Source organism: Clinocottus analis, unplaced genomic scaffold, assembly GCF_023055335.1.
Source record: "Clinocottus analis isolate CAN_PGR_092001 unplaced genomic scaffold, fCliAna1.0.p SCAF_10, whole genome shotgun sequence".
Lineage (NCBI taxonomy): Eukaryota > Metazoa > Chordata > Actinopteri > Perciformes > Cottidae > Clinocottus > Clinocottus analis.
Window position 1 is genome coordinate 8384204 of NW_027175821.1, and position 244417 is coordinate 8628620.

At 42.2% G+C, this 244417-nt stretch overlaps 14 protein-coding genes across 20 annotated transcripts; 2 read left to right on the forward strand and 12 right to left on the reverse strand.

Moving 5' to 3' along the window:
• Window positions 1–13622: 13622 nt before the first annotated feature.
• reep2 (receptor accessory protein 2) lies at window positions 13623–22596 on the reverse strand. The gene is made up of 8 exons (XM_068588476.1): window positions 22347–22596; window positions 20246–20318; window positions 18225–18301; window positions 17791–17911; window positions 17554–17667; window positions 16432–16612; window positions 14750–14913; window positions 13623–13833 (listed from the first exon to the last, which is right to left on the reverse strand). The coding sequence occupies exons 1-8, from the start codon at window positions 22376–22378 to the stop codon at window positions 13762–13764; spliced, it is 834 nt and encodes a 277-aa protein (XP_068444577.1). The 5' UTR covers window positions 22379–22596; the 3' UTR covers window positions 13623–13761.
• A 1744-nt stretch (window positions 22597–24340) lies between these two features.
• On the reverse strand, window positions 24341–42452 carry kdm3b (lysine (K)-specific demethylase 3B). 3 transcript variants are annotated; one of them, XM_068585944.1, is made up of 25 exons: window positions 41967–42452; window positions 37037–37204; window positions 36238–36351; window positions 35839–35944; window positions 35324–35448; window positions 35025–35078; window positions 34163–34864; window positions 32852–34052; window positions 32560–32776; window positions 32182–32396; window positions 31911–32063; window positions 31611–31718; window positions 31367–31494; window positions 30967–31267; window positions 30602–30855; window positions 30008–30280; window positions 29699–29870; window positions 29053–29143; window positions 28478–28608; window positions 28204–28323; window positions 27866–27889; window positions 25993–26132; window positions 25484–25660; window positions 25225–25359; window positions 24341–24918 (listed from the first exon to the last, which is right to left on the reverse strand). In XM_068585944.1, exons 1-25 carry the CDS (start codon window positions 42174–42176, stop codon window positions 24838–24840), a joined length of 5400 nt encoding a protein of 1799 aa, XP_068442045.1. In that variant the 5' UTR covers window positions 42177–42452; the 3' UTR covers window positions 24341–24837. The 3 variants fall into 3 exon arrangements, with proteins under 3 accessions (XP_068442045.1, XP_068442046.1, XP_068442047.1); XM_068585945.1 differs by having other exon boundaries at window positions 30967–31264; window positions 41967–42451; XM_068585946.1 differs by lacking the exon at window positions 27866–27889.
• A 2371-nt stretch (window positions 42453–44823) lies between these two features.
• Window positions 44824–56651, reverse strand: spon2a (spondin 2a, extracellular matrix protein). Its single transcript, XM_068585947.1, has 6 exons — window positions 56532–56651; window positions 52672–52900; window positions 50570–50790; window positions 46583–46774; window positions 46064–46235; window positions 44824–45769 (listed from the first exon to the last, which is right to left on the reverse strand). Exons 1-6 carry the CDS (start codon window positions 56538–56540, stop codon window positions 45582–45584), a joined length of 1011 nt encoding a protein of 336 aa, XP_068442048.1. The 5' UTR covers window positions 56541–56651; the 3' UTR covers window positions 44824–45581.
• A 4113-nt stretch (window positions 56652–60764) lies between these two features.
• On the reverse strand, window positions 60765–74643 carry ctbp1 (C-terminal binding protein 1). Of its 3 annotated transcripts, none has more exons than XM_068586016.1 (11): window positions 74475–74643; window positions 73565–73613; window positions 73104–73241; window positions 67675–67829; window positions 67300–67444; window positions 67003–67209; window positions 66546–66760; window positions 65982–66112; window positions 65765–65892; window positions 64571–64688; window positions 60765–64451 (listed from the first exon to the last, which is right to left on the reverse strand). In XM_068586016.1, the coding sequence occupies exons 3-11, from the start codon at window positions 73156–73158 to the stop codon at window positions 64277–64279; spliced, it is 1329 nt and encodes a 442-aa protein (XP_068442117.1). In that variant the 5' UTR covers window positions 73159–73241; window positions 73565–73613; window positions 74475–74643; the 3' UTR covers window positions 60765–64276. The 3 variants fall into 3 exon arrangements, with proteins under 3 accessions (XP_068442117.1, XP_068442107.1, XP_068442127.1); XM_068586006.1 differs by having other exon boundaries at window positions 73098–73241; window positions 74475–74641; XM_068586026.1 differs by lacking the exons at window positions 73104–73241; window positions 73565–73613; window positions 74475–74643 and adding an exon at window positions 71663–71784.
• Window positions 74644–75326: 683 nt separating this feature from the next.
• Window positions 75327–81052, reverse strand: LOC137788243 (protein FAM53C-like). Its single transcript, XM_068581135.1, has 5 exons — window positions 81013–81052; window positions 78722–78968; window positions 78560–78620; window positions 77656–78470; window positions 75327–76664 (listed from the first exon to the last, which is right to left on the reverse strand). The coding sequence occupies exons 2-5, from the start codon at window positions 78797–78799 to the stop codon at window positions 76425–76427; spliced, it is 1194 nt and encodes a 397-aa protein (XP_068437236.1). The 5' UTR covers window positions 78800–78968; window positions 81013–81052; the 3' UTR covers window positions 75327–76424.
• Window positions 81053–81361: 309 nt separating this feature from the next.
• Window positions 81362–85736, forward strand: phykpl (5-phosphohydroxy-L-lysine phospho-lyase). Its single transcript, XM_068586041.1, has 14 exons — window positions 81362–81510; window positions 81604–81778; window positions 81891–82009; window positions 82108–82267; window positions 82353–82427; window positions 82513–82600; window positions 82687–82803; window positions 82926–83008; window positions 83088–83313; window positions 83732–83886; window positions 84717–84806; window positions 84913–85046; window positions 85194–85239; window positions 85554–85736. Exons 2-13 carry the CDS (start codon window positions 81720–81722, stop codon window positions 85214–85216), a joined length of 1329 nt encoding a protein of 442 aa, XP_068442142.1. The 5' UTR covers window positions 81362–81510; window positions 81604–81719; the 3' UTR covers window positions 85217–85239; window positions 85554–85736.
• A 334-nt stretch (window positions 85737–86070) lies between these two features.
• hnrnpaba (heterogeneous nuclear ribonucleoprotein A/Ba) lies at window positions 86071–89848 on the reverse strand. Of its 2 annotated transcripts, none has more exons than XM_068586054.1 (9): window positions 89778–89848; window positions 88973–89277; window positions 88406–88574; window positions 88160–88318; window positions 87948–88079; window positions 87741–87831; window positions 87434–87589; window positions 87239–87324; window positions 86071–86800 (listed from the first exon to the last, which is right to left on the reverse strand). In XM_068586054.1, the coding sequence occupies exons 2-8, from the start codon at window positions 89260–89262 to the stop codon at window positions 87254–87256; spliced, it is 1068 nt and encodes a 355-aa protein (XP_068442155.1). In that variant the 5' UTR covers window positions 89263–89277; window positions 89778–89848; the 3' UTR covers window positions 86071–86800; window positions 87239–87253. The 2 variants fall into 2 exon arrangements, with proteins under 2 accessions (XP_068442155.1, XP_068442165.1); XM_068586064.1 differs by having other exon boundaries at window positions 89726–89810.
• A 1564-nt stretch (window positions 89849–91412) lies between these two features.
• Window positions 91413–93790, reverse strand: nme5 (NME/NM23 family member 5). Of its 2 annotated transcripts, none has more exons than XM_068588564.1 (5): window positions 93412–93790; window positions 92738–92940; window positions 91880–91980; window positions 91677–91795; window positions 91413–91522 (listed from the first exon to the last, which is right to left on the reverse strand). In XM_068588564.1, the coding sequence occupies exons 1-5, from the start codon at window positions 93547–93549 to the stop codon at window positions 91418–91420; spliced, it is 666 nt and encodes a 221-aa protein (XP_068444665.1). In that variant the 5' UTR covers window positions 93550–93790; the 3' UTR covers window positions 91413–91417. The 2 variants fall into 2 exon arrangements, with proteins under 2 accessions (XP_068444665.1, XP_068444654.1); XM_068588553.1 differs by having other exon boundaries at window positions 92738–92943.
• Window positions 93791–94750: 960 nt separating this feature from the next.
• On the reverse strand, window positions 94751–99546 carry rack1 (receptor for activated C kinase 1). Its single transcript, XM_068593074.1, has 8 exons — window positions 99320–99546; window positions 97741–97912; window positions 97061–97208; window positions 96149–96244; window positions 95853–95963; window positions 95411–95551; window positions 95085–95195; window positions 94751–94862 (listed from the first exon to the last, which is right to left on the reverse strand). Exons 1-8 carry the CDS (start codon window positions 99426–99428, stop codon window positions 94797–94799), a joined length of 954 nt encoding a protein of 317 aa, XP_068449175.1. The 5' UTR covers window positions 99429–99546; the 3' UTR covers window positions 94751–94796.
• Window positions 99547–102090: 2544 nt separating this feature from the next.
• LOC137794239 (collagen alpha-1(XXIII) chain-like) lies at window positions 102091–132088 on the reverse strand. Its single transcript, XM_068590965.1, has 30 exons — window positions 132052–132088; window positions 130934–130941; window positions 129811–129837; window positions 123103–123129; window positions 122988–123014; window positions 120685–120711; window positions 119674–119700; window positions 115553–115627; window positions 114310–114426; window positions 111922–111948; window positions 111774–111800; window positions 111580–111633; window positions 111433–111492; window positions 111254–111298; window positions 111089–111166; window positions 110871–110894; window positions 108319–108363; window positions 107876–107920; window positions 107703–107783; window positions 107564–107617; window positions 107380–107445; window positions 107250–107276; window positions 107112–107171; window positions 106959–107030; window positions 106829–106855; window positions 106668–106721; window positions 106480–106566; window positions 106137–106235; window positions 105358–105396; window positions 102091–104540 (listed from the first exon to the last, which is right to left on the reverse strand). The coding sequence occupies exons 1-30, from the start codon at window positions 132086–132088 to the stop codon at window positions 104490–104492; spliced, it is 1494 nt and encodes a 497-aa protein (XP_068447066.1). The 3' UTR covers window positions 102091–104489.
• A 1158-nt stretch (window positions 132089–133246) lies between these two features.
• Window positions 133247–208474, reverse strand: LOC137794246 (collagen alpha-1(XXIII) chain). The gene is made up of 4 exons (XM_068590976.1): window positions 207901–208474; window positions 207292–207361; window positions 133710–133754; window positions 133247–133332 (listed from the first exon to the last, which is right to left on the reverse strand). Exons 1-4 carry the CDS (start codon window positions 208192–208194, stop codon window positions 133247–133249), a joined length of 495 nt encoding a protein of 164 aa, XP_068447077.1. The 5' UTR covers window positions 208195–208474.
• An 817-nt stretch (window positions 208475–209291) lies between these two features.
• On the reverse strand, window positions 209292–216704 carry LOC137791284 (dual specificity protein kinase CLK1-like). The gene is made up of 13 exons (XM_068586076.1): window positions 216556–216704; window positions 214814–214974; window positions 213096–213363; window positions 212367–212469; window positions 212017–212083; window positions 211797–211913; window positions 211518–211684; window positions 211329–211423; window positions 211106–211235; window positions 210933–211015; window positions 210765–210844; window positions 210576–210666; window positions 209292–210050 (listed from the first exon to the last, which is right to left on the reverse strand). Exons 2-13 carry the CDS (start codon window positions 214972–214974, stop codon window positions 209865–209867), a joined length of 1548 nt encoding a protein of 515 aa, XP_068442177.1. The 5' UTR covers window positions 216556–216704; the 3' UTR covers window positions 209292–209864.
• A 502-nt stretch (window positions 216705–217206) lies between these two features.
• Window positions 217207–218544, forward strand: tmem126a (transmembrane protein 126A). Its single transcript, XM_068592098.1, has one exon. It carries the CDS (start codon window positions 217422–217424, stop codon window positions 218037–218039), a length of 618 nt encoding a protein of 205 aa, XP_068448199.1. The 5' UTR covers window positions 217207–217421; the 3' UTR covers window positions 218040–218544.
• Window positions 218545–219053: 509 nt separating this feature from the next.
• Window positions 219054–238126, reverse strand: LOC137797775 (ras-GEF domain-containing family member 1C-like). The gene is made up of 14 exons (XM_068595391.1): window positions 237766–238126; window positions 226741–226956; window positions 226445–226567; window positions 226065–226202; window positions 224678–224899; window positions 223495–223569; window positions 222767–222865; window positions 222132–222234; window positions 221959–222038; window positions 221780–221875; window positions 221595–221690; window positions 221389–221512; window positions 220769–220841; window positions 219054–220687 (listed from the first exon to the last, which is right to left on the reverse strand). The coding sequence occupies exons 2-14, from the start codon at window positions 226948–226950 to the stop codon at window positions 220663–220665; spliced, it is 1464 nt and encodes a 487-aa protein (XP_068451492.1). The 5' UTR covers window positions 226951–226956; window positions 237766–238126; the 3' UTR covers window positions 219054–220662.
• Window positions 238127–244417: the final 6291 nt, after the last annotated feature.

Genomic DNA, 244417 nt, shown 5'->3' on the forward strand with positions numbered 1-244417 from the left:
TTGAAAGGAATGTTCTAAGAACATACTGCAGGTCCACCTGCAGTACTTTCCCACACTTTGGGAATCGCTGGTCTAGACGTCACAAATGAGTGATCTCCATTGTATGCATTGCTTCATGTCTAAGCAATGTGGCTGATTTTTTAAATGTTACATAGGTCAAAAAAGGCGGTCCTTGAGATTTGTTTTACGTAAGAGTTAAAGGTCATGAACAACGATAACTCAGAGATTCTTAACAGTGGTGCTATCAATTCAGTTTATTGTGTATTGCCCACAATCACAAATACAAGATATGCCTTGTAGGGCTTTACAATATGGACACATGACATGATCCCTGTCCCAGCACCTCAGAAGGTCCATAGACACTTGGGGCGAGGAAGCACGACCGTCTCTGACTCTTGGTCGGGGGATAGCGTACGCCTCTGGCCACTTGGTGATGGCTGTGAGAACGTAGCGATTCCCTCCGTCCGAGCGAGGCAGCGGCCCCACCACATCCACGGCTTCTCGTTCCATTGGTGCCCCCACGAGCGACGGCTGCGGGGCCCCATGTGAGCGCCGAAGTGTAAAAGGGAAGTAGATTGGTGGTTTATAATCACATGAGAGTGATGTGTTGCAACTGGAGGGGACAGTTGTTCCCCATGCTTACTTGTAATTCTTGTCTAAAGAGATCAACTACAGCTTTGTTGAATGTTTCAGTAATGCTTTCTCTGATAGGTACCATGGAACTGTCCATGACCGTTTCTTCCCACGTCGTCTGGAATATTTCACAAACTTTGTCGTGTATTGCTGGTGGAAAGCTGAAAGAATTTATCATCTGCTTTCCACGGTCCAAATGATCGACACGCAGACCAGTTGACTTTGCTGCCAGGCTCACAAGTTGTTCTTTAGCAGAACAAATATCCCCGAGGATTGTGTGTTTATCCTTGTCTTCAAAAGGTGATTTTAACGAGTTGAAGATATTTATTTTATGAATATTACGTCTTAAACTCTTAGGACTCAATCTGAATTTGATGTCCTTGCATTTCTCAATATATGAATACAAAACACTTCCGGTGTCTGAGATATCAGAATAGTTGAGATTTGTAAAATAATCTGGACCACCTAACCCCCAAAAATTTGAAAATACCACGCACAAAGAAACGTTGTAAAGTGCATACCATTCACAGGCTTTTTCTAAAAGCTGAAACATACAGGAGACCACGTGTCCCCTTTTCAGACATGGGCTGCTACGGGAATACATATAAATCTGTTCCGCTTCTTCTCCCCTTTCGTGAAGAAAATCATTCAATAGTGGAATTAAAACTTCTTCACTGTGTAATGAAGTTTCAGTGGTTAATCCACTTTTGTCCGGTTTGTTGTTCGGCTCACTAGATCCAATACAGTCATCCGATTGTTTAATTAACTTGTTTTGTCTGGTCCGTTTGTCAGACTTGTGAAGTGGATAAACTGGAACACATTTTTGCTTGCCTTCTCCGTATTTAACTTCCTCGTGTGTGCCGTCTTTCATGCGGACCAGAGCAGTTGCAAACTGTTTGTTTCCTTCAGGTTTTGTGTAATTGACATGATCTAAAAATGTCCGGTCTGTATCAGAATACTCAGCATTAGCATCATCAACCTGTGCTTTGGGTTGAAGCCGTCCCATTACGCGCTTATACATTTCTGTTTCGTCACGACAGTCCACAAGTTCTTGCCAAAGATCAGATAATGACCGTCTTCTAGTAGTATTATAGTTGTGTGCCATAGAGGTGTTTTTGTGTAATGCTGTCTCTGTCACACTACTACTTCGCCTTTAAAACAGATTTTTAAAACAAGAACAACCTCTGTACTCAGTTCGGTAAAGTTGAAAGATATACTCAAAGATTTCCCGGATCAATCACTCGTTAGTAAAACGTTGTTAAAACCAAAACGAGTCCGGTAAAGTTGGTGAAATGTTGTTAAAAACTCAAACGACGCCTCTCAGTTTAATTCAATGTGCCGGATATAAATTGGGCCGTCCTTTCCTTCCTTGTTTGTTTCTATGCCAAGTTTCATTACGTCAATGCCAAGTTTCATTACGTCACAGAGGCTGGAATGTGGGTTGTCAAGTTTAAATGGTGGATCACACATGTGTCAGACAGGTCAAACTGATAGCCGGTAAAACATTTATTTTAGTTATTTCAAGAAAATATGAGAGTTTCCTAGATAAGCAGCCTGTCTAACAGCAAAAATATATTTCCCAGTGACCAATATTTCAATATAAATGCACATTACTAAATATGCTTTGGATGGAAGCCGTCCCATTACAAAATTTGAAATTTCTGTTTTGGTCCCACAACCCATCTGTTGTTGCCACCAATCTTTTAATGACTGAATTCTCTCCCTACTGTTTTGTTCTATTTCACAGTTCGGTAAAGTTGGAAAGATGCTCACAGATTTTAATAACTTGATCAATAACTCATTCAAATCTGTTCATTATGTCCATTGAGGCTGGAATGCAGGTTGTCAAGTTTAAAGGGTGGATCACAAATGCGTCAGAGTTGTCATACTGCATGAACAGTTAAGCTGCATAACCATGTTAAATCAACCAGGTAGTCAATCAATAATCAAGACTGCTTTTGTTTGTGTTCTTGCGGAAAAGGGTCACGTGATAGATTGGGACTTGATGAATCAGTGAAGGACACGTCAAGGCTGCTAAGAGCCCATCAAGTCGCCCATGCGGGTGTCTACATCATTGTTTTAAATTCAGACATGTATGCCCGTTCAGATAATTTATATGTTATATAATAACAACTTTAATATACCAACTTATGAGGTTAACTTCAGAGGGGTTTTTTTAATCCAAAGAAATGTCACGTAACCCCTGAATTGTCTTCACGTAACCCTATTTGAGAACCACTGGTGTAGAAAGTTATGGTTGTCCTTGATTTCAAGTGTACAAAAAGCAGTGTATTAGTTTTTTAAATATACATGACCTTGTTAGATGCAATTGTCCCAGCACATATACTGTATTGCTTTTTGACAAGGAGCGTGTCATTGCATGCTGTCTTTTTTTATTTGGAGCAAATTATCATTTAAGATGGAAAAAAAAAGTGTTTTCAACTTTTTGCCCACTCTGAGTAGAGAACATAGCAATATTTGAATATACAAACATCAGTTTAGTCTCAGTCTAAAGGTTCCTTAATTTGTGATGGGGAAGAGTTAAAGCACATACATGACCAATAAAGTCAATGGATTCAAACCCAGAGAATGAAAAAGACAAGAAGTGTTTCTTCTTGTCTCTAGTAGTTAGAATCTTATCGTTGAAGAAGTTCATGAAGTCACTACTACTAAGTGGTTTATCCATGATGGATGGAGCAACTCCATTAAAGTTCTTCAACATAAACATCAGGTTTACCTGGCTTGTGCCAGCATTAAAATTAAGAGTAAAGCTGGTTGGTTCTTTGACCTTTTAGAGGAGGCTCCTTACGTGGTCTGTCTGCACAAGTCAGTTTGAAAATATGTTGTAAGTGACACTTATTGGATTTGTTTGCGGTTAAGCAGTGACTTTTAATTACTGACTCTGTTTTAGCAGTGCTAAAGATATTAATCTAATCCCATTTATTTCAGATGGCGTATTGTTCTGCATGGTGGTATTGACGGCTTCAGTCGTTTTGGCTAATTATCTGAAGTGGACCTTGATCTGTATGGCAACCTGAAAATAGAAGATGATAATACAAACAACCGATCTTATACAAAGGTGACTCAATTCAAGTAAAATATGTATGTCAATCATGATGCCTGATTTACTACTGAAATAAAGAATACAGTGTAACAGAACTTGTCTTTAAAAGTTTTATTCTCTGCACAGAGAAGGTTCAATCATCATACAGAGTACAATTCAATCTGCAAGAGGACGAACAAATTGTGCAGGGCGCGTACATCTTATAAAGGGGTCGTGGACAGAGGTGGGGAATGGGATGAGACCTGATGGTGAGTCTGTACAACATCACTTAACCTAAACATGCTTTGGCAAATCTCTTATTTGTGTTTGGAGAGAAATACATCCTGGTTCCATTCAGCAAGGCGATTGAAAATGTGCCATCACCCCCTGCATCAAGAAGTCTATCTCGGTTGGGGACTAAGGCAGCATTTTTATCCTCAATGCAATAGAAGGAGAGAGTGTACAAATAAAGTTGTGCAGGTGCAGCAACAGTTTGCCTCCTTGTTGTTCTTCTCCCTCCAATGTAGGGCCCAAACAGAGTCGAAACCTCAGCTGGAATCAAGTGAAGAGAATAATTTATGAACAGTACAAGACAATAATGATGTTGCAGAAGAAAAATGCTGACCAATGACATCATCACACATTTTACAGGAATCTGATCTGATGCACAGCATGAATAAATACATCAATCATCACCGGCGATAGTAATTTAGTCTACATATGGGATTTAGCATGAAAAAAGAAGACACTTACCCTCCACTTGGTGCCTGGCTGCCGCGGAGGTAAACTTGGAGCGTTTGCGATCCTCTGTGCTGCACAAAAGAATTACCCATTACAATCCCAGTTGTGTTCAGCTTGTTGGTCAGATAGTGAATTGTTCTTGCTGGTGTTTCATGTACTCCAGTGAGCTCATAGATGAACATCTGCAGCTATTTAAAAAAATAACATTTGAATAAATTTCAAAATTGCTTTGGAAAAATATAGAAATAGCATGTTTTATTTACTATATGCAGCATTGAAGACGATGCGTAGCGAAGAATGAAAAGAATCACAAAATATCTCTTCCTACCTTCCAACTCTAACTACAACCAAGAGTAGGAACAAGAAACTGACTGACTTTGAAATAATTAAATAACACAATTCCAGCAATGCAAACCTAATGATCATATTTTCTTGAATTAAATGTGGCATGTGTGTGTTGCATGTAATATATTTGGTGTACAATTGACAATTGTTAACAGTTTAAAAAGTGAAGCGATTGAAAGGTTCAATTTGAATCTCATAGCCGTTTCAGTTAATGCTCACCAGAGCAGGCAATGGTGTCTGATCCACACTTTCCTCCCCCGCCAGGCGAGGTGATGATGGGACAGGGTTGGACCTCTTTGGGGGGCTGTTATCATCAGAAATGACTATAAAGTGGGTTAGAAAAATAACAATACTCAGCTGTCAACAGACACTTGATTTGCAGACTCCCTGTTAACTGCATCATTAACCGCATCAAGTCAAATCATGGAGTTCACATCTTTTTGTAACAACAACTGATCTCACATGATGTTTAAAAAAGAAAAATACGTTACTTAATGATGTTTTAAAAGCTGATGCCTGTGAACCATTGTCAGTATTTAAGGAAATAGCCAGCGAACTTAAGTTTAAAAGTTTTGGATCTTACTTCTCTCCTGTGGCAAGAAATGGTGTGTAAATCGTCCAACAGATTCGGCCCACTTGTGATCAGTTAACTGCAATAGAACACATATTTAGAATATATTACATTAGTGTGTCTTGGTGTTACTAGATACTGGATACACTCAAAACTTCCCAAAAAATCGCCACATTTTTCGGTTTTCTTCAGTGTCAAAGTCATCCGGTCTGTTCATACATGACACTCCAAACAGGTACTGCGAATAGCTCACGTTGATTCTGAGATTCAGTCTCAGTCAGGTCGTAAAATAATAATAATTAAGAAACTGTGGAGTCACATTTCTCTACGTGTTTTTTGGATGGTTCTCTGCCGGAAACCGGTGGATTGCTCCCTTCAGGTGGGGACAACATGCCTGCCCCAAGCGAAGGAGTTCAAGTACCTCGGGGTCTTGTTCACGAGTGAGGGTAAGGTGGAGCGAGAGATCGACAGGCGGATCGGTGCGGCTGCAGCAGTAAAACAGGCGCTGTACCGGTCCGTCTTGGTGAAGAGGGAGCTAAGTCGGAAGGCGAAGCTCTCTATTTACTGGTCGGTCTACGTTCCAACCCTCACCTATGGTCACGAACTCTGGGTCGTGACCGAAAGAACGAGGTCGCGGATACAAGCGGCCGAAATGAGCTTCCTCCGTAGGGTGGCCGGGCTCAGCCTTAGAGATAGGGTAAGGAGCTCGGACATCAGGGGGGAGCTTGGAGTCGAGCCGCTGCTCCTTCGTATCGAAAGGAGTCAGCTGAGGTGGTTCGGGCATCTAATTCGGATGCCTCCTGGACGCCTCCCATTAGAGGTTTTCCAGGCACGTCCAACTGGGAAGAGGCCCCGGGGAAGACCCAGGACACGCTGGAGGGATTATATCTCCCGGCTGGCCTGGGAACGTCTCGGGGTCCCCCAGAACGAGCTGGAAAATGTTGCGGGTGAGAGGGAAGCCTGGGTCGGTCTGCTGGGTGTGCTGCCACCGCGACCCGACCCCGGATAAGCGGCGGAAAATGGATGGATGGATGGATGGATGATTCAGCAAATTTAAATGGCATCCATTTGCCAAAATGTGATTTGCTCAATCTAGAAATTTACCAGTAACGTTAACTTACCTGCGTCAACATTAGATAATGTTCATTAACCATAGCTGACATTATATTGGGGTCTGGTTCTCTCTACTGCGGATTGAAATAAAATCATTCACCAGCTTATGTAATAATCAACCCACCTCCCAGACAAAAATAAATCCTGTCCAAATGTGGTTCTGTTAACTTTGAACTCATCTAATGTAAGCTAGCTTTGCTTACCAATAAGTACAATTTAGAATTAACAGCATACAAAGTAGAAAATAACTATTTTAACTAACGTTACATATGACCGGACAGAGGTATTTACTAGGCACCTGTACAAATGAAGATTATGTTAGCAACACATCTTAGCATTCTCTACTTACCCTGCTCATGTCCACCGGGCGGGGCATATCCTGTGGGCGGGGCAGCCCGTTTTGATGAAATGAAGGTTGTAGCTCGTTGTCTACCTCAGCGGTCCCCAACCTTTTTTTTGCGCTGGGGACCGGTTTTGTGTCAGACAATATTTCCACGGACCGACCAACATGGTCTGAACAATAAATATGACATAATATATATATATAACATAATAAATATAACATAATAAATATGACGTAATAAAATGATAAGAACGGCATAAAGCATTTATAAAGTGCATGGATGTACAACTCACCATTACGCCGAATTAGTGGGAGCCTTGAGCTGGGTTCTCTGCTACGAGCCGGGTCAGGGTGATGGGAGACACTCGACGTGTGTACTTTATATCCGGTCTACTTCGTAACTTAGACCAGTCTACCGCTTAACTTAAACTCTTATGTCCGGTCTACCGCTTGACTTAAACTCTTATGTCCGGTCTACCGCTTAACTTAAACTCTTATGTCCGGTCTACCGCTTAACTTAAATCCTGCTTCACAGAGACAGGATGTTGAGATGGAGGCAGGTTTTCAGAGCTTTATTGGCGATCTCAGGATATTCTGCCTCATTTTTTTTTTCAACCGACCCGGGGGTTGGGGACCGCTGGTCTACCTTACTACGGTCACAGAGAGGGAATTCTGAATCAACAACGTACCAATAAAACTTGCAATCTTTCAAATTTTCCAAACTGTAAAAACGAAGATTGGTTGTTGCTTATACTTACAGTAGTCTTTTATAATGAAACATTATTAAAGACTACAACTTAATATTTTCCTCTAACCTCAGTATTCCTCAAACTGTGCCACCAGTATTAACAGATAAAACTTGATGGCTCACACATATCTGCACTAATTTTATTTTGTTTTGCACAGGTTGCACGTTATTGTTTTTTTGAAGGGTTGTGCAGTGTAAAACTTAATAAAACTGTATTGAGTACCTTTTAAAGCACTATACAAATAAAATGTAATAATTATATTAATAATAATAATAATAATAATAATAATGATAATAGTAATATTATTAATAATAATATTAAGAATAATAAACTTGTATGATCTAAAACTAAATGGATGTACTTGCATTTCTCAATATATGAAGGACAGGGAAAAACAACAATACAATAGTTACATATCATTAACAAATAAATTGTTCCTAAAATACCAAAACTAATATTACTTTTGGTTTAGTGTATTGTGTATTTATTAATTCAAAAAATTCTCATATAATCACATTGATTTGTTGCAAGTGGAGGGGACAGTTGTTCCCCATGCTTACTTGTAATTGCTGTCTAAAGAGATCAACTACAGCTTTGTTGAATGTTTCAGTAATGCTTTCTCTGATAGGTACCATGGAACTGTCCATGACCGTTTCTTCCCACGTCGTCTGGAATATTTCACAAACTTTGTCGTGTATTGCTGGTGGAAAGCTGAAAGAATTTATCATCTGCTTTCCACGGTCCAAATGATCGACACGCAGACCAGTTGACTTTGCTGCCAGGCTCACAAGTTGTTCTTTAGCAGAACGAATATCCCGGAGGATTTTGGGTTTATCCTCGTCTTCAAAAGGTGATTTTAACGAGTTGAAGATATTTATTTTATGAATATTACGTTTTAAACTCTTAGGACTCAATCTGAATTTGATGTCCTTGCATTGCTCAATATATGAATACAAAACACTTCCGACATCTGAGATATTAGAATAGTTGAGCTTTGTAAAATAATCTGGACCACCTAACCCCCAATAATTCGAAAACACCGCGCAAAAGGAAACGTTGTAACGTTCATACCATCTATAGGCTTTTTCTAAAAGCTGAAACATACAGAAGAGCACGTCTCTTCCTTTCAGACATGGGCTGCTACGGGAATACATATAAATAATGGAAGTTTCAGTGGTTAATCCACTTTTGTCCGATTTGTTGTTCGGCTCACCAGATCCAATACAGTCATCCGATTGTTGTTCTTTAGCAGAACAAATATCCCCGCCGATTGTGTGTTTATCCTTGTCTTCAAAAGGTGATTTTAACAAGTTGAAGATATCTATTTTATGAATATTACGTCTTAAACTCTTAGGACTCAATCTGAATTTGATGTCCTTGCATTTCTCAATATATGAATACAAAACACTTCCGGTGTCTGAGATATCAGAATAGTTGAGATTTTTAAAATAATCTGGGCCTCTAAACCCCCAATGCTTTGTGAATGCCACGCATAAAGAAACGTTGTAAAGCGCATGCCATTCATAGGCTTTTTCTAAAAGCTGAAACATACAGCTTTTTTTTTCTCCATTTTTCAGACATGGGCTGTTACGGGAATATATAAAAATCTGTTCCGTTCTTTCTCCATTTTGAAGGAGAAAGTCATTCAATTGTCTAATCAAAATTTCTTCACTGTGTAATTTTTTGCCCGGTGTGTGGATGGGGTAAACTGCTGTAAAACACCTTTGCTGACCGTCTTTCATGCGGACCGTGGCAGTTGCATATTGCTGGTCTTTTTCTAAAAGCTGAAACATACAGCTTTTTTTTTTTCCATTTTTCAGACATGGGCTGTTACGGGAATATATAAAAATCTGTTCCGTTCTTTCTCCATTTTGAAGGAGAAAGTCATTCAATTGTCTAATCAAAATTTCTTCACTGTGTAATTTTTTGTCCGGTGTGTGGATGGGGTAAACTGCTGTAAAACACCTTTGCTGACCGTCTTTCATGCGGACCGTGGCAGTTGCATATTGCTGGTCTTTTTCTAAAAGCTGAAACATACAGCTTTTTTTTTTTCCATTTTTCAGACATGGGCTGTTACGGGAATATATAAAAATCTGTTCCGTTCTTTCTCCATTTTGAAGGAGAAAGTCATTCAATTGTCTAATCAAAATTTCTTCACTGTGTAATTTTTTGCCCGGTGTGTGGATGGGGTAAACTGCTGTAAAACACCTTTGCTGACCGTCTTTCATGCGGACCGTGGCAGTTGCATATTGCTGGTCTTTTTCTGGTTTTGTCTTATTTATGTAGACTAAAAATAATGTCCATCCTATAACAGAATACTTAGCATTAGCATAGGTGTTTTCTAAACGCTGAAACATACAGGAGACCTTGTGTCTTCTTTTCAGCCATGGGCTGTTACGGAAAAACATATGACTAATGTCCGCTCGTTCTGCATTTTCGCAAAGAAATTTATCCATAAAGTCATCCGGTTGTTTAATTAAAATGTGAAGTAGATAAACTGGAACACACTTTTGCTTGCCTTTGCTGTTATTAACTTCCTCGTCTGTGCCGTCTATCATGAGGACCATGGCAGTTGCAAATTGTTTGCTCAATATCAGGTAATAACCGACTAGTAGTAATATAGTTGTGTGCGATAGAGGTGTTTTTGTATGTTCAGTAAAGTTGAAAGATAGCCTACTCACAGATTTTCACTTCCCGAATCAATCACTCGTAAAACGTTGTTAAAACCAAAACGATGCCTCTCAGTGACCGCAGTAAGGTAGACAAGCTACAACCTTCATTTAGGGCTGTTTATATAGGACGGCCAAACAAGGAAGTGCCTTGCTTGCCAAACAAGAAAGTGCCTTGTTTGTGTATATGCCAAGTTTCATTTCGTCCATATGCTATATGGAAGAAATGAAACTTACCTTTGAAATTATAGTTTCGTTTTGTCCATAGTTTCTATAAGTTTCATTATGTCCATAAAGGCTGGCATGCTGGTTGTCACTAAAGGGTGTATCACAATTGTGTCATACAGGTTATTACAAGGTAAAAACCTTGATTGTGAAATTGCAGTTATCTAAAAAAAAAAAAAAAAAAAATAGGAGGGTCAATATGCATGTCTGACACAGCAAAAACTAGTGACCCAAAAAAACTGACTTTTTCTACGACTTTTTTTTTTTTTGCCCAGTGGACAATCTTCCAAAGGGAACACCTCATATTTGAGTTTGAGGTGATACTGTGACAATGAAAATAGAATAGATGTTTTAATGTTGTCGTGAACTAAAAGTGCGTCACATCCCATCACGTCACTGCCAGGCATCTTCCTCACTCAAGAGCCCCACTCTCGGTAAACTGTCAACTGATAATAATTTTAAAAAAAAGAAAAGAAAAAAAGTCACGGAGAAAAATAAAGAGTTTAATTCTACGTGGACGCAATCATTTGCTTTCAACAATGCTGGCTGACCTCTCTGCTTGATATGTGGTGAGAAATTACCAAATAACAAAATATTTGATGTTGAAAGATACTTCCAGAACAAGCACGCAGCATTTTCTGAACTGTATCAAGCTCCAGATGAGCGAAGGAGAGAGATTTCTCAACTGAGCAAAGTAAATACACTTTCACGAAGTGGATCACGTCTCCGTCCTCGGGAGCGTTTCCAAACTCGTTTGCGGTGCTCTAGTCTAAAACTCCGGAGTATGGTGGACGCTCAGTGTATGAGATATACGTCTTTAAATGGAAATGCATAAAGTGGACATTACCTATTTCAGAGTTTAATTTAACTCTGAAATAACGTAGCAATACAATGTCAAGAATTGTCTTTAATGTTCTTTTCATAAATACAACACACTATAGTGTGTGTGTGTGTGTGTGTAAATATAGCTGTGCTTTTGCAACTCCAGAACATTTTTATTTGGTGAAAAATAGGTCAAAGTGGCTCTTTGGAGAGGAATGGTTGCTGACACCTGCTCTCCAGGTCACAAAGGGCTGTACTTGATTTCAAGTGTACAAAAAGCAGAAACACTGATTGAATGTCCTTTATTAGTAGTTTTTAAAAGATACATGACCTTGTTAACTGTCCCAGCACACATGTAATGCTTTTTGACAAGGAGCTTTGAGAATTGGCACAAACAATATACAATACGGATTTAAAGCAGATAAAATAACAATAATTATTTTTAAAAAATTGTCATGAACACAATATTAAAATGCAGAGCTGTATCTTGATGAAAGAAAAAAAATATCTATATTTGTCATCGCATGCTGTCTTTTTTTTATTATTTAGAGCAATTATTAATTGAAGATGAAAAAAAAAAAATGTTTTAAACTTTTGGCCAAAAAAAGACTTGATAGCCACTCAAAGTAGAGCACATAAGTTTAAAGATTCCTTACTTTGTGATGGAGGAGAGTTAAAATGAAATGAAAAATAAAAACTAAAACAAGTTTTTAAAAAAAAGAAAAAAAGAAATCACTGAGCTTCTTCCAGTTTAAGAACATACAATGTCACGGCAAGTTTTTGTTTTTAAAGCACACAAATGATTAATAAAGTCAATGGATTCAAGCCCAGAGAATGAATAAGGCAAGCTCATACTGTATATACAGTCAAGGTTACTATTTACAGTGTTTACATTTTGTTTAGTAACTCTGCCAAGAGTTGGTGAGGTTTGTCTCCCTCTACTGGTTCAAACTAGTGTCACACTACAGACAGCAGTAATGAGAGCAGAAGTAGTGTTATCCTTTTAAATTGCTCATTAAGGACTCAGCAGGAACCAATCCAAAAACAAGGCCAGTGTCTTTAGAGAGACCCTGAGCCAGGTCGGACTCTGGAACAGCACAGCGATGAGAAAAGTATTCCTCAGTCCTGATGTTGGATTTGTTTTAATTAGTTCCATATTGCTTTGCTATATCCTGACTTAAAACGGCGTGAGAAAGTGCAGAGCGTCTCGTGACCTTCTGATGTATGACACAATATACAGACGTCACTACTGTAGTGAAAGCAGATACGTTACCTCAAAAACACCAGCGAATCTTCTATGACTACTGTATTTATCGGGAGGCCTGGCTATGCACAACTGATCATACTTATTCCTAAATCACATGACCAAAGGACCTGAATAAAACAAGTGTAATAAATGAGTGACGTCCAGATGGAGGATAACTCAGCCGACACTAAACGCACCATTCCCTTCAGCAGTAAACGATGTGAAAGTCACATTAAAGCAGTCAGGAAGAAAATTGCTGTAAATGAGACCTGAACTTAACAGAGCCAGGCTCAGAGGAATACAGACTTAATGAGGGGGTGCTAAAATGTTCCAAGCGCTATAAGGCTGAAGATGCAGTCAAAGCGTTTAAATTAAGGTAAAATAAAGAGCCAAAACAGGTATGCTCACAAGTCATCCTGTTAAACAGATAGAGAGGATAGAGCATGAGCTAAGACATGGTGGTGATGTTCTGAGCGGTCGTCAAACGTGGAAACTATTATGCCTGAAAGAGTAATGAGGATGTCTACAATTATTGGCCAATGCTTGAAACCACCTTCTTACTCCTCAGTAAAAAATAAATTAATTTTAGGCACAATAAACTGAAAGCCAACTGTCTTGGCGATGTTGTCCGTGCTCTGCAGACAACACCTGAGGCTTGCCATCATCGGGGTCAGGTCCAGGTGAAAACCCAGACTTGTAGAGAATGACATTTACATTTGTCTTTTCGTTGGAACCATGCAGGAGTAGCCCGGGAACACATAAGGGCCATGGATCTAGTGAAGAATGTAATATTTTACTACGGGTACTTCAACCAAAAAACAGCCTAGGATGTGAATCAATGAGACAAAAACTGCAACATGGTCAGCTTACGTTCTCACCGCTTAGAGACCTACACGTATATGTCTAGGGGTTAAAGGACAATGGGCATTCATGGATGCATCACTAACCAGACTAAAAAAATATCTAAGAAACATCCCCGACTGTTGAATCTAGGATGATGCAAGTGAAGAGGCTAAGTATGCATCAACCCAGTAACTGTAAAAGGACCAACACAACATCAGGGTGCCCAAATACTGCTGAAAACCAAAGCCTGCATTTTGCTCTAAAAAACAGCAAGAGTGACACAATTTCAGTGCTTTATATATAGATAAATATATAAATATATATACACACAGTGTGTCTGTGTGGAACCCGAACAGAGGAAGGAGGGCCTGCAGGCTGTGTGGAGAGAGTGGAGGCTGGGGGACGTGGATCGCAGCCCTCAAGGTGGCGTCTCTGCATTAATAGTCGTGGCTTTTTTTTTGGTCGGCTTCTTCACAGTCTTGGTTTGTGTCTTGAAGAGGGAGGAGAGAGACAGGAAGGAGGAGACGGTAAATACAGAGCGACATGGTTTATTAAACAGTAGATAATTATTTAATATCGAGAGGAGGTCCAAAAGGTTTGAAAGTTGGGCGATATATCAAGTTTAGTAGAACACAACTGATGTCTTACTCTTCATGGAGAGTTGTATCATACTGTTGTATAATATCTTCTAAGGCTCTAGAGAAGTTCTGCCTGATCTTAAAATAAAATGTCCCCACAAGGACATGATATCACATTTCTGATGTGCAGTGCCAATAACTATATTGATCAGAGTGAACACAAACTATAAACCTTTTAAAGTCTATAAAGTGTCCTTAAATTTGTAGTCTTGCAGTGGGATGATGTCCTAAAAAAAAAATTAAAAGGCTAGACTAATCATTTCTATGGGGTACATCACAAGTCTCCTAATACCATCCCCATTTCCCTCACTTGCGTCTTTTCCTCAACTTGGTCCCTCCCACCAAGGATGCAACGGGAGACGCAAGGAAACCATGCGAGGACAGAGGAAACAAGGACATATGTTTTAAGAGAAATGAGATGTTTCCTCAGCAGGGTCACGTTAAGCGACGTCGGTTTCTGATGACTACGGCCACTGATCACATCTTATCAAAAACCTTCCTGGAAGCCTGCTCGCGTGCATCCTCGCTCCTTAGAGCAGAAATAAGAGCTTTGGTACGGACGGCTGTCAATATGGCTGCACAGAAAAACCTCCGCTTCAAGCGAGGAAATGACTTGGGAGGTACCCCATGAAAACATGCAAAAACAATGCTGGAGTGTTTCTATTGGCCGACCAAACAAATCTATTGCTTGGGCTTGAATTAAAAGGAATGAGAGACTATATTCTAGGACGCACTGTGTGTGTGTGCATGTGTGTGTCCGTGTCCTACCTCTGTTTTAGCAGCAGGAGGTTTCTTGGTTGCCTTGACGCTGGCCCGTTTGGGTACTTTGTCTCCTGCATCTTCATCAGAGTGTTCCGTCCTTGTGTCTGATTGGTCAGAGCTGTGTTGGGATGAAGCGTCGTCAACAAGGGACGGCGCTGCTGAAGAGCGGGCTGCAGGATTGGACAAAAATGTATGATTCACCCGACGGCTGAGAAAACAGAGAGATTGAGCCAAGAGCAGCCAAACTTAAGGCATCAGCTACTATTTGCCATTAAGATTCCTAAATGTGCTTTCCTCTAAACAAAAAGGATTTAATCCTATTAACATTCAAACGCCCCACAGATGAACAGATGAGACTCCTGAAGGAACTGTGATTCGTATCACTGCAGTCACAGCCTCTCACGCCACACAGTGGACACATTTTAAAGTACAGCTTTTGTTTCAACACTTTTTTTTTTTAAAGTAAATTGTTGATAAAAAAGGAGTTTCTTATGCCCAGCCACCACAACAGAATCTGATATGTACTGGGTTTACAAAAGTTCAGATAGGATCATCATTGGCGTGTCCATATCAGTGCACCGACACCAGAAGCTACAGGAGCAGCAGAGAGCGCGTCGGTGACTCGACTCCAGACTGCTTAAGCGATAGATAAACAGACTCTGGAGCTGAAGCATGTGTAAAAACAAAACAATCAGGCCTCTTTCACGAGGATTGAAGGTCCCCAGTATAAACTTTAACACTGTACAGAAGTGGTTCGCAGCCTCTGTTGGAAGTGTGTTGGAAGGAGTCACAAGATTAGAGTCATAGGATGATTAATGGCATCAGACATTTTTTTTTAAATCTTTTTTTAATTTTTTTTATGTGAAATACTGAGAGTTTATCCCTTAAGGCTACTTGAAAATAATTAAACTCAACAATCTGTCAAGGGAAGAAAACATGGGTCCATGTTCAATATTTTGTTGTTCAGAACCGTTAAAAGCGTCGACATGCCAAGTTAGTCAGGAATTCTGATTAAAAACTAATGTATTCATTGCGTTTTGTAAATATAGACAGAACATTTCAACATGTTTACATCCTGTAAAAGAGTATTAGCATGAATAGTTCTGCATAATAACTTTGTGAACAAACTTTGTTTTTGTAACAAGTGGAAAAGTATTTTAGATTTTAACACTGGAACACACTAAAGTGAATGCATCAGACTGGATTTTGAATTTGCCCAAGGTTTCTTTTGAAGTTTAATTTAAAAGTATGCCACTTTGTCCATTGTTTCCCGGCCTCTATGTCTCTCTCTGTATTCAGTTCACAGCTCGTCAGGCCTACACAGCCAGCAAACCGGCAGTTTAGTGAGACACAAAGAGTCTTCCTTCCAAGCTTCTCCTCCCACTGGAGTCACATGCTTTAACCCCCCCGCCCGCACACACTCACTCCACACTTCTTTGCATCTCCTCCTCCTCTTTGCCATCCTACAGTGCTTTAAAAATCACATGACCCCACTTAGCGTGACTCGCTCCAATCGCTCTGATCAAAGTTAAACAAAATAAGTCCTCCGAGTGCGACCCCTGCCCAATCAGCAAACTGGACACACAGTATATGTATTTATTGATGTATTCTGATGCGTACGGCTCCACGCCTCTCCATGTGAAGCTGCTTTTAAAGCCGTGTGGGTGGTGCGTGTCGAGAGGCCTTACTCTGCCGGGCAGTGGAGCTCTTGGCGCGGGGCAGCGTGCTGGACCCGGAGCTCAACTCATCCATGGTGTCCCGCCTCATGCGGGCGTCTGAGGTGTGCAGAGCCAGCTCGTCCTCAGCGTTGATAAGAGTCAGGTCCTGCATGCTGAAACTCCGCAGCTTGTCCGAGAGCACGCCCTGCCCCTGGGCATCACAGCAAAGCCAAACACAGACACGTAAAGTATGAGAAAGCATGATAATATGTACCTTGACCAGTGCATCACACATTTCTCAGAGGAAGGCGATTAGAACATTTAAAAATAACGATGAAGTGTGTTACCAAATATTGAAAGTAGCAAATTAAATTGACCTACGTATTACTGACTAGATGGGACAGGATTATATGGCAAATATACTGGGAAAAAAAATAAATTAAGTTCATTTTTTATTTCTTGTGCAGTCATAGCATCACCTGTTAATAAGAAGCAACCATATTACAAATAAATAAAAATATGTTTTTACACTACTTAATGGAGAAGACTTGCATGATAATAGTGAGCAGAGCATCAACTAGCATTGTGTAAAAGTGTAAACACTTTTGAAAAATGTTGCAGTAATTGCCGTTAGCAGCACCAACAAGTTCCTGTTTGCCCAAGCACATGACAAAGTTCAACAACAACTTGTTGCACCTTCAGGCCACTGCCTTCCTTGTTGACACGCACACATATTTCTTTTATTTGGAGACCAGCAAGCTTGACGGAATATTTAATTTGGTCTAGTCATAATGTAATGTTTGAAGCTAGCAAGGGACATTAGAAACCAAGCTTAATAGTCCTTGGAGAATCCAATTTATGTCAAGTAGACATATGTAAATACAGCTGTGCATTCATCACAAACATATGGAGTATGCATGGGATGTGATCACTCGTCTGCACTATAGAAGTGATACAAGGCAGCTTCGAACAAACTGTAGTATTTCCTTAGAAATGTTGGAGTGTGTGTAGCACAGCAAAGCGCCCAGAAAATAGAGGTCATGTTGCTATACCAAACAACTCAGAGCTTTAAACTTCCCAACATGAAAAATGAAAAGAAAAATGCATGAATGAATGTTTCCAAGTTTACAGATCACGAAACACACAGCTCACCTTGGTGGCTGCGGTGACGGCAGCAGTAGCAGCCAGGTTGAGACCCCTCTTTCCAAACCTCATCATGGTGTCATAACTTCTGTCTTTGGCCTGCGCTATGTACTCATCTATCTCCTGTAGCACACCATGACAGTAAAGAGAGGAAAAGGAAAATCTGAATATTTCAATGTGAATGTGCAAAACAGTTTATATTTGGGAGACAAATGTAAAAGTTGTTTGTTAAAGTCTTGTTCCTACCTTCTCTTTGCTGGACAGCGTGGGGTGGACAAACTTGCGGTAGAGGACACTGGAGCCCTTGGTGTATGGGGACAGGAGCCAGATCACAAAGGCAATCTTTAGCTCAAAGTAAAATGGAAACCTGTGGAATGAAACAGGAGGCGAGAGGAAAATAAAATAAAAAGCTTTGGACATGGGTCAGACAACTGAATTATAAAGAGAAAGATAATGAGAAGACCCTGATCTAACATATAAAAAAGGCCGAATTGATGTGTGAGCTGCATTTTATGAAGGGAAAACATGATACTTCAATATCGGTCATTGTACTAAAAATATTAAGAGCACTTACTTTGCATGGGATACACACAATAACGTGTCTATTGATATTACATAAGCTTACTTATTATGAGCTAGTTGGGCATGAGGGTCCCTATAATGAGCAGCTCCTGACTCACCATGATAGGAGCAGGTCTGTGGCCGTCTCTGCTGTCGTGAACAACGCAAACACTATCCAGTACATCATCCATTTCACCTGGACACACACAGATAAACAACATCACAAAAATAGCACATGAAAACCCACAGCATTCAGTGCACCCGTGCTGCGAAGCGTGGAACAAAACAGACATATCAGTGCAACATATGTTTCATGGTAAACGTCCTGGAGACAAAGGAAATGTAGGGCATCGTTGTCCACTCAATGAAACGCTATAAACAAGGCACTTACGGTCAATCTAGCTTAGAAAACAATATCAAATTAGCAGAAATACATTGTCACATTTGATATACCAATATGTTAGATTATTTATCAAATTAAAAGGAGACACCCCGCATGGTAACGGTATGTTTAAAGGCATTAACAGGTACGCGGCCAAATGAACACAGTGATGAATCTCGCTCACAAGAAACACGAGAGGGGAATGAAAACATCACTTCTAAAAACGGCATCGTCCACTCTCACTCCTCCATCGATCATTTGCTCCTTCTGTAGCTTGAGTAGCATATGGGGGTGGGGATGGGGAGGGGGGTATTGCCGTGGTAACCTACGAGGAGGAGACCAGTGCTAATCTAGGCGGAGTGCCAGGATGCTGCTGTATCCTCCTCTGCGTCCTGGACACTCCCTCTGTCTCTCATCTCTTGCAGTGATGAGGTAAGCAGGGAAAAGCCCATTTGATAAATAAATCATCCTGGTTTCTACTGGTTATTCCATCTGAACATTATTTCTACTTTATTTGTTGTTCTGCTTTAAAAAGGGATAGTTTCGATTTTTTGAAGTGGCTTATCCACAGTCAGCGGTAGAGCAGCAACTACCGTGATCCGCAAGGTGAAATTAGAGCTTTTGTCAATTGAGCTTGACAAAAAGCTTTAAGGACATAAGTGATGGATATTGATGCTTCAATTCCTGTTCAAACAGGGCTGTCTGACGGTGTACATGGCAAGGTAAAATCTTGAAGAAATTCCACATATAGGGCACACTTAAACAGACATTGATGTTTTTTAAAGGGCAAGGCTTTCGATTAGGGGGCTAAAACAAGTTTTGCTGCTGACCCCGTCAACAATACATGACTTTGTACCCGTGCTGGTACTCATTTGTTTCTCCAAACTAGGGGTGTTCTTTTATGCGGTCTATGGTAGTAAGTGTGAATAAGGAATGTTTTATAAATCCTTCTCATTCTGCCTTTAAAAGATAGTTTTTGGTGTTTTTTTAAACAATGCCACCAAATCCAACAGCTCAGTAGGACTACTCGTAGGACTCCGACGAGTTTTAAAATAACAGTGAATTGTGAGTAAATTTGCAGACACTGCAGGACGTCATGACGAATACGGGAGTGTAAATTTAAACATGAATCAATTTAGTATCAAGGGATTGGACAGTTTCGTGCAGCGTGCTACGGGTGTAAAACGTCTACCAGATCAGTTGTTCCTAACCTTATTCACTTGACTTAGAAAAGTCAGTATTAAAGAATTATGAATCCCTTTCTTTCTTTCTCTCCCATCGAGTAATAGTGCAACCCATCACATGCATTTTGCAACCCATCGGTTGGGAACAACTACACGAGATGAAGTCATGTAGTCACAGGTATTTACAATCTGCAGTATGGCAGGCTGCTATGTAATCAATAGGATTTGAGTGCACATTCATTTATTCTCTGCAGGTGTTGGATAAAAATCATTAGCTCAAACAGATGAAAGACAACCTGCACACAACGTGTTCCCAATTCTTCTTTTATTCTAAATCGACATAAGAATTAGCAGAGTGATATGGAGGTATTACTTTTTCATTATAGCGCCTCAGTTTCATAAAAGGCCAGCGTGCCCCAGTTAGCTACCACGCCATGCTCATTTCTGATCATGATGAACCCGTTTTGATATTTTGGTCTGTTAATGCCAAGCCTAAATTATATTTGTGGGCTTTGTAATACATTGGTCCTCATGTTCTGTGCATTTAAAACATTAGCAAGGGGAGGATACTCACATATTCCTTCACGTTCTTCGTTTTGACAGCCTTGTACGAGGCGTAGGCTGGGTAGAGCGTCCCAAAGGCGAGGCTATAGAACGCAAAGGAGCAGAGAAGCGTGGGTCAGAGGGGGATTCAGCCTGTGAACATGGCCTCTGGATGTTAACTCTGACACATAACTCATGTATCTAGCCTTAAAAAGCAGGTTAGCCATGTTGGCTCTGTGCTTATGTAAACACAAGTAGCTTTCTGTGTTATTGGGCTACTTCAGCAAAGTCAGTCTCTTGGTGTTTTTAACATAATTGGTGTTGCCACAGTTCGTAGAGTTGATGGGCAGTGGCTTGTTAAAACAGAATGTGTTAAAGTCAGAAAAGCTGCAGCTGGACAAAACGGAAAAAACAATACAAAAGTGTGCCAGGGGTGGGTCACCATGTGTTAGTCCATGTGCAGACTGGGACACTACACACTACACACACACACACACACACACACACACACACACACACACGTTCTTTATGTGCATTTGGTTGCGTTGCTGTGCCACTGGGGTGATTTGTGCTGATGTGACAGGATGAGAAATGCTGAGTGAGGGGCTAGCAGGGAGAATAGAGTTCAGAAAGTCACTAGCTCGTCTGTGGGCTGCTTTTTCGCCAATTGTGAGATACGTTTTATCTAGACTAAGGATTAAATGGTTTTCACACAGACTCCTTCAATGAGGCCTGTGCTGCCGGCTGCATATCTACTGTTTCTCTCAGCATCCAAGTAGCCCCCCTGTCCCAGTTGGTGTCTGAGCTGCTCGGTCATGCGTGCAGCGCCTCTCAGCTTTGTACAGTAAGCCGAGGCGACTCGTAGCAGGCATCTAGGCCAGTCGTCTCCCTCAGCAGACGCCCTGTGCCTCTTTGTGTCCCCATCTCAGGTTCAATTCACAGAGTTTGTGGGCATCCCATCGTCTCGCTGAGACACAAAGACCAGAGATATTCAGCACATAAAAATGTACCCTGCTTATTCACCCCAAAAAGACAAATAGGCATGTTTAATGCACAGTGAAGAAGTAATCTCTTCTCCGTGCATTAAACATGCACCTGCAAGTGATTGATCTTGTGTTAGATATGCCGCAGCCATTATGATGCATGTCCAGTCACATAGTTTGTCTCCAATCAATGCATGACTAGCGGAAGGAGCTCAGAAGCAGAACCAGCTAGAAGCAACTAAAAGGTAACCCTTTGCCAATACTATCCTCTACTAATTTAATCCAGACAAGCAAACTATTTATAGGAGATGAAACACCAACAGATCTACACCTGGGCCTTTAAAAGCCAGCATCATAGTTACATTTGGGGACCAATCTTAAGTATAGCCTGGTTAAATCCACAAGAATTTGACCTATTTGACGACACAATATCCTGATTATGATAATGCAGCATTGTAAAAAAAAATGTCTGCAAATGGAATGATGATGATGATGATGATGATGATAGCTGCTGGCTTTAGTTGAGTCATCCACACTGTCGGGATGTGATGTGGAAGTCCAGACCTGAACTACTCTACTGATCACAGAAAGAGATGTGTGAAGTCCTGTTGTATTATTGAAAATATGCACATGCAGCTGGCCAGATCCCTGAATCTAAATCTAGGCTTCACCTCGTCGTCCCATTTGACTAACTCGCGTTACCATATGGGCGCTGTGACGCTCAGCCATATTCAGGCTGTGGTGTTTTAAAACGCCGTGGAAGGCAGTCGCTTTCCTTGTCTGTAGCGAGGCCGACATATTAAGCAGGTTTCACTTGAACAACGTGGGCTGCTAACAGCTCCTTCCCTTGCCAGCACGTCGTCTGTCAGGTGGTGACTAGCCAGCGCACGTTGGAGGGTCGTATCCAAGAAACTGAGAGCAACGGCCGAGGGCAACGGCTCTCACGACTCGTTGGGACCTTTGCTTCGCTTGGTAGCTAATTAACAGCTTCGCCCGCGTTATCTGGTTTCTACATTTCTGAAACGTCACTGTGCACAGACAGAAAATGGATGCTAGCCCGTTGGCGTGGCGTTGAGCGTCAGCCAGCTGATGAATGGGGGCCGTGAAAACACACAACAACAGATGCAGCCCCCGGCCCAGTAGACTCACACGACTATCCTCGAGATCATCCAGGACACCATCGTTCTTTCTGGACCGCCGTCCGGGAGCTTTCGCCGCTTCCAGAGAAATCGAGGTGGTCAGCTAGCGGGCTAGGTGCCCCCCATTCCTCCTCCAGGACGCGGTGTGTTGCGGTGTGACCCGGTGCTGCCAGTCCGCTGCGCGGTGCTGTCAGGTGGGCGAGCAGCAGCCGAGGATGTGCTGCAGTCTGGCTGCAAGCGGGAGAGAGACAGGCTCTCTTAAAGGGCCAGTAACACGCCGGTGGAAAATGTGTCCTTTCAAAGTTAAGAAAATGGTGCACATCAAGTGAACTGACAGTGACACACGCAATCTCTAATAAGCTCAATTTATAGGTGGCAATGATAATAGAAGACACCAGGCGCTGAATAACAAGATCCTGAATGTTAAATAACATGATAGGTCATTGTCATGCTTTTATTGTCCTTATTGATGATGTACAGTACACTCTCTCCCTGCCCCATTTATTGTGATCTTCTTACTAATTCGGGCATGAGCGATGATAATTAGGCCACACAGGACAAATTTCAGAGCACATAGTGAAAAAAATATAAAAAAATCTCATATATATGTATGCTGTTAAAGGTGCAGTGTGTAGGATTAGGCGGCATCTAGCCATGAAGTTGCAGATTGCAATCAATGGAAACTTCTCCCATAGGTCAAGTATGTGCATATACAGAGAGCTTGGTACAGCATTGGAGGAAGTGACCAATTCGTTCACATGAAACATCTTTTTAGGTCACATGGACAGACCTGGAAGTTTTTTGGTCACACGATGGTCCTGAAAGTTGTAATTCCACTGTTTTGCCACAATGTAAAAATGTTCTTCAAAGCCTGGTTCTCTTCCTGAGGGCTTCTTGTGGCTGACGCAAATACACCATGAAGCAAATGGCCCTGGTTGGAGCCAGTGTTTGGTTCGTCTGTTCTAAGCTACTGAACACAGTGGCCCGCTTCGTTAAGAGAACCTGCTTCATATGTATATATAAACAGCTCATTCCTTGGTAAAAACACAATAATTATTATTGCACTAAAGAAAATCAATTTATATTATATTCCATTTCTGTCAAAAGATCCCTCAATGCTACATAGTTTCTTTAACGTTGGTAATAATAATTTCCTTCATTAAGCAAATGAAAGTGGAAAATAAGAAAATTCAGCACTTAAATTGCAAATGAAAGCATCTTCGTTAAAGTAAACATGTTCATTTGGCTGATTAAACACCACACAGGCCTTTACATTTAGACATCACAAATATTTAGTGCTGAAACAATTGCTTTATTAATCGTTAAGTCAATTAACACAAAATTAACTATTTGATTGTTGAATGCCATTTAAAATGTTTGCTGCTTTTCTCAGTTTTATTATTATTTGTTCTTTATCAAAAAGATTTATTGATGAAAATAATTGTTAGCTTCAGCCCTGATTCAGACATTTTCATATACAGTTTCAAGTTTTATAGAGACCCTTGTTGAACAGGCATAAAGGTTTTGCATGTAATAAACGAACTGTGGACAAACAGTAGTTTTTTTAAACTTTAATGTGAAAAATCAAACAGATTGCTAAGATCAATATATATATATATATATATATATATATATATATATATATATATATATATATATATATATATATATATATATATATTGATACAATGTTAATGGCCAGTAGTTCTATTCAGCTGCAATTGTGATTCTTGAACAAAGTTGTTGGAAGCCTGCAGCTCATTCAGCCCATAGGTGACCAAAAAAAAAAAGAAATCTTGCCCTCTGAAGTACTCCTGATCATTGCCTTGTGGTGTATAAAAAGAAAAGACTTCTTACTCTGAAAGTGAAATAAAAAAACAAAAAATACAAAACTTTGGTCTGCTTCCCCTCACTGGCTGCTTCTCAAATTCATTGAAGCCACATAGGGCAGAAGCAATCAGCCGTTTAAAACCGCCAAGAACAAAAAGATTCTACAAACACAGGTTAACCTTGCAACTATTTAAGAAAAATAATATCAACGTCATGAAAATAGGAAAGTTAGCCGAGAACTTGCATTGTGTCAGTCACTTCACTTATATGGAAGCTGAACTTCTGCTCCAAAGGCAAGTCAGCTTTAACCTTCCCAACTCTCATTTTACATTTACAATGAAAACAGAACAAACAGAACAAACACACTGACCTTAAATACAGAGTTAATCCCCCAAAAATTATAATTGGAAAACAACTAGACAAGTCTGAGCGTACTGTGTAACAGCGATAAAGGGCTTCCTTCATCAAAGCGCTGATTAGCCCCTCCCAGTCTAATCCCTCCCCAAATCAAACCTCCACTGCCCCAAAATAACCTACAGTCTATCTTTGTACTCTGCACTCTGCAGCCTGTACTTGTGTATGTAGGTATTTAATGTATACTGTGTGTGTATGTGTACGTTGTGGAGTGGTTGTCAGAGGCTGGTTATTTTGGGATTACACAAAGTGAGGAGCTAAGGGCGTGCTAGTTTAGGTTCATGGGCCTTCAGTGTCCCAACAGCGTCCTTCACTGCATGATAGATGATGTTCTTCACCTGAGACAAGAATAACAAGAAGTCTGTTAAAACAATGGCATGGAGACAGCAACGCCTCACACAGACAAGGGCTTATTTCATTTTGCCACAAACGTGTCAGTAGTGTATGAATTCTATCAGTTTTATATTGATTTTCGTCAATTGATACTTTTAAATTGAATTACTCTAAGCATTTAATCCCTTCTCTTGGCAATCACACTAGCAGATTATAGAGGTTACGTAAACAGAGGTATATGTTTTTAAACATCATTCTGTGGCTAGTTGAATGCATTAGAATGTGACAATACATGAGAAAAGCACACCCACCTGGAGCTTGTCTTCGTGGTTTGTATGAGTAGTGGATAGGTGTCTGAACTCTTGTGTCAGTCTGAAACAGTGTTTTACATGCTCAGGAGACACAAAGTCCTCTGCCACCTTGATACAGCTGTACAAGTTGTGAACCTAGGGGAGGAAGACCATAACATGTACACATAAGTTAATGAAAAAAATAATCAAGTGGCTTCAATGCTCTAAATCAAAGGATATCAAAAGCAAGCTTTCAAGATAGAAGACAAAAATGTCTAACCTGGTGTGGAGCTCCAGCGGGGATAAATACAGCATCTCCTAAGAACTGTACAATGGCCCATCCTTGGACACCATATTCTTCATAGAGCCTACGGCGGAGAACTTGGTCCAGGTACCAGCTCTGGTCGTGAATGGGGTCGTGGTCTGGAGGGTTTTCTTGACCCTGCTCCTCTCCCACCTGACGGACAATCCAATAAGAATCACACTATTGGCTTTGGGTGTTGTTGCTAACCAGCTGATGATAACTTTGGTATAACAAACAAGGATGTAGGGGACAGGATTTAGATAAACATAAATGTATAGACTAGGTTTTTACATTTTTCCTGTATGTAGTCTTAAATTAATGTTGGTTGGGCGGTAAAGAGTTTTTCATGAAAGGAAATGCTTTTTAGAACACATATGCATCTGCTACAGGTCATCGGCAGTGCAGTTTTCATAAAACACATTGTCTTTGTAAAGCTCGAAAGATCCGATGCTATTTTAGACCGAAATCTTCTGCTGGTTGCTGACCTTGCGGAGAAGTTCTCTGATCTTCTCAGCATCCTTGGCAGCGTAGATATGCCAGAGAGCTCCAGGTTTCTCCTTTATCTCGTATACCCTTCTCTTTGTCATTTCATCCACATCACCCTCCTCAATAGTGGTCATGACCTCTGGAAAACCAAGGAGAAACAACACACACACACACACACACACACACACACACACACACACGCACACGCGCACACACACACACACACACACACACACACACACACACACACACACACACACACGCACACACACACACACGGCACCAGAGGATTATCAGCCATGTTTCTACGATGACAATTTTTTCCTGAATTAGGTTTGGATCTGTGGTTAATAAGTTAATATGTTAATTAATAAGACTACTCTCTTGGATTCATTACAGTTTGATGGCTTAACGTGTCATGCCTCAGTGACTGGTACTGTCAAACAAATCTGCATTTCTCATAGAATATTTTTTAAACTGAATTTACGTACATCAATCATACCGTTTGAACAAAAAGGCAAAGATCTGTAGTTCTCAACTGGTGGCTCATTGCTCGTGAGGTTGCAGGTCTATTACAAGTGAACTGTACGTTTGTGGGCCATTAAGTTTTATTCTAAAGTGCACTGATTTTTTCACAACTGCTCTTAAAATACTGTTTGTAGCTGAATCACGTGGGTCACGTGACTCAAACATCACAAGTCATTAATACAGCATTTGGTAAAAGATGAATGTCATAAAAAGGACTAATGTTTCTAGTGCATGGAATAATTCAAATTGTATACATTTTCTTCATTGTGAGTTAAGACAAATGTGAATGTTGTGGCTGGACCAGTTGAGAACCACTGGGGCAAAGAAACAGACAATCACATTTACCCACATATGATTCACAGCGTGAGGTTGACCATAAGGATCAGCTAACTAACAGAAAATATACTGACCTCTCATTAACGGTGCGTAATAATAGGTTATTCAGAAAGATGGTAAGGGATAACTCTTTGCGTCAATGGACTTTTGTCTTTCACTTACTCAAAGCTGTTTTTTTCCTCCAGAATTTCTCATTGCTAACTAACGATGTGTATGCATTTACCTAGGTGGCTAGTGAAGTAACATATTAGAATGTGTCTGTCTGTCTGTGTCTATATAGATCTATATCTATATCGATATATAGATATATATCTATATATATCGATATATAGATATATATCTATATAGATATATAGATATATATCTATATAGATATATAGATCTATATGTATATCTATATAGATATATCTATATCTATATAGATATATCTATATATATATCTATATATCTATATATATCTATATATCTATATATATATATATATATATATATATATATATATATATATATATAGCATTAATTATTGTCTGGTCAGTCACAATTACTCTTTCACAGACAGGGTGATACTTTTGGGTGTGTGCTAGTGTCACTGAGTGAAAGGAAGCCTGCAAGGGAATATGGATGCCAATTCTAAATGCCCTTAATTGGAACATTTCTCCCACCATGTAAGGACCAGAGCACACAGCTCATCAAAAGCAAAGATAATTCCATAAACTAAAGGAAATTACACAATGTTTCACCCGACCCTGAAATCTACAAAGAAGAAATTCAGGATCTCCAAAGAGAAACAGGAATGTCATTGCCATTCATTGAAGTTGTTAATAAAGCCGTTACATAGAAATTACCAAAACATGCCACAGTAGAAACCAACAGATGGGTCCCAGTGCTCTGGCCCCTACAACACAGATAATACCAAAAGGATAGGGTGGAGGAGTGAGGAAGGGGAGTCAAAGGTTAGTCAAAAAGAAGGGCATGCTACTGAAGTGATACAATTGAAAGTCTACAGACCTTTGCGTCCATTGATATCGGCCTCTGAGAAAGAGAAATGTTGCCATCATGTAAAGTATAAAGTGAGACTCACTGAAAGGTGTTTTAAGTACTGTATCCAAGCCAATTAAGCCTGGAGCAACTAAAACAGTAAAAGCACGAAGTTCAGGAAACAGCTGTAACAATAATGTTTAAGAGTGTTCAGGAGTAATCAATGTGATTCATGTTCAGTGTTTGAAAAGAATTCCTTCTTTTATCCTAAAAATGCTATACAATATCTTGGATTTTGTATGAAGTGAAACTAGAGAACAGCACAAGACAAAGAGAGCGGGGGAAAGTGAGTGTTTAACTCCGCTGACCTTGCCCTGGGTCTCCCTCTATTTGGGGGATACCGACATAGACCATGACGTTGACAGCATCAGAGACATCCAGATGGAGATTAGTGGTTCCCACTTTCCTGTCTTCAGAAGAGGTTAAGCCTGAGGAAAAGAAAGACAATGAGGGAGTGAGAGAGAAATGGAAGATGATAGAGAGTGTGAGTGAGTGCGTGTGCATATATATATAATATAAGAAGTGGGAGAAAGAAACAAGAAATATAGCTGAGTTGACAGGGAATAAGCCAATCCTTCTAACCATAGGCGTTGTACATCTTAGGTCCAAGGTCAGGACGGACAAAAAAGTTGGGCAGACGGGCCGCAAGGTTTAAACGACCATCTCTTTTTGTGTACTCGGGCAAAGGGAGGTTATCCATCAGATCGTCGAACCTGGCAAAAGTATGAAAGAATATTGCAACACAACAATAAGATGCACAATTGTGTTTTGTAAAAATAATTATTTTACAAAAATAAAGTAAAAGCAATCTTTCTTAACAGATTAAGACAATTAAAATATACCTCTAAGAAACATGGACAAATTATGGTGGTTATCTCTCATTTAACAAGCTCATGCAAGTACTTGCATGAAGGTACCAATTAAGGTACGAATCATAGATGGCAAAGAAATGCTAATATTAATAGTCTAATAAAGAATACATTTACCCATTGTTGTTTGAGAAATGCCCAAAACTCTATTAATAATAAAAACTGACTCCATATGTTCCTGGTGACTTGTAAATTGTATGATGAAACTTCTGGGAATGAAGTGGGGAGTTTGGTTGGTGAGCAAATGCATGAAAAACATAAAAAGCAACATAATTCTGCATCCCTCACCGTGTGGACATCATGTCTTTGAAGTCTTCACCTGGCGGCCAATCCTTTAATTTCAACACCATAGGCTGGCCCTCATTATCTTGCAGTCGCTCTGCATTCACAGAAAAACACATTAATAATAGGGCTAGGCAAAGTTGAAAAAATGAAACTGATTAATTAATTATGTACGTGCGAACGCACGTACATAAATCACGTTCAAAGTAAAAGCAGTGTCTTTGTCTTTGTCTTTGTCTTTTGCATTTATGGTGTGCGTCTTATTAATTTATTTTCATTTTTGATTGACCTCACGCAGGCCGGACTGGGTGAGCCGTAAGATGCCAATGTCTGAACTACGCTGTCTGGAAGAGATTTTAAGTGCAGAACCTGTGTGCGGCAGTCATAAGCTCCTCCCAATGCAAAAACAATCATGCAGTTAACACATGATCAAATAATTACCACAGTTAAAGGATTGAGAAGTTAACGCATAATGCGTTGACTTGTCAGCCCTATTTAATATTAATATAATTTAAACATTTTATTAGCGCTTTTCAAGGTACTCAAAGACATTAGATGAAAGAAACTCGAGCTAAAATAACAGTGCTTTTTGCACCAATTAATAAATCCAACAACGAAGAATAATCTAAGAAAAGATTGTTTGTATACTCACTAGAGATGATCTCGAAGCCGTCCCAGAAGTCTCGCACCTTCACATCAGAGATGATAGCACAGTTCCTACAGTTGACCAGGTCTACGTCCTGGTCTCCAAACTCCCTACTGAAGGCATCGGGCCGCCACAAATCATTTTTCAGGCGTTTATGTATCCCTGACACCAACACGGGCTGCACACAAAAGGGAAGAGATTAAAAAGACGACTGTTAAGTTTCAACCCTGTGTCTCAAACCGAGATCTTTCTTGTGCAGCGCCATCATGTTGCTGCCACAGATGCCTCAGGGGTTTTACTAATTGTGTTTCTTACTTGTCCCTGCTTCCAGCATTCTCTGAAGATTTTCCAGTTGTTGCTATTGCTGGGATCTTGTAGGCAGAGGAGTCGTCCATCACAGAGCCAGGAATGTGAGGTATGTGGTTCCAAAACACTAAGGCCCATTACTCCGTCTTTGCGGCCGCCCAAAACACCAAGCTCGCTGCCCTCAGGCGCCCCTGTCCGACGGCCTTCTGCCTTCTTGGTCTCCACAACGGAGGCGATGATGTGATCCAGGAAGTTTGGGAGGCTGCTCTTCAGCTTGTCACTCTGACAGAGAAAATAACTTTAATTTCAGGTAAATAATTAAAGTAAAGCCTCGTCTCTTTTTGAAAATGTGTCGTTATTAGTGATGTCATCCTTTGGCATTTTCAAAGTGACTGCTTTATTGCTTCACCAATAACTGACACAAACACAATTCACAATCAATTAATCCAACTGCAATTATGCTTTTCATATAAAATTAGGCATACACGGTGTAAAGTGTGACAATGTAATTGTAGTTTTCTTACAACTGACACATTTTTCAATCAAAAAGTGATCTTGCTGATTGCATTTTTGGTATGAATGTATAAAACTAAATGAACGTACCCCTGTTGAGGTAAATACAGAAGGGAATGGCACCCCACTGTCTCCAGGCCCCTGGGGGAGCTTGCCCGGTCCGGAGTTGAGCAGATCCCGGAGACTGGACCCCTCAGGTTTGGACTGGGTCATACTGGAGCCCAGTAACAGACTGTTAAATAGCTTAGGACTGGAAGCAGACGGCTTTGACAGGGCACTGAGTGAGTCCAGGCCAAAGGGAGGCCGGCTGTCTCGATTCATCATGGAGCGAAGTGAACCAGATTCTGGAAGAAGATGGTAAAAGGATAGTGAGGTGACTTCAACTTTAATATGGATTTAGACGTTTTCCATGCACTCAGACTACACTGACTCAGCATTTCCTCTTTCCTACTTACCCTTGGTGTCATCCTTGGCTTTCTGTGTGGCCAAATCTGCCAGCCAGTGCAGAGCAGAGCTGTTGCCCTCGCCTGATGAGCGGGACTCCTTGGCAGAGGACTGGGTGAGGTTACAGGGGGAGGATGTACCACTGGTTGAGTTACTGACACTGCCTACACTTTCTCCTCCCCCACTGTCTGATGGCGCTGCGGTTTGCGTAGTCTCTGTTTTGATGGCTGATGTTTCTCCCTCTGATTTCAGGGTGAAGCCAACACCAGAAGCTGCACTTGCGAGGATTCCACTACTACCTGTTGTAGACTGCTGAGACAAGCACAACCAGACATTAGAGCCTTCAAGTTGAACACTTTGCACAATACAGATATGGAGAACAAAAGAAAATATGACGAGGCACAACAGTACCTGTGAAATCCCATTGGGGGCACTAGGGCGTACTAGAGGCTTAGTGTGTCGACTGGTGCAGGGACAATTGGCCTTAATACCCCACTTGCCTCTTGCTGAGTGCACCATGTCACCTATGTTGTAAAGAGCTAAAGGAAGAAAGGCAAAAACAACAATAATTACAACTCTTATTGTTCCAATACAAAATTATATATTGAATTACTTCATGCTTGTGATGGAGATTGATTTAGTTAAGACACATTACCTGTCCCAGGTATAATCTGCGTAGGCATAAGGTTCTGTGGCTCGTGAGGTTGGCCTTTGGCACACTTCAACCAGGAGAAAACCTCATCCTCCGGACCTTCATCTACATCTGAAGGGAAGAACATAATAACCATCTCACTCAACTTCAAAAGATCTAACAAAGTAATATCCCTGTCATCGCTTGTTTGTATTTTGATAAAAGATATGCAATGAAATAAACAAGTTAGGTTAGCACAGTAACACAGCAGTGAACTGGTAACAACTCTAAAAGCTCCCTAAATGTCATTCCGTTTTGACTCACCCTCCCTTGGCCTGTTCCTGCGGAGCCGATAGCAGTCCAGACACACTCCAAAGCCACACTTGCGACACACCCAATGAATGTTGAACAGGGTGGTCTCACACACGTCACACATTTCTCTGACACCTCGCACAGCACGTTTCCACGCTACTTTCTCTGCAGGACAGACCAAAGAAAAAATAGGATTATAATACAATAGACTCTTTTGACAGGGTGAGTCTTGTAGGACAAGCTAAAACATTAAAAGTGAATAAAATCCTGTTCTTATACTCACGGTGAGGTTCCACCATCATCATGGCCTCCTTTTCAGACATGACCAATTGACAGAACTGGTCTCCCACATTGGCCAGGATGTACTTGGATGTATCAAGGTCAAGGCCCTCTAGGACAGCTGGTGCAGGTAGCCACAGACCCATGGCCATGGAATCGCTCTGCTGAGGACTCAGGAAGCCCTCCACACGCAGTATGCCTTTACGAGTGAAAGCCAACCTGGTCATGGGAAGAGAAATCGGAAAAAAGGAGTTAATTCCGTAACACATCATTGCTTGATTGATGATTGCTTCCTCTATTCGGATAACTCTCTAAGACTTCCTCCCAGAAGCTCAAACACACAAAGCAAGACATTGAGCAGCACAAGCATATAAACGTGTACCTTCTGAAGTGGAAGAACCGACAGGACACATTTGGGTCGTGATCATCATCACTATCTTCGCCTGTAGTACGATATTTACGGTAGCGCTCCAGGCGGCACTCGCGGCACTTGTGTAAGTGAGGGGCCACATTGATGCAGGAGCCATCCTGGAGAAAGGACTCACCAGACTGCTTCAGACGACGCACTTTGCTCTGGTCTTTTAGTACAGACTGGCCCACTGGAGGAAAAAAAATAGTATTAATTACATTTTTTAGTTTGTCACCACAAACGAGAAAGAGTGGACAAGGCTTACCTTTGAAAGGCTTGTTACGTGGTCGGCCTTTAGGAGCTCCTTGGATTTTAGTTTTCTGCAACATTGCCCCATCCTTGGAAGGGTGGAGTGGTCCTCCTGGGATTTGTCCTTTCTCAGGGCCCTCTTCATTCTCACTTAGGTCTGACAGGTCACTGTTGCTGCTGGAGTCAGAGTCCCGTTTTGACGATTGGCCTCTATCCTCCAGGGTAAACTTCTGAGACTGGCTCTGATCAAAGGACACAGGGACCTCTTCCATTCCATCAGGGCCAGTGCTTCCAAACATGGGACAGCCTGAGGTGGATGTAGGCATCTCCCCAGCCTCTAACTCCTCCTTTATCACAGTCTCTTCACTCTGTGACCTCTGTGATGGGATCGGTGCTGGAGAGGAGGAAGAGCTGGGTGAAGCAGCTTCTGAGAGCACTGGGAAAGAGGAAGACAGAATCCCCTTAGGTGGCTCTGCCATAGTGAAAAGGTTTGGCTTGCTGTCTGAGGCATGGCCAAGGGTCTGTGGCTCAGCCCCAGTGAGGCCAGCAAAGGAGGTGTGGGAGGTTTTGTCTCCATATGCCAGAAATGGATTAGCAGGCTCTTTGGAGGCCTGCAGAAACAGGTTCTGGTGGCTATCTGAAGTAGTAAAACCAGATTGCAGCCCTAAGCCTCCCACAGAAGTCCCATTATTACTGCTCTTCTTAGAAGTACTTATAGGAGCTCCAGCAGCCCCAGTCAGACAACCAACATTTAGACCAGAACCTCTTCCCCCTGCTGAGCCACACATGCCCTGGAAGGCCAATGACGATTTGTTGAGCACACCATTTCCTGATAAATGGGTCTCAGGCACTTTGGGCTGCTCAGGCTTTTTGAGCCCTTCAGTGGAGGTTGCAGGCTTGAAAAGGCTTGGGGGCTCTTTACTCAAGCTTTCAGACACTGTGGTGAAGTAATTGGTGTCCTTGGACTGGGTCGGACCAGCAGCTAGACTTGGGCTGGATCCAGAATTCTGGGTCATGCACTGGAAAAACAAGTTTTGGTCTTGTTGGGATTGAGCCTCATTCTTTGCTCCGCCAAAGCCGAAGCCAAAAGGCCTGGGAGTGTCCTGGGAGGCCGTCGTAGTGGTATGAGCTCCATTTGTTTGAGAGGTAATGTCTCCAAATACAGAAGCAGTGGGCACAGTCGGGGGCAAACAAAAGCCCGATGCAGTTTTGGAGCCCTGGGAAAGAAAACAATGTGGTACAGTAACATTGTATTAATAATAGAAACAAAACTGTGATGACTTGCAAAGGCATCATACAACGGTATTGATCATATGGATTGTCTTACCTCAGTCTGGCTTCCCCAGGTGGGGGCTTTAGGACTAAAGCCCACAGGGGCAGAAAGTGCCACACTCGGGCCGCTGTCATGTGACCAAGAAATGGTGACAGGCCCCGGGGAAACAAGAGCAGCTGTTTTGGAATAAGCTGATTGGGAGGCCTCTTCTCGATCTGGCTGGGGGGATGGAGAGGCCTTCGGGGCTGGAGCTCCAGGGACTAGGCTCGGCATCTGGCCTAGCGATGGGAAAGATGTAGTGGAGAAGGGAGAGGGGGCTGGTTTGAGGGGGGGAGGGGTGGGGGTGTGAGTAACTGCAGTGGTGGAATCTGGTGCTCCTTGTGTGGAGATTGAGCGCCCATTTTCTTTAACATGTGCAGGATGACGAGGAGTAGCGTTCAATTGGTCCATCTGGAGTAAGGAGTTGGTGTTTGGGGATGACACTCTGCCCTGAGCAAAGGTTCCTTCTGAAGAGCTTCCATTTTTGGTTGTACTGCTGACTCTTTCTGCAGAGTCTCCCCCCCAGATACCCATCCCGTCGGCTAGAATTTTGTTGGAATCGCCACAGTTTTGCCCGTCGGCTACCGCATCTACTGCTCCTTTAAAACGTTTCAAGTTCAAGTCATCGTCACCACCTTCAGAAGCAGTCCTACGTCTGCGTCCACCGTCGCCTTTCATTGTTTCACTGTCCTTCCTTCGGCGCCCATTCTTACCAAGCTAAAAGGGTAGTACAAGAAGCAATTCTGTTAAAATGTAAAAATACAAATCCCAAAGATGAAAATATACAACTTAGTATTAAAAGGTAATTTATTTATAGGGAATAAATACAGGTAATATTCAGTGCAACCATTACAGAAAGATAATACGACAATCTTACCTCCTCTGCCAGCATGACATGTATCACACGAGGATCTACCGTCTGATTTTCGCCCTACAGCAAAGAAAGATGGTATTTAAGCGCAATTCTTTCACACCATAACCGGGGCTACAGCCAATCCACCTGTAGATCGACTTTATTCTGAATTTTTAGTTAAACTCGTGACATTTTCACATTCAAGAAAACATTTTTTTTTTTAAATTGTATCACAGTTCTCATTTGTTTCGGTATTTAGATCGTTAACTATCTGACACAATTTGCCTCCTAATTCAACATATAACATAAGCTTTTGTTTTTACCTTATCTGTGGTAATCTCCATAATGTGTGAGATAGGGTCGTGCTGTGAGACCAGTCCTAAAGCCCAGCATTCCTCAAACTCTGGCTGGTACACACGAACCCTGCGTCCTTGAATAGTGTATGAACCTACGGGTAGGAACAGGGAGAAAAGCTGGAGAGTTACATTCTGGCAAATTTTAATAAAACACCTGAAATAAGTCAACAATACCACAGACTTGAAGATTATAAAGGCTTGAAAGTTTCTCAATCTAGCAAGTTGCTGCTGCAACACCAGATGACCATTATACTCTGAGCAGATTATCTGTTATTAAGCTAATAAAATAATTAGTGATCTTTGCTACACTTTGTTTCATCAACATGTTTTGCATCAGAAACTCTGACTTACAGTCACTGTTGTTAGTCCATCTGTATCAAACTGTGAGTGCTCAACATCACTTTATGACAAATGTCAAGTTTAAGCATTTCAAATTAACATTATTTCCAAGTCCAGAAAACAAAATGAAAAAAGGGTCTTACCCTTCCTGAAGATTTCCTGAAGTTCAAAGTCAGTGCGCCAGCTGGAAATGGCAGTCTGCAGTGAGGGCTGCTCCAACATCAAAGGGTGTCTTATGTCTTTATCAACCTGAATAAGGATACAACAACACAACAATACTGTAAAACATCACACTAGAATATTACAGGAAAGAACACCAGCGCTGTAACTCAGTTGATGCTGTTTTTCCTTTTATTATTGCAAAGTGTGTTTACTATTATTATTTTAAAAATAAATCTCCTGCCTAAGAAAGTTTGAATTATATCCTAAATAATCCTGTTACTATAACAAGATTTTATCCGTCATCAAACTGTTTATAAACTAATAGTTTCAGCACTTAACACTACTTAAAATGTTTCACAGTGTAATACAAAAGTACATACCTCGAACCTCTGGACAGTTTTGTTATCAGGTAGGAACTCAAAACTCTTGTTTCCAAAATACTCCACAGGAACTAATGATCCTAAACCCACTCTGTCCACCAAGGAGCGGTAAACCTGATGAAAGAGTAAATAAATGATTTGAAAAATACTTGTTATTTGTATTAAATTCAACAGGTCAAAATAATGCAGATAACTGTATTTTTGAGGCTACGTTTACACCAAAGCTCCTCATGTCTTGAACTTTTTCTTCATCTTATAGTGAGTCATATCAGATTCCTGTGTTTCCAGCCATAATATCCACATGAACATACTAGCAGAGCCAAAAGTCTGTCTGCACTGGGCTCAAATAAGTCAAAAACAACCCTTCAAGCTGAAGGGTAAATTGGAGCGTGACTATGGGTTTTGCCAAAGTCTATGTGGGGAAGGTGGACCTGGGCAGTGAAAGGCATCTGTAGCTGACATCAGGGTTTAGTCAAAAGTGCAAATTTAATTTCCAAATGCATCTCACTTGAAGCTAGATGAAATTCATATCAGCCATATGCTATACAAGATTACACATACACACTATAAATCTAACCTGTGCATTCTAGTTTGATATCATAACCGACAAACCTTTCCTGCATCAACTTTTTGAAAAGTGTGAAAATGTTACTTAAAATTAGTAATAGGAAGGAATTCTCAATCCAAAAAATATTATTATTAAAATCTGCAAAACAGGACTTAGCATTTGGTTGGCCTTGTCTTGAAGCTTATTCCGCACTTCAACGGTCAACCCAGATTGTTTCAAGGCTCGACTCACCAAAGCAGGCCAGGCTGTGGATGACGCCGTTGCTCCTGCAGTACCGGTACTCCCATCACTCCGACTGGCCCAAACAATAGAGTCTTCCACCAGCACGGCTTTCACCCCCTTGTCAAACACCTGCACCCAAGAACAGCGCTGCAAAGTATTCTCAAACTCCACAAATACCTGCAGATAGAAAAACAGAAAAAAGCAGAACATAAACACAAGGACTGTAAAGTCATATAGGACTACTTCCTCTGTAACTGCAACTACGGCAAATCAAATCAATTTAATATAAAATGCAGTATACAATGAAAATAGTGGAAATACGTTAAAATAACATAACAGAATTACTGCAAATGGACTGGCAAGCTATAATCTACCTGCGGCAACAGTCAACAGTGCCGTTTTTTTAATTACAGTATGACATAATCTGGTTACATCTACAGCAAGTTTGTATGTGTCACTGGTAAAATGATAATATGATTGAATCCAACTTTGTCTTGAGCACATTTAATGCAAATCAAAGTGGTCCATTTTCTAATAAAGCAAGAGTAACACACTCCATTTTGCATTGAACTAGGATGTGACTCACACGAAGAGACCACTTGGAAGGACCACACGAGGAGTCCCTGTCAATCATTAGTTACCTAGCTACTTTGGTTTAAAATAAAAAGTTGATGATAAACTTGAAATATAAGACACAGCCTTTAAACATGGCCACATTTGATTGATGGTGTCAAAACAGCCCATTAGTCGACTTTCGTTGATTGAAAGTGTATCAAAGCATATCTATTCAATGTGTAATCTGCTGTAGTATTTTATATTATTACATGCTTCCATATCCAGAATTTTTAGATAATTATCACGGCTTGTATATGAGGCTGACCCAATTAGCACCTGTATTCCAGTTTGCGAGAAAATGATACGCACCAGAGAATCTCTCCTCGAGTGGATTGGAATTAGTCAGTTACTTACAGATGTCTGAGTTGATGGTATTATTGACTATTAATTTATCCAGAGTAATTTCAGTGAGTATGGCTGTCCTTTGAATCAATTTACTCTGACAGACACACCAGTGAGATGCAAAGAACTACCACAAACATATTGGCACCGAGGAGCCCCCATGGAGCAGTTGTGAGTTAAAGGGTGCGTTCCCACGACAGTGCCCCTGTGAGAAAAACGCAGCCCTCTTATTCATTTGAATGGAGCCGGTTCATTGGTGCAACTGGGATGCCAGCAGACCAAGCTCTGTCTAAACAACGTAAGTTTGTCCGGCAAAAAAAAAGTTAAATCTGGTTAACCTTCGGCTGCAATGCATAATCCCAGCAGACGCTGCATTGGCCATTCTGTCTGTGATTATTACAAACCTCTCAGCAGTGTTGTCTGATACATCTTAACCCAGTAATATATTCCTCAAACTTGACTTCGTGGATTTTGTTTTTTTATGCTTTCACTGTCACAAATAACTCGCCCCAACAAATGTAGACCCCTAGACTATTTTAACGCAGTACTCAAGTCTGAACCCCTCAATTAACACAATTGAACTGGTACAAAAAGTCACAAAGTAAACTTGACAACAGCTGGGCTACCTATTCTCATGAAGTGTGTGTGATTTGTATTGTTGACTTTCATCACACTAACTAAAGACACCATAACACCTCCTAGTTGTTACGGTTGTTAAGTCCACAGCAGAGGTTTAATGTTTTGTCGACTCTTTAATTGAAATAAAAACACCACAGACACATCCAAGCTTATGACAAACAGCTACAGAGCAAGCTGTGAGAGACCAAGTGGTCTTTTATCACTCTGCCTGACACCCCCTGTTGCTGCTTGGAGTCAAATCCGATTTAATAAAATTCTGGCTGGCAATGTTATGAGCGAGAAAGAAAAGTTGAATTCAAACTGAAACTTAAATTAAATTGGTACTTATGTTGTTGAAGTTAGCTCTGCAGGCATCTGCAGGCATCGAGTTAGTAGGTTTGCACAGATAACATCAAGCCAACTGCTTTATGTTCAGGTACTCGTGTGCTCCTTCCCTTCATTGTACAAGATAATTCTCTCAACACTTGTCGTGAGCATAAGTTTTAGGACACAACTAGTCCATTCAAAATGACCGGTCCCTGGTCAAAACAAATCAAACAGCCCATCGATGAATGCCTTTGGCTGATTACTGGAAGTAGTTGGTGATAGATTTTGAAGAAAAGGAGGGGTAATGCTGCGTTCACACCAAAATCTATTCAGGCCACATTATATGCATGATGTCATTCGTGCTGCCCAGCGTAAATTCAAGTTGTTCGGAACAAGTGGCATCTGTACATTGACTTTGCATTAGAAACATTCACGCCGCTTTTGGTGTGAACGCAGCAATAAAGTTAACCAATAAATGGAGATTTACATTTTTAGCTTTCAGCGTTAATATTCAACAATAAATACCTGTAGCTTTCCATTAGATATGACAGGAAATGTCTACATATGTCGAGACTAGTGAAGAGACCAACAATCAAACACCTCAAAGAGGTTATAAAGTGTGACAGTCAAGTGGTGCAGAAGTATTGTGCTTTTATATTTATGTCTACATTAATTGGGTGACAACCAGATAGGTATAGAAGGGGACATAGAGGTAGAGTTGGGTGATACAGAATCTGATTACGGGTGGTGCGATATTTTCTTGCACAGTATTCCACAGTACAAATTCTGATGATACGTATTGTGAACCTGAAAATCCTGCCACAACTAAATCATATTCAAGAGGAGGAATAATACAAAATTGAGAACTGCATATTTTATTTTTAAACATTTTTGACACAGTAGTCATATCTGTGCCTCAATTAGTGTCACTGTGTGCCGATCTGCATCTGTTCAACTTACTAAACATCTGGAGCAGGACTTAGAGCAAGGAGCAAAAATACACCTTGTTTACATACTCGGCTGTAAAGGACGTCTTCTTGTTTTCATTTAAGACATTTGGTTTGTATTTTATGGCATCGACGTTCAGGCTTTTTTACTTTTACGTGCATCTGGACCGGCTGGTTAAATTTGTATTATTCATTTTTTTCATAACTATCACTAAGTAACTGACTGAGGGATGAACCACCGGTCAAAGTAAGTGATAAAGGTTAAACCGTTGCCTGTTGCGTTTTTAAAATGGCTTTGCGCGACAGTGGTGCCCCGGCTTTTCCAACAGCCGGACGCAATCCTGCAAGTAGTGATGATGAGCGGCCAGGGAGAGGCATTTCTCTTAAATGGAGGGGAAAACATGTAGGTTTATTGTGTCATTAATCGTTGATGAGATAACATTGCCACAGAAAAAACATTATACCCGTTATCACCTGATGGCTGCTCTGCTGTCTTTTATTGTTTTTTACAGCATAATATTTTGTGTACCACTATTTAGAACCTTGTAAATGTATTTTATTGTATTCATTGTTTGATTTGGATTACATTGATAACCTGTATTGACATTGAGCCTAAACATATGTAAACATGATTTTGGTCCATATTGCCCAGCACTACACTAAGCTGTATTCAAAACATATGTAAATTATTTCTGCCAAGAATCTGCACTGCCATCTTCTTCACAGACCACTGAATTGAACCTCCCAACAAAGCCTCTTTTAAACTGTAATCAGCTACCAATTTATTTAATTTTTCCTAGACATGCAAGTTGTCATGGTTGTTATTTGTCATGCTCATGTAACATCAGAAAAGTAGCATTTGGCCTAAGTGGTTGAGATCAATACACATGTCTGTAGAGTTGTGGGAATTTGAAGTACATTGAAGCAGAACACCTGCCCCAATTAATGTTTACTTCATAAGTACATCTAATTTCTCCAGTTTTTGTTATTGGACAGTTCAGAAGAGAAAGACAATCTTGTTTCCCAAAAGATAAACCTTTTTAGACCTTTTTATTTCATAGAGTAGATCTCAGTTTAATAGTTTTTGTTTGAGACAAATAAAAATGGTACTTTTGCAACAACCGAAAGGACCATCACTGATTATTTACGATGGAAAAAAATGTTTATTTTTAATTTGTTTAATAATCAAAAGATAAATTACATTAATGTAATTGTCACTCGACATTATTTCAAACTATGTGATTTGTAATCCAATAAACCTAGGTTTTGATGTATCACAATGTTATTATATGCACACTTTATCCCTTAAAGTAATGTACAAATAAAGTGTTTGTATTAAATTAATCAAACATTTTTTATAAAATTACTTGGTAATTGCTTACTATTGTAATACTGTCATGTAAATCGTCAATTTTGAGCTTAACGTTAAGTCCACACCACCACCCAACATTTACACACCTCACACAAATGTCACTCAGGAGTTTATCAACCCTGCAAAATGTTAACTAAACAGCATGGGAGGATTAACATAATTAATTGAAGATGCTATTATATATCACACACACACACACACACACACACATGTGCGTTGAACTAAACATGTAATAATCTGAACCCCACAGTGAAGTCAGAGGGATTCCTTGTTCACCCTCGTATGAACTTGTGGGGCCTTTAACTAAACTAACGTTGGAAGGAAACTGACAAGCTGACGCCGTTATTCAACCAGCGATTGGTTTCAATATTGTATACAACTTGTTATCTCCGTCGCATCTGTGCTTTAAACCGTAATGCTACGAAGTTACAAGTATCTTTGGTAGAGCTTAATGTCATTCGTTAACAAGAGAAAAAAAGCGAACAAAGCAAAGGCCAGATAATCCCCGGTCTCGAGTTTAGCCACGACCGCAACTTGTAACGTTAGCTAACTAATCTATGCGCGAGCTCACGTTAACAGGCAACAAACGCACCACTGTTGACGGTTGAGCCGGCGTTAACTAGTGTTAAAGCCCGATTTAAGAGGTGGTCTACACGCCATACACATCACGCGTGTGTTTTTATCCAGGCAGAGTGCTCTCTCGTATGTAAACACTGACCGTCAGCCCCGCAGCAGCAGCGGGTGTTGTTGTCGCCTCTACCCCGCTAACCTCCGGGACCTGCAGGCCGATGACGCTCACTGCCCGCACCGTCCCCCGGAGCCAGTCCCGGGTCCACGCAGCCGGCTCCGGCTCCGGTCCATTCGCAGACCTGCCGTCGTCGAGGAGCAAAAGCAGACGCTTTCCTATCAGTTCAAGGGAAACCTCCATGGCTTGCTAGCTACCGTCAGTGAGCCACCATGAACGGATAACTTCTCCGCTCGGGAACTCAAGAAGCGATGGAAGACGAGCAGAAAACAGCTGCGGCGACTTTCTACTAAACGTGAGCGAGAGACAGAGAGCCCGTTACAAACGTTGCATGGGGGGAACGCTGCAGCGGACCAAGTCACGCCGGGAATTCACTCAATCGAGATGTTATTGTCCTCGGTGCTAACGCGACTATCCTGCTCTGTCCGCCATTGAGCCCTGCAACAATCAAACGCACTCCTCGTCGACAGGCAGCACTGCGGAGACAGAAAGCAGGCGCATTGAAACAGCGCCCTCTGGTGACCGGCTTGGGAATCACGTCAGGGTGACGTTGTGCCCTGTGTTGAGTTTCAAGATGTCCCGCAGTGGTAGAGTTGCTAATACAAAGGTAAATCACTCATTAAATCATCTGTTGTTTATATTAGAGCCGAACAAGTAGCATTCTGGATTTTTGAGGCGTTAACCAATATTTACTTTGACTTGTTACAAAAATAACAGACACATGACTAACTCCACTTTATTTGTTAAATATTTTTCTAAGCCTTATATGAAGGCCTAAATAGAATCACAAAGTTATAGTGCTTTTTTTTCACAAATACACCACATGTATTATAATTACTTTTGTTCCTCTGCTCCTTCAGGCCACTTGTATGGCTTCTTGGGACCACTTTAATAGAATTTTTTATCCAATCACATTTCACTTCTCTTTATCTTTGTAAGATTTTGGAAGGGCCTTCTTGAGACCCTCGACGAGTGGTTGGTCACAGGGCTCGCATGACCATTAACATGTGCTGTGATTGGTCATTGAAGCTAGCGTCTCACCTCGAACCTAGAATCTGAGGAGATGACCCCTTTCCCACAGAGGTATGTGCATCTGGTGAGTGAAATGCTGATTATGTTACTGTTTTTTTAGATTTACAGTCGTATTTAATCATAAACAAGCCACAGCATTGTTGTTGCTGCAGCACCTGGGGGTGCTGGTGCTTCTTTCCATGGCCTCTGAGGTAGTCGCCGGCGCAGCTGTGCTGCAATGTCATGTTCTCCCCTTGCTGTGCTGGACCGCGCCGGGCGCTGCGACATGGTCAGCTTGGAAAGGCTCGGGCCGAAGGTGGCTTGCCGGCTCCGGTCGTATGCTTTCGAGCGCCTATGCCTGGACCTCGCTGCTTCGCGGGGTGGTGGAGTATGTGTTTGTTGGAACTTCTCTCCCCGCCAGGGAGGGACGCAGCCCCCTGCTCCTTTCGACCGGTGTGCACTGTCCTTAGTGCGCATCAACCGCGTCGCTAGGGCGGGGATCGGCCCAAGTAAAGGGCGTCAGGGGTCTGCAGCGATGTCGGCAACCCACCCGACCCGTCATGAAACACGGACCAAGGTATCTAACGCACACGCAAGTCAGAGGGTCTCTGAAACCCTGTGCCTGTGGTGAAAGTGAGGGCCGAGACACGCGGCGCACACCTTGCACCTCACACCTTGTTCATGGCGTCTCTTGTTTGTTTGTTTTTTCTCGTCATGTGGAGGGCTCCGTGGGTCAGTCCCTATGCCCCGTATGCCCGTGGTGGAGCCGTGTAGCGGGCGTACTGTAGGAACGCGTCCTGAATTGAGTGTGTCGGTCTGCGACAGAAACTCCAGGAACACTTTTTCCTCCCAGTCCGCCCATGATGTGGACTATACGGTACTCATTGAAGGCCTATGTCTAAAACGCCATAGGTGTCTGTGTGTGTGTGTGTGTGTGTGTGTGTGTGTGTGTATATATATATATATATATATATATATATATATATACACACACATTATAGAATTATATAAAACACAAGCAATATACATCTTACCTAGCACTCTTCGCTCTTTGTATTTCCTGATGTGATGAGTTTTGAGTTCTGGAGCGAAGGTGTTTCACATTTTGACCTCCTCAAAAGAGCAGACGTTCCTCGTATAAATAGTAGCACAGTGGTGGTAGGAGTATTGTTGTTGTTGTTGTTGTTGTTGTTGTTGTTGTTGTTGTTGTTTGTGACCACTAGGAGGTGCTACACTGCCACAAACTCTTCAATGCAGTGCAGCGGTGAAACTTGTCAATATATCAAGGGACATTCTGCCAGAGTGAATTATTGTCATCCATATTAGTAGAAAAGTTGATTTACGTTCAGACATTCATTCATTAATTTTATAAATAGGTTACCACAAAGAAATCAGCACATTGGACCATGAAGCACTGAGTTATCAAAGTTTAGAATAGAGAGATATTGTGTAATAAATATGATTTTCATCTATAAATATGTAGAACTTTCAGTTCTATTTTAATGAATATAAGGCATCATAACTTTTTCACACTGTGTTATTTATTGCTATGTATTTTTACATTTAAGCTGGGAGTTCTTTGCACACAAATAAAGAAGTGTCACTACTGGTCAAATTATGTTTCGGTATTCAAAACTAAATTTACTTCATAATGTATTACTGGCACCGTGCAAATCACGAATCTTTTTTGTTCTTTCAAGAGTTTTAAATAAAGCTTTTACATAATGACATTTTCAAACTGAAAAGTTATATGGAGAACAAAGTAATGCAGAAGTTTTCTATTTGAAAAACACACCTCCTTATTTATTCATGAGTGATACAAGATAAGATACATCATACAGTATATACAAAATCTACACATTAAAATATTAAAAGAGATAATAACAATACAAATATTTACCTTTTCTTTTCATAAAAACCTTTCTAAAAAAACATCTTATTATAAAATAGGCCGGCTTCTTTAGGCTATTTCCAAGCCTCACGTCAGGTATTAGGTGTTTCTTGTGAAAGGTGATATTTATAAATCGGGGTGTGAGGTTATTTTGAAAGAGCTGTATGTGCCAAGCATGTATAGGTTCCCTGTGTAAACGAATCCCTGTGTGCCCGTAAAAGTATGCACAATGTGCAAGGACTCTGTTGTGATTATGGTGCGCTACTATCAGTGTACAGATTCAATGCATATGTTGATGACGAATAAACCATAAGAAATCTCAAAAAGGTCTTTGAGGTGACACATTTCTTATTCATCTTCCCCTCAATTTTTCTATTCTGCATCCATGACAATTGATGAAAACTCACACTTTATCAGAACATTTAAAGTGTTAACATGAATTAACTGCCCAACCTCCTGTTACACTCAGGCTTCACAATCCCTTTATTGTCATTACAATACATCCAGAGTAGGGTACACTCCAATACTAACTGGCTGCACAGGAAAGGCAGCAGGTCTTTAATTTCCACAATTTGACTGTGACAAACCCAAAATATCCATTGCATTATCAGCAACATGTATCAGTTCCCAGCAGTGAGTCCCAGTGCTGAATACTCTGGCAGTATCTGTGTTGTGCACCCGGTGAGTTACTGGAGTCTCATGCAGCTGTGTGATACGCATTCAGCCTGTTCCTCCAGCTCCGGGCACGGGACGCCAGCGTTGGCCGGCCGCAAAAGGATGTAACGTGTGCGGTGGCGGACACCACCTCTGGAGCAGGGACCAAGACACAAACCCCAGGATGACCAGAGAGACACTTCACAGTCCAACGGTGTCGCTGAATCGAGAAGAAAGAGGTGCGAGAAGAATACAGTACGAAAGAGAAAAAGGCAAAGAGTTAAGAAGTACTAATCTCTGCATAAATAAGGGCTGTTTGAATATTACTATGTGTTTTTTTATTATAAGCTGTGTAGAACTGTTTAGGGAAGATCATATTATAACTTTCATGTAATACAAATCTATGAAATAGCATTTGGGATGGCTTTTTGTCTGTGCTCCTGCAGTCATTTAAAACCATCATCATTAACTTCCAGGTGACATGTTTATGTATCACGGATGTACGGGAACTTACCAGAGAAGCGCTGGGGATTGATCGAGTTTGGCAGGATATGATTGGACATAAGGATTTGACGGTCAGATGATCTGCTCTGCTGAGTGATCCTTATGCTGGCAATCGGTGGAAGCTCCTTTAAACGTGGATAGCAGAAGGAGTTGGCTGGATGGTTCGGCAACTCAGATGTGATCTGAGCAAGTCAGCAAAGAACTGTCAGGCAAAATTCATCAGGAGAGCCGATTCTCAACACAATTTCAAATACACAATAATCCACTTTAAACCCATGCTGGGAAAGGATAGCTGGTCTACTATGTAAGAGAGGCCCTCTTTACTCAAATCACTTCAGGTCAGGCATGAGGGCCACCAAGTAATCATTTGTGCAGACAGCTAAGAATGGCGACCCATTCCCACACTGGTAACCTATTTTAAGTATAAGGTGAGGACCTTGCTTTGCCTCACCATGGAGGGAATGACTAAATGAAGTCAACGTATGAACCGATGATAGTTTTTGTACCTGTGAACGTTGTGAGACCTCACCTTTGTGATGTTTTCTTGGGGGCTTGTGGGGAAGTTAGGAGAAGAGAAAGTGAATCCACTGTCGGTCCCTGCATCATAAGGGTGGAGGTCAATGGTCACTTCCTGTTTCCACTGGCTGCCCTCACAGAGGTTTATGCTGTCCACACCAACAAACCAGTCAGGGCTGGGTATAATCTTCACCATCAAGGACAACTGTCGGTCAGAGAAAGAGAGAAGGCTGTTAGATGAAGCGTTAATGTCCAAGAGGAACATTTATTTTACAGTGAAGAGAGACAATAAACAGAGAATAAATGATTTAGATGAAAGAAATACACAGATAATGTACTTTAGTTCACCTAAATTACTTCATAAGTCAATGAAGAATGAATCAATCGATGGCAAGCATAATACAACTAATTGGGTAGCATGGCCGTTAAGTGCTTTAAAATGATCAGGCAGGTTGTCTTTGTGGCCAAGCGAGAGGCGTGGCTTTAGGAATGTAATGTCTGTTCGCTATCACTCCGGACTGAAATATCTTAACAATTAGTGGATGTATTGCTATGACATTCGTATGTCAACATATATGTTCTTCTCCAAATTTATTACGCTGATGATCCCTCAACTTTTCATCCAGGTTCATGGCCGAACATCGGCATGTGAACACTGCCAAAGTACAGCCTCACAAAGCTGCAAGTTACCAGGTATTTATACGGGTTACAAGTTGGTATTGTTTTCATCTTGTGAGTGTGTGGGTGTATCATCATGGCAAATGGAGGTCGTGGAGACATTGGCTGTAATAGGAACTACCACAGAAACAGAAGAGGGTTTGAGTTCTTTGCCAGGTGTTTGCGTTTCTGTCTCTCTGTGGACAGATTTTGTCACTGCGACAGCATCACAACAGTGTAAATGCGGTCAGAAAGTTATCTTGACAGGTGTGTAGTTGGGAGCAAAGTGAAGATGGGTGTGGTCCAAGTAATAGGAATAGGAAGTGTTGCCCTTCGCCCAATTTGACTTTGCGGCTGGTGTGATATCATCACAAGATGGTCTCTTGTTACTTTATTTTTCTTTCTTCATATGTTTTTTTTTCCCTTAAGATTGTTTCATCTGTGTTGCTGTGTAAATATTGTTTTTGAACTGATGAGCTAATTTAGTTTTCTTGTCTTTATTGACTTTGTCAAATTGTAACTGCAAAATTAAGCTATAAAGAAAATGCTGTGATATGCAATCAAAGCACAGCTGTGGTTATTATTCTGGCTCCAGTCAAAGGTCTAACTGCAGCACTCGGGATAAGTAGAAAAGTAGTGGAAAAATCATTAAAGTAAAAAACAACGTCAACTGGTCTTCAAGTAATGTACCTCACCGCAGTATTATGTGTTATGCTGCCCCTGTCTGTTGATATCTGTTGTTTGTAGAATGTATTAAGTTAACGGTAAGGAAATGAGCTTGTAAGATACATACACACACACACACTAATGATGTCAGGATTTATAAACTGTGTAACTTATAAATGCAGGCACAAGAGACTGTGTGCACTGCGCATACATGCACCCACTCAGTTTCCTGTGCAGGGTTAGACAGTGTCTCCTCTGTGATGGATGTTTCCTGAGAGCTAGTGACCTCATACAGGAAGTGGCCTGGGGGTCAGCACACGCTGAGGTGGCAGAAGACCAGAAAACAGCACATTTAAAAAAAAAAAAAAACGCCTCATTCACTTGAGGTAGGATGGGTGGGCTTGGAAAGCTTTGGACAGCTTGGAATGGGTGGCCTGGAGTCAAACAGAGAGCGTTGGATAGAAGAGTGCTGGAACAAACTTCAAACCAGTTCGCCAGGAGCAAAAGACCACTCGGGACAGGAGACAGGCAGGTAGTGTCAGTATGACACATGGGGTCTGTTTCTTGCCTTTGACGCACGGCAGAAGAAACCAAATCAGAAGCAGCTCTGTTGCTTTTTAGAATCATCCACTGATCCCCTCCTTCCTTCCTTCCTCCCGCCCCCTCTCCTAACATCCCTCCCTCCTCTTGTCCTTTCAGGCTCCTTTCAAACAGCGGTTTTTCCAAGAAGTCCCGTCCTGCTATATCCATTGGGCCACTCGGCGAGCATGTCGACTCAGGGGTATCCCACGTCAGTGGCTTGATCAGTCCATGTTGGTTTCAATACACAGGCCAGGAAGTATCTCTAGAGCAAGGACAGTTTTATCCTTTTCACTTTTTTTTCATCACAGCTAATCTTCTGCGTTGTCCTGGAGAGACCTTAAAAACAGGCACTCAGTCCAGTCGCACTAGCACTTTAATGCTCAGTTGTTGTTGTCATATTTTCCTATTGGTGCCACTGATACGGATACTTTAAGAGTAATGGCAGTTGGTTCCTGAGTGGTACTTACTTGCCAGGATCTGTCTGCTTTGAATTACACGTTTAACAGCAATCGCAGAAGGCTCATGAATATGGAGATAGGAATCATTTGTGTTTGGGATTTTTGGGGCATTGCGTATGAATGTTTTGGTTTGTGGGCAAGACAAAAAGCATGGGATTTATGTGAGAGAGGGAGAGAGGGAGAGGGGAAGGGGGGGGGGGGAGAGAGAGGGAGAGAGGGAGAGACTGATAGAAAAGCAGAATAGCAGATGAAGCCGTTAACACGTTCACATCAGTCAGTCTGTCATTGTCACGTTCAAAACACACACAATACTCATAACCTGCTTATTTTTGCACTCTGTCCACCGATCTAAAAACAGATGGACCAATTTAAAAGCAGGCACAGACATCATGCACCTAGATGAAAAGCTGTTAAGCTGCTGTCCATGACAAGTACTTACCAAAGATGCCCTCCGACAGGGTTGTTTATGATTTTTAAGGGCCCCCGGGTTCAGGCAGTGGAATAACCAATAAACAAATGTAGGTCACCAGACTTTCATGCAGGCCCACACCTATTTCTAAAAACTCCAGTGAATGTCTACCTTTCCTCTGCTCCGTTTTATCCCATGTTCATCAGGTACATATTCTTAATATATAAAGGAATAGTTCATCCATCCATCCATTATCTTAACCGCTTATCCTCATTAGGGTCGCGGGGCGCTGGAGCCGATCCCAGCTGTCAAAGGGCGAATAGTTCATTTCTAGTTTAAATCTGAATGGTATGAGACTTTTTTCCACAGTGCCATAACTCATGCCTACCTCAAATCCTTTGCCTTTGTTGAAGCCCAAGGACCAAATTTAGCGAGTCTGACCATGACCTTTTCCCCCGGACTTACTCACTATTCCGCAGCAGTGGTACCCTGTAGTCCAGTAACGATACACTTTGTACCGTAGTTGGACATAGAGAATGCAACCCAGAAGTCCACATTTCTCAGCAAATTTATCAACCTTAAATATGAGATAATAGGAGACCTTAGTCGTTCCCAGAAAGTGACTGTGCCAGGAAAACAGATAGTCCAGCACATAACGCGACATCATGGAATTTTACTTCAACAACCAAGATATAACATATTAATTAGTCATCATTAGAGGTGCTGGTTGGCAGATTCTGTTGCTGCTGTACAAAGCCATACTATCTGCTTTCCCGTTTCCACTCTTAATGCAAGGCTCAGCTAACCGGCTGCTCGCCATACTTCACACACACATAAGTGATCTCAAGCGTTTCATCTAACTCTCGGAAAAAAAAAAGTGGAAAAATGTGTTCCCCAAATTGTCAAGCTATTTATTTTGCTAAACTTAATCTCAGGCCCGTAACCCCGAGTTTGAGAGTTCAGTTGGACAGGCAGCAGACAGAGTGCAGACCGCGAAGGATGGTTGGGGTGTTTGTGGCTGCATGGCTTCAGCACTTGGGCTAAACATAGTCTGATTGGATCGTGGAAAGAAGTGTGTTTGGTCGGAGCGGACGGACGACGTCATGGGGAGGCCCAGGTCACCAGATGACTGAGTAGGTTTAGTCAGACATAGTGACTTACTGTGTCTGAGCATGTGTTTGATTTTGTGAATGAGTACTGGTTCTACTTAAGTTTTATTTCTGCTTACCAGGGAGCCCCGGGGCTGCATGAGCAACTCCGTGGAGCTGTGCCCAATGCCGTTAGGGATGCCGGCTGTTCGGTACATGGCGCCAACCGCGCGTCTCTTCCTAGCCTCCTTGGCCTCCTTCATCAGCTCCACCGTCACCCCGATCTCGGAAAAGCTCTTTACCCCTGCACTAGCTGGAGTACCAAGCTCCCACAGCCGAAAATGGCGATTATGGCTGACCGCTTAAGGGAGAACGAGGAGAAGACAGGAGTAAGATGCTTATTCACTGGAATGCATATCAATGTCAATGAAGTACCACAGAGCCTCAGCCAGACGGTGAGATCATTTCCACGGTGGAGCATGTATGTAGTATTTCTTCGGCTGCCGCCTACATCCTGCAATTGAACAGACAATTCTGAAGAAATGGCCCGCATGCATTGGCATTATTGCACTTTAACAGTTACATCTTTTCTCCTTTGAATCACTGATACACAGATGTAAGCTGACAATAGATAGGTTAGGAGTTTACCTTCATTACGTTTTCACCACCTTCTGGACCACAGACATTTGCTTAAAATTTTGATATTTAGTTTGGGTTATCTTTGAAACTGGTTGAGAATCCAGAGAATGATTTAGGTTGAACTGTTAGCACCGCAGGTTCTGGAGCGCCACATTGAAACCCACACAGCCACTTGCCTGGGCCAGTGGTTTTAAGGGCAGATTAAGGTTAGCCAGAAACACGCTGACAAATGCTCTGATGGTTCTGCCTTACCTCACTTTTCAGAGCTGTGTACAGGCACACATACACAACCATGCAGTTGTACTTAAACGCTCTTGACACATGTATTAACACACACATTGCACTGAGCCACACACACAACCTGCCCAGCACACTTCACACACTATCTTGTTTCTCTACAAACTGCCATTACTTACGCACTTAATTGCATTTCCATCCTAACAAATTTCCCACAAGCATCAGGACCTTGAAACTCGATAACACGTCACGTTTAGGCCCCACCAAGAAGTTAAAGCCCACCTAAATTGCTTGCGTTTATTTTTGTTTTGAGCCATGACGAACTCCATTCCCTCTTTCCTCTGGCAGTGTCCTTGGTTCCTCACCCCCAGGTCTCCACAGTTAAGTGACACACAACCATTGCCCTCGACAGGTTATGCTTTTCTTTGTGCTGTGATAACCTCCATTTCCAACATTTATTATGTCCCTTACCAGCAGACTGTCAGCCCATTGAGGCCGCTGTGTTTTTCTGGTCAATTTGTTCCCATGCCTTGAGGGGAGGGGACACGCGTTAAAAGCCATTGTGGGTGATCAGAATCTCCGGTGCCTGTCTCTATACGGAGTTAGTAGCACATCATCCTCTGGCAGAGCAGCAGGGCACCATTGGAAGAACGGGAAACCAGACAAAGCCACGGCCGCCGCAGACAGTGATGCACGAGAGCAGTCCAGCATACACACACACATACACACATACAAGCACACAAATGTACAAACATCTGCCAACCATCCCATGCTCCATGGCTTGGGGATACAAAAGCAGAATAAAGGGGCCTGAATTGCTTCTTCTTTTCCTCCTCCTGGCTCTGAGGTAAGCGGTCAGACACCACCACACCCCAACTATCATCACCCACCTTCACCCGCCCTGAAACCACTACTCCAGTGTTTACCGCCAACACTGTGGTAAACCAACAGAAATGTGGGAATAAATAGAGAAATATAAAGATATGGCCGGACAGAAGTTGAAGAAAACCCCATCTGGTAGCATTTAGACTGTCTTTCTTATTGCTCTATTAACATCACTCTACCCCGTGTATGTGTCTGTGTGCATACGTGGATACTGACAATGAGGAACTAGACCTCTGACACATGATGGGGAGCCAAACATCTGTCTTTAGTTGAAGATCAGTGTCTCTTCATCTCACTGTGGTCACCATCTCTGTCCAAGCTCTGTGACCTCTTTCTCACAGAAACAATGCATGGGTAAATTTTGACTTACGGTGGACAAGTCTGAAATAACCGTCAAAATTCAATGGATTACCAGGCGTAAAACTTTCCATAAGAAATAGCAGATTTTTGAATAACCAACTTCCTTGGCTGTCTTTCTCACCTATGAGCTTGGACCACTGTGCAGGGGGCCGGAACAGCGGATACTGCTTGGGGAACGCCTGTGGGCTCCAGTGACCTGTAAAGACCAGTATGTAGGAAGCCGGACCCTTGGCTGTGCAGTCTGTCCCATTGAGTGGCCGCAAAGGCCCAGCAAAAGTGAGACAAAGCTTCAAAAGTACAACGAGTAGCTGCTGCAGCCAACCACAGGTCAGGTGATCTGATGACATCATCTGAAAGAAATGGAGAAATGAAAAATGGTTGGGAAAGAGTTTCCTTTAATACCATTAAACATGTGGAATATTCTATAATCAAAAGCTGCTGAAAAGGTCTGTCAGAAGCACGGTTGGCTTGTAACCATTGTCTATCAGCAAGCAAATGAAAGGATCTTAACATGAACATTAAGGAAACCAAACCCAGACAATCATGGAAAATCACTAAGGGGGAAATTCCACACTCTCAGATCCACTTTACCAAAGAACAAAAATGATTAAAGCTATTATTGACACCGGCGGCTTTGAATGAAAAATAAGCTGAGATTCCCCTGTGTGTTGGTCCACAGACGATCTATGGCTACACGGCAAAATAGGTCATGTAATGTCTGCCATAGCATCGCTGTTGTTTTATTCTAGGCCAGGGACGACGTCTCTGATCCTGTCTGCTCTGCTGCTCTACTGACCTCACCGCCTGACCATCCACTGACCACCGGCGGCTGACTCATAATCTCACTCTATTAAGAGAGGCAGAAGGGGGGATGGCACCTGCATTATAAGAACACATTTCAGTTCAGTTTTTGCTTGAAGACGTTGCTGCAGGAGATGAAGGTAAATCATGGCCATGCTACTTATCCCCTCCAGAGAGGAGACGCGTGGCATGGTCATGATTATTATTAATTAGCATTACCTCTGAACACGCATCCTTTAATCTCAAACTCCTCTTCAACCTCTACCCCCGTATTATCATCCCTCCTGTGCTCTCCAGCAATTGAACCAGGCAGGCGATTCGTTTGTGTGGGAGAATCTTTGAAGGCGCCGCAACAAATGCTCCATTGTTAATTTATTCCAGACTTGTTTTTGAGGCTGTATTCAAAATGTGAGCTGTAAAATATCCATGGAAACAACCAGAAGTAATTTGGCATCGGGGTGACACAGTTTTATTGATTCTATAAAAAATAATTTCGCATGAATTAAATACGTGACGTGACGTATGGAAGTGATGTGTCTACCAAATTTGCAGGTCTCCCACTTACTTTTTAAAATACTTTTGGTCAAAAAGGCACTCCAAAAATGATGTTTGACCATCTTCGTATTACCTTGGCAAATGTATTAACTCTAAGGTGAACGTTTGTGATAAGGCCGACACATTTCTCTGTGTTTGTGTGTCACAGAGCGGGAGCATGATGTTTCGTGGCTGCAGCCTTGTGTGGCGTTTCTATGGGTTACTACACTATAACTAAACCCCCAAGCAGCTGCAGAATGCAGACAGTTAAATTTGGGCACACAATAACACACATGTGCGCGCAAACACACCCACACGTGCACACACACCCACACAGCGTACGCACATAACAATCATGTCCAGCTGCACATTGTCCCTGAAGTCTATTTTCAGAGGTCAGATAATATTAGTCTTCCAATGTAGCCGCAAAACTCCGACCATTTTCTGACTGCAGCCTTATATGTCACAGAGTGTTTTATCAATTCCCTGTCTCCATTAAATGTATATTAACCACTGTACAGTTTTAACTGCCAGCCATAAAAATACCTTGAGTATAGAGACACAGAGCCCAGCTTTGATCTCACTGCTCAGTCATCGGATCATCTCAATGGCTTCAACAGCGCTGCTCTGCAGGAGGCGGATAGATCCGGGTTGTAATGCTTATTCATGCAACTAGTTCTGTTTCTTCTGCTCTTTTTGTATTCGTGAGCTTGGGTTAATGGAAGTTCACCGCATGGAGCCGGAGGTTTTTCACATCAGTACGTGATCTTAACTGCTGCTGTGCCGTCTGCTCCGTTAACTAAGTTTTCGGATAGAAAATGAGGTCAGCCCTGTTGCAAAGTTGACTTTGTTTACACACACATTCCAGACAAGGAGGATGGGTGTGTTAAGCTGTCAATACACAGCACACACTGAACACATGATCTTCCTCAAAATGATTGCTTTCTGATATACTGTGCGGCCTGTTAATGGCCGCCATAACAATCATTCGTCAGATAACCCTAATCTACTTTGGTTCAGTGAACCCTTGGACCACCCCTCTGAACTTGTCACACTGACACTATAACACACGAAAGAGACATTTCTTGAATTCCCACACTGACACACTGAACTTTATCAGCACACACAGGGACCAGCTGATGTCTGCAGGCGCATCCAGTAATATTGAAATATTGTATGGCATTTATGGATGCATAGAGAGGCAGACACTTATTTTCCATGGATATGAAGTTTACACTCTCACACATACATGCAGTCCCGCCACACAGACCTGCTCTCATCAGTCAACATAGACCGACACACGCAGCAGTTTTTTAGGCACAAGCCACAATAAAACTAGGGGATGTGGCGCGGAGCCAAATATGGCGGCTGCCTCCCCATGGGCACCTTCACTGTGTAATTACAGCAGACTCATGCAGAGATAATACACACATTTGTCTTAGCTCATATACACAGGCATGCCGGTATGCACGCACAAGCACAGATTTGTGCACACAGCAGGAGGTATGTTCATTTTTAACAAGGGGATGGCGGGGAGGTAATTTGTTGTTTTCACTAAGATTTTTCCAAAAAAATCTTTAGTTGAGGAAGTGGTGAATTTTGGGGATGTCGGCTGAGAAAAGAAATGCATCCCTCTGTTTTGAATGAGCGTCTTCACCTTCATGCATACATAGGCAGACATGCATCACAACAGGGGGTTGGAAACTGGACTTTTCCCTGTACGAGGGGAAACTCGTGACCTTGTAGGCAGCAGTTCAAAAAGAGAAAAGTAAGGAGGGCATGCAGATTTTGGTTGACCTGAATTACTTAACTATAGCCATAGATTCAGCAGGAAGACCGGTGTGGATGGACAGAGCTGGTATATACATTACCTGTATATTGCATAGAAATAGCACCATTGAAGGTGAAGCGGCTGCCGATGCAAATGTACAAAAGTCCATGAAGATGAAATGTGAATTCAGGGGCAGTAGATTTGTGTTTAAAAAAAAAACATTGCAAAGGATGCAATGAGAACAAACAAGGCGTACAATCAAAAGGTGAAACATATATTCATCCTTTAAGGGACAATCTTGTGGTACTTTCCATTTACTTTTTTTTTTTTTTTTTACTGACAACTTTACTTACTTGTTACTTTACAAAAACATGTATTATATTTCTGAAACATGATGCTGCTGTGTGTTTTTTAACCACTCATATACAATAAGTTAAACTGTCTCCTCCTTGAACTGCTGCTAGACTTCAAATGTTGCTTACATGGGAAAGCATCAGTCATAATAACCCCATAACTTAGGTCAATATATTAACAGTATAATAATATAACGATCGAAAATCTTGCACTCTGCAGAAATTGCAACTTTTACTTTTGATACGTTTATGTATATTTTTCCAGCAATAGTTACATAACACACTTTACAAATTGTATACTTAACTTCTATTTCTGATGGAATACTTTTGCAATGTGGTATTACTTACATAAGGAATCTGAACATTTCTGCACTGCTTGCGTTTAATAAAAAAAGAAGTTATGTTAAACAGGTTAAGGCACAAGCGCAGAGGGTCTTCTCTATCTAAAAACACTCTCCCACTTGCATGTGGGCTCTCAGACTGCTGAGTGGAGAATGAACGGAGTCTTAGTGTGTGTCCTACCTGTGTCATTGACGGAGAGAGAAGCTGCAGCAGAATCACACTGTTGGGATCTCACAGAGGATACAGCTCTCCAAGCTGCCGTCTCGTGCAGCCTTATCAGCCTTTATCCCTCTATCTTCCGTCTTTATCTCCTTTCTCTCCTCCTCCCTTCGCTCTCTCGCTCTCATTGTATCTCCTCATATTACCTCTCTTTTTCTCGCTGCCTCTCGCTTTCTCCTCCCCCTCCTCTTTTCTCCCCCTACCTCTCCTTGTATGGAAAGGCAGTTAACAGCCTCACTCCTCTCTTCCACTGTCCCTCTCTTCTCTCCCTCTATCTTTCGCCTTTCTTTCTCTCTCCAGTCTTTGAGTGGCTGTGTAAACTCAGCAACCTCATTGCTGACAAGGTAATCAACACCACATTGGCCTCGCTTAACATTCACCACTCAGCATTGTGTATTTTCTTACCCCTGTTTTTCTGAGCGCGCTGTCAGACGTGTATGGTCTTGGTTGCTGAATAATGGCAGTAAAATAAAGAGAAATGAGAAATAGGGCTTACGCACAGACATGCAACCTGGATAACAGACGAGTGGCGTCTGGACAGAAGCACAGGCATTTATTTCTGCAGTTCGTTTACTGATTGGACATTGCAGAGGATCAAGGATTTATTTAATGGTTGCCGTCTTTTTCCGTTTCCAAATATTTCTGACCTGTGCCAGATCCAGCTGTGATCTCAGCCGAGGAACCCTGTTTCCCTTGGTCAGTGTGTGTGTGTGTGTGTGTGTGTGTGTGTGTGTGTGTCAGAGCTGTGTGGTCACCAGTTCCCACAGCTGGTACACACATGGACAACCAGGGAGGTTTCTGTTACTGGGTGCCGCTCACTTATCAATATGTCAAGGCTCAGATGGGAGTGTGTGCGTGTGCGTTCATGTGTGTGTGTGTGTGTGTGTGTGTGTGTGTGTGTGTGTGTGTGTGAGAGAGAGGGTGAAATCTATAGGAACTTTTCTCATTTATTATCCATTGCTATGACGCAAACAACAAAGCAGTCAAATATTGCACAGAACAATCTACTTCAGGTCATGGCTGTGATGTAACGCAGCGCAGCGAGCCCAAAGATCTGCACAATCCAGTCGACCTGGCTAACATCAGCCACAACCAAAAGACAACTCTGCCAACCTTTCAATCGGCTCAGCCACGTCACTGTATGGCTGTGAGCCTTCCAGAAATCAGGGGAGACGAAATGAGCGGGAAGAAGAGCAGTGGGGTTAGATGTGGATCAGGTAACAATTTGGACTTTGTCCTGCAGTCATAAACAATCAAAAAAACAATTAAACCCATTTGTTCCTCTCCATTTCTTTCCTCTGTCTTCATCTCCAAAACAGTTATTCAGTCCTTTCATCCGTCTGTCTTTCTGGAAAGTAGGTTATTGGAAAAACCCAGACTTCCCTGCTGCTGCCCACTGATTAATGACAGTGAGCTCAGTGTCCAGATTGACTCATTAATGTGAAACATCATTGACGCACTGTCAGATACAGGTGTGCGTTTGTGTGAGCGCAGGGTACATAAACCAAACCGCGAATAATCCGAACTGGCATACGTCAAAGGACATTGGGACCCACTCAAGTCCCTGCCAGCCTGTGCGGGAATTGATGAAAACACACAGTTTTTACAGTTCAACCAGTCTCTTCAGCATATGCACACGCACGCAGCCTTGCATGAGGAAACCAGATACAGCAGTGCAAATCTCCAAGATAGCTGAAGGTTTTCTTCCTGTCAACCACGTGCTCACGTCAATGTCACTCGAGCCAAGTGAGTGAAGCAATGAGAGGAAAACCTTGAGCTAATCACAGAGCGTTGAGGCCGGGGCCATGCGCACTCCAGCGTTGAGGCTTCACCACAGCGAACCCTCTCGTCCCCTCAGACAGACAGACACTGAAAGGCTTTTCAAAGGATGAGATGACAAGGAAATAAACAAGATAACTTGCCTTTTATTGTAATTCAATCGGAGTTCTGGTCAAATGAAGATGCACTGCAGTATCTTTTTAAAAGGAGCACAAACCTGCTGCAGTCCGCCGGTGACGCAACATGTGAATCATTCATTGGCTGGAATAATATTCTATTATTACAAACACAACCAAATATTTATCCACTCTGCTTTGGAGTTGGTGGAACGATCTTTCCAAGTAGGATAGGTCGTCTTGAGACTAATCCATCACACAGACATGTATGTACCAACTCTCTCTCTCTCATACACACACACACCATTTTACTTTGTTGATGTTCTCATCTTCTGACCTCAGTGAAGTGATCTTTCATGACCTTTGACCCACTTTGAGTCGTTTTCTTCTTTTTTTTAATGACCCACTCACTCAAACCAATGCAGGTTACCGAAGCAGGAGGACCCATCTTAAAGAGCAGTTTACTGACGTTATCGACCCAGCAGCAGCACAGGAACCGGTACTCCCATTTGGCCGGTCTCACCAGTGTGTTTCCAGACCTGATGGAAGCTGAGGCTTCCAAGTCTCCCTCCTCCGTATCCTTCTCTTGTGCTAAACAAACAAATTAAAAAGAAATCTGGCTGCACAGCAGGGGGCTGACAGGGTTAATGTACGACACTGGGAGAGGTGTCTGATGCTCCACTACACTTTTTTTTTTAACAATCTCATGTAGGACTCTGAAAGCAATGAGTGTGTTTGAAGTGTCAGTGATTCAGGTCTGTTAAAATATTCCTTGCACCCCGGGCCTCTTTCAACTACACATACTATACACATGTTGTTATGCAATATACATATACACACACATATGTATATACTGTGACAATAGTTTAGCAGCACTATCATAAGGGCAGAGTTGTGTCCACTAAATGTCCAACAACACTAATAACATTCCCTTCAGCTTCACTTTGTGTTGGAGCTATTTAGCATTTGATTACCAACAAGATAAACACTAGCATTTACAAGTAAGCATGGCTGTAGCCTTGAGTCTTGTTGGGAGGACAGTGGTCTGTATGAAAAGCTCATTCATAATCACCCACAACATAGATATAAACAAAGAAGTAATCAGAGTAAATTACCTCCATTAAAGGGGAACATCAACATATCACAGTCTGTTTACAGGTCACGGGCAATACCACTGCATATGTGGGGAAAAAAAAAAAAGTACAAAACTTTTTGTGGTTTCAGAGGGAGCTGTGCCTCATGTGATGTCACCAGAGTCCACATGTGTTGGGTTGAAGACTACAAGTTTGAGTGTGTGAAGTTCGAAAGAAGTAAGCTTTCCAAACCTCGGGAGCTCACGACTCATCTCGGCTCAAGGCCGCATAGAACGAGTATAACACGCCCACAGTCTCTGCAGGTAATTGAGTTGCATTATGGGTAATGTAGGTGCCTGGTTTTGACAAGAGAAGACCAATGGATAGATTTAAAAAGTATATCTCTGGTTCTGCTGCTTTGCTTGTGATTGGTTGTTTTAACTTTCCATCACGGGTCTGACCATGTTATTGCTAAACTCTTTCACTAACTAGTCTTTACTCTTAACATTTGTGACATTCGCATTGACAGTTTCTTTGACAAAATTTAAAGCGCCACCAATTATCATTGGTTGTATAATGAAAAAAACAGAAAACATACATCTTTATTTATATTGTGCTTTTCTAAGTACTCGAAGACACTTATCATGGAGTCAATAAACACAACCAAACCAAAACACGGCGTCCTTACGCCTTAGGATGCCAGCCTTTAGCCCGCGAGCTCCTGGAGGTGCCTCTAGCGAGTGGACTCCAGCTTTGAGTACCATCACTCCATTTTAAGAGTAGGCTCCTAGTTATGCACATGTGGTAGCAATTTTGGGGGCGATAATCCCCCGCCCTCCTCTGCCCTGTGGGTCTACATAGAAGCCCCTTTTCCCGTACACCCCATCTAGTCTTCCCCCTTGTGAAGCTGTGGCCTTTCAGGCACCGCTCAACCCCTCGTTGCCATATAAAAGAGCTGACCAGCTGGAGTAGTAAACAATTTTGTTTACGGCAAAATGTAGAGTGTAATCAGTGGGACTGCATACTGGCAGCTGGCATCAATTGTCACCATGTTATTGACCACTATAATTAAGCACAGATCCTTTTTTTTCGAATTAAATAAACAAAAAGGCAGAGTGAAAGGTTCAGTACACAACGGGATATTCGGTACCAGTGTAGAAATGATATCTCTTTGAAAGGTAACAAGAGCAAATGTTTAATTTTTAAGATTTTATTAAAATACGGTGTGGAGTTTACCATCGGAAGTTACCATCACAAACATGATTGTTTCTAATAAAAAAGTAAACAAAACAAAAATAAAGCTTAAGAGCCTAGTTACAGGAGAACTTTTTTTTTTTTTTTTTGCAGTCTGGTGAAAGAAAACAAAAATCAATTCACACTGAGAGTGAGTGGAAAAAAATGTTCACATGTTGTAAAAATACATTTCCCAATTTTAACATTACACGTTCACTTCCAAACATTCATTCATTCCTTGTTAGATGGTTAAATGTCAGTGCCAAAAAAAAGCAAAACAGAAAAAAAAGAAGTTCAGACCTGTGCACAAAAGGGGAGAGCGGTTTCTAAAAACACAGGAGGTTGTTCTACATGGGGGCAGAAAACTTGGTACATGGGACATGAGACATGACAGAGGGTGACTGCTGGAGGATATGTGTGCATTTGAACCCTGAGAGAGAAAAAGTGACCGATTCTCATCGTAATTTTCTGCTTTTTTTTTTTGACAGACCACACCAGTGTCCACTATGCCCTCCTCCCCCTCCCAGCCCCACTGGGGCTCTGGCAGCACTGTGAAAGATGCTTTAAGAGCCCCAGGGTGGTAGTGGTGGGTGGGGGCATTCTCACACCCAAGAGTGAAATATCAGCTGTGGCTTTGTGAGCATTACACACTGTGCTTATGTTAGCCTGCGCACAAAACATGGTGCCGGGCTGACTTGAACTAGTCAGTTCAAAAAGAAAAATATAACATCTTAAATTTAGGCGCATTGGAGTTTTTTTGCATTCGAGTCCAAAACGAGGCTAAATGTGAAAAATAAATGCAACGTGCTGCAGATTTAGGCCCGGCGGGGTGTGAGGAGCTTTTTGCGGAACAGTCTCGATTGTGGCCCGTTCTTTTCGGCTGGATGTGTCTCCTGACTTTACCTACTGTGGTCAACTGTATTAAGGCAGTGAGTGGTTCCATGGCGGCTTTCTATAACAGCTATTTTTACAGGGAGAGAATAAGTAAGGCCCAGAGGATATCAGCTGGAAAAGACAGTTGGGATAAGACAAATAAAAAAATTAAATAAAAAAAAAAAATCACCAGTAGAGGGATCTCTTGTTTTTTCTCCAAAATGTTTCAGTACAACATGTAGAACACAGACAGCATATCCATAAAAATGAAATCCTACAATAAAACAGAATGCTTTTCATAACAGTGCACTGCTGAACTGAAAAATATATATATAATCAACAGCAAAATTTAAGATTACTATTATGCTCATATTCTGAACTATGGGGGTTATTTTTAAAAATATATACTCATCACATGACAGAGGAGCCTAGCATCTCAGACACGCTCCATGTCTCTCATAGACTCTGAGGGGAAACTGTACATCACTGGAAACTGACCACGACAAAAATGGCAACTCGTGTTGAAAACACTCTGAGAGGGAAAAGGCCGAGGAGCAGAGGGAAACAGCAAGATGACACAAATTCATTAAGCCAATAGTATTTCCCTTAAAAAAAATACCTCACATGCACTATAGATAGAGCAGACTGACAATGAAGGGGGAAGTAAAACAAAACTGCACCTACTTCTAAAAAAAAAAAAAAAAAAAAAACACAAAAAAACGAGCATACCACGACGACCGCCATTTGTTTTCTCCTTTTTCAATAGCCAGTAAGATGGAGGTCGAAACACAGTAACTACAGTCTGAAGTTTAAGAATGGGAAAGCGTTGTGCTGAAATTTCCCCAATGAAGAAATAAAAGTAAGCGGCAAAGAGATACGCATTGGTTTCGAAGCCTGAGTATTCAGTGACCTATAGCGAACCTAAAAGGATTTTGTCAATTCAGTTCATGGGGGCAACGTTTTTTTTTTTTTTTTATTGTATCATTACTGCTACAATTTCACAACCCTTCTGGTAAAGAACAGTAAAGAAGTATCTAGAAAATCTGTACAAAAAATAAAAGGGTATGCACGGTACATTCAATATCTGTTACTGAGGTACTAGAAAGGTGTTCCCTTGACACCAGGGCAACAGCGTTAAAGAGTTACTCCTAGGGACTATTCCTTTGGAAAGACAATAGCTTGTTATCGTAACAGGGTGAGGAAACATACAAACACGCATACAGACCCACACACACACTCATGTCCCCACCCACACACCACTGTCATTAACAAAGCCAGCATGCAAGAACACTGTCCCCTTGCTCCTACAGGGAAACTAAACTCTACTGTCCCCTCACGCTTAAAGGAATTGATGGATGCATACTGGTTCATGAGCAGATGAGTAGGGTGGGCCATGACAGTGAGAGGAGTGGAGGGTGGGGGGATGCAGGGTGGTGGTGGGATGCAGTGAGATCTTAAAAAACAATAAGGCGGTAGACAATCCCTCGTCACCCATCCTGTGTTCTGAATGTTGGCAGTGTGTGATCGTGTTTTTCATCACTACAGCTAACCGTGACTGAAAGTAGCTGCGCTGCGTGCAACTCTCCGCACACAGCTGAGCGGTCAGACAGCACCCTCTGCTGGCGAGGCCTGCAAATTCAAGGCCAGCGGCTCTCTGATATAACACTATTATCTCATGACAAAACAATCCATAAGGGCCAAGCATGTCTAAATACAGCATGGACTGTCCTAAAACTAGACGACCACAGCAGTAAAAGGTGGCAAAGGATGTTGGGTATCACCATAGGAGTACGAGCTGAGCAGATACAAAAACTTTACAGTCTGATGGAGCTCCACGCTGACTGCATTACAGATCCCTCTGCTGAGCCAGCGGACGACAGTGCCAAGGGGAGCTAAGGGCCAAACAGAGCTGAGGGGTAGATAGACGCCGGGTGGGGAGGACAGGATGCATGGTTTGTGATTCTGTCTTGTTTACTTTAGTACACATTTGCCCCATCACAGGAAAAAGTGGAGGAGAGTGAAAAAAAGAGAAGAAGAAGAAGAAGAAGAAGAAAAGAGCAGTAACATGAGCCATTAATGTACAAAGGGGGGCTTCGACCTATCTGCCTCTGTGCCTCTACTGGTCGGTCAGAGGAGGACTGCAGGAGGCAGTGGACTGTAAAGCCTCATGTCAGAAATGCTATATCATATTTTTTTTTTCTTTTTTTACAAACAAACAACACCTAGAATCACAACAGGGCAACTTTCCATTAAAACAACAGCCAACTAAGGATATAAACCAATCCAATCATTGAATCCTTGAGAACACAGTTATTGCTGACATTGTGGGGGAGTGAAAGGGAGAGGGGGATGGCAGGCGGGTGGGTGAGATGGTGACAGGGATGGAGGTATGGAGGTGTGTGTGTGCATGTGTGTGTGTGTGTGTATTCTGAGGGTGTGGGTGGGATGGGGCTAGCTGTGGATAGGTCACTCCTGGGCTGGTTATGTGATCTGAGGAACAAGACTGTGTAGATCCACATCAGGTCAAACTGGCGCTGCCGGTGTACTGGAGGGGCGGGCTGTGTCTGATGCTGGGAGGTGGGGGGCGGGGGGTTTCCAGAGGCGACGGAATGTGCTGGTGGCAGCAGGGGGGCTATTGGTCAGAGGGGATGTCTCTGTCGGCTTCGGCCTTATTAGGGGAAGGGGCGTGAGGGGGGTGGGAGACCGGGGTGATGCCGTGTGGTAGGGTTCCTGAAACGAGGCTTTCAACCCCTCCACCAGCTCCTGGGAGACCCCCTGCTGCTGCAACATTGATCAGACCAGGAAATCTGAAACACAGATGAACAAAAAATACGATAGCGTCTTGATTTAAAAAAGAAAAATAATCTTTTGAAAATCCTGAAGTGTTACCCTGTCCAGTATCATCTTCTACATCCACTTCTCTCACCTGTAAGTGGTTCCATTAAGTTCTGAGTGAACAGCGGCTGCCTCCATGCTTGGCCACTGAGAGGCTGCCATCAGATACTCCTTATTAACGCAGTTCTTCAGACTGTCGGGGATTCGCCCTTGAGTGGGGAAAACAGGTTGTGTTACTCAGAGGTTTTCTGGGGAAAAACTGTCTTTTATTTTTTACTACCTGATCAATTTCAGGGCTGTACCTTAATCTGAATTCCCAAGACAACTCTGTTTTGTCGGTTTAGACCAAATAATCAACTTTTCATATGTTGTAGTGCTGTACTGAATAGTTCGATGCTACATTCATAATGTTGACTGTAAAATTCTAAAATCGGCATTTGAATACTGCGCAGTCTATTTGTTGTACTGTAAAAAACGCAGTGTTTCTGGGGTTGCAGATAAAGATAAGGCTACACGAATAACTATTTCTCCCATGCATTTATTCTGCATGATCATTATTATCCTCCGATTTCACGTTTCACAGTTGAGGACTTCCCACAGACACCAAACAGAGCGGAGATGTGAAGATAACTTACAGGTACCGCTTAAAAACTGGCTCAGTCGTGAATAGTATGAATATTAGATTGGAGTGGAGGCTTTGTAGGATTGTTTCCAACTTGTGTGATCCAAATATTGCCAATAACTCCAGAGCATTTTGAAGTAAAAAAAAACAACAACATTGAATCAAAAAAGATAAACATAATCATTCCCAAAAAATGTGTATCTATCAAAATACTCTGCATCAATCAAGATTTGTTGACGTCTAGGTTTCAAAAACTACATTTTCACTGCGGTCAAATGTTTGCTCTCTTATTTGATAAGAAAATCTACAAATAGTATAATATCCATAACATTAGAGTAGCCTTATTTGGATCTGCAACTGTGCAAAATTAAAATCTGTTCATCTTCAATTAAAAAGGAAGAAAGAGAACTGAAGCTGCGCAGCAAACCAATGTCAACGTGACTGAAGCTTTGAGGCTTTTAACCACTCAGTAGAGCCCTATGATGAAGTAAATCACCATCAATGTTGTACACACTCCAACAAATTAGTTTTTTCAGAGAATGAAAACATTACAACTTGCAGTGGAGTTGAATTTGTGTAGTTCCAATCTACTGCATCTATAATGTATCACTCAATTTATTTAAATGAAAGAGGCTTGATCCTGCTCAGTGAGAAGTGTCTTACCAGTGATGGCGCGACGAACCTCCCTGGCTGCCTCCTCGCGAGCCTCTACGGAGGCCTGCTCACTGTACCAGGATGTGTGCGGAGTACAGATTAAATTGGGGGCATCCTTCAGAGGGCCTGTTGAAAAACTGTTCAGAAAGGAAAAAGTTGTTAGAGAAGAGTGATGAGGTTGTGTATCAGCCACAGCTATTGGGTGTCACTTGAGTATCATGGTTACCTGAAAGGTTCCGTCTCATGGACGTCCAGGGCAGCCCCTCGTATCCGGCCCTCTTTCAAGGCCTGAGCCAATGCTTTCTCGTCGACCAGACCGCCTCTTGACGTGTTCACCAGGAAGGCTCCCTGACGCATCTGTATCACAGAATTAGTAACAGTATGCTTAAACCATGGAGAGCAGGCAATTTCTTCTCATCTGTAATACAGACTGTCCTAAAATATGGATGCAACTACTGGTTATAGCCAAACATCAATGTTCTAGACTTTCTATACAACTGAGCTTCAACATTGTCAGCCAAATGTTTGAGTCGGGATTTTAAGCGGCGTGTAAAAACAGAATGCCAATTCTTGCTCTCAATGTTTAAGCTTGCAGATTTTCTGGATGATAATATAGACGGTTCAAGGTTCTGCATATTAAACTTGACAGGATGCAGAACATTTCTTTATCTGTTTTTACGCGGTTAAACAAAAAAAGCATGATTACATTAAGAAATGGTCATGCTGCTAAAGGATTAAATTACCTAGCTGATGCATTTTTGTTTGGCATATTCAGAGTTCACGCACACACCTGTTTGATGGTGAAGTCATTAATGAGATGGTGGTTGTGCTCGTTGAGGCTGCAGTGGAGGGATACGCAGTCAGAGTGGATAAGCAGGTCCTGCAGAGTGGCCATGCGCTGCAGGCCCAGAGAACGCTCCACCCCATCAGGCAGGTAAGGGTCATAAAAAATGACGCCGAATCCAAAGGCTTTAGCCCGCAGAGCCACTGCTTGGCCAACACGTCCTGGAAAACAAAGAGAGATGGTAAGATTATCAACATGCTGCTGTAGCGCCTTTGTTGGAAATAAAATAAAAAATCTGCCTGTTCTGACCATCTGTCAAGCTTAAATTAATCAGAGCTCCTAAAGCAGTCGAGAACCAAAAAACCTTATTCAAAAATAACCTCTGATTTAAGGAAATGTTAGAATAACTGGCAAAAGTGCTCCCGAACACATTTAGACACCCAAGTCCACACTCTTCACTCACCTAGTCCGATGATGCCCAGCGTCTCCCCCCGGATACGGGCTGCACCACCAGCTACCTCCCTGATCTGCTCCACACTCGAGGCACGGGTTCCCTCCCTGAGGGCCTGGTGCATCCAGGTGACTCGCCTGTACAGGTTGAGGATCAGACATAGCGAAGTGTCGGCTGTCTCCTCCACAGACGATGCTGGCACGTTACAGACTGCTATGCCTGGATGACCGATTAAAAGTAGAACATACATATTAATATCTCTGTGTGTTACTCTGTGCAGATAATATGTTTAAAGTTCTGCCCACTCACCGAGCTCGGCAGCTGCTTTGATGTCAACGTTGTCGAAGCCCGAGCCAATTCTGACAATAACACGAAGGCCTTTAAACTTTTCCAAGTCATCTCTGGAGAGAGTGATGGTGTGGTAGAGAAGGGCAGCAACTGCCTCATTGAGCACCTACAGAAGACACATGCATCAAAAATCATTTTAAAAATCACATAAAACTTAACTTCAACAACTGTGAGGAACTGACGATGTGAGGGAGACAGTTCTGCTTGATATAATAAAACGAGGCAGCTTTTTGGGCAGATCTTAATTATTTTCAAACTACATACTAGTAAAATAAGGATATGAATCCTCATGGATTCGGATCACGGTATAGACGTGTGTGTGTGTGTCTTTTCTACCTTCTCATGAATCTCTTGTGTGGACTGGGCATCGCAGAAGGCCACTGTGGCCACATCTTTGAGGATGGGCATTTCCACAGTGCAGTCGCGCCCGTCCAGCAGGGCAACCAGGGGCCGCGGGTGCATTGGCCCGTTCAAGATGGGGGGTCGGATACCTGAGTCAAGCAGGATAACATCAGAGGCAAATGAACACATCTTTTAATCAAAAACATAGATTGTTTGTCAGCTAAAACTACATTTACAAGATTACATTTGAACACATTATAACATATCATTTTCTGCGCAAGACACTAAACTCTCAGTTGCTCCCCGGCGCCTCACGACAGCACACTGCTCCTTAATTATCAAGGATGGTTTTAATGCAGAAAATAATTTTCCCAAGTGGATTAACAGAGCATAATTTCTTTATTTTCTATGGTACATGTGTAAAAGACCATGTCAATACTACAATGTTTTCATGCATAGCTTTTGCTACGTTTACCAACGTTTTAAAGCCCCGAAACCTTTAAAAACGCTCCATAAGTAGGGTTGGGTACCAAAAGCCTATGCAACCATTGCCAACCAGACCACGTCGACCAGACGATTTAAATACTATTTTTCACACTACTGTGATGACTCCGTCCTGGCAACTGGTAACAATAGCTTATCGTTTGTATAGCTACATTAGCGAACTAGCCATCAACCTTTTAACAGAGAAAATGCCAAAAAGGTAAATGGTAAAAATGTGGCTGAATTTCGCAAAAAAAGATGCAAACAACTCAACGTGCAACAAATGCAACAAAACAATTGTGTGTAAAGAAGAAGAGCCGAACTCCAAGAGAGAAAAGCTCCGTTTTCTCCACCTAACTTTGTTGGAGATACATCTGTTGAAAATGCAGGAATCTGGACAAGAAAGCTGCAGAGTTTCTAGAGAGGGAAAAGACTCCAAACGATAACTATAAACTTCACTGAGATTATTAAGAGACGTTTGTTCTTTGGTTCATTTGGTGTTTATTGAATTTAAGAGCAGCTCCGTCTGGCTTAGAAAAGCTCTCCCAGTGCCGACGTGTAGTCCAGTAAAGCAGCAGAGTTTGGAGAATCCAACTGTTTCTGAGTCGAGTTCTGCTGCACACGGTCCCATCAGGTCCCCTGAAACTTGTGTTTGTTCTTTTTTTAAATATATTGTTTATAGTTTGAAGTTAAAAAGTTTGAAGTCAAGTGTCTTGTATTGATTTATATTTATAGTATACTTTAAAACATTAATATATTGTTCAATTTGAAGTCTTGGCAATAAAAAAAAAGCGTTTAATGTCTGCAATTGTCGTTTTGTGCTTTTTTTTAAAGAATCGGTTCAGGAACCGTTTAGGCAATGGTATTCTTTTAAAAGTATCGTTTTAGCACCGGTATCGGGAAAAAACAAAACAATATCCATCCCTATTATAAGTTAGATACATTTGGAAACTCCGGAGTAACCAACCGCATGAGGTTGACTCCAGCATTCGCAATTTGATTGGGCCTTAAATCACGACGTATTCTTCCACCATTTGTCACCCCCGTCACTTGACCCTTTTCTGGAAGAACACAAACAACAACAGCCTTGATTTTCGAATTGACTACCAGGTAAATTTAACATAGATATTGATTACAGGCATTGCTGACCATATTGTCTTTACAAGCAGCTGTTGTGCAGTTAAATTCTGTATTTCATAATAGTACTTCCTACATGTAGAGGAAGCAGCTGTTATTGGAGCAGTTAGCAAGCGTCATGTTCAGCCCCTATGGAGCAGGCGTTTTAAGTAACGGTTTGTGGAGGGCGATGTACAAACAATTGCAAACTTTCCTTTTCTTATTAATGCTTCGTTAGAACCACACAACTATTGTGAAGTCCACACAAACTGTAAACCAACAAAAGCAGTAATAGCTCTCCAGTGTGACAAAGACTTCAGCAAACAGCAGAGCGACAAGTGGGACAAAAAACAAGTGAGTGAGAGATGCGTGTTGACCAAACCTATTCACCAATAATCTAGTAAACTTTGATATGAAAGTGTTTATTTTGATGTAAATGTGATGTGTGTAAATCTATAGGAATTTGTCTTACTTATTATCCATTGCTACATGCAACAAAGCAGTCAACCCAACTATTGCACAAAACAATCTACTTCAGACAAATGCAGAGTGACCGAGCAAGACCTGCAGCCTTGAAACTAATGAAACTCAACTAAACATTTCGAATTTTAAGTGAAATATGTCTGAGTTTTTGATTAAGAGTTTAGAGAAAGTATCAATCTCTACCAATTATTATTCAAGACTACAATAATACTCTGTCGGATTTTCTTTACACCAGCACCCGCATGCCCAATGTATGTGAATAGTGATGCGATTTGTTTTCAGTCTTTCTTGTGCAAACGATGCTGAAATGTTGGTGCGGACAGAGAGTGTTCGTTTTAAAACCATTGTTTTAAACTAAAACGTAGTAGTGTGGAATCCTAAATCTGTGACAAGTGTCCAGCATCCTTGCCTATTTGGTATTGAACTCCAGCTCTGTTGAACCTGGAACCAGTAAACACCATCTAGCTTTCATTGATGCATCTCTGTTCAACTCGGATCCTTCGACCACCCATAAGGGGGAAAGTTACATTTTTGATAATGATGCTGAAGTGTAGAAAGATGACCCGCTACTGTATGAGAGAAGCACACACGCACGGTGGACGACAAGGGAAGAGGTGATGGAGTGTGGCGGCTGGGGGAGGGGTGGAGAAAACTGCGGGTCTAGGAGAGCAGGCGGTGGGGGTTCATGAGGGGGTCTGAGTCATGACCTAAATTCTCCTGTCTGCAAGAGTCCCTCTTCCTATTTTTCTGGTTCTCCCCTTTCTCATATTCACACACACCTTACCGACGAACATCTGCATACTTGGCCAATGTGCACCGTGGTCCCTTAGCATCATTCCAACAAAGGAAACGGGGCATGTCAAACACAACTAAATGCCACATTTCTGCCAATGCATTGGTATTAAATGAGGAGAAATTGATACCGTTATATCTGCAAATACTTTACAGCTCTCCCTCCCTGCAGTTCTTGGCTTCGACTGGCCCCACACATGAACTAGTAAACACTATCTTGCCCCTGCTGTGTGACAGGTGTGTGTGTGTGTGTGTGTGTGTGTGTGTGTCAGGGTGGGGGAGTGCGTCTCGCTGGAACATTTACTTGGACAGAGGGCAGGAGGTAATGGTGAGACTGCAGAGGAGGGAAGGGAGCTGGTAGCCGAGAGTGGAAAACAAATATTTGTGAACACTTCCTCTTACGTTGCATGAACAGCACACATAAATTAAGAAAAACATACAGCCTGGTACAGGTATAAATATGTATTACAATGTACTTCTCTATTGCACTCCATTTAGCGGTGTGATTCACAATTATTGCAGATGGCTCAAGAATGCTAACAGGCCTACTGCTACACGCTGAACGCACAAAGAGACGCTTACTATGTAGAAAAAAAACTAAAGAGATTCACCACAAAGACCCCTCTGAAAAAGTAGTTCTGGAAATATACAAGTAGGCCTACACAAAGAGTAATTTGAGTATAGGACACTGGCATACCCGAGGCCTACTAAGCGCAAGCATGGCCGCACACACAATACAATTCATTCAGTGATTCATTCATTCTCCCTCCCTCTCCCTTTCTTTCCCCTCACTCCCTCCTCCTCTTCTCTCTCCCTCTGGCCGCAGTTGGAGGAGTAAGAGGTGAGGGGGGGAGGGGCAGCAAACGATGATAATGCAGCAAGCAGCGGTACTCCACCCAGACGCAGCTACATACACACACACACACACACACACACGAGTATTCAGTTCCTTCTTGACGGCTGCGACAAAACCAATACGTGCTGAACATAAAAGGGAAACTGCACACAGATAGCTGCTCCACACCCAAACCGTAGATCTCTACCCCAACACGTCACAAATTTCAAAAACACATGCCAAAATAGAAAACACATGAGCACCAGGCCTAACCTTGCATTATGAAGTCTGTGAGCCTGTCTTCCTCTCTCTCTCCCCTTGCTCTCCCTCTATCGCTCTTTTTTTTCTCCCTCTCTCTCTGTCAGCCTGCTCTTGGCTGGCTGGATCCCAGCTGTCATCCCCGCCCAGACCCTCCCCCACGCACAGCCTCCAATCACCAATCAGCTCCATTGAGGGCCAGCCAACCAGCACTAACCTCATTAGCATAGTTGAGGCTGAGGCCGAAGGCAGTTTGGGCTGTTGTCGTTTTTTAAAGAGACAGCTGGACCGTTTCCCTGTAGTTGCGGCCACGACCCTTCACCTTGTCCTCTCCCTCAAACCCGTCTCCAGAGACTCACCCAGACTGTTCCCTCCATTTTAGCACACCATTATGTCTGATTTCCACCATCTACTGGCCACTCTACAACAGCTCAGAATACTGCCTCTTTTAGAAATGTGAACTGTACCATCCGTGACTGTGTACCACCATAACAATTACTTGGTTTCTGTTTTCTTCAATATGGAATACAGTGCATGGCTTCCATTCGTACGTTCCTTGCGTACCAATTTAATACATATAAATTGACAAACCTGCTTCACCATCAAATGTTGGGAGTTCTTAGAGGACTTTGGTAAAAAACATTGCAATATGTATGTGTTCTGGGGAAAAAAGTACTTCCAGTCAACCCAAGGAAGAAGAAGGGAGCGAAATGGTGAAATAGTGATTCATCTGCGAGGAGAAGAGAGCCGAATTTGCCCTAGGCTGGGAATTTTGTCTTATTTATCATTGAACAGACAGAGTGAGTACATTGAGCTTATTATTATAATTGTTAAACCTAAAAGAACCTACATATCCCACACACACACACACACACACACACACACACACACACACACACACACACACACACACACACACACACACACACACACACACACACACACACACCAGTTCCTTCCATTGCTTTATACAAACACATTAGTAAATTCACAATATTGCAGGCCAACCATTAGCCTTTCATCCAAGTAAAATAGAAGACAGAATTACAGCAACACCAGAATATTCCCAGCATGGCAGGAAAATATCTTAAAATGAACCATTATATAGCAGAAATATATAGCATATTATGAAACTGTCAGCAAATGGTTTTGCAAAATTAAATGAAAAAAAAAACATTTCATTGTTTTCTAGTTCAAATAGAAAAACAATCTGCCCTCGCTATGGTTTGCCTATATAGTTAACAGAGTTGCAGATCAAATATGGTGTTTTTACAACTTCACATATTTGAAATCATTATGTTTCATAAATACAGGGCCCAACTGTCCAAATTGATGGATTTGATCACCTACAAAGTATACTTTATATTTTAATGTTTTACATGAAAACAACTAAATATACCTGATAAAGGAAAATTCTTACTTTTACTTTGTTTACAAGTATAAATCTCACCCTCACAAATGCGGTCAAGTCTCTGCCGCTTGACTTGTTTGTGTTTGTCCATCAGAGCCATAGACCGTGCAGTCTGAACCTGGGACAGAGAAGAACAGATCCAAGTCCTATGGAGGGCCTTTAATGTTGTCCACTTAGTTTCACCTGCACAAACACACACAAAACAAGCAAAAAGAGATAGTACAGAACAGAATAATCATAGTTCATTTGTTTATATTTCCACATGATCTGAAGAAATAGTGATTAAAACTGTTAAAAAAAATAAAAATAAAGTGCCAGAACTATCTTGAATTTTGGTGGACTACAAAGGAACTACATTTCTTGTCTGTATGAAAAAAGTATAAGTGTGTGTTAATATTACAACATGGACATGATACCTATACAAGTGAAGAAACCACAATTTAAAGTGAAAACAAGAAGTTGATAATAGAGGATTATTTCTCCAGGGACAGACAGAAGTGACTTACCTGGAGAACCGAGTCTGTTGTGCCGGTCAAATTGACAATTTCGTTTCCACTGTAAACAATGAGAAAGCATATTGATTTTAGATCATGTCAATGGCACAGTATCACTACAGGTGTCTGGTTAACACATGGAGTTAAGACTACTATTCTTACAATATCGCCATGTTGGGTGACTCAAACAGAGATGTTAATAAAATGTAACTAGTATTATATGAAACCCCTCTTGACAACAGAGTTTAGTTAAAAAGGTAATGTGTGTCCCGAACTGATTCAGAAGTGGCTCTCGAGGAGTAAAAGTGACTTTATCTCCATAGTGTGTTTCTACATCTAACCTGTTAACGGCTGTCCATCATGAAATACAACTTTGTGTTCAACTTTATTTTCCCTTGCGATAAAACCACCACTCTCTCACACAATAACCAATCACATTAAACTACACCGCGGAGTCACCGGTCAAATAGTGACGCTGTTATATCAAGTTATGTACCAGTAACCTGACGTTAATAGTGTAACTACTATTAGCCTTTCGTTAGCACCCAAGTGACCGTTAACTAGCTAATGCTGCTAGCTAACCCGCTTCTGGTACTGAATGGTGATTCATATGTACATGTTTATTCAAATACTAAAGTCATCCGGTTCGTATTAAGCGGCTATTCGATCATAATTAACGCGTTTGTTCTAAGGTATTAACTTCTGAATAGCTGATGCTAACTACACACATAGCACGGGGGCTAGTTAGCCGATGTTGCTTAGCTAGCGTTAAACCCAAACACAAACAGTTGAGGACTTTTAAGTAGCTTAATTTAGTGAAAACTACAATTCCCTGCCAACTCCGAATACGCGCAGCATTTTGGTGTTATTTCGCTGCCACAAATGTGTTAAGCGTGTCAAGAGAAAAAAAAGCCATAGCTACATTTATCAGGCGCTTGCAGCCTTGCTAAAGTTAGCACGCCTGCGCCGTTAAGTAGCGTGCCGCTGAGCAAGAGCTGCAAACGGCGGGGGGAGCCCAGCTCGTCCGAGTTGTTATCAGCGAGTGGCGCTACAATGTGAAATATCTGACCCACGGGCTAAACAGTTGGTTAATTCTACAGGGAACGTGTGAGTCGTCCACATGGCTGAATTCAAGCAAAACTACTTTGGAAACCCAGTGACCGAATCTTGCAAGTAATGTCAGTTATTTACCCCGGATAAACTCTTTCGAGAGTGCTGAGGCAGTGTGCGTGCGTCGGTGGCGTTCCCTCTCTCCCGATCGCCATGAAATTAGACAAAAGAGGAAGTGGCCTGTTGGTGGGGGGGTCAGACAGTCTGTGAAAAAGCATCGGTGGACTGCAAGGAGCGCCCTCACCGTCCACGGCGGAACGGCAATCTCAATCTCACATGTGCAAAACTTTTCAGAGCGACATGCTTCGTTTATACAATTGTGAAACTTTAAACTTTAAATTAAAGGTGGATTTAGCTTCAACCGCAGATTAAAGTTTTCAGACATCCATTTAAGGTATTCGCCTCGGAAAGAGACGTTATTTGTATTACGTTGAAGCAAGCTATATTTCGCTTTTTGTTAAAACCTTTGTTTTTCCCTCAACAGAACATGTAGTTAGTAAAGTCAGATTGGACTTCATGCATTTCAATGCAACGTCTTATACTTAACTCAACCACTAGGTGTCACAATAATGTTCAAATCTATTGGCCCCTGATGTGCTGTCATTCGACTAGAGCAGGATACATTATTTGTGAATGGAAGACAATACACTTTTTGAAGACAAAAAAAATCTCTATTAAATTTTATTTGTACATAAATTGTGCAACAGTAGTATTTCCAGCTGAAAATACATAATTTCTGAAAGGCCACCAAATCATCTACATCAGCACCACCTTTGTCATACACTCAGAATTGGCTCAATGTGTGTACTCCCGCCAACCACTGTACAGTAAGTTACATTGTGCCCTATGGAGTCCAGCTGCAGCAGCGTGTTCGCTATTCAATGGACTGTTATAGTGCATGTCCCACCTGTTCAAAAATATTTGAGTCAGCGCAAATGGAGATCGCAATAATGTCTGGCTGTAAAAAGAAGACCAGAGCACCAACAACTCTGTTTTAAGCTTAAGGCATGGTCACTTTATAATACACGCAGTATTATTCTTGAAGAGGTCTGTTTATGTTCAAGCAATTGAGAACACTCCTAAAAACAAAACATATGAACAGCTGTCCTTTCCCTATACCAAACATTTTCCCTTTGATGTAGTTACTCGCAAAAGGACAAGACAAAAAAAATAAATAATTGACAATATATCTGATTGATTTAGGGAACAGCAATGCAATCCAGGAATATGTCGTATTTAACATACAGGAGAGCATTAACATATATTGGTTTCTTATGTTTGGGTTTTTTCTGCTTGTATTTGATGGCGCACTGAGGAATGTTTACCTCTATTCTATCGACTTTGAATGTGTATTCAAATGACTTGTGGGGAAACATTAAGCACATTGTGATTACTCCAGTATACATAGTTCTTTGACTATGACAAGTTGTTGTAAAGGAATGAAGATCCATACCAATAGTTAACGTAAATTAAGACTTGTGAATATAAGATCTGTGGGTGAGAAAACAAGCTTAGTTGCTCGTGCAAATTTCCCTATGGACTGTTGAATATGCAGGCACTGACATTTTGTGAAATGTTGAATATTAAACTAAGTCGTAATTTTATTAGCTTCTAATTGCTCGTTTCTTGATTATGAAAAATGACCATATGCCTTAGAAGGGTAGCAGGCTCCCAAAGACTCTGCCAAGAGTGGGCAAAGCCAACAAGTGTGCTTAACATAGTTATGAATGCAAGTATCACACTCTAGTGTCAAGGAGCATGGTCAGTTCTCTTCTATAAGGTTTAAGTCAAGTTCTGTGCAGTCTCTTTCAAAAGAAGTCTTTTGCCCTCCGTCAATTGCAGTCCTTGTCTCATCATCATCTTCTTCACTTTCACTTAGTGGCCCAATGCTGGCTCGTCCCAGGAACTCAGCAGGGGAGAAGGCCGAGCACGGCTCTGCCTGGGAAGACACTGGTACTATGCAGACACCTGTTCCACACAGTAGGCTCTCGTGATTACCAATCTACACAGGAGAAGAGAAAGAGTCAAGAATATCTTGTCATGTCACAATTCTAGCATTTAACGTGTCAAAGTTTAGGTGGTGCAGTGATTTGAATGAATGAAATGAAAAGTACTTTATTAATCTCCAAGGAGAAATTTTTTCAATTTAAATTTTTTTAGGAGGATTTCCTCACTAGTAATGCCAGGAAGTCTGCACGGATGTAGTGCTCGTTTGTTTGGTTAAGTATTAATTAACTGATTGAGTTAATGGTCTTGGCTGATGTGCACAACATGACCGACACAGGCAAAGCATCAACCTAAATAGCATTAACTCTAGAAACTACAGAGTCTAAAAGTATGGTGTTTGTATAAATAGCATTTAATCCCATTTTAAAAAAAAGAAACACATTCACCCATTTTACATTAATATAGTAGAATGCGTAGTACCAGGAGTAGGTTCGCAAGATTACATATTTCATTAATTTTGGTGATATATTTGCGGAAAATAAGATGGAAATTAACTTTGCAAATATGTATTTAATCAATCTATTTTTGGTTTGGAGGTTTTTCTTGCAAATTACAGAGGGAGATATCTGCCTTCTCTTAAAAGTAATGCTAGTGAAGCTAAAAGCTAAAAAAAAAATACAAAAAGAAACAAAGTCAACAGCAATCATGACCAGGTCAAGATAATCCATAGACCTTTTTGTGATTAGTTTCACCTCGGAACCATTTGCTTCCTAATTTATTACGGAGACAAGATTGTGGCAACCGATCTGGGGTCCTACTCCTTTACCAATCATCCATACATTAATACCAGTCTGAAATGAAAAGCTGGATGGTATGGGGCCAAGCTAGGCTGTGCCGAGTTGCTGGGGGTGGGGTATTACCATGGGCCTACTATTGCCCTCAAGGATCCAGAAGAGGGTTTACCTAGACCCTCTGATTACACACGGTTACCATCAATGAAAAGGTTGACAGAAACTACCTTCAGCACTTTGAGCTTTCTTGCTCACCTGTGTCATCTTGCTGAAGTCAAGGCCTGGCCTGTGGCAGGGCAGAACATCTGGGTCATGGCGCCTCTTCAAGCGTGGTTTGCGCATGTCACAGGGCTGCGAGTGGCAGCGCGGCAGCGATGGTTGCAGATTGCGCCTAGAGGAGGATGGCGTGCTGCAGGCTGAGGTGGGAGACGAAGACAGGGCTGGGTGTTCAATGCCAGAACAGCTATTTGTCAAAACAGAAGCAGTGGAAGGCTTGGGGTGCCGGAGCACCAAGGAGGAATCCTGAATGTGCACAGGAGAGAGGGAGAAGCGGCGATGCAGAACTGAGTGGGAAACCAGGGGGGCTGGTGAGGAGGAGCAGGAGGAAGGAGTCACAAAGGAGGCAGAACAGGCTCCTTTCAGTTTGTCACAAGGGTCCCATGAGAAGCTCCATGGTAGTGGCGAGTCAGAGGACAGTGCTAAGCTAAAGAAGGTAGGGCTAGAAGATGAATGTAGGGAAGACGAGGTGAAAGAGGAACTGGGACCACAAAGTGGCAAAGAGCTGGCTCCAGAGCTGGAACTAGATGCTCCTCCACTTTGGCAGCCACGTTTGACTGGGATCCAAACCTTGGATGCACTAGGATGCCAGGTGGAGCGACACCGGGACAGGTCCTCTGGAACAGAGAGGGACCGACAGTGGCGTTTTGGAGGTGGTGGTGGTGGTGAACTTTGGAAAACCTCTGGTCTCTGGAGAGGTTCTCCAGAGTGGGAACGACACCATGGGGAGTCTTGTCCACAGGAATCACCCAGAGGGTTGGCTTTGGATAACTGGTGTGTAGCTGGGCTGGTGTCTGAAAATGCCAAAAGACAGACATGAGATTGGCAAGCAGATTTCCCCACCGAAAGGTTGCAAACACTACACTAAATTAAATGAACTAACCATGTGATGATCTACAAGGACTCCATGAGACAGTGGGACTGGACCCAACTGCAGGCAATGACTGAAACAGAAATGTAATAAACTTAAAACTAGAATACATAAAACTAAGTGCTCCAAGAAAAAAAAAAAACTTTCAAAAACAAGATTGAGTATCCAACTTACCACATTAAATGAGAAATCCTTGTAATAAGACTCTTCTAAACTCTGCTTACGGAGCTGTTCAGTGATAAGCGTCACCATATTGGTAGCAACAATCTAGTGATAGACATGGAGATGATGAGGAGATTTACTGAGGGCAGTGGAAATTGTATTAGTCGGAATACTGGCGTGGTTTGTGGTGTCCCCTCTCCACCTCAACCAGCCAGACTGACCAGCTTTCCTCACTATGCCACCGTCATGTTTAAGCCACCTAGAGGACAGATGAAAAGGGAATCTTTGGTCAATGACATGGCAATAATTAACTGAACACATTGCAGAAAAAGCACTTCATTGAAATAAACAGTAGCATATATGTTTATCGACAGATCAGTCCTCTGATAAGTGTAAAATCTGCTAATGGGGACTTTCCTCTCACATGCATTAACTGTTTGTTGAGAAAAGCCTAAAGCAAATAAAAACAGAATTCCTGAAAAAATATGTTCCAAGTATTAAACATTACTTCATATGAACCAGGCTAGGATCTACATGCTGCCTCATTCACACATGAAAGGCAGAAGTTCATGATCACAAAGGCAGAGAACGAACACATGGGCATGAGGAGAGCTGGAACAAAGAAACACTTCACATTCCATCATGCACTGTGAACTGAAGTATTTCTTACTGGTACTACAAACATGCACTAGTAAAAAGTCAAAGTAAACACAGAGTATGTCCAAATGGAAAACCTTTGGGGGAATGCCATCACAATCATAACGTCAAAAGTTGGAGTTGTAAAGTGAATGGAAGGGGGAGGGAGAGACGAAAAGGGAAAAGATGGGGGAAGTGTGAAAAACTGAATGGGGATAGGGGCTGGAAGCTTGCTATAGTATCTTTGCAAGGGGGGACTAACGAACTGTGACCTGGTCTCAGGGGCTTATATTACTAAGGAAAGCCAAAATGGTGTTATGTAGAGCAGAGGGCCAGAAGACAACCTGCATATTTCTCTGATATTTACTTTACATGCAAATGGCAGAGTTGGCTTTTAAGATCCAACAGTTACTCAATGCACAAACATCTCTGAAGATTAACTCACACTGGCCCATCCCAGCAAACCTTTGCACAGCACAAAAACTTATCTTAAACTAAAACTACAACATAAAAGACAATGTGTACACTCTAGCCACAGCATTAAATGTAGTATGTTTTTTCTTTTGGAGGGGAGGGGGGGGGGGCTTTGGCACAGCAATTTAACAGTACAGAGCAGCCAAAATCTAGAGCACATTTAATGCTGACATCCAAGCCAGACACATGCTGAAACATGACGTTGATTAACTTCAAGTTGTGAGTCTCTAATCTAAAATTAGAAACTTGATGATACAAAGGAGTACACATAAAGACATTAAGGCTTTGTTTTAACACTGGCTTTTGGCAGTCAGATGTGACCTACAGGGCCTTCCTCCTTGTGGCAAACATGGTGCTACATTGCTAGCCGAGTTCCACATGCCAGAAGACATGCTACTTCGCCAGCAGGCTAAACCCCCATCATGTGGCATCAGCCAATGTTAAGAGTTCTGCACCCCACAGACTTAATTTGATCAAAAACAGCCTGGAGCAGTGCTGTCAACCACCATCTGATATAGAACTTTAACATAACTTTAGAATCTTGTCAAACGTTACGTCACACACTTTCAACGATCCTGGGAATTAATTATGCGATATTTCTTAAAACGACTAGCGAGACACAAACTACAAGTAGCGCTAGTACAGATAGTTAGCGTTAAGCAGTTCTGGCCTATGTACACCGTCTTTACCAACGTGCAAACCAACAAATAACTTTAAGGCAGTGTCGGGAAGCTTGTACTAATTCATCTACAAAAATATATATATATATGTTTGACAAATGAACGCTAAGTTCTCCAAAGCATTAGCAGCACGACAGGCGTTTGTTATTGACAATGTAGGACTTTTAATACATATTTACAGGCTACATCGTATCCTGATGTTTGTGTCAGTACAACATTATAGTGAGCTTGGTCAGCAGCACGATGCAGCCCCTGGAGCGCATCGCTATTAGCCGGTGCTGTTAGCTAGCGCTAGCCGATAACAAGCCTCCTGACACTAGGTCTGCTAACGTTATCGGTTAACGGCGTGTCATTGTACGCGGTTGCAGCAATGATTCGGTAGACTAAAATATGAAACAGGACGTTGAAACACGTACGACTGCGCCACTGGCGTATAACTAAATCAGTTGTAGCATTAGCTCGGTTACGCAGTCGTTTGAAAGCTAACGTGCTACAGCTGTCCTGATGTATTACCTGCATTCAGTGGTTCCTTAGCAACCGAGGCTGAACACTGCGCACCGGACTGAGAGCAGATTAGTAGAGTATTTATAGCCTTCGGACCGTACCAAGACAGAGGTGATTGGAAAGAACTGCCTTAAAAGGGCAATGTGAGGAACCCCACAATACTTATATAGCGCATACTTTTCAAAAATACCTTTATTTATAACGTAAAACCCAATTGAAATGGGAGCCATAGCAGTATATGCTGCATGTATTTTGTGAATCTCTGTCCCATTAACAACCCCATAGTTGAACCTTTCTAAATAAGGCCACGGCATATACCAAACAGCCAATATTATAAATAAATTAAAAAGCTATCATGCGTGGTGGGTTTAAGACTGCCATTCTTGATTACTGTCATCGTAAAATGTGTCAAGAAAAGGAGACAGTAGAGCACGTCCTGATTTCACGCAGGACGTCAGAGGAGGAAAGAAGGTGGTGGCAGGACGGCAGGTGCTAGGACGAGGAGAGGTGACTGACACAGTCGAATTATAAATTATTTGAAAGCAATCAGACATTTTAAAAGGCTATGGTAGAATAATGATAGTGGACGATTCATTCCAGTAGGAGGCAGTAGTGCAAATTAGAGGACGCCAAGTGCCGGACAAAGTCCAAAGAGAAGAACAGCAGTCACGCTGTTCTATTTGCCTCAGCAGTCCGTTAAGAAACCAACGAGAATAATGGCACTTGAAAAACTCAGTAAAGAAGAAACTCTCAAAATGAGGAAGAGATTTATTGGGTATGTAAATATGACTTTCTTGATACTTGCTGGTTGGCCTATTGTGCGCATTGTGCTGCGGCACACTGCGTGCACGAAAGTTACTAACGTTGAGTAATTTCTTTGATCGCAGGCAGTCATGTAGACTGTTTTATTCAGATGACCCTATCAAAATAGTGAAAGCAAGAGGCCAGTATCTATATGATGAAAACGGACAGCGCTATCTTGACTGCATTAGCAACGTTCATCATGGTAAAACATTAATCATTAGTGCCAGTACATAGTCAACGTATTAGCTGTATTAGCCTGTTTATGCGTCAATGTCAACCTGTATAATTTTCATTTTGTAGTGGGTCACTGTCACCCCAGCATTACTGCAGCTGCAGCAGCACAAATGGACCTTCTGAACACCAATTCAAGATTCCTACATGACAACATAGTCTTGTATGCAGACCGCCTCGCTGCCACCCTGCCTGAGAGACTGGGTGTGTTCTACTTTGTTAACTCAGGGTAATTTCCACGCTCGGACACGAACACAGTAGTGTATTCCTGAAGTAGTGCCTTTCTAGTTATCTTACATTCGTTCTTCTGACAGTTCAGAGGCCAATGATCTTGCCCTACGCCTGGCACAGCAGTATACCCAGCATGACGATGTCATTGTGCTTGACCAGTGAGTATTTTGTCCTCCTGTAACATATTCACCCTCAGACAATACACTTGGTTATCAATTACAATAAACTCTCCTTTTATACTAGTGCATACCATGGGCATCTAAGCTCTCTCATCGACATTAGTCCCTACAAGTTCCGGAAACTGGCAGGACAGAAAGAATGGGTTCATGTGGTGTGTAAATATATACTACCATCATCACACAAACCGCTGACCAAAAGTAGACTCCTGTCTATGAAATAATGTGTTTATCTGTCTAGGCACCGTTACCAGACACCTACAGAGGCATATACAGAGAGGATCACCCCAACCCTGGCCAAGCATACGCTGGTACAGTAAAAGACCTGATAGAGGAGGTGCACAGGAAAGGTCGTAAGGTACACTTTAACACAGTTTTATGAAGCATCTTAAGAGCAATGCTCTTAACACTTATAATGGTAGAATAAACATAACCAATGCATGCAATTTATATTACCTATTTACTACATTTTCTTTCCAGATCTCTGCTTTCTTTGCTGAATCATTGCCAAGTGTTGGAGGTCAAATCATTTTGCCCCAAGGATACTCAACTAAAGTTGCTGAGTGAGTGGTGACTCCTTTTCAGATTCGGCTTTTGCTCGACCACATGAACGTTATTGTCAACATGGTGCATCTCCCACAGATACGTGCGCTCAGCTGGTGGAGTGTTTGTGGCAGACGAGGTGCAGACAGGCTTTGGCCGTGTGGGAAGTCATTTCTGGGCGTTCCAACTGCAAGGGGAGGGTTTCTGTCCCGACATAGTGACCATGGGTAAACCAATGGGCAATGGGCATCCCCTGGCTTGTGTGGCAACCACAGTAGAAATAGCTGGAGCTTTCACAGCCAATGGAGTGGAGTATTTCAATACGGTGACTATACAGTAGCATAACACATTATGAAGGAATTCTTCAAGTTTCTTTCTACAACTGTTCGGAGCTGAAGAGACAGTCAGAGGGCCTTTTTGCTATAATGAATACAAAGTTCAGTTCATTCGCAGTATGTGACATCATAGTAAGACCTTGTTTTATTGCTCAACTGTTCTGAGTCACACAGAGATGGTGTCTTTTTAGGTAAAAAAGTAAAAAATTGTAGTTTCCTAAGTGTACAACTTTTTTATTTACAACTATGTTGCTGCATGAAACATACATTACTAATTAAAATGTCCAAAGTCAATTGCAAACAATGTAATGCTTCTAAGCAAAATCATTCAAATTGAAATCTCTTTCAACCTGTTAAGCAAGCATTTATAAAGATTCAATTAATTGTTCTTCCTCTAACTTTGTGCAGTTCGGAGGGAATCCAGTGTCCTGTGCAATTGGCCTGGCATTGCTTGATGTGATAGAGAATGAGGATCTAAGAGGGAACGCCAAAAGGGTGGGAGCACATCTTAAAGATTTGCTCACAAAGATACAAACACAACATCAAATGATTGGTGAGGTCAGGTAAGGATGCAGTGACTAATGCCTAAAGGCAAACTTATTAGGACCAGTGCTATTGTATTCTCTAGAGTCTATGAAATGTATTCAGAATTTGAATAACAAATGAAAAACAATAAAAACAGACCCCCTACACGCTCTTGTTACTTAGCTGACAAGACCACACAAGTCAGTCTGAATGTGTGCAGTGCTTTATCAACATCTCTCTGGTGAAACAACTATTAGAAGGGGCCAAACTCAATTTTCATGCTGGGTGTGTATATACGCAGGGCATCTGAGAGACTTATTTAATTAATTAACACTGGAGACACTATTCGGTTACAAAATAATGTCCATGTGTAAAATTGCACGCGACTTGTGTATAAAAATGTACTACTGTGACATGAACAAAGAAGTCTAGTTAAAAGGGCCTGTAAAAGGCAATTGCTTTTACTTAGCCAAGAGTGTTGATTCCTTTCATTAGGATACCAAGCTAAATTAAAACATGGGAAAATATAAACACAGCAGTAACTTACATTGAAGACATGCCCTTTGAAAGCTTTGAGTACCTTGTTAAACTGGAAAATCAAATCAATAGAGTATTTGTAATTATTTAAAATGTCACGCATCGAGCTATATACATTTAAATTAAGCAGAAACTTTTTTGGAGGGGGGGGGGGGGGGGTAATCAGTCTTCCCTCAATGTTTAATAACACAGGAAGATGCTCCAAAATGAATTTAAATAATTTGTTCCGTTATTCAAATGTTACCTGATTCAGTGTTGACGTGGGTCAAAGGGGTTCATGAATCCACCTCATTGCTCTATGATGCTTTTTGTATTATGTATTTGTTCACAGAGGTGTGGGACTGTTTGTGGGCCTCGAGCTGGTTACCGACAGGGAGCATAAGACTCCTGCCACAGAAACAGCAGCACGTGTGGTGAGGAGGTATCGAACAAAAGTACAATACTGACAACCTACAACTTGATTTTCTTGTATTCAGTCTCTGCACCGTGGCGTTTGTTGATTTGACTCCATGTCCCTTTTACAATAGGTTGAAAGAGGAGGATAAAATCTGTGTCAGCACAGATGGCCCCTGGGAAAACATTGTGAAGTTTAAACCTCCTATGTGTTTCAGTATGGAGGACGCAGAGCTGGTGGTACAATGTATTGACCGCATCCTTACAGGTTAGTTCCCCAGACACATTGCCTACAGTTAATACAACAGGATCGTTCCCAGGTGTTGACACTGAACACTGAAATATCCATAGAGACTTAATGTCACACATTTGTAATTTAAGTGTAGAATAATTTTCAATGTTCTTGTTCTCACAGACATGGAAGCCAGTGACAGTTAAATCGGAAAAGGAAGACATCTAAGGTTTGTTAAACCTGTAGAAAAACTTTTAATTGCATCGGACATCGTCAGATGGTCACATTCATAAAGTCCAGAGGTAGAGATGTGAATGTCTATACTTGAGGTTCCAGGAGATCAAACAAGTTCATTTTCACTTCATTTCACTGTAGCCGTCCTCAGTCAGCTCACCACGGTTTATATTGATTAATCAAAGTCTGACTCATATTTACTATCAGTACATTTTCATGTCAACGCTCAACTATGAAAGTGGGAGAAGGTAATTTTAAAAAGGATTCCAGCCATTTACAGCCATCACTGATTATCTTCCCTCTCTCCAGGGCCATTTTAAAAGGCATCACTTCAGTAGAATGAGATGCAGTCACTAAACTGATGAACCAGCCAATTGGAGGCGTTGCCAGCTAGAGGACATTGTTACCACCTGAAAGACAGTCCATTGCGCAAGATGCTAATGTAACACTCAAATGTTTTATCAAAAAACTAATAAACATATTTTCTTTAAATCTTGACTCCTTTCTTTTCCTCATAGCAGCAATATGTTAATTAGTACCAACTTACAACACTGATCGGCAACATGTTCTCAAGAGACAGTACAGTTGAGATGAGCACTTACCAGACCACTATCTTTACCTCTTTGTTACATTCATAAAAATGCTCATGTACTGCAGTTTCACATCTAGTGGGGTGGGCATTAACACTCAGCCAGTTATCCTGCAGGCAGTGCAGCCCTCTCCCACAGGCATCCGTAGAGGTGTTAACATTACTCAAGACAAAACAAGCAAGCCATTTAACAGTACAAAACATTTAACATTAACTTTACAAATAATAACAAAAGGATCCATGTGTAATATAAACCAAAAGTTTATTTCTATCAATTTGCCCAAGACACTAGAGGAATGAGTTTCCAGTGAGAGAGGGAGTACCCTCTTACATTAACAGGCTTGCGTTCAGTTGAATAACACTAGTAAAGCCACTTAAAATTGCAGACATGATGGGGGAAGAATCTCCTTAAAAGCCAAAAGAAAAAAAGAAAAGAAAAAAAAAAAGATGCTGGTTGTCTTCGTCTACTAGGCGATCTGCAAACATTCACTTAACACTCTTACAATGAACCCTTTGATTAGTTTAAATCCCTTATTTTGCCTCACCCCACATCTGAAGCCATGCAACTTGCATCCAACATTCAGCACGGGAGAAAATAACTAAAGATCTAGAAACACCAAAAAAGAAAAAAAAGAAAAGAAAATTGTTTTATTTGTGAGCTTTAAAAGCTCTTGCTCCTGCTCATCTGTAAATCCAGTAGACATGTAAAAATACAACCATACAATACATTAGATTCAAAAAGGTACCAAAAAGTACAGTAAAAATAACACTTCCATCACTGGAAATGTAAATGGACACAAAACAATATAAAATAAAAAGTGGAAAAGTGACATTTGCTTCCCCAGTTCCTCACTTGATCTGTACAAATGGAGCATGAGTCCAAATTTCTGCCAACTCCAAAGGAAAAGCCAGAGCCCATGTTGGTTGTGGTCAGACCATGGATCTCTTTTTCTTATTTACTTTAGACCTTAAGAGAAAAACACGGTGCTTAACGTTACTGAGAATAAACCAAATAAGGCATGCAGTTACACACAGACAGACAGGTGCATGAATGAGTTTGACAGGTCAGTGAATGGACAGACACACTTTTTTTGGGGGGAAGGGGGGGGCACGACCGCTAACTATTACACCTAGCACCCGGGTGAAAGGTGAAACGGTCCTTATTCCTGTTCTCAACCACCACCAACTCAACCCTTATTGATCAAGTAGTAGAGATGCATCTTAAGATGGCTGACAGGTGGAATGAATCCATCTTTAATGATCACAGACCCCACAACACAGCCTACCCTAACCCCACCACAATGCTTGAATGGATTTAGAGTAGATGGAGATCTTTGGGGTCAAAAAGGCACCAATGGTTACAGCTATGTTCTCATACTACCACGGATGATGCAAAAATGCATACCTGCACTACGTGTGATCAGTATGGCTTGTAGCTACTCTGGTGGCCTCCACGTCTTGGAGTTTTCCCATAGCTTGTATTGCCCTGGTCTGGAGGACAAGAGAAAAAGGGACTGAGTTCTTCTGTACAACAAGGAGGACCAAGAAAATAAAGTTTCTCTCATTCTTTTTTCTTTCCCGGGGGGCACTTATCGCTTACTGTAATCGTAGCCACCCCCATAGCCGTAATAACCAGCAGAGTAGTCATAGTTGCCGTAGCCGCCATATCCGTAGCCTTGCTGTCCGTAGCCATAGTTCTGGTTGTATCCCTGGTTCCAGTAGTTGTTGTAACCTTGATTCCAGTTCTGGCCCTGGCCTAGAAACAACAGGTGAGGCCTTTGTCACAACTCTCCAGCACATAGGACCCAGGTAGTTATTCGGCACAAATGTAAAGTCTACGTTCGGAGTACAGTTTAAAAGAAAGATTTTGCTATTATACACAAACACACAATACAAAAGGTGCTTACCTCCACGGCCCCTGCCGCGTCCTCCGTATCCACGGGCGCCATACTGCTGCTGCACGTAGACCTCTTTGGGTTGGGCTATTTTAATTTCACACTGGAACACACAAAAGCACATTATGTTGCAGTGCAGCATAACTTTTGCCAAATTTGGGAAACTAAATACATCGCACCACATTTCACCCGTATTCAGAATGTGCGGTATGCCATTACCTTGCTTCCACCAACGTTGTGGTATTTCTTCTCCATGACTTTCTTGACAGGAGTCTCTTCTTTATATGTGATAAATACAAATCCCCTCCTCTTTTCCGTCTTTGGATCTTGTGGCAGCTCAATAGTCTCGACCTGCAGAAGAGAACAAACTTTTTAGCATCTAATAAACATTCTGTTCCTTAATAAACTAACAAATGTGTTTAATACCGTACCTCTCCAAAGGTCCCAAAGTACTCCTGAATAACCTCCTTTGAAGTGTCAGGGTTAAGGCCTCCTACGAAGATTTTCTTGACTGGATCTTTCTTCATGGCCATGGCCTTCTTGGGGTCGATCACTCGCCCATCTAGCCTATGCTCCTTCTGTTCAAGAACCTTAAAAAAAAAAAAGGGAGGGGAGGTTAAACTTGCCCACTTTGTAAACAGCTACTTTGGCACCAACATCATGCCTGTCACGCTTACCTTTTCAACACCAATTGCCTCTTTGAAGAGAATGAACCCGAAGCCTCTTGATCGGCCTGTCTGCTGGTCCATCTTTATGGTGCAGTCTGTCACCTCACCAAATTTAGTGAAGTAATCTTTAAGATCCTTCTTGCTCGTTTCCCAGCTGAGACCACCAACAAACATTTTCCTGGGCACACAGAGATGGAGAACATGTTTAGCGTCACAAGCAGTCCCGCTACTCTAACTTTACAGGCCCGGGCGGGGTGTAAATGTACACACTGTTCTAGAACATCTGTTGACCCAATGACATAGGGGAGGCGGCTACAGCCGCGGTAGCTTAGCTAATTTAGAGCATTAATTTAAAAAAAATGGAAATCGTTTTGATACAACCACTCCAGACACCCTATATTGACGGTTTGTCATGAGCTAACACGCTAGATTTGATCCCTGCTGAAGCGCCCATCCCCCCCCTCCGCTGTGCATATGGCGCCAACAAAGGCCGGTTGAACAAAGAAACACTGCAAACCGCGGGCGCTTGCTACAAATGTCGATTTCGCAAAAGAAACGTCACACGTTTTTACTCACCCTGCATCCTCCTCGCCTTTGCTGGCGTCGATTTGGCCACCCTCCGTCCCACCGTTTTGCGAGTTGCCTTCACCGTCGGCTTCGGCGTCGGGCCCTGCGCCCTCCTCCTCCTCCTGCTGCTGCTGCTGCTGCTGCTGCTCCTGCTGCTCCTGCTGCTGCTGCTCGCATTCATTCACGGCGCTCTCGTCGTTCCCCTCCTCGGTGTGGTCGGCTCCGTTAAAATCATCGTCGACTTCGTGGCCGTTTTCTGATGTTTCCATATACTGCTGTTCTGTCTCTGTCTCAGACATGTTGCACTATTAAACCTAAACCCCCGAAAAAGAGAAAATTACATTCATAAAACGAAATATGGGCGGTTATATAACCCCTCCTTGTCGTACATGCTTCGCCATTTACTCGGTGCCAGCCCATGCATTTCCCACCATTTTGGCCGGCAGGATCGCGTTCCATACATTTAGCTACATTCACTCGTATTTGTTGCAGAGTGTCAGCAAATGGCAACTCTGTAGCGTTTAGTTAAACAAAGTAACCAATCGGTGTCTAGAGTATACTTGTTGTAGGGCTGGAGATTAGAAAAAGCCTAACCATCCGCATCACGCTAATAAACCAAGCCTGGACTGAACAACTCAAATTCGCAGTTACGTAACGCAAAGGCCGTGCAAGCCGCACTATACGCCTTGTGTTATCTAGTAATTAAATAAATTACATCTAGCAGGAGAACAAGCAAAAGACTACGACAATCTGAATACTTACGTGACAATATAGTGAAAATATCAAGGCTAAAGAAGTAGGAAAACCTGCTTACTGGTCACACAACCGGAGAGCTCTCTTCAAGATGGATTCTCCCACACGACGACAACTCGTGGTTGGTTTTCTAGAACCGGCAGAAAAAACGCCATTTCTGTAAAGAAACCGTCTGATTGGATGATGGCCGCTGTCACTCATGACTCCGACCAATTAAAAGCACGTGATTTTCTTTCTACAGAAGATGTTCACGCCCTCACCCCACAGGAAGGAACTCCGAGTACCCTTTCTGCGTCTAATGAAAAAGAGTTGCTCACTGCTTGGCAATTAAAAACATATGATGAATTGCGACTCTTGCGTTAATCGGCGTTTCAAAGCGTTTCTCATCTCCTTTTCATTCTGAACCTGACACAAATGCACTCAAATGCAACAGTAGTCCAGTCCAGGGTCGTGAAAATGAACAGCAGCCTGCTTATGTGGAAACTGTTCAAAATGTAGATCTTTGCATAACGGTGTGAACATTATTGAATGATAAACTCAGAGAGCTGCCATCAAGCTTTTTATGCGTACATGGACAGCTATGCTTTAAAGGTGACTTTTTCATGGACCGCCGTCCAAGTTATAAAGACATACCAAACATGGATTGGACAAAAATAAAAGATACCAAACAATAACGAAATCACATACATTTGATCAAGTACAATACCTTCGCAATAAACACCATTATGCCAAGTTTGTAAGCAGTTTTATTTTGGCGGTGGGTTGAGAGGTGTTGGTTCATCTCTATGACATATTGTGAGTTGATCCGTTGGAGACAGTTTGATATTAAATGGAACGTGTAGGTTATGTTTGTTAAACGAAAATTCACTTCTTATCCTGTGCAGAACCAGCAGCCACACAGAATGCTGCCATTTGATTTGCAAACCAAATAGCCCACAGTCCTATGGAATTTAAACTGACTTTGTTTTAGTCACTTCATACCGACTAAAACAAACCACATCATAATAACTTAAATAAATCTTTTCACCCTATTTTTCTTTGATTGCTGAACAACTATCACATAATACTAATGTTGCAAATCATTGAGATTATTATCAATAACAAATATGTGAGCGAACATACAACATATAAACAGCCTATAATAGTGTAATGCTCATTTGAAGGACTCGTCACTTTGTTCAGAGGAATAAAACTGTCTAATATGTTATGTGTTAGACAGCTTTATTCGCCTTTTTAGGATTTTTACAAGCTGTAGTTATTTTGTGCTTAAGCACCAGTTCCAGAGGAGCAGCGAGAGATGAAGCTGTGAGTTTTTTGTCCAACTTAGTGAATTTAATTATCAAAACGGAGGGCATAGAACTCATTCAATTAATTCAGTGCACTAAATAAAATAAAAAACAATTTACCCACTGGCTAATTTGCTATTCCAGATGATGGTCGGAGACTTGGTTGGAGCTTTGTTATTAATAACTTTTTAATCAATCTGAGATATTTGTTTTACTGAATGATTAGGACCATTTGGGGTCTCGTGTAAAACCTTGATTGAGGTTATGAATCAAGTCACATCCTTTAGTTAAAGCAGTGTTAAAGGGAGAACAAAGGGTTTAAAAATCGGCAAACTTTACCAGAAAGCAAACAACACAGATGATTACCATTGAAACTAAATTCTATTTAATCAATGTACTGAATAGTTACATTTGTTTATAAATCATTTATTTCTTGCCCTTCTGTTTCTTCCACAATGACTGCATCACATATTTGAGGTTTGTTTGGATCGTTGTTGATCAGCCAGTCAGCAATCCAAATCTATTAGAGAAAAAAAGTGGATAATAGAGAAAGATGTTTCAGGGAGCAAAGTTCAACACTATAAAAATGAACTATAAAGTGCATGGTTAATAGCAATAAATAACTGGCTAATAAATAACTGTATATCTTCACATGTTTAGCATGGAATACTTACGCAGGGGTTGTGCGGCTTGTGCTTGCAGAGTTCAGTGAGTCCAAGTAGCAGAGTTGGGTTTACAAACCTGCTCAGGTATTCTTCAGTAGCTTCTCTTGAGGGTAAGGGCTCAATTACGGCTGCAGAGAAAAAGTACGTAGGTTGCATTAGGCTAAAACATTTTTATATGAACAACAAAAAGTGTGGTTCGATGTGATGCTTACAGTTTGGGAACATGAATCTGATCTCCCTTTCAGCCATATGAAATGACTCGCTGCCATGGAGTGCGTTTTTGAGTTCAGATGTGCCATATTTGGCTCTGAGACTGCGGGAGGAAAGTACATCACATTCAGATAAATATCTCTGCACGTGTTGCTGTGACTTCTACCGCTGTATATTATTTAAAAACAAGGAATCATGATTGCAAGTTTTTGGATGACCCACTTTCAAAGTCATATGAATATGTAGCCACGGGCCCAGATCACAATCAATTATGTCTGTATGCAGAAATATGAAACTGCTTGTTTCCATCATAGCCTGAATACAGACTGTACCAATGCCAGTCAATATGTAACAGTGTGTTTGAATTAACATTATTATTTTGGTAATGTAATGTGTAACAGCAGCACTTCCTGTCTGAATTTGTCTGACCTAAGAATAAATAGCTTGTTATCGCAGAAATATTAAAATATTGTGACACCTGAATGAGGATGTGCTCACAAGTTATATTCTTTTTTTTGTCTGCATTTTTTTTGGGGATATATAGAGAACTTGCATTGGAAGTGGAATTGATAATTAGTCAAATTACTTTCACTATCCAATTTTACCAAATGTATGTTGATTTTTGTTTCTAAGCAGACATGTGATGCATTGGCAGGAACTTAAAGAACATGGTTTCATTAAAGATCACACCCCCTTTCCATTAATCCTTAAGGCAGTGCTTCTGAGCCAATATGCTCATCATTGTATTACATCTATTGTATTCTTATATACAAAAAACATGTACCAGAAGGAACAGACCACAAAACAAAAACACTGATTCAACGCTATAAAACGCAATTTAACGCTATCAACAGACTGACCACTCTGGATGAGTTTCTTTGGCCTCGGTGCTGTTGACAGGCCCGATGATGGACTTCCAGTGGGCGATGGCGTTGTCCCGGGCCAGAGTCAGAGCCATGATGGGGCCAGAGCTCATGAAAACAGTCAAGCTGGGAAAGAAGGGCCTTTCATACAGGTCTGTGTAGAAATCACTGCATTGCGCTGGACTTAGCTGCAGTTTCCGCTTCTTCCACAGGAATGAAGTATTAGACACTTTAGTGAAATGTGTACTGATACTGGAATTATTATTTAAAAATAATAAACGTGATTGATTGAGTAGCCTTACAATTTGGTCAAGAAAGTGTAACCATACTATGTGTAGGTGGAGCAGGACATTATGTACGTCCTCTGGTGGACAAACTATAACATGGTTTCTGTTTGCTCCTTAAAAATATCGTTTGCATTATTGTACTGCAATGTTCTGTCACTTATCAGCCAAAATACATGCAGAGTACAGTATCTTTTTGGATAAATTAGCTATGCCCATGTATTTGTTAGGCTCTACACGCAATACTTGTTTAGAGGGGTTCAAACAAGATAACAAACTATGACGTCAGAAATTAGATTACTTGTATCAACGCTCCTTCCCGAACACAAACAGCACCCCTTATAGTTTAGTTCATGTTTCGACGACGACCGCTATATTTTAACCAACCTGCAAGATGATAAAGCCCGATTTTAGGATAATGTCCTCAATCTCCTGCGCCTTGTGGATGGCATCTGGTTTGATAAGAGCCAGCGTTTCCTCCACAAAGATGCGAGGATGTACAGTTGTGTTCATCTCCTCCTGCATGCAGACGCTATCGGGTAGCTAATAAAGTTACGATACGTTGTGGTCAGTCCAATCAACTAATTCTTATTGCTTCTACAGTAGTAGTAGTAGTAGTAGTAGTAGTAGTAGTAGTAGCAGCAGCAGCAGCAGCAGCAGCAGCAGGGTAACAGTCAACAAACGTGAAGTTAGCTGGTAAATGTATTAATATCGGAGCGGTCACTTGCTGGTTTTATCAACACGCCTTTATGTCCGTTTAGGTTGCTAGGATACCATTACAAAACTACGGCAACCCAAGCCAGTCAATCTATACATTCATACTTTAAAAGGTACCCAAGGCACTTAAATATAAATAGAGGGAAAAAACGTCCTATAATAGAGTTGACACAATGATGATTGAGCCTTCGGTCACCGGTGAAAGTATATACTGTGTGTATGTATCCAATAAATATATGCCCTAAACTCCTCACGGATGACGCCACACTCATAGGACGAGTCCGCCTACAGGTGGTAGACTGTACACCGAGTGCAGCCAAAACCACCTGGAACTCAAAGCTCAAAAGACAGTGGAGATGGTTGTGGACTTGAGGAAGAACGCAGCCCCACCTTCAGGTGGGAGCTGAACATCAGCTCCATCACTAAGGCTCAGCAGAGGATGTTATTTCTGTGGCAGCTAAAGAAATACAACCTGCCAAAGACCATGATGGTGCACTTCTACACAACCATCATTGAGTCAATCCTCTGCTCCTCCATCACCAACTGGCAACATGCAGCCACTGCTAAGGATAGAATGCAGCACATCATCCACTCTCCTGAGGGTGATTTCCACTTATTGTTCGTGTCAAGGACAGTCTGAAGCAAGCCAGAACAATTCTAGCTGACCCCTCTCATCCTAAATATAAATTGTTTGAGTCCCTTCCCTTAATACCCAGTAGACCCAATTGTAAACATTGGTGCTCCCTATTTATTGCACTTGTGTTTATTGTTAAATGTTTAAATCTCATGCACCTTCCACAAGGATAAATTCCTTGTATGAATGAACATACTTGGCAATAAATGGTTTTCTGATTCAGATAGATATACATGGTTTGGATTGCACTATTGTTCCTACTGCCGTTATATAATCTTTATAGTCAAAAATATGAACAGTACAAGTGCACTAACTGGTGGTAATAAACAAGCATTATAATCATAATCACACAGTTGAAAGGAAGACATAGAAAGCTTTTCTCAAACAGTCTTTTATTCAAAGTAGCTTGCGACGAAAAGCCTTAGCGAGTTCCAATAGTGACTTGCCACACTCTGATCAGGTTGTCAGTGTAGCCAGCAAACAGGGTCTGTAAAGAGAAATAAGGAATAAAGGAACATTGATTAATCAAGTTCTGCGATTTAGCATATTCATATTCAAATAGGTGCGTTTTCATTTCCCCTCATATTTGCAGGGATGTCACCATTAGAAATCAGAGGTAATTGTGAATAGGTATAATCACTGGGGGTTAAACACCGATAGCCACTGAAAACTGTACTGGAAAATTCCTACAGATCAGAGTGTGATGTACCTGTCCATCAGCAGACCATGCCAGGGAAGTGCACTGTGGGGGTTCAGCTTTGCTGTTTGTGCTGATCACTTCCTGTCTCAGCTCATCCACAATGATCTTGCCCTCCAGATCCTACATAACAAATAGAAAACATCAGAGGGACTGCATTGACGAACGGCTCATAAGTAGTAGCAAGTTGATGCAACCTAAATTATTAATATATAAATTGGTCTAGGCTAGAGCTCAGAAACAACCTTTTTATCATCAAATAATACAGTTGGCATGTTGAGTCATCATTGCCCTTTGCACATTTTCCTGACCATGACATTCAGAATCAAGTCTTTTACCCAGATCTTGATACTGGGGCCGGTAGCGGCACACAGCCAGTATCGGTTGGGGCTGAAGCAGAGGGCATTGATGGTGTCGCCACTGTCGAGGGTGTAGAGGTGCTTGCCCTCATTCAGGTCCCACAGCATGGCCTGTCCGTCCTAGGCAAAAAGCAAATAGGCAGCAGTGGCCATATTAATAGATTATATAGATAGTAGATTGCTATAATATTTACTGCATGCTTAATCGCAAACCATTTGGAAATTCTTTGTCTAACATTTTTACAAACACATTTTAAGTGCAGGTATAACTCAGAAACAGCCTCGTTATCATCAATGTTAAACAGACACTTTTAAAGATTCCATCACAGCTAAAACCTGCAGCTGGACTTAAAACGTTTGCTTCAGTCAAGTTCAGAATGTTGGGGAAAGGAGTTTAAAAAAAAAAAAAGTTAGTTCATACCCTTCCACCAGATGCACACAGGGAGCCATCAGGAGAGACAGTCACGGTGTTCAAGAATCCAGTATGGCCAATGTGGTTAGTCTTCAGCTTGCAGTTGGCCAGGTTCCACACCTAGGAGGAAAGGACAAAAATCATGTAGCACTGAATGGGTTGTGGTCTCATCGACAGTGAAGTTCAGGTAATAAGAGTCAGTTTTCTAAAATCAAAGGGCAAACCAACTATTTAGAATAAAGTTATTTCAGTTGTAAGAAAACTCACAGGCAAAACCTTTGGAGACATTTAAAGGAATCAAGTACCTTGACCATCTTGTCCCAGCCGCAGGAGACAATGATGGGGTTGTTGCTGTTGGGGGAGAAGCGTACACAAGAAGCCCACTCAGAATGACCTTCATCCTGCAAATGTAAGAGGAACACATTTTGTCAAAGCAAGATTCTTTAGTTCCAACATTAGTGCCATTTTTAACGCCCAGATGAAATCAAGCAAGGTGGGAAAAACCTCAGAAGGTTCGCAGAATTGTTTCGTTTGGCTACATATGAGCAACATGAACCTAGATTATACATTTTCAACCGAGGTCAACGCATCATTTGGTTCATGATATTAAATCACGACCATGCTGGACATCACACACTTAACTGTAGTAGACAGTCTACAGCAGCATTTGTCCTTTTGACATCAATTTGAAACAAATTTAGTTCTACTGGCACTGAAATAGACCAAGTAGTAGCTAGTTGATGCAACCTAAATTAATTATATGTATAAATTGGTCTAGGCTAGAGCTCAGAAACAACCTTTTTTTCATCAAATAATACAGTTGGCATGTTGTGTCATCATTGCCCTTTGCACCGTTGCACCTTATACGAATCATGACATTTAGAATCAAATATTTTACCCTTATCTTAAGGAAACGTCATATTAAAGTATAGTTGCCTTGACCAGCATTTAAATTTAATTAAATCTAGTTTCACTGGCACTAAAATAGACCAACGTGTTACTCACAAGACAACCTTCTTCAGTGTGTTTTCTGGCACACTGAGGAGCGTCTTGCTAGAAACCTCTGTGTGGGAATATTACAAAGTCAAACTGGTGTGCTGACCTAGTCTTTCCCTTTTCATTATCCACATTCAAAGTCTAGTACCCTGTCTTCTCAGTCTAATCATGAGGTGTTGTGTCTTAATCATAAATTCCATCAACATTATCTGGCAGCTCACCTGGATGGTGTACTTGCAGACTCCAAGAGTGTTCCATAGCTTGATGGTCTTGTCCCGAGAGCCAGACACAATTTGGCGGTTATCAGCAGAAAAGGCCACGCTCAAAACATCCTTGGTGTGTCCAACAAAGTGACGGGTGGTGACGCCACTGTGGAACAAAAATATTTTTTTAAAGTCCAAAGTACTGCATATTGAAAGACACCAAATTAGAAGGAAGCATGGCTAATGCAGCTGCACACATGTTACAATATATTCTTTAAACAATTTTCAGTGAGTGTTTTACGATTTTCTTTCTCTCTTGGGCATATGAGCACATTTAATTCCAAGTAACAATATGACACTAAATGGCATTCACATCAAGTTGGGTAGCCTAATAGCCAGATGTTGCATAACATTTTTAAGTGCAGGTATAACTCAGAAACAGCCTCTTTATCATCAATGTTAAACAGATACTTGTAAAGCTTTCATCACCGTTAAAACCTGCAGCTGGACTATCAAGTTATATCTCAATGGTCAGAATGTAATTCACAAATCATAATTTCCTAGCAGCAGTGAAGAAAGTTTTTTGCTCAACTTTAACATGAACAAAAAACATCCACGTAACTTAGAAGAAACATAACCACCTTAAAACACTGAACATCTAAAGCAGTACTTTAGAGATGGCCATTGTCTGGACTTACGATGTGAGATCCCACAGACGAAGGCACCCATCCCAGGCACCGGACAGGGCAAACTGTCCATCTGAGGAGATGACCACATCACTTACAAAGTGAGAGTGGCCGGTCAAGGAGCGCTGGGGGATGCCATAGTTGGTCTCATCACGGGTCAGCTTCCACATGATGATAGACTTATCTGGGAAACAAGACATGCAGAATATGTTTAGCGTTGTGTCCATATTTCATTCTGTAGACAGCAGATACTAACATTACAATGCAATTTCATAATCGTGTGAGTTCATTTGTAAATGTTAATGTAAATTTTAGTAGGCAGAAGTGGGTAGCAACAAGTTGCATCTACTTAAATAACCTTTGAGTTAACGGTAGTTTGGATGCCGCACTATTTTCTCTCTCTCTTAGGCATATCAGCACATTTATTTCCAAGTAACCATGGGACACTAAATGGCATTCACAACAAGTTGGGTAGCCTCATAGCCAGATGTTGCATAGCATTTTTAAGTGCAGGTATAACTCAGAAACAGCCTCTTTATCATCAATGTTAAACAGATACTTGTAAAGCTTTCATCACCGTTAAAACCTGCAGCTAGACTTCAACTTGTGCTTTAGTTGAGTTAAGCATGGTATAATGACACTAAAGTAATGAATTCAGAAGAGATCACTAAAAATGGACTTTGAGTTAACTGGACTGGTCAAAGTAGCTCAGAAGGACTTTTTCTTTTTCTCTTAAGCAGATTTCTAAGAGGAAAAACATTATTTTGACTGGAGGAATTGAATACTTTATTATGTTATGTATTCATGATCTGTTAAGAGACAGGTAAGTCAGCTTGTCCTCTCTCCAGCACCCACACAGAGCTGTGGAGGTTTCACACAGCATTAACTGTTAGTTAGCCAGATACTTCTCCGGCGAATTGACTTCATTGGATTCTCGAGACCCCGATTTGATCTGTGGTCATTTGTGAATGGAACCTGGGTTTAGATCATCTAAACTGGAAAGTATAAAGTTTAAGGACACTTTAACATCCTGACAGTTTACGTTTACTTTTTAACTTGGCATAACAGTCTAGTAAGTAACCAAGTCGATGCATACTGTAAATATTGCGTGGAGTCTGTGGCAGGTCATTAATCGAGAAGAGCACTTCATCACAAAGAAATACAGGTGTGAGTTAAGTTGATATTTGGATGACTTCTAACGTCACTGTGCACTTTTTGCACAGTGGCACTACATTCACAAGGGAACATTTTAGGGCTACGATCACGTACGCACCACCGATAGAAAGCTCACTACTATGATTTAGGAGTCTACACATGCAATTACACGTGTCCGAGATGCGTTTCCGATGACGTTAGATAGCGGTAGCTACCTTAAGCTAACCGGCGTCGGTCTCATAAGTCCGAGGAGATTCTGTCCACGTAACAAATACCTACAACTTCACACCTGTACATGACAGTTAGCCGCGGGTGCACAATCCACTCACGCCAGCATTGTCGTTTTTCTCTATTACGTTACAGTTGCAAGTTCAGTTGATGACTAATGCTAACCTAACGTCGGCCATGTTGGCGGAGCCAGCGAGGGAATCCTCACCTCGGGACGCCGACAGAATCATGTCGGGATACTGGGGCGTCGTGGCGATCTGGGTGACCCATCCACTGTGCCCCTTCAGGGTCCCCCTCACGGTCATCTGCTCGGTCATCTTGGCGAGGTTTGGTGGTGCCTTTCACAAGGATGGATTCGGATTTGTCTCAGGTCTAGGGGAGCCTAGGTCCTCATCGCATCTCAGCACAGAGGAAAAGGAAGTTCAACCCCGGATGCTAAAACTATGAGGGGTTAGCGGCCCGCAAAGGATTCTGGGAATTGTGGACCATGCACAGGAGATGGCCGCTTCAGTCAAGCGACACTGCTATGAGGAAATCAATGAGTTATCTGTTCATCAACAGTTTAAATCGTGTGAATCTTTGAATTCTTTAAATGATGCTGTAAAAAAAAAAAAAACTGGTGGTGGTACGATCTGATTTATAGGTCCTGAAAATTATCATTTTGAATCCCTCTTTTGTTTTAAAATTAGGTTGAGAATGACCTTTTGTTTTGGATTGTTGGTGGGAAGGCTGACGACAAAGACTTAAATTTATTAAAGGTATAGTTTTTCATTATCTTTTTTGGAGCAATATCCGAATCAGCTGTATTTGCCATGTGTATGTACACATACATGGAATTTGACTCCGGTTACACTTTGCTCTCTTCCTACCTGTGTAGATATTATATACGAATAAACAAGATAAATATATTTTTAAAAAGGACATTAAGGACAACAACGTAGAACATAGAAACTAAGCATCAGCATTAACATAGAACTAATTTGTACAATATAAATATATATATATATATATATATATATATATATATATATATATATATATATATATATATATATATATATATATATATATATACATTGACAATTAATTTGGTATATTAGTGCAGAAAGGTGGTAATAGTGCAAGTAGTACAGATGGAGGTGTCAGTTTAATTGTTGATAAGAGTAACTGCCAGTGGAAAGGATGTTTCCTGTGTCTGGTAGTTTGGCATACAGTGCACTGTAGCGCCTACCAGAGGGGAGGAGTTGGAACCGGTTCACGATGGAGGGCATGCTGGAACCAATAGTTCTCTCTGCAGACCTAACTATCTGCTGTAGTCTGTCTCTGTGTTTGGTGGCCAAGCACAGAATGCTGTTATGTGGATAGTGTTGGGAGGCTCTTTCTAAAGTCCACTGTAATCGCCAGTTTTGACCTTGTTCAGCTGCAGGTTGTTCTGACCACACCAGAGGACCAGCTCCCGTCTTTATGCAGTTATTGTTGTGTTTGAAATATAACAATACGTATAAATATAACAACATTTGTTTACAAAGAAATTGTCCATCTTTAACCATTTATAAATAAAGCCATTATCCAAATGTCTCGTTGTTATTCCACAGACAGAATACTAAAAAAAGAATTTACAAAAAATGTAAATGCAATTACTAAAATAATGTTAACAATAGCATTTCATTTACACTATCTATTTTTGAGAGGAGAAACCCTCCAGTTGATTATTGGTGTATTAAAGATATAGAATAATGCCATGATAGTTAATTACTTTCATTTGTGACATCAATTTATAAGTCACACTGCACCACAAAGATAAGGTAATTTGTTAATTCAAAACAAGCTGTTGTTTAAAAAGAAAAACATGAACTTCAGGGTTGCTGTAAACAATAAAATGCCTTTTTCCCATCTTCTCTTCCTCATCAAATGTTACCAGTTGTGTAACATGTTGTTTAGACTTAGAAACAATGAGCTCATTCAATTGTAACAATAGAGGACATATGGGAATGATTTGAGAAAATATTTCATGTATTTGTTTGCTGAAATTTGAAAATATCCCTGACAGAAGAGCCAGAACATACTTTCAGCCGGTGTTCGATTGTGTTTTTTTTTTTAACTAACTGACTGACAAGGTCATGACATTACCATTTTAGCAATCTCAAGGTGGCAGGGAGCGATCAACACATTCAGCAGAATGCATTCATGGCAGCTTTCTTAATTATATTTTAAAAAAAACATTAAATATGATACAGAGAACCATTAACTATCATACAGACATACATGTTCCACTTAGGATGAAATATAATAATTTTGGTGATCCCTGATTTTTCCTATGGCATCTTTATCAGGTAAAAATAATATAATTTACACAATACTTTGGTTTTTGATAAGCCGGCCTGCAAAACTAAGAACTTTATTATCCATCAGCTTCAGCGTCTGCTTGTGTTTTTTGCGATTGGAAAATGTTAGCATGAACATTATCTGCTGAACATCAGCATAGTATTATTGTCCACGATGGCTGAAGGCCATCGTGGCCGAAGGTCTTCGGTTTAAGGTGTGTTAGAGTATAGTGTCACATATTTGAAGAGGTTGTTACATTTTGGAAATGTAGAAAAGATCCTATTTTTTCACTGTTAATCATTCAACTGCTTTCAGTCTTGCGAGAGTCTGATGCTGTGAGGAAAGCTGCTGTCTCTTTTAATGTATTGTATGAACTTGAGCTCACAGGGCACACTTTATGTAAATGTGCATTACAGTGCATGCATGTCTTCAAATGACACGTTCTTATGGTATGTCTCTACTGTGTTACTCTGTCTATTTTGCACAGCTTCTCTGTTTTCTCTCTCTGGGCCGAATCCCTTTTCCTTCTTTGGTTTAATTATTGCATTTTTCATACATGCAGTCTGAGGTAAGGGTGGCAGCACCTCTTATTACATTTTAATGTTAAATGAGTGAAACGGAACATTGTTACATGATTATGATTTAATGGACAAAAACAACATACAACCGTAGAGTTTACTTCAGTCTACATGTTTAGTTGACCAAATTTCACGTTGTACATTTTTAGACAATTACAAAAATAGCTTAATTTCTTTACAACCAAATACACAACCAAAAGTCATTCTCACAAAATCAATTTAGTACTGTGATACTGAGTATGACTAAAACACACAACTGTATTCAGACACTGTAACTCCATTACGCCTTAAAACTGAAATTGATAGAATCTGCAAAAGAAATAAACACATATGATAACGTTAAGTGGCAGATAACCATCAGCTTCCAGTAAATGAGGCTAAAAACTGTGTGGTTTAAAGTTAAACCATTTCTTAAAATTATTTTCAAATAAAGTTTGTATGCCAGCTATTCTATTTTATCTTAATGAAATGCAACTTATTTACAGATTTGGTTTTTAGAAAAGGTCTCTAGAAAACTTTTAACTGTATAAATAAGTGGTGCAGTCCGGGTGTAATATTTGACGTGGCCTTTTAATCTCTCTTACTTGATTGAATGTTCATCATATTTATCCCACTGATACGGGAATACATTACGTGATGTCAGAAATTCATCGTCGCACTGATGTGGTCTACATCATTGGGACGTCATGTGAGTCTGTTAGTGGATATATTTAATGACAAATTGATAGCATTAGTCTGCCAATGTCCTGTGTGTTTTCTGGATTCAGTAACTATAAACTAACATTGAAACCAACACTGCTATCCTTCTGCTGCACATACTGAATAGAAATAACAAATATCCATATACAGGTCCATTTGAGTTCTTCAAATACTTTGAAGCTATTGTCTACAATCCTACAGGGAAAAAACTATTTGTTGTTGTGAGCAATAATTGGAACTAGCAGTGTTTAGCAGCCTGGATGTCCATGTTGAATATAGACCATCAACCAATAAAACGTTCTGATGTTGTAAATGATTGATCGTCAGTCAAACCTAGCGATTGACCAGAATATATGTTGCTTAATGCTATTCATATTGTATCAAAAAGTTCAACTAAAATCTATGTAGAATATATAGATGTCCTCTAAGAAATGTAACCATTCAGGTGTATGTATTTCTGTCCATGTAAGCAGGACTGAATATTGATTCCATGTAATCTTTGACCTGTATACATATATCCAAATATTTGGTAATAGTACAATCAGTAAAGCCAAGTTACTTGATACGTGTGTTACGGTGGACATGTGTGTGTTTTTGCACATGGATATGCAGAGTATAGCTTTAAAATGGTTACATTAAAGTATATAAGCACCATGGAATTATTCCATCAGAGAAAATTGTATTTGAAAGACCAAAACACACTAGTAAAAGTCATTTGATAAAGACTTAAAATGTTTTTGTGATAATTGAAAAAAGCACACATTCAAAATGCAAAATAACTAAAAGTTATAAACCATTGTCCAAAGATGTACTGCTGAAAATAATTACCCCAAAAACAATGGTTGTACATTTGATTCAAATTTCATACTTTTAGTCTGTTAGTCCTTCAATTCAAATAATTATATTGATTTAAACATATCAAACAAACAACACACATTTAAGTCAGCAGCAAGAACGTACATTGTCCAGAACAAGTTGGCAACAGTAAATCAAACATGTCTTCATCAATAATTAAAGGATAATAATCAGAGAAAAATGATTTGACTGGCAATTATTTGTCAACGCAAGAAAAACAATGGTTTATTCCTAATACTGTAAATAGTTGCTTCCAATCTGGCCTTGAAGTTTCACTATCTATATATTCCACAAACATGGCAATGCACAGGAATGCAAAATGTAACTGGACAAAAACTGGTAAGAATAAAACAAAAGAAAACAAGTCACCACTGCCACAAGTGCAAGTCTTACAAAGGTAGACTTACTGACTTTTCTGAGTGGCTTGTTCAAATGGAAAGACTATTAAAACTGCTTATTGTAAATGCAAAGGAATCTACTTTAATTGGAGCTTTCAGTGAAGAAGTCATAAAGCCGTCAGGATGCTAAAAAACACTGTGCTTTCTTATGATCATGCATTTAACTAGTGAAAACCTTTACAAAAGAGCCATACAAGAGATCACCACAACTTGTTCAAAGTATCTGTGCACTACATCCTTCCTTATGTGCCAGTGACGTCAGTGACTCCCAAATAACTTCGACTGGTTGTGAAGCTATTGTGCAACATCATCAGCCATCAGGTGTGTCTTTACTTCTCCGGTGAGTGTGGAAATGCAGGGTTCTCTGTCGCCTTCCTCCCGGAGAGTTTGCATGATGGAGGATCTGAGGGTTCATTACGTCACTGAGGCATTACTTGGCTCACTCTGCTTCATAAAAGGCCAATCTGCCCCTTGTGCTCTCTGCCTGTTAATGTGTCCTTTCTCCACCAGGCCCCATGCCCATTCAGGGCTGAGAGAGACGCTTGCGTTTGAGCTTCTGTCTCGCCATTTCCTCCTTGTGGAAAACAGAGAGAGAGAGAAGAAGAGAGTACTGACCCACATTGCTCCATCTGCCACTCCCAAAGAGATCTGTCCATCCATCCAAGTATCCGTGAGACTGAGTGACTGCACACACTATTATATCCACACAGTGTTCATGATTACAATCAGGCAGCAAGTCAGGCTTTGTTAGTGCGACCGCTAGACTGTCAAGGCACTCCAACACTGTCATCTGGACTGTCCTTCAAAGTAAGAGTCCAACTGCCAGTTCAGTTTCTTTTCTCCAAAACCATAGCTACATTCTCAACAACACTGGCTCTCGAAAGTTAAAAAAAAGACTTTTTGTAATACTGTAGACTCAAAAATGTTCTTGTTAAAAAAAAAATCTCAATATATTATATAAAATGTTTTACGAAAACAAGGCAAAAAAGGGAGTGGGTTGTTGGTGTAGTATTCAACTGCAATATATACCATATCAATATGTACAGATTCCATGCTGTTGGTTAGTCATCACTGCAAGAGAAAAATAGTAGGGATACATTATTAGTAGCATACCAAATTAAAATCCAAACATAAATAACTGTTGATCTCAAAAAGTCATGCTTTATGATTACAAGCTCACACACTGTAATATACTTACAAAATGCCCCTGTATCAAATCAGAGTCAAGCAATTAATGTAATGCTAACACTATGATTATTAATATATGCGTTGGTTGCACATAGTGTTAACTTTTTACTCTTCCCTGATGGTGCCATCTGCTGTATCATAATGAAATGCTACTCCTTTAATTAGTTAACAATACGTTTTAAAAATAACCTCTACACACTCACCTTGTGCCAGCAGCCTGGTATTGGCAGCCCATCCTGTCCCTGCAGAGAAAGAATAGCAGTGGAATGTTTACAGGCCAGAAAATGTCATGTGACGCATGCTTAACCACACCTTAGAGTCATGAGACAACTCTGACAATGTACAGGGTGTGCACTCTCAATCAACAAACTGATGTTGTGCAATAAAACAAAGGTGGAGCTCTACAAGTACTAATTCAGGCAAATGAGGAAGCAAAAAGAACAGTGAAATAGTTGTATTTGGTCTCAAGCAGAGATTTAGATTAAGATTGAAACCACTGTCATATCTCTATATATCTACATTTTGAATGTAGGGCTACTACTGGTAGCTGTTAATTTAGCTTAGCATAAAGACTGGTACCAAGACGGAATAGCAGATTCCTACTTGCTCCTTTTTGTGGGTGTACTGTAGACTTCTTTTCAGTTTTTTTGTCAGTTAGAATAATGTTTCATGTTTCTAACCAGGTATCTTCCATCCCTTTATTTCACGCATTAAAAGCAAGATGTCATTTAGATAACAGGATTAGATACCGTCTCTTTCCATGGCAAGTTAGTGTTGAAACCTTTAGATATTACGGTTTATTATCTGAGAATATCTCTCATCATAATGGATTCTGAACTAGACACACATGAAGTATGAGTTGGTGAGTAACAGTACATGTACAACAGAGTTGCAAAGATTGAATAGAAAATAGAAAAAGTAGATGCATAATGAGTGACGCAAGAGGAGGAGGAGGAGGAGGAAGGAGAAAGAGATACTGTACCACAGGACAGGGGGCCTCAGGGCCGGAAGGAGGAAGAAGAGGATGTGGAGGAGAAGAAAGCTTTGCCTCCTTAGACACATCTTTACTTTCATTGCAACCCTGTCAGCGAGAGCAGTTACACATTCACAGTATTGAGGAAGAGACTCAGAGAAACACACAGAAAATTACAGAAACAGTGTTGAGAAAAGAAAACATGGAAATACTTTATAAGGTGAGAGGCAAGTAGTAGAAATAAATCAGCTCTAATGTGCAGTTTTAGTGTGTGTGTATGTGTGTGTGTGTGTGTGTGTGTGTGTGTGTGTGTGTGTGTGTGTGTGTGTGTGTGTGTGTGTGAGTGACATACCACAGGACAGGGCTGATCCAGGCCTGGAGGACCCTGTTCTCCCTTCTGGCCCTTTAGACCCCTCTTTCCCACTGATCCCCGGTCGCCCTAAACGCGAATAGGAAGGAGGGAAACATTGAGGAATCTTTTTTTCAATTGGTTGTATTTTAATGAAGATAATAATATATATGTTTGCCTTCTGAACTAACCTTGTCTCCTCTTTCCCCTCGTTCACCTTTCCCTCCCATTAAACCCGGGAAACCCTGGAGATAGAAGCACATACAGGTCAGAAATGTGTCACTGGACACAGATTCAATTTAAATCCAATCTCATTGAGAATGTCAAGACCGATTCCTAGCGAGACACTCACGTCTAGTCCAGGCTCTCCTGGTCTGCCCTGCAAACACACATTCACAGATATAAATCATATATAATCAATGTTTCATTGAAGACAATACACCATTTAGTTAGGACACGCAGTGAGATGATCAGGTGCTTACTTTCTCTCCCTTCGCACCTGGAAGACCCACTAACCCTGCAGAGCCGGTTGCGCCCTGGAGACCGTCTAGTCCCTGCAGTTAAAAAGTACATTATCATCCCCGTGTCATGTCTAGGTTTAGTGTGTTTTATTATGATAACAATGGGTCACTTACTCGGGGTCCAGGAGCACCAGGGTCCCCATTCTCTCCCTTCATCCCGTATCCAGGCTCACCCTGCATTAGAAGCACAGCAGCATTAAGTACCAAACAACAACCGTTACCACATACAGTCCTATGATCCTGCAGCCTTACCTTAGGACCAGGCATGCCATGCAGCCCCTGAAAAACATGGGTGAGTGAGTGTCAGCAACTCCAGATGCAAACAACCAATTTGGCTTAAATAGTTTCTCCCTGGATTTGGATAGAGATTATAAGTACTCACCATGGATCCAGGTGACCCGGGAACCCCTGGTGGGCCAGGTGGGCCCGGCTGCGAAATCATCTGAACCTGAACAGCATCGCAATTAGGAAAGTCAGAGATTTACAAAAGTGGTATAATCGAGTCCTTTTAACCATTGTCTGCACCGATCTGATACAAGGTTGTATTGCATGTGTGAGTCACTAACCAGGTTGTCTTCCATTCTGCAGTCGCCTTTCTCTCCTTTGTATCCGTCCATACCCTGACCCACAAAAAGCAAGATGAACTCCCAGCTGTTTATGTACTTCCCGCTGTTTGTGAATGAGATAAACATGTTTACTACTTACAGCAGGCCCAGAGAGCCCCATCTCTCCCCTCTCTCCTCTCTCACCGGGTGAACCTGTCTCACCCATGTCCCCTTTAGGTCCCTAGAGACAAATAATCAAGAGTCAGTTCAATAATAAACATAAACAATAGTGTCAGACATTTAGTCTGCCCGTGTGTAATTTTGCAACCATACCGTCTCCCCATCGATTCCTGCTGGTCCAGGTAAACCAAGCTCGCCCTGAAAGATGTCAAATAGAGAAACGATTAATTTGATGAATAGGACTCAGGTTTTAACACACAATCTAATTTGACTTCATAAAGCCCTTTTGTTATCTGGTGGCAGTGCGCTGGCTGGATTACAGAGATTCTACGGCTTGGGCGGTATCTATTCTCACCAGGGTATGCGGGATCCGACACATTTATCTCAAAGAAAACGTAAAAGCTGCGCTGCCGGTGATATAAGTTCTTGCTGGAGGACCTGATGACACCAATAGCGGAGGTAATGTATGGGCCGTGGCGGTAAAGTGGCAGTTGAATAAAGTCATATGGGTAATAAACTGCTTTTGTAGTTTGAACAAGTCATATCATGATTCATTTATATGCGGCAATAATTATTGCTATTGATTCTGCCCTTACCTTTTCTCCTGAAGGGCCTGGGGGTCCAGGTAGTCCAGGTGAACCCTGTAGAAAGAAAAGGAATTCAGCAAAAGATGTACATGCCCACATAATCTTTACGATGTGTCTATGCTTAGAATTCATTTAAGTTGATCCATCCTGCACTTGCAATAATGTTTTGGCCACTTGAGGGCGGTAGACACAACAACGCCACCTTTAAAGTTGATATAGTGAACTTGTTGACAAACAGTTCCTTATTTGCACATGCAGCAGATATGGAGCAACATTAGCGTTCCTTTGGAGTCATGTTTAAGTCCACCTTGTTAATCAATGTGAAAAAAATAAGTTTTATTGACACCACGTCAATATGTTAATCTCTTATGCATTTGTAATTTTATTCCAACTATATATGTAAGGTGCATGGCAACATAAAAATGTTTTTTCTTCCCATAATTAGTTATTAGTAATTATGGATGAAAACATCCACATCGAAGTTGAAATCAACAACAACACCAACCTTCCACCAATCTTGTTTGACCGCAACAAACTTAACAAAGCATTAGCCAATCAGAGTCTTTGGGGAATGTGGGCGAGGAAAGAATCAGTCAAACTGTCTTAAATAAAAGACATTTCCAAAAAACTCTCTTGCACTCTTCTTGCTCGTGTGCCATTGGAGCTGCTGCGTACCAATGGGGGCAATGTGCCAGCTTGATGAAAATGGTTTGCTGTTGTGGCCCCAAACATTGCTGATGAGAGCTGATAGAGTGAAAAGTAAAGTTGCGAGTTGGAGAGAGCCAACAAAGACCTGCAACTTAGCTCAGATGACTCTCTGTGGTTTTCTCACCATTGTTGAATTGTTTCACATACATGTAGGTAGTCATGTGATCCATTTTTTTTAATATAAAATACTGATTTTAGCTGCTATAACTACATGTGTCATTTCCATGTTGTATATCTGCAGTATGTCTGTTTACTCTTTTTTATCAGTGGTGGAAAAACTCCACCATAAGGCTGGAACATTGGCCAACGCAAGCCTGACAGTAAACAAATCCGATGATTTTTTTTCTGTCACTCTGTTCACTGATCACAACCAACTTGAAGCAATTTATTTTTTACAAAGATTGTGCTGAATGTGGTTTGTGGTACACAACTGTAGCCTGGCCTCATGTTCCATTCGGTTGATTGTGTTAAAGCCAGATGAGACCGTTGCACAAAAGGAGGAGAAGCAAAACAGTCACTTGACTTGACTTTATGTAACACAATGGATGAAGAATAGCATATGCTATCCATTCCATGTTGCTGGTTGATGAGTGAAAGCGCCCTAAAACACGCCTCTTAATCTCTACATCCTCGACGTTACACTTATTACTTCTCCCTCTGAAGTCCCCGGACATCTTGAAGTCATAACAAAGGAACCCATGTTGCCTTCCGGATGTGAACATGAGGAGTCTCTGTCTTTTTTCACATTTCTAACTTTATGTTTATTGTCCATTTCCCCATGGAAACCAACAGATGTTTACAAACAGCTATTTGATCTGAGATATTCAATCAATTGAAAGTGAAGGATTTTCATGCAAATAACTATACAAAAAGCTATAAAATTAACCACAGGAACAGGAAACCACTTTCAGCATGGTTTTTAACCAAATTCATCATCACATCAAATTTTGACCACAGATTAAAGCAATATATCTTTTCACACAAACAAGGGAATGGATCATAACAAGCGCTGGGTGGCCAATGAGCACTACGCTCTTCATGGGTATAACTCTGAGACCTTGCATGTGATTTGGTGCCAACTGACCCACGTTGGCACAAGGCTTCTGATAAGATCTCAGGTTCGTGTTTGCACAGACTCCTTTGTAACTGTCTCACGCTGTCGTCTACAGCTTTGCATGCAGGAGCCCATTTCAGATGAGGTCCGAGAGGACCTGGGGGGTAGAATGCTTTTTAATCAAATACACACTCCACTGCAGAGATAGTCATCTGTTGTTAGCGTGTAGCACGGTAACTGAGACTGTGGCGATGAGGGGTTCCCCTTCCTGCCTTTCTAATGCATTCCCCTCGTGCACTCGGTTATGTGGAACACAAATACATATGAAGAAAACACCATGCTGCCCTATATTGAGTTACAGCCGCAAATATTGTGAGGTACGATGGAAACATGTCATGAAAACACACTCAGAACAGTACAACAAAAGGCTAGTGATTCTTCTGCATGATTAAGGAAGCTTCTTTAGGCTTCAAGTTATCTGATAGAAGAGCACAGCTGAACTATATTTGCTGGGGCTGTGTGTTTCATCCCAAATGAATACATCACAGTGCCTGGTACACTATCGACCAGGGCCTCTCAGTAAGGCTCTTTAGATGTAGCCTCTGGAGGGAGATCCAATACATCTGAAGTAGTTCTGGGTGGCGGCCATTTACCAAAACATACAGATCTACTGGCTGAAACAGGTGTGATAAGAGGCAAATACACACACGGTGTGTTGTATTCGCAAGTCTGTGTGATCGTTACAGGTGTTAGTTACTGATCACTCCACCAAAACCATGCAGAACTAACGGCTTGTTACCGAAACACTGATGGTGTCGATGGCCTGTCAAGAAGAAAAGGGCGACATGTTCAGTTTTGCGGTTTTGAAAAGAAAAGAGTGTTTCTTCCCACGCGACCATTTCTGGAGTTGTTTAAGTTTCCCCTGACGCCCAACTTAAGATTCAGTGATAAATGTCTGATGGAATATATATAATTCAACCATATATCTGGTGTCACGGACGCTTTAATGTCACTTACCTGGAAAGCATCGAGAAGCTTCCCATTGAAGTCGATGATGTCTGAGGACCCTGTTGCGCCTTTTTCACCAGGATGACCCTGAGGCAGAGATAGAGAAACATAAACAAGCGATACACAAACAACTAAAGATAATCATAATGCAAGTGTTTCTGTTCGTACACATACCATGACCCCCTGTTGTCCTTGCTCTCCTATTTCCCCTTTGTCTCCCTGTTTGATCACACATACGGCAGATTATGGTCGAACTCTCTTTAAATGTTTTAAATAGTGTAAAAGTGATGTTGTTGCTCAGAAAAGTATTGATGTCCGTATTGTTTAAATGCAATTTCATATCGGATTTCTACCTTCAATCCCGGGAGTCCATCCATGCCTCTCTCTCCTTTTCCTCCCATACCGGACTCGCCCTGTTTTCACACAGAAGACCTTCAACGCAATCCATTTAAAGACAGACACATTTCAAAAATACTTTAATGAGTGACGCTTATCTGTACCTTTGCTCCTGGAGGACCCTGTGGTCCCGGATGGCCGGACTCACCATCTTCTCCCTGTCAATTCATAAAAGTCCATGAATGTCAAAAGGGCAAACCGTTGGTCACTTGATGCTTCAGCAGCAGACAGCAGAATGTTTCAAGATATTTGAGTAAAACGAGTTGAGTCAAAGTCAGACGTCGAGTAATGATCGTACCGGCTTCCCAGGCAATCCATGTGGCCCCTGAAGCAGAAATATAATTGGTTACCATACTTATCCAGATACAGAGAAATGATCATCACTGCCTTGGAATAGTTATTGATGAACTATCAGACAGCTCGAACCGGATTTGATCTGAACTCACCTCAACGCCATCACGACCTGGAAAACCCTGAGGAGGACAGAGAAGAGAGAGAAACTTACTTACGAGGCCGCAGATAAACCTTCATTCAGGACTCAAAACACTTTCTCGCCACTAGATGACAGTGTTTAACAAGGCATGGACTTGAGTCTAACGAGCACTTATTTGAAGCCAGAGCACTTAGCCTCAAGGCAAGTGATAAACAAAAACAAGATATGAATGATTTCATATGCGATGGCCGTCACAGTAACTTTTTCAATCCAATTGAACTCCTATGGGAGATTGGGAGTGTTGTTGACAGCAGCCTCCAGCAGCATCATCAACACACTAAATGAGAAAACAACCATGGCCATTATTAAAACACTTTTTGTACCATAGACATTATTAAAACACTTTCTGTTGCCTTTTCATACAAAATATTCATGATTTTTTTTTTAAGTTGCAGGATATGACTATGGAGCCATCTGCTGTGTGATGATGAGCAATAACCCAACACAAACACAGAGAGTATTCCATGTCCACTTTCTGGCGTCTGTCTGTCCGTGGTTTGGTGGCTTGTTTAGGTGAACGGTTTGCGACGTGGACGTCTGCTCGGAGCAACATCTGCTATGAAGTCAACCATGGCAGAGATCACTTATTGGGATCTTGTGCAAGAGCCCTGCATCTCTCTCCATCTCTCTCCATCTCTCTCCATCTCTCTCCATCTCTCCATCTCTTTTTCTCTCCATCTCTCTCTCTCTCTCTCTCTCTCTCTCTCTCTCTCTCTCTCTCTCTCTCTCTCTCTCTCTCTCTCTCCCTGCTATTAACTTCATGTGTATACTTGATCACTCACTGCACTGTAGTACATGCATGCTATAACTTGGAGGTTATTAGCCTTCCACTTTGTCCTTTTAAAAATAATGAACAGAAGCAACTTAGAAGCGTCCCAGCTGGTTTTCCTCGTCCTGCTCTCTGACAGCACGTACAAACTGTCATCCCGATCCTCTCTACTGTGGTCTTTATTTATATCCTCAATTGCTCCAGCAGCCTCGTAACCTCTTTTCTCACCCCTCTCACCTCCTCCTTGTCTTTAGAGCTTTCTGACACTGCAGCGGCAAACAAGTCACCGTTGCGAATCTTTACAAAAAATAAACTTTTTGTATCCTTTGCGCAAAGGATGGATGAAGACCAGTTCTGATGTCAGATGCGTTTCCACATTTGAACAATCCTAGATTTACTTGAAATGATTTCCTGAAGTTATGGTTTTTACGGACGCATCCACCACAGCAGTTTCATGCAGCCACACTTCAGGCAGAAACTTGAGCTGCAACCTGGCTGGAGCTGTCCATCTGTTACTTTCCACTTTCAAGAAACAAACGACGATGGTTCAACGACGCCCACGCTGGCATGCTCACTCACTTTCTCCGGCTCAGACATCTGTCCACAACATGGAGCTGCCCTTAGTGCCACTCAGTTTCATTTTTGCTGTTTTTAGTTTTGCAACTTGAAGAATATATTAGAAATCGACTGGGACCCATCTGCTTTTAGTCATTTCCTGAGCTATGCCGGCTTTCTTTTTTGTCGGTTTGGTGTAATCTCTCAGCTCACCCACAGTGACACCAACATTTTTCACTTGAATCCTATGGCTGCCCTGTGCCAGTTGAGGGTAACACAGACTTCATTCCAACACTTGGTTAAACAACAAGTACCTTCATAGCCTCTTTCTTTCTCCTCCATCCTACAACCACAGCTTCAAGCTGCCGCTGCATTGGAACTAAACTCTGGGAAGCAGAAAGTTCATTTTGAGAAACATAAACTGCCTCCGGCGAGGAGCACAGCTATTGTTTGGCGAGGCCGGCAAACTGCCCGTGAACTCGCCGCAGTGCTGTATCTGTTTCAGGGGCGCACAGCGACACAGTCGTGGTATAGGAGGGTGGGAGAACGGGGGGCGTTTTGGGGAACTTTGTGGCTGCTGTCTTACACAATCCAGATGAGGCCAGGAGTGGAGTTGCTATTCTGAAAGCTTTTAGGTAAGCCACAGCTCAATGGCAAACCCGAGAGAATGGTGATTTGGGTTCACAGCAATTCACAGCATGGACCCTTACCCCCTTGATAAATGTGTATAAATACACATTCACTCACAGCATACAAACACATATTTGCAATCAGTCACAACCTGGGGTTAAACCCGACCAGGTCAACACAATTGGGGTAACGGTAGCCCCGATGACTGAGGTGTTTTACATGATTGCATTCTTTGTGGTGTGACCTTAGTTAGAGGGTGAGCAAAAGGGAGAGAATGATGAAGGAGGACGAGAATAACAGCAACAAAGTGTGGGTGTGTATGGGTGCATTGTTGCATGTCGTGGGTATACGTTTGTCTCTTGTGATGCATGAGGAGAAAGCTCTCACCGGCTCGCCAGCAGGGCCACGTGGCCCGTCCTTGCCTGTGTTCCCAGGGGGGCCTCTGGGACCTGGGGGACCTGGAGGACCAGGAGGACCAGCAGGTCCGGCCTGGCCTTGGTCACCCTGATGGAAAAAAAAAAATGAAAACACAGAAGATATAGTAGAAGAAATACAAGAAAAAACAGTTTTGTCCATAAAAAAGCCTGCTGCTTCAATGCTCAATACTCCAGCAGATGGTTACTACCTGTGTTTATTGCTGTGAGTGACTCCATTTACAAATAGACGTCTGATTCATTGTCAACATAAACATGTTGATGATAGCCTTTAAAAGTCTTACATACAATCAGTATTATCCATAATGTAGGCCTTTCTACATAATTCAAAAATCCTAATTAAACTTTTCCAGCGTTCGGATGTATCATCTTAACATAATTCACTAGTCATCCCATGTCTTATAATAGATGGAGACTTAGAAAGGGACACACTGGAGTTGGCCAATAGCAGCAGTCCTCATCTGGTGAGTCCAACAAAGTGAAACACACACATGCTGAGAAGTGCACACAGGAAAGCGTTAATTGAGGACAACGTCAAATGTTAAATGCAGTGTTTCTTTTATGATTATGCGTCAGAAAACAAAAATCTGAGTATCATCTGACTTCTATCAAAGATTCTATCACTGGATCTATATCTAACTGGGGGCACGTCTTGTTTTGATGACTTCCACCTTCATGCTCAGGCCAAACAGAAACCATTAACGTCCTAAAAGTCCTGCTCACCACAGAAGGGGATATAGTGCTGTAGGCCTAGTCTTGTTTAAATAGTCACATGGTGACACTTCCTCTGCACTCTCTCATCTCTATGAACATGTGATGCATTAGCATTTGCTTTGTTGCGGCAAGCAACATGGTACAGCAAGCCCTTTCAAGAAAAGGATTTTACCAAGAATAAAACGTTATTTTCTTGTACTGATAATTATCATGTCTCTACTAAGCTAATACGGCTGCAATGTAACTGTCGCCAACAAAGCTTTTCTATTCTTCTTGTAATGAGAAGCACATTTCTCGAGGCTCTCTGAAATGTGTGTTACCCATCTTCCAAGATGTTTTGCTACATTTATGGATGCTTTAGAACTTTGAAAAAATGATTAAAAAAACACAGAATCGGAAGTATATCAAAGGAGAGAGATGCATTGCCAAGAAAGTTAGTTGAAGTGTTAAAAATGCACACATGCATACACGTTGGGGTGTACCTTCAGAAAGCGTCTCTGAAAACTACTGGACTGCTCTCCAGAGAGAAAGCCATGGTCATATCTGGGAAAGACCATCTGAGATGCAAGAGGTGTGGCAAGGTCAAGAAGTAGAAATACAGGAGAAAAAGGGCCATGGAGCATGTTGAAGGACAAAAGAGAGGGAAAAGAAAAAAAAGACAGGGAAAGGAAAAAGGGATAGATGAGTAAAGAAACCAGAAACCAATTGTTAATTAGGAGACTGCAGATGAGAATCCAACCAAGAGAGAAATAACTGCTGGGGGGAAACAGATGAGAGTTCAGCAGCTGCTGAAGCTGGAAGACAAAAGAAAAAGCACAAGGAGGGTGTTTTGCTCCTTTGTCTGTGGCGATAGCGACGGATGAGCAGCCTGACAGAGAGCAGAGGCTGCTGGGAGTACTGTGCGAGAGTTTGCTTGGAGGAACAAACCTTGACGGTGAGAATCTGATTACTGTGCAGACCTGCATATGAGCCGTAGTTAGGAGGACCCTGAAGAGAGGAAGTGACAACGGCAAAGGTGACTAACTTACAGTGGCATACCAATGGGGTTGAAACGTAAGATATACACTTGAGAATAAACAATAATACATCGTCACCAAATAGTGAGACATATATAGTCAGATTAAAACTGAGAAACACTGCTAAATCAAAACTCAGACCCAGTAACGGTCCCCTTTGTCCTTTCAGAAACTGGATCCTGGGTTTCTTGTTCAAACATGTATTTTATTTTGTGTGTGTGCGTTTCATTTAATGTCTCCCCTCCGTCCCTTCGGGACCAAACCAAACAGAGATGGCTCGGCTCTTTCCAGCCGACAGACAGTAACTGTCTGTAATGACGGTCTGTCAAGCTGAAAGAAGCAGAGTTTGTCTGCCAGCACACAGAGTCCGGAGCACTGCGTTGCTTCTCTGGTTGAGTTCCCTCCAAAAGCTCATTGAATGAAAGATGGAGGGAGGAAGAACAGCAGGGGGATAGTATAGGGAGAGAAAGAGCGGAGATGCTTGTCCACTCATGAGGTTCCCGTTAACAGGCTGCGGTGAGCGCTGGATAGCTGAGGTTTTTCTGACACCGTAGACCCCACCTCTTCCTCTCTGTGCCTATACACTCATCCCTCTCCACTGTCACAATCACTCATTCCCACCGTTCCCACCATGGAGACCACATACTGCACACATATGCTCCTTAAACCTCTAATAAGAGAATAGGCTGTTTCACAGTGGGTTTCTCCTTTACCTTGTTCTCATTAGACCATAGGCTGATACTAAGAAACAGCCATTCAACCTCAGAGCCCCGTCCAGGGGAGGAAAGAGGAAGATTTGGCTGGGAATGAAACTCCCATCATGACGTGTCTTTCAACTAAACCGACAGGCAAACTTAAACATGCATTCACAACATCCTGCGTCTCATGTTTCTGACAGTATGGGACCTGGGAAAAATAGCGAACGTTTTTTTTTTTTGCCTTTCGATAAAACTCGCTAGTGAGATGCACACAGCCTTTTTTAAAATGTTCTTTTGCAAGTTTTGGTGGTTCTATGACATCTGATTGTGTTTTAACACCCCTTTTGTCCAGTGTAATTTGTTTTGGGACCAGATTCAGCCTGAGTGCACTGAACATGATGGATTGACAGGAAGTCACAGGTTGACATTGATTCATGGCTACTTCCTGTTTTCACATGTTTTCTCTCATCCTCTCGTAGAGTTCAGAGGTGAATCAGCGTACAATGTTAAGATCATTGCTCAAAAGTGATGACTGAGCTTATGTAGTGATGATGATGGTGCTCTCCCTGCCCGACCTTTTATCTGCAGTGATTCATAACTGGTAAAAAAAATCATGTTTTAAAGATTCAAAGACCAAAAGCTTTTCATTTACTAACCTATCGCCATATCTATGAAAATGGACCCGCGGTGCCAAACCCCATTCATAAATACAGTAGTTTTAGGAGCTGCAAGGTTTGTTTTGAACCAAGGTTGTGTCTCTAAGCGAAACTCTGAGGTTTTTCGGGTGCAGACTTATCCAACGCCATCAAGCTCCAGAAGCCTTGTCCAAATGCAATATTTACTGTTTGGAAGAACTATGTAATGTAGAATGCCAAAAAGATTTAATTCTTGCACAAACTATCACCTCAAAATCTGAAGGGATAAGCTGGGAAACCAAATGGCATACGCCTCGATAGGATTCAGGAATTCCTGTTATAATATTTCTGAGCCGCATCATAAATATTGTTCCACTGGGCAGCCCTGTCAAATTTACACTCGATTTGTACTCTGCTATAAAACAATAGTCATTCAGTCTCATTCCAACACACTGTTATACCAATATTGCCAGGATCCAACTCTTAGAAGATTTATGTCCACATATCTATTTCATACTATTATTCTAAAGCTCATTTGAAGGATATTTTCTCAAGAATTTTAACAATAATAAAGACAAGCAGCAAGTGGCTGTTAAAGAGGTTTTTTTAAACATTTTATCTGTGAGTTTAAAACAAAATCAAGTGGCTCATTGTCAGTTATGGTTCTCAGATTACAGGTGAGTGCCAATATGGAAATGATTGTTTAATTTGCAGTTTCTGTCCCAAATAGATGGAATTTATATTAGTGATTTTTTTACTCAGTCTATGGGAGATAAAATTGTAAAATTGTATATATAAGCCTCTGTTATTCATCTGAATTGTCCACAAACATATGTATATGTATCTATTTTTCCATATTCAGAAACTGCAACCAAGGTTACTTTTGTCAGTTGTCAATCTAACCGTCAATATATCTATTATCCAAATTGTTACATTTAATTATCGATTAGGCAACTAATCCGTTCTGTTCTTATGTTTCTACAATTTAACATCAAATGTAAAATGTAAAACACTTTCAAGACAAAAGCAAATCTTTTGAATCGTCGGGTTTAAACGCCAAACAATGCATCAATTATCTCAGTAGTAATTGTTTTCCAGGTGAGGAAACGTGACCTTGACCTGATGTTACACTTTAACATAATCAAACTAGAAAAACATCATTCAGGATTCTTGACTTCTTCAAAGAGTCAAAGCCACTCACCATGAAAAGCACAGGGGGCTTATTTTCAAACCACAGTGAATCAAACGGGAGATAATTACATAGATCTCATAGTGGGGGGACGATATCACATGAAAAGACAACACGGACCAGATGCAGAGCTAGGTTACTCCATAATATAAAGAAAACACAGTTTGGGTGAGACGAGATGGCAGCTGTGGGGCACCGTCCCAACCGTTGGGTTTTGATGGTGACGTTTAAGTATTTCCATCGTTCTTTAATATCATAAATTCTCATCTCTGGTTTTGGAGATGTGGGCATCTCAAACCTCATCACACGAGCCGGACTGTGTTGTGGATGCAGTTGCTGGGGAAGCAGCGCCGGGTAAACACACTTACTTTTGAGTTATGAAAAGCCCAAGTGTTGAATGTTATGTGGGGAGAACATAATGTGACAAAACTTGTGTGCAGATGTTTTGTCACGTTTCTCTGTTTGCACGTGCACAAAGTCCCCCGGCGGGACAACGGGGAAAGGATGAATAGTTTTTCAGATGTTGTAAAAACTAGAATTTCCAATTTGTGATGGTCTGTTACTCCGTCTGGTCTGGGTTTGAATAAAGCTGTGTTGCTTTCTTGCTGCGGTCCTAAGACACGTTCACTTGCACGTACATGTGATAGATAGCTAGATGTTGCTTTTGGTAACAGCCAGGTAAAGTATCTGCATTGTTGAAGTGGTATCAATATTTTTATTTGAATCTAAATGTGTACTTCGCCCAAAAGCCAAACTTTGTAAAAGCTTGCTTTAATTAGACATGAACTTTGTGCCGAACTTTACTTTGCTTTACTCTTTCAAAATAAAAAAAATGTGAAAGGAAATTGCAAAGATTTTGAAAGTGTAAATTACAGCGTCTGAGAGAAAGACAAAACAGAAAGAATCCAAAAACTCTAAAGAAGATATAAATGGAAGGTCATTTTTAAATTGCAAAGATTTGCTGAGCAAGAAAACAATCAAGGGAAAGAGCTTTTCAGCCCGGTCAGCTAAAATACACATAAAACAGTCATAACATCTCAGGCAAAGACAGAAAACATGACTTACCCTTGCACCAACGTCTCCTTGGTCACCCTGGGAGAAAAACAGGAAAATAACAATTGTCAGCAGCTATTACCACTGTAAAAGCATACAGGACTAGGCATATAATAAAATACCGCTACTGTAGAGCAGCTGCGACAGAAAGGCCCAAAACTAACACTTGAATACAGGAAGGAAGCGCCTCAAAGGCCATCTGTACCCAAACCAGCTCAGGAAGTCAACATTTACTGCATAAATCATTTCAAACACCACAATTTGACGGGACGGGATGGAAGTAAGAGTAGGAGTGCCCGTGCTGGGGATTGTTGGTTCACCGATGAGGATTTGGAGTTCATGTTCTCATCACAGAGCTACTAGCATGATTACATGAAGGGAGCCAATTTTCCAAACCCCAGCATCATCCGTCATTTGCAATTCCTGCTTTTAAACTGAATCCTGCTCCGACAGATGCCGTTTACTGCAGTAGTTCTTGTGGCTGCGCTTTTCCAGACAATTTTCGCTTGAGTGCCAAAGCGTACACGCACACACACACACACACACGCACACACACACACACACACACACACACACACACACACACACACACACACACACACACACACACACACACACACACAAAGTCACCCATCAGTGCGTACCACATGCGCGAGCCTCGTCCTCCTGCCCGTTTAGCTCTTACGGTCACTTACGTGATCTCAGGCAGGGCAGAGGTTCACAGAGCGGGAAAACATCTGGCTATCATCGAGCCCCGCGGAAGGCCTGTAAACCGGTTTAGGGCCTTGACGTGAGAATGTGCGGAGACATACGAGCTCCTACACAACTACATGTAATGTATGGCTCGTTTGAAGGGCGTGCAGTGAAAACGGAAACGTGGGAGGGCTGCACAGAACACCTGTGAGCTTGTGTGTAAGAGTGTGTGCCTGCACTTCTGAAGCTGTCTGCCTGTGAGAAATACATCCATACAGGGCAATCATTGACTTATCTGGCAGGACAGTTGAAATTCATATTAAAGCATACCTTTTCTCCCTTGGGTCCGGCTGGTCCCTGCAGGAGGAGAGGAGATAATCGAAGACAGTTGGTCAAGAATAATACTACTTCATATGAGCGACATGCACAGTGCAGTACATCTTAAACTGGCTGCTTGCAGGGAGCATTCAATCAAATGGTGAGGCGAGGCAGTAATGCAGATGGGACATTGAGACTTCTCAATCACAAGTCACTTCTGTTTGCACATACTTCACAATAAGAGGACCATATGACATGAGCGTAGAGCGGGCACGCTTCTTAAGGCTTCTCTTTGTGAGATAAAAAACGTTTTGCTGAGAGATCAAACCAAATGGGGCAACATGTTTCTTCCCCCCCCCCCCCCGTCTTTCTTTTAGAGGGGAAGATGTTTTAGATGGAATGCTGGAAACGCTAACTAAAAACACAACAGGTCCATGCACTCACGTAGGGGCTTTATGTGAGACGCTGACACAAAGTGACACTGTGTGTTGGACCTTTGACATCGTTTCATGAACACCAGGCCCACAGATGAGCTGAACCCTGTCAGCGGCCCTTTGTCTGCCTGCCTGACACCGAGGCTCAAGGACCCCAAGCGTGGCAGCACCAGAAACCACCGATTGACAGGAAGAACGACGCTCTCTGATCTCAGCCACTGTTTCTCTAAAAGTGACCCCAGTAATCTTATCTCTGACAGCCCTCATAACTCTATTCTCTAAATTGTTTTATTCTGCTTATATTCAGTCTCCAAATTTGCCACGCAGTCCGATGCGAAGCCTCCCTCTGAGTTCATCCCCATTTCCTCTCGTCTTCACTGTCTGGCAGACTATTTGTCTGGCCTGGAGCTCTAACTGTGTTCACGAGTACAGAGCTGAGCAATGGGGGGTCTGTGCAGAGGATGAGCAGCAGTTTGTTAATGTGGCCGGCTACATGATAACAAGCAGCAGCTTATCGCCTGCTCTGCTCTAACCTTCTGATCGGGGAAATAAGAAATAAAGGAGGAGGACGAATGTGGCCTGCAGGCAGTCGGAGTATTAGGTGTGTCATTTCATTGAGGATTTTCAATTTCAGTGCAGCCGCTGTTTCCCCAAGTCGGTCGGACATTGTTCAAATGGAGCTTTAACTCCATTTAAAATTCTCCTAAAGTTGGAAGTTTTCCTTTATTACAAATGTTTAGTTTTTGAAGTCAGAGTTTCACCCTGGTTTTAATTACATGTGTAATGCTTTTGGCAGGAATGAGAGTTGTAAAATGTGAAATAACTTTGTGTCAATGCCTCCAAAAGTTATTGTGTTAAACATGAGTTTTACATAAATATGAAGCCGTTCTTCATGTCATTTTAGAAGTAAAAAAACCTGTTTTGTGAAGATAAAAGGTTAATTATTGACCTTGTTTTTCTCTGACACTGAATGAAGTCGATTCACTGATGACGTTTAGTTTAGTTTATGGCGGTCGAACTCCCTCTTCTCTCGTCAGTGTTCCTTTATACTTGATTTATTCCAGACTAACCCCCTGACTCCCTTAGCTGTCATCCAACAACAAACTAAACCGCTTTCATCCTTTATTCTCTTGTTTTCATCTCACCTCGCATCCCTTGTGTACTCAGGCGACTCTGGTCACGTGGTCTATGTCACACCTGCTGGGGTTTTACGGCATGCGCTCGGCGATGGGGAGAGTCCTCTTTAAAGGACAGACTCAGCTTGAGGTCTCCTTTTGTAGGAAACAACAGCTTAATGATGTTTGGAGAGGAGCTTTTCAAACAGCTCTCATTATGCTGTGAGGGGTTTACATTTCAGCAGAAGACTTGTCCTTCTCGTGGTCAAAGGGGGGAGGGGGTGGTGTTAGAGAGGGTACCATAATTACTTTTTAAAGAGCTTCTGTGAGGTTATAAACTCTTTTCTCTCCCTCACTTTTCTCACTGGTGTGTAACTCCATTCGCTCTGCTTCGCCTGTTTCCACGCTATACCTGGGTGTGTCTGGGGGGCGCGGCAAGGTTTTAGGGGAAAAGTGATGAATGGGACTCAGAGGTGAAGTGCAAAGGGGATTTCTGCACCCGGTTCAGTTGAGCCCTGAGTCCCCCGTGGCTGTGAGCCCTGGGATGACTGAAGAGGGGGAAGAAGAAACAAGACGGCTACCGTGTTTTTTTCACTCACTTGCAACGTTCCCTTGGGAGCAGTGAAGATGATTGATGACGCTTAGCAAAGCCTCACCTGTCTTACAGGCCACATACCCACCTGGATGCTTTGAGAATTAAATGCTTCAGTGTAATTGATATGTGTTATTAGAAAATGAAAACAGGACAACGACTGTGGTGGTGTACCTGGCTTCCCTTGGGACCTGGAAACCCCTGAGAGCAGAAACACAGAGTTATAATCAAACTATTGAAGCACGTCACTTGAAGCACGTTTTAAACATGTCATCATGGGAATACTCACTGGTTTCCCATCCAAGCCAAGAGGACCCTGTTGGAGGAGAGATGAATATAGTAAGAAAGATTATAAAGAGACAAAAGAGAGCGACAAAAAAACATTAAATGAATAATTTGCCATTTTGGGAAGTATAATTGTTCACTTTCTTAACATGAAAGAGATGATGAGATTGATACCAATCTTAATTTCATGAACGAGAGCCAAGGAACAGCTGCAAAAATTGTAATCTAATCCTACCAAAAATGCATATTAATCTGAGCAAAGAACATGATTAAGACACCATTTGTTTTAAATCCACTGACAACATGGTCTCCAGCTTCAAAGTATCATATACAGGCTTTTATTTATTAGTATTGTTAATGTCTGAGTCTTATCTCCATTTATAGGGAAACAATGTGAAGTAAAGTGATATTTGGTTACGAAAAACAGTTAAATGGATTTGGCAAGACAAAACATTTCAAGGGAGGACAGTAAAAAGTGTGTTTGTAAAAGACGGAGAGAAAACAGCTGCAAATATTGGATGAAAACGTAGGAAAATTAAATGTTCGATGTCCATTCTGCCCCATTTATCTGTGTGTGTGTGTGTGTGTGTGTGTGCACAAGCGAGACTCAAAAAATAAGATGTTTCCAGGTGGCTTGTAATTGTTGTGGTGTGTAACATAACAGACTCGAGGAAGATTTGGTCCAGCTGTAATACTCTTTCACACAACCCCACATCTACCGCATCTTTGTGTGTTTGTGAGATAATCCGGCAGGCAATTAAGTACGTTTAAAGTCCCCATCCAACCTCACCCAAGTGCTGAAACAGCAGTTGAAGTTGTCCACTTTGTTTACCTCTATAAAAACAGTCGAGCAGTCATTGAACCTCCTCTGCAAAGCAACACTCAGTTCAAAGGCACAAACCTTTAAAGCTTTACATAAAGGAACGGTTGGATCAAACTTTCCTAAAACACTTAAATGTGATGTATGTAGTAAAGGTGAATGTTGACTTCCTCCTCAATAGCCGCACTCAAAGTTAAGCTAACAGTTTTTACAGGATCCTTTGAGTTGTTGAGTTGCACAACCGCTCACAGCTCTGCAGACTGGAACACATCATCAACAATTGTCATCTCCGTCCTTGGATGGCTTTTATTAATTAGGCTTTTCTCTTCCTCTCCCTGTTACTGGTCCCATGGGTGCTATCCGTCTTGTAGTGAACTTACCACAGTGCCACCGCTGCCTGCTTTGATGGATGGACAGTGGGCGTAAGGATGGAGGGAAGAGGAGAAGCAGTAAAGAGGCAATGTTTTGGAGTTGCTCTTATTTATAGTTAATGTGATCGTTTGCTGCCCCACTTTAGTCTTGTAATCTAATGGCTATGGCTATAAACTCTCTTCAAAAACTTTACTGGCTTCACTGCATGAAAGAGGGTTATAAGAAGTTCAGCAAAATACCTTCGAGGCTCCTGATGTCTTTTTGATATAGGGCCCCTTGTGAAATCTGCAGTAGGTGGCTGCGTTGGAGGTGGAACAAATGACCGAGAACAATTGGATGGCAATAATTTCACTCTGTCTAAAGTTGAGAGGAGTCTGAAGAGTAAGGATGTAATCCTGGATGCTACACACATAACAGAACAGGTTGTAGTTACACCACTCTATTAAATGCAGCACACTATGTTCATCATGTCATGCAGGTGTTAGCCTTCAAATATCACCGTGAGCTTTCCCAGGTATTTGTGTCCATGTCTCTGGATTTATGCATGTGTGTGTGTGTGTGTGTGTTTGTATGCAGTGATATCTCTGCATCTGGCAGTGGTTATAAGGCCCGGCTCCTTCAAGACTCATCAGGATGAGTAGACGAGGTGTATACGATGAGGTCATCGGCTGCTGCAAAGTCTGAACCGGAGCAAAAACAGTCTGATTTATGGCCGCTAACAAGCCACACAGTGGCCTGTGAACAGACGGTACTTTAACTGTGTGTGTCCGTGTGCAAGAGAGGGTTTTTTTTCTCAACAGTAGAATCCTGTATTTAATACCTGGCTCCTGACGGTTTGCATCCTTTAGAAGTATTTAGGAGAAACTGGAACTTCTATGACCGTATTTACTTTACAGATATTCAATATATGGAAGAAAATAAGACCCAGAATTAGCTACCTTGAGCAATATTTCAACTAACAATACAGAAGTCCAGAAAGCTAATACTACTACTGATACTTTAAGATATATGAATAAATCAGCAACAGATGTTTGTAACACACTGTGTCAGTGTGGTACAAACCTAAAGTATACACAATAGTCTAAGAGGCGGAAAAAAGATATAGAATAGAACAAGCCGAAACCAAAACAGCCATTAGTAAAATCTCTCAGTCTAAAACAACAAATGGATCAGGTCAGGTCACTGGTAGAGGAACATCTAAAACAACTAAAGGAGCTTAATATTGAAAAGAATAATTAAAAATAGGCTTGAGATTGAAAATAAAGTCCCCTTTTTCTCATGTTCGTGGGGCTCTTCATGTGCATTTCTAGTCTCCATCGCCATCTTGTCCTGCAGCCTCCCTCAGTAGATACAAAAAACTTTTGACTCAGCATTCCCACCAATTAGATAGCTTTTAAAACACATTTCTGGAAAATAACTTGGCCTGTAGGGGGGCATATGTCTGGGTCTATGTTTGTGTGCATGCTCATACATGTGTGTCTCTTAATCCCAGTGAAACATGGCGCGGGGTGTCTCTGCTGTCTTTATTGTACTCCCTATGGTGCAGACTGGTAATTATCCAGCCCGGTGTAATTGCTGAGGATGCTGCTTGAAAACTTGGTGTCTGCACATTAGAGCAGACGTCTCAGCTAGAAACACACATGGTAATGTGTCACACACATTAGACTCAATGAGTTTAATTACACACCGTCAAAATGAAGGAAGATGGTGAGAGCGAGAGAACCCTTTCCACTCCCCTGGTTCTACTTTCCTCATTTAATACCATTATCTTTTTCTCTTGCAGTGGTCCACCAATCCTCTGGTGAATATCTTTCACTCCCTCCTCTCTGTTTACTTTCATGTTGCCACAAAGACAGAGCTCCACTCTAACAGAAGTGGTAATACATTTGCTAAAAAAAATAGTGGCAGCATCCAGAACCAACGAGCACAATAAAGCATACCAGAGTGCCGTGTGTTTGGGACAGAAAATTACTGACATGTTGTCGGGTGACTGTCTGGCTTTAATCTGCACTCGGCGGCCTGGAAGGCTGAACAATAGAGGCCTTGGCCTGTTTCTGCTGAGTGAGGGCCGCTGTCTGTCACAGACTGGCACTTTTGTATAAACACGCCAGTGGCTGAACATTCAAATGAGAATCAACTGGTGTGTGTTTACCCCTCCGCACTGTTCTGTCAGCCTGTCTGACTTTGATTGTTTGACAGTGGGAAGGCTCTTTTCTGAAATTCAAACCCCTCGCCTGTGATTTATGAGAGGAAGAAGTGAGAGGGATCACATGAGGAGAAAAAACATACATCAGCACGCACAAACACACACACACACACACACACACACACACACACACACACACACACACACTTATGGCGTTATGCTTGAGATACGTGCAGGCCGCATGCCATTAACACTGTTTATCACATAACTAATGCTTCAATGGAAGTGGACTGTTGCATGCATTAGTCTGATGAACCTAACAACTGTTAGACATGTGTATGCTGCCTGAATGAGGAGCAGAACATGCACACTCACACACTGGTAAACATGCACACCATTATGCACATAGCTTATATGACAACTGGTCTATGGTGGAAGAAGATTTCAGATCTTTTACTCAAGTAAAAGTAGTAAACCTACAGTATGGAAATACTCTTCTTCATGCAATTCACATTTTTACTTCAAAGTAAATGTACCAAAAGTAAACGATGAAAAGTATCAAATGGCTCATTTCCAAATAATATGATCCCAATGGATATAATAATAATAATATAATAGTTATCATATTTAATTTTAATTTTGATGATGCAGCCGGTAAAGGTGGGACACGTTGTAGCCAAATTACTTCATATACTTCTGGATAGCAGAGATTGAATAAGTCTTCATAATGACCCATCACAATGATGTAAAGATTATATTTTGTATCATAAATCTGAATTTGCAAAAAAACTCAAATTGTCAAATAAATGTAGTAGAGGACAAAAGCACAGTATTTGCCTCTCAAACACAGTATAAAGTTGCAGAAAATGGAAACACTCAAGTAATGAATAAAATAACCTATAAACTTGCACGTTACTTGAGTAAATGTACTTAGTTACTTTCCACCACTGCGGCTATGTTTGCACTGGTATGTCTTAATGCACACTGTATCTCAATGCAAGAGCGATAGCGAGGGAAAAGTGCTGCAAAGCAATCTCACTGTTTATTTTAACAATGGAAAAATGTATAAATACAGAAAAGTTACTGCACAATACAAGAACGCACAGCGCTGCCCGCCGGGAACTGACTTCACTTATTTGTGTTGATGTGTGCATGCCCTCTCCATATGAGCCGTCCATGGGAGAGAAGTTATTGGTGAGAAAACATATCACACACAGACCACTGACCACTTACACAGTTCTGGCATTTGTTACAGAGATCTACATAAACTATGGGCGGTTGGATGGCGTTCAATCACATCTGCACATGTGGACACAGATACACAAACACTGCGACCCAACTGTAACAATGTTCCTCTTTAAGCTTCAGTGTTTGAAACTTGATCATCTCTGCTGCTAAAATGAAATAATGGACTGTCCATGCTTATTGCCACTATGATTAATCCACTGTTTTTTTTTTACTGTAACTTCATACAGCTTCTTTCGTCGTTATACCCACATCTCAACATCATAACAGGAGGCTGCCTCTTATACTTATACTATAAGGACCATGCAGATTGATTTCATTATGGTGACTACACCTGGAAGGCTTACCCCAAAGTATACACTGCGCATGACATAATTGAAATAAGTAGATGTTTTAAAGTGAAAAACAGCATGTGCCGCAAGTTTGGGATTTCTAATAGAGACAGTGACAACAACATAAAGAGTCACAGGGAAACAAATACTAACGTGCACACCCTTCTTTGTGCGCTTGGCCCACCTGTGTGTAATTAGCAGCAGGCGTTTCCCGTCAGGAGGGCCGAGCAGTGCCAGGCAGACTGGGAATCGGACTGGGAGCGAGCCCCATGGGGAATGAACTTCCCCAAATTCCCAGTAAGACAACGACACAACGAACAAGATGGCGTGGAACACAACACCGGGGTCACATGATCGCGGGACACAGCGTCTCACCCGACATGTAACACGCTCACACTTGGAGCCTCCACATGCTAATGTTTCATGTGAACTGCACACCGTGCAGACGTCCAGTTCTGTGGCGTCCATCTGCTCATGCAACCAGAGCTCTTGAATCGGGGTATCTGTGTCAGATGCTGAAAATTTGACGACGGCTACACCACTAAGCAGCAACAGAGCCGTAAGCAGCATTTGGAGAAAGTCAGGAGTCAAACCGGCCACAAGAGGTCGCAGAATCTCTGAGTAACACGAGAACTGAATCTTAGTCTACAGGATGCATCACTGGTGGAAATCCAGTGGTGAAAGAAGTCGTCAGATCTTTAACTTTAGTAAAGTAGCAAAAACTGCAGTGTAAAAATACTCGGTTACAAGTGAAAGTCCTGCACTTAAGTATCAGGAGGCATTTCAGAGTAATATGCTGTATATATTACATCATTGGAGTTATTGCAGTTATTGATGCATTACACCACATTAATCTTGCAGCTGATCTAGTTGAGACTATGTTGAATAATTTTATATACCTGTCCTTTGAAAATATATGCTACTTAATTAGTTGACATCTTAAAGTAATTTCAGACTAAAGATATCAAAACAATATATTGGACTATACGTAGGAAAGTAATATAAGTGGAAATACTCAACTTACTTAAATATCTCAAAAGTATACTTAAGTAGAGCACTTCAGTGAAGTTACATTCCACCACTGTGGACAACAGAGATCTGCTTTGCATTCAGAAGCCATGGATGTTTTCATGTATTATCACATGTTATGTGGTTTATGGATTTTATGATTCCCTCCTGATTTCTATGTATTCATATTATTATTATTTTTTATCTCTCAGGGCATGTATTGTCCAAGCAAAAATCTTCCCTTCGGGACAACAAAGTGCATCTCCTCTGAAATAGTTCAAACATTAGTAAACCCATTAAAAGCTGAAGGCCATAATTTATGCCTTGTGGAGGAATGGTTTACATTTTCATTGGTATGGTTTACACTTTGTGGTTTAAGTTTACAGATGACATCTTCACCAGTTCTGTATTTATGTTTACTGATCTTCATGTTTACTCATTGTCACACGTGCGCTAAATATGTTTTCATTTGACCACTGGGCAGTCCATGTGTCTGTTTGTGCTTAAATATAACTTTATTGTGTTCAAATGGTATTTGAGTCACTTATCATGGGGCAGGATGCATCATCAGTGAGAAGAAAACATTGAAGGAAGCACGAAGAGGCAAGGAAACAGGCGACGATTCGATTAAATGTAATTTCTTCAAATAGTGCAGAGGAAAAAACAGAAAGGCCGAATCAAGCTGCAGGGAAATTTGTGATAAATCCAGAGAGAGAAAAAAAGGAAGCGAAATGGAGATGTGATTGGGTGAATTGAAAAGTGACAGGATGAATAACAAATCAAATTTACCGGGTATCCATCCCGTCCAGCCTTGCCCTGGTGAGGTTAGAGATTAAAGCATGAAGCATCGAGACAGGTTAGAACAGAAACCAACAGCTGTATATATAAATGCACTAATCAAGGTCACACACCCTGCTACACTTTACTCTAAAGATTTACATGGTTAACAGGATCATGGTTCAGTTCATACTGATTCGTACAAAGACTTTATGAAATAACTTAATGACTCTGCATTTGAAGCTGGAATAAGTAAGATTGAGTGCAAGCTTAATTTTACAGTACAGTATGTTTATAGTGCAACTTTTAAACTTTACATCTGGCGGCATCAAGTTGATAAACTTGAATCAAACTAATTGTTATGACAGATTGTTACTTGGTGGATTAATGGTGACTCCGCATTACCACACCTTCTCTTCGCCTTTATGTGCTAAAGGTTAGATTTTGGGTGTGTTCAAGAAAATAAATGATGAATTGTTTCATGCACACTTTGTGTAAACCAACTGTACAGACACATTTCTCTGAATATTTATGCTTATCAGTCCTGTGCTATATGTGACCAAAACAATTCAAATGAATAAATAAAAATCAGAAAAGGGTCACTTTTCCCAGACAAGTATTATCATTTAATTTTCAAATAAAGACATTTCAAACCTGAAGGAAGCGACACTCTCCAGTTAGTACGCACATTTGTGTATGTGTGTGTTTTATCAGATATGTGTGTGAGAGACTGTCAGCAGGAGTGATAGTCCCACAGAGGCACAGAGGAGAATACATCGCTAATAAGTCACCACGCCCAAACCATCACCATGAAACACACACACACACACACACACACACACGCACACACACACACACACACACAAGCATGCACACGCACACACATCACTCCCTAGGTGGTCCACTTGTTGCCGCGCTTTGTGGATGCACATGTGAGTGAGTCTGTGACCCTTTGTGTGTCTTGGTGTTCATGTTTTACTGCTGCGAACGTAAACCTATAGTTTGTATACTAAAGGATAGAATGTGTACAAGTGTGTGTACGTGAGTGCGAAATGAGTGTAACTGTAACACCTCTATGCTCAATAACTCACAAGTTGATTTTAATACTACCTGGATGAGAGGAAATTGTACTTACAGGCAGTCCTGCAACACAAAAAGAGAAATCAGGCATTAGTAAATCAATTCTCTACATCCGACACAAGAAGCACAGCATGTGAGAGTTATGGTAACCTTTGGTTTGTACACCGATCAATTTCTCTGTAAAGTAGTGAAAAACTAAAAAAAAACTGCGAAGGCAATGTGGTTTGTTAGATGATGACTGTAATTAACCACCTAAGTATGGTACAGAACAAGCTCATTAGAGCCGCTGCCAGTGGAGTTAGTGGTGAACCCGTTATGATAAACAGACTTCTGGATAATGGGCCATGTTTTGCATTAGGACATGAAGTCATGTCAAGACTTTGTTTCCTAAGAAGATATGAGCGTACCATGTGGAGGACAAACAGGCGGCGAAAAGGTTGGGGTATGCTGGCAAAGTGTGCGTGCGTTTCTTTAAAGTATAAAAAAAAAGATGTCTTCGAGATTTCTCCGAGGCAGTCTTACAAATCTGATTGAAATTCTCTGATGTTGAGCCTCAGCAGCAAAATGTACACTCTGCTATTCTTACTTAGCCTAACCAAAAACAACAGTAATGATCAAAAGACTCCACTAGTTCTTCCTGGTCTTAATGGAATATTCATAAAAAAAAAAACACTCTTTAAAGCCCAAGACCGAGGTCACTACAAACCACCCAATCCCCTACAAAGTGAATACATCATTTTGCCATTAAAATATTCTATATTAGTGATTGGTTTATGTGGATCTGATCTAAATTTAAAATTAAATTCAAAACTCATGACGCTGATAGTTAACACAATTACAGTCCATGGTACAATTTGGAGCAATGCCACTTGTGCAGTCCTCGTACAACACAACTCATCAGAGTGAATGCAACACCAAACATCTACATACACTTAGCCAGATTGAAAACAGACCTCCTCGGGGGGAAAATGGGCTATTTGTGGTGTTTTGTTACTATTTCAACATATAAAGAGTCGTGCTAACGTGACCAGAATTTATGTGAGCCTTGAAGTTCGCTGATTGAAAAAGCATTTTTGGGGCTAAGAGTAATAGAAAGGTGGTTGGGGCGAGACGTTAAAGGGAAAGAAGAGAGAGGTGTTGAGGGTTATAAGGCATGAAGACCAAGTCGATCACGTATCGCTGCGTCTAGACGCCGGGACAAGGACCCCATGGGCCGGACAGTTAGGTAAACAAACACACGGGTTGGAGAGCCGCAGTGAGACCGGCTTGAAGCACTGAACTTGAGACAGGTGTGTGTGAGTGTGGAGATTTATAAGAAAGAAAGAGACATGGAATGAGAGAGCGAGAGAGAGGTAAACAGAAGAGAAACCAAATGGAGCAAACTGAAGAAGACAATAGTGAGGGTTGATGCAGGAGACACAGCGACAGACGCTTGACTGCTCTGTCTGCTCTCTTTCCTGTTATTCAAGTTTGTGTTTCTGTTTCTCTTCTCCACTTTGATTTGTTATTCAGAGAGAACGGGAAAAACCGTGTCTGGTCTTGTAAAAAGTCGTCCCGAAGTCATCAGCTAGCTTGAGGATGGCGCAACAGCTGCTCGGTGCCACCTACCCCCGCACAATATAACCCAGGCTGCAACGTGAGGACCCAAACGTAAACAAGAGACATGACCTGAACAGAACCACACATTCACATGTTCACATGCGTTTTTGGGAGAAACCTCAAAGGCGTGCCGTCCTGTAATAATAATAATCTTCGAAAAAAACACATGACTCTGATTAAAACAGTCATGTACTTGTCACAGTGATCGCTGGATGGAAACACACACCTCACAGGGATTTCTGTGGATTAACAGGTTGACTAATTAAGAGGAGATGAGGAGTTAAAGGAGATGTCTTGTGGTATCCTGTTTCTTTTTGTCCAGAAATCTCATGCCATTGTTATCCAAAAACTCTTAAAACTATGTATTGGCGGTCTGTAATTAAAGATTTATGTCTTCAGTAGGACTCAATACTGATTGGTACTGAGAGCCACAGTCCAATAAATCCAGGCGCTAAAAACTGTTTGCGAGAATTAATTTAAAATATACTGATTGCTTTGAAAGAGTGAGTTCAGAAAGTATCATGGTGTAAGTGAGTAGAGCAATAAAAGTTACGGGTGAGCTTTCACAACATCTTCACAGGAAGATCTCATCTCCTAAATATCCACAACAATGAATCACAACCAGACTGGAAGTGTTCCCACCTGACACATATCCTGCAGAACAACTACAGCCCTGCAGGTTTTGATCAAATCGTCTAACAGTGTCGCGCCACAATTTGGTGCAGTCAACATTAAAAATGAGGGTGACTCAAACTCAAAGAACATCCGCTCAATCCGTCATGACGGCCTTTTGAGTAACAGGAGTTATGTCTTTGTCTCTGCACCGTTTTGGTTCCTTGATGAGTGTTTTACGGTCTGGCAGGAAAGACAAAGCAACAGAATAATGGCGGGTACTGATGTTGGCAAGGGAGAATCTCATTAGGCCCGCACTACTGCAGCTGCTACCGCTCAGCGAAAACGACTGACATCTGGGCAAAGTTAGTGCAACCACATGGCCGAGGTTAGCGCGATGTCGGCACAAATAGGGAGGGACAGGGAGAAGGGCCAACTGTGGCCCATCATCCCTCGGCGTGACTCGAGGGTCGCTGCTTTTACCAGACCTCGAACTTTTCCGGTCACGCATGCGGCGTAGAGAGGGAGCCAGTGAGACAGCGGAGGGAGAAGAAGAGTCTTCCAGGAAAACAGAGGACAGGAGATATAAACAAACAAAGCAGGTGGCGAGCGTCACTTACCATCTTCCCCTCTTCTTCCCATCCTTCCACGCTTTCCTGGAGGCCCTGTGAAAACACACAGAAAGAGCAGTAAATTCCCCAAATCAGCACTGCAAGGATGAGTAGAGAACAAGCGAGCATCACTTGCTGTTTCACTGCTGGAGGTCATGTGTTGCCTGGCATTAACTTTGTGTGAGCTGGCACAGTACGGAAATATATGTGCTAAAGTGATGGGTGGAAAGATTTATGCCGGCAACAAAAACAAAGTAACAACAAAGAACCAAATGTACAGTTTTATGTCAGACTGAACTGAAGGACCTGGACCTTCAGGCTGATTCACATTCTGGCTGAATGTCAGGTTCATCAGACCCATTCCTCTCTTTCTTTGACCCTGCAGTGATGCAAATGGTACCATAACCTTTCCGCTAAAAGGATGTCTGCTGTGGATGGAGTAGTCTGGTAAAGTTGTGAAAAAAAGCAGAAGCCCGTAGGGAAACCAGGAGATGATGTGGCCGGAGTCTGAGTCTCAGACCTCATGCTGCTGCAAGGCCATGAATCATTTCCACACCACCACCGCTCTGCGTCAGTGTCTAAATTTGTCAGTTTACAGAAGTATTGTTTTAAGAGATGTTGCAACTGATAACCCCCCCCCCCTCCTTCCCTCACAGGTTTGCTCAGGCTCAGAATGATGGTCCTGTGCTCCCCTTTAGATGAACAACTGGAACGAAAATTCAGATCTGTTATTTACTCATCTTCTCATCATATCATAAAGTTGTAAAATATTTTTTTTGTCTGGGAATTAACTCTTTAACCTACTTTTATTTAGCATGACATCCTTTATTTCGAAGACCATTCTACAGGGTTCATTCACAAATAGTCAGCAGGGCTTATCAAACAACACAAAGCTCATGAAAGATGGCTGTAGTCATTTCAGATAGCAAAAGCCACGATCGCCTGCCAGAATTGAGCAGCTTGCTTTTGTCAACCTTTGAGTAAAATGCAAGGAAGACAAAGACCCATTGTTTCAAACAATGTGTAATAATTTAGTCACCACTGTAGTCATTGTAAAGTACATGTGAGGCTTAAGAGGTAAAACAGAAGTAACGAAACATTCTCGTGAGCCTGAAACCCTCCTGGAGGGAGTAACACCTTACAACACCTTACTTCTTCTATTTCTTCTCATGTGCCCCCTCCCCATCTCATACAACTCACTGAAATAGGAACCATACTGGGTACTGTTCCTGATTTTAACTGGTTGTGGCTGCAGACATGCTTTCCCTATTGTCATTATTGGAGTTGTTGTAGTGGCCTAATCACTTCCTGACTCTGCCAACCCTTTCAAAGAGAGCTCAATCATGCTCTTCCACCTCCCTCTACCGTCCACCTCTCCCTCTTTCATTCTTTTCCCCCTCCTATATGCAGCAGCAATACGCTATCAAGTACTTTGGAATAGAAGGATTTAAGAAATAGAATTAAAAAAAGAGAGTAAACTGCCGTCTGTGTCGAGTTGAAGATCGGCCCAGGCCACAGTGTACTGAACCAGATTTTCACCTTCGAACAGTTTCTTCTAGTTCTTTATCTGATTCAGTTTGCCATAGTAGCTGCTGCCAGACTTTCTTGGCAACAAGAAGAAACAATTCAACATGTAACAATGGAGAATGTGTACAGCTGTGCACTTACTGACTTGTTTAAAATGGATTTTGGAACATTTTTAATCATTTAACACCTCTACGCCTTCAAACCTCAACCACAGACGCCAGCTAACATATAGACGCACGCTCGGCCAGCCGCAGCATTTATATTAATAGTCTGCATATCCAATAGTGGGCTTTACTTGCTCACATTCAGCCCCCGCAGCTATTAACGGCAGCCCGGAGCTGTTCGACTGCGGGCCGAGGCCTCCGCAGAGAGGGCCAGAGCTTTTCTCCAGGGCTGGAGGGGAGGAGGGCGGGGAGGACAAGATGGAAGAAGGGGGAGAGGAATGTGTAAGAGAGGCGGGATGGGGAGAAAAGACAGTAAGGATAGAAAAATGAAACTGCAGGGACAGAGAGGGAGATATACTGCAGTTAAAAATGACAGGAGGGTCCAGGACGGAAAATGGTGGAGACACAAAAAAAAGATGAAGGGAGTCAGTGAGAATAGAGGGATGGCTTCACACAGGTTCTTAAACACCTGTGTACAACATGGTCGTTGGCCATTTAAAGTCCCTCTTCAAGCAGGCATATACATTATAAGATATAAGTAATTGGGGGCCATGTCTGCTGTACCTTTATTTGAGACATAAAAGGCAGCGGTCGGCGTGTTGACAGCGCGGTCGCCAAATGCTGGAAGAGCGGGCGTCAGAGTGACTGAAACATGGGAGAGGGATTGGTCCTGAGCGGATGTGGGCGATGACAAGCTGATGTAGGCCTGCACTGACTGGAGGAATTAATGTGAAAAACAGCACCACTGGAGAGCAGATTGCGTGTGTGTGTGTGTGTGTGTGTGTGTGTGTGTGTGCATGTATGTGTGGACTTAGTTCAGATTCCTACGTCAGGAGAGAGCAAATAGCCGCGGAGATACAGATAAACAAACACACAAACACATAAATGTTCAGATGTGACTTAGGTGTCAGTCTTGACTGCCTGAAGGCTACGTTGTGGCATACTAGGGTCAGAAAATGCCACACAAACACACATAAATAGAAACCGTGTGCTAGTTGAAGAGAGTATGAGACGGCTCGTGTTTTACTTGACACAGCATTGTGCTATATCATAATTAGACTTCCTTTCTTTTCTTCTCTTAGAGGGCAAAGGTTATCAATTACAAAAGAAGGTTGCACAGCTCAAAGATAAAATCAAAGCTCCATTTTTCTAGGTGATATTTTGGTTTACATTATGTAGAGCAGATGGGAGGATGCCAAAGGAGCCGACAGAGAGTTACCAGATGTATACAAAAAAAGTATGTTGCAGAAATGGGAGGAAAACTGCTGAAAGAGGAGGTCGTCCTTCACTCTCAGGCGTTGAAAAACTCCAAGAGAAAGAAAGATGAACATCCTCGAAGACAGTTGGGAAAGAAAACTACATCCTGTGCATACAATAGATCTCTCTGAGGGACACACAAACAGCGCTGAGCTCGTGCACGCTCACTTTACGCATGTTGTGAAGAGTTTCCCCTTGGAAACAGAATGAGAAGACACCCCCCCCCCCCCACACACACACACACACATGCGTTTGAACTTGTGGATGGCTGCATGCACTTGTTCGCCTGAAGTGCTGTATCTCAAGCTAACCCTGAACTTTTTTCTGTGTTTGGAAAAACATGCGGTCCAAAGTTCGACTGGGAGCCAGCGAGCAGGCCAATCGTCCCCTCAGGAAAAAGTGTGTTTATATGTGTGTGAAAATGTCAAATACCTGAGACTGAGAGAAACAAACATCTGGATCTCTGCCTAGTGTTCTTTGTTAGTCTTTACATGGGATGTTCTCGGCAGCGACTGGACAATGACGTATACTTTACAGTCCTGTTACACATACACACAGATTCCCATACAGAGTCACTTGCTGCATATACTAAGTCATATATAACCTTCCTGCTGACAAGTGCAATCAATCTGAGCGCGTTTAAAAGCAATTTAAATATCAGCACTTTCCCTGGTGGCAAGTATGTCTAAGTATGCTAAAAACAGCATGCACAAATTCACTATATAAACATTTAGAGCAACAGTCAAAAGTTACCAAATGTCAATAAGCTTTCTACATGTATGCCACCTTTGGTCTCTTCACACACACACACACACACACACACACACACACACACACACACACACACACACACACACACACACACACACACACACACACACACACACACACACACACTTCCATCTTCCATCTGCTTTGTCTGTTTCTCGTAGCCGTTGGCTCGACTTGATTAAGCTACTGTGACATTTTTTTGCAAACAAAGTGCTACCAGGGAACAAAGCGCAGGGCTAGTGGAGAAGCCCCCCGCCATTTCTTTTAGACCCCCATTTTGTTTAAACCAGCAACTGGGAGCAATAAAGAGCCAAATGAAAATAGCGGAATGTGATACTCCGTATGCACGACCACAGGACTTAATCCATCCACCCCACAAAAAAACCCTCCTGCAACAGGGGAACATTTTATTTACCAGGAAAGGAAGAGAAAGGTGGGGAGGAAGGGTGTAAGAAGTGAAATTTAACTTCTTACTTCCATGTATGCTGGAGGCAATGGAGGCAATATTGTTTTTAATCCCAGTTGTAGATTTTCCTCTCAGGTGTCTCTACAAAAGCATAAAGACAAAGAGAGGACTAGAGATTTGCTCTTGATCACGATTTCATGTAGTTTACAAGACATATATATATATATATATATATATATATATATATATATATATATATATATATATATATATATATATATATATGTATATATATATATATATATAAAAAAAGTTATGATCAAGTTTTAAATAAAAATAAATTTTGTTATATAATTGTAGAGATTCTGATGGACAGAATCTAAGATTTTGGCTCATAAATATTCATTATCGATGTACAACATTTGTTTAAATTTATAAAGTGAGTTGTTTTGCTATTTGTCAAAGACAGAATCTCTTGGCTCATAATGAGACATCCAAGTCAATTGCTATCATTTAAATAGTTTACTGGTCTGAGATGTGATTGTGAGGATTCCCTTCGTTCAGCCCAGCTGTTAAGCATCCTTATCCGAACTATTACTTCCAAACCGTCTCCTAATCTGTCAGCACTTCCCCCATGTTAGTCCAACTTTCTCTCCAATAAGATGGGGGACACATGCTGTGGATGTAAACAGCGACGGAAAGAGAAAAAGACAACGGATGTGATTCACATGGCGGTGATTCATTCTCCAGCTGCCCTGCGTCTCTCCTGCCCGAGGTCAGCCCGGGTTCAGTGGCTCAGAAAGGGTTCATACCCATAATGTCTCACAGTGGGTGCGATCAGATAACCAGAATCAAACAGGAAAGGGCAGTTACTTGTAATCCAACCACATCCCATCAAATCTTCTCGTGTTAGCAATGTAGATTTAATAAAGATCAGCACCACATGTATGCACTGCGTTTAAATTATCCCATGATGTCAAACACCAGGCTGTTTTTTTTAATTTTTTGCACCTAACTCAACCATTATACTAAATGTACAACATATTATGAAAATTGCATAAATTGGGCTTGAATGTGTGATGAGGGTCAATTAGATCACATAAAGCGCTTCAACACCTGTTATGAACAAGCACTTATGACACTGCAATAACACTCCAACATACCTCTTATTAGAGCACTTAGGACACTCCAGTAAGACTCCAAATAGACCAATTTGGGATTTGGGAATAGAGGTGCTGCTTTAAAAGTACTAACCATTGACAAAAAGCAGATGGACACATTTGTATAATTTTCTTCTTCTGAGACATTATCAATTCAAGATCATGTTTATAGGCAATAAAAATAAACTGGGTACATTTGCAATGCCTGTTGTAAGTTAATTCTTGAGTGCTGAAAAAGCTTGACCTGTGTGTCGACCATAAACCCGATGCTATGCAGTTAACAGCACTCTGGTATTCATACAAAGGCCGCTTGTGATTGGGAAATAAGATGCAGGGAACACTCGATACTGAGACGACTTTCCTGTTTTACTCTCAGCATCAAGTCTTGCGTGACTTCAGAGTGGAGTTCCCGTAGCTGAGTGAAAAGGCGTCTGTGTGAGAGTCTATTTGTGTGAGGGCATGGACGCCTATTTCATGCCTGTGTGAGTGTGATCAACGCAACGTTTTCTTGACACGCTCTGTCAGTGCTGAGTGACGCTGCTGTAAACCTGCTTGTGCGCGAGAGTGTGCATGCATGCTCTTAAGGCTGGAGGGTTGTTTATGTCTGTTGCATTATGCATGGATCATACACAACTAAAAGCTCCTCTTGCCTGCATTTATTTAGGTTTCTATATTCTCTGACAGTTCATTTGTGTTTTCGGTGCGACAGAGCTTGCACTTGTGGGAAACTTTGATCAAGTGTTTATATTTACTTGTGAGCACGCACAGGTGTAGAAGAAGCAGACCCCGGAGGTTGCGATGTCCGGCAGGTGGTTTGCATTGAGTGGCAGGCGGGAGCTGAAAGGCTGCCTGGGTAGTCACCATGTGTCAAAGCTAATGAGAGGCGAAGGCAGAGACGGACACGCCCCACACAGAGAGACGGACGTAGTCAAAACAATGAGAGTCCAGCAGCAAAACATAGTCAGCACCGGCAGAGCTCTGCAAATAGGAACGGAGCCCAACAGGGTGGACCAGATCACCCAAAGTTCAGCAGCCAGCAGACAGGTTCATAGTGAGCCAGAAAAAGGCTGTTTGAAGATTGAAAAGTTTCTTAGCTGAGGTGGCGAGCCATAAGGTCATTATGCATCTCATCCCATAATTTAAATAGAGAAGCAGAAGACGTTATTTATTTCTCTTCCTGAGTATGTGGCACTCCTTTGAAAAAAAAGGGAATCTCCTCTCTCCCCTGATGCTCTTGCAAATCCTAAAATAATAATTGTTTTTGAAGGACAGAAGAAACCGTCTTTGACTTGGGAAACCATAAAAAACATTGAGAGTTCAGCCGTTTGGAGTTTGTTATGAGCACAAGTTAATACAAGTGTGTCTGCGAGTCTGTGTCCTTTTTTTGTAAAGAGGGCCCTCGCGTGACGATGCCTTAAATGGGTGGACGCCAGATAAACAAACCCTCCTCGATTGCAAGTGAATCGCACATGTACACACATTCACACATTCACGCTCAGATGTGTGTGTTTGTTGACGCTGGGCCTGTTGGCGTGCATGAGAGAGTCTTGGTTTTCAGCACCATTCATACATACTCCTGTGTGGTTCCTCCATAAGTATGGACTGTAACCACAGACGCAGGAATCTGAGCACTCAAGAGTGTTTTAAGCGTACAAACATGCTTGCACGCAAATGAGCAATCCCCAACACATCAACGGACACACTTATCCTCAATGGTTTTTAGCTTGAAAATAGAAATCCTGTGCTTTCAAACAGTTCAACCTTGCGTGATTTGAGGAGCACTGGTTATTAATAAACTTCCTGTGACCAATCGCCACCCTCAGATGTGGGAACCAATGAATCCCATAACAAATGGGAGAAGTGCCTAAAGGCAGAGGACAGCAGCTATTGGTGCGGCGTCGAGGTGAGAATGAGGGTTATGTTTGTAGATCCTATCAGATTGGGGCCGCCGGTGCGGCAAAGACTTCCAGGAAGGCTGGAGGTGGGAAATCCAGTCCTCAGGGAGAATAAACAAGAGGGTTAACACATATGAGCACACAGAACAGGGATTACCAAAATACATGGGTCACCTGAAGGAGCGTCGGCCTTAATACGGCAAGATTGGGCCTTGAACATCCAAAGTGCCAGACTTCCTTTCAATGCACAGGATAAAGTATCAGAGCCTTTAATGTGACGAACGTCAGCGGCATTAAGTGAGCAGTGGTAATTTGACAAGGATATTGTGAAGTGTCGGTTTCGTCCAGTGCCAGTCTATGTCGAATGGTGGTCTACAACCGGATAAAAATGCTCTTTTATCTTTGTATCCCTTATCCATTCATAAAATGTGGTTCTAGTTTGAAGTTCTGGAACATGTTAGAGCAAAACGGGAGAGCTGGGCATGGAGAGAGCGGGGGTGGGTCTTCAAATGTAGAGAACTAAAGAGAAAAGTGCACTAATCACCATGACTTTAAATGCAAACCGCAGCATTTGTGTGTGTGTGTGCGTGTGTGTGTGTGTGTGTGTGTGTGTGTGTGTGTATGTGTGTGTGTGTGCGTGTGTGTGTGTGGCTGTAACAGAGGATAATGTGCGGGCCACAGTTTAGGAAACCTGGTGTGAATGTTCAAAAGGGAGCTTTATTCCACCTTGCCTCTTTCTTTAACCCTGACAGATCCACCCTCAGCTTTCTTTAAACAAAATTCCAGTCTTGCTTCCCAGTGCAATTCCTGCCAATTGATCAAACTAAAATCTCTGCCATTATTTCACTCCTTTTTCACAGGTGTCTCACCCCTCATGCCCTTAGCCCTAACTTTAAGCTAGCTCCTTACTCTGGTTTCTCTCTTCCCTTCTCTCACAGCTGAAGCCGACAGGCTAATGATCGCCTCTGTGGAAGCCAAGGTGAGAGCAAGCAATCTCAAAGCTGCCCGCCGGGCACCTGGTGGTTTATGGGCAACATAGTTCAAGGGGTCCAAAGGCTGATCCCTCAGGCGTGACTTGAGAGAACACACTAAACTGACGTGCCAAACACTATTGCTTGCTATATAAAGTAATGGCTTGCTTGTACATTAATAACGGGGAAAAAGTTAATTTTTTTTTTTTACCCACAATGGACCTCTGCAGACATGTTTATCTGTGACTTTACATGTATTACCCTCTCAGAAATGTGCACACCAAATAAAGTGATCTGTTAGCAGATATGAAGCGGCAAATTTCCTGCAACTGCTTTCATAACTTTCCTTTTTCCATCTGAACCTTGTGTGTAACTGCCTCTCGACTCTCTACTGACTATTTCACACTACTCGTGGTCTTAAACACATTCATGGGTTGATTGCCCATTCCTCCATCTCCCCTTTCTGCGGCGTAGGCTTGGGTCTGTTCGTCTTCCTTACCACCCTCACTTTATTTTTTCTCTATTGTCGTTACGCAGTCATCCAGCCAGCCCTGACACACCTGGCCTAATCCATCCACTATGTATATGGATCTCGTCTGGTTGCAATTATAACCCAGTGATAGTCCTCTGCTCTGCCAAACTATTCTAGCTGAAGCAAATACCAATGCCATGTTATATAGAGATCAAGAATTACGTAAGGATGTGATTGATTATGTGGAGCAGCCAAATTAGGTGAACAAGGCAGTATAAAGCAGCAACATTCATGTTGAGGTCCAGCGTTTATCAGATGTGATGTTAAGGACCTTCCACGCAGAATGCAACAACCTCACCACTGTGCTCTGAAACACATTATTTGCAAAGGCCTGTGCGGCACCACAATGGTTTTTAAGTGTGGGCACAGATGGTAAAGATGTAATATCTTTTGGATTACTCATATAGAAGGGTTTAACATGGAGCAAAGTCTCTGCTCCTCATTACTACAAAGGACATGGCAAGAAAATATGAATGTTGGAAGATATTCACATGGCTCCTTGAAACAATTGAAATGCTATTCATTGTTGAACAACTGAAACACATATGAGTGAATACATCTGTTTGGGCTCATTGCAAACAGAACACATACGTAGTCACATGCAATGTACACAGCTGTGATGTAGGTTCTGACTTTTCTGGCTGAATTAGAATACACAAATACTATTATTAATAGGAAGACAAACTAAGAAGACATTTGCTATTGGACTCAGCAAAACTGTTGTGTAGGAAAACATTTGCACTTATATACAATATGAGACTCAAGGAAAGTATTGATTAATCAATATAGATCTCGTCATGTAATAATAAAGGTTGGTATAGGGCTTATTATTTTAGTGTTTTAATCAGAGTTATTTAGCTTTATTCATTTTAGATACTGATGATGCATCTGCATTTGTTTTCTTAAACAATATCTACCTTAATAAACAGATGAACCTCAACTGGACTAAATGGCAGTCAGCAGACTATAGCACCGTGTCATCTGAGCGGCTGCTGCTGGAACATGCTCTTACGTCAGTGCTGCTCCTTCTGTGATCACTCATAAACTCTTAGATATCTCAAAATGAGGGTTCCCATTTGCTTCTTTAAAAAATTATCATCTGTTTATTTCAAAGGCTTTAAAAAGTGTGCGTGAGGGGGATATCATTTCATAGTGCCTCGAGATACGATGCATCATCGCTGCAGGGTTTCTGAATGCCCCTCGCCCTATGTTACTGATGTAACTGAACCCATGTCCCCTTTCAATACTGCGCGAATCGAGAGCTAGAACAGTGTAGTGTGTGTGTGTGTGTGTGCGTATGTGTGTGTGTGTGTGTGTGTGTGTTGTGAGGCTGCTCCTGTGGCAGGTGCAGACTTGCCCCAGTGTGAACTTTATGGGTGGAGGTCATGCGTCACTTTATCCGATTGGTGGACTCCATATTTGGTCCAATCAGCTGCTCAGGTTCCTGTGGTGAGAACATGGCTGGGATGGCTGTCGAGCCTTTGACAGAGTTGGTGATGGACTTGGATCAGTCTGATGTTACAGACTGTTGCGAGTTTACATTCCACCATTCATCTACCCATTATATACAACACCATTTTCAATAAATAACCCTGACGGTATCCAGAGTTTTGCTTTTCTCTCGGCAGATGTGTCAGAGTATTCGCAGTTGTGCAAGCGTATGTGTGTCTCAAACTATGCTAGTTCGTCTGCTTGACAGCTGCGAATGTGATAGATGGCTGACACAGCTGATATGTCTGATAGCCTTCATGTGCAGTAATGAAAGTTAAACACAGCTGGGAGCGCATGACAGAGGTATGTGCGTTCATTGCTGGTGACCAATCACATCTCTGTATCAGAGTTCATAATGTAGTGACCTTGCATAAGGGTCGAGAGGGAGCGCGTAGGAAAAAGATAGTGGCTCGCAGCTGCAAAGAGAGAGAGAGAGAGAGAGAGAGAGAGAGAGAGAGAGAGAGAGAGAGAGAGAGAGAGAGAGAGAACAAAAGAGAGAAAGAGTGAGAGAAAGAGAGAGAGAAAGAAATGCACGAGCCATCATTTAGCTCAATTCACTCAACACATGCTCATCTAACGCCTCATCCGAAGTCAGTCATGTCACCTTCATTTGCTCCATAAACGTTTACTATTTCATGTAATGGGATATGTTCTCTCCACCCAATATAAACCACTGACCAGCCTCCAGCTATGCTGCTGTACCTGGTTCCTGCCAAGCCGCCTCAGCTGCTGCTGCTGGCCTAAAAGCCAAACTCACATTTTTCTGCTCGCCAACAAATGTCGGAAAATGAGGTTCCAAACATCCGTATTTGTTTAGTCAGTGATAAAAGATATCAGAAGAAACATCATTTACCAACCCCTCTCCCTAAACAAAGACCAAGGAATGAGGCGCTGACCCAGCCCGAGCCCAAACACTAATCAAGGTTTGGAGTCAGCTTGATGCCGTACATTAGCGTCTTTGGGACGGCTTCAAGTTCCTGCCAGGCAGGCGGAGTGGAAGAAAACCGCTTGCGGCCGTGACGCCCTTCTGACCACCAGACAAGTTCTTGGACTGAGTCGGAGTCCCGGATCAACGGGTGTTGTTGGTGAAATGATACATCGGTACAAGAAATACATTTTGTGGGCAGTTTCGAGAGTGATTTAGGGCCCTTGCCATCCGCTCCAAGTGGTAGTGCTTTGAAAATGTTTCATGTTTTTATTCACGGGGTGGGGGCTGTCACATAAATCAGTCAGAGGAGGTTCATAGTAAAACTAACTATCTGGGGTTTTACAACAATAGAGGCTTTGTCTGCATGCACCTGACTGTAGCTAAGCCAAAATAGCCTTAAAATACTCCAGATTCGGTCACCGCACTTTTAACCCCCTCAATCAACTTTTTGTTGAATTCATTTCTGAAAGCCAATTTTTTTTAACAGATCTGTTGTTGTAGAAAATCAAGGTGCAACAAGGGACCAAATGGTTCAGATGCCAAATTAAAATTCAAACCTCGGATTTTGTCAGGGAACGCCAAGAGAAGGAGAAGCAGGTCAAATGTAAAAAAAAATGTTTAAGACAGAAGAGTGCAGATGAACTCCAGACATTTAAATTCCTACGTACACGTAGAACAAGTGGGAGTGACTGGAAGTTTTCTCAGCATACGTCTACTCATGAACAAGAGGTAGACCATCCTACTCTAATTCTACTGTTGGATTACAAAAGTTAGACATTTTGTGATAAGAAGATTGATAACACTTTTATTTATCTACAGCCAGCTGCCAGTTAGCTTAGCTCTGTATCAACACTGCTCTATTTCCAGTCTTTGTGGTAAGCTAATCTTACTGTCTTTTTGGTCACGTTTAGCAGACAGACACAAGAGCAAAATCAATCTTCTCTAACTCTTCGAAAGATGGGAAGATTAAGCATATTTACTCAAATGTTAAACAATTTCTTTGAACTAATCTGTTACGTCAAAACATACAAATACTCTGCCGTCATCAGATGAGATAAACCTCTGACACCAAACACATCAAAAGTGAGAGGGGGAGGCTGAAGTAGCAGAAACATGCCCTACAGGTCAACACCAGAATAAAAAGGTGAACTGATGTAAACACTCTTCCTGAAGGCCTATGTTTTATAACCAAACCACCACACAGGAGATAAAAGTACTCACTGCAAAGTGACAGCAGAAGGGAGGGAGATAATGAATGAATAAAGTGAGGAAGAGAGGGCAACAGTTTGACCCTGAGAAAACTTCTCTGTCTTTTTTCTTCCTCGGCCTCTCATTCATCCACATCTGGCTGTTTTAAGCTTCGCACTGCTCATGATAGATATTAATGATGGTGAGCAACATGAGCCAACTTTCTTCTTTCATCCCCGGGTCCAGAGCTTGTTTCTTTACTGATCAATGTCCCCCATCTTCCATCTTAATCAACCATTAAATGGTTTCCCTCTGGGGCCCGATGGGAAGTCAAGGCTCATTCCCTGCTTTATCGATTCCTTAGACCTCAACACACATGACCTGGCATCAGCAGGTTGATATTCAGGGTGTCCCAATGCTCTCTGTGTGAGTGTGAGTGAGTGTGTGTGTGTGTTGGCTGAAGCGAGTAACAATGTCAGCATGCGACCTCCAGCCTTCATGTTGGTGGAGCCAATAAATCTGCCAGTGTACTCTAACACAGGTCACCTCTGACCCTCACACATACCCATTCACATTTCCTTTGCAAAGCATGCTTGTCCTGCACACATTCACCCAATAAAAGATAGACAAGAGAGAACATTTTCCAAGTTTCTTCCCAGAGGTTGTGTCATACTATATATATATATTCCACACCTCTCTCTCGTCCTGACCTCCAGGTTAAGCGTTGGTGTCAGTCTGAGAGGGATCTTCATGTCGCTGTCACGTCTTCCTGCCTGGAATCTCGACTTCATTTTCCTCTCACTTTCACGTACGTACATCTTTGTCTCAGACACTTTCCTCCTCTTCTCTCTCCTTCTATCTCATATTCAAAACGGCCCGCAGTTGTCCGTTGGTATTTTCTACTCTCGTAAACACCACTTGTCAGGGTGTCACCTTTCACCCAGCCTCACTGCCCTCCAGAACCGTCATTCGACATATGATACACAGCTCCCTCTTTACTCCCGTCTATATCTAAAAACACTTTAGTTAGAAACTAAACATCTCACATTGAATCTAAACTGAGGGTTTGCTTTTACAGGAAAATAATGTTCTTTGTCATTTCAATTCAATGTAATATAAATACAATTTTACATGTTGAAGGAATAGTTTGTACTCCTTGTCAAAGTTAGCTAACCAAAACAATCTCCGCTAGTTAATTTAAGCAGTCAGATGATCATATATGAAAATAAATCCTACATTTCAATAATCTGGAATTGTCCCTCAACCGTGCAGATAAAAAAGCCCCAAGGGCAAATAATTCCTGTCGCCAGCGAACCATAGTGAAGAGAAAAAAAGCACACATCTGAAGCAAACCAAAATCCTCTCCTTGTGTCCTGCCCACCAAGACTAAACACATCCACAAGGCCTTTGGGCCTCCAGCAGACTATGTCTGTTTGCGTTGGTGCCATAAGACATCACAACAAACATCCCCATGGGAAACTGGAGCAAGTGTGTTATGAAGGGAATGGATACCACAAATAAATGTGACTTCCTTTCCCATTGGCTCCTTTATAACAGCATAAGATGACAGATATCAAAATATTATGCTGAGCTTTTAGAAGTATTTAATAGTGTTTGGATATGGAGTGGTGCATATAAAAAGGGCCGCCTGAGGGAAGGTGGGCTGACTTTACTTTAGTAATGAGGGACACAGTTAGACTGAATTTTCTGCAGCATTGTCAATGGACGCACATTTCAGTTGGTTTCTTCATACTCCACTTTCATAGTGGACAGATTGGCCATGCAGCCAATAGAAATAAACACTGGGAACATGCTTAGAATAATTCACCAATACATACATATTCCAGGGAGGGAAACACAATTGCTTCCAGGTGCCATTACAGATTCCAATGCTGTTCCCCTGCGTTGCTGCTAACTATGCCCGACCCCACGCTTCATGCTACGCTTCAACTCGAATAAAAAGTTTCTCCAACAGCAGTTGAAAGGGACATTTTAACCGGTCTCTTGGCTTCCTCTGAAGTCTGCGACTGTAATATTCTTACAGAACGACACAAGGCAAAAGAAGACTGAAGCAGCCGCAGCCACAGGGCGCAAACAAGTTGAACATCAACACGCAAACCTGATGACAATGATAGATCGATTGATGGCTATATGGATAAGGGACCTGCTTGGACAGAGGTGATTATCTCACAGTGTGATGTTAGTGTGTGTGTGTTTCTCTGTGGTTAGTGTGTGTTCGTTGCAGCAAGGAAGAAAGTGACATGAGCTGATGAAAGTGCCATGCTGTTACCATGCCATGTCTGGCACGCGACCTGGACAAAGAGGCCTCACACACATGCACAACCCCCCCCCCCCCACACACACACACATGCACACACATGCACACTCCACAATCATGTAACAATTCAGGCCTGAAGCGTCTCATTTTTTTCTCAATTTTTAGTCGTTTCTCTTGTTCCCTGCGGTCGGAAATGTCTTGTTTCCCTTAATGGTTTCCAGTAAAGTCCCCAGCGTATATCCAGCCATCCTGCAGGGGAGTCTCCTCCGTGCGTCTAATTAGGCCTTACATTCAGAGTGGTGTAATCAAGACATGTATTGCTAAGCCTCATACTACCTCGAAACTTAGACTTGATTTGGGATAAAACGCTTGTGGGATAATGGTCTCAGCAGGTTCGTAGCGGAGCAGAACATTCTCCATTACTGCATTGCATTACTCTGCATCTACACATGAATGCTGTTAAGAGTTCAATTTGCCAGATTTAGAAAATATGACTTTAATGTAAGCCATCAAATGTGTGTTTAATGTTCAGCTACTTGTCTTGCAAGCCCCTCTCAGCAGGCGCTCCCTTTGCTCCACTGCGAGTAGGAACTGGAGCACAGATCAAATGAACATTGGGACTCTCGGTGTGTGTGGTTGTGGTTGTCTCCCAGTACAATATCCAGCTTGTGTGTGTATTTCCTATCGTTCCAGTCTGGAGGCTCCAGCAGCACGCCCAACGCTCATTAACCGCATACCCTGCTGAGGGAGCTCCGTTCTGGGTTTCACCTCTGTGGAGCTCTCGGTAATCACCAAGCATCACCACCCAAGTGCTTTAGCCAGCGTGCTGTACCACTACAGAGTCAACCAGCCATCGTCTAGCGTCAGGTCCCACCTCCGGGACCCTGGTCACAATAGCACTGACTGTTGGCATTATAATGAATGGGTACTTAATGGCACAGATCACAGAAAGACATTAGGTAATGTAGGGATTATTAGGGTGGGTTATTAGCAGCCATCCATGGTGCTTTGGTTCAGTAGGACCAGCCCAGGTGTTAGGAAACACACACACACACACACACATACACACACACACACACACACACACACACACACACACACACGTGAGGTGAGGTTAGACTGACTATTCTATTGAATATTATCAGGAGAAGAAAGGGGGGAGCCTAAGTTTTCCACATGTGTTACTGTCATACTGCCAAATAGGAGAAAAAAGGTGCCTCGACATTTTAAGTGCAAAAGGAAAGAAACAATTTAGTTTTTGTGCCGGAGGTCTTTCTATTCATCATCGAGCCTGTTCATTTGTCAACAGGTCATTTACTGAATGCTTCAAGGATTTTCACCAGAAAAGTCTGCCCAGAAGTTGCTATAATTGTTCCATTTCCATTTTTTGTCTCAAATCTTCATTTGTTTTAATGGGACAAAATACACACACCTGCTTCATGCCGTGCGGACCCTTTGCTCCTTGTTGATGGATTCCCTCATTACAGCTCTGCAGGCTCCGCAGGCACGCATTGCACTCAAGGCCAGTGTCGCACTGTGCAGCTGCACGGTCAGCCAGGTGGTCGCTATAGCATCCAGGATGTCTGTATCTTCCACTTGATGAACAGTAAACACTTCAACATTCAAGTTAAAGCAAATGTGTATGCTGTATTTACTACACATGCATACGTGGATTGCGTGCCTCAGAAACACGGTTTAATCTGTTGCCACACCAATATGTTTCTCATACGAAGACATTTCCTGATGGTGTCAACAAAGTGAGCATGAATTAAACAAGTTGTCAGGATGTCATGTTACCTGATGTTGGAATGAAATGAAGCATGATGAATTAATTATACAAAAGTTTTTAAAAAAAAAATCAATCTTTGATCTTTTATTAAATTAGTGGGAGTGAGTTTGGACATCAAAAGGCACACAATCATGTGTTCCGAACTTGATGTACTTTTCCTCACATTAACACAATTTTCGGGGATTATTTATTTAATTTATTATTTCTGTCTGTGTCGCACACACACGCACACGCACACACACACACACACGCACACACACACACACACACACACACACACACACACACACACAGACACTGTCTTATGTCCCAGATCTCCTCCACTCCGAGCCATGCTATATACCAATCCCACCACACTCTCTGCTTCTTTCATCTGGAGAGTCCAGATCTTCTCAGCTCATTTCACAGCAAAACAGCAACAAACTCACTTTGAAGAGCTTCCAGCTTTTCCCGGTGCCAGGTCCGCACAGTATGAGTCACCACAATGACACACGTACCTGCTTCAAGCTTGCTTTTCACACACAAACTTTCACATGGGATACACAGACATATTCCCCATGCTCTGGCCCAAATCACACACACACACACACACACACACACACACACACACACACCCAGCACATATGTGTATCCGCCATACCTTCCAGTTGTGTAGGCACAGCCAATCAGCATGCGCAGACTCACACCACACTGACACGTGTGTCGTCCTGCGATGTATCAGTGCGGACGGGAAAGAGGAAGGTGTGCGTGGAAAGGCAAATCAGAGGAGCCGAGACGTGCATGTCTCTCAGGTTAACGGGGTATGAGGTTTCCTCTGCTGCGGTACACAAACTATCAAGTTGTCTAAACTTCCAGTTTCTTTGATGTTTGTTTGACCGAAGCTGTGGATTGGGCCACTGTGCAACAGTCCCTGAAGAGAATTCAGGGACCATATGTGTGTTGTGATGTGTTTTATATATGCTCCAGTAATCCATCTGACACCGACACACCGTGCAGCTATGAGGGAGGCTTATTTCACTTTATTCGATAGTGTTCTGAAGTTACCGATGGCACAAACACCGGCCAGAACAGAGGCAGCCGTTGATTTGATAACGAGCATGTTTGCCGTATGAAGACATCTGTGAGGACTTTCATTTTCACGGTTGTGAAAAACAGCATTCATGTCACAAGGAACATCACCTTTTTCCACTTATGACTGTGTTTGATAGGCATCTCTATTACAGTACTATGTGGATGGATGTATGGTTAAATACAGTATGGGTGTTTTTTTGGGACTTCCTCTCCATTTTTCCCTGTGCGCAGTCATGAGATACTCATGACTCATGACTGCACTTCTGACTTAATAAACAAACAAACGGGTCAAACTGTATTCATATGGTTCTCTAAATGTCTAAACAAATTACATTGTGCGAAACAGGGTCCCTTATCAGGGAGTGCATAGTTTCATATTAAAAATGATAACATGTAGTGAAGGAATCCATAGTACATTAAGTATAGTATTAAGAAATAGGCATCACATAGTCCTCCTGAAATACAGTGGTTAATCAACGCAACCTGGCAGCCTTTTCTGCCGACTTAAACAACTCTTGCACTAAATTAAGGGCATTTTAAATAAACATTGTCAGAATATCCATCATGCAGAAGCAGAAGAGGTTTCCCAGAGTACGGACATGACATACCAGTGAAACTCATGCACTTTACATTTAGGTCTCATCAAGCAATGTTGAGAGTGGTTTCCACACCTTCAGGAGGAAGTTTTGTGAAATCCATTTGGTAAAATTATTTTGTTCCATCTTAGCAAAAGGGAAGCCTTTCGTTGAGCAGTCTCCTGAAACATGGGGACGATGGTGACTGCTAATTTAGTTATTTTTTGCTTTTATATTAAAATATGGTAGAAACACACAACTTGAACTTTTTAAAACCTTTGAATCCATGTGCATGTTTTTTTTAAAATGTGGCTTTCTAAGTGAAACACACAAAAAAAACTGTAAACAATGAGCCTAAACTTTAAGTAATGACACAAAACTCAATGTGTATGTTGTTGATTGCTGCTGATCACAACATACCTAAAATCCACTCCATTAGCCTCCACCAGAGTTCAGTCTTGTTGGGAGAAAACGTGTGATAAATGTTCGCAGCACGGAGATGTACATTATGTGCGTGTCTTGTCTGGTCTTGGGGGGAGGCCAGACCTTGAGTGAAGCAGTGCAGAGACAGATAACAGAGTTGCCAAATAGCCTCTGTCAAGAAACAAAGAGACGCAGAGAGAACTGCTGTAAACCAGCGTTCATCTTTCACTCTCACCGTGGTTCGCTGTGGACCAGGATACGGAGCGTGAGAGTGTTGACAGAAGAAGATATGACCAGGACCAAAATTCACAAATATAACTTGACACTGTGCAGAAGGGTTCAAGGGACGAGCAGGGAGTTCACATAAATCATGACCGGCTGGCTCCCGTTGGCCTTCAGCGGGTCAAGGATGGCCGAGGAGGATCACGGGTGAAACCCAAACCTGTCTAAACGCAGCTTCTTTACTACTCCCTGGTGGTGATCAGGTGGAACCAAGGTGATCTGGCCTCAAGGTGTGTGTGCTGTCAAGTAGAGACTGACGCTAACTGGATCTGAGATTTTTTTGTTTGTGGTCTTCGAGGGGAGGAGAATGTGTGTTTACTAAGGTTTATGGAAGAGTTTAAACCTGCAGCTGATGTTACACACACGCATGTGCATGCACACGCACACACCCGCACACCCACACACCCACACACACAGACACACAGACACACACACACAAGCTTGATTACACTATGTAACTGTTGAGTCTTATAGCTTCTGTATGTTTGCAAGACTGACTGTGGCCTGTACACAACAATAAAACTTATTAAAAGCCTCACTTGGGCAATCCAAACACCAGCGGTGGCGTGGAGTGGAATATCATGTTTGTTGATTTGTAAAAGGTCATTTAAAGTACACACTTAAATGAAGGCGAAAGGCGTCTATGGGAAAGGTAGAGAGTTGTTGGTTGGTGGAGGAGATCAGTCAAAAGATATCAACACACCTGAATAAACTGTAGTAGAAATACTATAACAAATTAGACTCATTAATTTAATGTTTTTTATTTTTTTAAGAAATAAGTTCTTACCTTTGAAGGTTCACCATATACATAGTACCTTATACTAACCACTAGGCCACTGAATTTATTAGTAATTATTTTAAAAAGTGAAAATCTGCAACACAAAAAGTCCAGTTCAATAGAATAAAACAGTTTTCATTTATTTAATTGGTCTAAATAGTGATACTGTAGATCAGGCTTCAGTTTTTTAAAATATAAAATCAGAGAAAATCTGGTTCATAATGAGCAGTTTAATTTCTGTAACCAGAAACATTCATGTACTTATTTATTGTAATTTACAGTACAGTGATTTATGTCACACACAGGTTATTGTGACATAAAATCTGCATCAGGAACATTCTGCTTCACGAGGTGAAGAACAACATTTTTTAACTTTAAAGTCACCAAAGACTCCTCGTCCATGGTGACGAGAAGTCTATATATTGTTTCATGAGTCATTTTAAGCCCCTAAAAATGGTCCATGCTGATAAAATTTGTGTGATCTAATCAAAGGCTCCAGAAGAGCTAAGAAAAGAACTGCCTTGCCAACGGGTAAACTTCAGCTATTGTTCTTTTCAAAACATCTGTGTATTTCTAGTGAAAATCTGTATAAAAAGGCTAATAAGGGTCGCTAATCAAGATGTGGCTCGTGAAGCTTTAAGAGAGTTTAGACTATACACGTTTCCCAGAGGTTGTTGCGGGCACATTGGCATGCTCCTCTCCACCACACACGCATGCACGGACGCACACACACATGCAAGCATGCACGCACTCGCACACACACACAAACACACCACCAAGACTGTAACTGTAACTGCTCTGCAGGGCCGTCGTCTTGTCCTCTGTCTGGCTGACTGAATGGCTGCAGAGTTGAGAGGGGGTCGACTGCTGGCTCTGATTAGCTTGTTTGCTTTCCATGAGCAGGGGAGAAGGAAGCTCCCCTGCCGTGGTTCAGTGTCAGCAGGCCACCCCTTGCTGCCTTGGCCACAAGGTCTCTAGCGGTCAGACGCACAAACAAAGTCACATGTACTCGTACATGTATGTAGTGTACATATGTATGTAAGGGGGCGGTGTAAAATTCATGTATGAGACGGGTACATGAAGAGAGAGACACAAGTTGAAGCAGAAAGACCGATAGAGGCAAAAATGGGCACAAATAAGTACACACAGGCGGTAAACAAACACACGTTCCCACGGCGGTCTGCTACGAGGCAGAGAAAATATACAGGGAGGGAGGCCGACAACAGAAACAAACAAGACAAATGTAGACAAAGCATCAGCCCCTCACTCCCCTTGTACCCCTCACCCGACGAGGTTAGAGCCCTGGCTAATGTTGGAAGCTGGTGAAACACGCCACAGCACAGCCACAAATAGCTCCTAATAGGACTTCCCATTATCCGCACCACTGGAATGTGCAGCTAATGCAAGGAGACCAAAGCCAGGCCCAGTTAACATACCTGTGGTAACAGCATGGTTAAAAGCTGTGGGGAGCGTCTGTATGTGTTTTCGGTTGCAATTAGCCAAGGACGGGAATAAGGAATGACAGGGTTAGGTGGGAGAGACTACGAGGATAAAACCCATCAACGAAAACGGACTTAAACTGTCATCATGTAAACCAGCATTCCTTCTACCTTTCTATTTTGTTCATTTGTTTGGAGGTCCAAATATTCTCATGACCCCTGGAAGTTCAGAGCTGTAAAGCTGGTCATGCAAGTGTCCGCATTTGAGTATAATAGTACATTAAATACAGTATGTGTTTCAGGGTCATTTGACATACTACTGATGCAACAACGGTATGTATGTTCTGACTGCTCCAGTCACAAAACTATAAGTTATATACACCTTTTGCAAAGAAATACATTACACGATAAGAAATCTAAGTTCGTGCTATTGCTTAAAAAGTGGCTAATATGAGACGTGAAGCATGTGTAAAATATAAAAGCCATCTGGCATCAGCTCTTTCAGTGACTCACGTCTTAAAAATCTTTTTTTGTCTAAATGACATTTTTAAAATATAATAAAATGTAATCCAGTGAATTAAGAAGAGTTGACACACAATGTGATGCATCACATTGTGTTGTACAATAATGACGTTAAATCAAGAATCAATCCCACAAGAATACAAAAGTACTTCATAAATGATCTGTTTATGGCCAACTAACCAGACCGCTGTCCTTGAGGAGCGCTCATGGTCATTTCACTCTCAGTCCTCTCCAAATAATCCTTACTGCAGCTGCAGTTTAAATAACCATCACACATGTGAGTGTAGGATGAGATCATCCACCTTCTGGCTGTGGGGGACAGCACTTAATGTAATTCAGAAGTAATTCCTCTGCAGTTCCACGGCCATTTTCCAAGCGTTGCCTCTGTTGTAGAGTCTACATACTTCTTCCTGCTTGCCTCAGGCCAGGTTTGATGTGCTGGACCTCTCCATCTCCATCACACTGAAGCGGACAAATGTCGTGCTGTGCCGACTGTGCTAAGCTGAGCAGGGAGGGAGGAAGGTTAGTGTTACAGTCTATTTGTCACAGGTCAATGCTTTGTCTCAGGTTAATTATGACCTGAGGTACAGTCAGAGCAATGGAGGGAGAGCCTCTTAAGTAGCAGTGTCCACAGTCTGGATATTGTACAGTCCCTTGCTGAAGATCGGATGAACGACAAACACTCGACTGAGATAATGTTATTCTACCCGAGACATAAGGAAGGAATGTGTAACGCTGTGGCGGTGCAGAGCTAACACGTGAAAGACATGGAGGGAGGAAGAAGGGGACAAACCCCCAAACAGTACTCGTACAGTGAGACTGTTACAGTGAGGGAGGTCGAATGGGAATATTGGGTCTGCAGGAATAAAGAATGGACTCTATTCAGCCGTTTTACACATGGGCCCCATCCTTTGAGGTGAAACAGTGATAAAGATAATATGACGCCACCGGAGTCCTCTGAAGCTCCTGCACAGAAGCTGACGTTAACACAGATAGCAGGAAGTTGAAAGGCATGGAGCAAAAAGGGTTCGAGATTAAATGATTATGTTGACTCCCGAGGTCTCAGAGACCCACAGCAGCAAGGTGAACATTTGGTCATTCAAGCTGCACCAACAGTGAATTTAATCTGAGCAAGATATTACAAAAACACACTGCGACAGGCTAAGCCTCTGTTAGCCAGATGCTAAACCAACAGTGGCAACAGCCTGACCTTTCCTCTACCTTTTGTTCCGTGTGTAAAAGTTCCCTCCCAGCTGCTTTTTTTTTGTTGAAAATACCATGTGTAACAAGTGGTGCCATGCCATAAGACGGGTAAACAATGTGCTACTCTAAGGGTTATCAACAAACAAAAGAAAACATATCCATAATGGGCCACAGACAAGCCTGGGATGCCATTGTTTATTGATGTCTTATATTATTTTCTCCTCCTTCGGTTGTACCCCCTTCATCATCTCTTCATCATTTACCCTCCTCTTTTTGCATATTGTGTTCCATTGTGATTTCTCACAGGCTCCTGCTTTCATGCTTCTCTGTTTATTTGCAGTGCCTTTGAGATGGCGTGAGTGGAAGCTGGCCTCGGATCACCGCTGGCCTGCAGCTATTGTGCACTATAGGCTGCTCAGGTCTGTCTGCAGCACCCCACGCCCAGTGAGCGGGGAGCTGAAAATGACTCTTTCTGTGTATTTGGAAAGGGTTCTCCTACACATACTCGGCCTATCGCAGTTTACCCAAAGCATAAAGGCAAAGACTCTTTCCACCTGTCTTAACTTCCAAAATGTGGATATGATTATTTTATGTTGCCACTCCCTTCTCTTGACCTTTCTTACATCTTTCCCACCTGTCAAGTCATTTCCTGCTAATCAATACGGCAGTTGAGGTTCAGACACGTAGGTTATGAATCTGAACAGACACTTTATGAGCCATCATCTCTGACCGCAAAATGTCAATCTGTCACAAAAACAGGACTGAATATGATGCTCATCTTCACTGAGAAAATGTCATCGTGTCATCAATATAACAAGCAGTGACACAATAAAGCAGCAAATGTTCAATCATTAATGTCTTCATCAGTCAAGAAGATGAAACACAAATGGATTACATCACTTGAGAGTATCACAATAAACCTAAATGGACAGTAATGACCTGAGATTGCATGGCTCATTTAATGGCTTTTAAGCTTTTAAGAGTTTAACCTGCCAAGTAAATGGTCTCATGGGATTTTTTAAATGGCAGAGGTCACAGAAAAATGAACAGTCAGAGACATTTTTCTGACAAAGCAGAGGCGGACACATGTGGTTGGATGGAGAAGAATCCGATGATGTAAATGTTTGAGGAAATCCACAGTTTTGAAGAATCAAAGCACCATCACATTTGTTTGGAGAACACAGGACTCAAAACGGCATAAACAGCCGGTCAATGAACACAAAGCCTTTTCAGAACCATGTTGATGTTAATCCTTTGAAATGACAAAGAATGTATTGATAGTACAACATGAAAAAATATTATATCAATGCTGTGCATTTGTAACTATGGTTCCCAACATGCTGTGGGGATGTTAACTCCACGAACAATGTTTCCATGGTTCCATGAGTTAGCTGTGGGCTACAACTTGTTGTTTGGAAAGTTTAAAAGTAACATTAACATGTTTCCGATTTCAAAACATCCACTTCCAGGAAACATTGAAGAGGGAGGCCAAACCTCCGTTTCAACTGTCCTGGTCCTTTCTCAGTCACACTAACACATTCTCTTTTGTTCAATCCTCTTTCCCCTATCCTGGCTGAAATAAAACTATCTCAGGGTTACAGGTCATGTAGCTTGTCCCAGTGATCGTATGTCAAGCAGAATACTTTGGATTCGGATTAAGAAAGTGGGGAAGATGTATTTGTTTATAGCCATCAGGAAGAAATGGTCCTTTGATGGGGAATATCAGTTTAATTCTCTCCAGTGTATTAGAGTTGGACCTCGCTGGCCTCAGGCACGCTGCTGGGAAAACCCACGAGGCCATTCCAATACTAGCCTGCTGCCAAAGTCACCAGCACTACATCAACTGTAGTGCATATTGTGGCTGTTTTCTGTGGATGCTGACCATCAAGCCCATTAAGTCCTAACTTTCCTCAAAAGTATAGATAAGAGCAGAGGAGAGGAAGCTCGTGGAACGTGTCCTCCTCACAGCAACAATTTTACAATAATAATGTATTTCTTTTGAACTGACCCTTGTTAACCAAGTGAGTATAACAGTTGTTCAACATTGATTTCCCTCTTGAAGAAATATCTGATATAGAGTTTCCTCATCTTTCAGCCATGTGTAGAAGCTAGGCCAGTTTGTGAGGCCTCTTTCCAGTAAAGGTCTTATTGTTCTTGGACTCTGGAAGGAAAAGCAAGATGTTTTTCTGCTTCTCCCTCTGTTCTTCATAAAAGAAAAGCTGTATATGGTAAACAGATGAGAGTAGAAAACTACTGAGAGAAACTAACAATGAGTGTGAGCAGATATGATTAATGCTCCAAATCTCAGTAATTTGAGAATTGGTTTAATCCAGGTCTGGCTGAAATGTATATCGCACATGCATCAGAGAGAAAAATGCATCCTGTCCTGAGGTGCTGCTCATTCAGTCTACTCTGCAGACAAATGATGAAGGGACATACTTGACCGAATGCATCACTTCATCACATGTCTTCAGTTAGCTTCTGGAGGGACCTGTCTTACTGAACTGGTCCATGGACGTCCTGTACACACACCTCGAGGACACGAGTCTTTGTCGGTCCAATTGCCAGACATGGCAGCACAAATAAATGCTGATGGTCCTCACTTGCTTTGATTTGCTTCAGGGAACATATTACTGTACTACTTAACTTTTCCACTTTTTCTTTTTTTTCTCTTTAAAAAAAGGATTAGTTGATTTATCAATGAGATACTGAGAATAGTCAACAACAACCACAACCAATAAGTTTCCAATCAGTTCAGTCAAGTCCTTTTTGTAAGGCACTGTAAATTATTTGAAGAAGTAAGAATGCAAGCTTGAGAAAGTAGCATAAATGTTCTGTGACACTGGCTCCAGCGGCCACAGAAGTCAACCGCTGTATGTCTGAATAAAGCTGAGCGAGTTCAAAACAGTAAAACAGACAATAATAATGTGCTAAAAGATTCATGCCAAACAGCGAGGAAAAAAAAAAGGCAAATTGACAATCCTGCTGAATATTTGAGGCCACTGGGCCCGACCAAGAGTCTAAAAACAGAGAGATAAATTTACGGAACACAAGATAAACACAACTATTTGTATTTCAGCAGAAAAAAAACATTCAAATAATAAAGCAACTTGCTAAATTCCAAGCATGGAGAGTCTAACTTTGATCCGGTCGTGTTTAATGGCTCCCCTGTCGAACCGTGCGGCTAACGTTACTGTTCTGTTGAGGCTGTGGAGGCTTGTATTGCGAACGGATCATATCAAATATCATAATGAAAAGGACAAATTTTACCCAGAGAGCATACAGATTGTGCTTTTGAGGAGGCTTTGTCTAATTCAGCCATCCCCTGAGAGTCCGACAGAGAGGAAAACAACGCAGATTTTGTCTCCACGACTCGAAACAAGAGACCCGAGGCGATCCATGTCGAGCAAACAGGCTGCGGGCGTGTGTGGTTCAGGTTTCATGGTGCTCTTATGCAATGACATGCACAAACACTCACAATGCAACAAATAAATAAATAAACTCATATAGATTTCTGCGATCACCAGCTTGTTTTGACAAATCACTCAGCAGGACGTTTGACTGGAGCCCAGTTGTGGCTTTCACCATCAGGGGGGAGTTTGGGTTTGAACAGGGCTTTCTGTTCCTTAGTGCGCCCACAAATGTGTTCACGTCTGTTCCTTAGTGCGCCCACAAATGTGTTCACGTCTGTTCCTTAGTGCGCCCACAAATGTGTTCACTGCGTCAGCAGCAACACCATCATCATCATCGTCAGCAGCACTCCAGGACACAGTGTTAACAAAAAACAGCACGAACACCCTCTCTTTGATGAGTCTGACATTGATTGTCCATCCTCGTGGCCGGCTCTTCTTTACCCCCTGCAGCGACAATGTAATTCGGTTAAGGAGAATGTAGCCAAAAGAGCGGTCCGGTGATCTGATAGGCAAGGTAGGATGAGTAACATAGAGAGACGGAGAGGTTTTTCCGACAGGGTCAAAGGTGTGGGAATGGTCTGGGAATGTCCGGTCAGGGTCAAATCGACGTAACAGATGGACATTGCAAACAGACACCTCTCGGGGCAAATCGCTGCATCCTGTCAGCAGCTAAAGGAGATACAGCCAGGGCCAGAGGTTAACACAGCAGGGGTTAAGAGGTCAAGAGGCCACGTGGCCTCACCTGCCCTTCTCTTCAGTTCCAGCCAGTGGAACAAACCTGTTCCAACGCCTGAGGACGGACAGACACGAAATATGGCACACGAGGCTGGCAGAGGTTCCCCGCTACGCCGCACATGTGCACTGGTGCAGGAGTGATTGCACTTTTACTAGGTATGCTCGCCTGGGGGGCCGAAATCACAGGGATGATTGTTTGTGGATGCTTTTGGTTCAAAATGTCTCTCAAGGCGTAAACACTCAGTCTTGTTATTCATGAGAGCCTGGTCATATTTCATGTGCATGCAAAGGAAAGTAACTCATTGTTACTAGGAACGTTAATTCAACAAAATATCAGCGACCACATCATTTAGCTTTGTTGCTTCTGGGCCTCGTTCGAGGCGAACGCGAAAAAGGGAAAGAGGAGAAGAAGGTGCTGTTCATTCACCTGCCACCACCGTAACACATGTAACTACCTGACGCCTGACGGGAATCAGAGGATGAGCTTTAGTCTCTTGAGTCACCTGACCTGCAGAAGCCCCTCTGTAGTGCAGGCAGGCAAATACAACGGCTATTTCTATGCAATTGTGTGCCTTTACACACACACACACACACACACACACACATATACATGTACATTTAAAGTCAGGTCCAGATGTATCAAATCCAACAACTCCCAAGAAACTTTGTTGTAAAACGTCACAGTCCACACATCTGTCCATCCATCTCTCCCCGTTCTCACTGACCCGGGCCTGCCGATGTGCGGCCCGAGCATCAGGGCGCCGGAGATAAATACAAAAATAAACAATCGGGCCAGCTGTCAACCAGACAATCAAACCACAGCCAGCAGTGGATCCCTTTCATCACAACTGCAGAGGACCTGCTCTCACGAGAGAACCAGACAAAGAGAGGAAAAGAAAACACAGAGAAGAGAAATTTTAATTCTCATTTCAAGGCTCTATTAGAGGAAAGCGTGAGGTTAATACATGTTGATGCATTAATTCACTGGACCTGTCATTCTGTCCAATTCAGCTCCTGGAGATGGAGACCTTTATCACGAAATCTGCACAGTTAAAAGTGACTAGTGTATGAAAACTAAGGTTATTATAAACTTTTCATTTCTAATGCTCTCAAAAAGGCTCTATTGTGAGTCATGTATTGTTTGTTTTACTCTTGGAAATCTTTTTGAACTTCGCTCTGACAGGACCTGGAGCCATCAAAAAGCACTGGCTGGGAGTGTGTGTTGTGTTTCGTGATCAAACAACAGTTTACACGCAGAGCTGTAACGGCACGACTATTAAAAATTATGTCATGAAAAAAAAAATCACAAAAGGGTAAAATACTAGTCCCGCAATATAATCCCAAATTGAAAAACATGTAATTTAATATCTGTATTTCTTATTGTTATATTGTCAGTTTTGTCTTCAGATTACGGCAAAGATGAATCCTTCAATCAGAAATTCCTCTGTAGGGTTCCCAGTAAAAGACTTTCCAGTAAAAGAGTTTCCGTCTGCGGCGATGGCTTCATAGTAGTAATTTGCATTTGTAAAAAAGAGAAAGAAATGGCAGCACGATAATGAATCATCTGAAGTGTAAACTTTACAGTAAAGTGGCAAACCATAGACTTGTCAACTGCTTCTAAACACCCTAATCATTAAATAAAGTCAGTCAGAGCCGCAGAAGGTTTTCATCACAGGAAACAACAAGCTGTGATTATGCCTCGCAATCCACATCATCCGCTAAACATTAAGCGTCCCCATCTCCTGTTTAATGATAGATCAAAGCACAGTGGCTCAAATAATCGTGTTAAGGGTGGAGACAGTTGACACCTCTTGTGTTGGGACACACTTCTAAAGTTGGATGCTCTTTATGACCCGTTGCCCAGGAACAATTTCATTACTATGATCATTTTAAATTAAAGTAGATGTATTAGTCGGTCAGAGCAGATTGAGTACACAGTTTGTGGTCAAGATTTTGATTGTAAAAAACACAAAGAAGAAACTTTCACCTCATTTGTTGTGTTGACTTTGTTGCTTGTGTTTTAGTCTTGAGGAACTCTTTAAAGGTCTGCAGCCAATCATACAATCAGTCAAAAGCACGGCTCAACTAACCCCTTAAAGCCAGTGAACCGAATAATGAGTCCCTGGGAAAAGCCAAGCGATCTGACTCATTCAGGTAACATCATCAATTGCAGTGGAAATGCATGACGGACAATTATGATCCCCCCCATGAAGACGACAGCTAAGGGGCTTGGTGGAGACTAAACCACAAACTACCCTCTGACTCCATTAGCAAATGTGCAAAACTTTGTTTTATCCACACGTTAACATTTTTCCCTGAATGGCACCAGCAGGGCCCAGATCCCCCTTCCACCACATCAGCGAGCCCTCTGCAGCCCCTCGGGTGTTAGTTAACCATGCTTGACAGGACCTCAGATCAGGTGTCCCTCTTTCCCTGCGGGAAAGGAAGCAGGGCCACGGTGACCTGTAGCCTGAACAGGAGTCTCCCGACATGGGGATCAAACTGTGGCACATGCTCCTACATCAGCAGGAGCTCCACAGGGAGGACATCGCACATCCATCTCTGACACCCGGGGTTCAGCACAGCCTTCTGAAAGGATCTCACAAGTGGTGTATCGGTGTAGAGATGATTAGCTACAATCCATGTACATCAGTAAACTGTCAACCATTTGCCAAAGCATTTCAGTTCAGGATGTACAGAATGAAGATCGACTTGTAGAGACTTGAAACAGTGAGTCAAACTGCATGTGAGGCTTTAATAATTCAACATGAGCTATGCTCAGAGTAGATCCAAACTGAACTTAATTTGGCGGTATCTCTGCTTAATGTCTGCATCACCTTCACAAGATTATACAAATAAAAATGATGTGCATTTGCCAAGATGTGAACAATTGCTGGAAATAATTCGTAGGGACAAGTCTTGGCACAATTGATGCAGAGTTTGATGCAATTCATGATTGTTTTATTATTTCAACAAATCTACGTGAATGAAAATGAAAATGTGTTGAGGGACACTCAACATTGGTCCATCTTGTGGAGGAGAAACATCTGGACAATGATATAATCTTATTTCACGTTTCAGTAAGGAAGAGAGAAACTGTATACCATACTAGTAAGTATTATAGATACTTGTTTTAAGTCAGCGTGGCTAATACAAAACTTCCACATCTGCTATTTTTGTACTTTTGACTTTAAGACTACTTTACTGTAATTACAACATGAACGTAATGCTACACTGGAGTAACTATTGGAAGCTACTACGATGCATGAAAGTGGTTTGTAAAACACACTTCTCTAAGTCAAATAAAGTGAAGAAGTGATGTTAAATTAGAGCAGTCAGTGACATCAGCACCTCTGGCTCAGTATGCTTTTTGGCCGACGGCAAATGACTCATTAATGTGAATTTGGCTTTATAGGTTACAAAGTCACTTATTCTGCTCGCGCTACTGCGTGTTCTTTGCCGCCGTCTTTCCTGACATTTGGCATTCCTGCATCTTCTCCACTCAATGACCTATGTTTTCATCTTTTACCTTTTACCTGATCCGCACCAGAAAAAAGGGATTACTCAATCAGACGGCAACGTCTAACATGTCAGACATATTGTTTTAAGGCTGCAACCATGCATTAATTAAATGCAGAGCCCCATGTCCTCAGATTTGGAGGCGCTAACTCTCATCCCTGCCGTTTCACACTCGGCTGCACAACGCCCCAGCGAATGCTGAAGGTCACAGTCCGAGGAGGCAAGCAGGACCACATCATCTGCAAACAGCACAGAGGCGATCCCGAGGCCCCCGAAGCGGATTTCCTCCGCCCCCTGGCTGCGACTAGATATCCTGTCCATGAAAGTCACAAAAGTCACCCTGTGGACTCACCACCCGCAGGGAGGAGCATCGGGGTCGCATTGGGGTGCTATGCAGACTGGGCGGCACGCCAGGCACAGGGCCTGGGCGAGCCAATCGCCGGCAGCGTGGACAAGCATATCACCGTACCATCTGATATTAGACCGCTCCATGTCTACTCTACATGCTATTGACATTGGGCTGTTTTTTCTTGATATACCTTTAAAGCACTCATTATATGATGTTTTAATACAGCAGGGAGAGGAAGTAAGACCAGGATATTGTATGAATAAATATGACAGTGAAGAACCTGATGACATGGGGAGAAATAGGTTTTAATGAGGAAAAGTCCCAGAGAGGGACCAAACGTTTCTTATTCGGGTAGTGGGCTGAGATTTACGGAGCCCTGGGGCATAAAGGGAGTTTCAGACTGCGCAGCAAGTCCATCAGAAAGCAGTTGGCGCTCCACCCTGCAGATACAGAGTGTGTTAGTGCTGCACACCACATCCATCAGTGTTGAGGTCTGTTCCTGAGCCGGAGCGCTGCAGACACAGAGCAAACATCTCTCACGTTTCACCTGACTCGTGCTTTTCTTAGTTTTGGGTTGTGTTTTCTTTCTATATAATTATATTTCTCCTCACTAGTTATTGTATGTTTTCGTCCTCATTCTGTGAACAGTGTAAGTGAAAGTCCACAAAGCTGGCAGTTGAAGATGCAAATAGACACCATGCAAGTTCCTACAACTATTAAAGTAAGAATATCCGGAGGAGATAAGAAGACGACTTAACAACTCAGAGACTCTCCCGCCGTGCTAGCAGCTCTGTGAAGCTGCACTATGACACGTCTTTGATCTAAATGCTAATGCAGGCATGCTATCACCACTGATGCTAAGATGTTGAGTGGGTATGCTCTTTAGCCAATAGTTTATTGTTGAGCATGTTTACCATCTTTGTTTAGTACAATAGTACACTGGGAATCATTTACTAATTGTTATGTACGTTACAAGCAAACTTCACAACATTTCCGATGGAGAAAATAGTTTTTTAGTGGTTAAAAAAAAAAAGTACAATTACTCTTTACATCCATCTTTTGGACAGCTTCTTGTGAAGGGGGAAGTGGTTTTAATTTATTTGCTTTCTTTTTCAAATGACTTTCACTAAAACTTGGTTCAAAACGTAAATAAAAACATGTGGATGAAATTGGACTTTAACTCCGGTCGTATACTCCGCCCTTCGCTGCTCTTGTTTTATACTCGGTCCCTCTTCCTCTTCTTTTTTTTAACCGCAGGTTTAGGATAATGAGCAGAGGGGCAGATCACATTCAACCCTTTGCCCCGACGTCCCAGCATGGAGGTGATTGTTTCTGACGTGACACCATGAGCGAAGCTGGATAGGGAAAACTGCAGAACAGGGCCATTTTCCTAAAAGCTCAGGATTCCTCACATTCATTGATAGAAAGAACATATGGTTGTGAATGACTGCCGAGCCAATGCATCAGTTCGAAGTCACTGAGGTTAATTGTCCTTTCCGATGTTTTCTTTGTCTGTGTGCTGTATAAACACACACGTAATTACACTATACGGATAGTATGTTGTTTCATTCAGCACAGTGACCTTCACATGTTTCCACACTTTGTTAATCAGGACCAGTCGGCTCTTTCAGCACTTTTGGCAACATACATAGCTGAGAGAGAAAGATTGAAAGATTGAGAAGATGCACACAATCACAAGCACATAACTCAAGTTAAATGTGAGTGTATTTCATCAGCAGTTTAAAAAGGACAATTTATCAATCCACCAGGCAGTACAAGCAAACTCCAGGAGACTAATGTGCGGGTCACATTACCCTAAGTTTGGAAAGATGCAAAAGGCTAATTGTCTGCTTCCCCAGCTGCTGTCACACGCAAATTACACAGCTGCCTTGGCTCAGCGAGATCTCAATCAGTGGATTCATTTTGATATGAATTATCATCTGACACCTGGACACAGTTTTAGTTCATGAGGAGCACTGGAGTGAGCAATTAGCTTGTTTCACTTGGATTGCACATTTCTGTTAAAAGACTTGTGTCCAAATGTGTTGTTAAAGTGTGATTTATCTTCACTTGGACAATGCCCGTTTACAAAACAGGATTACATGTATCCTTACATGTATAATTATTTAAGTTGTATGCTGTATAATTATGGTCTATCCTTTTGTGTCCAGCTTCCAACTTTGTATTGAATTTGTGACGTGTTTTCAGCAAGTGATCGAGTCATTTGTTGGGAACTATTTTCAGCAGCTGATGTGGCACACTGTGAGTATTTACAGGAGCAGGATGGTTTTTGTGTGATTTACTCAAAGTAAATTCACTTTGTCATTGTAATGTGGAAACCTGTCAGCGAGTACTACTGTGTGGCTGTTTTTGGACAATGTGGGGGTCTGTGGTCCAGAGGCATGAGCTATATCAGGCTTCGGCCACACATACAACACTTCTTAGTATTATTTATTGTTGATTTTGGTCTTATATCTAGAATATCACCACATTTATCCATAAATGGTGTAGAAAATCCATTTGCCAATGCAAATTATTGAACTTTGAGAATTGCTTTCTCAGTCTGACAAAAGTTTAGTCCCGAAAAACAGATCTGGGATGAAGAAATGAGACGGTGAGTTTCTGTCTTTTCACTCTTTTCACCAGGGTTGTGTTTACTTCCCTGACAAGAATTAAATCATCAGCATAAATGAAGACGTTAATAAATCATACATTTCTAATGAAAACCTTTTCATTCCTCTGGTTCTCAGAGAGTTTATTCATCTGACTCGGTGGGTCTTGCCTTTAAGTGCTTGGCAAAAATTATAGAGACAAACTCATCAATATGGTTGCCATCAGACATGAAAGGACAGATGGCCAACAACATGAGGGACCCGATCATTCACACACATTTCTTTTAGTTCTTTTAAATAAAGATTATGCATTTTTTTTATTGTGGTTCAATTTTCCGCAGTTCATGAGATGTTTACTGAATGATGTAAACAAGGCTTATGAAGTTTGTAACGGTTGTATCTGAAGAGGGATCAGTCCAACCCCAACAAATGGCAGCACTCACACCATGACGAAAACAGCAACATAAAACATGCATAAACATAAACCACTCCTGAAAGCTTGTTTACTCACTTGGAATTGGATTTCCTTGAGGATATCCAAGCTAAACTCGTAAATGTGTCCCACTTGTGCATAGAGATAATCTGTACCACATCAATTTAATGAACTCAATTGTATAGCATTAAAAGCTGAATATTTTTCTACTTTCATCTCGAGATATTTATTTCAATCAGTTCATTGCAATATAACTCCGACCTGCTTTTTCATCTCATCCATGCGTGTGTTTACGCTTCAGACATCATTGCAGTCTAATTACAAACACAACTGCACTCAACAAGGGTCAAAACAACCTCACATCTGACCCGACACACCACAGAAGGGTGTGGGCTGGTGCAGTGACACATGTTTTGTACCCCAAAATCATTGAAGCACTAATATGTTGAGTGTTTATCGAAGCAGAATACCCACAGAAAGCATTTCATGGTGATTTGAAATAAGGTTCAGACCAGCTGGGGATTCTTTTGAATTACCTGAATTTATTTGAATTCATTTATTTAGAAGAATAACTGATGTTGTGGGTCTTTATTCACTAAGGTGGAGATAACAGGAAATGATGTGCGAGAGGAGGAATGTCACAGTCTCAATAACAATGTCACGAAAATTGTTGTTTGGTGTTGAATTTCACCATGATTTAGAAATGTAGGTTTTAGAAATTGCCTTCAGGTAATTGGTCCCATAATGATTTTAACGAGAGAGTAAAGATGTAAAGTAATTAAATTAAAGTGTACAGAAAGGAACACAATGGACTTCTCATGTTTTTTTTTGCCATTTGAACGAAATCATATGTTGATGTTTTATGTGCAACTTTAACTGTTCTAACCAGATGTGTCTTTCTTAAGAGAACCAAGTGTTTTAGACACAGGCGAGATGAGAGAGACAGAGTGTGTGCGTGTGTGTGTGTGTGTGTGTGTGTGTGTGTGTGTGTGTGTGTGTGTGTGTGTGTGTGTGTGTGTGTGTGTGTGTGGACGGAGCGGGGGAGGCGGGATCAGAAAAAAAACCTGCCTTTGACGCATGTGGTGCAAAAGTGCTGTGAAGTAAACGAAGATAGATGTAGAAGGATTGGGCAGTTGTAATTTGTGCTCAGCAACACTGATGTCATTCAGACTACTGTAAAAAAGATAACCATCACTGGCAGAGAACTGTGATTCCAGACAACCTGGAAAAGCTCAAACCAAATTCTCACTGTTTCGATCTGCTGCAGGCCCGTTTTCACTGGCAACCACAATGTGGGTTTGTGGTCCATACAAAACCTGGACTATGTTTGGCCGAAAAATTACACAGATACACACTGGCGTTTCTACTCCAACCCTTTGCCACACACTCACACACGCCGGCCGTCGGCACATGTGAGCTGAGGCTTGTTTGTGCAGAGCATTCCAGCGTGACGCTTCCCCGGCACATTAAAGAGCCCCCCCAGCAGGCCAAGCTGTGACCCCCCCCCTCCCCAAAGCACGCATCCGTTGGGCCAGTGGAGGGGGTCCTATTTGCTTTATCACATTTGTTTTGATTCTACAGTCAGTATCCAATAGCGGCCGCCAGTGCTGAGCTCTTAGTTTGTTGTTGTACTGCATGCGCGTCCTTTTGAAGTGTCGGAAAACCGAGCTAACCTCCACTGAGAAGAACCGTCATCTGATTTTGTGCCGCATCGACAACAGTGACAACAGAGGCCACACTCACTGGCTCTTACCTGTTAATCAGCTCTCTGATTGTTACATCCAATGATACATTATCAGTCCAGAAGCTTTAGGGCAAACCTAAAGCTTCTTAAATAAGTAATCCCAGGAGCCACTACCACAGGTCTTGGCCGGTCAGCAAAAGAAAGTGACACAAGGCATGGCTTCTCAAAGCGTGCTTTGCACTGAATGCTATTATAACAAACTAACGATAACTTTGTTTGTCAACTTGGGCTACGACAACACAACAGGGACATAATGTGTTATATGTCTTAGACTACTATTATCTGCAGAAGTTTAAAAAAAAAGCATTACTGGTAAGAACTGTTTAGTTCAGCAATTATCTAAACAATTGGCATCTGAATAAGAACTAATTGGAAAACTTGTCTTGCAATAGTTATACTCGCCTCCAACACTGATTCCAGTCCCCTGTATACATCCATATGGTTTGAATAACTTACGGTGGTTATTGTGCTACTGCTACACTACTGTATGTTTTCGCGCTAATTTGGATTTCAGAGTTCTGTTAGAAAAGAGCAAACATGTCTGCTCGCTTCACTAAGAGGCCTTTACCTACTTTTTTATAACCAGGCAATTTCACTCCTGACATTCATTATTATATTTATCAACATCGGATAGAAATTGCTGCTGAGACCCGTGATGACACTGACTACACAATTACCTCTGCACACTGTGATTGTTCCAGTGTTTGCATCTATGATATGATAACGCTCTGTCATGGCTGAGCTATTGCAGGGCCGACAGAAGATACTTCATGGACCAGGCTGTGTTCACCCCTCCTTTTCTCCTGAACCTCACCAGCAGACACCCTGAACTCTTGACTGCACCAACCCCAACCACAGGAGACGTCCCTGCTGAGCAAGTCTCAGAGCTGGTTGAGGGAGAAGGGGGTCCTTGTCACTTGTGTCTCTGCTGGGATGTATACAGCAGCCAGACCCAGCCAGCACCCATCGGGAAGTGCTTAAGGTTGTGTTAGCATGCACTCAGATTCACAAACATGTACGGTGGCATGTGCTTCATAGAGGCATGCCCACACTTTACATATGAAAGTTTGGCTTGAATGTTGTTCTTTTAAACAAACAAAAGGAAACACAACTACTCAGTGTGTACTTTTAACTTCCTCAGAGGAAGGAGGGGCTGAAAAAGGGGAAGGATGTATTTTTAGAGGGTGAATAACTGCTAAGTCACCGTGTGAGCAAGTCTGACTCAAACAGAAAATGAAAAATAGATCGTAAAATGGTGAACGAGTAGAATACATTGCAGGACCCCAAGTTAAATAGGGTTTTGGTCGCAGAAATCACTTCCACATGGCTGACTCAGACGAGCCAAAACAAGACTGTGATTAATGATATTTACTGGCACATTGTCAATGTGCCAGTAAATATATGCACCGCAGCTATATGCCCCGATCCGTACCACCGCCGCCTCAACACATGGAGGTCATTCATGCTCATGTGCTGAAGGTCTTGACAATGTGGTGGTTTATCATATCAGCGAGAAGCAGAGGCAATGATTGGAAAATTGGAAATATGTGGCAGTGGGATAAAACAGGGCGAAATGGAGAGGGAGAGAGAGAAAGGCGGAGGGAAAAGTTGAACCACATACCTGACATGAAGGAAGGATGAATTTGGACGTCATTGTGAGGACATGAGGGAGAGAGAGAGAGAGAGAGAGAGAGAGAGAGAGAGAGAGAGAGAGAGAGAGAGAGAGAGAGAGAGAGAGAAACAAAACAGCAGAGTTAGGAAAGAATATCAATTAAATGAATTTCATCAATGCGTACGTCTGTGAGACTGCATACATGTATGCCCGCATATGATGCATGAGGATGGAGCCTGTGGATGTTTGTGTGTGTGATCTCAAGCCCTCAGCAAGCCAAGCAGCAACATGCCCAGCTGTCCACCAATGTCTCGGCTCTCCAATCAAAATAAACCTCCTGCAAACCACAAATCACCCACACATTTGAACTTCTACACTTTTAGGGATCCTCGCAACCTGGCCTTCACCATCCCAGCCACATGGCTAACCCCAACCCTTACCCTAACCTTCACCAACGCTTTAACCCTACAATCAACTCTGCACATCACTTTGAAGAAAATCCTCACTTTCCCAAAAAATGTCTGAGACTCAAATTAATCCTCATGGAGAAGGAAGTAAAGAGCACGAACACACAGAACAGCACACCTGTGGCCTAATGATCCCAAAAATGATCATAATCATTATTTGTATAACCTTTATTTTTGTGAAGCAATTTAAAACCAATGTCTTATGTTGTATGCTCAAAACACATAGGAGGACAACACATTAAGTTTGGTCATAAATATGACACAAATTCATCAAAGTGGATGTAGAGACCACGTAGAATTACTGCAGGAATGCCAGTTGTAAAACAACTGTTTTTCCTCAGAGGAGGAGTATGTCTCTATTTAACCAGAGACTCTGGTCTTTGCATCAAAGCTGTAAGTGATGCACAGACATGTCTTTATGTCTTGAGACTCTGGGACTGCATGTGCAACAAACTGATCATATATCGGAGCTTTACGCTTGAGATCCCTCATGTAAGTTACTCTGGACACAAGGGGGAGCCTTTTGGCAGCTGGGAGGTGGAGACGCTGCATTATACTGTACATGAATCTTTCATCCACTGACAGGATCTGAGAATCCTCTCTGTTGTTTAGGTGAAGCGTCCACCACCTCACAATGCCTCAGAGTATTTTACATCACAGCTTGGCCATTAATCAGGATCACTGGCACTTTAATGGCCACTCCAAACCTAAACTCTAGCCTGTGACTGATTTATAAGCAAGAGAAGAAGAACATTATTCCTTGGGGAAGAGTTACTTTCTCACAGTGGTTAGAGTTGAGTTTATTGACAGACTAGGCAGAGAAGAAAACACAGTAATTTCAACATCTCTACATGCAAATAATAGCAACATGACCGTAAACATCACTTTACATTTCTAAACAGCCTGAGCAGATTAGCCTGTAATTATCCCATGCTCTCTCTCTCTCGCTCTCTCGCTCCATCCATTTCTGCATCCATTCTGTCCCTCTGAATCATCTCTCTTTCATCCCTCACTTTCACTTTGGCTCACTTCTGCGTCCACCTTTATCCTCCTCCCTATCTTCTAATGTGCCTGTGTGTTTTATTCTTGAACGAGCAGCAGTAGCATCACCAGAGAGCCTCTAACAGTCATTGAAGTGAGATTGTTATCGTAGAATTAATCAAAGTCAGAAGCTTTACATCTTTTTACAATTCACATTCTGGATCAACAAGGATCAACTAAAATCTGCACTCCCATTTTTTTCCTAACCTCAAAAAGGCCTACAGAGGCCAAAAGACTGAACCATTCACTCTACGATGGAAGTGGACAGAGAGAGAGAGACAGATTGAGCAGTTGCTAAGTAAGCACAGATACAAAGATAAGGGATACTCCTGTACTGGATGGTGCTGCACAGCTTAACACAACCAGCTGTGCGATCTTGAACCAAACGAGCCAGAACAAAAGACACAAGCACACTATGACGACACATGCATGCCTTGTATGCAGTGAAGGCCGAGAGCACAGGACACATGGTGAAGACATGTGAGAGGCAGACCATGGCTTGTGTGATCAACAATCTGCCGATGAATCGGAAAGTTATCTGGCTATCTTTGACACATTGTTTGAGAGAAAACAGGCTCTAACACCATAGTCTGGCGTGTGATGTTATGGTCCTATCCCATGATGCAATGAAAGTCCTAAATCTTGTAATCTCTCTGTGGCCCACGTCACCTGTACGCCAGTCTTCTTTTCGACATGGTTGCCGACTTTTTGAGTTGTATTTCCTCTGGGATTGTGTCACACTCACACACACACACACACACACACACACACACACACACACACACACACACACACACAACTGAAGTTGCAAGAACTAAGGGCAACCAGGAAAAATGTTTAATATTTGTTTATTTGTAATCTTTGATTAATGGTTATTGTGGAATATATCATACAATACAGTACAACATATCAATCCCTCACAATATTCTTCAGCACAAAGTGAGGTCTTGAAGTCCCTTGAACTTCGTCTCTTTATGAAAAATAAGGTTTAACACAACAATTCAATCAAATCATCGTAGGAAGCCGATTTAGAAAACATGTTTGAAGTTGCATCGTCTTCCCAAAAGTTCATGATCGTAACAATATTCAAGTGAAATGGATTTGACATAACAGAGGAAAAACGTTTATAGTTTTGTTTACTGTTCAAGAGTTTATGTCTTGAAAATGTTTGGTATTTTCCGATGATAAATTACGTCTATGATTTGTTAGAACCATCATTAACTTGATCAATCAATCAACTACATGATCAGTTGTTTAGTCTAGTTAGGATATGTTCTGTTAAAGACCAACTGATAACAGCAGGTCAGCTCTCTGCTGCCCAAACCATGCTGTTCTTATTACACACACACACACACACACACACACACACACACACACACACACACACACACACACACACACACACACACACACACACACACACACACACCTATTGAACAACAGGGATTGGCCTAAACCCTGCAGAGATCCTTATCACCTCTCTCCTCTCTCCCCAGAGGGCTAAAACAACAAGGATCAACATGTGGCCCGTTTTTATTCGTCCTGGCTCTCTGCACAACGGGAGGTCTTTTGCCGAGCAGATCCCAGAGATACGATGCCATTAGCTCACTGATGGCATCTCGGTTAGAAACAAAAAACGCTCTCTGCCAATGGGAGCAGACATCTGTGTCATGCTGTGTCTGCTGCTTATTAAAATACAAACGTGGCTAATAAATCGCTATCGCCTTTTTTTTCCTGTCCGATGTAAGCTTTGTACAAATTGGTGAACCGACACAGCCTGACTCAGTGTGAGTAAGATAATTGCACGGAGAGCGGGATGTGAGGAGTGATTGAGAAAAGGAGTGAAACACACTGGTTTTATTACACAGTCTGATGGTGATGGAAAGAGTGATGAAACGCTTGTGTTGAGTGAGCGGGTCGTTAGGGATGCCTTGAGCAACTACTCCACTGGTACATTCAGTGAAAAAGAACAGCGCATGTGAGCTGCCCATGCATAACAGAAGAGTGCCTCTTTCTCTAAAACCCTTTTCCCAATGCTTCTATTTCTGAAAAGTATATTTGTAATATCTCTGTCATATCCCCACCATTGTCTTCTCTTCCTCTGCATCTACTTTCTTTCTTTCTTCCTTCCCATGCAGACTGTGGGTTCCCAATATGCTTCTAGCTGAGTGTCAGCTGTTGCTCTTGTCATAGAGTGATGGGCCAGGTCACACATCTGCCAACCCCTGGCAGGGATGTCCTCTGCCCCGCCTCCTTCATCAACCCCCTCCCACCGCCCGCTTTATGAAGCTGACTTGATCAAGATCTTTTGTAGGCTTTTACGCCTCCTGAAACAACAAAAGCGATACAGAACCAAAACACTGAGAAGGAGGTCTGTCTTTCATCTCGGAGCTGAGCAGAGGTTACACATGCTCTTGCTCAAGGGCTTTTCAGCGCTGCACTGCCGCATTAATCAATTATCAAATAATCAACCATTAATATAATGATCTCTCTCCTGATCTCTGATCATCCTCTGCTGGCCAATGCCATTTATTTAAAGGTCGAACCCATCAGCTTTCTCTTTCCTGATTGATTTAAAAACCTGCAAAATAGTTATTAACCCACCCAAATTAATGACTCATCAGGAGAGCTATGTCATTACAGTTTCTATTTTTACCAGATGCCTCTCTTTCTTCTGCTTGTTTTCCTTCCCAGCCGCGGAGTCCAGTTTGTGGGTCACCCAGTTACTGACGCTGAATGAAAGAGCTGTTTGGAAAGCAGGTCGCCCTCCTGTCGTGACAAAGCTAAGTCCTAAAACTAACGGAGCCCATTGAGGGAGCGGAAGGCCACTAATCTCCCTATAGATACACCCTGGAGTCCAAATCAGCAGACTGGAAGCTCCGAGTGTCACATACTGCAGCTGTAAAATAGACCCACAGCAAGTACAGCGCTGTGTGCACAAGCTGTGTTTTGATACATGCACTGTGCCAACATTCTCACAGACAAATGTAATGGGGTTGGATAGAGATTTATTGATTTTACTTCAATGAATCATCTAACGCAGCTCTTTGACTGGCAAATATTCTAACTATATTTATGGTATTTCACATCCCACGCCATAGCATATTATAGTTACTATATTTTACTTTATTGCAAAGAAAACAGGGTTTACAAGTGGTATGTCACAATATGGCATCTCACATGGCATAACACATGGCATCTAATTACTTCAATTGATCTTCCGGAGAAAGAATAAAAATGAATCAATGTGGCTTTGATTATAGTGCTTTTGGAGTCTTGTGTGTATTTCTCCTTTGTGTGTGTGTGTGCGTGTGTGTGCGTGTGTGTGTGTGTGTGTGTGTGTGTGTGTGTGTGTGTGTGTGCGTGTGTGTCTGTGTGTGTGTGTGTGTGAAAGAGAGAAAGTGTTGTCTTTGAGCAAGAGCCCAAACATGTGCGTGTGCGCAACACTGGGACGACATGCCAGCAGCATTCCTGCTACAAGTGGATGATAACTGACACTCTCAAAAAGTGGCTAAGCTCTTAATTGATTTCATAGCAAAATACAAGTTGACTAAAGAAACAAGAGCAGCGTCAAAGATACAATGGAGGCTGTTAATATGAAAACAATCAAACCATGGCAGCTGACCACCTCAGATGGGATGACAAATGTAAAGTTTTCTTTGATCCTTCATCCGTGAACATTCTCATGGGAGCACCTGAAGTGCTGCACTTCCTCGTGTGGACAGCTGATACTTGATTTAGCAGGTCTCGATGTACAAGAGAAAGAAAACACAAAGTGGCAAAGAATGCAAGAGCGTTTAACGGTGGAGTCATGGGAAAATATGGAAGGAGTACAGAGAGTATATGGGCAGCCTCCATGGTTCCAACAGCTGAGTCCATTCAAGTGAAAGGAGATGTTTGCATCGGAGTCCAGCAGCTAACCGCAGGATGCATCTCTCTTGGCAGCCCGACATGTCGTCATCCACTCGTCCTCGCTCGCTGACCTTGCTCGCTGATCTATTGCCAAACTGCCCACCTATTAATCTTAAGGGAGCCACTGAGGAACACTTTGGACCAGGCTTGAATAAACAAGAGCATGCAAACATTGGGTAGGAAATAAACACTCAAACATGTCACCCCTTTGACGAAAAAAAGAAAGGCCTATAATTCCAAGTGATCCTGAGAAAAGGTCAGAATGCTGCGAAGCATCTGCCTCCTGAGACAAGACAGATGTTCAGCACCACTACGAAACGTGATGTGGATCTAATATTGCACATTTAAGGACGTTCATGACATATATGCCAGGATTTGGGCATGTCTGAATATGAAAGATATTTATTTACTATATATTGAGAACATAAGTATGTGTTACTTTGTCAGGGTGTCAAGAGAACTGATTGGCTTCGACTGCTGCCGTCCCTCCCATGAAAGTCAGCTGGATGGAGGAAAACCAGAAGAGCTGCTCTGCAGTGACCTCTGGTTCACCTTTACTTCTTTCATATTTCACTTTATAGTAATCTTTGCGAACCTTTTCAGAGCTTAGTAGAAAATGGGGGATGTCTGCTTTGAAGCCAGACAAGACTATTATCCCATCATGGATGTATTCTGCTGAGGGACAACAGGACGTTCACTGGAAGTCTGCTGGCCTTCCAGAAGCATAACTTTACACAAGCTGACCCCAAACAATCCATCTTTTAGCCCTTGGACACTGTTGTTTTGTATTCCGTTGGTAAAGTTGTTGTGTGTGGTCAGTATTTTTTCATACTGCTGGCAGCACGTTGCCAACATTTTCTACTGCTTTAGGCGACATTCACACAAGAATTTGGTCAGAAACCGCCTTAATTTCCTCTACCAGGACACATTGTAAAAAAGCCACACTCACAAATCACCTTCAGTGGCCCGTGGGGGGAAAGTTCTTGCACTTTTGAACGCTAAAGTAAATATATGTGGACAGGAAAGCTGTACTACAAATTTTCCAGTAGCCGCTTTTGATTGATTTTAAGTTCAGATATTTTCTGGTATTTCAAGAGAATCCATAAAACGCTTTCTCACAACATATACACACAGATCTTCCACTCTTAAAACAGTCGTCTGATCGCTGCCCAACCATGTGAGTCACAGTTGCCTGCAGACACTTTGAGAGAGATCAAGCAGTGAACAGTAAGGAGCGGGATTCCCTATAAAAGTCCAATAAATCATTCCTGTCTTTATTCTTTCATTTATAATGACAGATTCAGCTGATTGATAGCCTTTATCGGGCTCAAAGCAACTCTGCACTCGGGGAAAGGGAGCGGGAGAAAAGCCAGGCTGGTGGTTTAAAGGTTTTAAAGGTTGAGGAGATGATGCTTGGAGAGCTGGAATAGCCTCACAGCAGGCTCTTCCTGCCCTGTAACAACAAACCTCTGGCTATTGTCCATGTGTGGTGGACAATAAAGTATGTGTGTTTGTGTGTGTGCCTGTCCATGTAAAAAAGCATGCTGGGTGTACTGACCGAGAGAAATCAGCCGTGTCACGGTGTGGTGGCCCTCCGCTGCCACCCTGCCTTCATGCCCTCGGGCTCCGTCGGGATCCCAGGGGCCCAATCAAAACGCAGCATCACCCGACGACCTTCTAACCCCGGCTGTAAGCGCTCTGATTAAGACCTCATCAACACGATGTTGCCCTCGCAGCTGTGCGCTTGTGCACACAAGCTCGGCTTTGTCCACCTTTAACACACATGCTCACACGGGCACATACGCAAGGGTGAGCACAGTTGCACACCATATTGACCCAGAATCACTGGGCGGCAGGAACTTAGTAACCTTTAACCTCTATGACTAGCTTCTTAATCTCCCTCCCTCCGAGCCCTGGGCATATTGTGTGTGTGCGTGTGCGTGTGTGTGTGTATGTGTTTAAGGGCAGAGCAGTGAGGTGTGAGAAGCAGGAAATGAGCATCCAAATGACAATAAGCCCAGATCCATATCCATTGAGCTAGACAGCGTGAGTTAACATTGTATGTGTGTGGGACAGATGACTTCAGATCAACTGGACAGGAATAAGAGCAAGAGCAGCTTTTACTACAACTGGATGTTCCTTGAATGTGCAGCTTAACCCCCACAAGAGCCTTCAAACACCCGTCAGATCCTCAGGCTCACTCTGTCTTTGTCCACTTGTAATGAAGTCATCGTGGTGAGGCACCGAGCTGGTTAATAACCTCATCAGCCACGTATCAGAGCCTTTCATAACTCGAGAGATTGGGGAGCAGGCAGATGAGATTTATCGTTAGATTCCGAAGAAATTATTTTTAAAGTCCTTTAAGACGTGGGCTTTGTGGAGGAATTCTTTTCGAGGGTCACAACTTGTTTAAGAAATGCTTGGAAACAGGAAACATGATTCCTGCAATCAAACATCCTCCTCGCTCAAAAGTGCTATCTTGTGCTATTATTGATCACTTCAACCAACACGGTGGGTCACATGTGCACGGGTTTAGAGTCTTGGTGAGGGACGAGGTCGTGCGAGGGGAACGAAGGTCAGTGTGACGCTCCAAGACAAACAAAACGTTTCCTCTGAGCATGCTGCCAGCTATTCAACACAAACTACTCATACATTTACATCCAATTTCAGCTTGTGATGAAACACTGAGGCTCACAATAAGGATTCACACACGCATGTTGCGCAAGCACGATGAAAACACACACAATGAAAACACACACACACTTTACTGAGAGAGTCACAGAACCAAAGAGAAAGATAACAGTGGGACATTTAGATCCCAGAGTGTTGCTGGGCTTCACAGTGGGAGCCGGTGCTGTAGTTTTATGAACCTGCATGCTGACCGAACCTCATCAGTCAGGTCATCGAACAGACCGCCGCTCGCTGAACAGCACTGAGCCCCACAGAACTGCTCGAGCCGACTCACAGGCGTGCGCTCACAGGCTGCACAGGATTATCGAATGGTGAGGAAGATCTGATTTCAGGGTATATCTGCTTACATTTTTTTGCACTGCTGCATGGGCCACATGGTGCATGAAGTCTGTAAATTTGAACGATTAAGTTCCAACGACACTTAAAATGGAGGGCTGCTAATAAGGATATAGAATAAGATAATAATGTGAATAAAGGTCCGTCTAAAAAATGCCACGAGAAGTGAATGACTTGTTCGCGATCACATAGGCAGCACTGAGGTCACGAGGGGAAAATATTTCACTCTCCCATAAGTCGATTCTGATGTCATGCGTGCCTCCACCTGGCTTTTTGAGTAGCATGACATTACATTACTCTCTGACTTTATCTCATCTCTTCTCATGTAACCTGAAGACAAATGTGTTCCCATACAACAGTACAGAGCTCACCCCTCCTTTTTTTTTTTCTTTTTTTTTTACCGTGTGTCAGTTCTTCTGTAGCTTTGGAGCAACAAACCAGAGTACAACAACAGTGAGAGATGCCTTCCTGAAACAGAAACCATGTGTCAGCTTCTGCCATAAGAATACCTTTATGGATGTGGCTGTTGATATGTCATGTGCACTATTCACCAGAGCTAACTATCACCAGACTGTGGGGGTCCACATAAGTGCAGAAGAAACAGTTATCTGTCGGCCTTTTTGTTCCATGCCAGGCAGTAAATACGATTGATTAGGCCATAATCACGGAGGGTGATGATCGCCCAAAGGTCGGCTGGATAGGAAACAAAGCTTTGGAACAGGAAAGTGAAAGAGAAGTATTCTTCCCCAAATCAAAAGCTACATTAGAGGCCCTGAGCAAGACACTTAGTCCCAGCTGCAGCAGAGGAACCACCCAGTGAATACAACATGCCAATGTACTGGGACAGACACAATTATGTGGGTGTGTATGAGACATCAAAGCTAATGCCTTTTAGGATGCTGCGAGCTATTGATCAAGGCAAAACATACATTTTTAGATAGATTTTGCACCTCCCATGCAGAAAAATCTTGAGTATGGTATGTTGGATCTTTCTAAATGTAAGAGCTTTGCTTCTTTTCTTCTTTTACTTTCTCTGTCTATCTTATTTGATCTTTTAAATTTTCACAACTGCCCCTGTTTTTAGCTGCATTACCACATGATGATAATGTAGCTTTGTCAAAGAAATGGTCACTGAGATGGATTATTGTCAGTATTACAGAGCACTTTCTTGTCTATGAGCTCTCGTCTAAACTGCAATAAATAATACATCTGGATGGTAGGAGATAATAAAAACACACTTGCCCTTCTTCTTGAATGTATGGTATGCTTTAAAAATAAAAAAAATCTCATTTCAATATAAACCCTGCTCAGAACTCCTCATTAGCAGTTAAACAGATCATCTAACACAGATCCGAAAAAAAAAAAAAAATTCTTCCATCTCCTAACCTGCATTTTATTTCCATAAACTCTGACAGGTGTGTGCCCACGCAATGACAATACCACCGACTGACTGACAGGGTGTAGCCTAGAAATATGTTTGTATATTAGTGTGAGCAACAGTGCCCGTAGGAAATCAAATGTGTGTGTGTGTTAGGTAAGACTGTGTAATATAAATCTGCCACTAAAAACAGAGCAGACACAAACATTTATAATATCCCATGTGTTTGAATTAGTTTGAAGAGGATCTGTACACAGTTTAAAGACATCATTCCAGTCTCAGCTTTATTCCCGCAACAACTTTGTAAGCTCGGAAAACCACAGAGGATGGATAAGTATTGCCAGAAGTCTCTCTCAGCCAATCAGGTTGCTTCTAATCCCGCTGTTTGGAGTTTTTGATTCCGCGGTTGGGTAAATGTGCTCTATGGTGAAGTTGGGCAAGTTTAAGACGTCGTAATCAATCATGCTACTTGGTGCTATCAGTGCTAACATTGGCCAACTGCAGTTTGATAAACTGCCACAGTTAAGCCAGACCTCTGACCAACAGCATATAGAACACACACTCCCTAGGGGGCCTGGAGCCTGACACGCTTCCCTCGGATAAGAGATGCGTTTTTAAGGTACATTAATCTCAAGAAGCCGCTTTGCAAAAAATAAATCATGTCCTAGACAGAGGCAGGGTAAGGTTTTCAGGGTCAGGGTCAGGTTAAAAAAAAGGAAGTGGAATTGTACATTTTTTCTTTCCAAAGATTTTGGAAAAATATAGACAATATTTAGAAATAAGAAACAATTAAATAATCAATTAGTTTAATCACGGACATAATTAATTTACTACATTAGCTATTTTGATAATGTATCCAATTTTGAAGTAATTTCTCAAACAACACTAAACATTAACTGGTTCTAGCTTCTCAAATATGATTTTTTTTAACTTTATTTTATTTAGTTCAAAGTTGTATGTCTCATGGGAAATAGATAAAACCACAAGTTTGTCGGGAGTTGTGCTCCTGTGTTTCAAAGGGTGGATGAAGAAAGCCAGTCAATCTCTGACCTGACATTTAATGTGTTTCTGCTTCTGCTGTGCCACTGGATGACAGGCCAGCATTAAAATGTCTCTAGATATATTGCATTTGAAAACTAAATAAATCAATAATATACACTGAGAGCATATGGCATCTAATTTCACTGATGGAGATAAAATAAAAGAAGAATGTTAAACATAAAACTGAGACATGAGGTTCCAATAACAGCACAAAAAGTGTTTGAAGTGACACACATGAGCCCCCCTCAGCTCATTACCTGACCCTGAAACATAGACCAACACAGACCAGCTCACTCTGAACCAGAAAGCAACATGTTCCTACCAAACCCTATCGCAAACAGACATCTCCACGGCCGCAAAAACACATGTCTCATCTGACACAATAACCGCAGCTACACATTATCATATGCAAGCAAAGTCCGACTTTGAAAGTCAGCCAGTTTTGCGCTAACGCATGCATGGCTGGATGGCTGGATGGATGGATGGATGGATGAATAGATGGATGGATGGCTGGATAGTGTCGCGGTCGTCATTGAGGGGCCAACATGAGGAGTGGTGTGCAGGAAAGCCTCGAGAGTGGGAAGGTGACAACAGCTCGTTGAGGTTATGAGATGACATAGCTGTATCAAAAGTCTGCATTGTCTTGATTTTTCTCCCGATATTCCTGCAACTCCTTATTTGTTTGAATTAATCAAGTCATTTATTGTTAATCATAATGATTATTAGAGGTACTGGCAGGAGGGTTGTGTTATCCTTCAACACAATCAGTTTCCTCGTGCTGCCAGTTATTATGCTCAGCCAACTATCTGCACGTCTGAAAGGACAAATAAGTGCTATTACTCTTGTCAAGTAACTGCCAAATAAGCATACATTTCCCAAAATGTCCATCTATTCCTAAAATTTACAACACACAAAAAAACATCACCCCACATATCCCCACTGTCAGTTGTGTTAAATTTGCGGTCTGTTACTTATCTAAGAAACGTTGTTGGCCGATAGCATCTCAATAAATCAGCACATTTGGACCGCATAATGATTCTCATGCCATGCCAAGTGCATGGGAACCATCCTTAGGCCGCCGACATCTGTGATAAGAGAAAATCAAATAAATCAAAGGATTGGTGTCAAGATAACTTTTTATAACCTGCTATCAGGACAAGGACGTTACCCTCGAGAAGAAACAAGCTCTGACCAGAATCTCCTTCTCCCTGCAAATGATTACACGCTACTCTCCTTTTTCTGCCATTTTTATGCAAATAGGCCTTATCTCTGAAGTCAGTTTCCTGCCAAACAGGAAATGCTCATTTGTAGAGAGATTTGATTTGTATTATGCGGAGGAAGCAGGCAGGACAGGAGGTAAGTAGCCCAACATGCTGCATGAGAAAGACGCACCACCGTTTGACGACGTGACTAACAAGACTCTGAACTTGATGTTCCTTTGTTTGGTGCCGCTTCCTGAGTTTAACTCCGCTCAGATTTTATTTCCTTGAGCATAACACCTTTATAATGCTCTTTAAAAATCTCATTACTCCAGTTAACAGAGTTATTGTGTGTCAACAGGGCGCCGTTTACTGAGAGCACCCACTGAGAGAGCACGGACCCACTTCAGCGGTCGGCCCCCGGGAACCTGCAGGACCTCAGCTCGGGGTCATGCTGGCAGTCCTGTGATCGGCTGCAAATACAAACCCACACTAAGAGCCCCGCACAATCCATCATGAGTACAAACATGCATCCAGACATCCACACACACCCCTCTCATCCCAGAATGATTTCCTCACTTTATCTCTCTCTCACACACACACACACACACACACACACACACACACACACACACACACACACACACACACACACACACATAATGAGTTACACCTGCAGCCCCACACTGCGACCACATTAAGGGAATCTCAGTGATTCTGAATTTCATGGTAAATAAATAGCTTGCCCAAATATGTGCACCTATCTGTGACATAATGTGGATTATCTGCCTCCAGCTTCATGAAAGATTAATGGGCAGCATGTCAGCTGCTTCAAACAGGCATTTAGAAAACAAACCTCTTAATTGCCTTGGCTGGACAGCTTTTGATTATTATGCTTTAAGTGGAGTGTTTGAGCTTGCAAAGTGCTTCATTAGCGTGGGAGGGCTACACACACACACACACACACACACACACACACACATACACACACACACACACACACACACACACACACACACACACACACACACACACACTGTAGTAGTGGTAGTTCCCATGCCTTGGCCTGCACCACAACAGCAGCTCCCTCTCTTATTACCCCTCATCACCATCTGTGTTGTGGTACCTTGAGGAGCTCGACCCAGTCTCTCTTCATCTTCCTCACCCAAGACCTCTGACTTGCCCTCCTGACCCCTAAAGGCTTCCCCGGGGTTGTTCCCCATGGATCCCGACCACTCGAGCCCTGCTCCGTCACTTATCACCCACCAGGAAGCCCAGCTCGTCCGACACAGAGCGGCTTGGCCCTGTCTGTCTGTCTCTTTCTCTGGGGAAAATGAAGTAGTAAAGTAAAGGGTTGAAAAAGAAGAGGAAGATATCAAAACTTCCACTGAGAGCGAGATTCGTCCCTCTGCGCTTTTGGGCATGTCATCTTGCTGTCTGGCCAAAGTGTGGGAGTTGAGTATTTTCAGAGGAATACACAAAGAATGAATGGAACTCTTTTCTTCCCACCTTCAGTTAGACTTTGATTTGGAGCAAAGCATCCGCCGCATTTAAGAAAAGACTTAAGGTGAAGTGCTGGGACACTGAGGCTCAATACATCCGACAGGATTGGACACTTCACTTAACCGAAATGTCTTCAGCCTTCAACAGCTGTCTGCCAGAGCATAACTGTACCTTCGGTGTAAACCATTTACACATGAGCCTCTCCTCGCTAATGTGCTTATGTAAGAAAGATAGATTAAAAGCAATTCAACGTGGGTGTTGCCCATCACTACTCTCACGCTTCTTTAAAGGATCTCTTTCTGGAAGAACATCTGGACCGATGAGGGTAAATGTCTCATTTTGTCAAACAAGGTTGACAGATATCTGTAGATTACTTCAATATTGTTGCCAGAAAGGAGCGTGCTGCAACTCTCTGCATCCATTTCTCAATCTAATTATCTAAATGAACGTTTGGCGTGCATTGTTTCTAGTAACGCTGCGGGTTGGCCGTGTTTGTGCGTGGGGCAGTTTGTGTGGCCGAGCAGAAGAGTGATGTTTCCACTCCTTTCTCTCGGGGACCAGGCCCAAAGGTCACCAGAGATATACCAGCTCACCATCACAGAGCAATTCTAACTCAGCACATGGCCATGGTGGCATGTGGATGAGGATGGAGCAGGAGGAGTTGAATACTGATGAAATGAATCTGGAAGAAGGTGAGCACTAGGGTCTAAGGTTTAGTTGATCATAATAAAACATAATCCGTACTAATTTATCAGCATTTGCAATGGTTGCCATTCATTTATGTTACCCTAATCTAATAAGTGAGGTCCTATAAATTACTCCACAGGGATCCAACTTCTAGCCTCTGCCCACACACACTCACACACACAGACACACACACACACACACCGTTCACTCAGGCCAGATGTGAGGTCAAGTTATTGAGAAGATGATGAGAACTGGCAGCCATCTGTCCTCACACCATAATATTGCTGCTTCCTTCAAACAGAAAACACAAGTTGTGGATGTGTATTTGACTGCTCATCACGGAGTGGACCTCCAGCCTTGGACACATTCCTCTACGGCAGCATCGAGCTCCAGATCGTGGAAGCTGAAGAGTTGCGGCGAGGGATTGTAGGGGCTTAAGCTCCCAGAAGTCCTGTCAATAGAGGGACACCTGCATCACTGACAGAGATGGAGACAGACTGAGAGGGAGGCCTGGACAGCAGGGGACGTTTGTGGAGGGCGAGTGGAGGACAACGAGGGTGGAAGGATGGAGACGATAAGAAAGGAGGCACTATGGGAGTGTAACAGGGTTGAGAGTGTAGATATCCAGGGAGTAGAGGGGAGGTCTGGTGCGGTGAAGTAAGAAAAAAAGGGTGGAGGGGCGGCACAGGAAGGACAAGGGCAACACACTTCAGACAGCATGAAGGAAAGAGAGGGGCAGAGGGCAGCGTACTCCTTCCAACTCTTCAAACACATTCCACAACACACACGAGACATTACAATCGGAGTACATGGAGCCCCCTGCTAACATGGTAACAAAACCTCCCCAGAAAGGCTAAATACTCAAATACAAAAATACGAGCATTGTACAACTGAGTCAGAAGCAATTAAATGGAATATTAGAGAAATGAATACACACAGGGAAAATAACAATCCCTTTAATACTTTACACAAGATACACTCATGAAATAATCTGGTCCAAAAGCGTGAGAAGACCCTCGGAGCCAAATGAGAAGTCATACACAGTCTGTGTCCATAAATCATCGATTAAAAGCACTTAAGGGCACGTTTTCCTTTTCGGCCCTCCAGAGATCCATTTGATGTCCCATCTGGAGGAGAATGAGTGTTTATGCACAAACATCTGCTTGTGTAGCAAAACGTATACAAATCTAACCAGGCAGCCACGCCGACCGGTGCACTTATGTTCATAGTACAGAGATGTAAACTGAGTTTCCCTTAGCAAGCGACGCAAAGAGAGATGGGTGCTCTTTAAACTTTAAATCCTCGATTAGAACCTCATGAATCATAAACATATGGCAAACACAAACAGACACAGACACGACAAATGTGCCATGCAAAACACACACACACACACACACACACACACACACACACACACACACACACACAGGGACAAGACAACACACACAAACACTGACAGTACAACAAACAGAGAGTGAGAGTCGAAAGGTTGGTGATTGCACAAGTGTTTGTGTGTAGCGCATTTTTGTGTTTGAATGGTGCATGTGTGTTTGTTTGTGTGTGTGTGTTCCTGTTCTTCATGTGTCCACAGAAAAACATATTTGTTTCAGTCTCTGGGCCTGGCAGAGCTGAACTAATGACACTTCTAATCACAGTGATAGGAATCAGCGAGTGACTGCACGCCAAACACACTCTGCACAAGCGACTGCAACATGCCAGGCCGCACGAAGGTAATGCTTTGTGAAGTTCTGCAGTGGTTGGTTAAATCAAGAAAAGATTAAGGGGTAATAAGCCTGACAACTTCCATATTGTGTTTACTGTCAACGCATTCTTCGAAAAGTCAAAAAACAACAATGTGGTATTCTGTCTTTCAATTCTTTGTGACTTCCAAATCTTGACTGGGACAAGAACCCAAAGCCCAGTTGTTCCTCTTGACTACAAGATGTAAGATAACTACACAACTATGTAGCTTAACTCTTTATAAAATGCTAAAAATGTTCCTGAACACTGTAGTTTTCAGCAAACGTTATCCAGACAGGAGTAAATAGTGTAAATGTGGATTAACACACATTTGGTATCAGTGTACTAACAATAAACTAAAGCGCCCAAGCTTACCGTGATGAAGGGATATGTCAACCAGTGCAACAATTAAATGAATTAATGTGTTTTTAATAGTTTTTTAAACATCAATGAAGTGGCTTGTCAGACAATACTTTGGGGTATTTCATGGGATTATTATTGGAAAAAGCCTTTATTCTTAATCTCAGTTTTTGTGCTAACATCTGTTCCCTTTTAGATGCACATATAGAACATTACTAAATGTATTGATTTCATGCAGTAAACACAACAGTCTCCCTTCATTCGCTCAACATTGTTTCTTCCGCTCGAGAAAGTCCAAACAGCATTTCTGGGCCTGATTTTCAAAATGAGACAATTCTGTGGGAGGTAATGGCCGATACAGTGGGGAGGATTCCTGAGGCTTCGGAGTGGAATTTGGAAAAGGGAGCAGTTTTGACGGAGGAACAAACCACACTAGCTGGCAATTTAACGTTTTCCCCCCTGTTGGTGTAAACAATGACAATGGAGACATAGTCCTGTCAGCGTGGCAGTTATTTATAGAATCGGTTTTCTGGGTTTTAACCATCAATTTAAAGTAAAAAAAATAATCTGCATTTATCCTCCATTTTCCTCAGTTTGCTCACTGTTCATTATTGTCTCTATCCTCTATTTATATGTTGCTGATTGTATCGGCTTTAACATTTTCATTCCATTTCGAAAAGTTAATGAAACTAAATCTCCCACAAAACCACTGAAGCTCTGAATGATCCAATACGAGCGGCCTCGAGGGTCAGTGTGTGTGGAAGCAAAGCGGAGCGTGGCAGCACAAACCTTCCCGAGGGCAGCTAAGCATGTAAGGCCACTTTGCAGGCAGGCGATGGCTGGCCACACACAGACTGAGCCCACCACATTCCACCTAACCAGAACAATTATTCCCATCATGGGGAAGTTTAAGTTTCTTCGGAATTGTGTAGTCAGCAGCGCAGCATGGGGCCAACAACAATGACAGTGACATTAAACTGGCTGAGGGCTTATCCAGCTTCAGAATCTGCCCACCAAATCCTCCACGGCCCTTCCCAATGTAACATAACCAGCTCTGCACTTTTTCAGATGAGTGGCTCGACAAGAATAGTTTGTGTGCGTGTGTGTGTGTGTGTGTGTGTGTGTGTGTGTGTGTGTGTGTGTGTGTGTAGGCTATGGTCACATTAAAATATGCTTTTGTGTAAAAGGGCTATAATAGTAAGCCTAAAATATGCCAAGCTCCTTCCGGTGGGCTTTGTTTTGAGGGTCTTGGCTGAGTCTCAGTCCGTTGTCTGCCTGACTGTTTATCCACTTGTCTGAAAGCGTGAGGTCCCATTTGCACAAGGTGAACGTGTCCTTCCCGTCTTACCCCCTCTGACATATGATGTGTGTTTGTGTGGACAGAAGGATTAGCATTCCTCTCTCGATATGACAGAAAAGACGTTGGTGGGACAATAATGGCTGGAGGGTTGATGCCATGATCCAGCACTGAGCTGGTCGGTGTTATGTTTTTAGGGCGGGGACGACGGGAATGCAAGTAACTTCGGATCACAGTCAACCTGACACCACCATCACTGGAGCAGCGGGACCACAACGGGCCAAAGCATTCCACACTCCTCCAAACATGGCCTTCACTCCTCTGCTGCAAGACCCTCCTGAGCTCTAGTGTTCCCAAAAGTAATTTATGTTCCGCAGCAAACATTTACTCCTCCAAGAGCAAAATTGTCTTTTTCTGGGTCGTCCGTTTAACAAATTGGGGGACGTCCACTTCACAGGAGCAGGCGATCGATCAGGAAGCCTGACCCCCAACAGTTCTGATAAGAGCAAGATGGATGCTAAACACAAGGCTGGATTATTCATGTCAAGGGCATTAATAAGAGATAGACTTATCATGAAGCCTCCCCTAAAATGCACAAAGAAGATTGCAAACATCTGACCTGTCAGCTTGGCTAATAACTGACTACTTTGAAGCTTGTGTAAAAGACCCAAATCATGTCAAAGACCTCAATATTTGACCTAATTAACACCAAAACATATTTGCTTGGTTTCATTCCACTAAACATGTTCAAAGCTGATCGTGACTTTCTGAGATATTTTTTAATTAGCCAACTCACAGACAAAACAGACAAATATAGTCAGAATTTTAATGAAAAACTTGAAATAGTTCCGCGTTAAGCCCCGAGCATGAAAGGTTACATGCCTTTTAAATGAAACATCCTCTGTATAATGAAAGTCTATTTGCAACGGCAGGCATGGAAAACGTATTAGTCCATTTAGCTCGGCTGTTAGTATGGAGCATCGCTACACGGTCGATGTGTTTGTACGGGAGACCTGATGAACTCTTCAAGGCCACTCGCTTACGTCTCTCACTTATTTCTCACTTGTTCGCTCACACAAATGTGCACAAACACAACAAACACAGGTCATTGTGAAAGGGCATCTAGCATTCCCAACATTCCCAATGGTGTCTGGCATCCCGGCCTCCGTCATTGAAGATTTGCCAGATACTCTGAGCCTCACAGAGATACACATTTCCAGTTACCCACAGACACACATGAGCAGCCAAACTTCAACTCCTCACACACCAATCAGATGTTACCCAATTAGACCTCTTTTCTCTTTCCCTCCCTCTTTATCATTAAATTTGCGACACAGGATTTCCATCACAGTTTCTGTCTTTGAATTCATGTTGCACTTCTGCTAATCTCAAACTCACCAGGATGGGGGTTCCTGTGCCTTTTTGTGTTTTTGTCTTTATAAACTTCATTGCCACTGTGTAAAATATAGCAACAGTGGAGTAAGATGTTTCAAATTCTGTTTCAGCCCTGAAAACTGGCAGTGTGAGGTGTTAAAGGTTATTGGCGCCTAATCGCAGCAAATACTGCCTTAACTATTCCACTTGGACACATCCTGTCCTGTCCCTTTAGTCTTTTATTCTGTTTATTAGTAGCTTCAAATTTCAAACGGTTAAGACCCAAAGTTATTCAGTTTAATAAAGACATGCAGCAAATGCTCACAATTAAAAATCTGGAACAGAAAACTGTTTAAAATTAATTAGGAAGATTATGAGTTATTTGTCTGTATCATTTCAGCTCTAGTCTTTATTTGTGACCAGACTCTTGGGTTTTCTTAAAAATACTTTACTGCTTTGTTAAATATTTTTAATAATTCAGCAACTAACAAGTAACCTAACTATTTCTTTCAAACGTTTTTCAAAAGGTTATTGCCTGTGTCAGTTTAATTTAATACAAAACAAGCACAATTATTCAACACAGAACGACGCCCCGAACAGCACGAGTCTGTCTCAGTGAAGGACAGGAACATGATTCCCTTTTGCTCAACCCTGAGGTATATTTATCTTCTTCTGGTTTGGCAGGAGAAACTCGTATTAGCATAAATCAAATATACCATATATGGACCTGACTGAGCAAACACGGGATAAATCAGGCTCGCTGAGTGATGTATTGACTTCTTGACCAAAAATAAAAGGAGAATAAGTTCAAAACTGAATTTAACAGAGGCCTTTAAAAAGCACTTGGCACTACAAGTGGGCTCTAATATCCTTTAAGCGCGCACACACACACACACACACACACACACACACACACACACACACACACACACACACACACACACACACACACACACACACAGGATTAGGTAGTGTTGAGCTGTCATCTACCCCTCAGCTCCTTCCCCTCCGGTGTGGGCAACTCCTTCCTATCTCTGCCGTCTTCATCAGTCCCTTATGAATGCTACAGTGATGGCATCCATCCTCCACACCTGTCAGGAGTCACGACCCCTAGATCCCTCCCATGATTGGCCTCCTCACTCTCAGGACCAGGTGTTTTCATTTCACACCTCCATCTGTCCATCACTCTGTCTATCTATACATCCTACTGCTCTATCCATCGACGCATCTATTACCAGTTATCGGTCTCTCAGTTGACGTGATGATCCTTCGACCCATCTACGCTCTCTGCACTTGATCGTCGGGGCATTAACTTCACGCCCGCACACATCCGTAAAGGCTTTGCTGGCCACTTGCGCCTGCGGTCTGACAATAGCAGGAAATTGAGACACGAAGAGGTTAATGAAAACCTAAATTTAACACTACTGCTCTGATCCCGACAGCAAGTGGCTTCAGTAAAAACTCTCAGAGGAATTTGGAATGGACTACTTAGCGTGCTAATAGGCTAGCACACATTTTTATGCTGTCTCTAGTGACACATGAGGGCTATATGGGGGGAGAGAGAGCCCACGCTGGGGGGATTTGTGGACACCAAATACTCCGAGGAGCAACTGATTGAGAGCTGTAGAGGAAATGAGTGGAAAACAGATGCGTCCTAAGATGTTAAGGAAAGCCCGGGTCAGCGGACTGCTAAGTGAGTGGAAAGGAGCGAGGCCTGCGACGTAAATAGCATCTGAAGTAAACTGTCTCATTCTTTGTGTTTGATTTAAACTTGCTCAGTTTGGCCTCTACTGTTAGCGGTTCCCCACAAAAGGACAATATCATTTTATTATCACTTTTTGTAGATGACTTTGGCTGGACATTATTTTTCTAAATAATCAAATTATATATGTCAAATTATTTCTGAACACTGTCTGTATAGACTGAGAGGAAGGACGTAGACATGGATTGGTCATGAGAGAGAAGGTGATGATAGGTTGAAGTTATGAAGTGTGAGCAAGAATTGAGAGAGTGAGAATAAGAGGGAAAGAGGGAGAATAGATAAAAAGCGATGGGAAACTCTGGAAGGGAGAGTGGAAGGAAAGCTCATCTCAGGTCAGCTGACAGAGCATTGAGGATCATGTTAGTGGTCTGAGATTTTTTTCTCTCCAACACAGTGGAAGCAAATGGCTTTGACATCTGTGCTCCGACTTGATGAGAAGAGACTGAACAGAACAAAGAATTGATTAGAAATGAAAACCGCAAAGTGAACATCCAGAAGACGTCAACTTCAACTCATGAGAGTCCCAGCCCTCTGTGACTGGTTTGCAGGTGTGGGCGCTTGTGTGTGTGGAGTCAGATAATGTGCTGGCAACCTCATTATGGCCTTAAACTGCTTCAATCCTCCAAAGTGGAAACATCTTGACTGAATCACAGGCCAAAAAAGAGTGTCAATCAAACGACGACTGAGATCCCGTCAATTGAAAGTGACCGTGGTGGTTTTGGCTGAGCCCCGCTGTGCATAAGCCAGTCAAACAAAGGTTGTGAGATGCCGACAAAAACTGAGGTCGAAAGAAGAATTGTGGCTTTGAAAATGTAATTTAGTTTGAGATCAATTTAACCATCAAAATGACAAAACAAAAATCTGTCAAAAGTAGGGGTTACTGATTGAGTGTGGTTCGAAGCGCCACAGGGAAGAAAGCACATGAAGAAACCGCTCAGAGACGGGACGTCCAGTTATTTAAGCAGGAGCAAAGAAATGAACAAATGTGGCGTGTTTTGCATTAACCTTCCCTTAAGGTCGATGTGCACGCGGATAAAACTTCGGAAACTGAAACAATCCAATAACAAGATCAAGAATTTGTCTCCTGCGCCTGAGTCAACTGCCATGTAGATTCTGCGCGAGAGAGGAAATACCAGCCGGTGGCGATAGTCTGTATTCGTCATTCAGTCTGCAGATATACAAACTGTCGTCGTGATGACTACATCAAACAAAGCAGCGTTTGCCTACCATTTTCACTCAACTCACTCACTACTTCATTCCAGATGGCCATGTCGTTGTGAAAATATTTGTGTATTGAAATCATCAGAGATGAAGATGAAAAATGAGAAGAGCCTTCTGTGTGTCTGCTTGATTTGACTTGTTTGTTTGCGTACCTCACTTTCAGTTTCACTTTAGCTTGAGACGAACAGCCAATCAGAGGGATTTCTGGGACTTTGGTGCCACACAGTTAGGATAAAAAAAAATAAGACGTTACTTTAGTCTACTCTTAGATGTCTCTCATGCTTGTGCAGCGGACGAGGCACTGTTGTACATGATGACAGCCAGATGCAGGATCTATAGGTCAAAATTACTGTTGCTTTGCTGGAGCTGTCTGCAGTGTTTGAGTCTGCGTCAAAGGTAGTGTCGAACTCTGCACACATGGGCTGCACTTGCAGAAAACATCTAATCGGAGACAGGAGCGTCAGCGTACATCAAGAGCACACACATGTCCGCGTGGGTGCGTCAAAGAGACGTGAATGAAGAATCCAGATTTTATTCTCACTGAGGACTTTTTATTCACTTTAAAGAAGAGCCCTGTTTAGCTGGTCTGCCCTCCGCCCTCTAAATGTGACCACAATACCACACCACACAGCACAAATGGGACACCACAGTTCACAAGACTAAGGAGCCAAATACCACACGTACTATCACAAGCAGCAGGAGAGGGGGGCATTGTATAGGTCTCATGAGGCAGGCCCGTTTCCCACAATCCATGTCGATCATATAGGGTATCCAAACTATGTGAAGAGCACAGTTGTGTATGATGAAAAATGATGAAAAAAGAATGGCTGGAAGGAGGAGAAAGAGGACAGACAACAATAGTCTCATTCTATAGCACTCATTGGAGAAGAGGAAAGTCACCATTGTTTTCTTCTTTTTCATGCTCCTTTCTACACCTCCTGTACTTGGCGAGTTAATGTGCTCTGTTCTGTGTGTGTGTGTGTGTGTGTGTGTTAAAGTGCAGTCAAAGCCCACATGGGTTTGCTGGGTTGAATCCAACTCTGTGTGCGTGTTTCTTTCCCTTTCATGCACTCATGGCTACATGTATGTGTATGTACTGTATTGCATGAATGTGTCGGCATGCAAGCTTTGCGTTTGTGTACATATTCAGATACCTGTCTATGCTGGCCCCTGTTTGGAAACATATTTGTTTGTGCTTTGTAATCAGGTTAGACATCATCCTCCGGCTCTTTTGGTTTTGGGCTATATGGATCCAATAACAGTTTGACTAACTTGATTCAGTTCCAACATCACCCACAGTCGAGTCCTGTATCCGCGCCTGGGGGTCAGATATTGGTCTGAGGGGCCGGGGCTGTGTACGCATGTGACAGGCTAAGTGACTGATGATTGACAGTTGGCAGACCTGCAAACAGACTGACAAGGAGACAAGCAGACAACTTCAGGACCATTAAAGCCAGGTCATTTGATCTGTTTTTTGTGAAGTGCCATTTGACCCCGGGTGAACAGATCAGGTCTGCCGTGGGACCCTCAACACCCCACCTCACCCCCAACCTCCTCCAGTTCTCCTGCTACTCACCCCGTTACCCCTCCATCCCTGAAAGAGACCGATAGCTCTGGTACTCATTATTCTTTTCATGGTTATGTTTGTTTTGAATCCCACCCAGTATGATTTACACCATTAGTCCAAAACAAGATAACAATATTGTGTAAAATTAAAGGATATTACTGAAGCAGATCTACTTCCAAAGAAGACCAAAGCCAAACTGGATTGGTCTCACAATAAGGTTGTTCTTTATACTCGGATGAGAGAGAGAGGGAATGACAGCAGTGTTGGAGAGGTGCTGACCGCGCTGAAAACACAAGGGTAAAGGAAAAATAGCTGCACTCTCATAGCCAATGCAAAATATATTTTATAATTTGTAATAGAATGAAAAAGAATAACATTTTCAGCCAAATTACAGTGTTGATATTATTAATGCACAGTTGTTATTTAGAAAACAAATCCCAAATGTAGTTTCTTCTGTTCTGTTTACCCACTAACCGCTTTATCTCCTCCACTATAGTGTGAGAATAGAGCCAGCGTGCTGATGGAGCTCCAATCCCCGGGGGGAGGAGGAGAGGGGTCTGAGGCTGGGTCGGACGCGGGGTCGGGGGGGGGAATGGACACACTAAAAAGTATGGGGTTTAACGCTTACAGGAGTCGTGATTACGGGGCTCCACTCTTGCGAAAAGGTCAAGAGGTTGTGCGTCTGTGGGCTGAGGATTAATACTGGACACAAGAGGCTGAACAAACAACGCCAATGATGCTGGTGACCTGCAGCAAACATCTCAAATTAACTCAACTGAACCAAAGATTCAGTTGAGTTAATTTAGATCTCTGAACCCTTGGTTATATTAACATCTGAAGATAAAATCTCAGTTCTGCAGCGTAGGATGTTTCTCAGCAGTCTGTCAGCGGCACAGACTATTTACAGATCTGGGTCTGGTTAGAGTGACGGGAGGGACCAACACAAGGCCAAAATAAATGTGAGCTGGCAACAACAGCTGTCTTTTGTGTTGCCATACACGGAGCTAAATATACATGACAACCATTGCAAGATGTCACAGACTGCAAGAGTTTCATATTGCTCCCCCTTAATCCTCCTCATCTTCTTCACTCATTTGAATGTGCACTACAGCTACTGCAGTTCACTCCTCATGAACTTCAATCAATGTAAATAATAAAGGTCACAGAAGATAAGCACAGCTGCTTTGCACTATTTTTGCTTTGTCTTGCTCCTAAGCAGACACAAAAATGTAAATCCATGCAAAAAGGCAGAGAGGCCTTACTTTGAAATGTTAGGTCTACTGTCATGTCTAGGACATGGCCCAGGGGAAAACATGAAAGGCAACCGGTCAGTTTAGAGGGGCTCGTATTAATGAACATGGTCAAAGAGCAGGGAAGAAACTGAGGAAAGACACAGCATTACATGCTATTGGCTGACCCCACTTTACTGAGGTCCTGTTGAGGAGGGGAGGAGGAGGAGGAGCCGAGGAAAGATGGAGAAGAGGCAGTAAAGTCAAGAACAGGAGGGGAGACGCCACACAGAAGGAGAAAAAACATCTACGGAAACTCCAAACATGAGGATATTGTTTAAAAAACAAAATAATGATGGAAGCAATATGCTGAATGGGGGTTGTAAATGATAAGAAAAATCAGGGAAGACATTGTAGGAGGTACAATGTGGAGAGACCAGGGAGAAAGAGGGCAGCGAGCGGTTTGGAGGAATGTGAGCGAGGCGGAGAAAGGGGTCAATTCAGGAAGACTTCCAGCTGCGCTCCCTCCACTCTGATCTTATCTGGCCTGTTTGCTTGGGGTACACACAGCGCCTCCACCCCTCCCACCTCCTGTAGTCACCCCCTCTGTCCATGTTGTACCTCAAACCGGCAAAGAAGCCATCTAATGTCGTGCATTCCGCCTGCTTTGTCTACACACACACACACACACACACACACACACACACACACACACACATAGATGACCTTGCATACACAGAGACACGCATACAAATCTTGGACAGGAAAGATAAGCATCTTGGTACTTACGCTCCATTTACCGTTTTCCGATAAAGGAGGAAAGCCAACGGGCCAATGTGGAAACCGAGTTTAAAAGTTCAGACGTAATTGAACCAAATAACATCAGCTGATCTGCACCGCGAATTAATGCGTGTACCAGACAGACAAATTGTCACGTCTGTCCGATTTGATCAAAACATCTGCCACAAATAAATCAACGGGACACCCTGTGTCGGAAAAGATGTCTCGTAGACATCTGCTTGTTAAATAGACTCAGTAGGATCCCTTTTCCCTCCCATAAGAAAGACTGAAAAGTGAAAAAATGTGTTGGGCACGTTTTAAAAGGTGTAAGACAGACTAATAGGACCATTTTGATCCACTCTCAATGGCTCTCAACATGGCCACAGCGAGCCGGCGGCACAGAGCTGACAGTACGAACAGCATTCACGTTCAGGGGACTGCAGGGTGACACGCACACGCATACACTGGAACTCCGGCCAGCTCGGCTATTTCAACAAAGCAAGGAGAAGATCGGATAACAGCACCCACAGAGCGAGACTTCATTCTCCTCTCAGTTAGACATTACTCCACTAAATCTTGACATCACGTAGTCGTTTGCTGCGATATCAATGCTCTGAATGTTACATACAGATCCCTTAAAAAGGAAGTTGTCTACCAGCAGAGCGAAATGGATCAGGATAAATTAACAGACTCCACGACAGATACATCACAGATGTATGATAATGTGCTAAGAAACAGCAGGTAAAGCAACAGTGGTGAAGCATGGATCACTCGATGACCTGCATAAAAACATCAAAGCCTCGACCCGATCAACATGCTCATTTGTAAAAAAAAAAAAAAATTTAAACGATAAAAATAGACCCAAACTAAAGTGAATCCATTTGCCGGAAATCCAACTCAACATCTCTGACAAACATAATCATAATGATACTCACTAATTTGATCAACATTACAATTATCCTGTGCTGATTGTGCTTTGTCAATGAGCCAATCATCCCAATTAAACTATGTTAGAGAATTGCTTTGTACTGCTGGTTTGGCTGTTACTCACAACAACATGTTTCAGCTTGATTCGGGTCAGGTCTCCTCTTTGGGGTGCTGTTTGTTATAAACCAGTTCCCTATTTAAGGGCCAATTTGGGCACTTATAGCTGTGTATACATACTCTCTTGGTTTAATCCTTGCTAAAAACAGCCAAACTTACTTTACAATGAAAAAGGGATCGTATGGGGCTCGGGGCAGAGGAGGCAGCATGCCAAGATTGTGTTGCAAAAATAGCATATTTCTTATTGAGATGAGAAACAGTGCAATTTAACCTGATTTAAACATTAGGTTCCACATGTCCACTTCCCATGCAGCTTAAATTATTACATTTCCATTTCTACAATCACGTTGTGTTCATTAGTGCCTCTGATATTCCCTCCCGCCGCGGCTCTGCTCTCCCCACTCTCTCTACTCATCCCCGTCTTTGTCCTCGTTCCAAATCTCACGATCAGAACCACATGGACGTGAGAAAACACTCCAAGTAAATAAACAAGACCAAAAAAGGGCCTTGCTCATTTCACAAAGTGTCTTCCTTGTGCCTGGATTTAAGGATTAGGAGCAAATAAAACAGTGACAGCACCATATGAATGTGCAAACGCATGTGGGTGTTTTTAGTTGTTGTGAGTGTTTGTAAGCATTTTCTCCCCCGCTGTCTACCTCTTTATGTGTTTCAAGGCTGCGGCTCTGGAACTGCGACAATTATCGAGTCCACACATGCTCAAGCGTAGACAGTCATTAGCTCCCGTTCACACGCATCTGATGCTTCAACAGATTCAGACACCGATCCATCGAAACCCCAAGTGTGTTCAAAATAACTGCATTTGTGCGCCGATTGTCCACGATTTGTAAGGAAAGGTGAGAAAAGGAAGAAAAGATGGAGGAAAAACATTGTTTGAATGCGGTCAGAGAGGAAAGAGAGATGGTGGACCTGATAGATTGTCCACATGTTCGAACCCAGATACTCCATGTGTAACCAGAGCTGACTGGACATCTGCGATATACTCTTCTGGCTCCCAAAATGCACTCAGGACTCATTTCATTTTGATTCTCAAGTGGAACTGCAAATATGCAGATAAGGAGTCCCTATAGAGGCTGGCGATGGAGATGGCTGTTGGATGGTATGCAGAAACTCAAGAACACACACAAGCTCACACATGAGAACGACAACACACGTGCCGGCCCACACATATGGACCCTTTCTGCAACAAGAATGCAGCGGCACACAAGCTGAATATGTAGAAACAGATGGAGCACTGACAAAAACCTTCAACATGTAACATATATTTCAGTTTAGTAGGTTCCTCCATTTCCTCCTCCCTCCATCGAGCAGGTAAGACGGTGGGCAGCAGCAGCGACAGCATTCTTGACAGAAGCATCCTTGTTTTGATTGAATGGAGGCAAGTCTTGTGTGTCCACCCCTGTGCACTCATTACCACATATTTAACACCCACTGACATCACACTAACCTTCCGATAGACACACACCAATGCTGGCCCGCATTAAAATGTACACTGCATGTATATGAACTTATGCACGCACGCGCACACACACACACACACACACACACACACACACACACACACACACACACACACACACATTTCTAAACGAGCTCTGTCTTGGTCGATGATCTGATCCAGTGAGACGGGGTAATTCCAGTGTAACAGTTTTGTAATCATATTCTGTTATCCACAGTGCTGGGAAATGATGGTGAGGTTTTTCTGACCCTGATTGAAGGAATTTGCACAGAGGGTGAAACGACCCATCAACGGTTTTGGCAGGATGCTTCACACACAATAAAGCCGATAGTTTAAGTGCAGCCACTGCGGTTCGCTGTTTAACAATAGATGTGTTACATATAACTGTAAATACAAAAGCATGACAACGGCGCGTCAGTTGACTCTGACGTTTTAGGTTTTAGCTTAATGTGAGCTGATTCTTTGTCTTGATTAAACTCCCTCAAAAATGACCAAGATACCTGATAATTTAGAGTTCTTTTTTATTCAAAACACAAGTATAGATCCAATGTGGAGGTGGTTTTCTTCAGATTTCTCATTCCATAGCAGAGTTGTAATTTATAAAACTTGCGGTCAACTAGCATATTTTCTTCCTCAGCATAAAAGCGCTGCCAGTAATCTGTTGCTATCACTGACGCCTATAAAAAGCAGGAAATTAGCTGGTTTGATAGAAACACCTGAGGGAGCGCTCACGTACCGTGAGAATCTCCCTCTGCATCTCTTCAATGTCTGTTTACAATATGCGTGATATCTCCATCCCCCCAACCTCACTCCTGGCTGAACTTTGGGTAAATGTACACAGGGAACAGACTGACCCACTGTGCAGCCAGAGGCCATCCAGATCCCAAAGGGAAATATACACTCACTCAAATCAAATATATAGAGACAAGGATGCAGAGCACGAAAAAAAAGAGACAGACGTGCATCACACGCAAAAAAAAAAAAGGCAACGCAAAAGGCTGGGACACAGGAAGAAAAAGAAGGGACATAACGACAGAGACACTTTTGGAAAAGGTCACACCGAGAGAGAAAACAGGCCCGACACATGTAAATACAACCTTCCCAAGCCGTGGTGTTAAGTTGGTGAGAGCTATCCTGCTCCACTGCACAATGCCCTCACCTCCCTGTTATGACAGAATAACATGGACCAGTGATGCTGAGGGCTTGTTCAAAGTCTTCGGGCCCATTTTTACGAGCTCAGCTCTCATTAAAGAGGTGCTGGGAGAGTGACGAGCCTGTTGAGGGGCTTTTACACTAAGCAGGAGCATGTTCGGCACAGTGAGACCATCTGGTTCACCGATGCCCTTCTTCACACCTTCAATGGCTCCCGAGGAAAGATGCCTTCTCTGTTCATTCTACTGTGTGTCTGTCAGGCAAGGAGGGATGAATGATAACCCTCTGCTTGAATTATGACTCCTTGTTTGTCTGGGTTCACATCAGAGACGCTACCTGTCCAATAAACCCAGGTGTGTTCGTGTAAGTCCTGGTGCTGCCTCGCTACATTCCTGATGGATTACCGGCACTTTACATTACTTTTGTGGTTATTTTTCCCGGCTGGTAATCTTAACAGACGATGGGATTCAAATTAAAGCCTGTTTACACACTTTACAGGTTTGTTGGAGTGACGGCATTCCTGTTTCATCCAAAACCCAATTTAAAATGAAAAACATTTCTAGGTCTCGGATGTTCACTGTCCTGTAAACTCGCTGCTGTATTCAACAGGTTGGGAACGTGCTGTAGCACAGAGAGATCGTTTGACCTCACAGTGCTGTCAGCCAGCCAGAGGCCACACGGCGGTGTTAAAGAGTTTTTTCTGCTCCCCCATTAAAAGGCTAGTCACCTTGTCACCTGCCACTTGTCATAATTAAAGAAAACAACATAATAGTTTCCATATTTGGCAGCGCTGCTCAGTAAGCTCTTGCCACGCTCTCGGTGAAAACATTTAGATACGGCCATTTATTACAGCCTCATCATATATATTCTAGAGCTTTTTAGGCTTACCTAAACATTACAAAATTCCTCCAAACTACTACTATTTAGTAATAGTTTAAGACGTGTTTCCTTAAACTTGAAGCAATTGGAATATATATGTGCTTAATTTGAATAAACGTCTGAACAGATGTGACTGACAACGTTCAAATGTTCAAGTCACTAATTTGCTCTGACATTATGTTCTGCCTCCTTATTTGTAGCCTCCTTCTGGACAATAACATAATTACAAACAAGCATGCATATGGACTTATCAAAATGATAACTATAGAGAAAGAAAAAAAATATGTCTTGAACCTTTCAAATTTCATCTGATACGATAACAGATTTTCCTGCTCCAGAAAAAACACAAATAATTTTGCAGCGATGCTCTTAAATCAATCCAAGACCGAAGAGATGCATCATGTCCCTGTGGCTCAGCACATCACTTGATGCTTTTGATGCACGCTGGTCTGATGAAAACAACGGCTGCAGAAGACAAAGCGTTATTGTGTCGAAAGCAGCAACTCAGATGTTCCTCTAAAGCAAGTTTTACTTGGTGCCATGTGTTTTCCTCATTTGAGACAAGCCTTCTTAAATGTTCTCTATTGTATAATTGTAAATATCCAGTTAGTAACACTTCATTAAATGCAATAGTCTTGTAAAGATGCTAAAATAACAACTTATTAAAGGTGAAACTGACCTAAAGACAGCCCCTTTTCACCAACTCTGCCATGTTGCACCGCAATGTTTCCACTGCAGCCCACAACAGACCGACACTTGAAAAACTCACCATGGTTCTCCAACACACTTGTGAAACTGCGGTACTGTCAGCCACCATCTGACGTCCATTGCTCGTAGTAACACATGTTTTTATTATGGTATTGATGGCTTCTGAGTGAGGCAAACAGCATTTTCACGGTTTTGCACTCGGCAGCTCGCACTATTGCGGTCTTTGAGTGAGTGGATGGCTATTCAGTTGATTACAATCTGAAACCTCTATATTCCACCACAAACCTACACACTAGTCTTTGTAAAAATGCCGAACTCCATGGCATTTTTCTTCACCTGAGGTAATAAGAAACACTCATCTGTCCCATGTTTATGTTGGCACCACTATATGGAGCTATGAAGTGCATGAAAACATTTACTACAGCACTTCCTTGACTTGTCTGGAAACAAGACAAGCATGTAAATATAAACAGACCCTTGCTGTTGCTCAATATATCTTTGGAATTTACACTGTGAGCTAAGAGGGGACGACCTTCAACCTGATGCATAAATATGAACACATGGACACAAAATCCTATAAATAAGTTACAATGCGTGTCTCCTCCCTAATCCGCTCCACATCACCTCCCTTAATGACCTCATAGCTAATAGGATGCTATGACAATAGACAATTGCACCCAGCAATGTTTTCCTTTAATAAGTGTTCAGGATGAGACTGTCCCCTCTTGTTTCTCATGTGTGTGTGTTCTGCACATCTCTCACATTGCTACTTGGCAGCCGGCCCTTTGCTCCTCTGTGTGTTCCTGAGGTCCTTGTGGGCCTTCATGAGCTGCAGACAGGCCGGCTTGAGTAAGAAGACCCTGCTGTTAAACACAAAGCTATAAGAAGGCTGATATGAGACATCCACATCAGCTGTTCTTAAGTACAAGTTCAGCCTAGTAGTAATACAAATGAATTAAATTGGGTTAAAATCTGGCTTCACATCAGCTCGGTCAGAGGTTTGGGTGTCTTATGCTAATAGCGGCTAACATAGGCTCTTCAGCCCCAACAGACTATAACTAGATAAACTAGAACATTGCTCCAAGTGAGAAGATTATCTCACTTGCTTTGAACATGTTTTGTTGTTTTGTTTGCCGAGCCTTTGTGTCTAGTGATACAAACACAACCATCTCCAAACTCAATACCTCCAAACTGTCCAAGAGGCTGCATTCCCCTCGTCTTTTACAAATAAACAGCGCACACTCAAACCTTTCAAGATCCTCTTCGCAATGTGAACAAGATATCAAGAAGATTCATTCACTTTAATTTGACTTACAGTGCCCAGAGGCAATAATGGACACATCACAGGAAGGCTGAAAGTAACCTGAGGACAGACACGAGGCTCGCACAGCTGCAGTCCATATGACGATGGCATATATTAATCTGTGATATAATGCTACATACAAAGCAGGCTGCAAGGGCAAAAGAAAGAGGCAGAGGATATGTCCTCTCTGACAAATCCACAACAAAGCCACAAATACAGGAACCATCAACATTTCCTGGGAATCATTTTGCATTTTTATTTCCCTACTTTAAATATATATAGTAAGACAGGTTACATAGTCGAGGAAACTATTCTGGAAATAAAAGAGTGGATGTGTGTTCTTAAAAACTGTATATTTTCTTCTCTGGGTTGAAATCTGCAGCACACTGTAAAAAGCCACCTGGGCTTTTTGCCACAGGATATCCTCTTCATAACTGCCTTCATACACAGTGAATTTAAAGCAATGCAGGCAGTCACTGCGGGCCTCACATTACACATGCCTGCAGACATCAAAACAAACACACATGTACAAAATACATACAAGCACACTCATGCAGACACACACACACACACACACACACACACACATACACACACAGTAAGTTACGTGCTGCTCTCCAGCATAATAATATTTAAAGACTGCCTACAGCTCACAGTACAGCGGAACAAATCTAAAACGAGATCACTTATAAAAACAAATTTCCTGCGTTTATTATTTTTTTAAATGGCCATTAATGGATCTTATATGGTCGCATATTGGTCCTGTGGCACTAGATTATAGAAGTAGCTGCAAGCTTCCGGTCTGATTTATTATGGCTTTAAAAACAAAATGCAGCCCTTGGTGTTGGCTCCACCGCGGGCCTCTCTAACGCTGGCTTTCCTCCTCTCCGTCTCCAGGTGAGGGAGCAGGAAGTCTGCAGCCTCCCTTCTGCCTTCTGTGTGAAAGGCTGACCCCCAAACAGGCCGGTCAACACCAGCAGACTGCTGATGGGCTTCATAGGAGACATCACACTGACACATGGCTGGAGTACAATTGTCACACATCACATATGTAGGAATATGTCAGAAATATATATATATAGCTGTACCTAGAGCGGACATAAATGTGCATTTTTGTATGTATGTGAACGTGTTAAATACATCAAGAAACCCCGCTGTATTCACGCTCTTTCAGTTATATAAACACACACAAAGACACATGAGGGGCCTGTTTCCCTTCTGTGCGTTAATGAGCTCTTATCTGATGGAAATGGATCCGAGCACACAACCAGGGATCTGACCCCCTGCCCTCATATACACTAACACCAAAAATGTAGTCCTGACTTTGACTTCATTTAAACTTACACCTACTTCAAATGCAATACATCAAGACAAGCTTGATCAAACGAGTGTTTGGTCTACAAAATATGAAGGGAAAGGTCACATCTTCTAATCGGTTGTTTTGTGCGACCAGACGTCCCAACCTCCGAGGACATTCACAATCACAAAAGACAAAAAAGAAAAGTCCTCACAAGAGTCTCATCCAAGCTGTCATAGCACCCAAAGTATGTATTTTTTTGGAGGGAAGACGCATTTGTTCGCGTTGTTTTAGCACCCTCTCCTGATGCACAGTTTCCAGTGACTGAGTCACGCTAATGGGTGCATTTGGCTGACTTTTTTTTTTTTTGGATGCCTTGTGCTTGAGAGTGGGCCGCCTGAGTCCCCCCGGAGCTGGTATCAGACCTGTTAAACAGCCTTTTAATGCAAATTGCAGAGATGACAATCCACTCCCCCTACACAGGACACATGCAGGCCCCACATGGTTCTTATTAGCTCAGGCACCATAAAGGTGTTGTGTCCATGTGTAAGTAATGAATGTGTGTGTAGGTTTGTGTGGGAGCATACGTATTGTGTGTCTGTTGAGGCAACAGGCGGGTGTTAATTGCAAACACCTGAAGCTTGTAAGCAGAGTCGGTCTCAGCGACATCGTTTGCCTTTAGCCTTAACGACAACTGGCTGTGTTGAATCTGTGAGCATAAAGGTGTCACAACAATGCTGCAGGAGGTAAATGCCCCTGAGAGTCTCGGCTACACAAGTGGGGACTGAACCAGAGGGCTCTGTCCTCAAAATACTTTGACTTTTTATTTAAAGGAAGTCATTCAATCAGAACCAGCAATACCAAATTTCTAGCGCCGCTGCGAAAGTGCTGCCCCCTGTTGGGCCACTGTGTTCATGCATGCTGAAAGGTGAGAGCACCTTGGCACTGAGGGCATAGCTTTAATGGCAGAAATGCCACTCGTGCTGTGTGGCAGCATGTCTCGCACACACATACAGGCAGAAATACCTTGGCCTGTGATCCTGGTGGTGAGAGATTCAAGTTTCAGGTGGGAAGAGCTGGTGCTAAAGAGAGGAGGGTCTCTTCTTACAGTGTCGTGTTGAGAGAGGTGCCGCTGTCGGCCTCTCAAAGGCTCAGGGACAGAAACTCAGACTCACACATGCACGCATGCACGCACAAAACCACACACAGCCATATGAGACCATGACCAGACTGCGCACTCACAAGGACACAGATGGGATGCACACATTTAGGAAGAGCTCGGCTCAGATAAACCTACATCTACGACTCGTGCACATTTTGCACGAGTCACACATACTTCATACAGCGCAAAAAGCACCACGAACGTCTCCCCAAATCTGAGTTTATCAGCTGAGAAACCCTCTGTAGAAATAAACATGTTTTATGGAGAAAAGTTAACAAGTCTGTATTGAACAATCTGGGAATTGTCACATGGATTTGGTTCCATAAAAGCCGCAATAAACAAAATAGCCTTTTGTTTCAGCCCCCCAAAAACATACCATATTGAAAGCCAAGAAACTGGAAAAAAAAAAGAACTTTAAATAGACTTCTGAATAGTTGTGGAGGAATTTCAATACAAAAACCGCTTGATTACACCGCATTTCAGCAGAATTGACAGGAAAATGGGATGCAACCTCTGATACAATAATACGATCTAATAAAGAACTACATTAAAATGTCAGCAAGTACCCAGCAAGGGCAGTGTAGGCGTGGCCTAATTTGACAACATTTTACAAGGTGCATATACCTGTAATTACAATTCTACTGTAGCATGCTGAGTAGAAATGCAGTGAATGTATAAAAGAGGAATTACAGTAACAACCTACCACATGCAGTGTCAGTATCAGGGGATTTGGCTCTGCTGGATCCAATTCAAACAACAAACACTTGGACCAACTTCGCTAAGCAGCCAGACAGAGCCAGCAAGCCATCCTGGCATGGCAGACTTCAGACTGGAAAACAGAATGTGTTGAAAGCGGGCCAGAAATTCCACTTGTGAACGCTTTCACCTGTTCTTGTTGTTGCAGGGCTGTTCACACCCGGAGACGATGAGAAAGAGAAAGAAAGACGAGCCAGGGAGAGAAATTTCCCAAATATGAAGATAAGCATCTCAAAAAGCTCAACCTCTGGAGTAACTTTTGGAAACAAAACTTTAAATAGAAGAAAATGTGTGCAAGCAGACACTCTTTCACTTGAGTTGTCCTTTTTTTTTAAACTGGAATGTCATGAGTACCTCATTACATGTGCACTTTTTAATAAAACACACACACACACACACACACACACACACACACAAACACACACACACACACACACACACACACACACACACACACACACACACACACACACACACACACACACACAGTGAATTCCTCTCTAATAAACCCCAATGACCTCTCGCCCATGTGTTGAATACACATCTGATCAGTTGGGCACATCCACTGACGTTCATCATACATGGGGACACATAGCAGCAGCTTCACAAATAAAAAAGAAAATGATCTTCTGTTTATTACACAGGCATAACAGGGGGACTCTGTGTGTAACATGATGTGGATCACACACTGTTCTCCACCCGTGGAACCATTACAAGCTCTGTAACGAACACCGCAAGCCAAACGTGGCCGATCTTGGCACACCGCTGCCACATCTTTTAAAGTGAGCATCCCCCATTGACAAGAGGCTGCAGGGCTCAGGCTGGACGTCCCGACCCCGCTGCTCTGCTGAGTGTCGAGCCCTGCTGTCACAGTGTGTGCCCTACACTCATGGCTCAGGGGTCGTAATCATCAACACACACACACACACACACACACACACACACACACACACACACACACACACACACACACACACATACACTCTCCATGTCCAAGAGAGCTGCCAAAAGCATCATAAGCTGACAAACAATCAGGTTTCACAAGCGGTCAGCCATGTCTATGGACTGCAACTTCTACCTGATAGGGAAGAGAGATCTGTCTTTTTCGATTTCGTTGTGTTTTTTTTGGTAAGTGGTACCAATTAAAGAGCAGAGACATACCTGGAGGACAGGAGCACTCTTGGCCAACATCCCTAGTTGTCCGGAATTTTGGCATCAGCGTACCCACTTTCTGCAGACACACAGAACAAATCCCAAAGCCAAATAAACATGTGGATATTATGAAGAAACAATCAGAGCATGGAACAATATTTGAATAATCTCAATGAGCACCAAATACAATTTTGCGGTAAAAATCGTCCTCCCATTACATACAGCATGATAAGCTTCCTCCGTGTAATACAATTACATGTTAGTGTCTCATCAGTGGTTATGTCACCCTATAAAGAGATTTAACTGCAAACTAATTGACCAGCTGCATGTCAGGTTGATCCCTGAGGTCATTCATTAAAAGGGACAGATTTTTAGAGAGAACAATTAGGATGCAATTTCCAAAAAAGGGCCAAGGCTTTGCGTTTGCGTGCCTCACTGCACGCGTTCCCTGCTGTTACGCACATTTTACGCACCGGCGAGCTGTGTGTGTGTGTATGCACACACACACACACACACACACACACACACACACACACACACACACACACACACACACACACACACACACACACACACACACAATTTATGAATTTATCACCGACAGTATACGTCATGTACCTCTTCAACAAGCTTCCCTATTGACCTGCTCAGCTCTGGAATTAGAGTCCCATCCTCGTTTAAACAAGCTGAGTGCGGCGGGTGGAAGATGAACGCTTTGTCATTCTCAAGCGGCAGGCGGTGCTCCAGCAAGAAGGTCTTGAAGCTCATCAGCATACAAACGATGATGGAGCTCAGGGACATCAACAAGCACAGACCGATGAGGAAACCTGGAAGCCACCGCTGGACCGCGGACTTGGGAGCACACCGACACACCGTCTTACTGTCCCCGATAGAGTCGTTGGCTGTATCCATGTTGAAATCCTGCTGAAGTCCTCTTGATGAACAGAAAATATAAGGAAGATGTCTTGCTTAGCTGTTAAAGTTCTACTTGGGCTCCGGACTAACGGAGCAGCGCACCTCACAGATTCACAGCACTCAGCTGCAGTACACTGGGATCCTGGTTCAAAGCGCTGTCTTAAATTAGTCTTGGAACAAGAGGCAGCAGCAGCGCACACCGGGTTTACGCAGGACACAGATGGAAGTGATCTGGATGCCAACCAGAGAAGAGGCGCTTTCTACCTTGCAGGTCGTAGTTTCCTGTTGGGGAGTTTCCTATATGGATGTGCAAGTGCAACTACCAATGTGTTCAATTGTCTGTCTGCCTAAAAGTTACACGTTCAACTAGTTGCGATGCGCCCGCCCAGCTGACCACGTGGGAGGCTGCAGATTGACAGCTGCCTGTGAGACTTGGCCAATTTCTTGCACAGGCACCGCAGTACAATGTGTTACAGGTCATGACGCTATTATTTAATTTCAGTATGAGTTTATCAACCCACTGATGTTAACTCGAATAGTGACTGATGATGATAATGATGACGTGCCTTGTCATTGCAATTAACGGTTAAGTTTGCGGACTAACCCATGAAACATCGAATTACACGACCGGTTCATGTTCACCTTTAACTGTGATTTGTGAGATTTATTTGAACTATAAAGTAGATATATCGCCTTATATTTTCAATGGGGCAAGGCATCCTTTAGAAGAGGCATCTGGTTGTAGTTCACCAAGGACGTACGTCTTCTCGATAACTCGACCCAAAATTGCATGAGCAGCTTGAATAATATCCAGATTTAGTTTGAAATACATTTATTTATTTATTTTTTACTGTTGAACCGGTAGTCAATACAGATTAAAGGTGTATTTTTAATGCAGATTATTTTTTTCGAAATCGAGGATCAAATCCGATACCCCGGGCCAAATAACACCAAACATCTTTGGGCAACAGCTTTTAACCATGTTGGTCTTCAGTGACTTGAAGCAGATTTCTCAGTAATCTGAAGCGCTCTGCTGACATCCAGTGGATCTCTGCTGCTACTGCACCACAACGTCACAAGTATGAACAAGACACTTCTGTCGTCTATTCACGTTTATTGAGAAAATGTACATTATACTGCAAAAGTTACACAACCACTCAGTGAAAAAGGAAACACCTGAACACGTTTTATCTACAAGTATTTTCTGCCCGCTATAGCTCCCTCCCTCCACCTTTTCAGTGCTGAAAAAAATATTGGTGAGACTGATGCCGTTAAGGCCATAACTTTCCTCTTCACCACTGTGACAATGCAGAGAAACAACATGGACACAATTGGACGATTCACAAATAATAATAATAAAAAAAAACAGCTTTAGCAGTTCCTGCTTTAGTGATACAAATGGCAAATAAATAGAAATAAATTGGAGGATTCATTAGATCAAAACATGCCACAGATGGCAACGTAACTTGAGTGAAAGACTGACAGAAAACACACTGGCGTAAGACAGGACACAGCAAAGCAGGGCAGTGGACTGATACAGTCAGTTAAGGTACTCCTCTCCTGGAGAGTTAGGATGCAGAGGCTGGCACTGCGCCCCATAATGAACATCATAGTGACAGTCAGACCCCGACCAGGGTCACAATTCAGAGGTTGACTGGGTCCAGAGTTCAGTCTTTTTTGCTGCTACTTCTCCTGCTGCTGCTGCTTTTGCTGCTGCTCTTGCGGTAGCAGGAGAAGAAGGGATGATAGAGGGCCTGCTCCAGACTGAGGCGCTTAGCTGGGTCATACTCCAGCATCTTTTCTACAAGGTCAAACAGCTGGTGGTGGTCTTCGCCCTTAGACAGCATGTAATGCTGATGGGAAAGGAAGGACAATAGTAAAGTAGGTCACGTTTAATCTTGAGCGCTGTACTTTAAGTGTAGTTCTAGAATACAAACTAGTTAAATAAAGTTAATGGTTAACCAAACAGAAAAGAGCCCTGCAGTAAATACCAGTTTGATGATGCTCAATGTATTTTGCCGTACTGTGTGAAAATACTCAGTGATAAGTAAAAGTCCTGCATTCAAAATTAAGTACAAAGGCATTGTATCAAATATAGCATTTGTAACATAACATTTGTCACTTTACAGTTGCAACTAGTAAAAGAGCTACTTTAAACTACTTTATAAACTGAATAATTAGGGTACATACTCTTTAATAATACCTGACTGTTTATTAGTTGACTTGTATTTTGTCGTAAAAATCTGAAAAGTAACCTATCTAGCAATTAATTTTGTCAAATAAATGTAGTGAAGATAAACAAACAATATTTCTCTTTGAGCTTTATTAGAGGAGGAAGGGAAAAAGAGAGAGGAAGTATTAAAGTGAAGTATAATCACCTTGAGGGGTTTGCAGTGTTTCTTGACATATCTCCCAGAAGAGCCGTGGACATCCCAGTCAAGCTTGGACCGGTGAACATACCGCCTTTTTCTGTACAACAAAATGATAATGAAATTTATATAAATAAAAAATATTTTAAATCAACTCCATCTGCAAAGTATGTTCAGGACAGTTGGCAGTCTACGTACTTTGTTTTCTGCAAGAGGTTTGCGGGAAGGGGGCCCAGGACTCTCTCCATCATAGCCAGGTGTTCTTTGCTGTCATGAGTCTAAAAGGCAAAATATTATGACACATCTTATCAAATGCCATTGTAAATGTCACAGTATTAAGAATTGCATCACTCTACCACCTCCTACCTGGAAAAGAGTATTTCCAAGGTAGTACTCAATGAGTATGCAGCCCACACTCCAGACATCACAGGAATGACCCCAGCCCAGATCTGAAAGAGATACGATGTTAACTAAATAACAAATCACCACCGAATGATCTGTCTAAAGCCTCTGAGCAGTGCTTTATAATAGCCACGTACCTAAAATTACTTCAGGAGCACGGTAGTGCCGGGTCGACACCACAGAGGTGTGGTGCTCATGTTCATATGTGGCGTTACCAAAATCCACAAGTTTCACATCTGGGTTCTTCAATGTCCGTTCATCTCGTTTCTGAGGACAAGAAAATAATCATGCCACTCACGTGGAGACAAACAAGAAGTTTGGGAATTAGGCCAATGCTTTAGCAGGTATGATCACACTTACCAGTTCAGGGCTGTACTCCATAAAATACTCTGAATCAATGAAGAGAATATTCTCAGGCTTTAGGTCTGTGTGAGTCAGCTTGTTCTTATGCAGAACTGAAAGAAAAGACCACATACATTTTTAACCTATTTTCTTTGTATTTATTTTGGCATACTGTATTTTCCGTGCATCCATGTGTCAATTACTTACATCGCACAGCCCGGATGATCTGGTAGGCCATGTGCCTGATGTGCTCGATAGGGAATGGCTGGAAATTGTTTTCCTTGAGAAAGTCATAGGTGCTGAGACCAAGCAATTCAAAGGAAATACAAATGTGGCCGTGGTAGTCAAACCAGTCAAGTATGTGTACACAAGCACTAAAGAGGAGGAGAGGTATAGCAGATGCAAAGTCAGTTCCCTGTGTGTAGAAATGTGGGAAAAAAACAATGACTGCAAGGTGATTTGGTATTTGTCTATGGATTTACTTACTATCTCCTATCAGAGTCGAGGGACTTCAAATGTTCAAGCACCTCTACCTCAGACATAGCCGCTTCACGGTAGCGGTCTATGTTTTTAATAATCTTCAGAGCCACTCGAGCTCCTTCACTGGAAATACAAAACGTAAATACTTTTAATATTGAACGCAGGAGAAGGAGGGAGTGAGAAAGAAATATAACAAAACGTTGATCTGAAAAGAATATTTTCTTACTTGGAGTGATCAATGCATTCGACTACCTTCCCAAAGGCACCTTCTCCTAGAGTTCTCACAATCTCATCTACAGAAAATGGAGAGTTGTAGTTAGAAACACAGCACTGACAAAGTGAAACACTGCCCTTTGGCTGGTGCATTGCCTGATGTTTCATAACTCTGTTTAGCTACATGACTATAAACAGACTTCTGAACACTGGAATACAAATTAATGCTTAACATTTTACACTGACAAGCAGTATTTAATCAAATACTTGTTTGAACTATTACTAATGTTTGGAAATAAAAACCAGACAAGAGAGTGAGAGACAAAGTGTGAACAGTAGGAAAAAAAAGTATATATTCTATACATCTCGCTCTCAGCATGTCTCCACTGTGATAGATGAGGTGACCCTCGCCATCATCCTCAACACTCCTGGATCTTTTCCTGCTCCTGCGCTGTTGGCTCCTCCTCTGCACGCCGCAATCCGCCATCACATCAATAACCCATCAGTCAGCCAGCACCAGGCCACCACAATGCGACATCGTCATTCATTCAACCAGGCCAAGGGGGGAGGTGTAGGGGTGGATAGATTCGGCCCGTTCAGTTACACCGCCAGACGAATGGACGGATCAGCAAATTCAAATTCAGCCCCGTCAGAGAAATTGGGCGCCAGCCACCACATAGTGTGTGTTACAGAAGAAAAACATGGCAACAAGATTTTCAGATGAGAGACTTTCTCAGAGTAGTACAGAAAAAAAAATGAACGTGATTGATTACAGTTTATCTGCATGTAGTTCTTTGTAACTCTTCTGAAACAACTTAATTCTTAGCTATCATGTCCCATAATTGCTAACTAAGATTTCAGCACAAATAATGGGTCTATTTTTCGCTAGCAAATCTATAAAACACTCACAATCTCTGAGCCCCCCACTAATCATTATTGTAAATAATGCCTAACACTGAAGAGTGGGACACACAGAGAGATACAGAGACAAAGAGATTGGTGTTATGCATTGGCTAAACACCAGTGATGACCCATTCAAATTGGTGTCAAAGACAGGAGAGGGGGGTAGAGGGGAGAAGGAGATTCTCGTACCGAGGAGGATCTGTGGCGAGAGTGGCTACGTCTGCGCCTTCTGTCTCTCTGTCTACGGCTGCTTCGCCTGCTGCGCCCACTGCGCCCACTGCGCCCACTGCGCCCACTGCGCCCAGATGACTTGCTGTAGTGGTGCCAGTCACGGTCTCTGTCCTTGCAAGTGCCATCACGGCTGACTTCCTCACACGCCATGCCCAAATTGTGGTCCTGGGTAGTTCCGCCCCGAGAGTTCAGGCCGTGGTTCAAACTGCGGGTCTCCAAATAGTGCCTGCACTCAAACAGAAAATGACAAACATAAAAAAATAAAATAAGCAAGGACAAGAAAGCATAGGTCAGTCCGGGAAGAGCTCAGTTTCTCGTCTGGGATAATGCTCTCGAAATTAAGACTTATGAAATGGTGCTAATGGTCCGCCCGTTTCCTGACACTGTATCTCCTGAACCTTTTACGTAACATTTTTAATTAGCAACATGGTTTCCTGCCACCAAACACCAAGCATCCTGTTCATTGAGAGGCTGCAGTTAAAAAAAGACTTTTCTGAAAAGTTTCTCTTTGTAAATAGTATATTTTGGGCACAACCTGTGTTATACTATATGTAATTCTGCACCTGTAGATATCTGTGCACCAAAAGGTGACAACCATGTGGTTACATTTCTGTCAATATGAAATGCAGACAACTAACAACAACCAATACCTTACAACAGTTTCTAATATGCCTTGCTGAAAAACACCACACAGTTTTCTCATTACGGTTGCGATTGCCTAGAATGTTTTCGATCTCTTCCAGCAGGCCATGTTTGCAACTAAGCATCTAAAAAAGACCAAGAAAGCCTGCGGGCCCTAGCACCCTGCTGGTGTCAGTTGTCTTCCAGGAGAAAGTCTGCCCCTCAACAGAATTAAAATTAGAGTAGAAATATAAACATATAATGTAACCCCACAGCCATCATACATGCCCACAAAAGGCTAGAATTACAAAACATTAACATTGCACATAACTTCACCAGATGAAACTGAAATTGTCATATATTTTAGGGGCAAAAAGTATATCTGGGGCATTTAGGGGTAAACAAAAAGTATATCTGACCTTCCACCATGAAAACAAACACAACAACGTATACAATGCATGAGGAGCACGAGTTGGTTACAAATCTGAAGCCGTATTCCTAAAACTCCAAAGCCTAGCAACAGTAGAAATGGACTTATCTAATAATAGTTAACAGTATGATGACTTTGAAAAATAGTTAATCACAAATAAACCTGTGTCATTGCTAATATTTTTGGTATGTCATTAATCAGATGCCAGAAATGTTCTTTGGTGAAAGGCAGAAGGTATAATTTATATACTATTTATTGATTTTCATCCTGCTATTTATCCTGTGTGCCAACATTTCCCCCATATATATATATATATATATATATATATATATATATATATATATATATATATATATATATATATATATATGTTGATGGGTTAACAACTTTAATGCAAAAAGTTAAATAAAATACACCTATTTTCATATATCACAGGTAGAATTTTGAGTACATCTCAAACTTAACACCCAACACTGGTATTCTGCAAGGACATACATTAGTTTTGATAGCTTTTACACCTCAACTGGAATATGACACCAAAACACCCCAAAAGGTCTTAAAATTTAAAAAAGGCATTTTATACAACAAAAACTGATATTATATTATCTATAAACAGGCACTTTACCCATCACACATCTTCTGTTGAAGATGAGTTCTTCTGGACTTATTTTCTCTTTCGCTGCTGTGCGAATCTTGTTTCCTTCTTTTACGACACTCCATTCTCTCTTCCCAGCTGTACTCATCAAGCCAGACAACTGGAGAGCGCATTCGCTTCAAATTGCGCATCTGAAAGACAAGGAAAACCTTTATAAATAGAATTCCACATAATACTAAGTAACATAGTTCTGTGATTTATAAATTGTTGCAATGTTTGCCATGGACTTGGTTGCTGCATTACAATTGGGATTGTTTCTTGAAATACTGTTAATCCCTTGCAAAAGACACAATATTATGTATTTTAAAACAATAGCCAGCTATAAATTGCTAGTTGCTAGAAACAGTAAATATAAATTAAAAAAAGGGAGTAGAGCTTAACAATGTAATCCAAAAACTAATGTTGATAACATTTCAATGGAAACAATAATAAAGAAATAACCCAAACACAAATGTTTTACTATAAAAATGTTGGCATTACATGATATCTCTATGTAAAAAAACTTAACTCATGTACCAATCCCAAGTGCTTCTTAAACTTTAAAAAACAGCTTAAATCCCTGGGGGCTTCGCTAGGATGAGTGACAGTTGCATCCAGTTACCTAATAGTTAAGTCATTCAACTGTATTTATTCAGATGCACAGTCCATACATAATTACTTCAAACAATGTCAGCTATAACGAAGATGGGCATAAATTAGTCGTATACCTTCATAAACCTGAACTAAACTGAAGCTTAGATGAGAAGCTAAACATTACCCAAAGCTAAATAGCCATATCATAAGATCAAAAACTTAAAACTCCACCGCACAATGCAAACTAAATCCATAGCCAAGGCAGGCCTACAGCTACATTCAAAAATACAACAGAAGATTCGTCACTTGACATAATTGTCCAATAAAATATGCAGTTTGTGCAATACACGTGTCAAGTAACGAGTTAATTTATCCTATCTTCAAGCATCCTTTTACTTGAATCCGCAAATCACGTCAAACCCTGAATGCACAACAAAGCTGGGCCATAAAAAACACAGTGTACTCTACGCCATGCGGTGACTGCAATAGAATTTGGGTAACGTTCAACGATAACGTTAATTTACAGAAGAAAAAAAAACAGATAATAAAATAATTGCAGAACACTTGATGCAAACAAGTTATAGGCCAACATTAACGACTTCAAGCAGATCGGCCTGACACAGTCCGTAGTTTAAACTGTACCTATCGTTTCATGATAACTTACAACTCAACCTGTAACTTTGATCAATTGGCCAACGTTAGTTGTGAAAAAAAGCCTAATGTAGTCGAGTTAGCCTGATCTCGATATCCAGGCCCATTGCGCGTAAACCGCAACAACTAACGACGTAAAGTCACAGAGAACAACACACGCGTTACGTCACCCAGCCCAACTTGCTACATTTAATAAAGATAATCTACTAGGACTACCAATTTTAAAATGTTGACTGCTGCAGTTGTATAAAGTTGCGTATCAATTTACCACCGGTTACCTGCAGTTTCGAGAAAAAGTAAATTATCGTCGAGAATTACAGCTAACAGCGAGCTAACTAATTAGCCAGTTGAGCGTCTGCCATGTTGGCGAGACGTCGAATGTAGGTTGAGCTAACTGGCTAACATTAACCAAAATTACGAGGAATAACGTTAACGCATAACGTCAGGAAAGAAAATAGAATAGTCACTATCCATGACCTTGATCCTACCTGGCGTTTACAAGAGATTCGGAAGCGTAGGTTTATCGGTTATGATATAAGTATGAACAAAGAAAAACAAAATGCCTCCGACTACTCGTCTTCAAAGATGGCGAGCTTCCCTAAAATGTCTCGATTCCGCTCGAACGTTGTTCCGTGACGCAACTCACAATAACAACGCCCATCTATGTAATGTGTTTTTTTTTATCCTGAACAAGTTCTTCCAGGTACAACCGAACAGCGCCGTATCAAAACTAATATAATACCAATTACTATCCGTGGCAACTATATAAATAGTACAATCATAATAATAGTAATATATACATATATTTCATTTCGTTCGAAGCTATCCGTATTCAAAATGTGATTCGTTGAAGATTGATAGCCTAACAGGCTACACACAGGGTATAATAAACCCCGGTTCCACTTTGAATTGTGGGTAGGTTAATTATTATTTAACTTTTTAACTTTTATATATATATATATATATATATATATATATATATATATATATATATATATATATATATATATATATATATATATATATATAACCTTTTTTATTTTATTTTAGTTGTTTGGTTTGTTTTTGTTTTGGGGTGGTTTTGTGGTTTTGTAAAGAGAGCCTCCAGTCTGATCTATAATCCGGAGCAGAAGGTGGCGGTAATGCACCAAATGTATGGTTGCCAACCGCCGTTAAACCTGAAGAAGAAGACGAAGAAGAAGATGATGAATTGTGGGTAAGACATGGCGGCGCCCTGTTTCCAACTTGAGGACCACCTCACCCAAATGTGTTAGCGGAGAAATTCAAATTGTAAACAATAATCTAACTGCAAACCGGTGGACGTCGTCTGATTATTTGATCATCAATTTTGAAAATGTCAGAAAATACTCAGAAGGAACGTGTCTCTGGAAGCGGGCTGTCAAGAGCTGTGATATCTGAAATGCTGGTGAAGAATTTTGAGAAACTACCTGACATTGATCAGAAAATCTTCAAGTATGGACCTTTGTATCTAGGGGGAAACGGAGGCCTTGCAGGACTGATATCCAACAGCTTGTATCGCAGAGCTCTGAACGTCACACAGGCGCCCTTCGCCTCCGGCCTGCCGATGGCCGTGCTGCCCTTCCTGACCACAGTTGCCCTGTACCATGGAGCAGTGTCCGTCCCGCTCATGTCGGGTGACCTCAACTGTCCCTCCTGTGCCCTGATCCGAGGCGCACTTGTTGGTGTGGTCGGTGGTGGGGTCTACCCCATCCTCCTGGCCCTACCTGTGAACATTGGGCTTGCAACCAGGTACAGCACAGCACCGATGCCAGAGAAGGGCAATGTGTTCCGGTTCTGGGTGGACCTCTCCAGACCGATACTGAAGAAAATGAGGGCGGTGCTGGTGCTTCAGATTTTCTTCGGCACCTACTTGGCCTCGAGGAACTTTGAAACGTACAGCAAACTGGCGAGAATAACACTTAGCTCAGGTGGAGAGGACATCATGGACTAAAATGTACTCGTTGTTTTCATTGATTCACAGCTACTCGTGAGACTTACCCCCCCTCCCCCCACCGAAAAAAATAAAATAAAATGTGGGCTACCTTTGAACTTTGCTGGTATATCATTGCATACATTCACAGCTTTTGCGGCACATGTTTCAAAATAATGAAACTTGTTTTTTGGCATCTTAATCAGTATATGTTCGAAAACTGAAACAATTAATTTATTCAGGCTTCGAAAAAATATTCAGCTACATTTTGATAATCTAATAATGGTTTGTCCTTTGCTGCTGACGTTTCTAGTTCCAGCCTCTCAAATGTGCAGATGTATTGATTTTCTCTGTTATAGCATTTTAAATCCAATATATTTGAATTTTGTGAAGTGATTTAGAAAAATAATTAAAGGTCAGTCTATTTGGGAAATGGTAGTTACAGTCCTTTTTAAATAGTGTTTAAAATGGGGCCGCAAATGACTGTTTAATTCAAGATTAATGTAACTCATCTTTGAGTTATGCATGGATTCCAGAAGCTACAGTTTTCACTGTATTTGCGGCATTTTTGTGTTCTTAATCATACAAAATGTCTACATGCAAATAAAGTGGTTGTGCAGCAATCAAATGTCAGGGCTCCATTATTTTGACAACCCTGATAGTGTGAATTCTGTACAATGCTTTATTTCAATATTCTGTTTAACAACAAGTGGAAATCAATCAAACCAAGCATTGTCGTAAAACAAACCAAAAGCAATAAACTAAGCATGGTTTACTTTCATTAATGGCAAGTTGCCACACATTTTGCGGTGATGTAAGTGCCAACATTGTGTCTGCTTGGCCTCGATAACCATGAGAAACACAGAATGCACGTGTGTCCTTGAAATGCACACAGCAATATGTGTGTGAAAGCAAATCATTCGAAGAGAGACTTGGAAGTATTATGCCACCATTCAAAAGAGCTATGTAAAATATTGCAATTGTCATTGAAAACACATGTTCAACACAGGCAATGTTTTAGTAAAACATGTCTTTATTTTGAACAACAGGTTGTACTTCACATCTCTGGCTCTTTAGTCTTAACTTATCTGAGGAATGTGTTTCAGGGAAAGCAAGTTTATTGATGACAAATGAGGAGGGAGGATTAAAGTCAGTCTGTTATCGACAGGGAAAGATGCTTCTAAAGAGAAATCACTGACATCAATCAATTATAGCAAACTGAGTAAGACTGTTTTTAAAAAGCTTATAATTACATACTTCCCCATAACCCTCCTCTCCTCCCGCCACCCACCCTCCACAGTTGTTCCCGAACCACAACGAAACTGTCAAAACCAAAGCTCAGTGACAATCCCACAAAACGATAAATAACACATTTCAAGGCAGAGGAAACTAAATTGTCCTGACAACCAGTTATTCATGGCACACATTTCCCTCTTTACTTTACATGCTTTCCAATTCACCAATGTCCTTCCACAGAATGCAACAATGCATCATCACTACAAGGTTTGTGTCTCAGTAGTAATCTTTTCAAGGTGGATACGCTTAATGCCCCTTTAAAAACACCCGTTGTAGCATGCGATTGGACTTCATTGTCAGTAAAGGAAAGCTACAATAAAAACTATACATCTGTCAGCACAGAAATCTCCATAAATATATCAGACAACTGAACGTCAGTCAGAGAAAACTTCCTGAAGAGCAGAAAGATGAAGGGTAAATGTCACCTGTACACAATCTACACCTGGCTTCGCTCCCGTTGTGACTGTTAACCTATATTGTAGTTGTCTCGCATTACTGGCACAACACATTGAAAAGTAGTAAACACTTTTTAAACAGTTTATATTCCCCGCCCAAAATAAGATACAATAAATTATAACACAAGAAGAGGTGACCAATAAACAGCCTTTTCCAGTCATTCTCATGCAAAACAAGGCCGTGACAAACGAACGGACAAGAATGCATGAATATCTGGATCACAAACATAGAAAAGTACACGTGAGATGAACTGGTAAACTGCTCAAGGCATGTGCTCTGTCCTCCCATGTACACACAGTTGCCATTCCTTCAGTAGACCTATAAAACTAGACAGCTGATATGGGCTAGCCAGCGCCCTTCACATCATTGTAAGTTTCATTACAGTACGTTACACATAAAGGGGGAAAAAAGGTAAATTAAAGACCGAGACAAGGCTTTGGACCAAAGGTGAAGTTAAAGAGAGAAAAGGAGAGAGGGAGCAAATACAAAAACGACAATCAGTAGGAATTTCATTATATAAAGTGGTTTTCCCTGTAACTGTACTCTCTATAGTAGTAAACATATCTTCACAGAGTAAACACACATGGAGGGAAAGGGGAAGGAGCGGCTGTCTCCCACTCCGACATACTGTACCTCATCACTGATGGTTGATACACTGCGATGGCCTTTTGCTCCAGTTTCCATAGCTTCACCTTTTCCATTCACTTTTTGTAATTTGTTCTTCGTCATTTTATTTTTTTACACTCTTCTTGATGAATCCGGTTCACCGTGTTTCTTTTTTCCCCATAATTTCTTCATAGAAAAACACCTAAGTACCAGCTAGGTTACTTCACAGTTCATTTTAGTGCAATGAGAACACATGCTCTCTCGCTGGTCGTCTGCCGTCAGTGCCTCATGTCTTTCCCAGAACGTTAGACCTGATGCAGAAAAGAGAGGAAAGGTTGATGCAATGTCGATATAGCATCTCTCATTTTACACAGTGGTGTCGTTATTCTTACCTGAGTGCTTTCCATCTGTCCTTCTCAACCTGGTTCTCTGGACTCTCGCTCTCATAGGATGCAAGGTAGAGTCCTGAGGAAGAATGAGGAAATAAATGGTTGGGAAATAAGTCAAGAGGATTGGTAAGGAAGAGCAAACTACCACAAACTACAATGGAAATACTTAGATCAACATGTGCAGAGAACTTTCTAAAGCAGGGGAAGGCAACCTCAGGCACTCGGTAGCTGAGCCATTGGCATGCTAACAAATGTGCAGGAAAATGTCGACGTTCCTTTTCATGCATATTCCTAATGACCTCTTTCACAGCTATTGGCAGTGTGGTCTGTTTACGGTATGTTTTAAAAATGGTATGGTTTTAAAAAAAACAGTAGCCTGTATGGATGGATTATTGCAGATTTCAATTTAGATTTGTATGGTGTCTTAATAAAACATAATGTTAACCATAATGTTGTGATGGCACACTGATTAACAAGAATCTGCAAAAATGGCCCTTTATTTTAAAAAAAGGTTACTGACTCGGCTCTAAAGCCCACTTCTGCAGATGGAACAGTCTGTGCATCCACTTGACTGGGACCAGTACGCCGCTGAAAGCACGCCCGAGGCTTAAACAGGTTCTCACCATCCTCGCTGAAGATGGGAGCAGTGTGGAGGTAGTGTAGGATGGCCCGATCCTGCTCAAATGGACATTCCACCTGTTTCCATGTCATGAACTCCCGGACCTGCCGTGCCAACTCCACAAATTTCTAAGAAACACAATTTCACTGTGTAAATAATTTGAGGGCGGTTAACATGAGGCAGGGTCAGAAGGACATGTGACCGGCTCACCTCGAAGTTGACATGGCCGTTGGGCAACCGATTGGCACATCCTTCGTTAAGGAAGTAAATGTCTTTGATCAGCAGACTGAAGAAGGGAATCACAATCTGAGGAAAGAAAAACAGACAGGAAGATGAAGGAAATAGTCAGATGAAATTGAAAAATGTAATAGTTGCGATGTGTGTCTGGGCCCTACCCTCTCTCTGTTGCTGTTGGCAGTCCGAGAGCGGTGGGCGGCTCCCCTCAGGGCGGTCCTGTAGTTGTAAAAGTTTCCTGTCGGATCCATCTGATGCTGTCAAAGCAACAAGCACTGTCAAGTTTAAGTTATTACCCGCCTTGAACCTCTCAGTTAGTGAACAGGTATATTGGGTTTACCTCAAGAATGAAGAACTTGGCAGTCTTGGCTTTGCCCCAAGTCTTCTTCAGCCGTGACACAGGACTCATGTTCATACCGGCTATGGAAAGAAAAGGATTTCAACTATCAACACCAGGTCGTGCACAAAAAGGATCTATGAGGACGTTTTGAGTTATTGCAAAATCAGACTCACAGATGATGGCCATAAGGGAGTTGAAGTTTCCAATGTTGAAACATTCCCGAGCAACATCAATGAAGAACTCTATGACCTGGGCCCTCTGCTTCTTCTTCGCTGGCTGCAACAACAAAGGGCACCAGAACTTTTTTATTGTTTCATATTGACTTATAGTGAACGTGATCTCTCCCTGGTACAGAAGGTGTATGTGCCAGTATCAATGTAGAAACACAGAGTAACCATTAGGGGGCAGTGGCGCTCTGTCACAACCATCTGCCTTTGTCTTGTCCCCCTCGATGTGTTATAATAATTCAATACTGTACTGCAATATTGAGTTTTACGATGAATTATCATTCGAAAAATTAAAAATACCAGACTGGAACTATGATAAATACAATTATAAAAAAAGAAACATACATATATTCTAAAAACGTTGATTTAATTATATTGTATAATGATATTTCAGTTTTCCGTTTCAGAAATACATCTCCACTTAACTGGAAAACAAGGAACACCTCTCTTTGTCTCCTCCCATTCATTTCCATCTCTACTTCATGGTTAAAGTGCTTTTCATCAGTGGCTGTCCTATTCATATTAACAGGGTCTAATGTCAGAATAAATGAGCACCGGCTGTACCAACATTTGCCACTCACCATGCAGATTTCAGTAGCCACCAGGTAACACAGTCTGTTGAACCACCTGACATAAGCCTCCAGGTTGGAGGTTTTCTTCTTCTGGTCACCGAAGCATGGCTGCCGATTACATACAAACAAGTCAGTATCGGCGTTTCCATAGAGAATACCTCTGATCCTAATTAGCTTCCTATCTACAGGCAGACCACCGGATGTGAGTGTAAATGACAAAGACAGCGAGCTGGGTGCGGAAATAACCCGATCAATGGAGAGCACGAGAAAAAGAAACCCATAGGGGACAGACGGCGAGAAGATGAGTGAGAGAGACGGCGACTGAATAGAGAGAAATAAACACAGTGAACAAGAAGAGAGAGTGAAAGCATTCAACAGTTATACAGAGAGGATAGATGAATAAGTGATGTGTGCTCGCTCCAGCTTGTGGTATCGCAATGCTTTGCTATATGTGACCTTAGTGGCCTGTTGACATTTATATATTTCCCTTAAGAAGCGAATCCTTATCAGACATTAGACCCACAATATAAAAGGTGTTTTCTGTTTTACTACAGGTCTACATCTTAATGCAAAGGCTGCCTCCTTCAGGATTTCCCAGCAAAACAAAAGCATATGATGAAATGCTGAGGACAGACTGTGGGTTTCCATTGATGGGACAAACCAGAATTCATACATACAAAGAATATTGTCAGAGGGAAAATAATATTGCTTTATAAACAATCAAAATAAAAGTTTACCTGGGTTCCATCGAGCGGGTCTTTCTGAACAAAGGCTTGGACAAACTCCTCCGGCCCAATATGACTCAAATGTTCCTGGAAAACACACACAGACACCGATGGGGGTCGTCCCATTAATAATTCTTTCATTTCAGTAATGGAAGGCAATCAATAAGAGGAAGTAATGACTCATTGATGTGACTCATTGGAATCATATTTCCTCAAAGTGACACTGGAGACAAATTCACTTCTATTAAAAGGCAACTGTGTAGTCACATGCACGTGCACATCTAAATGATTCATTAGACTCGACTCATGATATAATCCAAAAAAAAAAAAAAACATAGCGTGGAACCCACATGTACCACATACACAGTGACAGAAAGCACAATGGCATCTAATTCTTCATAATCAGATTTCACATGTTGCTATAACCAACAGTAGATCTAGTTCTGTATGTGCGCACAGTACACGCCTGTCTCTCTCCTTGTGTGTGTGTGTGTGTGTGTGCCAGAGTGTGAAGCTGTCAGGTCACATATATCCACAGCGGTTTTATCCCCTTTGTTTGAAGCCCCGGGCACATCACTGACTTCTAGGGTGATGTCACCGCTCAGACAAGGGTACAAGCTTACTCAGGCACACACACACACACACACACACACACACGCACACACACGCACACACACGCACACACACACACACTCGCTCCAGATACACGTGCCCACATCAAGACACACATGAATAGACTGAAGGCATCACGCATGAAATGTGAGGGACACTGCAGAGATCCTTTGTTCATATATGTTACATTTCATCATTCCCTTTGTTATTTTTATGATACTGGGTAAAAACCAATTAGGGCTCACGAGTAATAAATAAGATTATACCACAGTGAGCTTCAAAATCTTACAGGTCCAAAATGCAAAGTGATTTTGCCAATTTAAATTTGCTGTTATCATCAGTTTCTATCTCCCTCATATCTCTTTCTCTCCACCCCATCTCCTGTTTTGAAGTTTTATAATCCTTGGTTCTTGACTTGTGTGTCCTTGACTTGGACTACGTCTCCAGCCAGGCTTCACCATGATTAGCTTCCCGCTCTCCACCCTTCTAGCATCCTTTCCACTCCTCCTCATCCATTCTTGTTATCATCTCCATCCCTGACCTTTGCGTAACCCACACTCCCCCTCCCTCGCCCCCTCCTCACCAGCTCCACGTGGGTGAGCTGCTGTGCCAGTGTGTACGGGTCGTTGCAGATGGAAAGCATGTCCTTCTGGATGTGCGCAGGCTTGGTTTTGAAGGCCACCAGCTTGTCAGAGATGGAGGAGGCATTGAGGGAGACCTTTAGGATGCTCTCTTCCCCCTGGCTCATCAGGGCCAGTCGCTGGCTAAGCTTCTGCAACACCTGGTTCAGGGTTTTCCAGTACGCCTGAAGAGAAGAGGAGAGGAGCGTTCAATGATGACTTTAATAAATAATATATTAATGCTTCATCTTCAGCAGGCATACATCATTGTTTCAATTGTGAGCGCGTGTGTAAGCACTCCACTCTCACCCAAAGCATGCTCCATCTTTTTTATTCCAGCTCTTTATTTGAGACTTTGTCAACAATTAAATTCATAGTAATAGTACAGTTATCAAATTGAATTTATAGTTATTGATATATAGTTAAAGTAATCTTTTAGCTCTATGTCTGCGTCATCCTATAAACATTATCTAATGGAGTTAGAAAGGATTTCATGAGCACAAGAGTTAAGTTCAATGTAACTTTTCAGTAGAACTGAGATGTGTTTTTCAAGGTTTTGTGCTGTGTTGTGTCCAGGAATGTTTCTGTGCCCCTCCCCTCAGATGACTGGTTACCGAGGCCATGAGGTCAGTCTGCCTCACAAAGGCCCCCCCCAGCTCCCATATGTATGCACACACATGCACACACACACACACACCCATACTGTAGACAGCAAGCTGCAAATAGCAGCACATTCATCAACCCTGCCCTTCCCTTCTTTCTGTCCCTTCTTCACCTCCCTCCCTTATACACAGTCTTCCACTCTTTACTCCATTGCCTTCCTCCTCCTTTCTCTTCCTTCTCCTCTGCTCTCCGTCCCCCTGTATCCCATCCCCCATTATCTCCATCCATCTCTCTCTCCATTTACCCACTAGGCTGAAGATAGAGCCACTCCTCTAACCTCCTTCCTGCCTTCCTCTCTCCTCTCCTCTCCTCTCCTCTCCTTTCCTGTATTGGAAGATTGTGTAACACAGAGCTGTGGCTACTCATCCTACACTGACACTCTGACTCCTTCCATCACCTCGCTACAGTGGTAGTGATGATAATTGAATTTCGTTCCCCATCAGCGCATTTCTTGCTGCAGCTTCGGGCTTACGAAGGCTATCTTGGCAACAAGTACACGATGGATGAAAATCAGGGGTCTTACATCCCATCACAAATTATTATCCTGTAGAAACTGAGAACTTCATGAGTAGTATGTTGTGATTTTTTCCTTTATAAAGAAGATTTAGCATCCTTTCAAAAATGGAAAATAATTCCTGTGTTTGGTGAAGACTGCTATCATATGCTATCAGAATGTCACTGGTATACCTCGTCACAAGGAGCGATCCTGTGGATGATGTCCTTCAGCTGACCGGCCATCTTCTCGTCCCTGAAGTCAGATGGGAATGTCTCTGTCCACTCCGTCAGCAGCTGCAGGATCTTGGGACCAAACTTGCGCACTTTAGCCTGTTGTTGAAGAAGTGAAAGAGGTTTAGTGTGGTCTACATTTGTAACTCCCTCAGCAAAAGAAAACACCATGACCGAGTCAGCAAACCAGCAAAAAAAAAAAGAAAAAAGAAATCAGTGGTTGATTTCATGCAGAGCACAAGCATGTCTGAAGGCTTTGGCCGTATCCAGAACTGTTGCTGTTCCGTAGCTTGAGCATGCTCATACAGGAGTTATGTATTGGTGCGTGGTGCAGTGCTGACCGTATCGAGTGGGCTTTGATCCAGCTGCTGCTGTTTGATGCACAGCTCGCACACCCTGGCCAGCAGCTCCGGAGGAGGGATGAACAGACGAGCGCTCAGCAAGAAGGTAAACACATAGGCTTTCTGTCAAAGGACGGAGGGGGACAGTCGCTAAGACACTGCCACTACATCAATAAAGGAAGTAGTACTTTCAACAGAGACATGGGGCTAATAATCTAATTGGCAGTATTGTCAGTACCACTATTAACCAAAATGGACTTTCTGATGGTGTCTGACTGGAGTACATTTCTGCTTACCTCGGGGTAGTAATCAGCAGTGGGCACCAGGTTATGGATCAGGGTGTCCAGGGAGGCGGAGGTGATCGGGGGCCCATCAGCCAGGCAAGCACCAGGCCCCGGGCCCTCCTGTGAGGCCCCCTCCTCCTCCCCAGGCTCAGCACAGGCCAGATGGGGGCTGAAGCCACTGGGAGTGGTGAACATGGTGCCTGAGCACACAGTCTGGGGCATTCCTGTCTAAAACACAGACGGGTAAAATACAACTGTCAACAGGATGTAGACAGAATGAGGAAGGACATGACTGGGTTTTATGAAATGGGAACTTGAGTACATTGTTGACAGTAATTTGTTTTTGTGAGAGGAGATGAATTTAAAAGCATCTTTCTATTGTTCAGCCGAAGCTCTCCTCACACACTTGTGTCTTCTGTGCGCCCTCTGAGTGTTTTTGTCTCCTGTTCACTGTCAGTCAGCAGAAACACACCATTCAACTCACGACCCGCTGCCGTCGGCCCAACAGCTGCCCCGTCTCCCACATCGACAAGACAGAGGAGAGGACACAAATATGGGTCACCCCGTCGCCGTGGAGACGGTTGCTGCCTGAAAGCGATGGTGTGGCCTCCATATCTGGCCTGCATGTCTTTCCCTTTCAGAATGCTTTGGGTTACATGCTTTAAAAATTAAAAATGTCCTTTCGCTCAATGGACCGATGCTGCAGCTGTAGTGGAAAGAAGCACTTACTGCACTTCACGCTAGAGTAGAGATACTATGGAAACAGGGAGCAATTAACAGGGAGTAATTCACTTTAATGTCGTCTACATGAAACTGATGAATTACTCAGACCTCTCCTTCATTTCAGATGTTTTTAAATGGCAGGGTAGAAGTAAAAAATATTGCACATGACAATTAAGTAATTAAATGTTGTATGCCCACTACAGTTTTCAGTTTCTTATGTTCAAATTATTTTTGAATGAAGATACTCTGCCGTGCTCCTGCTTCCTGTGCCTGAACCTGGCGACTACGTCTACCTGAATCATTCATCATCACGAGAACGACTGCAATCTCCGGGTGCCTTCAGGCAAAACAAAATCATGGACAGAAAGCCTTAAACGCCTGCAGGAGTCACGATAAGGGCAGCAAACTCACAGTGAGACCTTGAGCAACATGCAGGAGGTTATTTCAGATGTAAACACGCCATATTCTTCCTGTTTTAGACAACAGCTTTGGCTGGGGCAGAATTTGTACATATGTAACTACAAATATATATATATATATGCCCTTATGGTAGCATGAATGAAGTAGGAGAGCAGAGGAACAGAGGTGGAAAAATAAAGAAATAAAGAAAATATTGATGACATGGCTGCATTAGCCATCATTCTAAATCACCAGAGGCAACCTAGGAATGGTCCAGGTTTGCTGCAATCACTCTTATTGTCTGGTGACCTTCAGGTCCCTACCCCTCCCCTCGCCTATCAGCCACCTCGATAAACTGGTATCACGGGTCCCTAGGGTGAAAGGTCAAGCGCACACCGGTGTGTAGAAGCACAGCTCATGTCTCAAGTTTCCTGTGAGGGACTCAGCTTTCCTTTGTTCTCCCCTACGCACTTATTCGTGCACTTGGACACACCTAGACACCAATGCACACAGACAAGACACTAAAGGCTGGGGGATGGGGAGTCTCACTGTGGGGAGCTTTTACAGCCTTCCTTCCGCCTTACAACACTGACACTCACAGCCATATCTCTAATAATATATGTTGTGGTTGAAAAAGGTCGACATCTTCTTGTCTGCTACTCTGAGCTATAAAGACATTGTTTAGCGAAGCAGATGACGACGCGGACATCGGCTTCCATCTAAATATTGAAACTATACATACTCATATAGTCAAATAACTTAAATCGGCATCATGTGTGTCTTTTTATATAGTCTATTTTGCAGGGTGAGGCAAACCACAGAACCACAACGTAAAAATATGACTTTCATAATCATGTCCTTCATACAAGTTTTGAGCGTTTTTCCTAAAACATGATTGCCAGAGCCACGATGAAGTTCCAGAAGGGGAATGCCAGGGGTGTCCTTGCAGCGACCTCGTCTACATTGGATTACAACATTGTAGTAGACACAGCCTGATAAACAGAGGAATGGACAAATCCAACAAGCCTCAGTAACAACACAGATGCAGGAGAAAAGCAATATGGAGAATGGAAGGAACTTCCTCCGTGATAGAAATGACAGGAAGACAAATTCCCAGCTCTATAAGTGTGTGCGACTAAATCCAGGAGTTTATCTGTGAGTCATCTCACGCATACAAACACATAAACACACCTCTCTGCCAGCGTGTTTGTATTCATATATGTATGGGAGTGACTGAGAGGTTTATTCTACGTGCCCACACTGTCAATGTTTCCCCCTATCGTTTGTGATAATCTTCCCTCTCCCCTTTTCTCCCAAACGCGTCCTCCTCAGCTTTCTCTCCAGCATTTCTCCAGCTCTGATTCGTTCATTTATCTCAGCTCTGCGTCTCTATCAGTCGATTCCTCATCGTCTGAAGTATGTGAGCAGAGGTCAACAAGGTAACTCCTCTCCAGACGCGTACATATTATGATGGATCAGTCACCAGTTTCTGTGCATGACACACTCACTGTTCACACGGTGTCACTAAAGCTGATGTAGAAATGGTCTGGGTGAGATATAACAGAAGCCACTTTGGCCAAAAGTGGCAATTAATTAATTTCCCTTCATTTTACGAAGACTGAGTAAAGGAGAATTTTGGCAACGCGACAGATCAAACTCTATTTATAGGTCAACTAGCTGAACATGTCATAATCTCTGACTGTCAGCGGTAAATTTGCACCGTGCGAAATGTAGGCAACAAAAATCATTTCACCTTCCAATGCAATTTATCACTTTTTGTGAACTTCAGGGTTACTCTCACGAAAGACAAACTGACCCTACGAGTCTTGTGACTGACCAAGAAAATGTTAGATATTACCACTTTTTCTATAGCTTCTAATATTATTTCACAACCATATTGCTGACACCACGTTTTTCCTACCATGTGGCCGAGGAGTCACCCACAGCTGTACTCTATGTATAACTTGTTTTCGTACCTCATGATACACACCCAGCTCCCTCTGTGCCTGTCACATTGCATCAACACTGCGTGAAAAAACACATTGAGAAACAAGTAGCAGAGAACAGGTGAGTGTAGTGTTGTGTGCTCTAATCCCCCCCGAGATCTCCAGCAGCCTGCCACAGGCGGCCATGCACCCGGTCTAGACAGCTGGGAGAGTGTCATTGTTCGGGGTCCATGCGTGTGTGTGTGTGTGTGTGTGTGTGTGTGTGTGTGTGTGTGTGTGTGTGTGGTTTTGTTATCGTTGACATCAGGGGATCCGTCTGCTTTGTTCTATCATGATTAACAGAATGGCACTGTCTGGAGACCTGCTATCTTCATCAGCACCCTTGACTGTGTAGCTCTTTGTAGGTCTTTGTGTGTGTGTGTGTGTGTGTGTGTGTGTGTGTGTGTGTGTGCGTGTGTGTGCGCGTGATGAAACAATGGCATCCCTGACACGACCGAGCAGCTTGAAGCTGTCAAACAGCTTTATAACTTTGTTAATCTCTGTTTTCAAGTATCCAATTATGTCTTGTCTCTGTAAAACCTGTTTCACCACATAACTAGCATTACTCATCAATCTTCCTGTGTGTGTGTGTGTGTGTGTGTGTGTGTGTGTGTGTGTGTGTGTGTGTGTGTGTGTGTGTGTGTTCGTTGAAGAGAATGCTGACAATCAGTATTTGAGATTGCTCTCCATTAAGACTGAACTAACCACTGTCTGACCTCTATCTTTAATGAGTCAGGGGTGAAAGGTCAAGAGTTAAAGCTAAGGCTGTCATTATGCTCTGCTGTTTGGCTCAGTTTCAAGGTTACATCGAGGCTTTGTCTGCAGTTAGGGACATATTTACAAAAGGTCTTCAAGAGAAAGACTTTAAAAAGGTACTGATGACATATCAACTCATCATCCCCCCGAATGGAAGTTAAGTACAAGCTACTTTAATGTATAGCAGCAGAAATAAAGCAAAAATACTATTTCTACATTTTTGTTTTTCTGATAAATACGTTTTGAATACTGCTGGTATAGTAAAATAGATCTCCAAAGCTAGTTTTATATTTTCAAGCTCCCAACTTGACTGAATTATTGTTCCAACCCATAAACAACCTTTTTACCTTAGCCCAATTCTTCTTCAAGCATAAATAAGTCCTCAAAAAGCTTGTTTTTATGTCCAGGACGGCACAGCCGATACACAAAGGACAATTAAAGCTCTTCCTGCACCAGCACCTTATATAGGCTTGATTAAAGATTATTTAGGTGGATGAAAAGATCAAATAGATAAAGTCAAGGTTCATAACTTAATCTTAAACTATAAAATAGTTTGATTTATTTGGCAATAAAAAGTCAAGGATATGCCATTGATACTGTGAAATGCCACAAAGCAAGAGTGATACCAAGATGTGAAGCAATGCTATTCTTAGAGGGGCAGCACATCATCAGAGGTGAGCACATCAAATATCCGGCATGGGTATTGCAGCAATGTTTTGTTTCTGCAGTTACTTCCTGTCTTCAAATTTCTAGTTGCTTCCTGTTTTCAGCTTTCTGAAGCCAGGAAACTGCATCCTTTACCTCGCTCGGGGATGAGTACAGGAATAAGATGGTAAAGATAGGAGAGAAAGGTGGGCTGTGGAAGAGGAGAGGGGGGCAAAAGGGGGGGAGGTGATATTCCCCTCAGGGTAGTGTGCAGACAGTCTCGGCTCTCTGAATGTTAAAGTCACCTCTTGCGAGACTCACTAAACTCCTCTTTTGCTTTGCCGACTCCATCAAATGACACCCCACCAACTGATTTACATAGTCTAACACTTCATTTCTAATTTAGGATACACATGTTCACTCTCCTACACAGTTTCAACACTTCATCTATTTCAGGAGTGCGCTCTAAAAAAGCAGTTCCTCGCGTATTTTTGGTCCTGACACTGTTTTGTGTGCCTTGGAGTATTGCAGCTCTGGCCTAATTTTTCCACAGTGTTCTTTGAAAGCTGAAATGATGTACATAGAGAAATAATGGAGTATTCTCCTGATGACGGGGGCTAGAAAGAGAGTAAACACCTCTTTGTCAGCCAGGTTCTCACTCCCCTTTCCTTTAAACATGTCCCCTCCATTCCTCCCCTCCATCTCTCCCCTCTCCACGCCCTACTTTCCATGAGCCCGTTCAGGACGCCGGTACAGATGGCCCTACAGCAGCCTGCTCTCCCAGTGGGAGCTGCTGGCACAAGAGTTCTTTTGGCGCGGTGCCCTTACCATCATCCCCAGTCTCAACAGGAGCCCAAAAGGGTATTGGCGTCCAGACTGAATGCCGAGGTGCAGGGGCCGAGCCAATCTGGCTGCTGAGCTGCGCGGTGACTGCCCGACACCGCTGACAACTGAGAGAGCGCAAAATACCACACATATGTCACCACGCACACACGCATTGCTACAAAATCAAACCAGCACACTATTGTCAGTTAATGGTGTGTGTGTGTGTGTTTGGGGAGGAGTGGCGCTGAAAACAAATGAGTTCATTGTGTCATGAAAAAAACACATGTATGCACACTTGCACCCACACAGCAGCCAAACACAGGATTGAGTTACCGTCGAGGCATTCCAGCTCCCCACCCATTCCACGGCCGCTCGCTCTGCGGTACGAGCCCGACAGCGGTTGGGAATCCCACTCAGGGCTCGACATCCCAAATCCCTTTTATTGGAATTCCCCTGTAGTGTCTGAGCGGGGTGCGGGGTCACACTGACATCCTGGCACCTGTTCCACACCCACCAGCTCCATCAATCCCAATGTAAAGCTCACAGGGAATTCTCATCCATGCGCACACACACACACACACTACATGCCATCCTCATTCCTGAGTGGGTTTGGACACAGTTGCATGTGTGCGTTTGGGTTTCTGTTGGTGTGTGTGTGTGCTTGCACTTATGTGCACGTGCTGGTAAAAAGGACTGGAAGAGCGTATCCAAGTCCAAGTGAAGTCATTCCTTCACTGTGAATATAACCATCTGTCCGACTGTTCTCCAAAAGGTGTCACTTCTAGTCTGTTTTCTCACATTACGAACAAAAACTGAGTGAGATGGAGCAAGATGCAAAGACTTTGAGAGAAACTGTATGCTTTGATTCCCTAAAGTACTAAAGTAAAATTATTACCTGGCTCAAATGGAATTGAAATCAGCATTACGCCAAACCGTGAGCTAAAGAGAAGGTGTGTGCACAAAGGGTTGAGCACTATTATCCGCTGACTTCTCTTTTAAACCACTAAATCCATTTCTGAATCTATTTCCCCTGTTCGGAGTGGATGAAAATGTCGTACTCAAATTAATTGGAGGTGTGTGACATGTGATGGGTCCGGGCAATCTATCATGTTACTTAGAGATAATTAAAGCTAAGCATAGATTGGCTCTTAGTAGGCATGTCGTGCATGTCTGAGCCTCTAGTGCCCTAAATATGTCATTCACAATGGTCATAATGCCTTAAATGACAGTCATGTATTATTCATAATATTCAAATTTACAACCATCCTTGATGCAATGCTCCAAATCGGACAAGAGAGATTTTGTCTCTGTCCTAAATAGGCATAATTTCGCCACTTATGAGGAACTACCAGCTTGCCAAGTGACTGGAGGAATATGGGAAAAGGAATCAGAGTGTAGTAGTGGAGGGCATTCGGAAAGAAAGGATGAATGGAACAATGCCTGCGTGCCGCTACCTCAATAGACCTTGAAGCACTCGCTTAAAACGAGACATGCAAACACCCACTAAGCATTGTGTTACTCTCAATCCAACCTGCGCAATAACTGCTGGCAACTAATGAGCGAGACGGTAACAGATGCAAATCTAATAACCAGACGTTACTAATTCCATCATGGCCTTCTCTTTTCCTGTGAAAGTACATCTATCTGCTCATTACAACAAACGCGGGCAGAGGCCATGCGGTGTGTCACTGCTGATGTATGATGTCGAAGCGTACTAATTAGTGTTGGGAGATGGTTCATAACTCATGCCTCATGTGATTTGATACAATTAGAGACAGAGGTCAGAATGCATGCTTCATTAATCCACAACTACTTGTTTCATGTTGATGCCAGGTTCTGCCCGAGGCTTCTACCCGATCAACGGGAGTTGTTTCTTTCCACTGTCGCCCCTGTGCTCACAAGTGTGGGAATGTTAACTCTCTGCAAATTGTAGGGACCGGCTCTATGCGAAACGTTTCTTTCGATAACTTCTCATCGTTGTGCTCATAATGCTTCCTGAGATAACGCTCTTATTCACATAAATAATCTTGAAATAGCTTCGTGATGTTTCACACTTTCCTGCATGTCTTTTTATTTGTGACGAGTGATGTCAGACACAGCAGCAGTTTGCCACCACAGCAGCCTGGTGTTAACAGATTATCAGTGGGCTGCCCAGTGACCACGATGGTTTTATTTAAGGGATTTTATCAACATATTTTGTACATTGAGTTGTGTTTCTAACCTCACTTCCACCCTGCACCACAAAATAATTCCAACCGTTGTTACATTAACCTTTGTTATGAAATGTCTACCGATACTATTTATCAATACTGATACATCAGTTTCTGTACTGACATCAAGTATGTGCTGGTCCAGTATGTACTGGGGTTATTGTTAAATTCACACTCAGCAAACACATTGCATGTATTCTTGAGGTCTAACAAATGTGTTGAAGCATTTTTTTCCGCATAGAATATCTACAAAACTATGATTAATATTGATTGTCTGATTGACATTTTAAAAGCTAGATTGTACGTTTACTATAGGGTTCCTTTTCAACGCTTTTGTTCTCTGGTAGTTTCCGTAACAGGATAACCGGTCAAACTCGACATGGTACCTTTGACTAAATTATAAATAGATTCATAAATATGAATTAACAAAACAAAATAAAACATTCAATCAGAAATTAACTGATCCTCAAGAGAAGAAAAGCTTGCAAACAATTATTATCAAACATACTGTTGATGTTAAAGGGAAAATGTCATTACTTGGAGCCTATACCTGATGGAGTAATCTATATGCTTACTCTGGTGGTTTATTGAACACACCACAGATCTAATCATATTCAATTGCTTTTTGACCCAGACAATCCATAAAGATAAGAGCAAAAAGCTTCCCATATGACAGCATGAAGGCCATGTGGCGGCAGCTAAGACCATGCTGCTCTGGAGGGAACAGAGAGCTTCCATGGACTCGAGGCCCCTATTGGGAGATAATTAGATGCCTGTTGAGTCTCTGCTCTGACACCCCCTCTTCTCTCTTTTTATTCTATAAAAATCCATTGTTCCTCACCCCCCACCTCTCTCCTGTAACAAAGCTGCCGACCGTGACAGCGTGATTCCACGTGTGAACCCTTCTGCTTCGGCCTGTCAGTGAGATCACTCTCATCATCCCGTCAGTGGCAAAGCTGCCGTGTAGCCAAAGTGCAGCCGAAGACCTGTCAGGTACTCGGGCCGTCGCAATGTTCTGTCCCGTTTCCAACCGAGCTCCTGCTGAGCTGAGGAGCTGTTTATGTGAGGTGGGAATAAAGTATATCAAATATACTTCCAGTTGCAGTGTAGAGAGAAAACCGTAACTTTTGGAAATTAAATAAAAATGTATTAAAAGATGTTTACATTCTACAATTCTCTTTTTTTTACTATTTATAATTGGCTTTCTTTAGTTTTGATGTCCTTTCCCTTCCTCTAAATACAAAAAAAATGTGTTGGCTTCACCAAAAAAAAAAGAACAAAAGACTGACTGATCATTCACATATCCATCAAACACATTGGGATAGGGGATGGGTTTCAAGCCTATCTAAGCCTGAATAAGTGAGTGATCCTTTAATAAGAAATACATACATTAAAAAGTTGTGTGTTTAACAATCATATAATAAACTGAAGCCACCCTGCACATATTACAGAATGCCAGTGGGATTGTAAAGTGGATTCCTGTGTTCAAGGCAGTAGTGCAATTCTGTCACATCTGTAGAGAAAAATATGGTATGATCTATAATTTCTCCGAACCCCCCCACACACACAGACACACACGAGCCCCTTCCCCCATACACACTCACGCAGCAATAAATATTGTAGTGGTGATAAAGCTGTCATTGCTACCAGACTAACAGCTACTGTGTTTACCTCCCTGTCGACCTGCCCCAGACAGACCCTGCCCTCTCTTGCTCTCTCCACAAACACACTCTCACAATGACTGGCCTCACTCTCTGGGATTTTACCTCTCTCAATCTCACGAGCCAAACGACGTCCTCATTAACGGCACACCTGTTTTTCTCTGCAGACTTGGCCTGAATTGGAGGGAACGTGCAGCAGTCCTGCAGACTTGTTCCCCGCGACTTCTGACACCCCTACTTGGGTGACTCATGCCTGTACAGCCTGTATCTACTGTACTGTTACAGCAGGCTGTCGTGTCAAGTCAAAACCAGTCTCTCGTAAGCAGCGAGGCTTTCTGGGAACAGCGCAGACGACTGAAGAAGTGAAAGAAAGAGCTGTACTGTGCCTTGATCACTGGAGGACAAAGCCACAGGGGGCTGATTATGGTAGAGGATCGAAATAATCCAGTGATTACTCCATGCAAGACTGGAGAGAATCACATGATTGATTTACAGCATTTGATCATTCCACAAAGGAAACTTTTCTTCAAGCAAGGCAGAACAAAACAGTGTTTGTGTTTCACCCATCTGGGCAAACAGAAACAGATACTGCCAGCGAAGGTGAGAGTGAGCAAACACACCGTTCCCAGGGTTGCATCCCAAACAGGGGCTGTGGGGGAAATAGCTTACGAAGCAGGACATGTGTCAAGACAGACGAGAGAGAGGCTGCTGCTGCTGCTGCTGCTGCTGCATCTTGGGAGCTCCACGCTGGAGGAGCGAGGTCTCGAAACGTGATGCCCAACTCCCAGTGCTTCACTTCTGTGAGGCTGAGCGGTGCAGCCCGGCCGAGGGCTGGAGGAGAGAGATGAGGGTGTGGGTGCAGAAGTGCCTTAACTGGTAATATCATCAGCTAGAATTCCACACACCTAACTGGTTTCTGACAGAGCTCGGTCTTACTTTCATGCACCTTGCAGTAAGCTGCAAGAGACAGATAACAAATCCTGTCGGTTTGTATTGGTAAGCTGCGCATTGCCTTTGGGTGTAAAGCTTGCTTACACCTCTTGGATGCTTAGAGGACGATGCTTTTTTTTTTCACACTTTAATGTAGGAGAAAAAAGTCAACAGTGTTGAACACCTGTTCTATAAATACGCTACACTCACATTTACATATCCAAATCAGAAGTGAGTTTACACATATGCTCCCACGTTAATTATTACAACAACCGAGATAAGCTTTGCGCCATGAAGCCAGTCGACCAGATCCAAACAACACACGCGACATTGGTCCCACTTATCAGCGGCTATACCGTCTGTGTTTTCAATGCCATCTATCGACGTGTCCAGCATTCTCTCCCGTAAATGTGCCCGCGGCAGAAGACGCAGTGACTCCACATGAGCGGATCCCCTCACACGCCCTTTCGAGGGACCTGCACACCGCTGACTCACGCCACGGCCACAGCCTGGGATGCCTCCGTCGTAGTACAGTGATGCCAGCATCAGCACAGCATCAGACAGTGTGTGTGTGTGTGTGTGTGTGTGTGTGTGTGTGTGTGTGTGTGTGTGTGTGTGTGTGTGTGTGTGTGTGTGTGTGTGTGTGTGTGTGTGTGTGTGTGTGTGTGTGCGTGTGTTGTCGATCACGATAAGGAATCATGATGTCATCACACTGTTGCTAGTAAAGTTCAAACCGTGACGACACAGGGTTCTGGTCACTCTGAATAGAACGTGTGCGTCTATTAAGCGTTCCAAAACCTCGCACGCTCTCTAATTCACACGCACACGCGCGCGCAGACACAGAGCGTATAGGCGTAATCTCAATGTAGTCATATTTAAATATTCATTTTATAAGCTACTCACCAGGACTACACTTTGATCCCCATCTCTGATCCGATTTGGATCCGGTGTCAAATCAAAAAAAAACAACTGCCGCTCCAGGTATTCCCAAAATGAATTAGCGCTCACAAAACAGACCGTTCAACTGGCGTCAGTGGGAGAAGTGGAGCCAGACTTAGTCTGATTGGTGAAAGTGGGGGAAATGTTGATAGTCGCTTGTAAAAATGTCCCGGCTGTGGACGGGTTGTTCCCACCGGGGAGCAGCGGTCACAGGCGGAGAGCTGGCGCTGTGAATGAAAGCGCGTCCCTGAAGGCGTGGCGACCGTCCTGTCCTGCGCGACGGAGAAACGGCGCACCGCACAGCACACGCACACGTCCCCGGAGCGAGTGGTGAGACGGAGCACGGGAGAGGAGAGGGAACTGTACTCGCGCACCGGTCAAGTAGGCGAAATGCTAAGGCTTCCGCTTTCGGTTTTCAAAATACCACACTCAATAACGGACGGGTTGTAATACATGTGTCGTACGGGTGGTGGAAACATGAGCAAGTCGTTTGACACCAGCAGCATATGTATGTGCATTTGCATGACCACAACACAACCAAACAAATAACCAAAAAGAGCAAATGGGATATAAAAAATAAAATAAAATAAAATTAACAAACGAAAACAGGAACAAATAACTGCATAAAAGGACATAAAAGCACTCACTTAAAATAAATTCTATGAAAATGGGTTTTAATAAGTGATTTAAGGAATCCTATTAGCCCAACATCATTGTAGGGCTCATTGAAAGTTGTAATTTTAGTCATATTTGAAATCTGAAGTTAATCCACATACCACACAAACCATACACAGTGAACATGGCGCTGTTGAGGACCCTGAAATATGTTTTTGTCATTGCTGAAACTGGAAATATTCTGGGTTCTGAATAATATTTTGAAACTTTTATTTTGTAGGGAAACGTATTTCCGGAAGCTTATCGCCTCTCTGGTTTGCTGCTGCTGTGAGTAAGCAAGCAGTGGATTCTCTCTTCTCTCAGTGCTCGGATGCTTCAGACGCTCTCATTTCAGAAGACTGGTATTGATTGTATCCTTTCACCTGATTAACTATTTAACTATTTACTACTTCAAGACAATTACAAGACAGTAAAATGTACTGAATAGGACTTTGGGTCAGTCACTAATGTTGTGAGAAATAGTCGTCAACAGCCTGTGATTTTAAAGGCAGTAGAAGAGGCAAAATATGTAATGTTAATTACTTATTCTAAATCGTTCTTTTGTTGTCTGATAGGTCATCCCATTATACATGAGTTCCAGACCGGAGAGGTTATCCAAACATTTGTGGGCAGATTATTGGAAACAATAGGCAGTCTTTTCATTTGTAATCCCCAGGCAAACCCTCTTCCATCCTGAGTGACACTCGCTCACCGTGACCCCGGAAGGAAAGGGCCAACTCTGAATATGGAAATTAGACTCTGACATGAAGAGCCATGCTGTATTTTCATTAAAACCGTAACTCATTTTTAGCATTCACCTAATCCAAACAACAATGAGGGCATGTCAAAAAACTACTGAGGGGACATGAGCTGTGAACAATGGGTTATAGCAGTGTGGTATTGCCTGCTGTTATCATGTTTTGTGTGTGCAAGATTTAAATAGTCAAATTCACTTGAAGAGAAGGGTTGTAAAGAAAGAGAGGGTGAGACGGACAGAGGGAGAAACGATTAAGCGGATGAGATGGAGGGTGGTAAAGGTCCTTGTCAGGCCATGAGGGGCTGTGTGTGAGCTGCTGTCCCTGGAGCTCTGCTGCCTACTGCAGAGCCCTGTGGGTGAGGAGAGGATGGGTCTGACATTGCAGCAGAGGACGGAGATAAAACGCTCTCTCTTTTATGTACAGTATACAGTAAACACACACACACACACACACACACGCAAATGCATACACAAAAGCAGGTGCAAGAGAATTAAACAACAAGTATGAGATTTCCCTCGTGTACTCATCCTCAAATTAATTAATGATGGCAAACTGACAAAAAAGACCGAGAATACAATTAACCTTTAACTACCAAATGCCTGACCCCGACCTTTAACCAGGCGAAAGTGGCTCAGTAGTTAGCGTGTGTGTGTGTGTGTGTGTGTGTGTGTGTGTGTGTGTGTGTGTGTGTGTGTGAGTATGTGAATAGACTTAAATAATACACCGTAATGCTTCAGCCAGCCTATGCAGAAGCACGAAGAAAACTTAAAAGTATGTTTGAGATGTTGCGGTCAGTTTATCTATAGATACGAGTATGTTTGTCAGTATTTTAAACATTCGCTCTCTTCCTCTGCCTTTTTAATCTTCCACAGATGCTTAGGTTAGTTCCCACTTGTGTGTGTGTGTGTGAGTGTGTGCAACGGTGTGTAGTCACTTGAATAGAAGCCTCTACTAATGATTACACAGCAGAGCGTTGTGGTGCCCCTGCACATGCGAGAAGGGCTCTTGTTATAGTTTCCATTATAGCAGAGGAAGCAGACTGAGGCACATTCAAATGTTTCACATCGCCTCTGCTCCCCACTCTCCCCTTGCAGGCTCACATTAGACAGTGGAGGTGTTGCAACAGTATCGGGGACGGAGGCTAATTGCAGTTTTCACACTTACAATGTCTCAAAGTTTGTTTCCTGTTTCTCCCCTCGTTTTAAAAAAAATTTAAAATCATTTAGATGCAGTAAACACCCACATTGGGCTCTTATCCAACGTTGTTGCTTAGTTCCACGAGAGGGAACGACATCCCAGAGAAGTGCAGTTAATCAACTTGACAGTTACAGATCAAACCGAGCCCTGTCAGCCAGTAGAGGTGAGAACGCTGTGTTCACCAATATAGTCTTCACAGGAACGGCAGCTTTCCAACCGTATTCGCACAATTATACGACCATTTTAAAACGTGGTATGCCGATTGCTTTCAGTTAGGCTTACCTCAGTCTGAATCGATAAAAGGTAGCAGTGGAGGTGACTTTGCAGAAATTTTAGATGTCACGTGCATAATGGGTACTGACGGACCCAAAGCCTCAACCGCTTTCTCCAGGAAGCTCAGATCTCTCTTTCCTCCGCTGTCTCTCTGACCTCCAGTTGCTCTTTAGTGTTTGACTGTTTCAGTCCACACCACTCTGTCTCTCTCTACAAACCTTCTATCCTTGCCTCTCCTGCAGGCCTGCCATGCCTTGCCAGGGGCATGCTCAGTATTTATGCCACTTAAAATGAACCAAGACAAGATGAAATTGCTTTCGCGTCTGTTGCAAATATAAATCACTTGTAAATACAGCTGCACTCCTTACTAAACAAATCAGGTTTTCAATCTAATGCCACTAACACATTGTGCTGTGTGTTTAGACTCTGTCAATCATGCTGCAGGAGGAAGAAAACGGTTGAAACATTCAGGCTGAGACTGTTGAACGTTCACAGGACAGACAGACAACTGCGTGCCAGAGGATGAGTGGGAGGAAGGAGAGAAAAGAGAAGAGCCATTCAGGAGCGAGATAGCTGAAATGAAAAAGCATGACTAGGGAGCTCAACGACTTCACAGCACAGAGTCTTGGATGCTTTGCTTTTCTAAGAGTAGAACGACCTTTACTGTCGGACATTTGTTGGTCCACTGCTACTTTTGAATAGTGCACGCTAGCCAAAGGGTTGTTTAGTCGGCCACCCTGGCCAATCGGTCCTCATTTCCCCAGGCGCCTCTCTGTCTCCTCGGGCGAATGGCTCAGTCTGTACGCCACCCGTCCCGCGTCCCCCCTTTTAGAGAAGTGGGATAAACAGACCGAGGTGACAAAACAAGCGCACTCCTTTGTGGTGGCTGGGGAAGTAGTGGAGGGCTGTCTGAGCCGTAGGCCCCCCTTTGGCAGGAAAAATTGGAAAGTTGTGAGAACGGAACAGACGCAATAAACAAGACCTGATACGCCGATTAAAAGAGCCAGAATACTGTGTACTGGGTTCAGACAAAGAAGGTCAGGACGGCATGATCTGGAGTTCAAACAGGTATAAATATATTTTTGCTTCTGTATTTTCTTTTTTGGAAAGAAAAAAGAAAAAGAAAACGCTTCCAAACTTTTGGGATGTTGAGTATTACTTTAACTAAAACCCTCTAAACACCGAAGGTTGACGGACCTGCCGTGCCAACTGCCACTGCGCTACTGGACAGTGACTCTTTGGGGGTGCGGTTAATCAAATAGGTAATTCAGTAATCAATGCACGATCAGCTGTTTCCTGAAAACACTGCTGGCTCGATTATGCTGACATACATGGGGAACAATTCTCGGACGTTTAGAAACATTTAGAACTTTAACTTGTATAGAGCTCAAGTGGAAATCTCAGAACCAGCCACAAGTGCAGAGATGGATAGCTGCTGAACAAAGTGATCCAAATGTCAAAAACCTGACATACCAAACTTTCTCCCCATCTGGAGCTGTCTTATAAATCTAGGTTGTATTTGGTTTCTGGGTCATCACATCTTAGTTTTTGTGTGTCATCCATCTTGACTCTTTGCCAGTCAGAGGCATATACGGGTGAAATCTCAAAGAGATCTGTCCCATGTCCGATGTACAGAAAGAACATCAGAAAATTGTTAATTTATTTTCCTGGCCTGAGGTATTTTTTTGCCTCCCATCAGCCTGTGCAACAGCATGAACAATTGAAAATAATATCAAACTTCAAATGGTTGGAGACTTTTTGTCTGAACGCTGAATGAAACCCCAGATGTTTGATAACAAGAAGCTAGACAGATATATCAACACAAAGAGGAGGAAGAAGAAAAGTCATTCTTAAAAAAAGTTGTTTTTTTTCAGCGTGACTTCATGTGTTGTGTCCTAGAGGTTAAAGAAGAAAGCTTTATCCTCATGAGTTTCATTTTCTCACCTGTGCATGCTGCCACCCGTCATTCACAACCAGAGGAGGCCGTTATGACAAGTGTCTATTCCTCCTCCCACACGACACCTACCCTTGCTAATCTGTCAGAGCGGAGGAGGGAATTAATGTTGTTACTGTCGTGTGTCATGTATGCCTGAACGTGAATCTCACGCTGAGAGATTTCAAGCAGCGATCACAATCCTTCCGTTTGCTGTGGGACTCCCAGGGTGAAGGGGTCTGTCTGCGTTTAGCCTGCCCAGGACAGAGCTCCGTCGATGGGCTCCAGGCTCCTGTCGCTCTCCCTGTGGTTCTGGGATCAGCAGGGTCCAGGGGATTACATGGCCACATACAGAGAAGTGTGCTCTTCGCTCAAGCGCACATATTTTCAGATCCATTCTCTAAATCCAGCAATTAAAAAGTTCTGTTGAAGTAGTCAGAGACATTCTTGTCTATTAATCTCCTTCACGTTGAGGAATCTCAGGGTTGCAATGTTCCTCACTTGCTTTCAGACAAGAAGATTATTTGTTGTTTCAGATAATGCCGTTGCTCCTCATAAACGACACAGACGCACACGCAGAATAATACTGATTTAAACTCACGTCAGCTGCAATATTTAGCAGGACTAAAGAAAGAAGATGTGTACTCGTCTGTCAAACAGCCTCATGAATCTTTTCTGTTGTTTGCTTGTGCACACAATGATTTCAGCTCACGGTGTGTTTTAGTTGAGACGCCCTGACATGGCGGTGCCTGACAGTTTATGACATGTGTCGTGTCTTATGTTGAAACTGAGACAGCGAGAAAGGAAACAGGACTGATTGGTTCATACTGGGTCACTGTGAAGCTCCAGGAATCTGTGTGTTTGGCTTTCCCAAGGCTTCAGAGCGTGCGCACACACACACACACACACACACACACACACACGCACACACACACACACACACACACACACACACGTGCATCCTGCATGTCCCAGTGGCTAAATCTTCACTAAATATGACTGGTTACAATGAGAAGACCATTGACCGAATATAAAGCCTAATAGAATCATTCTCCTGTTTCATGATGATTTTATTGATTAGCTTTTCTTTTACAATTATAATTATGTTTAATTAACTTGAAAAATGTGCAATACAACTCATTAGGAGCATTGATATGTGATAAAATATCACCCCACCACTAGAGGATTTATTTATATCACATGCTGTGATGCTGAGTGAAATTGAAAATAAAATTGTAGTCTCTTGACAAATTGTGTTTACTCAGGTTATGATGGTCATAACTTGAAAAATGATCTGAAACTACTGTTAAGATTAATTCTATACTTAGTTTAATTATTTTACTTTGAGTCTCTTAATCATTTTAACAACTATAAACCAAGAATGACTTGGTGTGTATTTTGTGCAAAACAACATTTTGGAATTTAAAAGTGTGATTCATTGAATTCATAAAAAAAAAGAATAAAAATTTCCAGACTGACATTTGGAGACAGTTATACTCATTATTTTTCTCTTGGAGAAGAGTTTTTATGTTTTCCTTTTACTTACTGAGAATGGACAGCTTTCATTGGTTCTCAGAGATGCCTTTCCTTTTTCCTCCACTCGTCCCCTGTCACTCACTCTGCAATGAAATCTTTTCAGAGTGAAGATTAAACGGATGGACTGATGGCTACGTGATGCTTTTAGAGTGCCGGACTTATTATATTCACATTGAATGGCTGTAACTGATTGCTCCTGGCTTCCTTCCTCCTTCTTCAGCACACTGTTCCACCTCATAACACTTATTTACTTACTTACTTTCTG

Bases quoted from the DNA above. Each gene is read 5' to 3' on its own strand.
- reep2 (XM_068588476.1), bottom strand. From the start codon at position 22,378: ATGGTGTCCTGGATGATCTCGAGGATAGTCGT. The intron at 17,912-18,224 runs GTGAGTCAGGAG...TTCATTCCACAG, and splicing joins ACAGACCTGCTCCTATCATG to GTTTCCATTTTACTTTGAGC. The intron at 17,668-17,790 runs GTAGGAACAAGA...GGTGTGCTACAG, and splicing joins CGCTGTCCAGCAAAGAGAAG to GAGATAGATGAGTACATAGC.
- kdm3b (XM_068585944.1), bottom strand. From the start codon at position 42,176: ATGGAGGTTTCCCTTGAACTGATAGGAAAGCGTCTGCTTTTGCTCCTC. The intron at 34,865-35,024 runs GTAAGATTGTCG...CTACCCTTTTAG, and splicing joins ATGTCATGCTGGCAGAGGAG to CTTGGTAAGAATGGGCGCCG. The intron at 31,495-31,610 runs GTAATGTGTCTT...TTCTTCCTTTAG, and splicing joins GCAGATTATACCTGGGACAG to CTCTTTACAACATAGGTGAC.
- spon2a (XM_068585947.1), bottom strand. The intron at 46,775-50,569 runs GTAAGCAGAAAT...TCTGACCGACAG, and splicing joins TGCAGCCCCGGGGCTCCCTG to TTGTCCTTGATGGTGAAGAT. The intron at 45,770-46,063 runs GTAAGTTCCCGT...TTCTCGATTCAG, and splicing joins CAATCCCCAGCGCTTCTCTG to CGACACCGTTGGACTGTGAA.
- ctbp1 (XM_068586006.1), bottom strand. From the start codon at position 73,158: ATGGCTCTGATGGACAAACACAAACAAGTCAAGCGGCAGAGACTTGAC. The intron at 67,210-67,299 runs GTGAGTGGGCAG...TCGGTCATCCAG, and splicing joins CAAAGCAGCTGCCGAGCTCG to GCATAGCAGTCTGTAACGTG. The intron at 66,761-67,002 runs GTGAGTGAAGAG...TTTGTTTTCCAG, and splicing joins GCTGGGCATCATCGGACTAG to GACGTGTTGGCCAAGCAGTG.
- LOC137788243 (XM_068581135.1), bottom strand. From the start codon at position 78,799: ATGGTGACGCTTATCACTGAACAGCTCCGTAAGCAGAGTTTAGAAGAG. The intron at 78,471-78,559 runs GTTAGTTCATTT...TGGCATTTTCAG, and splicing joins TCCTTGTAGATCATCACATG to ACACCAGCCCAGCTACACAC. The intron at 76,665-77,655 runs GTGAGCAAGAAA...TCTCCTGTGTAG, and splicing joins ACTTCAGCAAGATGACACAG to ATTGGTAATCACGAGAGCCT.
- phykpl (XM_068586041.1), top strand. From the start codon at position 81,720: ATGGCACTTGAAAAACTCAGTAAAGAAGAAACTCTCAAAATGAGGAAG. The intron at 82,010-82,107 runs GTAAAACATTAA...TTCATTTTGTAG, and splicing joins CATTAGCAACGTTCATCATG to TGGGTCACTGTCACCCCAGC. The intron at 82,268-82,352 runs GTAATTTCCACG...TTCTTCTGACAG, and splicing joins TTCTACTTTGTTAACTCAGG to TTCAGAGGCCAATGATCTTG.
- hnrnpaba (XM_068586054.1), bottom strand. From the start codon at position 89,262: ATGTCTGAGACAGAGACAGAACAGCAGTATATGGAAACATCAGAAAAC. The intron at 88,575-88,972 runs GTGAGTAAAAAC...CTGTGTGCCCAG, and splicing joins AAAGGCGAGGAGGATGCAGG to GAAAATGTTTGTTGGTGGTC. The intron at 87,325-87,433 runs GTAAGCGATAAG...CTTGTCCTCCAG, and splicing joins TGGGGGTGGCTACGATTACA to ACCAGGGCAATACAAGCTAT.
- nme5 (XM_068588553.1), bottom strand. From the start codon at position 93,549: ATGCAGGAGGAGATGAACACAACTGTACATCCTCGCATCTTTGTGGAG. The intron at 92,944-93,411 runs GTTGGTTAAAAT...TTCCTGTGGAAG, and splicing joins CGGGCTTTATCATCTTGCAG to AAGCGGAAACTGCAGCTAAG. The intron at 91,981-92,737 runs GTCAGTCTGTTG...TTCCTCCCGCAG, and splicing joins AAAGAAACTCATCCAGAGTG to TCTCAGAGCCAAATATGGCA.
- rack1 (XM_068593074.1), bottom strand. From the start codon at position 99,428: ATGACCGAGCAGATGACCGTGAGGGGGACCCTGAAGGGGCACAGTGGA. The intron at 97,913-99,319 runs GTGAGGATTCCC...CTTGTTTCCCAG, and splicing joins GATTCTGTCGGCGTCCCGAG to ATAAGTCTATCATCATGTGG. The intron at 95,552-95,852 runs GTATGAACTAAC...CTTTTTGCCTAG, and splicing joins TGTGTGCATCTGGTGGAAGG to GACGGACAGGCCATGCTGTG.
- LOC137794239 (XM_068590965.1), bottom strand. From the start codon at position 132,088: ATGGGGTCCTTGTCCCGGCGTCTAGACGCAGCGATAC. The intron at 111,949-114,309 runs GTGAGAGCTTTC...TGTCCTCCTCAG, and splicing joins GTGGCCCTGCTGGCGAGCCG to GGTTTTCCAGGTCGTGATGG. The intron at 106,856-106,958 runs GTAAGCACCTGA...GTGTGTTTGCAG, and splicing joins CAGGTGCGAAGGGAGAGAAA to GGCAGACCAGGAGAGCCTGG.
- LOC137794246 (XM_068590976.1), bottom strand. From the start codon at position 208,194: ATGGATACAGCCAACGACTCTATCGGGGACAGTAAGACGGTGTGTCGG. The intron at 133,755-207,291 runs GTATGTCTCTGC...GTGTTTTCACAG, and splicing joins AGAGTGCTCCTGTCCTCCAG to GGCCTCCAGGAAAGCGTGGA. The intron at 133,333-133,709 runs GTAAGTGACGCT...CTTTCCTGCCAG, and splicing joins GGGAAGAAGAGGGGAAGATG to ACCGTAAAACACTCATCAAG.
- LOC137791284 (XM_068586076.1), bottom strand. From the start codon at position 214,974: ATGCGCAATTTGAAGCGAATGCGCTCTCCAGTTGTCTGGCTTGATGAG. The intron at 211,914-212,016 runs GTAAGAAAATAT...TTGTATTTCCAG, and splicing joins GAATGCATTGATCACTCCAA to TGAAGGAGCTCGAGTGGCTC. The intron at 210,051-210,575 runs GTGATTATACTT...CTTTCCCATCAG, and splicing joins AACACTGCAAACCCCTCAAG to CATTACATGCTGTCTAAGGG.
- tmem126a (XM_068592098.1), top strand. From the start codon at position 217,422: ATGTCAGAAAATACTCAGAAGGAACGTGTCTCTGGAAGCGGGCTGTCA.
- LOC137797775 (XM_068595391.1), bottom strand. From the start codon at position 226,950: ATGCCCCAGACTGTGTGCTCAGGCACCATGTTCACCACTCCCAGTGGC. The intron at 220,842-221,388 runs GTGAGAACCTGT...ATTCTTCCTCAG, and splicing joins TCCCATCTTCAGCGAGGATG to GACTCTACCTTGCATCCTAT. The intron at 220,688-220,768 runs GTAAGAATAACG...TTTCTGCATCAG, and splicing joins GACAGATGGAAAGCACTCAG to GTCTAACGTTCTGGGAAAGA.